Genomic DNA, 252,893 nt, shown 5'->3' with positions numbered 1-252,893 from the left:
AGAGATGCAAGACAGCAGTTGGGGGTAGGGTCAGGCTCCAGAATTCAAGGGCAGGGCGTTTGCCTGTGCACGTTTCTCACTTGGCTTGCCGCTCCCCCCCCCCTCCCCGCCACAGCTGCATGCTGCTTGCCAGACAAGGGCCTTCACCTCTCCAGTTTCATAGCGCAACTGGAGATACGGCTCTGTGGAGGCATGGTCTAGGATGTTTTCCCTCAGTTCTTCCCCTGCCATGGAAACAGCATCCTGCCACAAACAGGGTGCTGAGCTAACGTCCATTAGATGCCTGCAAAAACAGGCTGAAATCTCACAAGGTCTTCTGCTTTCTGACCATGTTCCTAACAAGGACCACTTTCCAGAGCGGCTGGTAAAATTAGCCTTTGCGTTCTGGCTCGCCTCTGAAATCACTGCCTGGGGGAGGAGGAGGCGAAGGAGAAAGCATGGAAGTGTTCTTTTCTCTCAAGGTTTGTTCTCGCTCTAAAGTATGGTGATTAAATCTCTCCTGCTTCAAGAATTACATTATGGAGGGAAAATACCCTTAACAGCAAAGGCTGGTTTTGCCACTCAGTCAGAATGCAGCCTTCTGAACCTTGCTCTGTCTTTTGGAAGATGGGGACATCCCTGGTCACCCTACTAATTTCACAGCTGCACATTCTGCTCTGCCGATTAAAAAAGAACCTTATTCTAGATTCACAGCCTCGTTGACCATTTGTAGATCCACAAGTCACTCTTTATTTAACCTGCCCTGTTTCATCTAAGAGTTAGCTGTGAAAAGTACACTCACACACACACACACACACACACACACACACACACACACACACATACACACACATACACACCATTGCAGGGGCTGAAGAAAGAAAGAGAGATACTCCAGGTTGAAAAAGAATACTAAAGGCAAAGAGAAAGCCAGGCAATTGTGAGCATGAACCTACAATGTGAGCGTGGACCTACAGCGTGAGTGTGGGCCTACAGAGTGAGCATGGCCTCACAGCATGAGCTTGGGCTACAGCATGATTGTGGGCCTACAGCGTGATCATGGGCCTACAGTGTGAGCTTGGGCCTACAATGTGAGCTTGGGCCTACAGAGTGAGCTTGGGCCTACAGAGTGAGCATGGGCCTACAGTGTGAGCATGGGCCTACAGAGTGAGCATGGGCCTACAGAGTGAGCATGGGCCTACAGAGTGAGCATGGGCCTACAGTGTGAGCATGGGCCTACAGAGTGAGCTTGGGCCTACAGAGTGAGCATGGGCCTACAGTGTGAGCATGGGCCTACAGAGTGAGCATGGGCCTACAGTGTGAGCTTGGGCCTACAGTGTGAGCTTGGGCCTACAGTGTGAGCTTGGGCCTACAGTGTGAGCTTGGGCCTACAGTGTGAGCTTGGGCCTACAGTGTGAGCTTGGGCCTACAGTGTGAGCTTGGGCCTACAGTGTGAGCTTGGGCCTACAGTGTGAGCTTGGGCCTACAGTGTGAGCATGGGCCTACAGTGTGAGCATGGGCCTACTGAGTGAGCTTGGGCCTACAGTGTGAGCATGGATCTACAGTGTGAGCTTGGGCCTACAGTGTGAGCTTGGGCCTACAGTGTGAGCATGGGCCTACAGTGTGAGCTTGGGCCTACAGTGTGAGCATGGATCTACAGTGCCTGGCCCCATATTCTGGCATTTCACATAGTGTTTCCATTCCATTATGGGTATTCATTTTTTAAGGTTTCCTTAAAGACAGAACCCTTAGCTGACACTATCTCTTGAGTCTCTCTCTCCACAATTCCCGGTTAAGAAACTTGGATGAGAAGTGGGCAAGGATTATAAGGATGACCACGGATCCACACATTAAAAAGAAACAAACAAATGTGGGCTGCTTTAAAACCGTGGCTGGTAAGAGTAACCTCAGGTGTTACACGTTGCATATAAAATGGAGGTCCTGCACAGTCAGGACATGATTTTAAAGCTAACTCACTGTGTGCATGTCAACATAAGGAATATTAATAATGTTTTTTATCTATAAATGTTTCGCCATGTAATGCTGGGTATATCTTAGAAGTTCCTAGAACAGCTAAAGATGTGAGACCTGTTTCATAAATGAAAAGACACAAATGCAACATGTGGTAGACAGTAAAGTCAGCAGTTCACCAGAGGTTTCTTTGACTCCAGGGTGCACATGCTACTATTTCCATCCAAAGTAGATTATTGATCTGGAAAATGTGTGTGTGTGTGTGTGCTGTTCAGATATGTAGGGCTTCTTACATTCTGAATTACATTGCTGATAATTCTAAAAATAAAACCCTCGATTCATATGTTCATGTTGCCCACACTAACTGGAAATGTTGGAAGGTAGAAAGTGGCCAAGGAGAGTACTGAGCCAGCGGTCAGAAGGTCAGAATCACCGCCCACCATATCCTGAAGGTCAAGTTCAACATGGGTCTTTATTCCGAGATGATGGGAAATCTTGTAAGAGCTTTAAGTAGGAGGACACAGTGATGCCTTTGCATCCGACTCTGCTCAGAACAACCTAGAAATAAAGTCCTGAGGACAGCGAAAGCCAGGAGAAAGCAAGGCGCCAGGGTCCTCTCAGGGGCTCGCTGCCATTCTTCCCATGTGCCACCTGGATCTCTTCCAGGAAGCCTGCCTACCAAACTTATTCGACCGAGAAACCTTTCCCCTCCTTCCCTAGTTCAGACTCCTTATTCTCACTAGAGTCTTTCTCTGCACAGCTGCAAACTCCCCAGGTTCTTCTGTCATCTGCTGTGAGACTCTACCAAACTAGTTATCCTCAAAGGTCTCAATACTTAAGGAGCCCAAAGACATATACCAGGGGTTCGATAAACCCTCACACAGGAGAAACACTACGAAGACGAGAACTATGGCAATAACAAACACCCCTCTCCTCGGCGACCCACAAACAGCAGTGTCAATAATTTTATAGGAATGATTCCCAGTGGAACGCAGTCATTGAATCTCCATGATGTGATACACCCTAATATGTTGCCCCCCCCCATTTCACAGATTGGTAGACGGAGGCACAGGGAGGTTAAATAACCTATCTAAGATTTAAACAAGACAAAAATGTGTGAGAGGAGATCTAATACCAGGCAATCTAGCTAACAAAGTGGCACACATCAATATATGCTTTCTACCATAGCAAAAGGTGCCTTGTGCAAGAGAGATCTTTAGTAATGATGTCTGTACCATCACCTAAAAGATGTCTATGCCTTTTCTTTAACATTCCAAGGGGGGGGAGGGTAATGAAAGCAGAAGCAGGAAGAGACGTGCTACATTGTAGACGCACCCACCACATACCCAGACAGATTATTGGAAACACGGGTCACGGGTGCTATGCATGGAATTCTGTTCCAGCTGAGTGCTTTGGACCGTCACTCCCCTCCGAGGCTCCACGGAGCTGTCCGCTCGGGAAAGGTGACTGAGTGATGGGCCTGGAATGGAATGCCATGGTCGTCTTATCTCACCACCCAGGCAGCTCCCAGGAGGAGCATGGCTCACCTCCTCATGACGCTGATGAAGACATTCTGAGAAAGTGATAAAAGCCAATTACTTCACAGTCACAAGAGTGCGGGGACGGCAGACCTCCTGTCCCTTGGTCCACAGATGTCATGGTGGAGAGGAGGAGGCTGGTCTACTGGAGGAGACCAAGGACTTTAACTGAAGGGTAAAGTTCAGAGATTTCTTCCCCTCAAACAAGGAGAGGAATAAGAGATCCAGGAGAAAGCTGTAAGCAACTGTCCCTGGGTGCCACGTAAGGACACCCGCTAAAGCAGCATGCCTCAATACCCGCAGTGGCCCTGATTCATAGCTTCTACATGTCATGAAGTGTTCTCACCGCTGACTGAGGGGGAAAAAAGATAGCTCCTTGGGCTTCATTCCTCCCTCCTGCCTTCTAGTTCTTCTGCCTTCCCATGTGGCCCTGAGAAATATGGAAAGTGAGGGGGGAGCCGAGTAAAAGCTGAGTTTTGACTAATGTTATACAGCATTTAAATGACAGCAACAAAAGGCAGGGTCTATGGGAGGCAGTACGAACATTCTTGTCCCTTACTCTGCTCCTCTGAACCCACTAGGTCTTTCTGTACCGCTGGAGTTGGCAGAGAGCAAAGAGAAACACCGGGCCAGCAAGACTAGTACTGGGGGATGCACTCCAGATGCTCAATCAGTGTCCTAAGCTGACCAGAGGAAATGCAGTCTCCAGCATAGAGAGATACCTGAGGTTGTTCTACAGAAAACAGTCAACGGATGGAAGAGGAGACCTAGACAGAAAAGGCAAGAGGTTCAAAGTCAGGGATACTATTTTCTTTGGAGACTGAGCAAGGTCTCTGTGGCTGTAGAATGGAATATAACTGAGACAAAGTTGTGTGCTATGAGACACAGGCAGAATAGCAAAGCCCATGTGAACACAACTAAAGACTTAGGGGCAACCGGGCATGAAGATGCACATCTGTAAAGAGAGATTGCAGCAGAGGCAGGAGGACCACAAGTTCAAAACCAGCTTTTGCTACCTAGTAAGAGCCTTCAGACAGGTGGGTGGGTGGGTGGGTAGGTGGGGGGGTGGGTGGATTAATGGACAGACAGATGATGGATGGATAACAAAATCAACCAACCAAGACCTTACAAGGTCTCTAGTTAAAAACTTTAACGTAGTTACTCATTCACTGAAATAACCACAAGAAAAGACCCCCATCAGCAACTGTGCTAGAGGCAGACACAGACGAAACCATGGCCTTCTGCATCACAGAATAAAGACTGAAGGAGATGGTGGTATGGGCAGGCTGTGGGGAGGTCACAGGAGCACAGAGAAGAGGCACTATGTGAGGTCTTGGGGGGGGTGACAAAGGTCGCATCCAGTCTTAGTCCCAGAGAGGGTGGACATTGGAAAGGTGGGTAATAATTAACCAAAGGCTGGAAGGAAAGGGGCGATCTAAACATCCAGTTTCTTGTGGGATCATCATACACTTGCTAAGGCTGCAGAAAGGCATTTGCCAAAGGCTTCCAAAGTGAGAGGCCATGCCATGCTTCCTGTGTGTTTAGCCAGCACGGCATGGAAGGCAGTAGCTAGAACAGAGTGGCTACTCAGGAGATGTAAAATTAGGCTGAAATTTCAGTAGGGGCTGAGAAGGAAATGAGCTTCACATTATGCACTCCCTTCTCCTTTACTTCATTAGTCCATCAGATGACACCTGAATGTAACGTTTGAAGTTTCGCACCAGAAAGCAGGCAACACCAGCCCATCTATGGAAGGAGACATGTGACTGTAGCCTTAGCTGCGTGGCTAAGTGTGTTAAGTCAGCCCATGTCTTACTTTGGGTATTTGTCGTGTGCTACCCGTAAGGAGAAGTTTGAGTCGGGAACCGACATGACTGATGGATCAGCGCGCTCTGAGAATAGCGTAGTGGGAGCTAAAAAGGCTGTGATCTGGATGAGCAATCCGTAGCAAGACACATGCACGGAACATGCTCAGGACCAGAGCGGAGCAACAGAAGAGATGCTGAGAGAAACCACTGAGGGCTTTGAGGGTGACAGAGGCAGGGCCCGGGAGAGTAAATGGGATGGGGGAATCCAGACTGATCCCAGGGATTCAAATTCTCTCAAATCCCTCCTTCTTTCTGACCCATCCCCGTAGTACAATCAAAGCAATGACAGCCCTCCCGTCTGAAGTCATTATGATCTGTAGTCAAGGAGTCCACAGCCACAAGAGGGCAATGAAACTGCTCAGAGAGGCACAGGGTGGTAATTATTTCCCCATTAGCACCGACCACCCTAATGGCATCATAGAACAATTAGCGTTCCTAAACGCATGCTTAGCTGTAACCTCTGCGTGTCTTGCAGGAGTAGATTTATGCATGGCCCTGGAGGAACTAGCAGCGACTGCGCAGGGGGCCTGCTGCATCCTGGTCATGTTTGTGAGCCATCATCCGTGCATTTAGGTGAAGAGGACTGTGGGAGAATTCTATTTTGATGGCTGCTGAGCTAGCCAGTCTCGAGCCAAACGCCATGGAATTCAGCGGCTCCTTCCTTCGGCCCCAGGAAGCGAGCACAGGAGTGGGAGAAAAGCTATAACAGCGAGAACACAGCACCGGCCTTTGCCTGTCTCTCTCTTTCTTCTGCCCATTGCTAAGCAACCATTCTTTGTTCTTAAACCTCCACATCCTTGCGTATTGTAACCCTTGGCTGTTTGAATCAATAGCTCTATTTTGTAGTGGGCTGGGGGATGTCCTTTCTATTTATCCCTGTTTAGGTCGGGAACATTGAAGAACAAGTCGTTTTGACCTCTGTTATCGTTCGGCCGCCTCTCCTCCATGTTCTCAGAGCATCGTGTTACAGCGTAGATCACAAAGTCCACTGCAATCAGCCATTTTCTTGTTCCAGCCCCATAACTGTTTCTGGAGGGTAGGCACTGTGTCTTGTCTGTGTGCAACCATATCCTATGTATCCAGCATAGGCTGTGACCACAGCAAACCGGAACTGCAGGACGAGAGAAAATTTTCCGAGGCTTCAAGCCTTGATTGTTCAACGTGATTGCTTGGCTTAGTGACTAGGCCAGTCAGGTTGGATGGACTCGGCCAGGAAGAATTGGACAACATGAAGGGGTTTGGATGTGCCAGGTGTGTAGAAATAGATTGGAAACTTTTTTCTCCCCGGAGTTGGAGACGGCACACGGCAAATATGCTTGGTGTCTGAGAGCAGAACCACAATGAGCAAGAGGACTCATTATCGTTCAGGCTAAGAAGACGAGCTCTCTCCAAGTCCTTGTGTCTAAGCTGGGCTCTGTCAGAGGCAGAACCTGAGACAAGGGCTCTTACTCAAGAGGTTTATCAAGGGCAGGTTCTCAGGAGAAAGAGCAGTGTAGGAAAACCAGCTGGAGACAGCGAAGTCCACCAGTGCGAGCTGTAGTAATGCTCTCAGACTGAGGGAAGAAAGTGGGGTTTTTTGGTCTCCCCATAAGGGTGGGGAGTATCTATGAGCTATCTGCAGAGCCAGGAACCACAGCTTCCTAGGGAACACAGTCTTTGTAATGTAATGGCGGGCAGTCTTTGCCACGAGCGGACAAGCGAGCTGTTCGCCCACCCTCAGCGCCAAGAGCTAAGGGATGGGTGCATGACCAGCAAGAAGGCTCTGAGTAGGGACCAGTGAGATGACTCCATGCGTAGACACTCTTGCTGCTGCTTGATCTTCAGAACTAACATGGTGAAAGGAGAAAGCTGGGGCCTGCAAGTCATCCTGTGACCTCCACACATTCACTGTGGCACGTGCGTGCACACACACACATACACGCATACACTAAATAAAATGGAAAATAGAAGTTCTTTGAGCATGGTAACTACATGTTTATTAGAGCAGTTGCTGTTTATTAAATGCACAACACATTTCAAGTGCTGTGTTCAATCTTGTGCATGGGTATTTGTTCAGCTATTCCTTAGGATACACTGAGAGAAAGGTACTATATTCCTTTGGATGGGTGAGAAAACTCAGAAATCACTATATTTCATACATTTTCTTTCTATATCTATAGTCCTAGGACACAATCCGGGTATGCAATATCCATTTGGCCTAAGTTCAGGCATTTTTTCAAAGAAATTTCCTGAAGCTTGCATGCCATGACAAGGGTAGACCCTATTTATGAATATATCAAGATCTCATATATATGGGATTTAATTTAAAAACTATACACCTACTGAAACCTGTTTTATCATTAGTCCTTGATCAATAAAGAATCTAGACCCCATATCTCTATCATATTCCTTTTCAATTGCTCACGTAAGAATATACCACAGGGCTGCGACCACAAACCCAGCCCTTCAGGCCCCTCTTTGTGCATGGAGAAGACTGAACTTAGTGATCACTAAATTGCCTTGTCGTGCCCACATCCCAGGGTCCCTAGTGCAGACTGAACCACCAGGCTCACAGCTACCCCTTTGTCAGGTTTGCAGTCATGGGTTTTGTGTCGGCTTCGCGAGCTGTGGCTGCTTATTCTACCAAATGCTCGTTCAGCTTTCACTTTGGAGGCATCGCTTATGGCTGGACTTGAAGCGAGATTAGCCTCTGCTGCCTGGGTGGACCTCGTTCAGCCACTGAAACAAAAGCTTCAGGAGCAACCTGAGGTGTCCACGGGGAAGGGAAGCAAAGTCACGTGGCTCCGGCTCCAGCTTCAGACTCTGCAGCCAGCTTTTCTCATTTCAGACTTGCTAGCCGCCCCCACAGTCAGTCAAGCTAACTTCTTGAAATAAGCCTCTCATCTTTCTTAAAATATATCTATATCTATATATGTAAAGATATCAACATAGATATATAGATATAGATATAGATAGATGTGTCTGTCTTTTGGTTTATCTACTTATATAGATATAGATAGACATAGTAGATAGTAGATACAGACAGACAACGCTATAGATGTCTGTCACCTCTTGATTCTATCTAGGAGCCCCCGAGTGACAAAAAGACCCACTGTGAACTCCACTTTTCATGATGTCATCGGTGTTCCTACACCTATCTAAAATGCTAGCAGGCAGAAAAAAACCATACTAAGACGAGAGAAAAGGTCACCACCTCAACAAACTCATCCAGGAGTTGGCAACCAGAAAATATATGAGGAAAGGGTTTATTTCACCTTAGAGATCTGAGTGCATCATGGGGGGGAGTCACGGCAGGTGCTCAAGGCAGGCACCTGGAGGTGGGAACTGTAGCAGAGACCAAGGAGGACACCGCTTACTGACTTGGTCCCCATAGCTCCATGCATGTGCTGCATCATGCACACAAACCCGGGATCCACTCTCAAGTTGCAGGAATTGAGCCTCTCAAAGCTGACATAGCATGTAGTACCAAGCAAGGGATACACAGTGAGCATTGTGCTGTTATGTTGATTGGTAGTTTAGGACAGTCATCCTTTGAGAGGGAGGCAATGACATCTGGGCTCAAAGGCTGCTTTTAACCCTTGTCTAGTGCTGGAGCCTTCAATCCACTTACTCCTTCCGGTCGTCATCTTCCATGCACTGCTGAGAAGTGCTGTTAGATATTTGGGGACCCCAGTGCAAGTCCCTGCTTGGGGGAAGACTGATTAGACTGTTTCAAAGGCAGAGAAAGCTGTTGGGCCAGAAGAAAACCAAGGAACATGCTGTGAGACCCGCCCTCCCAGACCCCAAAAGCTCTGTGCCAGTCAGTGGGTGATAGCACGGGATGTGGTCAGGCTTGCACTGGGGATGGCATGAGATCTGGTCAGGCTTGATCTGCAGAATGGGCTTGTGTACAACCGAGGCACAATGCAGCTCACATCAGCATTCACAACAAGCAACAGGCGGCAGCTTTTCATTGCTGCTGTCTAAGCAACACGTCTGTTCAATTAGAGGATAGTTATCATCTCCAATCGGGATGGAGAAGTGTCAGAAGGAGGCCGACAGAAGTGGTGGCTGAGCTGATAATCTATTGGGTGCCAAGTACCTTTTCTCTGTCTTCAGAATCTTTGTGAAGAAAACACAGATGCTACAAGAGAATCCCCAGGGAGCCACAGGGCAGAGAAGCACAGGATCCGGGGACATGGTGACCATTTATCGCCTCTGGTTCAAGCTTTTTCAAACCTCTTGAACGCTGAGCATCTTGCCATGGAATGCTGCGTGCTATAAAAGCACTAGAGCCCTTTCTGGCCTGGTGCATTGAGGGCCAAACACTTGGAAGCACTCCAAGCCTCCAGCCCCTCTCATCCTTGGGCCTGGGCCTGGGCCTGGGCCTGGGGTGGTTGGTCTTCCCACGCAGCTCTGGCTGGCAATCTCCCTAAATTCTTCTGCAACTCTAACCTTGACTGTTTATATTCTGTGATGATCTCTCCCAACCCCCGGGGCTCTCTGTACCAGTGCATGGCTTAAAAGTGACATAAACAAATTAAAATTCATCATAAAAGTGAATTCCCCCCCCCCCAGGCAAGAACTGCGATGCTTTAAGGGCTTTCTGTGGGACTTTGAACATCTGTGCACCCGTGCGTCCAGTGAAGTTCTCTTGTACTGGATCTGCTCAAAGAAATAAAAGCCCCCCTCCACCCCGAGCTAGTGCAAGATAGAAGACAAAGCCTAGGAACCAGGTAAGCGCTTCAAAGATAAAAGGCCCTTCCCCCTCCCTCTGTCAGGATCCCTCACAGCATCCCCACACATTCCCCAGAGAAACAGCACCAGTTCGCACATCCATCTGCCAGCTCTGTCTCCAGTTCAAAGGGATGGGTGGCAAACGGCTTTGGTGCCTCTCCGAGATGTTCAGGTGGCCCGCGGCCACTCCTCTGTGTAATTATCCCCCTGTACATGTCTTCTTTTCTCACATCTCCGCCCCCTGCTTACTTCCTCCCCCTTCCTCTCCCTCCTGTTGGCCTTTTCTTTCCCTCAAAAACAGTTCCAGGCCCTGTTTAGCATCTGCCACTCTGGCTCTAGAAGGCTTTGTGTCCCCTGAGCTCCCTGGCTGGCTGGAACTCAGCCTCGGGTGTGGGCAGATCTGGCCTGTGTTCCTCCAAGTGTTGACTGATGCACTCCACACCAGACCTTCTGAAGTCAAGCAGCAGGCACCAGCATCTCAGGCCTGGGCCGTAATCAAGAAAGGAGCAACAGAGAGATAGTGTTGCTTTTAAAGAGGAAAAACTCACAAGATCTTCAGCTTTGGCCAGGTCCCACAGTAGGACCAAGAAGGGAGGCCTGGCTTCTTACACGCTGTCTCACAGAGAACTGAATGGGACAAACAGCAGCACAGCCAAGTACAGGAAAACCTCAGCCCAGCTCTCCAGCAGCCCTGCCCCATAGTGCAAACTGATTCCTGCAGACACTGGAGCATAGGAGGAAGACCAGCAGCAGAAGCACTCACTCAAGTCAAGGCTGAGTGTGGCCAGAGAGGAAGCCCCACCTCTGGGTGGAGCAGGCTACTGGGGCTCTCAGATCTAGAGGGACCAGGAGCCAGGACAAGAGGGAGGTGTCGGAAGTGCAAAATCAGCTGAATACTCACTGTGCTTAAAATGCCAAGAACAAGACAGGGAGGAAGGGGAGGGGGAGGGAGAGGATGCCTTTTGGTTTGTGGGAGGCAAGTTACCAAATGCTAGAAACCCAAGTTCTCATTCGGTGTCTGCTGTTACAAGTCCAATCTGCAGGCTGCTGGGAGCCAGGGGAAGCGACAGCACCAGAGCTTCATCCCACCCGAGTGAACCCTGCCTCACTATCGCATCAGGGATGTTTAGAGCATCAGACCCGCCCAATGCCAGTGAGATCTCAAAGGTCAGGCTAGAAGGCATGCAGGACTTCATGAAGCTCTCAGGAAAGCACAGATTAGGCCAATCTCTTGGTTTTGACTTTAACATTGGATTGGGGGTTGGGCTTTTTAGGGAATGAGCTCAAGAAATACAGCAAGGAAAGAGGAAAGCAAGATAGAAGATGGCAAATCTGAGAAACGGCATGTCGAGGAAAGCAGCTGAGACTCACTCCCAGGAGACCCTCTGAAAAATCTAGCCAAATCCACCTTTAGGAAGCTTAATACATTTCATCTACCACCCCTCAGTGGTACTCCATTAACTCTGGGTAAATCCTGTGTTAAAGGGGATTGGCAAACTCCTGTGTAGGCCAGAGAGTGCCGGCTAGGCTAACGAGATGCCGAGTGTCCATGTAGCTGTCCATGAAGATGTCCATGACATCCAGAGGGATCTGCCCCACCCAACGTGTCACAGCCATCATGGCTATGAAGCTCCTCCTCCTTCCTGTGAGCTCAGGTGCATCTGTACTACCCAGACACATCTCTCCCCCAGTTATAGCCGTAAACCTTGACCCCCCCCACACACACACGCATATACAGGTAATGTCAGCCCTGCTGGGCAAGGTGAGTTTGCCTTGCCACAGGAACAAGTAGAAACAGCATCCCATGGCCTAACCATGCCATTGTAAGGCCTTGCCAGGCCCCTGCTCTGCCCAGCTGGAAGCGCTGGGGTTTGCAATGGCTGCTAAAGCGTAAGCCCAAGTCAAAGTAACCAAGGATCATGGTAAACCATGCAGCAGAATTCAGGAAATAGCAGTGTCTTATTGCAAGTCTACGGTAGTTTGCTTAGTTGTTGCTAAGAAAGCTAATGAACCTTCTAGAAATTTAGTTTTTCTCCACAAAGACCCAAAGGAACCTATTTGTGTGCCCAGAAGCACCACATCCTCAAGGAATGTTCCTCCCAGTGCCTTCTATTGCCAGCCATGGTCTCGGGCATTAGTTTCAGGACATAAGATGCCATCTTTCTGGTCATTTTTCAATACTTCTCTTTCCCTCCTACACTGGTTCTTGGTTTTTGGGTGATGTTGGGATACCCTGTCCATCATCCTGTCTACAGAACATCTTCTGGTTTGAGATGCTAGCACTTTGTTAACACAGGTCTGGACAGACTGAGTGTGGGGACCGGGTTACTCCTGAAGCACACAGGAAATTCATTTGCTCAGTAGAACAGGCATTCCCACTTGCTCTCAGTCAGACTACAGTTTCTGGACTTCCCATACAGAGTAATGACAGGAGCGACACAAGTTCCCTGAAATATTAATAGGGCATGACAAGGGCGACAGCTGTATGGTTAGCATGTGTCGTTGATGTCTTCAGACATACAAGTGGTTGGTCATCCCTCTCCAGCTAAACCTGGCATGCTCGCTTGTAACTAGGGAGGGCTCAAGGCGGGGGCACAGTGCCCAAGGGTTCAGAAGCTGCCTGATCTGGAGCAGACTCAAGGTCTCCGGAACAATCAGACACTGGAGATGATGCTCAGGCTTGTCACAATGATAACAACACCCACTGGGATGTTCACTGGGGGCCCAGCCGAGGTCCTTGGGGATACCGAGCCCTTTCTGCACAGACACAGACACAGAAAAAAAAACTCCTGTCTTCACCTAGTTACATACAATAAAGCGACTCCCTTGGACATAAAGACGTTGTTGGTAGAGGAGAGGCTTGAGGGAGACGCCAAACTGTTCTCAGAATAAATCACTACCTAAACCCAAAGAACAGTCAGGGAGAAAAACCACTACCCACTCTCTCTTCTGAGCCCAGAGCTAGCGTCCTGCTGGAACAGGGCTGTTCTTGGCTCCCATACGTCAACACGGGGTGAGGGGGATCCAAACAGGATGCCCGAGGAAAGAATTCAGAAGAACTTCAAAAGGCAAGGACATGGAAACAACAAAGAAAGGGATCAGTGCCAGGAACAGAGATTAAATGTACCGGGGAGGTGGCACTTGGGTTCTTAAAAATAGGGATGCGTGGAAGTCTCAAGTGGGGTGGGTCTTTGACACCATTCCGGGACTGAGAAGATGGTCCCTGCCCAGGACGGGCCATGGTGGGCTTCTGGAGGCCTAGACCTCAACTACTCTCATCTTGTTTGAATTTTGAAGGATTCACCGCAAGTCAGTGGGGCTTCTTCTTCCGAGGAAAAACTCTCCCTTTGTGAACTAGTGTAAAAAGTGCAGAGACTGGCGAAAGAAAATATTCTCTTAGCTCCACCTTTAATTACGCTGAAACTGCCTCCAGGAGACTTTGGCATCAAGTTTTACAAAGAACAGAATAATTAGAGTTTCTTCCCTAGAAAAGGACATCAATAATTGTCCACACCATGCTGCCACTGTTCCTTGTATGGTAAAACCCCAGATCACAGTTTGAAATACCAAGTTCCTTCGTCTCCTCAGTTCTGCTTCCCCAAAGCTCCTCCATCCATGGCCCTTTGCTTAAAGATGCTTAGGTTCCCGAGTTGCTAGAGCAAACTCACAGGGCACACTCCCACTCCAGCCCAAGGCAACACTACATGAATCACAAGGCAGGCATGGCCGCCCTGGCTCAACTGTGCAATCCCTGAGTCAGAGAGGACTCATCTGCTCCAGTGCCCACCGCTCACGCAAACATCTTTCTCCGGGTGGCCCCGGGGTGGGTGACAAGTTGCTGACCCATCCCTTGCCATGTGGCTTGGAAGGAGAACAAAAGGTTGAAAAACGGGAAGGGCAATTTTATGGGGAAACTGAGGCTCCAATAAGCCCTAAAGTGAAATATTTCTGAGTCAGACCCACTGGAAGAGCCAGAAACAGATCTTCTGAATCCTAAGTGATTTATTGACTTGCTTAATTCTAGAAAGCTTTTTTGATGGGATGTTTCGACGCAGCGAACTTAGAACAAGTGATGCCAAAACACACACTCATCGCCTCTTGTGCAACTATGTTCTTGCCTCTCTAGCCATCTCTCCTTTCACCTGCAGATTTGATTGGCTCTGTTTCTTTTACTCCACAGGCTCCAGCTCTCCCATGGGCCCGACATGCTCTGATTCCAACAGCCACATTAGTCTCTGTGCTTACATCAGTTTAACCTTCACCTGGTTCTTGATAGTCTCTGACTTGGAAATTCTACCACCCTGTTTCCTCACCTGTCCCTGAACTATACACCTGGACATAGGGTGGACAACTGTTGAAGATCAGGCTTCAGGAAAGGCCACAGATGGAGTGTAAACTCTCTGTTTTACTCATTCACTTAAGAAAAAAAAAAACTGGATATTTATCCACTAAATGTTGGGCCCACGCCCAAATACTTGTATACCCAAATAGCTGCAGTAAATAGGCCCCATTAAAATAGCCGCCTCCAAAGAACAGAGAGCATTGCTATCACCTGTTCTGGCTCCTGACTTGGACCCCCTTCTGAACGGCCTTCTGTTCCGCTCCATGCTGGTGTGTAGCTCATCGAGAGAGACATGAGCGCCGGGGTTGCTTTTCCTGCTGTGCCAAGCGAGGACTATGTAGGTGTCACAAATGAGACTCCCAGGCAGAAGCAGAACAGGACACTAGTGGCACGGCCACGTGTCTCTGTCTCGCTATGAAGTGCAGCAGCCTGGCTGGCATCAGTCTCCCTCCAACCCCTTCCCTGCCCCCATCCGCCCACGCGCTCTCGTTGGGTCAGAAACGCGATTCTTTGACAGTGCCAGACAGCCAGATGATGCTGGAGAGGAGAAAGCAAAAGCAAAAGCAGTGCTCTAAATTTGGCAAGGGGTTGGTTTAAAAATAAATAGCCACAGCCTAGCAACGTGCTCACAGTGTGGCTTTCTTCTGTTATGAAACCACTGTGGTTGGAGTCCAGGATGACAGAGTCGGCACAGGGCCCCATACCCTGACCCCTCTCATGGGTAGTATTCATCTGGAGAGTGCTGACAGAAGTCTTGGGAAGGTCTTGCTCTTCATTCAGGGCCAACCTAAGGCCAGGTTCCAAGAGTAGAGTGGATCCAAAGCATTCCAAATGTAATGACCACCTTCGGACTCATGGCAATGGCTAACCAGAGGCAAAAAAATGAATGAAATCCCTTCCCTAAAGAAGCAATGCCCTGTGCTGGAGGCTCGTGTCATCCCACAGTCAGAGGGAGCATCTACAAGTGATTACCAAGTGCTGATTCTTCCTACCCAGGAGGGGGTGGTGTGGCTGTCACAGTGGGGAGGGCAGAGAGCATGGGATACACTGTTGGTGATGACTGTTAGTGTCCCTAAACCTCCTCTCACTTTTCCGTCAACATCTTTACTCTCACTTTTAGTGATGAGTTTTACTCAAAGGAAGGGCTATGAGATGAAATAGTGGCTGATCTTTTGATCCTAGTCTCGATGGGACACACAAAAGTAGAGCTCAGAAGGTCCTTGGAGACTGAGCGGGAATGTCAGGAAGGTGGTATTCCTGCCATGAGTTCTCTCAAGTTATGAATGATCTGTCAAGTCAGGGTGATCCAAGGACTGTGCCCATCTACTCTGAGTTCCTTGACTCCCAGATGCTTCCAGGAGATCCCATAGGCTCCCTAGTGACAGAAAATGGCCAAGGCAGCATGTTAAAATGAGGTCAGAATTGGGTCCCTTAGTTACAATACTAAAAAGATCAAAGAAATTGGTCCAGAGTGTCCTTCAACAGTAGTTGGTCTTCTCTTATTCTGACTATGCCAGAAGCAATGAAACTTCATCCATATCACTAATAAGAAAGTTCTTGACTAAAGCAAATATGTAAGGCTATATTATATAACAGGCTTATTTTGGGAATAATAATATCCAGGTAGAAAAAAACTAAACAGCAATAAAATACACTACAATGGCATTGAGCTTCATCTGGCAGTGTATGCTTCTTTTCATAGACACGGTGACTGTTCCCATCCCAGCCCCACAGACCACCAAAGCTTGGCATTGGAATTTTCAGGAGGAAACAAGATTAGGATCCAGCCATAGGAGAATCAGCACACAAACTGAGCAGGCTATCTCTAATCTATAGTGACAGTTTCTTGATGGTGCCAAGGGATGATTTCTACCACAGACAAACCACAGCAGCAACTCTGCAGGATGAGCCCATGATGGGTTCCTAATCCTCCCAACCCAGGCCTTCCATGTCTGACATCGCTGCTCAGTGATAAGACCCCATTGAGAAGGTGTACTTGATGCGGCTGCCTAAACAAGACTAGCAAATGTCACCAGTTGACTTGCCTGTGTGGATGAGGGAAATCTTATGGAAGCTCCAACCCTAGATCAAGACCGTAGGCAATGAACGGCTGCTGAGAGAGGAGGAAGCGTTATTTCCCAGGGATGAGCCCCTGATAGATTACCTGATTCTGGTTGGCCAGCCCTAATCACATGCACAAATGGGCAACACGGAATCGACTAAACAGTTTTCATTGTGTCACACTCTCATACGCACACACAATTACATCAGCGTGAGACGGAGGACACAGAAGGAGCTGGTGGGGGAGTATGGGTAGAAACAACCTAAATATAGTACTCATGCATAGAATTCTAAAATTAATAATAATAATTTGAGAGAGAGAGAGAAATTGTGGTGATTAACGCAGACGGAACCGGAGACTCTACTCTATGACCTTACCTTCTTAGAAACTCGGAACCGTCCCACCAAACAGGCCAATCAAAACTGTGCCTTCTGCCCCCGCACTGTGTGAGGCTCCAGCAGACACTATGATAACGCACCTCCCAGTCTCCAGGCTCATTCTAGGTGACGGTGTTTTGAATTATAAAGGCGTATGGTGAATTGGTTTCTGGTATGAGAAGTGAGACTCCTTTGTGGAAAACTTTGGAACAGCGTTTGATTCTTAATGCTCTAGACTTAGGTCCGTCTGAATCATAAGCCTAGATTTGTGTGGTGACCTCTGGCCAATTGCTAGGCTTTCTATCCCAAAGACCTACAACGTTGATTTGGTAACTGTTTCTCTTCCCATCCAATCCCTAGAAAGGTCTGGGATTCTTCAACTCATGTGGAATCTTCAGGCTTGCATAGTCTCAGCCCTTCCCTTTGAAGATGGAGAGCCAGAGGCAGGAGGGGCCAGGTACTCGTCCCGGGGCATCTGCTTAGCTTCACTGGCCCTGTCCTCACGTCCCCTTACAGTCTATCAGTATCTGGAGAGTGAGTTCTCTAGGGCAACAGTTCAAATTCCTCCCTTCTGGAGTTTACACAACCTTTTTCGTCTGAACATCATACTTCTCAGACCTTGGGACTTCAGCACACGCGCCAGAAGCAGCTCAGATTCTCAGCCTCCACCACGCATACCAGACATCCCCTAGATTCTCTGCCTCCAGCAAATCTACCAGAGGCCCCTCCACCACCCAGATCCTCAGCCTTTGGCTTTAGAATGAAGAACAAACACCACCAGCTTCCCCGACTCTTTAGCTTGAAGATGAGTGGGAATTTTAAACTTCACAATAAGATGAGTCAATTCCCAGAATGAAGCCCTTGTATGTCTCTATACTCAGGTACCAATCAGTTGATTAACCAATTAAGTGGCAGGCAGATAGATAATAAAGGGACAGATAATTAGGGAGATGGATTATAAATAAACAATAGATAGAAGATGATACATAGTTATAGATATATGATAGATATGTAGGTAGGTAGGTAGATAGATAGATAGATAGATAGATAGATAGATAGATAGATAGATAGATAAATGATAGATAGATAGAATCATATTGATTCCCTGACTGGTACAGATTCGCCTCAATCATAGCCACATTTCTCCCACTGTTATTTAAGCTAAGTGTGTTGCTCAGGATGTGGGGGTGGAGAACAGGATAATGGCAGACAGATGAGGAAAGTGTGGTTATTAAAGAAGGGCTGTGACGGAACAGGAGTCTCAAGTGATCACAGTGTCACCACTTGGTGAATCATAATTTTGGAATTCACTCCTGAGTCTTGAGAAACAAATATATAATTAACCTTGTATTGTTTGTATTCATTTTCAGTCTCCCAGGAATGACAGATTGCATGTATAAGTCATGCAAAGTATAGATGTTCCTAGTAGAAGCTGTGGTCAAGCTTTGCTGGAGGAATATGCTCGAAACGGAGCTGGGATTTTTTTTTTTGGAGTGACAGGTATCCTCCCCCACCACCCCCTGCAGCCACTTACTGCTTTTCCCCAGATTTTCTCACATTTAGCTAATAAAAGCATCCAGATAATTTTATGTGGAAACCTTTCCCTTTCTTGCCTTCATATTCACCTGCACACAGGAAGCCAAAAGTCTCTCCTGTTCTCTCATCCTCTATGTAACCTACCCTTGTGAAGGGAAGTTTTTCATCTGGTGCATAACAATTTTCCTTGCCTACACTAGACATTTTGTGACTAGTCTGACCTGGCCCTGAGATTATTGGGAAACGGGACTTTAGATGCTATAATTAGAATTTCCTAGGCAGGCAGGTAAGTTAGGTTACCCGAATGGATTTTATGCCTCTTTCCTCAAGACCCATCCACACACATAATAAATCATGGAGTACATGAGTGGAAACCAAAATAGCATCAAATTTGGAATTGGAAATCAGGAAGATAATTGAAAAGGAATGGAGCAATTTGTCTTTGAGGAAAAGATCTGTGAGTAAGAAAGGAAAACCAGGTGATCATAGAACAAAAATAGCCTTCTATCAAAGGACTCAGGTAAAGACACCAATGTCACCAAACCAGGTGACCTAAGTTTCATTCCTACCAGCCATGTGACAGAAGGAGAAAACTAACTCCCACAGCTTGTCCTCTGATCTCCACAGTTGTGATGTCCTTTGACCTCCACATTTGTGTTTGTGTCACACCACGCTCACAAACACACACACACACTAAATGAAGTTAAAGCCACCATTGCTGAAGAATAAAAGGAAGAAAGATTAAGGTAAGTCACAATAATCCCTATTACATACAACTAGACCACATGAGTTTAACCATCCCAAGGAAGATGCTACTTTAGGCCAACATACTACTTGGTCCACAGAGGACTGAGAGGCTCAGCATCACAGCTCACAGGTGGCCCACTGACCATCTTCTACACTATAGTTGGCTGAACATCTTTATGACTGTGGTATTCTGGTCTGACTTTTCAAGTCTCGATGCTGCTATGCATTATCCCTAGGCTTTTGATAAAATTGGCAAAGCCTAGAAACCCAAAATTATAAAGTTTCCTCAAATGCCATTTCCCAGAGTGGACCTGATGTGAGTTCCTAGTTACACTTTCACGTCCTATGTCCAGGTTTATCCCATGTGAAGCAAGTCACGAGTTACAAACAATTGCTTAATGACTTGGGTCCGGAAGAAAGCCATCTCCACTCTACTCCGCCCACATGTGATTGTTGGATTCTTTTTTAAAAGTTTTTCTCTTGGCACTAATTTAAAACCCAGAAATTTCTCATCACAAATTTTAGATAAGCTTTCTCCTTTTTGCAAAACAGTATTCTCAGGGGCCATAATTCCCTCATACCCATGGCCATGTGGGACTGAGAACCTAGTTAATATGGCAGATTGGCTGTGCTAGATGCCAAGATACAATCCAATCCCTGCTATTTTCAGATAGCATTATTTCTGAATAATGTGTCTTGGCTTCTCATCTCCATGGATAATTAAAGCAATCATATTTATTTTTGTGTGCAAGAAAATGCTTTGAAACAGTGACTACCACACAATAATGACTTAGCAACTGTCAATGGCTGTCCCTTTCCCCTTATAGGTAGCTCTGCTCTTTGCCTTCATAATCCCATAAGTATAAACACTAGTCTAGATGCTTTAACTAAGTGACCATGTAATCTATGATACCTTGAGTTGCTAGGTGATAACTCAAGTGCATATCTTCCTGACTTGATTAGCCCCATGAGACGTCAAGTCCCTAGCTAATAATTCAAGTCCACATCCTTTGTTATATGTGTATACGCACAGTATATGTTCACGTGTGGGGATGCTTGTGCATGTGCTTGAATGTGGAGGCCAGACGTCAACATCATGCGTCTTTCTAAGTTGTGTCTCCTTATCATTTTTTAAGTGTTGGCTTCTCGCTGAACCTGGAACTTGCCCGTTCACTTAGGTTGGTTGACCAGTAAGCCCCAGGGATCCTTCTGTCTCTGCCTCCCCAGTGCTGTGATTACAGGCATGTGCTGCTATGCCCAGCTTTTACATGAGTACTGGGGATGAAACTCAATCCTTGTGCTTGGTCAGCAAGCACTTTACTTGCCTGGGCCGTCTCTCCTCCTCTCTCTCTAAGCATTTCCTGTGTCCTAACGGAGAACATCATGAAACCTTTCAGGGCCAAGGATGCATAGCCAAGCTGAGCCTCAGGTTTCCTAATTAGAGAAGAATTTGTGGAAGAAGGAACATGGTCCCCCGGTTGCTTATAAATGCCTTGTCTTTACTGTCAGCAAGTCCTGCCTCCTTCCCTTCCCAGTCCTTCAGCGAGCATAAAAAGAAAATCTTGTGTTGTAATTCAGCTAGTAAGTCGATCAATCCGAAGACACAGATCTTTAGGGAACAAAGGAGGGTGCCATCCCACAGAAACTTGTTCCTAATAAACCATATTTTGTTGCTAAGCAACCCCGATGATGCCTCTTCCACAAATACAGTCTGTCTGTCTACAGGAGATTGAGCAAATGCTTTGTGAGTCAGAAGAAGGCATCAGAGAAAGTTTTACTCGGGCTTCAGATGAATGGACAATATCGCATACAGAGCAAAGCAGGGGAGACACACCGTGTTTTACTCATGCTCTGAGGTTTGATGCTTGTTTGGGGAGTTGGCGGTGAAGAGCTGAATTGTTCATTCATCACCGAATGGATGGAGTCATGGTTTAGGAGACCACGTCCCTGGTTGCCCGGAGAAGACTAGTAATTAAAGTTATGGTGAGATCTGACACCCAGCTAAGGGAGGCAGAGTGGAACTCCCCAGAAGCAAGAAATAGTTTTTTTGAGGCAAATTAGATGTTGCAACTGTCAGATTCCACAATGAAGTCATTCTGCTAAGGAGATGAGGTGAACGGTGAGTTAGCCAATGAGAAGAGCTGGAGAGTGAGGCCATGGCCAATGGTCCTTGTCTCCTGATTGTCTGGTGAGGCAGGGAAGGGATGAAGCCAATGCCACAATCCCTTTCACCAGATTGAGCACACTGAACTAGGCGTCCCGTGGAAGAAATGATGGTGTAATTTCCTAAATCTCAAAATATGTATTTCCCCTAAGAAGTAAATGTGTCACTTTCAACAAAGCAATGTTTGAAGGGAGAAAGGGGGGATTTCCAGTAATATTGAATGTCTTCTTTGTTGGCTTTGCATGCCTGTCTTTTCTGATACTGGGAATGGTTTAAAATGCCAGCGTTGGGTGAACCAGACTGCTCAGTAAGACTCAAGACCTGAGTTATGGCCCTGTGACTTAGATGGTGGAAGGAGAGACCTAATTCTTACAATTTATACTCTCACACACACACACATACACACACACACAGAGAGAGAGAGAGACAGAGACAGACAGAGAGAGATAGAGAGAGACAGAGACAGACAGAGAGAGAGAGACAGAGAGAGAGAGAGAGAGAGAGAGAGAGAGAGAGAGAGAGAGAGAGAGAGAGAGAGGATTCTGAAACAACAACTCACAGCCTGGAAATACAGTTCCATGAAGAGCTTGCTGACCATGTGAGGCCCTGAGCTAGATCTCTAACACAACAAGGAAATAAAATCCTTCAGTCATCAGGAGGAGTGTGAGCTCAAGGCCAGCCTGGTTGGGCTACGGGAAGAAGATCCTGCCTCCTCAAAAGCAAATAAGTAAACAAATAAACTGTCAGCTCGATTTGCCAAAGCTTCAGATGCATGAGTGTAGAGAGAAGCTGTAAGTCACATTGACGAGCTGCAGGCAGGGCAGTGTTGTGGTCACCTCTGGCCTTTGCTCTGTTCTTTGCTCCTGATCTCCAAGCACAGGAGCACAGGGACTCCGCCAGAGTCCCTTCCCGCGGTGTGATCTTGTTACAGCCTTCTGTTTCCTCACTCCTGCACTGGAGGTAGACTCTCAACTAGGATGAACAGCTGAGAAATTTAAACACACAACCCCAATCCATTGTCTTCCTCTTTCCAGCAGAAGGAAAAATACTGCAAACCCGTAACACAAACTGGGTCATATAACTTTGTGCTGATGTCAGCTTTCTTGGCCAGGAAATCACTACCTCACCTTGCCGTAAGGTTTCCATCCATAAATCCAACGTGTTTGCCTTGCTTTCTGCTCCTGACAGAAATGCTGAGTGACTGATGGACAGGGGCTTCTAGAGAGCTTCTCGTAAGAGTCGAGAAGTCTGAGCACCGTGTATCTTCACGGAGAAAGGGGTGCTTGAAACTGGAAAGCCAGCAATAATTCCTGGGGAGGAAAAGATGGAAGAGTCCCCAGGTCCATGAAGGAAATCACTGCCCACCCTGTGGTGGGGTGTTAGCCTGGCATGTATGAGAACCCGACTTAGACACCTAGCACCTCAGAGCAAATGAGAAAATCACAATCAGTGAAATCTGATGAAAACTGTGTGTGCTGGGATTGGCAGAGGGAGGAAGCAATGAGCAGCAAGGAAGGGGCTAGGAGCGTGATAACGAGAAGACAGTGGCACTGCCCTACGGTCCAGCAGCCTGGAACTGGGGAGGGTGAGCATAGTCCGTAAGCAGTTTCTTTTTACTGTATGTTTGAGAGTTTTACATAATAGCCATCTAATAATTTACCCTCTTCCCAAACCCCCTCCAGACCCATCCTTCCCTTACCCACCCAACTCTGCGTCTGTTTTTGTTTGTTTGTTTGGTCTCCTATTTGAGACGCCATATATTGGTGCATGTACGCCCGTTCACTGGAGAAGTCCACCTACCAGTGATGACACTCACGAAGAAAACCTGCTCTCCCTTTCTCAGAAGCTACCAACTGTCAACAGCTCCTAAGCTAGTTCGTGTCTGGCTCCCCTCCCAGATGGTGGGATTTGATCAGGCTTGAACTTGCATAGGGCCTGTGAATGCTGGCATGACCCCTATGAGTTTGCTTGTGTGATGGCCCTGTCGTGTCCATATGACACTGTCTCCTTGTGTTCATTCACATCCTCTGGTTCTCAGTCTTCGCACACACTCTTGCACATGCTCCTGAGCCTTGAGAACGTGTGGTCGAGATGTCTTGTTTAGGCCTGAGAATTCCATAGGATTTTGTTCTCTGACCCTTGGTCAGATGTGGGTCTGTGTTGATTGCTCTCTACTGCAAATAGAAGCTTCTCTGATAACTGAGAAATGCACTAATCTATGAGTAATAACAATAAGTCATTAGGAGTCAGCTTATTATTTCCATTTAGCAGAATATATGTAGTCTTCAATATACATCATATCTATGACTAATTATGCAGTTTTATCTGAATTTAATTATCTCTCTATCCCAGATTTAATCACTGAGTTCCATGATATGTCCGTGAGCAGCTCTACTCCATGACAAATTTTATAACAATTCTCACATTTATATTCAATAAGATTACTGAGAGAAAGCATGGGTATATCCGTGTTCATCACATCATATAATCACAGATACACGCAGATTAAAAACTGTCTTTATCCGTCACTCTCTGGCAACCGTCATTTCTGCACATTTGCAATGCGTGAAGAACCACTTAAAGGTCAGGTGTCTTGGAATTACTGAAAATGCAAATAAATGTGTGTGTGTGTGTGTGTGAGTGAGTGTATTTGTCAAACTTCTCATTAATCCAGAGACTGAGCCCAAGGATTTGCCCATGTTAACAAAGGTTTGTAACACTGAGATCCATGCCAAGTCCACTAACCAGAATTTCAATGTTAAATAGATTATTATTATTTCGGTCGTTGATAAATAGTGTATATAGAAATGTAACTACTTATCAGAAATTGATTTACTTCAATAATCCTATATCTAAGTCCAATAATGTAATAGATATGATTTTATATGAGATATATTTATTTGTTTGGAATTTGAGATGAAAACATCAACAATAGTTTTTATGAATCACAAATTACTTGTTAGTTGTTCAATTTGCAGTTAATATATATATATATAACACTTTTTGACCCAGACTCCATGCTTGCTCAGAACCACCACCAAAATCAAGAAATAAAATATTAGAAAACAGTGAGTGTGACTTGATCTATTTGTCACTAGTTTCTGTCGAATATTCCTTTCAACATCTGCTCAGAGTTGATCTAAGGTATTGTCCAGCATCTCCCTTCTGCTTGCACCATGGAGATGCCACGATGTTCACACTATGGCTTTATTGATGGCTGCTGGAAAGAACAGTCTCTTGGCAGCTGAGCCCCGTGTTGTGGCAGCCAACATCTAAGCCCATAAAGACTTTGTGTTCCTCTTCCTAGCAAGTTGTCTTTAATGAGAACTTCTCTGGAGTGAGAAGAATGGATGCCAGAGACCCAAAGGGGAGTTAGTTGGATGCCTCACCCAACATGTTCTGTGGTCTTCCATGTAGTGTCCTTACTCTACACCTGCTTGTGTGGTGAATTCTTTTCATGCATTTTCTAGTCCCACTGGAGACCTATGAGGGAGAGATATTTTCATCCTTGTTTTATAATTGGGTAAACTAAGGCACAGGAAAGCTCGGTAACTTTCCCAAGACCACAGATTGCTCTTGGTGATACAACCGATGTTCAGAACCAAGCTATGCTTTGTATTTCACCAGTGTACTCATGAGAAAACCCTAGACAGAGAAAATCAAAGACTATTAGTATGCCTATTGGCCCACAGTTCAGAAAGTTGCAAAGTATGGGAGCCAAGCATCCATGCCTGCATGGTTTCTGGTGTGGGTCTCATGGTCTCGCTGACATAGAAGAGGAGCATATGCAAAGAGGTAGACATGCCAGAGGTAATCTTGTTTTATAAAATTTGCTGAAGTCCTGTGAAACCACTCTGGAAAGGCCTCATCTAGTCTCCAGAGAACTGACTCAGCCTCTCAAAACAGGCACTCACCTGTCTATGAGGTCATAGTTCCCAAGACCTAACTACCTCCACTACAAAGTCCACTACCTTTCAACACTGTCAGATTCAGTATCAAATTTCGGCTTGAAGTTACAAGGTCTGTGCCACATACAAAGCAGAGATGACCTCTTGTCTTCTCATAGAGTGGCAGGTGTGGGTAAGATTACATAATGAATGACATACAAAAGATATCTTTAAAAAAGAAGGCTACTCTCATGTTATTACTCTGTAAGGACACCTATCATTCTGAATTAGACACCATGTGTGGTCTGATAAGCACACTGAAAAGCATACAGTAAGGGCTTGGCAAATATTTATCGACATAATAAACCCAGTTATATAATCAAACAAACACAGGTGGGACAGCATGGGGAAGGGGACAGGGAAGAGGGTGACCTGGGCTGCCCTACAATATCCAGACGGGAGACTGATAAGAAAGAGGCTAAGTCTCTACCACTATTGACTCAAGAGGGCAGAGGCAATGTGGAGGAATCAAGCCTGCTGGTGGAGCTCCCTGGCAGCCTGAAACAAAAGAGTCAGGGCTGGCCAGGATACTTTTGGGATCCCCGCCGGTCATAATGCCACTCTGTATCTTGTTTGAGTGTAGTGAAGTGAGCAAAGGAGCTCACCGGCTTTAGCCCAATGCTGTGGAGAAATTAAGGTCAGAATTTTTCCTGACTGCGTGACTTTGAGCATGCCTCGGTGCTCTCATCTGTAATCAGAAAATAATTCCTGCTCCCTAGGCTATTACAAAGATTAATGAGCTAGTTGTAAAAATTATTACATCAGAGCCTGGTCCACAGTAAGCACTCCATGTAGGTTTATCCAATTTCTCTGGGTCTTTATTTCTGAAGAAAGCAGATCTATGGAGAGCCTCTTGGTACAGTCTCACACAGGGAATGCTTTGGGTTTTACTGTGTTTGTCATTTCTAGTATGCTTTCTTCTCCAGGAAGTAGCAGTATATCTACTACTTTATCCTTGGGGGAAAGTTAATTGAATAACAGAAGCTTTTCTGCAAATACCTGTTTCTGTTGACAACTTTGGAAGATCAAGAGTTATATCTACAAGATTCTGGGCCAGCCCCTTTCCTTGTATCTTCATGGTAACTGCATTGGCAAGAATGGAGAGATTCTAAAGAGAGGCACTTGCACCCACCCCTACTCCTGCAACAATGGACCAACCCTAAGGAACTGGAATTTCCCCAGGAGTCTCAAGCTAGAGAGGGGGAAAGCCCTGCTGCCAGCCAGACTGGGAGCAAGCGGGGGAGGGGTACCTCCCAGACAAAAGTTTTACACAGTGCTGACTAACTTCCCAGACCACTTTCCTTTCTCTGATTTTCCCATTATTTGTCTCTTCCATTAGCTTACTGATGACGGGTGGTTAAGCCTGGTTTAGTTGGGCTTCTAGGGCCTGGGCTCTGAGTCTAACAACCTCCATAATAGCACCTTCATTCCCTAAGGTTCTGATGACCTTTTTCAGGAACCCAAATAGTCCATTACACTACCCACATCTTCATCAAAGGGGTACATTACTTTTCTGGAACTTCCATGACAAAGTACCACAAACATGGCAGCTGCAAACACAACAACGTATCTCCTGGTGGGACCAGCCCCCTCTGAAGACTCCAAGAGAGCATCCTTCCTCCTCTCTTCCAACTTCAGGGGCTTGAGACACGCTGTGACTCCTACCAGCACCACCCTTCTCTTGGGTTCTAGCTTCCCATGGCCTCTTGCCTCTGCATGTCTGTCCAAAATCCATTTTCTTACAGGGACACCTGTCCCTGCATATAAAATCCATTGTAAATTCTAAGTACTTAAAATATCTTTGATTTCATTGTATTATGGTGGACATAGACACTGTTTGTGAATAAATTCACATGCACAGGTGCCAGGGATTAAGGCATGGCCATATCATTTGGGGTAAACGATTCAATCCATTCTCAGGAGGAATAGGATCGTCAAAGGATATATATATATTGCATATGCATACTATATAGATGCATCTTCTTACCTGTTTAGACCCTATCCACATATCCATAAGTCCCCTTCCTATTTTCCCCTTTCCTTGAACACTTCTCCAGTCTTGTCCATCCCACTAAGATGGACGGACACAGGTAGGGAGGCAGCAGCTATCAGAAACAGACTATCCGTTACTTCCTGGAATCTTTCCTGCACTGGGTCTTCACCTACCTCCTTGCAAGACTTGCTGTGAGCTGTGCTTTAGATACTCAACCCTGCGCTCATCGGAACGCTTATTCTTCTTGTTCCTCCCAGTAAGCCCAGCAGCACAGCCAGGAGAATTGGATGCCACCCTGGGACTTGGCAGTGCCAGCTTGCCCTGCCTGGCTCTTCACCAGCGTTACCTTATGCACACATCATGTTTCACAGATGAGGCCCGACTGGAGACCCTGCTAAGCTGGAGCAAGAAGAGGCAGTGGATGTGGGTCAGAGCGGGAATGGTGTTTACAGTCGGGCCAGGCAAACAGGCTCCGAGGGAATCTGGGTTGCAGGCTTGGCAGACTGATAGGAACATGAGGCCAGCTTTTCCTGCACAGCCCAGGTCTTGGCTCTCCTGATTGGGTAGATTTACGACATGTGGCATACTGTGGATTGCAGGAGCCAACTACATTTGGCATATCTTTCTCGATAGTTTGCTTTACACCAGGATACAGGTATAGAGAGATAAGTCACTGTTTGTCTTCATGGAGATGAAAGTATTGCAAAGGTCACAGAGATATAAAAAGTCAATTCTTATAAAGTGATAACTCTATTGCAGGGCTAGAGGAGGTCCAAGGGCTGAGAAAGGAACGACTTGGTCTGTCTCCAGCAAAGGGATAAGGGATGGGTCAAGACAGGGGTCCAGAAGAGGCCACAGTTAAGCAAATGTTTAAAAGACCTAGTAAGGGAGGAAAGGGCCAGGGGGTCCCCTTTTCCATTCATCTCATCCATGGTCTGGCCTTAGAGGAAGCTCAATGTTTATGCAGAACTTGGTTTTGGGTTTGGTTGTTGTTGTTTTGTTAGAAGTAGAGCAACAGATATTAACCCTGTTCTCAAATGAATCATGGCCCAGGGAAAGAACCAACCAGAAATGACTCCACCTTAAACTGAATATCAGCGGTCACGCTCACTACTGCTCCTATTCACTATTCACAGTGCTCTGCTCCGTAATGTGCTCAACCTTAGAGGTCAGCAGGTTTGTATACACCCGGGGAGAGTGCTGTTGGTGCAGTGATTTCAACACAAGCATGCGGATCTGAGTTCAGGACTCCGTGTAATAAAGACCGTACCAAACCAGCGTGACAGCGCATGTTTGCGATTCCAACACTGGGTGAGGGACAGAGACACGTGGATCGCTAGGGCACACTGATCTGCTCTAGCCTGATTGGCAACTCCAAGACTAGTGAGAGACCCTGCTTAAAAAACAAGGTAGATGAATCCCTAGGAACAACACCCAAGGTTGACCTATGGCTTCTGCTTGCACACACACTCCAGGGCATGCATACCCACATGTACAAACGCTTCCACTGACTTTGCTCATAATGTTGCTGTGTCCTGGTTACCAAGAAAGCAAACCCCCGTCTCTTTGGAGATGATAAGACTTCTGATCATTATTTCCTTACCCATACTTTTCAGTATGTGGTCAATGTCTCTTTGACCTTGAATTTAATATTTTTTAAATTATTTGGTGTGGCTGTGCAAACAGTCCAGAAGAGTGTCTGATCCCCAAACAGTCCAGAGAGTGTCTGATCCCCTAGAGCTGAAACTGCAGGCAGTTGTGAGCTACCTGACTTGGTAGGTGCTAGGACCCAAACTAGGGTCCTCTGCAAAAGCAGTCTGAGCGCTTAACAGCTGAGCCATCTCTCCAGCCCTACAAATGACCTTTCTTCCAACCAATACCTTTGCAACAAGTAGTAATATATTTGAGTTTGAAAAATGATACATCTTCACTAGTATTAATTTCATCTAATTAGTGGGCTGTATTTAAGTAACTTAATTGGATAAATTCACACATAAGCTTTAAGTATATCTCAGTATTGAAGCAAGCATGGATATATTGGCCAGCATTTGATATGTAGAGCATACATGTCAGCATTGAATATAAAGATTCCAAAGTTTCAGAATCAAAACACAGACCTCAAAAATTTGAAAGAAGCCAGACATAAAAGGTTGTCTGAATCCATTTATGTTCTGACCATGGGGGTTAAAATTAGATCAGTGCTTGCCAAGAGTTTGATGGAAGAGGGAAATTAACTGGAAATAAAAAAAGGAGGAAAGTTTAAGAAATGTTCTGTACCCTGATTGCAATGCTGTTTACATGACTGAACACCCTGGTAAAAACTCAACCAACTGTGCAATCAAAAAGCATGAATTTTGTTTAACATAATCCTGTCTCCATACATTTTAAAGAAAGCCAGGCCACTCCTGATTCCCTCCCCAGGCACATTCACATGGCTTCCTGTCTTTTACCTAGGAGTGCCTGGGAAGATTCACCCATCTCATGCCTCTTCCTCTGGCAAAGGAGTTCTGAAGAATGATTCTGAGTGACACAGACACCATGGAGCTCAACAACCTAAATGTGAATCATTAGGAGAGAAGTAAAGAGCAATTAAAAACATATATATATATATATATATGTAATATTTTAGAGATATGCAATAATTGTCTCCTCGATTTAGCGATTGTGTTCCCTCCTCTCTATGCACATGGGTGTCACTAGCAGAGCACCAGAAGGGAAGCTCCGGACAACAGACGCTCTCACTGTTCTGGAGACTGAAGCCCGAGACCAAGCTAGCAGTTGGCCTGTTATCTTCTTAGACCTGTCTTCTCCCGGTTTCTCTGCATGCATCTTGCTGTGAGTCTGCGTCCTAATCGACTCTCGCGAGGACTCCGGTATTACTGGATTAGAAACCACCTTACTAATCTCATTTTAACTCAGTTCCCTCTGTAAAGGTTCACCGCCCAATGCAGTCACAGTGCGAGATATTTTAGGATACGATTTTAAACTGGGGCGGGGGGGCACAATTCAGATACCATAAGCACACCTGCCCCTCCTTTCTTCTCCACACAGGCTCTTTCCTATTGCAGGCACCCACCAAGCAAACTGCCTCTCCCATGATGGATGTTTCTGTGTAACTTTTTCACTTTGGTTACCATCGCATCACCTTGGTAACCTTTTTGGTTGTATCCATATAAAAAGGGAAGGAAACCAATACAGTAAGGGATCCTAAGGGTGCAACACTATTGCAGTAGGGAGCATGTTGGCTGATGTTTGTGCGAGCGTGTGTGCATGTGTGTGTGTGTGTGTATGTGTGTAAAGGTAAAAAGGCCAGGGGTTAATATTGGTTGTCTGTTTATCTCCACCTTTCTTTCTTCCTTCCTTTCTTCCTTCCTTCCTTCCATCCTTCCTTCCTTGCTTTCCTTCCTTAATCTTATGTGACATATTTATTATTCATATTATTCATGTAAAAGAGTCAATTAAACTTACCAACAGTTTAAAGTTTTCTAGTCATAAAATACAACTTGAAAAATATAAGACTAAAACAATCCTTAAAATAAGATACACATTTTTTTAGAAATGTATTTGTGAGTGACAGATACATTGCTAAGAAAAGATTGAAACCTACTAAAAGGGTGGATAAAGATGTAGTTTGGCATAGCATGTGCAAAGCCCTGTGTCTGATCCTGAGAAACACAAAATATAAAATGATATCATGGAAATTTGTCAATCATTTCTCTAATAACATGAGCATTTTTTCTTTATAGAGCAAAAATAGCTTTTAAAAGTGAATGTTTTGTGTCTTGTTTGTTTGTTTGTTTTGTGCTGGGTTTTATGAGCCTCCACCTTACTTTCTGAGACAGGGTCTCTCACCAAATTTAGGGCTTACGAATTGGCTACATTGACTGGTTAGTAAGACCAACCCCACCACCAACCCCACCCAGGATCCTCCTGTGACCCCCTCGCAGTACCGGGACTATAGGCACAGACAGCAATGCGTGGCTTTTCTACGTGGGTCCTGGAGATGAGAACTCAGCTCTTCGTGTCTGCAAAGCAGGCATTTTTACTAACTCAACCCTCTTCCCAGGTGGATTTAGTACAATCTTACGGATCCTGCCTTGAAAGGTTATGTAAAGCATCTCTGAACACTCCGATGAACATATAAAATATGTTAATAGTCATGGAAGCACTGCCCACAGCACACACAGTCTTCGGTTCCCCGCCACCACGACTATAAATGGGTAAGGAATGGCTGAACAGCAGCTGCCGAGCAAGGCAGCTTGTTCAAGTTTAACGCCAGCGCCAGCGTCTGCAGCAAGCATGAATAATTGATGGTAAGTCAGGGCCTTGAAGCAGTTCATCTCTGAGCGGCCCAATATTTCAAGCTGAAAATATGCCTCCTGTTGAACGGCAGGGGAGGCTTATTGAATGTTGGGAGAAGGTACATCAGCTGGCTCTGCTTCGTGACACAGTACTCCCAGGGAGCCTCAGGGAAACCGCAAGCATGTTCCTTTGGTTTTTACACAGTCTCACAGAGCAGCAAATAGAAGCATCGGGAGCTCAGACTGAGTGCACAAAAGCAGTTGCAGCCTGCACTTAAGGTTCAACACTTCTTTTAAATATTCGGGAGAAGTCCATACATGTACACCACAACATATAGTCATATCTCCCGCCATCTCTACTCTCATTGTCCCCCATAATTTCCTCAGCACATCCCCTTCCCATCTTCATGTCTTTTCCTAAACAAAACAAAACACTAAGGCTAGTTAGTGTTGCCCATATGGGCTTAGGTTTGGGGCAATCCATCGGAGCACGGGAATCTTACCAGTGCCTACATCCTCAAAACAGAATGAGTTCCCTCCTCCAGTGACTATCAGCTGAGTCCTGCAGATCATCTGCCCACCCTGCCAGGATTTTGGCTGGTTTGAGCTGGTTTTGAGGGCGGATCTTGTGTGAGTAACCACAGCCGCTGTGAGTTCGTCTGGGCAACAGCCGCGTCCTGTCCAGAAGACAGCCTGTCACAACACCCCCCCCCCGACACTCTTTTCAGCTCCCCTTGGGTGATGTTTCCTGAGCCTCAGCCATAGCAGGGCAAGTTGGTATAGATACGTATGGCTGCGCATCCATTTGGTCTCCGGTTCTCAGCATCTTGACCTGTCAGACAACTCTCCGCTGAGTGTGGCCTCCTACAAAAAGAAACTCCTCTGACTAAGGTGGATGGCAGTTCAGGTTTATGGGTATAAACATAAATATATAGACAGCAGCTTGAAAGCATGTTATTTAGCAAAATACAATAGCAGGTCTTATCCCAGGGCCTGTGACTTCCCCAGCTACGGGCTTTGGACCAGGGAGGACTACACTCTCAGGCATGGAATTCATTCCTGAGGAGCAGGCCTCAAATCAATCAGGAAGCTATTCGTTATCACATAACAGCTGGGCTGCCATTGCACCTGTGGGCACATCCTGCCTGGTAGGTCAGCATTGTCGCATGTAGGGTTCAGCACTGGGTGGGACCTTTACTGTCTTTTCTCCCTTAGCAGCCTGCATGGTACCTTCTGCCACTCGCAAGCAAAATAAGGAGAGGTCTCTAGAATGGACATCAAGGTTGGATGGGAGGCACAGTTAAGGGTCCGGGCACGTCACAAAACCAGAATGACCACAAACGAACATGGCTAGATAGGAGGGACAATGGGGACACTCCAGGTTATGGCACCACACACCAAAAGAGGGGAAACGCACCAATCACCACAGTGCTGGATATCAGAGCCAAGTGTCTGTCATTGTGCAAGTCCGGCACCAGACACTCTGCATGTGATACGTCAATCTTATAACAGCACTGATGTTAGTCTCTGACAATCTGTAGTTCGCAGAAGAGGATGGCAAAGCCCTATAAGATACTCTGGATGGCAGAGTTGGAGCCCAAGAGCCAAATCTTCTCTGGCACCCAAGCCTGCTTTCTCCCACTACTCACGGTCATGGGCCTGTGCTATAAGCATAACCGCGTGTTAACCATCGTGGCGAGCAGATAAAATGGACTTTGAGTAAAACAAACACAGTGTATTTCTGAGTAGGGTCTCAGCTCTTTCAAACTATTTATGTTTAATTGTCTTTGCAAAGTTCCAAGATAATCTATCCAAGTTCCATCTAGCAGGCTCTGCTAGAAGAATCTACTAAGCAGGGGAACAATTGATTTTAGGCTCAAATATCTCATGCTCACAGGGTGTCGCAAGACTTTCTCCCCCTGCAGAAGACTAGCCAATGTCAAGACCTCTCTAAGATTTCAGTGACAAGCCAGAGTCCAATCACACCAAAGTTTCCTAAGGGAACTGAATTCACTGAGCATACTTGCCGAGCACAGGTGACCTCAAAACAACACCACTAAAAAGTCTTCAACCCCAACGGGTGATGGCTTTCCCACAGCTAAACAGAAGGAGTCTCCTTCCCCTAGTACCTGGTAAGTGTTATGCTGTGTGTGTTGTGTAAGCCCAGGGGGATCAGGGCTCAGTCTCAGTCACTAAACAGGATCAGCTTCTGACATATGATTGAGTACTCACAATACTATTTCCAAATGAGGAAAAGGAAAATAACAATATTTGAGTCAGATCTATGGTTAGCGATAGTCACGGTCTCATCACCAAGCTCTTGGCACAAATTCCAGAACTCCAAGCCCTAGATTATTATGATGGTATTGTGGTTGTCCAGTCAAACAGTGCCTCCCACGAGAGAACTACAAACACAAGGAAACCCTCACTCAGCAGATCACAGCAAAACAGCGATTGCTTTCCAACTTCTCCTTTGGGTAGAAAAAAAATGTAGCTTCTATGTTTCCTGTACATAGATCTGTCAGGAGTACAGAAACCCCTTCCCCTGAACATCCAATATTGAAGAAATTAGCTAATGTCACAGCCTAATATATGTTGTTTGATGATAACCCAAATACTACCTCTCTCCCCTTCTGAAGCCATAGCCAACAACCTGCAGAGAGCACAGGATCCCATTTCTGAGCCATGGGGCCCACTTCACAATCCTCCACTGTCCAGAAAAACACATTCTATTGGAGCTGGCACTTGAGAGGACATTATCTGCCTTCCTAGTGTCAAGTTGTGTAAGCCGTCTGACGTCTTCTATCGATCTCTGAGTCCCTCGTTTTTAACATGATCAAAGGTCTAGATTCAATTCTATCATAACATACGCGCGTGTACGCATACACATATGCATGTACAACTGCACACACATGCACACACACACCTAGTCCTTTTTCTCCAAGTTTACAACAGAGACGGGGTTTAATCATCATTTCTAAGAAAAGCAGATAACAAACTGTAAAGTTTCTACTTCTCTGACCTGGTCTCTCTGTCACTCTGTCTGTCTCTGTCTCTGTCTCTTTCTCTCTCTCTCTCTCTCTCCAGACAAGGACCAAGAACTAGCAATCCTTGATAGTCTCTTACCCAGGTCCTGAGTGGCTGCTGCATGCAGGATGCAGTGCTCCGGCGAGTCGCTAGGTGGCATCTAGCAAAGACACTCAGGAAGCCTCCTCTGAGTCCTCCATGTTGGCTGCCATCCTCTGGTGGGCGGGATGGAGTTAATCTGCCACCTGTCTTTATTTTGCTAACTTGCTCAGTCGGACACCATACAACTGGGTTGTGCAAATGCGGCTCTCCAGTAGAGCAATTACAAAGGCTCTTTCTAAATGGTCTCACCGCCCGCCTGACATTCTTCCTGCCGCTAGTGGAGCGTGAAGCACTCAGGCTCCCTTTGATTGGCTCTGCTCATAGGCCTTGTTACCTTCAAAGTTTAAGAAAAATTGATCTGAATTCGAAGCCACAACAAGGCATGGCTTTGCTTTCCAAGTTGAGACCCTGCCAACCGACATGTTCCTATTACCTAAAACCACATGCTGCATGGAAGAGAGCATGGGCTGTTCCCGCACAGCCCACAGAGACACCGCTACCTATGGAGTGAGGACATTCGACATGTGTTTGGCTGCTGTTGATGATGTTGATACCCAAGGGAGAGGAAGAAGGAGTTAGTGAGACATGTGGCCGGAAAGAAGCAAAAATAATGAAAAGGGAAGAGTATTTGAATGACCTGCTGAATTGCTGTTCCAAGCTTACTTCACAATTTCGGGGGTTTGGAAGGATTTGCTTTCTTCTATCAACTGTTCTTTGATCCACGCATGTATTCCTTTACTGACTATGTACTGAAGACCCCCGTGCTCCCTGAGACAGGGACGACATATATGACACGTGCTGACCACTGGGAATTGGCTCAGCAACAACCGCTGTCCTCTGGGGGCTGGTGATATGGGGGATGAGGGAGCCATGTGGTTACTGAGCACAAAGAAGCATGGTGCCTTAGGAAAGAGACTCCTGAGAGACTGCTTAAGCTCAAAAACAAACAAACAAAAATAAAAATAAAAAACAGTGCCTGGGCTTGGTAACAATGAAGGGGACTTTACAGTAGAGCTATTTTGTGTGACTGTCATGGGTTGAATGTTCTGCTCTGTGGTTAGCTGATGCCAAACTGGTATGTGATGAGCAACCAGAAGGTTATATTTAGCAAGAAAGGAAAAAGCTCTCTTAGAAGGAGACCCATAGGAACATAGCCCAGACCCTGATTAAAAAATAAATAAATAAAAAATAAAAAAGGCAAATAATTCTCTTCCAATCCATAAACTACAGCGTTTCCTGGCTCTTCACCATGCTAGTTACAATTCGTCTTCTCTTTCAACCCATTTCCTCTTCAATCGCTGGCTTATGCTTCTATTTCTCCCACCAAAATTAGATTGAGAGTATCTTGCATCCATAAGTACATAGGCTACTGCTCAGCTGAAAGGGTACTGGGCCTTAATGTATCCGTCGGCACAGTTGGCTGGAGCAGTTCTTCAGATCCCATTTACCATCTCAATTTCTGAGTTTAGAAAATTCGTCAGTTAGGAAGCAAAGAAGGAGAGGCATGAAAAGGAAACAGGAAATGCCCTCTGTGTCCGTTTCCTTCTCTGGACTGTGGGTTGTCCCAATAGAGCAAGTAGGACTTGAAAGAAGTCCAGACTGACCTAGTCACCCGACAGATATAAAACTGTATGCTCGCAACATATTATTTCAAGCGAGGGAATAGATGGATTGTGTAGGGTGTTCATGTGTTCCCAATGCATGTGTGAATGGCCTGGTCTCACGGGGCTTTACGCTAAAACCCGGGTTTATTTACTACTTAGCATCGGAAGTCTGATCCTTTAGGTTATTTTTGAAGACAGTTGTACCACCAGGTCACATCAGGACCGATCCTTGCAGCAGTCTTGCCTTGTTTACGCCTCACCAAGCTCCTCCCTGAAGCTGACTCTGGGGGCTGGGAGCAGGCAGCTGTACTTCATGACAGTGGAGTTCTCCCAAGTGAAGCTCAAACCCCTAGGTGGGACCATCCAGAGTGTTTAGAATGTGGACAGTTTGTGGCTGGAAACTCTTGTGGCCTCCCACCTCCCTAGGATCTGCTGTCCCTGTGGACGTGGTCACTTACAGGCTGCACATGGAGATGCCATAAGAAAAAAATGTAAAAAAAAAGAAAAAGAAAAAAAATGTAGCCAGCAGCCACCACTGTCACCTTGGGCACCTCTCAGGAACCAGTTAACTGGTAGCTCTTTCCCCGTTTGAGGGGCCAGGGCTATTCCATTTAACCGACCAACTAAGTTTTGAGTCTTCTGTTTCCTAGCATGGGTGGTGTGAACCCTGTCTCGGCCCCATCATTCCAAGCTCCCCTCGCCAGCATCTGGGCAGGTATTTGCTTTGCCCTCTTCCCCCTGTCACCAACCACGTCTGAAATCCTGGGTCCTTTGGAGACCTTGATTTCTCTTTTCCTTCATAATTTTTTTGGAGCTATGCCTTCATTTCATGGGTCTAAGGTTATGGGTAAACTACAAAATAGAGAGTTGCAGTCAGGGAGAGAAACCACCAAAGTGTGGCTTAGTATGTATGTATTGGCCAGGGTCCTCAGTTTATCTGCATAAGAACCCCACATGGAAGGTATGTCATTACACTCTGTCTTTCACTTTCATCTGAATTTCTACCTCTTTTAGAATCCAGTTCAATTGCCATTTCCTGAATGGCATCTCCCCTGACCTTCCCAGATGCCCTTAATATCTGGATGTCATGACTCTGGCGTCATCTTCCACCAGGCCATAATTCATTACATTGCATATTTTATGAACTCCTCAGCCTTCTGTAAGTTGTCTTCGGGATGCCGGAGGATGAGAATAGGTCTTCTGTCTTGGTCTCCTAATCTCTCATGACTCAATACACAAGCAGGTGCTGAGCAAATCTCTCTCCTACAATAGCCAGCTTTTGGTAGCTTGGTGCGGTTCTCAAAATAACTCTAGGAGACCAGCCAGTTATTAGCCAATGAGAAGACTGCGGTATTGGGAAGTTAAGTACATTTCCAAGAAGCATGCAGAGAAAATTGTAACGTGAGCACCTGCAGATGTGATCTTAAGATTATAATAAGTTACATGGTCACTCTGACTGGTATCCTACAGCTAACAGAGAATGGGACTTAGCCTGGGCCCTCACACAACCCAATGCTAAATAAAGCACCTACAGACCCGTGAATGACAGAACGGAACAACAAGCGAACGAATCCCCTTCACAAAGAGACCACTCTTGGTCTATGGTCATAGCCTTTATTCTCATAAATGCTACCTCAGCCCCTCTGTCCCCTATCTCAGGCTCACTGTCCATAACACCTTCCGAGTAAGTCCATGACTTTTTTTTCTCTTGCTTCTTGTCAAAGGCCTTTCAAAATTAAGTCACCAGTCAACCAGGGCTTCTCTCACTGTTCGGCAACCATCAAGTGCTCAAGCCCAGCAGGGTATCACCATCCCTTACGAGACTCGTCTCCCTACAAAAATCCATCATTTTAAGCCAAGCTATTTCATTTGCAGATTCTGCCTCGCAATTGGCCTGTGTTTCCTCCAGATTTTGAGCGATTTGCCCTGTGTTTTGAACCCCTGCCTTCTATTAGGAGCGGAGCTGGGTTCCAGGAAGACAGAGCTGAAAGCATCAGTTAGTGAAGCTCCTGAATTAGCAGGAGGGCTGGAGTAGCAATTCCATGGTGGCACTGCAGCTGTGGCGAGTCGCTAAGAGGAAAACCTGGGTAGCTGCGGAGGTGTGTGGGGTGTCTTCCTCTGCATCTTCAACAGCCTCATCCCTGGTCTGTCTCCTTGCCTAGCCTGACACGTTTCTCAGGAGAACTGAAATGCCTGCTCCTTTATGTAAGGCAGCATCTCCTCAATTGTGCAATCACAATGTTCTACATTTATCTCTCCTGATTGATCCATTCATCTGCAAAATACCATTTCCTTGAACATTCTTTTCCTCACCTGGTGAACTCTAAAGGCAACAGGATAAAAGATGCCTGGCCAAAAAGGAAAGATGGGAGGTTAGGGAGATAGTTCAGCTGATGACATTTTTGTCAGGCAAATGTGATGACCTCAGCTTGAACCCTGTTTTAATTCGGGTTTACTATTGCTGTGAAGAAACACCATGACCACAGCAACCCTTAGAAAGGAAACATTTAATCGAGGGGGCTTGCTTATAGCTTCAGAGGTTCAGTCCATCATCATCATGATGGGGACCACGGTGGTGTGCAGGCAGACGTGGTGCTGGAGCCGAGAGTGCTACATCTTGCAGGCAACAGGAAGTCAACTGACTGTCACACTGAGAGATGCTTGAGCAAAACAGCAAAGCCCACCTCCTCAGTGACACACTTCCTCCAACAAGGCCACGCCTCCTAATAGTGCCACTCCCTGTGGGGGCCATTTTCTTTCGAGCCACCACAGACCCCCGCCCCAGCATCCACACAAACAACTGGGCATGGCAGTGTAGGCTTGGACTCCCAGCACCGGAGAGGGGAGACAGGAAGAGCATTGGGGTTTGCTGGTCAGTCACTTGAGACACTCAGTGAGACTGAGGTCCAGTGAGAGAGACCCTGCCTCAACACATACAGTGAAAAGAACACAAAGAAGACACCCAACGTTGACCTCGGACCTCTATACACACGTGCGCATGGGGGCATTCACAGGAACTCGTGCATACACAGGATAAGACAATGTGCCGTCCCCAGATGATAGTCTAGAACCAAAAGACAATGCGAGGACCTGGTGTAGCTCTCGTGGACGCCTATCATCTATTATCTATCTTTTCTTTTTTGTGGTAGATGTATATCCTAAAGAGAAGGGTTACATGTGGCTTAAAACTTGATTTATTAAGTTTTCCTCATCTGACCAACTTTACTGGGCCCATAAAAGAGCTGATTGCTGACATCAGTGCTGTTTCCCACAGCTGAACTGGTCACAGAACTGGTAGAAATGCAGCCTAGGAATTCCCAGACATAGGAGCGTGGGCCAGATGGTGCAAAGGGACTGAAGCCCCATGGGTGGGGGTGGGGACACAGAGAAGGAAACAGACATGGTCTCGGTGTTCTCAGTGTCACTTGTGTCGAAGGCTCAGGAAGCCTGGGAACACTCACGCGTAGCTGGTCAAGTGCCTGCCGTGTGAACACGGGGACTGGAGCTTGGGGCCCTAGGACCCACACTGATTATGGCTCTATCATAGTTTATTATTTGGCAAAGACTGCACAAAGGATACTCCCAGGAAAAGCAGAGTGGTCACCAAGTGTCACCTACTTCCCTTCCATCCTGCCAGACACATCTCCCACCCAGAACCTGACTTTAATGCCCCTAACTGCTGTGTCTTGTCATACCTTATTTCCTCTCCCACCCAGGCCCGATTTTCTCTGTTTTCACTCTGAGCCACCCTCCAATAGGCTTCTTACGACACCAACATCTATGCTGCAGATTTTTTACCTCAGGGCCGACATGTTCTTCGCAGGCTCCTAAGCTCCTTTCACGCTACCCTTTTACGGCCATTTTTCTCCACGTAGGTCACTTGTCCTTGGAACTAGCTAATCCCCCAGGCAAGGAAGCCTCTACTCATTTCACAGTTGCAGTGCAAGGTCCGAGCTGTGAATTCTCTCCTTACTTGGTGCTGCCTGATGGTCTAGAGCTAGCTAACACTGGGAGTCTCTCTCTGTTGGATTCTCTCACCCCAGGGATTTCATTTTTGCGTCTGCATTTTTGCAGGTAAAAAGAGATATGAGAGAATGGAATGTACCACATATAGACTTTTTCAACACTCTTTAGAACAGAACTGTAGCCATTTGGTAATGGTCCCAAACCTAAAGGGCAAGGGACTTACCAAATATGCCTATCCCCTGAGCTAAGCAAACAGGTTCTCCGTCTCCTTAGCAACCAGAACACAAACAAGACTTACCTGAATTATCCAGTTGCTTTGCCAGAGCGACTCACTGCGAGTGGGGGCGGAAACAGGTGATTGGTGAGAATCCACGTCATACCCAGACAGCATTTACCCTGCTGTCTGATGGGGCATTTACCTCATCGACCTCATCAAATCCTCACTGGTCCCGTTCATTAGCCATGCCTCGACTTCCTGGCGAAAGGTTGATACAAACCCACCTCCCTCTGTCAGTCAACGCCATTTAGAAGACTGATAAAAATAAAAGATTGCAAGGTTTTTCCAGAAAGTTCTATTTATAGAGACACACACCTACATGGCCAAAGACAGCAATTATAAATAGCCTCCTATGCGGGTAACATCTGTGTTGTCAACACTGTGGTCCTTCCCCCTTCCTGAGGGACTTCATACTGCTACGTGTTCTATGACAGTACAAGCCATGCCAAGCACAGAGTGTTTGACACAAATCACGTCCAGGGAACTGACTGATCAATTGGACCATGTCAAGAATAACTGGAGCACCGCCTCTCACACTTAAGGGTCTTGGAGGTAAAGTCTTCAGAGGGAAGCAGCAAATATAAATAAAGAATCCAGTCCTGGGAATATGATAGACTCTCAGAGCTCTGTCCAGAATGTTCTTTCCCCATGACTCCTATCGTCTTTGTCTCCTGAGGCTGGCGGAGTAGACTCCCAGTGTGGCCTGCAAGGTTATTTTTGTTCAAGTGGACTCATCACACTGAATACACGCTTGCACACTCAGCCTGTACCCTCCTAGAAGAGTCTTCCTAGGGTGCATGAGGACAGTGGGGGAGCCAAATTGGGAAGGGGAGTAAATATCAGGGTAGGAACATCAGTTCTTCAAAACCAGTGAGTAGCAAACGTGATAGGAGAAAGACTAAGGCAGGTCCCTCTCCCTGAGCTGGGTCTTTTGGGGATATCTGGAAGCTCTGAGGAGGAGAAGGTACTTGTGAATGCATGTGTGCTCACCTCCTGAGGATCTGGCTACATATGCTAAGGCCTCTGTCATGCATGGGGAAATCCGTGTAGTACTGAAATCCACAGAAGTACTACATGCTAGTCTAACCACAGAACAACTGCCAAGCCCCAGTCTGGGAGGAAGAGCTCGCAATTTTCCACGGAGCTGAAACGTAGGCTGTTTTCTTGCCAGCCTTACCTCTTGGAACTCACTGAGCAGAGCTTGTAAAACAAGGGGCCGAGGCAGTGAGAAAGGGGTGTGATGGAACCAAGAAGAACGCCTACCAGTTGCCAAAACTCTCCCGATGGCTAGGTCAGAATGTGGGAGGAAAGCAGGACCCCGAGGAATGAGTTACATCCCAGGCAACTTTTCCAAAGGATCCAGCCAGATGGTGCCAAGCAGCCAAATCCAGAGTCAGAGAGACTGGCCGTGTGGTGCCTCTGCCCTGCCAGACCTGGCTTAGCATGGAGCACAGAATGATTTGTTGACAGAGATACATTGCTTGGAACTGGGAGAGGAAGCTTTATAGAAACGATTGCACAATTACCTCTCTCCCAAACTGAGCTCTTAGGCAGCTACCAGACTGTCCTAGTGCTATTAATTTGCATAGCCAGTATCTTACACCTTCTCAATTGGAGTAACTAACATCAACTGAAGGAAGATGCAAGTAAATGCGTGGTTCAACCGACCAACCAGGAAGTTTCCTGGACTCGGTTGGAGCCAAGCACTTTGCGCGTGGCACAGCCTGTATTGTCACAGAACACACAGGAGTGTGAAGACCTGCAGAAGGGAGAGATCCACGGTGCTGCCAGCCCAGGGCTCACCCTCACATGCAAAGGAGGCTATTTATAGTTATTGTCTTTGAACATTAAGGTGTGTCTCTATAAATAGAACTTTCTAAATAAATAGAAAACCTTTCTAGCAAACATTTTTTTCAGCTGTCTCCTAAATGGTGTTGACCGAGAGAGGTGAGGTTGTAGTAACCAGTCACCAGGAAGTCGAGGCATGGCTAAGAAAAGAGAAGAGTCAGATGCCAGTCTTAACTCACCATGCCTATCAAGCTCCCGTGCAGTGGGCAGTGTTGTTTCCAGTCCCATTTTATTTTATTTTTATTTTTATTTTTATTTTTTTATTTTCGAGACAGGGTTTCTCCGTAGCTTTTTTTGGTTCCTGTCCTGGAACTAGCTCTTCTATACCAGGCTGGCCTTGAACTCACAGAGATCCGCCCGCCTCTGCCTCCCGAGTGCTGGGATTAAAGGCGTGCGCCGCGACCGCCCGGCTCCATTCCCATTTTACAGGGAGGAGGGTGGAATAGGTAAGGCACAGTTTCCCAGGTCTCCCAAGGAATGCAGGATTTGAACGTCAAACGCTTTAGGTGTGCAAAGTCACTCCACATGATCTGTTTCCCATATGTACTTTTATGCCAGCGCTAGACTAAGCAACTGAGAGACGTCAACAGAGATGAAACTCTGGAGACTCTAGTCTGAGAGAGGGACAGGGAGCAGTGCCTTTTAGTTTAACCAAATATGGGCATCCCGAAAATAATATCAGAAATATCGGGTTCTTCAGAGGACTGTGGAGTCACATGAGGAATTATTAATCCTTGTCCCCTGTGACCTAAAAACTGTCACACTGGCCATCAAACAATAGACATTAACGGGAACATGGGTATTAAAAACGCCTTTAAACTTGATCGGCATATGCTTCAGGGTGGACACAGCCTGCCCGGGTGGTCCTGAGAGCAGCATGAATAGGGAACACTTGAGCTAGGGCAGACATCTTCGGGTGCCACCAAGACAGAGTCTCCTGAGAAAGGAGAGAGACTTCCTAAGGGCTGGAGTGAGCTTCCCTCTGCAGCCTTCTTATGCTTTTCTCACAGAGGAGAGGGGAGCCTGTATAATACTCCATAATTGTCTTTTTGCGCCCTCCACACTTCATCTTTACAAAGAAACGATCTCATGGACAACACAGTGACGCTCGATGCCCCTCTGCAGATGCTAGTGCACAATCGAGTACTTTCTGTGCTGGCTCTGCAGCCCGCAGCACCATCTCTCTGTTTATTGGATTCTCAAGGATTCCATAAACCAACCTCTATGTTCCAGGTCAGCCCTGTTCAGAGCCTTGTGTGCTTTTGTTCTTAGGAAATCAGATAGCCCATAATATAAGAAACACCGTGAGCCAGGCCTGATGGGACAAACCTATAATCCCAGCTTCTTTAGAGGCAGAAGCGGGACAGTCACAAGCTGGAGACCTGCCTGGACTTCATCATGATTTCAAACCTCATCTGAACGAGACAGTGAGACCCTGTCTCAGAAAGATTTAAAAAAAAAAAAAGCCTGAGGTTTTGCATTTGGTAGAGCACTTGCTTACCATGTATGAGGCTCTTGGCTCAATCCCTGGGTATGAAAGAAAGGACACGGGACGGAGAAGAAACGAGAGGAGGGAAAGGATAAAACCAAAGATAAAAATGAAGTCGTGGTCACACCATTAGCGTAACTACACTGATGTTTGCATTTCTTAAAACAGGTTTAGAAGTAACTTTTATTCGTTTGTCCACTAAGTTCTTTGTTATTTCAATGATTATATTATAGCCCATCCTTTGCAACACATGTTAAATAGATTGTCCCAGTGTATATTATTTGTGTAGCCCAGATGGATTTAGAACGAGCCATCTTCCCTCCTAAGTGCTAAGATTATAGGTGTGTACTGCCAGGTCTACCTTTTAATTTTAATTAAAAGGTAAATAAAACAGGACCACAACAGAGGCAGAGACCCATGGGCCCAAAATAAAAGCCACAGTGTCTTGTTTGAAAAGTTTCATTTAAAATTATGTGTTATGTGTCTATGTGTAAAGGCAGTGCTCACTGAGACCAGAAGAGGACATTAGCTTCCCTGGAGCTGAGTTACAGGAGGCTGTGAGCCACCCAACCTGGGTGCTGGGAACCAAAGCCGGGTCCTCTGGAAGAGCAGAAAGAGCTCATAATTGCTGAGCACACCTCCAGCCTCCATGGTGCCTTTTAGAGGAGCAGGGTCAAAGCGAATCTTGACAACAGAATCCTTGTGTCATCTTTGCTGGCTTGTCTGAGTTGATTCAGCTGTGCAGAACAGAGTTAACTTCTCTTTCCAATATGGCAGTGAGGACCATTCTGCTGAATTCTCCCTTTAATCCCCCTAGACACCAGCATGACAAGAGAAGGCTTATCATATACAACACAGGGCACAAATTAAAATTCAATTTCATATAGTTTTAATACTTTATAGTGAATTTTTATATAATTTTAATGTATAAATTTACTTCTTAAGATATAAAAATTTCATGTCCATTTGAGATGGGACGGTCACTGAGCATCCTGTATCTGTAATTCTACTTCTGGGAATCCTAGAAACAGGAAACTGAGCCCGCCCCTTCCAATGGAACAGAAGCAGAAAGAATCACAAGCCCTACAAGGAAGCCCTGATGAAAATGAAACCATCAGGGAGCCCCATGAAACCTAGCTACGCTTTAGGGCAACCCCTAGGGACAGGGGGCATCATCCAGATGCAAGTTACCCAGAGCTGACCTAGGTAACCATGTAGCCCCCAGATTTCCTCATACACAAACAGGCCCACAGCCCTCTCTCAGGGTTTACAAGTACAGAGTTTGCCTCCAGTGATTCTGTAGGTGCAGCTCTCTCCTCCTGTCCCAGACTCGGATTTAAGTGGACTGAGAACTCTGTGTCCTGTCTCCTTTAGCTTCAACTGCGCTCCCCCGAGAGAAATGCCATTTGCTATTGTTGTATAACAGCAATGTCCCAGATGAGGAAACTAAGCTTCAGGAAGTCCCCATTGACTAAGAAACTCACCAAAGACTATGACAAGACCCCATGACTAATGACAGTTAAGAAGTTCCTTTCTAAACATGACTTACTCCCAGAATGCTTTGGAGGGTCCCCTGCCTTGTGCTGTCTCCACCAAAGATACCTTACGCACACCCTTCTTACCCACGGCCATCTTTTCTTCTCCATAGGAACTCTTAAGAAAGCAGACCATATAAAAGAGAGGTGTGGGGCCAGTTCCTCCAGCAAGATGGTGCCAGGCAGCCACTGGGACTCGCTATGACAACCACGGGGATCAATCCATTTGTCCCTAGAAACAAGGTGCTAGAAGGCAGACAAAACCCACACTGTCTGAAGAGCCAAGGAGTCGTGGTTTGCCAGCCGCTAAATCTGCTCACCCTTGTAGTACAATTTATATTGGCAGACAAAATTTGAGTTCAACCCATTGGCTTGGAAATGAACTCGCATGATTCACATCCTGAAGGCAGCGCCTATCTTTCAGCTCACGGATCTGGTTCCGTGCCCTTTGCTCTTGCTCTAGACTACAAGTTCAACGTGGGCAGGCGTCTCTCCCTTTGGTGCCTCGTGAATCTCAACAGCATCTGAGCACAGCTTTGGCCAGCGCTGAGCCTGCTGAAGCTTTTCACCGATCCCAAAAGCTGACCCAGGGAACCCTCATTTGCTTCTGTCCGAATCATTTATTTCTGTGCAAGAGATTTGCAGTCAGTTGCAACCATTACTGTTACTGAAAGGATCCAGAAGACCATAAGGGGAAACAGACCGTCTAGGCATCTGAGCGCTCAAGGCCTAAATATCAGCGACTTGGGTCAAGCTTTGGTCAGTTCCTGCCGCAAATGACAGAAATTCCTCAGGTATGGGGGCGGGGTGTTGGGCAGAAGCTATCTGCAGTTTCATTATGGTGATCAGGAACAAGGAACATCTGAGCCTGAAAACATAGCCCTGGGAAAACAGACGTCCCTCCCAAATAAAATAGGGATTGTTCAGGCGACCATCCTCGCCAGGTGGCATTTCCAGTTGAGTCTGTTCTGCCAAATGCTGGGGGACAAAACCGCCCTCCCCGTCCCTCAGGTTCAGAAGAAAGCTCCCCTTTGCAGGCTGAGAAGTCATTCTCAGCTTTGGGAGCAAAATAAAGCCTGCCATTGTCGGTGCTGTCCCTGAGAACATCGCGCTCTCAGCCCTACTGGCTTGGCCAGAGTCAAAAGAGTCACACAAAGCCACCCACCATGAATCCCATCATTCTGGCCTGCCCAGCTGGGTCCCTCGCACCCCACCCCCAGCTCCACTCACAATCCGAGTGCTGTGGAATTTGTTCCAGGACAAGCTCTAATTCCTCCTCGTTTTAGACTTTGCAACACTACAAGTGTTTTCATTTTCTTTTTACTAAAAATCCTGTGAGTTTTCATGTCTTTATGTGCTGGGCATGTGGAGGTCAGGGGAAGCCCTGGGTCAGTCCTCACCTGCCGCACTCTGTGGGACAGGGTCTGCCACTCCGGGCTAGCAGGGCTGTAAAGGGGATTCTCCTGGTCCCGCCTCCCAGATCTCAGTTAGGAGCACTAGAATTTTTGTTTTGTTTTGTTTGTTTGTTTGTTGTATTTTAAGATAGACAGGGTTTCTCTGTAGCTTTGGAGCCTGTCCTGGAACTAGCTCTTGTAGACCAGGCCGGCCTCGAACTCACAGAGATCTGCCTGCCTCTGCCTCCTGGGATTAGAATTGTAGATAATCTACCACCCCTGGTTGCTGAGGTTCTGGGGATCTGAACTCATGTCCTCACATTTGCAGGTCAAGGGCTTTACCCACCAAAGGCCACATCCCCCTGGCCTTCTTCTTCCTTGTATTTAACAAAGGCTTTTCTGATTGCTTTAAGATCCTAAACTCACAGCTTAGTCTGACACCTTCAAGGAGAAGAGTGATTGGTCAATTTGCAAGACTAGAGTAGATTCTGGCTCGAAGCTCAGCCACTGAACAAGTCTCTAATTGCTTCTTAGGGCACAGAGGCCCTGGAGCCCCATGCAAGGCTCTGACACCTGTCACCATTCCTGAGTGGACCCAGGGGAGGCACTCTATGCAGGAAAGGCATTGGGGTCCCCCTGTTAATCCCGTGCCTGAGGGCTCGTGCCTACTGTCCTGTTCAATATGTTTCTGCTTCTTCACCCGTGCTGCAGACTAGGCAGGTAGCAGTTGTTACATGGAATTGGAAAAACAGACAAATGTATGTAATCACCATTCTTTAACCATCCATGGGATAAAAAGAATGTGCTGGCAACTCTTCTCTGTCCTGAGCGTGCGCACACACACACATATGAGCTTGACGGCATCATTTTTTTTTTCCTTTTTGGAATTTGTTTCTTTATTAAATTGCTTTCTTAAAAATATCCTTTGCTAGAATGTTCTGTCTAGAGGCTTCCCAAAGAAAACACTTGAGCTCGTAGAAGTTAAGAGAAACTACATTAAAATTAGCACCTTTGCAGGCAGAAGTGATGGGATTTTGAATTGTTGCACGCTCTTGGAGGCTCATTTGAAGCGAGTGACTTCACCATGCTGAACTCGCACTTCCATCCCATATTTTCAACCTTTGGGAAATGGCTCAGAAAGTGCCACCGAGACTACCTCACAAGATGGTTGGAAGGGCAGAATAATTAAAATAGACAGCGTGCCCAGCCAAGATGCTGGCTGGTAGTTAATGTCTAAGAACAGCCATGAACATTCTTTAGCTTTTCTAACGGCAGGCGGTGCCTTCAGTATGTTGTCTAAATGACATCACCAGCCCCCTGAAAGGCTGACACTGATTATCCACACAACAAGGAAGCCATACAAGGCTCCCCCTGAGGACCCTAGCTGGTAGAAGCGGAGGCAGGATTTGGATCCAGCTTCTGCTCTTCCCTCTAGGTGCTGGACGGAAGCTACAAGCAAGTCCCCCTAGTCATGTTTGCTCGGCTTGCAGAATTTTGGAAAATTTCTATCTTAGTGCTCATCATTCCAAAATTAGGAGAGATTTCACGAGGCTGGACTTTTGGTTCCCATTGTCTGGGCACCTTTGCGTTCTCACATGGCCATGATGGGCTGCAACTTTCCTTGGCTGGCACCTTTGGACAGACTGGAGTTTGACATGGTCCCCGTCAATCCTCATGTTCATACGTTCATGTCTCTGTGGGAAGCCAGACACATGGGAGGTTGAGCTGTCTCCCATTGCCTTTCCAACGCATCTCCCTCACTGAGTTTGAGTTTGTAGAGCAGTGGCCCTGATATCCAGATGTGGTCCCTTGTTTACTCCTGTATCTGTAGAAGTCTAGGTATTTCTGCTTGCTGCAGCTCTCAGCGCGTTCATGACAGGCCAGTGTTGTGGGATTCCTCCAGGCCTCTGATATTTCCCCTATTCTGGGAACCCTGGAAAGCCCCAGAAACATCCCTGAATCCAAGACTATATTACCAGTTAGGCTCGCTTTGTTTCATGCTACGCTCTGACAACTGTCTTGGCCCTGCCTTCCCATAGCGCTGCCTTCAAAGATTATTACGGCCAGCTCCCATCTTAGCCCTCTACTGTGTTCACCAACTGTGCAACACTTTTCCCACAACAACAGGAAGTCATCTCTACTAAATCTTTCTCCATGGTCAAGGGCAGCTTCTGGTGGGAGACCTGTGAAATCACACGGGACCCCTGCTTGGAAGAGTCCTTCACTTGGCTCAGCACTCTGCCACTGTATCTTACAATCTCTAATGATTTTTGAAGCGAGAGCCTAACTTGTTGTTGTTGTTGTTTAGTGGGGGCAGGAAGTGTGTAATAGTCTCCACTCATGTTCTAATTCAAGAAGTTTTAATAGCTCCTAACCTCGGCCGGGTTTTGTCCATTTGCTGTAGCGGGCTTCTCTGAAGTCTCGGGTCTAGGCTATCCATGCTGGGGTAAACACATTCATGACAAAGCAGAGCCCACGAACACGTGCACAGTCAGGTTGACCTCGTCAATCATCCCTGTCCTCGTCATCGGTCCTTCACAGTGTGTCTCCAGCGGCTGGGCATAGTTACTTCCCCTTTCACTGTTACCCGACCCTGCCCACTCTTCCAGGCCTGCTCAAGTCCAGCTATAAGTACTTCATTCTTACACCAAGTATCTATGGTTTAGTCTGTGCCGGGTATGGAGCCAGCGTAGGAACAACACCGTAGGAGTGCGCATGCCCTGCCTTCATGACACCGACTGAAGTTCATAGTGCAAACATTAGGAGCTCTAAGACAATAGGAGAAAAATTTCATAGAATTAATCCAAGTATTAATGGTAACAAATTGCCACAAGCTTGGCAACAGATAATAGCAGGAATTAATCCTCTAGCCATTTTGAGGAACCAAAGTCCAAAAAACATAATGCTACCAGGACCACACTCCAGGCTTTTGGGGGAGCCCTTGCTTACTCTCCCAACTTCTGGCACTCATGGTATTTCTGCTGTCTTCACCGTTATCCCCCTTGCGGTTCTTTCCCTTTTATCCGACTCTCTCCTGTATGTGTTTCACAAGACACATGTCACTGTATCTAGGGACCACTTGCACAATACAAGATGCTCTGTCTTCGTGTTATGTACTAACTACACTTGTGCAGACAGTTCTGAACTAAGGTGACATTCACGATCTTTAAGAATTAGACTGGGGATGTTTTGTAGGAACCTCTGCTTCACTCACTGAGATACCCACCAACAGCAGGGACAGCGAAGCCTACACTGAGGGATTGGGGGCGTCATCTTAGAGAAGACAGAATTTAATCTAGAAGCAAAGAGGGTAGGGGAATGGAATCACTTCTGAAAGTGCATATAAAGATCCCAGCACAGACTTCAGAGTACGGATCCCCACAACTCACAGAGGCGTATTGCGCCTGGAGACGTGTAAGGATGAGAGAAATGACTAGGAAAGCCTTGTAACCAGTATCTTGGACCAGCGTGATGGGGAAATACTACGTGGTTCTAAGAACTGAAAGACCCATCAGACTCAGGAAGAGTGTCTGGTTGGAGTGCCAGGAATACAGGGAGGGTGAACCATGACTGAGACAAAAAAGACTGGCTGGGGGAGCAGCTACATCATGGGTGTGCGTCAGAAATTAAGACAGAGTAGAGGGCTGTCAGAAGGCAAGGGGAAGAGTCTATACATTGAGGAGATTATTTAGAGACAGAACCAGCAGGATCCTGGGTATTGATGGGTTGTGTGTGTGGAGGAGTCAGGAGGAGTCCCAGGCACTTGGATGCTGTTTTGCGCAGTACTGAGGTAGGAAGTGAAAATCCAATTATGCTGGGCACCAAGGGAGGGACTTCACTGTCCCTCATGTAACCAGGAGGAGATTCTTCGGTGGACATTAAACTCAGAGTTCCGCAGCACAGGAAAGGATGCTAAGGCTGAGGATACAGATGTAGGAATTGCCACTGTGGGTCGTGAGCAGAGACAAGGGTCTGTGGCAGATAGCAAAAAGTCCAGCCGGCGCCCACTCCCATCAACCATCCCTTATCTTTGTTCCTCAACCCCCTCAGTACCAACTCTGTATCCTCGCATATGAAATGACGCATTGTGTACATGCAACAACCTTAAGTCCCCTCTAGAAGCGGTAACAATGGAAATTCTCTGCGAACGCTATTATATTGTACTGTTTGGACATAATGACAAAGGCAAGGTCTACACATGTTCAGGACAGACATAATCTTTTTTTCTGAATATTTCTGGTTTGTGGTTGTTTGAAGCCCATGGATACAGACAGCTGACTCTGTTTAATTACGTGTAATTTTTACCATACAATTAGAAATCATTGTCAATTGTATGCTCTGACGCCCATTTTTAATGAGCAATTCAAAAACAATCTTGTGTCTGTTGGCATGGTTTCTAGCTATCGTGTATACTTATGAGCCAAGGAAGGACTCTGTGCAGGGGCTCATCCCGGAGTAAGTTCTGCTGCCTGGCCATGTGGAAACTATCCAGAGCCTGGTGTAGACCAGGACGGGACATCCCCACGTCACCATCATTGCATCTGCCCACTTCGTTTCTATCAAGCGGTAAATGTACTTCTCTAAAATGAGGGATCTTTGATTTGAGTTTGTTTTTGTGCACGGGCTCTCCTTCCCTTCCTGTGTGTCTTTCCCAACTCATTGGAAAAAAAAAAAAAACCCTGCCATTGTGAGCACTTTTTTTATTTGCATTGCCTAATATGGTGGCTGATTGCAGGTGACTGGGACCCAGCTGATGAGTGGGCAGTCACCCTGTTAAAAGGCATAGATAAATGCTTTTCCATGAATGCCAAAGTCACTGTCTCGAGGAACATTCCTCCCCAAAGCAGGCCTAACCACTCTACTCTATGTTTTCCAAACTCCCATACTTTTATTAAGCTCCTAAATGTTGTCCTTTGGAATAGTTCGGTGCATCTGTACCAGAGCCCTGGGGGAACAAGGCTCTGTTAACCCCAGTCACTACCACACATCATACCACAGTGTATGGCACTTCCTACCCGGCCAGAAAATATTCACCAAAAAAAAAAAAAAAACACCCAAATGAATGATTGACCAATCACATACCAAACAAACATTCACTAAAAAAAGTTGACTATGAAGTGACCAGACAATATATAGATAATATATAATCCTGAAAGACCAATAACTGTAATCAGAAGAAATTAGGACTGGGTGTGTGAGTAAATCTGTGGCGCTTGGTCTTGTGCCTATGAATTTGATCTTACCATCAACCGAAGTCTGGAAAACTCTTCCAGGTCATGAAGGGACACCCCAGATCCCTCTCTTTACCTTACCCAAGTGGACAGAAAAGCCAACTCACACATTACTGATGGTCTCACACCTTTCTGAAAGCTACACACTGAACTTGTTATACACCCCGAATGTCAAGGGCACTGGTCTCTACTCTCAGGTTTGCATTCTCATTTGACACAACCTCAAAGCTCCTCACCCAGTTAACATTTAGACACAGGGTAAATCGGGACTATGGTGAAGCCTGAAGGTCTCAGCCCCAAAGCTCCTCACCCAGTTAACATTTAGACACAGGGTAAATCGGGACTATGGTTAAGCCTGAAGGTCTCCTGCCAGATTCTAAATCCATGACTCAGCACCCTTGGCCATTTAGCGCTTAACTAACCCCTGTATAGAGCGAAGCTTGCGCCAGGAGAGGAGCTCTGGCTCCATGGCAACAGCTGGGGGCTCCTTTGCATCTGTAATGATCTGCGGTTCTCAGTGTGGTTACTCCCACCTTCTACTAAAAGATGAGAGGCATGTAGAAGGTTCCACGGGGCTGGTTGAATCCAACTCCCACACCCTCAGCAGGCACTGGGCTGGATTGCTGGGACCAAGTTTTACTGCAAATCCATGAAAGGAAGATTCCAAAAAGGCAGGGTTTAAAGTTCCCCATCAGAACCAAGGTAAACAGTCTGGGACCCAGTTGCCACCCCAGCTTGGGTTAGGAAAAGCAAACAGCTGTGTAAGCTACACAAAGCTAGGGAAGCCGTGAAGGAAGGAGTTCAAAAGAGATGCCGGAGGGTGTCTTCTTCTGTTCTTGCTGCCTGCTGCCATTGCGGAGCTCTGGGTGCTTAAGGAGAAAACACTATAATGAGCGCTGGGGTAGTCAGCACCTGTAGAAGGATTCAGTTCGGATTAGGCAAGTTATAAAAACAAAAAAAAACAAAAAACCATTCACCTCTACATCAAAGGTGGTGGGTGTGTTCTGACTTGTAAAAGGGAAAGGTGTTGGCATATATCAGAGTCCGCGACAGTGGGCAGACTCCTTTCTGAATAGCCCCTGCCAGCTCCGGCATAAAGAGGAGAGGACTGGTCACCAGCAGCAGCCACCCTGTGCGCACCACTTCCTTTATTCTTCCTTCATTCAGGACCGGCAGACAGCCACTCCTATTGCAAAGAGACCACTGACCCCATTGGGCACTTCCTAGAAAAAAGTATTCATGTATACTTTTATCCCGACACCCTGCCTGATACATGCTGCCGCTCTGTTGCATCCTCTTGTAAGTCTAACAAGTCACCAGCTAACAGGGAGTGGATGTCTTGGTGCTGGGTCACCCTTAAGTGGTGAACTGAACAGAGGAGAGTGTGGTCTTCCACCTAGGGTCTTGGTGGCAGATGCCGTACTTCCTGGAAGGGAGCAGAGCTGGGTAGGAGATACGAGCATAGTCACTGATGCCTGCGTGTCCCCATTTTGCTGGGGCTGAGGCAGAACTTGTCTGAATTTCACAAACAAGACCCACATGGGCTGAGAACACCCACGTTATTTCTCTCCATCATTTGTAGAGTCTGTCCCCTGAGGGTGAGGACACAGCTCAGTAGCAGCCCATGTAGTCATCTGGAGCTCGCCAACCTCCTTTGCTGGGTCAGTTTAACCTCAGAGAAAAACATAGATGGATTTAAAAATAGCAAAACTCAGGTCCCCGAGATGCAGTAAATTGGGCTCTGTGGCCTCTGGGAGGTTTCTGCACTGCCCAGCTGCCAAATGTCACCACTGCCCAAAACTCAGGAAAAAAAAAAAGCCTGATTACCAATTACCTCCAGCACTCCAGGTGCTGGAACATGGACCATTTTCCCCAATCCTATTCCAAACGTTCCATCTTTTCTCATCCTTGTAGGAGCTGTGCTCAGTCAGGTCGTGATCTAGGGCTCTGGCCAGCTCTCCTTCCACACAGCAGCCTGCATGAACTCAAAAATGAATCCGCTTGAGTCTCCATCCTTCAGACTTCTAAGTTCCCTCAATGTCTTTAAGGTGAAGTCTATTCTCTTCAGCTTAGCACCCACAGACCTGGGTGCCTGTTCAGCCCCTCCTTGCACACCCACCCAGGGTAGGCATGCTTCCTTTTAGCCTCTTCCTGATTCCCTCCTTAGGGACCACAGCATCTGCTTTTCTCCTGAGTCTTTCTTCTCTTCCCTACCAGAGCCGCTTCCCTTGCAACCACACTGAGACAAACTGGGCTCTTTAGGGTCCTCAATGCTTTGTGCTGTCTTGATGTATTTGTTCATTCTCAAGGCTATTAAGAATAACTCCCACAAGAGAGCCAGAAATGGTTCGTGGCAAGGGGAGAGGTGACTTCTATTCTTTTTCTTATAAAATACAGATGTGCATACAGTACATAAACGAAGTGTGTCTTTATTATTAGGATTTCATGGATGGCAGGTTGGAAAGAAGTTAAGGACACTTGCTGATCCTTCTGATGACCACTTGGGTAGCTCACACTTGCCTATAACTCCAGCTCCAAGAGCATCTACAGCTCCCAGCCTCACGTGTGCACACCTATGCATAGACGGACATATACGCATAATTAAAAATGAAATCCTTTTTAAATGTCCATGGTCTGGAGAAGGAGATTATGAAAAATATCCAGTGACCACACATGTAACTCAGTTGGTAAAATGCTGTCCTACCATACACAAAGCCCTGGATTCGATTTCTAGCACTAGATAAATCAAGAATCACGGTAAGGCCTGGAATGCCAGCATTCCAGAGGCAGGGGCAGAAAGTGATAGAACTGCAAGGTCAGCCTTGGACACAATGAATTTGAGGGTAGCCTCGGCTACATGAGATCTTGTCTAAAAACAAAAACAAAACAAAGCAAAAAAACCTAAACAAAGAAACATGCAGGAAGAGAGATAAAAGCCACAAGTCACAAGGCAACAGGTAGATTAATACAAATGAGTTAAATTAAGTTATAAGAGCTAGTTAGAAACAAGCAGAAGTTAGGCCGAGCTTTCATAATTAATAGGAAGTCTCTGTGTCATTATTTGGGAGCTGGCTGGCAGGACAGAAAAGGACTTGTTACAGGCTGTCAAATCTGTAAACATGAGCTCCCTTTCCATCTATTTGGGCCTTTCTTCCAGATTTATTGAAGTATAAATAACAAACAAAAATTTGTATACTCTAGAGCTGAGGAGATGCCTCAGTCGGTAAATACTTGCTGCACAGGCATGCAGACCTAAGTTTAACCCTCAGGCATCCTTACAAAAATCCAGGCATGACAGCATAAGACACAGTCCCAGCACTGGGAGGCAGATACAACAGGATCACTGGAAGACAGTCTAGCCAATCAGAGAGTGGAGACCAGGTTTGTAAGGACAATAAAGAAAAACACTCAGTGACCTCAGCATTTGACTTTCAAAGGAATGTGCACCTGTGTACACACAGACACACACACAAAAAAGAAAAATAAACAACATTTACTCAAGCTGTCAGTGTGATATTTTAATATAAGTCCACATCTGAAACCCAGGCTAAGTAATATATCCCATTGCCTCATATCTTTATCTTTTATGGATATGATAAGAATACTTAGGATCTATTCCAGGATTATTCAAGTTACCTCAATGAGATTCTCTAATTATCAGCATATATAAATTTTATACATCATTTGTCAAATAATAATAACATTTGAGCTAATGTCAAGTATCTGTCACTCAAATTTCAAGAGAGACAAAATAAGAGAAAAAAATCTGAAATATGCTTCCTGGCTGCAAGACGCTTTGGTGGAATCATGGATTATAGATGAAAAGGATGAAAGGATTAATATTAATGCAATATTTACTCTGGGATGGTAGAGATTGAGATAAGAAAGACAAGCAAGCAAAATGGACTGAAACAATTGACAGGATGATGTTTTACAGAGGGCCCAAGATTTGAGATGGGCTTGAGAAATGAATGGTATTTGGGAGTTGGGGAGAAGCATTCCAAGGGGAAAATCTGGAATGAGGCAAAACTGAGAGGTTAGAATACATGCAATCAATAAAGATGACACAGGCTAGCTCTAGTTTCTACATTCTAATTTATGAGTGGAGCAGGGTAAGATGATGCTTGGAGACACATAGAAAAGAGAGAGAAGCTAAAAGGAAGGGGGAGGGAGGGAGGGAAACTCAGTGCTCGCTCTTTTTCTGTGGCTGGACTATTTTTTAAAAAAAAAAATACGTCTCAAAGAGGTCGACCAGTTGGCTCTGTGTATTCTATTACTCATTTTTTTCATTCATACTAGAAGTGAGCCTACTAGTTGTCCTAGGAAAAGTGGTTTGCCTTAAAAGCCAAATACCAAGTGGACTTAAAAAAAAAAAATACAAGGGTTGACCAGTTGTCTCTGTGTATTTTTTTTCATGATAGAATGGGACTGACCAGTTGTGTGGTTTGACTTTGGTAGCCTTGACTCCAAAAGGTAACTCAGCAAGTACCCACATATTCTTGCTTGACACTGATTGGCTGGCCACCACCCATATGGCTGCCTTGACCAACTTCCTGTAAGAACCTCCCACACACTCGTACTTGAAACCAGAGTACCTGTCAAAGATGGCTTCTAATTAGACACAGACCATGTTATAGAACACCTAGTCCAGAGAGCCTTTCCTGGACCCTGGTGAATCAACCAAAAAGTACTGGATCAGGCACCTACCTAACCAGCCGCTTCTGCAGGGGAACCGCTGGGAAGCCAGGCTGCGCTGACTGCCCATGGCAACAGCTGGGCTTCCTAGAAGAAAGCGTGGCTGGAAGTGAGCCTTCCAGTCTGAGGTCACCAACTATGTTTTGGATGCTCTGTTTCCATCTTAACTGGGGCACAGCTTTGCCAATAGCAGAGGAAAACTCTGTGATCCTGGGGCAGTTCCAAAACACACAGAGAAAGGCCCTGTGGCCTCCTGGGAGCTACCGGAGCTAGTTAGGGGCATGGAGGGGGGGACGTCAAGTGATAAGCCTCCTAACGGGACTCGAGGATACATTTGGCCAAGATTTCTTCTAATTTTGGAACTCACTGGAAACTTCTGAACACCATGTTCTATTTGGCTCTGACAAAACATAGCTTTGCATTTGCTTGGTGTTTATTTTATGCTTCAAGATCAGAGCGTGATTTACTTGTAGCTCAATTTTTGTGCTAAACGCAAGCCCCCACTTAGAAAAACAAGCTGATAGTTTTCTTATAGGTCCCTAGGGCGGTGGTACAGTGTACACGAAGAAGAAAGGTTCTCTAAGAAAACATACAAACTGATATGGAAAACAAATGCAAATGGGCATGCCCAAGGGGAAACGTCTTGTAAAGTCTAAAGTAAGATTCCTCAATCCTCTGGACTCCTCCATCTGGGCAGGGCGGCATCTTCGGCAGCGACGCCTCCTTGGGAAAATCTCTTACCATATTTAAACAAATATTTTCAGCAAGAGGACCGCAGCTTTCCTTAGAGCTCTGTTCCCAGCTTCTGACTCTGAGGGTGTTGCCTCGCTGGCGACCTCCCGATCTTTATCTCACTGTTGGGTTTGCTCTGAAAATAGTGTCTCCTTCTTCACTGGTAGACAATCAAGTTCTCTTGCAGCTGAGGAACACTGGCGCCGGTGATGGAGCAGACATGGAGAAGAACAGGGAGATGCGCTTGTGGCAGCCTTGACTCTTTCCAAAGCCCAACCTGAAATAACTGAAGCCCATAAACGCACATAAAAATTTAAAAGGTGATTTATTGCTCATGGGGCTAAATAGACTTCCTGGCCACCTTCAGCTGGAAGGGTGGCGGGCTCTGATTGGCTCGCTGAATTATATGCCGATGTCTCAGCCAATCACTGCATCTGGACCGAGGTCACGTCATATGGCATGTTTCTAGGCAAAGTGAATTTATTGCCAGAAGAGAGGCTGGAGGCGATCAGAAAGGGAACACTATAAACTAAGAAGTGAATGCTTTCATAGTATTTTAGATCTAGTACCCTAGATTCTATAGAAAACATTCTTTCTTAAAACCAAAGGTACCAACAAAAGAAGAAAGCATCCCCTTGAGAGGCACATCAGTACAGTGGCCTCTGAGAGCCCCTACATGTCTCTTGTGATACCTCAAGGGCATCATGAAGGCAACACAGCATGATGACTAAAAGCACGGACTCCATTCTGACTCAAGTTCAAACCCTAGCAATGTCATGTGATAAATGTGGTGCTGGACCATTTTAAAATATTTTATTAGCATTTATTAATTATAAATAACAATATGAGATTGTCATGTGCATACCTTAACTATATTTAATCCATCTGGTACACCTTCTTGTCCTTCTCTCACTCCCATGGATTCCCTTCCTCTTCCCAACTTGTCCCCACTAAACTTCCAAGTCTTTCATGAGCACATGTGACCCAGTGAGTTTCACTAGGGCTTAAGAAGCCTGTTTACAGGAACACGGGTATCTTACCTACGGTTACACAGTTTGTGTTTGACTTTTAGGCCTAAGTCTTCTTATTTATGATATGGGAATGATAATATTATCTTTCAAATTATAGGGGTTCAATGAAGCAGTACACATAAAAGCACTTGCTAAAGTGTTAAACGCTTAAAGATTATTAACGTGTTCAATGTGGATGTTATCTGCATTGGTGATCACAGTTATTAATATTAACTAGCATGCCCACTAATTTCAATACTGGAAATTTCTAGGAAGGCCAGTAAAGATGGTGTTGCTCCATTCTACCATCTTTAGGGAACAAGAAGCATCCTACCGTGTGCGTCCCCTTTCCATCAAACCATTTCCTCTCTCTCTCCCGCCTCGCAAAATTCTCCTTCATATCCACTGAGGCATGAAACGTTCGTACAGAAAGTGCAAGATAATGTCTCCTTGATGTTTGCTTTAACCTTCCAAAAGAGATTTCACAGGTAATTGAGGTCCACACAATTGCAGTGTCAGGAGCTTTCTGGACCGTGGGCAGCAAAACTCTGAATTCAGAGAGCTATCGAAGCAGCTTGCCAGCTCCAGGATGCAGTGACAAGGTAATGTGTAGACTCCACCAGAGTGCTTGCAAGTGAAGCTTCCAGGAAGAACTGCAGGGAAAATCCAAGTCTTACCCAAGAGTGAACTTTACCTCACTTTCTGTTAGAGCTTGTGAAACTTTCCATGGAAGGGTCTAGAAACTGAGGTGTCCCAACGGAGAATGGTTTCTCTACTGCCATTCCCATGGCCAGGGAGCCAAATGGCATATAGATTTAGGATTCAGGCTTTTTGTGGAGTAAGGTAAAAAAAGGGCTTGGCTCCAGGAAGCTGGGGACCCTTCAAATGTGCCCCCTGTGCTCTGGCGAATGTCTGTGGCAACAATTACCCCAGATTCAGAGTCCTATTATTTTAAAGTTTCATAATGTGTTTTCTTTCTAATTAGGGAGGGCTAGTGGAATAATACCGTATGTTTATATAGAACCGGCCCTTGGAAAGTGCTGGAAATAACGACAGGCTCCCTCCTTCCAGAATCCCCTGGGAAAGTAACATCTTCACCTCACCACATCCACGGTCACACAGCTTGTCAGAAGCCTGGAGAGTCCAGAATATGGGTTTGCTTTCGATCCAAAATGCAGTATTGGGTTTCCTTCCTATTAGAAAAACATTTCTAAGCAGAAGCAGGGTTTTAGGAATACTATTCATGGCAATTACCACAAGAAAAAAATTTAGTTAAGACTTTCTGATTTAGCCGGGCGGTGGTGACGCACGCCTTTAATCCCAGCACTTGGGAGGCAGAGGCAGGCGGATCTCTGAGTTTGAGGCCAGCCTGGTCTACAAGAGCTAGTTCCAGGACAGGAACCAAAAGCTACGGAGAAACCCTGTCTCGAAAAATCAAAAAAAAAAAAAAAAAAAAAAAGACTTTCTGATTTTCTCTTTCATTCCTGTTTTTTTCAATTTTATTTTTTATTTTTTTTTTTTTTTGAGAAAGGGTCTGGCTATGGAGCCCTGGCTGGCCCTGAACTTGTAGCACCCTCGTGCCTCCATCTCTTGCATGCTGGGATTACAGACACACCACACCATGCTCAGTAAACTTCAACACAAGAAAATAATTTGTCCACATTCCTCTCTTGCCTGTGCTGGCTTTTAGTGTTTGTGTGTGTGTGACTATAGAACCCAGACTGGCCCTGACCTCCCTCCTGCCTCAGCCTCATGTTTTGCACCCATAAATTGTAACGGTGCTGTAGTATCCTGCGGACACCAGAATAACATGCTCACTGTGGCTCAGAGATGTGGGATGCTTCTTCTAGGGTTCTGCAGGTGATTAGTGGCATTAAAACAGCAAGAAGGTCACAGTCTCTAGGTTTACTGAGTTTTTTTTTTATTTTTTATTGATAAAAGGAGGATAAAGAAAAAAAAAACAAATTTCCACCTCCTCCCACCAGCCTCCCATTTCCCTCCCCCTCCTCCCACTATTCTCCCCCTCCTCCCACTCTTCTCCCCCTCCTCCCACCCCTCTCCCCTTCCCCCCACTCCTCTCCCCCTCCCTTTCCAGTCCAAAGAGCTGTCAGGGTTCCCTGCCCTGTGGTAAGTCCTAGGTCCTCCCCCCTCCATCCATATCTAGGAAGGTGAACATCCAGACTGGCTAGGCTCCCACCAAGCCAGCACATTGCGTAGGATCAAAACCGCGTGCCAATGTCCTTGGCGTCTCATCAGCCCTCATTGTTCTCCATGTTCCGAGAGTCCAGTTTTATCCCATGCTTTTTCTGGTAACAGTCCAGCTGGCCTTGGTGAGCTCCCAGTAGATCATCTCCACTGTCTCAGTGGGTGGTTACACTCCTCGTGGGACCCACTTTAGGGTGGGCAGGAGACTTGACTCTAGAGGGGCTCCCAGGTGCCCAAGCTGAGGTCCCCAGTTAGTTCCCTGGGCAGTGAGGATAAGGAACCTGAAATGACCCTACCCTAGAGCAATACTGACGAATATATTGCATATCATCCTAGAACTCACATCTGGCGATGGATGGAGATAGAGACAGAGACCCACACTGGAGCACTGGACTGAGCTCCCAAGGTCCCAATGAGGAGCAGAAAGGGTTTACTGAGTTTTTACTCACGGTGTTAACTACAGCAACTTCTCAGAGCAGGGCCTCTTAAACCTTTCCTACTTGATGCCCATTTCAGCCCAAAATATTTTCATATGACCCTGGGTATATAGGCAGATAAAATAGGTATACAAATCAAATATTAAAGCTAATGGAGCATAAGAATTTTATTTGAAACAATTCTGTTATATATGTGTATATATATTTATTATACACACACCACACACTATATATATATATATATTTACCATTCATTAAACTGGCGAGGTATCTCAGTAGGTAAGAGCACATTCAGTCAAGCCTGAATACCTGAGTTCAATAACCTGGAACCTACACGGAGCAAACTGACTCCTGCAAGTTGTCCTCTGACTTCCATATGGGCATATATATGAATATACAATATATGCAAAACTGCCAATTGTGTATACATGTGTATGTGCAAAATAACTTTACATGAAAGCAAAGCTGCTTATAAATGAGAGATGTGCTTGTTTAATTTTCACATAAAGAACTAACTCTTGGCTGAATATTCGACAGTTCAGAACATTATCTTCAAAACTTTTCATAGTTGATCAATATTTTAATTTTATAATCATCACTATTGAAAGTGGAGTTTCATATAAATACATAGTATAAAATGTTAGCTGTATGATTAGGGCCATTTCAGAAACTGAAGAGTTCTGTCCTAATTCCAAATCAAAATTCATTATATATTCATTAAATCCCTAGTGGCTCAAATAGTTTTTAAAAGCAAACAGTTTAGCACAGTGCAATCCAAAATTACATTAATTTGATACATGCTGGGAGATGATAGGAGGAAAAGAGTAAAGACTTTATTTTAATAATTAAATCATGGTATTTTCATAAGACCAGAAAGCTTTGAAACAAGAGTTAAAACAAAAAGAATCCTAACACACAAACACACAGTAGTCTCAAATCCTGGACAGGGTGGTTCAGTCCTTGTGTGACACAGGAAGTGAAAAGTGTGCGCTTCCTGTGTTCAGAACGAGGGTTGCTGTGAAGTCACAGGACACAACACAGGTGAGTGCTGCCAGGAACACCTGGGACTCAGTAGGATGCATTCAGTTGCTGAATTAATTTCCGGTTATTCAGAAATAACGGTGTCAAATTATTGCACTATCCCACACTCAGTGATACAAACGATTGAGAGGATTTAAGAAACTGAGGAGCCCCTTGATGTCAGCAGCTGAACACAGTGAGCATCTGTTTATCACTCTCTTGACAGCATAGTGTAGTTTTTCTTGACAGGAAATGATGGTTGTCCCTCCACGTAGTGATTCAGGAATCTCAATATGGCCTCATCATCCTAGTATGATGGCTCCCAACTGGGAGTGCCTTGGTACCCTGGGGGACATTGGGCATCATCTGATCTTCCACTCTTGGCCTCTAGCAGGTTGAAGCCAATCTGAGGCAACCTCCCAATAAAGAATTTTCCATCCCAGTGTATCAATAATGCCAAGATTGAGAAACACTGCCCAAGGGGTTCATTATCTTCTACATCTAGACATCCAAATGGAGAACAGCAAGATGTGAGCATCTAAATACAGGAGACGAAGAACTGAGTCCTGGCAGATGGCTAACACCATATCTATTTGGGAGAGAAGCAAGATGTCCATCTTTCCAGAGTGCCACGGGCAAAATTTGAAGAGTGCATTTGCCTGGTTGCTCACAACATTTTGAAACACTGGTTGAGTTAATACAATGGGCGCTACACACACACACACACACACACACACACACACACACACACACACACACACACGGTGCTGGTGTCCTCCTTAGCATTGGAATTCCTCTGTCAAGTGTTTCTGCACGACTCGACACACCACTTGATATCATAAACATAACAGTCAAACAGAAATTTTGATCTTTCTAGGAAAATGCTGTTTCCCTCTTTTGTTCCTGCTTCATCAACTGGTAACGCCACTTCCTCCCCAGTTTTGCTATATTATTATCGGGGTGCTCGGCAGATCTTCCCAGCCATCTCCAGGATTCCCTGCAGGCACGGCCGTGCACTAACATCTCTGGCCTGAACTGCAGCAATGACCTTCTCCTTGGCCTCTTTGCTGCCTCACTTACCACACTCCAGCCTATCACACCATGCTAAGCATTGCACTCTTTCTTACTGCAATGGTTATTTCTTCATAGCTGGGGCCAGACTGTCCTCCGAACAGTTTAGGTCATATGAAAGTCACTCACCTCGTCGTTCCTTGAGGCCTGAGATGCCTTCCATCGTTCCCACAATCCCCTGGATTTGACACCAACACCAGGTTGTTTGGGTTTGGTTTCAGCATGGTCTCCTTTTCTCTATCCTTTCAGTACTGTGGGGTGTTACTATGAAAAGAGCTAACTTGGGTGTGAGAGCCAGCCACCTTGCTCCAATCAATGATGCTCACTAAGCATCTGTTTCTCTCCTGCCTCGCTCTGCCTCCCCCACTTAACTGCAGACTCTGGTGGGCTCTCTGGCCCTCTGACATGTCAGTTTCCCTTGGTGTCAGGGACTCTGCATTTTCTCTTGTCCAGATGTTTGACCGCTGCCTCCTCCCATCCAGGGCAGGCCCAGTGTACTCTTCTCAAAGAAAATCACACTCTTCCAACTGACACCCCCTCTGAGCCCACTCCCTTCCCTGGTTTCACGTCTTTTGCAGTGAGGCACCCTCTGGCAAGCGTACGACATCCTTCGTCTTCTTGTATGCCATTTGCCCCATCAGCTGGAACGGAAGCTCTAGGGGGACAGACAACATGGTCATCTTGTCATTCACTCACTGTGCCCTCTGCTCTGAGACAATGTGTCACGGGGAGGCCTTCAATAGCACGCTCTGTACACAGTCCTTGAAATAATGAATGCACAGGATAGCAGAGCCCAGAGGAACACGAAAACTCGCCCCAGCTCGAGAGATCATAAGGGACTCACACGGGTTGCACAGTTCACATGCGGTACCCCATCCCATCCCTACCAACCTGTTTGTTCACCCAGAAAAAGAGATAAACACGGAGGCCCCTTAGAAACAAAGTGGCAAATCCTCAGACCCAGCGATGCATTCTCTCCGGGAGCAGCACACGGCCGGGCTGCTGCAGAAGCCACCGTGTTTTATACACCCTCGCTGACCTCTGACCTACTCCCGTCAGGAGCGTCACATAGAAGTCTCACGGCAGAGGATAGACCTGGAGGTCCCTGCCTCAAGCAGGACTGACAGCAGCCTTGACTTTGACCACCTCATTCATCTGTCTTTGTGATCTTTTACAGATTAATTCTCCCATCCCTTCCCACTAACAGCAGTTAAGTACCACACTGCATTTTCAGACAGATCCAGCTGGCTGTGGTCTGCAACCACACGTTAAGGAACCAAATCCTGAAAGTTGAACTGAATCAAAAAGCAAAACTTGCATCTACTATACGCTGGGTACTACCACAAGTCCAAATAAATGAAGGACCGTGTAGGTGCTGTGTAGGTGCTGTGCCTGGTGTGGTAAGCAATCAAGAGACCATTTAAAGTGTGGGTGAGGACTGCATCCGTTATTGTCAGCCACTGGGCCGTTTTACCTAAGACGTGCCTTGACCGTCATGGGAGCTGGGATCCCCAAATAGTCCAAGAACCTATCTCTCAGTGAAGAGAAGCTATAGAGCCCATAGCCACATAGGCTCTGTAACACTTTACAAAACCACAATCTGATTGCAAGGGGGTAAGACATTGTTCCACCACCGCTTCCCCTCTCCCTCACTCTCAAGCACCCTGTACAGAGACTTTCCACAGTATTTTTGGAACCCCGATGAGGTGAAGTTGCGTTGAAGGCATATTTTAGCTTGGGTTGAAGGGGTTATATTTAGCTGGCTTCCAGTCACCTCTGTACATAGATAAGTTACTGCTATTCATAGGGATTGCTTCTAGAAATACTCGGTAACGTAAGTGCCAACTCACGCTGCGTCGTGATAACGGAGGCACACAGATGGACGTCTGCCACTGTGTGTGTGCAGTGGAAAATCTGGCCCTGAAAACGTGGGGGAAATGAAGGACTGTCTAGATTTAAGGGAACAGCAGTAGCGGGTGGTCTGTCTGTGGGGATTCCTCCCTTAGCAACCATGAAAAGTTTAAGCGAGACTCTCCATCACCCTGACCATCAGTGAGGAAATCTTGACTCTTTAGACCACAGACCTATAGATACCCTCTAAATAGCACACATGCCCCACTGTAACTCGCCCACCTAGGCATCTCTCAACTATTTAAACCTAAAAAAAAAGTTTCTTTTGACGTGTTAATGAAAGACTGTACTGCCTTCCTATTGGTTTTCTCCTTAAATTGCTATGTGATAAAGAGACTCACGAAGTGTTCAAAACGGTGTATGGAAGAAATTATTATAATGTATGATGGACTGCTAATTAAGAGAGTGCTACTTTCTAGATTTTGTGATACATGCGGCACTTGACAGTGTTTTAAAATCTTTCTAGCTATTTTGATTTCTTCCTTTATTCTGATAAAAAATGTTTAACTTTTCTAAATGAGGCCTCTGCACTGGGAAACTGGGCCAGGTCCCAGATATGATTTATACCGTGAATGCTATAGCTTAGACCTTAAATGACCCCAAAGGCCCATGTACTAAACTAGATCCCCAGAGGAGTTAAAAGCTTGATGATAGGGCCCTGTTACTAGGAAACTAGAGCTATCAGGTCTTTAGGTCAGCAGGGAAACATCCTTGAAGGAGACAGGGGACCTCACGCACGCTCATGTCTTTGCTACTGTTTTTTTTTTTTGTTGTTGTTGTTGTTGTTTTGTTTTTGTTTTTGTTTTTGTTTTTTTTTGCTATGCCGCATGCTCCCATCGTGATATGTTGTCTTGCTCCAGGACTAAAGCAATTGGATGAATTGACGCTGGAGTAAAACATCCAAAACAATGAGCCAAAACAAGGGCTTTCTCCTTTCAAGTTAATCTTTACAAATAGTTCATCATGGTGATAGGAAGATGACTTAACGTGATGTGTGGTTTGGTTAGTGGGCAGGGTACAGTAGCCAGGTAAGCCCCACACAGAAAAAGGAGAGAGGGGAAGAACCTATCAGGCTGTAGTTGCCATTTCTCTCAACCAATCCCCCATACTCCTCATTCCCCCCCCCCACATACACACAAAATCAGTTCCCAACAAATTAGACTCTTAGCACTTGTTCTTGATGAAAACGAAGGGATCTAACTATAGGACTGGCTACAGATAAGTGGGCACTCTTCTAGGGTCTTGAACCTAACCGGGAAGTGTTCTACAACTGAGATTCATTTTTTTGTTTGTTGGAGGCAGGGTTTCAAACTTTCTCTACAGTTCAAGAAGTTCTAGAATTTGTAATCCTCCTGCTTCAGCCTTCAGCACAGCTGAGATCACAGGCTACAAGGCCTCCTCTGAAGAGTGATTCTTGGCCAAGCTATCTCCTCGGGGAGCAAGCTGACATCTTCAGGGGGCTGCACGTGACAGTCCTAGGCCAGTCACTCTCGAGGGTGACACAAGTTATAGCCAGAAGTCCGTAAGTACTATCAGCGTAGTGTAAAAAGAAGGTTCTAGAAGTCCTGTGTCCACCTTTCCTTCCTTCCTTCCCTGCTTGAGTACAGTGACAATTCAGGGAGCCTTGGACTTGGGCAAAACAAGCTACACCACCTTCCATCAAGCCTATACTTGCAAGTTACCCTGTGAAGCCTGCCCTTCCATCTTCCATGGGATTCTTCAGACAGTCCACCAAGCACAGCCAGCTGAAGTCTTACCACTGACTGTGGGTACCATCACATAAGAACAAAATGCAGGGCACTGAGGTTCTCCTCCAGGTGCTAGGCAAAGATATAAACATTGAGGGAAGCCGCGAGCAGATAATCATCTCCTTCAGCCAGGGCGACCTTTGTGCTGAAGGTACCTAGGTATGATTAAGCAGCTGCTGGCTGAGGAGGTGTTGAAACTGGAATTCTCCAGGCCTGACTCAAAGCTTCTCAGCTTTATCCCTGTTCCTCTCATCCTGGCGGGGAAGAGCAGGGTGGCTGTCATAACAAACTGGGAAATCCCCACCTCGGGCTTGCCTTGAAACACTACACCCGGCCAGTGTTTTCCTTTGTCATTGGAGGTTTGTTTACTCGCTGGGCAAGGAGAAGGCTGCAGGCACATACTTGAACCCTGTGGAAGGAGAGCTGCAGGGATCAAATGACACACTAGATGGGAGGGAGCCAAGGCCAAAGGCAGGGGTACGGCCTAATCCCAGAAAGTGGCTGCAGCTGTGCGCTCCAAGGCTGTCATTATTTTCTTACTGGAACCCTTGAAATACTGTTTATTTCCTATGTGAACTTGTGTAAGTGTGCCGCCCTACGATAACAGCATAACAGTGGAGTGAGCCCGCCTCCTTTCCTCGTGGCTGTTTTTCATCTGGACGCTTCCATTGTCAGGCCTAGATTGAGCTCTGCAAATGTCTTCTTATCTTCTGGCCTGTGCCTTGACACCCCGCTACCCCCACCCTGCTCACCCCTCGGTTTCCCCGTGAGAAACCAGAGGCTTAAAGATGATCAAGTTCACGGCAAGGCTTAATTCGTACTGACCGCTTCTCTTCCAGGGACGGCCCTTGGAGTCCAATGGGAGAGGAGAAGGAAGTGAAACTGTGTAATCTGAATACCGGGCAGAGAGAGCAGAGATTGGCAAGCGTGGTCACGCAGAAGGCCTGAGCTTGCATGTGTTCAGACACTGGGAGCCCAGTTCTCCCCGTGACTGCGCTATGCGCCTCCCACACTTCTGCTGGCCTGGGGAAGCACACAGCCTCCACCTTCCCAGGATGTAGGAACACACGAGGTTCCCAAGAGATGGGGGCTGTGGCCCTGGGAGCAAGAGGAAGGTGATGCTACCACAGGAAGCAACTGACATGTGCTACGCCATGTCGTACTCTTTTGGTTTTTTAGTCTTTTGACTTTTGGGGGGCCCCACTACCCAGCTTCCACACATGGAGGCTTTTCCTTAATTATGAATGCCTGGCCTTAGCTTAGCTTGTTTCTTGCTGGATTTTCTTAAATTATCCCACATATCTTTGGCCTCAGGGCTTTTCTTTCTCTGTTCCTGGATACCTTTTCTTTCCTTCTTACTCCATGTCTGGCTGTATAGCTGGGTGACTGGGTGGCTTGTCCCTGAAGTCCTCCTCCTTCCTCTCTTGTTCCCAGACCTCTTTCTCCCAGATTTCTCCTCATATTTACCCTTTCTGCCTGCCAGCCCCACCTATTCCTCTCTTCTCCCTCGCTATTGACCGTTTAGCTCTTTATTAGACCATCAGGTGTTTTAGACAGGCACAGTAAAACAGCTTCACAGAGTTCCACAAATGCAACATAAAGTCACACACCTTAAAATAATATTCCCCAGCAAATATGAGGCTCTGAATGGAAAGAGTTCATCATAACAGGGTGAGGGCAAGGAAGGAGGAAGGAGAAAGGGAGCCAGGACTCTGAGCACACTGTCCTGCAAGGTCTATGGGAACCTCAGGTAGGTCAGGTCCCTACTTCTTTTCAATTGTGTGTGGAGGGGGAAGCAAGCTTTAAAATGGGACCATATAGGAACCAGATTACATTTAGATCAGATATTACTGCGTACGAGGTAGGTAGGAAGGTAAGGAAACCACAAGCCATATTTTTGCTTCCCTCCAGTACCTCACGTAAGTAGGGAGAGGAATAAAGTAAAGCAGGTGAGGTAGTGAGAGCAGACCCAAATAAACACAGGTAAACCACCTCACAGGAAGCTCATTCCTGCCTCTCACCGTGAATGCAGAGGTGCTTGTAACCATGCTGGATGATGGAGGGGAACATTAGGAAAGAGCAAAATCCACACCAGGGAATACAAACACACACACGCACCACATGCATAAACACGTATGTGCGTGCACACACACACACACACACACACACACACCACAGATACCACACATACACGCGCAAACACACAGTTACAATTACTATCTGAATCTGACTAGAGAGAAGATGACGGTGGTGTGCTCTGTCCAGTCAGTTAGCAGTGATTTTCCCAGGTGGACCTAACCCTAAGAGAACATTCTGACCTGGTCCTTCTAGGACCCTCTTCTTTGCCCCTTCGTCACTCATGCCTATGGCTCAGGTCCACGTGTGACCACCCTGTCGGTAACCTGTCCATGCTGACCACGTGAGACCATCCCTTCCAACTGGCTTGAGGACGTGTTCATAGCCAACTGTGAATGCCTTGACTCTGGAATTCAAGAAGCCTTTTTACCTCTATAACCATTGTAGGCTCCAAATCCATTTTCTTTTCGTAAAATAAAAATCTCATAAGAACATTTAAAAAATAATGTTTCCCTCCAGTTAGCACGAGACTTGTCCTTTCTGTCATGAAAAAAAGAGAGGTAACGTTAGCTGCCTTCTTCCTCCTCATCAGTCCTGCTGGGCTGCTCTGGAAGGTGTTCCCAAGGATTCAAAATCACCTCCCGTGGTCTCTCTTTGCATCTGGGAAGGGTGTTTTGTTGAACCTGACTTGTGGCAGGAAGAAGACATCCCTAGGGGAAGGCTTTCAGATACAGACCAATTAATTCTCTGATGACGTGAGCTGTTTGTTTCACGCTGACTTCCTGGGTCCCACTGGAAACCAACCCAAGCACAGTTTCTAATTGCTTAATGCTGCCTGATTCTAGGGAGTTCGTTTACCTCCCTTGGATCCGTTAGGCATCTTTACCTTAAATGTGTCATGGAACATCAGCTCATTTTAAGGTGTTCACATTCTACTCCCCTTGGAGCTACATAGATGCTGAATTAAGGGGCAGGTTTAAGGCAGTTAAAGATCCGGCTACGTTTCTGGAAGAGAGCCGTAGGCCTTCTTAGGGTGGGGCATCCATAGAATTGGTTCGGAAAGAAGATGTTGCTAGGATCACGATACTTGCATCCCATGCCAATGTGCAGCCAAGCAGAGAAAAGGGCGACGGCTGGCCAGATGGCTTGGCAGGTGAAGGAGCTTGCTGCCGAGCCAGATGACTGAGATTGCATCCTCAGAGCCCACAGGGTGGAAAGGAAGAACTGTTAAAAACTGTCCTCAGGCGTTTACATATGTACTATGGCGTGCTCATGCACACACACCCCTACCCCTACCCACCTCCACCCCACATGAACATATATGTTTTTAAAGTGTGTGTGGGGGGGAAGCTATTTGGTCATTATATACGTGCTGTGAGTAGATGAGCAACAGAGGAAAAAACCCTTTCTATGGAGAGAGGCCCTGTGCTCAGCCGCCAAAAGCACACTGCCTACCAACAAGACATGCTTTAAACACAAGGATGATTTCCAGATAATGCCTCCGTCTAGCCGACATCCCCCCTGAGATTTTGCAATTAGCCTTGTTTTGACTCCATACTCTCCCATCAGCCTCCTGGTTCTTATTTAGTCACTGCAGGCACCTCAATACCCAAAAGGGGTGCCCTGGATTACTGGAAATATGTAGTGCAGTTACCAGAACAGCAGAGTCTAATGCTGCAAAGGAATGGCTCTGTTTTATACCCAATAAATCAGCTTTCTGTAAGCTGAATGTAATTCAGTCCCTCACGGGGTAGCAAGCTCCACATAGACTTCCCGGGGAAAGAGAGGCTCTTTATCAGAAACCTGGGAACCAGACTCTCAATCACCATTTCCTTAGACCTCACCGGTCCTCAGTTTCCTCACTTTAAAAAGCTGTGGGGAATGAGTAGCTGCTTTGTGTGGCCACTGGGAAGATAAATGGTGTTTATGAACCTGTGTGTATATTAAACGATTCGGCCTCTGGAAAGTACTTGGAAGCACACCTGCTATTCAAAGTGACGCATTAGGTAGTGGCCACTTACAAGGATGGCTGCCCTGCTAGCAGCAGCCAGGGGGCATTTCTCTTCCCTTGACTGTATGACACAGCCTTCAGGGTCGTCCCTCTGGACACTCCACTCTGAAAATGACCTTACAGGGAAGCTGTAGTTGTCAGGGTGGCACCATGAGCAAAGGACTTCTGTGGGTGTGCAGGTTATGTAATTCTTTGCTACTCAATTGCTGCCACCCATAAATGCTTAATTTTCAAGTCCCTCTATTTATTATTATTATTATTATTTGCATTGAGCCCTGTTATGATTTGGGTAAGTGCCCATCGAATGAATGGCCTTTGTGCTGTTTCCCAGTTGATCAAAGTCATGTCCCCAGACTGTAGCACTAATGTAATATAGTGGAATCTTTAAGAAGTGGGGCTTAAATGAGAAGTCTAAGGTGGTAGGGGGCATGTGCTCAGAGAAGACTGTGGGAAGCTGGTCTTCTCCTTTCTCTTTGGCCAGATTGTCTTGAAGTGAGCAGCTTACTCTACTGTTGGGGGAGGCTGCTTGTTCGTTCCTGGCTGCTTAGACCCCAAATAATCACTCAGAAACTATATTATTTGAATCACTGCTTGGCCAATAGCTTAAGTGTATTTCTGGCTAATTCTTATATCTTAACCCATTTCTATTCATCTGAGTAACACCATGTAGCTGTGGCTTACTGGAAAAGTTCTGGTGTGTCTCTTTCCTGTGGGCGGCTACATGGCTTCTCATTGACTCTGCCTTCTTTCTCCCAGAATTCAGTTTAGCTTTCCTGCCTAGCTCTATTCTGCTGTGTCATAGGCCCAAGCAGATTCTTTATTCATTAACCAATAAAAGCAACACATAGACAGAAGGACTTCCCACATCATCTCCCCTTTTTTGTCTAATTAAAAAGGAAGGTTTTAACTTTAACATAGCAAGATTACATACAACAAAACACTTACCAAGCAAGGATTATAGCTATAATATTTATATCTATTTTATCATAACTAAGAAAAACTATAATTATAACTGTCTATTCTTCAACTCCATTAAAGACCCCAGAAGGATATCATATTACCTAAGTTAACAGGAAGTGCATTGTAAGCAACTTCCAAAACTCTAGAATTGACAGAGACATTTGGCTACCTGGACAGTCACCCAAAGTTCTTCTGTAACATTGGGGCACCTATCTTCAGCCTACCTATCTTCAGCCTACAGGCCCATAGTATCTGACAGACTTTCCATGAAGCAGGAAATTTCAAAGACAGTTCAGTTCCTTCTTATTTTATTTTATTTTATTTTATTTTATTTTAGTCCTTCTGTATATGTGCTGCTTTTATGAGTTAATAAAGAGGCTGCTTTTTGGCCAATGGCTTAACGGAATGTAGCCAGGCAGGAAGTATAGGCGGGGCCACCAGAACAGGAGAATTCTGGGAAGAGGAAAGGCTCAGTCTGCAGTCGTCATCCAGACACAGAGGAAGGAAGATGAGAATGCCTCACTGATGAAAGGTAGCAAGACACGTGGCTAACACAGACAAGAATTATGGGTTAGGGAGCTGGAGAGATGGCTCAGAGGTTAAGAGCACTGACTGCTCTTCCAGAGGTCCTGAGTTCAATTCCCAGCAACCACATGGTGGCTCATAGCCATCTATAATGAGACCTGGCACCCCCTTCTGCCTTGCGGGCACACATGGAAGGAATGCTGTACACATAATAAATAAATAAATATAAAAAAATTTTAAAAAAAGAATTATGGGTTAATGTAGGATGTAACAGCTAATAAGAAGTCTGAGCTAATAGGCCAACCAATAATTAATGTAGGCATCTGTGTGTTTCTTTGGGACTGAACGGCTGCAGGACCAGGCAGCACAGAAACCTCCGTCCACACTCCATGATGAGTCCCCCTGCCATAACGAGCTGCCTTGCCACAGACTTCCAACCAGTTGTGAACTGAAAACTTCCAAAGCTGTGCCAAAGGAAACCTCTCTTCCCTGTAAGCTGATTATCTGGGGAGTTTTGTTACATGAATGAAAGCTGACTAACGCACCCCCACAACCCACACAGCTATAAGTGACCAAACTAACCACTTCCCTTTCAGGTGGCTCTCTCTTCCGTGTTATGCAAACAACCATGCAGTGGATTGAAAGAAAATGGCCCCAAAAGGGAGTGGCACTGCTAGGAGGGGTGGTCTTGATGGAGTAGGTGTGGCTTTGTTGGAGGAAGTGCATCACTGTGGAGGCAGGCTATGAGGTCACATATAGGCTTAAGCCACGCCCAGTGAGACAGTTCACTTCCTGTTGCCCGCAAGATATAGCATTCTCAGCTACCTTTCCAGCACCACAACTGTCTGCATGCTGCCTTGCTTCCATCCATGATAAGGGACTAGACATCTGGACTGTACGTGAGCCACCCAAATAAATGTTTGCTTTGTAAGAGTTGCCGTGGTCATGGTGTCTTTTCACAGCAATAGAAACCCTAACTAAGACAGAGGACAAAACGTATCGACTTCTTAGAGCCAGACAACATTTCCAAAATAAAGTCCTCTTTGGGGGATCTTGAGAGACTCGTGGGAACCCAAAGGAAACAATGGGTGCTTCTCAGCTTTTAAATGGGGTTTTTGGAGACAGGCTTTCTCTACATAGCCTTGTCTGTCCTGAAACTCACTATGTAGACCAGGCTAGACTCAAACTCAAAAAGATCCCCTTGCTTCTGTCTTCCTAACGCTAGTATGAAAGGACACTTCTCATCTATATCTCCACTCCTGCCTCCTAAGCAATGAACCTAGTTGGTAATTCCTTGTGAGAGGATTTCAGCCTGCATGGCCTTCGGAGAAGGGAGTTAGTCTATCACTGTAGCTACGGCAAGGGACCTAACAAGAGAAGGACCTTCTACTGGCCCCTCGTAGTAGATGTGACTGCAGGAGTTAGAAGGAAGGGGTGGGGAGTTAGAGGGAAGGGGTGGGTAGTGTTCACGGGTGACTGCTAGCAAGCAACAGCAATGATTCCCAGGAGTTCCCCACCTGCTGCTGAACCCGGAAAGTCTCCATCAATCTTAGCGTCCCTGGGAGACATCCAGAGGATGCTTCCCACAGACGGGAGGAATTGTAGTTAACTTGCCACTAAATTCTACCATGGGAGTTAAAGGCAGAATGGTTTGAAACAGATATCACAAGTCATTCTTCCTTTGAGTTTCCAAGATGGACTAGCCCAAGGAAACATGAGTTCTACAAGTGTCTGGCCACATGGCACTCATACATATAAATGTACTTTGTCTTTATATTGAGTCTGACTTTGGTGCTGGAAACCGGCACATCAATTCTCCGTTCCCAGGTCAGCCCTTGTCCTTCCTATGGTCTGGGAGGCCTTTACTATGGTCCTAGAATGGCCAGGCAATTTTTCTGTGGTTGCCCATAGTATGGTTGTGTGGGCTGGCCTTCTGAAATGCATCCTCATAAAAGGAAACCACCTACAAACCCCAGCTCTCTACAGCTTGGTATCTTTGATCATCTCAGCTCGCTCTGCTCTGATTTTAGCATCTAGAACCACAGTGAGTCTTGTTGCTAAGAAGGGACTTTGCCATCCCGTCGAAGGAGCCTGAGAAATCGTTTTCAAGGCTACAGAGAAAACAAGGACTAGAAAAATGTTTGTTTATTGCCAGTTCTCCCACAGCCACTTACATAAGGGCTGGAGCTGAGACAGGCTGTCCCGCCTGGACTCAGGATAAGAGCTAACACTCCCGGGGAACGATGACAGAAACAACGTGGGAACCATGGGGTTCTGGCCCATGACGTTCAGGAAGGAACACCAAGTGGTGTGTGGCGATTAGTCTTTTCACAATGATGCGGTGGTTTCCTGGGGTGTTTGGAAGCATTTGGTGGGGGCCCAGTCTCCAAGAGGGGGAAAGGCTCTGAGAACAAGATATGAATAGTTCCTTGTTTTCCATTTTTAAGATAGAACAATGCACACTCGGCTGTGTGCGCGCCTAAGAGGAGAGTCAAAAGTTCAGGTGTCTTCTGGCCTTGCAGATTCATCCTGACTCACAACAGCACAAATAAACACTGTATCCAAACCTGGGAGGGTTTCAAAGTTTGAGAGAAACCATGTACAATTTTGTTCAGTTGAATTTTGCAGAAATAAAGAAACATACTAGACCCTTTCATCACGAAACAAACACCCCAAAACTAACTCTGCCAGGAAACAGCGTAAACCCCACAGACAGATTATGCTCAGAGGTCCAAGGGGACAACTGGCTTTCCCCGCATGTTAGTGGAAAGCAGATGTGGCTATACCACGGTAGAGGCAAACAAACAAGCTTAGCAACACAGCCGTAAGACAAGCTTAGCTCCTCTTCACAGCCTCCCTCTGAGGGAGACGCTGCCGCCTCTTTTGCATGCTGTTCCCAGCTTTCCACGAGGATCTGAAAAATGCTTTCCATATGTTTTCATTTAACGTCTGGTTAAAATGTGGGCCCGGCCTTCCTGGTTCCTTCCTCAACAGCGCAGCTGAGTAATTGCCCATTGACTTTTCCACTTGCCTGTCTACCTAGGTGTGCGGTTTTTCTAGAGCCAGACACGCCTAACTCTTAGCATCTGTCATCACAGAAAGGGTTCCTCTTGTTGCATCTAGATGACAAGTCGGAAGTAGTATAGTCTTACACATAAGCCAGATCTGACCAGCGTTTTGCTGATGGCCTTGTGTCTGGCTGGCTCATTCTTTCCCTACCTACCTTCCTTGCCTCTCTACCCCTTTTCTAACCCTTCCTTCTTCCTTCCCCTCTGTTGCCAAAACCACTAAGCTCCGGTCAGAGAGATGGCTCAGTGACCAAAGGTACTTGTGGCCATGCCTGAAGATCTTAGTTTGTTCCCTGGAAGCCACGCTGTGGGAGCAGAGTGGAAATGTGTCCTTTGACCCCACAAGCATGCCACTGAGTTCATGTCTCACCTCCCACACACAAACAAGTAAACACATGTAAAAATATTTAAAGAAAAGTGTTTACTAAAGACTCCCTAAATGTCTGATCAGTGCTTGGTTATATGCCATGTATACCACAGAACACAAGCACACTCCCCAGGGTTCCCAAGGTTAGCGTCAGTCTCTGTGGGTCGGGGCCATGATTTGCTTTAACTAAGGTGGAATCCAAAAAAACAAGAAAGGAAGCAGGCAGAACTACAGGCCGCCCCACGGAGACAACTGAAATGTCTCGCCTGGTTTCCTTCTCCCCTTCCTTCTGCTGATCGCCCTCCCAAACCATCACCGACAGGCTGGACTCTGACGCTGATCCCTCATCTTCAGTCTGCCTTTCGGGGTCCCGAGAAAATGGGAAAACTGAGAACGAAAGTTTACCCAGGACCCAGGAGTCGCAAGTGGAAGAAGGCTGTCTTGAATCAATGAAAACCTAAAACGGAAATGCATTTGTTCGTGTGACGAACCCATGAGATGGGGAGGCAGACAGAGAGATGCTGAACCACTCCGAGGATGCGCCCACACTCCTTCTCACTCCTGCCTGTGGCCATTTTCCCAGACCGTGTCCCACCGTGAGGTGAGGATGTGGCCACTGAGAGGAAAAATAACGGCTCAGGACCCCCAGGCAAAGTTCTTGGCGCAAAGGAGATTCATTTTCTCCATAGGAGCAGAGGGTAGAGAATATGGGACAAACTCAGGAGACAGAGGACAAGGGAGAAGGGGAAGGGAACAAATGAGGAGATACAGGGTGTTTGTCCTTGGGGAACAAATTGCCTCTGGGAAGAGAGGAGACAGACGTGGCCCACAGGAAAATGATGGTTTATAAAGGTACAAAGGGAAAATCAGGCTGAGGTGTTTCATTTTAGTTGGGCATATTAATTAGGTGAGCCAAAGGGGGCTTCTGATTGCTGGACTTCAGCACTTTGATAGCTGGACCTAGGGAGTCAGCCTCAGGAGGAAGAAGTGGCCAAATAAGGGAACAGATCTTGGTGGCCAGTTCTGGGGAAGTAATCTAATGGCTTTTAGCAAGCAGATAGTGGGAAAGAACAGCAGGGCCAGCAAGAGCCATGTCTGTCAGGCCCGAGCTAGCTAGAGTCTCTTCAGTCACCAACATAACTTATCTTCCCATAGTCTGTGACTTCAGTAGAAATGCTTCTACCGATTATCCCCTACTCCCAGCCTGTCACTTCTGTGGATTAAGAGTCCCTAAGATTGGGTCACAATGAGGAGCAAGCATGTGAACTATGCAGTTTGCTCTCCTGGTGTGGGTCCCCCTCTGTGACAGGGCCTGTTTAAATGTAATTAACAGCCATTACAACATATGAGGAAAGGGGATCTGTAAAGACCACTGAGTCACAGCAGGCAGAAAACTCTGCCTCAGATCTTCCTCCCCATCTTCTTCGTCTGATAAGTGGGGGCCACGAGATACATGTGATCTGATTCTCACCCCCCAACACACAAACATACAGCACCAGCCACAGCCCCACCATCCTGGAAATGATCAAAGACTTTTCCCGGGTTTCTTAACAATGCCAAATTATCATTAATAACTACAGTCAAAATCTGGATTTTCACAGGAAGACTATAGACTTGGAGAGTTAGAAACATAAAGGGATCCAAATCATTTCCTACCTCCACCTAGGGCTAAACAAGAAAGGGGGTGGCAGGTGTTCAAAGGTCTACGAGGTCATTCATTGCGTGAGGAAGAAGAGAACACCTAAGAGCCTCTTAGGCAGTGGTTCTCAGCCTTCCAAATGCTGTGACCTTGTATTACAGTGCCTCGTGTTGTGGTGACCCCTCCCCAACCATAATTATTTCGTTGCTACTTCATAACTGTAAGTTTGGTACTGTTATGAATCATAACGTAAATATCTGTGTTTTCTGATGGTCTTAGGTGACCCCTGTGAAAGGGTCATTTGACCCTCAAAGAGGTCGTGTCCCGCAGGTTCTGTAAGGTAATGAGTCTGCGGTCACCCTAGCCTGAGGTCCCTGGCTCCCTCCCTCAGTCCTGTGGAGCACTGGCCTCCCCTCAGTCTTACAAAGTGGTTTAACAACCAGCAGGGCTTCAAGTTCGGGGTCCCACTGAGGTGTCACGTGTCAGTTACTCCGTGCAAACTGAACAGGCACCTGTAAGGGCTAGGAATCCTCAGTCTTTGAAGAACCAGGAGTCTCCCCATCTCCCCTTGGTCCTCATCTCAGTGTGTCACGTGTGTGTCTCCTGCTGTGTTTGTGAGGATTGCCACTCCCTCCTCTGTCAGAGTCACTAACTCAGAGCTGACAGGATAAACATGGAGCTAAACACAACCATCTAGAAAATCTTTAGAGCAAACTTCAGATCACAAAGAATTAGAGAAGGACACAGAAGTACAGAGAGAGAGAGAGAGAGAGAGAGAGAGAGAGAGAGAGAGAGAGAGAGAGAGCCATTTACTCTCCATCCCAAAGGGAGAGTAAATTCCCACCCCTACAAAAGGTCTCAGCTCCCAACCCCCCCCCCCCCCGGAACAGGTGAATATACTGTTACACATCACAGAAGTTAAGGCCACTCTTAAAATGACAGAATGCCAGCACACCCTGCACCACACGCCCCGCGAGAAGGACCAATCCAATAACGCAAGCTTTGAAGGTGGAAAGAAGAGGCCATGAACCAAGAAAGGCACGCAGTCTCTAAAAGACAGAAAAGACAAGAGAATCGTTTCTCTGCCGTAATTCCCAGAAAGGAGCCCAGCGTTGATTTTAGCTCAGTGAGACCCACGTCGGACTGCTAATCTGCAGGCTAGAAGATAACCCATGTGTGTTGGCTGAGCCGATAAATCTGTGTTGGCAGGAAGGAAGGACTGTTGTTACAGCCACAACGGGAAACAAATACACTTCCTGTCTCATCCACATGTGTCTTAGAATCTCTTGATGATGGAGAAACAGCAGAGAAGACAAGGAGGACAGATCAGAATCACGTGGCTTCGCTCTGTGGCTTTGTGTGCACAAACAAGACTCCTTTCTCAAATGATCCCCAAGCCTCTCCCCTGAGTTCTGGAATGTAATGGCTGATCCTTTTCTTACGGGTACCAACGGTTGTGTCAGATCTCGCTGGCCTTGAGCTGTTGATTCCCCACTCAGAATAGATCTCTGGCTAGGGAGGGAGGGTCTATTGGACAACAGGCACCTTAGGGCCTGTTCACAATGAGCGTGGGAATAGGCGCTGAGGACAGACTCAGCATCCCAGGTGTACTCTCTCTCCCCCTCAACCGAAAGCTCCTAATGCCATATGAGGAATACTAGGGGAGCCTAGCTGCTAGAGAATTATAAACCCCAAGGGGCTTGTATGGGATGGGAACTTGTGTTGGCCTCAGAGGAGACATGGGCTCTGTATGCTTCCTGAGGAACTCGTGAGGACACGAAAGCTGGGATCTCGGAGCATGGCCAATTCAAGGGGCAGATGGGAGAGAGTTTTGTATGTCCTGATATCCTAGGGGCATAAAGAAAGCACATAATGGGGTCCTTGACAGATTTCAATACAAAGAGACAAGGACTGAACGAGCCCCTGCAGGCCCTGCTGCATTTTGTGACGTGCTCTCTTCCCAAAGCTCGGTGGCGCCGTGGCATGGCAGGGATGTCACAGGTGCCCAGTGCTCTGGTGCTTGAAATTTGTGGCCAAAGGATAGAGGAGGCATTGCTGTAGTTTACTCCTGTGTGTCCCCTAAAGGCCTATGTATTGGGCTTGGTCCCCAGGGTGGTCCTAGCGGGAGGAAGAGGACATTTAAGAGGTGGGACGAGGAGGGAGGCCCTTAGATCAGGTGCTTATTAGATCAGGTGCTTATTAAGCTAACACACATCTCGCCGTTTGCTGAGTAGAATACAGCCATAACTCGACATGAATGCAGGGGAGCTAAGTGGGACCTCCATGTACAGAGTGGATCTGAAGAGGCAGAGAGGAGTGTCCGATGCAAAGATTATACTGGAGTTTGGGGCTTGGTAAACTGAGAAGAGTCCCACGGACCACTCCAACCTCCCACTCGTGAATAAAAACAGCACGATAGCTCAGCACACACAGAGAGCAAACCCCTCAGGCACCATCCGAGCATCCCTAACCAACATGGTGTTGCCAATGGCAGTGGACGAGTCTTCCCGCAAGTGGAGCCGATTCTTAGTTTATCCCTTGCCTTCCTTAGACTCAACATCCCTGACTCCCCGCGCGGTTTCGGAGGCCCATTCTCTGAGTCCAACTGTGACAATGTTTTTTCTTCAGATTCCTTTCCCAATTTCCCTCGAGTCTCCGAATCCTAAGACCAGATTTACTTCAGTCACATACATCTGACAGCCGTTCTCAACCTGTGGGTCACGACCCCTTGAGAGGCTGCATATCAGAGATTTACATCCCGACTTATAAACAGTAGCAAAATTATAGAGTAGCAATGAAAATAATTTTATGGTTGGGGTCAGCACAGCATGGAGAACTGTATTAGCGAGTCACAGCGTTAGGAATGTTGAGAACCGCTGCTCTAAAGGCTCCACGAGAACACACAGGTCCTCCTCTCCCAGGACCGCATCATTCCTGTTTCATCCGGGTCTAGATAGCTAAGGACGCAGACAGCACTTGTCTGAGAGTATCTCCCAGAAATCAATGGGAAGTCACCTCCCAACAGTGTCCAGCCTTAGATCCTAAGGGAACGCCCCATCCTCTTCCTCTTCATCCTCCTCTCCCAGTGTCCCTTGTTTTACCTCCGCCAAAGTCCTTGCCGGCGGGGACAGAAAGGTAATTGATGGCCTTAAGGGATACCAAAGTGCTATTGAGCAAAGCCATGGCAGCTGTGCAGGTGCTTCCTGCAGCGGGGAGGGAGAGGAGCATCTTTGGAAAGCCCTAAATAACCCTGGGCAGGGATGTCAACTTGACAAATGACTCCCGAGAAATAGCCCCGTTGTTCGACTGCGTGTGATTCATCCAGAGCCACGTGGGACTGGGGGACCAAGGCCTTTCCCAAGTCTTCATCCGTCACCGGAGGGATTCCAGGGCACTCTGTTGCTTCTCTCAGCCTCAGTGCTTTGGCCCTCATTTTCTGGAGGTTTTATTTAGACTTGGAATCCAGATTTGTGTCTTTTCAGTTTAAGCGGCATTCACTGGGAGATGGGAACTGTAGGGGAGATCCCCTTCGATGCATCCAGAGGACTTCCACCCCCAATCCCCGCTTTGATGGCAAATCCCAGTGCTTTATAGCCTTGTGGCAGCAAAGACTACATGCTCCTCAAGTCAGAGAGCCCCTTTGTCTTCTTCATCTCAACACTTCCCCAAAAACATGCCTACTTTAATGCGTTTCAGTGGCTGAAATGGGGACTATAAAGGTCCTATTAGCTAGTTTCTAGTATAGGTTCCCGGCACCTCAGCCAGGTGCTCAGGACTTCCAGGACTCTGTGAAACAAAAGCATCAGCTCTTGGTTCCCCTCAGCACAGCCTGTGAGGTTCAGAGGGGGTCTTCTGGGGCTAACCAGACTTAAGCCATAGCAATGGAGGGACAATATGGAGAACCTGGGGACTCTAAAGTTGTTTGCGTGCACAGCAACAGAGGAAAACCACGACACCTGGACACCCAGGAAAAGGTATGAGATCTTTCCAGTTAGGAAGCAGGTCTGTAGCAAGGCTGTTCTCAATCAATGTGGATGTGTGTGTGTGTCCCAGGGCCTGCACAGAGCACACACACAGCACCACTTCAGGTCTGTTAGATCTCCTGCAACAAAGCATTCCAGCCACCAGACTATGGCCTGCACATGTATGCATGGGCACTTGCTGCGAAAGGACTCGGCAGATCAGAAGGCTGTCTGCTAGCAGAAGGGATACCTGCTCGTGAGTCATTAACACAGTCCCTGCAAGGACAGTGTTGCTGGTCTGGAATGACCAATGTGCCCCCAAAGCCACCGTCTTCTGATTCATTTTCTCATCCCTGTTTATGGGCTGAGGGTTTTTATGCCCTCGGCGTCCAACACTGGCAGCTTTGTTGATGTGAACAGAGAGCAAAGCAAATTCACTTGAAACCAGTATCTCCTGGACCTCACACCAGAGCTGAAAATGGTTGCAACCTTGAGACCGAGATACTGAATGAAAATGTCTTTTATCATTATTATTATTACTGTTATTACTGAGAGACATCTGGCAGCTGGAATTAAGGGTCACAAAAGTTTTATAAGTTACACCTGTCTATTTCCCTCTGGGGATCAATCCCCCTTGGTTCTTACACACAGATCATCAGGGTCTAATTATGGAGGCCCCTAGGTCAGGTGAAATCAGCTGCAATTCTGACCTGGCCCGCATGTCAACCTGCCTTTCTGCAAAGTGTCTCATCGCCCTTGCACCTTGGCTGGACTTAGGCAGGACTGACAAGGAGGAGCTTTGTCTGAGCTCTGGATTCTTGCCAGACTCTAGTATCCTCTGGGAAATGGATAAACCTTCCTACTGCAGAGATAAAGGAGATGGAAGACAGGCAGACGGACGAAATGTTCTCACCCCAAGACAGCAACGCCTGCATGCGTGCATGTGCTTGCACATGCGTACCACATACCCATCTGACATGGAAATAATCAACAGATTCTAAAACATAGACTTTTGAAACCACGCAGACCCAGTTTGGACTCTGCCATGTCACCTGCTTGCCTGTGAGCCTGGGTGAGCTAATTCGCCTTCGGGAACCATGGGTTTATTGTTTATAAAGTTGGGAAACAGAAAGGACCAAACCATGGTGTTGCTGGAGGGACAGAGGACGTAATACCACAAGGCACTTTAGCTGTGCCTGGCTGCTCCAAGAGCTTGGTAAATGATTGATTCTGCTGAGACAATAACAGCCATAAAAGTCTCCTTTTCTGCTCAGGCCCCTAGTGCACCACTCAAAGCTGGAGTTTATTCTATTTGGGGCTTTCCTTAGAGTTCACTGCTAGACAGAACTATAACATAGGTCACAAACTATCAAATATTTCTGTCTCAGTGAACTCCCAGAGAGAGGCCATCTGTGATTTGGGAATTGAGAGTTTTATCGTCTTAAAGACAGATAGAGAGGCCCCAGAGACTCTGAGCACTTAACGGAGACTCCAGCTACTTTTTCACAGAGTCAAGATCAGAAACCAGCTTTCCTAAGGCCTGGCCTTGGGGCTCTATTCACTTCCCCACTCAATGTTTGGGAGGCATTTAAATTAGCCAGTTCTTCGAGGAGCCAAGAACAAAGAAAGGCGGCTTAGCATGGTGTTTGATTTTGAGCGGTGCCCACAGTGAACATCAAAGAGAAACCTTTGCTTGGAGAGTCTCTCCATGGTTCCCGTCCTCCATTGAACATAGCTCAAACTGTACTGCATGAATCGGGAACTCAGGGTGGCCCATCTGCAGTGTGCATAGCACTGAAGCAGGTCACGTGCACTGAGAGCCTGGTCCCCACGGAAACAGGGATAATTTTTGCTGCAGGAAGCATAAGAACTTAATAACAAAGATAGATTCATTGTCTTCAAAAGTGAGCTCATGGTTCTCAAACACCCCTTTACACAGATGCAAAGGGAGGACAACAAGAGATATTTGAGCACCAATTCCTATGGAACTCACAGAGTTCCATGAACTTAGGAAAACGAGCCCAGCCTTTACCAACGCTTTGAGGTGTGGCTTTTCCAGCCTGCACCTTCAAAAGCTAAGCATAGTGTCTGTAGTTCAGCAATCAGCCCTCGTGTGCGCTCCATGAACACAGGGATCTGCCACAGGTTTGCTCTTGTTGCACCCCAAGGGTTCGGAACCACACTCAGACATACCAGCCACTGCACAGCTGCTGAACCTTCGAGAATAATTCGATGTGCAAGTTGAAGCAAATAGTTCTCCTTCTTAGTACCACCTTTCCCCATCTTGAAAAAAGTATTTAGAATTTGAAGATCATCATCTTTATCTCATTTAAAAAACAGTGCTAGTATACTGGGCGGTGGTGGTGCATGCCTTTAATCCCAGCACTCAGGAAGCAGAGGCAGGCAGATCTCTGAGTTCAAGGCCAGCCTGGTCTATAGAGAGAGTTTTAGGACAGTCAGAACTGTTAGACAGAGAAACCCTGTCTTGGGAAAAAAGGAAGGAAGGAAGGAAAGGAGGGAGGGAGGGAGGGAGGGAGGAAGGAAGGAAGGAAGGAAGGAAGGAAGGAAGGAAGGAAGGAAGGGTACCCAGTATCAGAGTGTCAGATGCCCCAAGTTTCACAGCTATCCTGCTTTCCTATACTCTCTCTATGGATTGTGGATTTACCAGACACACCTAAAGGCTATTTCATCCAAGTGATCTTATGAGAAAAAGCATAGAAAAACATTTGGTAGCTGCTGTGTGTTTTTTTACTTGAACTGTTTTCTTGAGAGCAATTCTGGGGGCTGGAGAGATGGCTCAACAGTTGGTAGCACTGCCTGCTCTTCCCTAGGACCCAGGTTCTATTCCCAGCACCCACATGATAGCTCAAAACCTCTCACAATTTCAGCTACTAGGGGATCTGACTCCTCAGGTATCCATGCACTTGTGCATATGCCCACAGAGGGACAGACAGACACATGGAGACATACATACAAATGATTAAAAATAAACCTTTTTTAAAATAAAGGAGAAATTGCGTATGATGGTTTCATTTTATTGATTTTATTTTATATGACGTTGACAGTCGTGTTCAGACTCACGTCTGATAAAACAACAACATGCTCTCCTGGGCTCTTTTTCTGGTTAGGGCCATTTCCACAAGACAGGCATTACAACCTCATAAAGATCCTACTGAACCTCTGTAGCAAGCTCTTCATGGAAGAAGGCCAGAGAACTTCCCAGATGGTAAACTGCACTGCCAACATCCTCAGGCTGTGTCTTAGACTATCCCTATAGCTCACACTGTACCACAGTAAAGCCCTCATACACTTGAGCCTCCTCCCTAAACACCAGCTCAATTAAAAACCACACCTGTGTGGCCCGACTTCAATGCAAAGAGCGGAAAAACCACAAGTAGCAGCATAGGTGAAGAGCTCATTTCTATATACATGAGTTTACCAAGTCTTAATGCATTAGGAGTTGGGGCCACAGCATCCTATTTACATTGCCAAAGTCAACAATAAGAAAATAAAAGCACTGGGGATATAGAAATAGGATCCAGCCCTTGCTCTCTGGATCCTCTTTTTGAGCACCACACTCTGCTGAAATTCAATTAACCCTGTTATCTAGGTTGGTTGGTGTGGACCTACAAGCCAATAGGGAAGCTAAGAAAGATTGCAAGGTCAAGACCTGCCTAGGTTATCAAGTGAGTTCAAGGCCAACCTGAGCAACGTAGCGAGACCCTGTCTCAGACTAAAACTACAAAAACGAGGAAACGACCTGCTCCCAAGGACGCAGCAGTGGCATGGCCGGCATGGAGGTAACCAACAGCTCTGTGCTCGAGGAGTCGAGGCCAGTCCTCAAGGGGGAACGTCATGTCTAGCGCTGTTATCCTAGTTAAAATCCCATGACTGGGAGGTCACAAACCCTGAGGGAACAGGGAACCACTGTTGCTTTGTTAAGTGGATGTACAGTCAAACTGTCAACTAGATTTGTGCTTTTACCCCTAGACTAAGACTGATGTCAGGTTTGGCCAGAAAAGCCTCTGTTTGCAGAGGTAACGTGTAACAATGGAGGCAGACTCAAGTGATGAGAATGAGTGACAACGGAGAGCTTAGCCCTCAATAGGAAATCTATGCTCCACGATCAGGGAACACAGAAGAGTATGAAACACAGAGAATGTAAGAGCATGGTGAAACACTGTCTTTTGGACATGGTGGGTATTGCACTGTGAACTCACAGACCTGTATCCTGGATCCATCAGCACATAGGCAGGTGGAATGCATGGGTGCCCCTAGGATATGCAGGCCAGTAATGGTTTCTGAGGGAGGAGGAGTCATATTCACCAGTGAGTTGACCATTCTCAAGTAAATAATCCCTTACCCATGCTCACACAAGCATTCCTAATTAAACTCAGGTGTATGGTTGTGTGTACATGCAGACAAAAGTAGGAGGAAGGCTTTCTAGAAAGGAGTGTGATGTGGGATTCCCCTCTGTATGCTGTGAATAGTATTGGTTAATAAAAAATCTGGCTTAGGCCTGTGATAGGGTAGAGCAGAGATGGGAGGGGAAAACTAAACTGAATGCTGGAAGAAAGGAGGCAGAGTCAGGAAGAAACAATGGAGCCATCACCAGAGACAGACATGTTGGAACCTTGCTAGTAGGCCACGAACCCCTTGGTAAAATATAAAATAATGGAAATGGGTTAAATAAGATGTCAAAGCTAGCCAATAAAAAGTTAGAACTAACAAGCCAAGCAGTGATTTAATTAATAGTTTCTGTGTGGTTATTTGGGAGTCTGGGCAGCCGGGAAAAGAACAAGCAGCCTACTAGTACAGTAGTGGTTCTTCAGGAGGGGTTGGAGATAAGAGAGATGGGGGATAATATAATGCAAGGACATCATATAAAACTGTAAAAGAATAAATAATCTTAAAAGAAATACAAATAAACAAACAGGCTGAAAATATAGCTCACTAGTTGTCTTAGTTAGGGTTTCTTTTGCTGTGAAGAGACACCTTGATCTTGGCAACTCTTATAAAGGAAAACATTTAATTGGGAAGACTTACAGTTTCAGAGGCTTAGTCCATTATCATCATGGCTGGACATGGTGGCTTGCAGGCAGACATGGTGCTCACAAAGGAACTGAAAGATCTACATCTTGATCTGCAGGCAACAGGAAAGAGTCTGAGTGTCATATTGAGTGTAGCTTGAGCAAAGGAGACCTCAAAGCCCACCCTTACAGTGACATACATCATCCAAGGCCACACTGGTGTACTTCAGTAAGGCCACACCTCCTAATAGTGCTACTCCCTTTGGGGGTCATTTTCTTTCAAACCACCACAGTCGGAAAGTGTTTGCCTAACATGCACAAAGTCCTAAGTTCAAGGCTCAATATTGAAGACAAAGGCAAAAAACTAAGTCATTTGCACATCCTACTGATGAACACAGAACTGGCCTGGGGTGTCATTTGTATTTCACACAGAAAAAGCAGCTAATGCAGCATGGGTTTGGACAAAAGACCAGATCTCCTCTAAGAGACTTGAGTTCAGATCCTGATCATAAGTTTCTTTCTTTGTCCCATATGGGCAAAGAAAATAGTGCTGTTTAAATGTGACTGAGAGGACCTGCTAGCTCCCATGAGCCTGCTTCCTCGGTGATGCTTTGTAAAGATGATGGCCAAAGAAGCCACTGTTCTGTGACAGTGACCTTCCCTCTTCATATCCTCAATCTTAGCAAACCCTTGGCTTCATCGCCCCGTAATATTAGTAGGTCTAAAACTAGAGGTGCAATATTTCCCAGCCTCATCACAACAATTTTCTAGTAGATAAATTTGCAGAAACCAAACTTGCTATATTCATTTGTCCACATCTTTCAATGGTCCAAACTAAACATCCCTATTTTAAACAGGGTTTTCTTTCCCAACAACTTAGGACATGGATGGATGGACACACACACACACACACACACACACACACACACACACACGTCTTGCTTACGCCAGCAATTTGTTTCTCGTTTTGGTTTGGGATGCAGCCAGCTGGTAAAAGGTTTCAGCCTGTGTTTACTGCCTCTTTGTTCTCAGGCCTTTCTGGGGCCTCCTGGCAGCTCTTTGGTCTGCAGCAAGCAGAAAAGCCTTCCAGGGTTGCAGAGTCCAGACAGATCCCAGGCTCTGACCACTGCCTTGGGCTGATAGAGAACAGCTGGAAGCCTCTCCTCTTCTAACCCAGGCTCATGCCCAGCTCTCTAGGCAAACACGAGGCAGGAGCCGAGTCTCTGGCCCCAGGAGCTCTTGCTGTAGTCATCTCACCCTATCTTACAGGTCCCCCACTCAGGACTTGACTTGACATTCGTCTTCAATTCTCCCAATCTCCAACAACAGATCGGGAGACTCTAGGTGGATGGGCTCTTGTGTGTGTGCCACTCCTACCTGGTTTCCAACAGTGATGCTACAGAGTCCAACTTCCAGGAGGCCCCGGGATGTCTTTCTAAATACACTATCTGAACATTCAGCACCAGCCCAAGCCTCCAGCTCTGATCCTAGCTAAGGGTCCTACTGTGATTGGACTTGAGGTTGTAGCCTGTGCCCCAGGTCAGATTCAGTTGCCTATCCTCAAGAAACCAATGGAAGGAGCCAAACTAATGGTAGAGAACAGAAAAGGAAGAGGTTTTCCACGTGACTGCACAGAGACGAGGGACAAAGAGATCTAAGACATCCCACAGTCTGTCTTTGGAATCCTGAATGGAGATTAATGTTTATAGGGCCAAGGATATTCACACCGAAGTAGTCCAGTTCAAAGTGTGGCCCTGCCCACCACTGACCCATCATGTCTAGGATTCCGTCTCATCCTGTAACATGGTCTGACAAGATGCTGAAACTGTGTGAAATCTCTTCCATAGCTGGACTTCCCTTTCTAGGATGAGATTCCTGGGGAAATCTGCACTTATTTGGGGTCCATTGTTCTCAATCATCTGACAGATTGGGGGATACCTTGCCTCTTTAGAAAACCTCCATTTGCAATTCTCTAAACCTAGAAGAAAGTCAGTTCCATCCCAGCTGGACCCCTCTCCAGCCCTCTCATCTCCCGGCTATCATTGTGGCTCTGAAATACATGCCCTGGCAAAGGTATTCAAAGGCTGTACGATTCAAGAGTCAAAGATGCTTCTCTTAGCCTTCAACTGATCAAGATCCAAAGCTGGCTCTGCCACTGTAGGGTGTCCTGGGATACTGAACCAAGTCTGCAACCTCCCTTCCCCTCAGTCCCTTAAATGTAAGTCAAGGATACATAATGACAGCCAGAGCTGGTGTAAAAGTTAATGAAAGTGGTGGCCACAAAGGGCCTGGTCCACGTTGACGGTCAGTATCGAAAGTCTAAATGCAAATTCTGGCAGTCTCAGCTCTGCTCAGTACACTCTGGATTTGTTTCAGCGAGCATTCCACAGCTTCTGTAGGAGACTCAGTGGAATGAATGAGTTCATACAGGTTTCTGTGGGAGGTCTGAAGCCTCTGGTATATTCCCAACTTTGGAAAAAGTATGACCAATTGATTGAATAATTAATTTGACAAACATAGCTTCAACATCAAGTATTGTTGCAGCACACATCTAAAGGACGGAAAAGTCCCAGCTTGCTGTCCTTACACTGGAGAGATGGAGACACTGGTCAGATGTTGTGGTTACAATGTGAGCTAGGAGGGACAGTGGACCACTGGGAAGGGATGCATAGCAGGAACTTCCAGAGGAGGACACAGGGTGTGGAGTCCAGACAGAGTGGGTGTGCAAAGACACAACCACGGCTCTGGAGCATGAGAACTGCTTCAGGATGGACGGAAAGACCTGAGGATAGGCACACCCGCTCTGCTGTTGCAATTGTGCGGCTTAGGCCACTGGGAACTCCAGATTTCAAGATAATCAGACAGGTTAAGTCACCGCTTATGATGCTCCCCTCAAATCCAGCCCCTGTGACCCCTGGAGGTCACAGGAAAGCATCAGTGAGCCGACAGTAGAGTCCTTGGGTGATATAGTTCATTTTCTCCACTCTTGGTTTTCAATGGAAGCAAATATCTTCTCAAAGTTCAGTGTCTTCTTCTATGCACAGCGGGTCTCTGTTCCTTTGAAGGGGAAAATGTCATTCCCACATCGCTGTGTGTCACCCTGTGATGGATATATTTAAAACCTTTCTTCAAATAAAGGGCTGCTAATGTGCCCTTCAAGAAGACACACAAAGCAATTTCCAGAAACCCACTGTACTGTCCACATATGGCCTTGAACATCTTCCGTGGATTTCCCAGTTTCCTTGTGGCCCAGCAATCACGTCATGTCACGTCACACCGGAAGGAAAGTCACACAGGTAAAGGTACGTAAGTTTCCCCCTAGCTATTCTCTGTCATTCTCCGTGAGAAAAAAAGCAAACAAACCAACAAACAAATGAAAACAACAAAACAACTAAAACTTTTCAGGACGGGAGGTGGGGGGAAGAGAGGAGAGATAGATACATTGCACAATCTGACTCATCAACAAAGAAATGTCCTGGACAAGTGGCTTCTTTTCTGCCAGCGGTGACACTGTCTCAGTGCTCTATGTAAATGTGATCATCTCCCAAACTACCGCCGATCTACCCTGAGGCCAAAACTAGGCAGGATATCCTGTACACACGGAAGGAAACTACACACCAGAGTCTTGGCCATCGACACTTCTGAGAATTGATAATTTTGCATTTTATGTAAGAGATCTGATAAGCTCCATCAGACCCCAAGAAATTCCTCACTAGAAAGGAGAAAGAATTAGCCATCTTATTTATTGCCCTTGGGATCTAAGGGATACTTTTCCATAAAGACTTTGAGAATGCAACACCTGTGGTCCACAAAGAACACAGCAGAAATCTAGGACACATATTTAAGTGAACATTGTAATTATTCAGTAAAATCCCTCTGGGTGTACAGACGACTAGACGTCTACGCTGAAACCTATGCTCTCCACCGAGACGACAATACAAAAAAAAAAAAAAAAATCACACGAGAAAGTGAAAGATTCAAGAGGGAAATGGCTTTATAAAACCTGCTCTGCTGAGCTGTTTGGCTTCCCAGTCTTCAAGCCTTCTGCAAAATCCACAGAGAGCCAAGTGGTGGCTTCCTGGTTCCAGTCTGTCCTTTCCCACTCTTATTTAACAAATTCATCAAATGCCCACCCTCCTCTGGGAACTCGGGACTACACAATGGCCCAGGCAGAGTCTCTGAAACACAAAACAAGCCTGCCCAGAAGTGGAAAAGGCAGCACAAAGAACCAATGCTGGGGGTGGGGTGCTCTGGTTGAGACGACAAATCCACCTCCTTGGCTTTGCCCCGGCTTTGATGTCAGGGCTCCTTGGACTCCTTCCGTACTAAATGCACATGCCCGAATCTTCATGAGGTTGGTGGAAAGAGAAAACATGGCCCTGAGAAGGGGATCTGGGCCACTTAGGGAACTAGGACCAGCTGTCGCTGCACAGCTGTGTGCCCTGCGCTGACCCTGCCAGCACACATCCCTCTGTGAGAGCACCCTGGAGACAACCCTGGTAGAACTAAGAAGTGGAGACTCGAGTTAATTTTACCTCAAGCAAATAATCAAGTTAAGTAAAATTAACTTGATTTGCAGTGCTGGCTACTGAACCTAGGACCCCGCTATGTGCTGGCAAGCACTCTGTCGTTAAGAACTTGGTATCCCAAGTTCTCTTTTTACTTTTTGAGACAGCGTCTCACTAATTGCCCAGGCAGGCCTTGAACTTGGCATCCTCCTGCCTCGGCCTCCCAGAAAGTGTGATTACAGGCCTCTACACATCAGGCCTACCTTTGCCTGGTTATTAAGGAGCGAGCAATCCTCCAGAGAACGTCGGGTGGCAGTGGAAAACATCTGTATTTTAGGAAGCTTTTGTATTTTCTCCACGCAGCCATATCTTCATGCTCTTAGAGAAAGGCCACTGTTACCCCATGGGTGGGCCTGGGAGTTGGCAGCGAGTCCCACCAGGTTAAGAAGTCGAGGTCATCTCCCTTACTTCCAGATGACTTGTCTGTATAGTGTGGCCCAATGCATCAGGCCTCACTATGGCCTACAGCCATCCTGCTGCTCCCTGGAATTCAGGATCCATCTGAGGCTGGCTGTTAATTGATCCCAGACACCCAGGCCCCACCGTCTTCTCATTCCTACCTCCAACTACAGAGGCCGCAACTTAATGGTTCCTTACTTCCAGCTATGCAAAGGCAGCTGACCCCATTCTGCCTGTGAAACAGAAGAAGTCTCCCATAGACAGCATCAGGAAAATTCTCCTTTCTTAAGCAAAAGGGACAATCTTAGCTGGCACAGCCCTGCCGTCCCTACCCTCACTTTCTGTCTTGAATGTGTCCTGGGTATACAATTCTCTTACAAATGAGGCAAAGTACAAAACTCGGGACCCACTGACTTCAAAACCCCTGCTCCTAACCACGGCATCCCAAAGACAGAAAGAAAAGAGGATGCAAGCAGTAAGCAATAGAGACAAGTGCTCTGGGCTCGGCGCTGTTCCGGCTCTATTCTAGCTGCTCAGCCTGGGAATAGATCATCTCCTCATCTGTGAACACACTTGGGTAAACTCTCAGAAGTGCCCTCCAGCATGCCAGTTCTATAGTCACAAGTCTGAAAGGTGAACATTCTATAACTCGTCTGGTAAGCCATTACGTACCCAGAGCACAGCTGCATCTAACAGACCCAGACCCTGTGGAGAGAGCCAACTAGGGACCCAAACGGTTCATGTCACCACCACTACCCCACCACCCCCTGCTGTAGAGCACTGTCTGGACATACCATGTCAAGGTTAAAGAAAGTTCCAGAATACAGTGCACAGTTATTATAGTCTGCCACAACTTGAATTCCAAGGACAGATGTCACAAACCTTCCCCCACAAGTCACTTAGGTGTGTGGGCCCACATCTGTACATTTGGCTTAACAATTAAAAAAAAAAAAACCCTCCTTCATCCTACTTCCAAACAACGTCACAGTGAAATCATGTAAAAGAAAGTCCTCTGAGGCTTTGCAGACACCGCTGTCCCCTCTCACCACTTGCTGCAGCCATGGTCAACCCCACTGTGTTCTTCCACATTGCGGCCGATGGCGAACCCTTGGGCCGTGTCTCCTTCGAGCTGTTTGCAGACAAAGTTCCAAAGACAGCAGAAAACTTTCGTGCTCTGAGCACTGGAGAGAAAGGATTTGTATATAAGGGTTCTTCCTTTCACAGGATTATTCCAGGATTCATGTGCCAGGGTGGTGACTTCACATGCCTTAATGGCACTGGCGGCAGATCCATCTACGGAGAAAAATTTGAGGATGAGAACTTCATTCTGAAGCATACAGGTCCTGGCATCTTGTCCATGGCAAATGCTGGACCAAACACAAACGGTTCCCAGTTTTTTATCTGCACCACCAAGACTGAGTGGCTGGATGGCAAACATGTGGTCTTTGGGAAGGTGAAAGAAGGCATGAACATTGTGGAAGCCATGGCGCGTTTTGGTCCAGAAATGGCAAGACCAGCAAGAAGATCACCATTTCTGACTGTGGACAACTCTAATTCTTTTGACTTGCGGGCTTCTTACCCACCAGACCATTCCTTCTGTAGCTCAGGAGAGCACCCCAGCCCCATCTGCTCGCAGTACCCTGTAATCTCTGCTCTCACTGAAGTTCTTTGGGTTCCATATTTTCCTCATTCCCCTTCAAGTCTAGCTGGATTGCAGAGTTAAGTTTATGGTTATGAATAAAAACTAAGTAAGAAAAAAAAAAGAAAGTCCTCTGAAAACGGCAAACATGTCATTACCCAGGGTCTAGCATTCTCAGAGACGCCTAAGGGGGCCACCGTTGGATTGTGAGCTTGGCTTGTGGAACACTGTACACAGTGAAGAGATTCTGTTGAAGGCAGGCCTGTGATACTCCACTATCTAATTTAATTGCACCCTCTGAAGAGACTCCATTGACGGTGGCACGTGATGCTCTGCTGTCTAACTGCACCCTCTGGTCATTTTTGTGGCTGCTCATACTTAGCTCGGTATGGAGAGAGTCTTTTTGAAATACCTAACTTGATGCTATTTGCGAACCCCAAAGGCAACAACAGAAAAACAAAGGGCGTGGAGTAGTTGAGAAATGTTCAACAGTTCAGAGACAGAATGCGCCCAGCCTACCACCTTCCTTTCTGCCTCACCGGGTCTTGTGTAACCCAATAAAAAAAATAAATGAATAAAAGACAATAAAATCAATAATATCTCCTCCAAAGACCTTTCCAGCACGGGCTGTGATTTGTCTGCTTCTTCTCGTGGAACGTGTTATTTTCAGCGGTGGTGTTGGATCTGAGGCCCCAGATGAAATGTTACCAGTCAAACATCAAAGAGAAGTCATTGATGCTCAGGACGGCCAGCAGAGGATGGGGCGGGCTTCCCATCTTCTTCTTGCCTCTCTTTGATTGTCTGAGCCCCCGAGCTCTGGTGGGATCCATCAACTTTTGATGCTGCCTCCCATCACCCAACAGGTGGGATCATTTACTACAACCCACCCAACCCAAAACAAAGAAAGGTGGCCATGTCCCCCATGATGCAGTACTTCTAAGTTTAAACAGTGATCTCTTCAAAATGTCAGTGGTTCTCACCGGGAACCTAATCTGATGTTGTGGGAAGCATGGGGCTTCTGACCCCTGGATCTGCTTGCTTCCCAGGTGGGGAACTGCCAGGTTAAGTCTGGGTGGCTGGGATCACGGTGGCTATGAAGAGCCCCTCCAACTCAGCCTGAAGTACTGGGTACAGCCAGCCTCCACTTCCTCATGTGACCTGCCCTGCCATTTTAGACAGGACACGACCCTTACTCCAACACATTACTGTCCACCACCACACAACTTGCTCTCAATCAAGTGCTGCCTGTTCTCTTAAGGTCTGTTGCCTGATGGGAAAATTTGTCATACCTGGACACAAGTCCACTGCAGAAAACAACATGGGAGGGAGAGTCTTGCATACTGGCTCTGTGGTCAGGCTTTGGGCAGCAATGGGATTGCGTCTTAACTCTGCCTCTCACTATCCCTGGCATCTAGACATTTACTTTTTCTTTCATTTCTTGAGCTGTTAAGGAGCCAGGGCTAATCTGGGTGTCACTGAGTTGTTATGGTGTAGGATCCTATAATTTCTTCATTATATGCCTGCCATTTAAAGACTCCTCAATACATATCAATGAGTAATAAGAACTATTTATTGAACGCCTCTCTGGGAACAGGCATTCAGGCAAGGAACATTGTAGTTACTCCATAGTCCTCACAGTGACTCAGTGACATACAAGTTATGAGCCGTGAGAAAGCCAAGTAACTTGCCCAAGGCCACACAGCTATTGAGAGACACATCAGAGGTTAGATCTGAACCCAGGTCTGTCTGATCTGAAGTCTTTTGTGAAGGCTTATGTGGAGGGAGCAAGGTTGTGTCAAGAAAACCATAGTTGAAGAAGGCACCCTGGTAGGGAGCTTATGTAAGGCCAAAGGCAGCAAGAGTTACTCATGGCAAGATCTTCTTTGAGGGAGGATGAAGCTCAGTCACCAAAATGAGATAAATGTCATGACGTGGGATACCCCTCTGTCTGCTGTGAATATGTTTTATTACCATTGGTTAATAAAGAATCTGCTTTGGCCTATGACAGGACAGAATATAGCTGAGTGGGAAATCTAAGCAGAGAGACAGGTAAAGAAAAGGCAGGGCCAGGGAGATGCCAGCAGCCACCTGAGTAGGATGCCAGAGCATTGCTGGTGACCATGGACCATGTAGCAATACACAGTTTAAAAGAAATGGGTTGATTAAATATGTAGAGCTAGTCAGTAAGAAGCCTGAGCCATTGGCCAGTTTGTAATTAAGATTAAGCCTCTGAGTGGTTATTTGGGAACTGGCGGGTGGGAGAGAAATCCCCAGCACTAGAAGAAACCACTACCGATATTGCCGGTCAATCCAATGTCACCCCAGTCCTTTCCCACAGAATCTTAATTGGAATCAGTCATGATGCGTCCGTCTTGAGCATGCAGGCACTCTGCTTGCTAAATGCTCATGGCACTGATGATCTGCGTCATCCTGAATTAATACATTGCAACCTACCCATCCAGCAGATGGGGTTAGGGGGTGGGTCTCAGGGAGGTGATTGACGCCTTTATCAAAGAGACCCACAGGGAGGGAGACCCACGCTTTCTCCTTTCCATGATAGGAGGGCCCGGCAGCCAGGCAACCTTGGAGCCAGGAGAGGGGGCTCAGCAGACACTGGCCACCAAAGACTTTCCCACGGACTTTGCCGCCTCCTTCCCAGCAATTAATCCTTCCTGCGTTACAGCTACCTAGCCTGCGCCTGCGGTGATTTGTCACAGCCGCCTGAACTGACAAAAGCAGAGCTGTTGGGAAAAACTGGGGGAGGGGACGCTTCAGGGAAGAACTTTGTTTCTTAAAAATCAAAGGCTCACTGGAGGGAGGGGGGAATGCACGCCATTAATCCCAGCACTCAGGAAGCAGAGGCAGACGGATCTCTGTGAGTTCGAGGCCAGCCTGGTCTACAAGAGCTAGTTCCAGGACAGGCTCCAAAGCTACAGAGAAACTCTGTCTCGAAAAAACAAAACAAAACAAAAAATCAAAGTCTCCTATGTGATGAAGAGAGGCCCTTTGGTCTTTGCCTATGGAAGTTCAGAGTGCGCATGCCAGAAGTGGTGCAATGGCTATGGTAAAGCCTGCGGTCAGTACTACGGGGATGTACGGCAACGAAAGAGGGGGGAAGAAGAGACGATCACCAAGTCATCCTGCCAATGCTGGGGCCCACCACTCAAAGCACCTTCCTCAGCAAATATTAAACTCAACTCTGGACTCCCTTACACAGCCAAGCACCCTGTGGGAAGCAGAAAGCCGCCCAAAGGAAAGCAAATAAGCTTAGCTACCCAAATCTCCTCTTCAAAATAATAGCTTCTCTATCTCATAACACAAAATAAAAGTGTCTCATCGCACAGCCTGTACCTCACTCCACCAGATGTTCCCGAGGTTAGCTGGTTGCACAACATTCTTCTTCCCGTTTTTGGAACCTCCCCAGCAATGACCACACCACTAATGATAAGCTATTTAAAGACACCAAGTACCCTGAATCATTTTTATATCCACTACGCTCCCCACCCTGCCTGCTAATGATGACTCTTGGTGCTATTTCCATTCTGTGTTGTCATGCCTACTACAGACTGGACAAAACACACCGCCTTACGCGCAGGTGCACACACGTACACCCTTCATGAGATGGACTTTGTCGACGTGACAAGGGGCCCGCCAAAATCGGTTTTTGTAAAAGCCGCTTCTCCTAGCTTATAGTCAATTAAATCATCAGTGCGTATTCTCTAGTTTTCCTACTCCGTGATTGGAAGGCTGGTAGGGTTCCAGACTCAGCTCATCCACCTGGCATAATTACACGTCAGTCACATGATTTGGGGATAGTCAGGGGAGAAGGGATGAATGGATGGCCGTGTCCACAGAAGACAGGAAGATGCCGCAGGCGGCAGCACCAACCATGAGCAGTGCCTGAACACACCAGAAATGGTAACTTCTAAGAGCTGACCCTATTTATGTTTAATCTTAACTGATTTTTTAAAAATGTGCATTAGTATTTTGCCATGGGAAGTTTCGTCGCATCCTTTGGGAGAGCAGCCAGTGCTTTAACCACTGAGCCATCTCTCCAGCCCATTAGCTGGTTATTTTTACATCTCTCTGTGTCGAGGAGGCAAAACCAGACGTCTTATTTGTTAGTAAAGATCATCAGGTCCGAGAGGGTCGCTGAGTGGGAGAGGACTTGCCTAGCAGACACAAACCTTGGATTTGATTCCCAGTACTACAACAAATAAATAAATGTTTTGGGGATGTGGTGTTGCACGCTTGCAATCCTAAGTCTTAGCAGGTTGATGCAGGACCGTAAATTTGGGCCCAGCTTGCGCGCTACATCGATCCCATTTTAGAAAAACAAGGACCATTTGTGAGACCAGGCTATGGTTTGGCTGGAGGTCATCAATAACTAACCTAGGATGTAAGAAAGAGAAGCCTGTGGCGGAGAGAAGCCTTCTCACTCCTGCCTGGAGTTTCCTGGTCACCAAACAGAGGCACTTTTCACCCAATACAGTCTGCGCTCCCTCTGGAGCCTTGGGAATGAATGAGACCCTTCACGCTCCATCCACAGAGCACCCATGCAAGGCCAGCAGGCAGCAAGAGAGGGGCGGGGAGAGTCCCAGTCAAAATAAAAACACAGAGATTTCTGCAGGGCAGTACCTCCAGCAACTTCTTCCTTCCTCCTGAAGTTGAGATGGAAGGAAATTAAATCTGGGTGCTTATCTCCATGGGTGACTTTCTGGCCTTCTTCCTCCGTCAGCTGAAATCTCTTTGGCTCAGACTGTCTGTTCTGTCTATTGGTCATGTTTAACCTATCTCTCCACCTCCAAATTTGTGTGAGGCAAGGCGAATGTATCAGCTGCCTTGTTGCAACAGAATGAGCCAGAAAACCGACTCTGATGCCTGAGAAGGCGGAGAAGAGGGGAATGTTTAAAATTCTTGGGCTACTGGTCACCACCCTGTCACTCGGGCAGGTCTGTCAAAGCAGTATGGACGGCAGTAAGCTGTGCTCAGAAAGGCGACTCTGCGAGATGAGCCTACAGCATCTCCCCCCATTCCCCCACCCGTTAGTCTGCCAGTGGTCACTGTGCTATTGCCTGGCTGTGTTGTTTCCCACTGCTCACTTGCTTACAATCTTTCCAGACTCCCTGTTGAGGTGTCGCTTTGGGGTTATGATGTAAAAACGAATTTGAAAAGTCCTCCCGTGCGATGAAAATGTCAATTTCTTTTTCTTCGCAATATCCTTTTAATGTTTTGGTCGTTTTAGGTCATTCGCATCCATTTCTGCAGATCTCTACTCCCTGCTGTCCCACCACCACCCTGAAACCCCAGCTGGGTGCTTTCCTTGGCCCCTGACTTTCAGAAGCGTGAAAGCAGAGTGGAAAGGTTTGTGGTCAGACGTGGTCAGAAGAAAGAAAGATGGTTCAGTCAACTCCAGGAGAGGCATGCCTTCAAGGAAGAGAACAAAACCCACGGCACCAGAGGAAAACAGAGAATAGTCTTAATGTCCTACTACATAGCAGGCATGGAACAGTGGCCCCAAGGCCATTACATACTTCCCTCTCCAAGGGAAGAAGCCAGTGCTTGAGAAGGTGACAGAAAAACGTACTGACAAGACTGGGTCCTCTCAGAGGAACATCCCACTCCACGCTGCTCACAGAGGCTAGTCACACAGCTCCCTGATGTATCTCCCTCATCCTTCCAACTACCCAACCGGAAACAACAGGCACAGACCAGCACTGAGGCGGTAACTGGTGTCAAGGTCAGATAGAAATACCACCAGCACTAGACGCTTGCTAGACTGTAGGACCGCCAGCGTTCTGGACTTACAACACTGAGCAGACTTCACGGAGAGGACCTCCCTGCTCCACAGAATCATCCAGAGCTATCGATACTGACATGGTATCCTTCTCCGGGTGGTCCCTCACGGTAGTGCTGGAAAGTGTCTGGTGGCTTAACAGGCCTTGTCTTGTCCCTTGATCCTGTAATCCTAAATCAAGAAAGCCTTGATCTTTATCCAAGTGAAAAGCAGGAAACTGGGGTTAGGCCAAGAACAGTGCTGTTTAGTTCACAAGCTAACACTGGGAGAAGTAGAAGCTTCAAGTCTAGGCCTGTTCTAAGTTTGGCAAACACCCGTGTGTCTATTACACTTATAGCGCTACACAAAAGAGCCTGGCCTCTGTCCTGACCAGGACTGGAAGGTGTGTTCCACAACACCCTGTCCGGGAGCATAACCGGCACACATCTCCCACCATTAAAGGCCGTGTGACCAAGGCCACCGTCTCTGGAGGCAGATACCCTGGTGTGACCCCTAGCTATGCCACTCCCTGGCATGGTATCTCTGTTCTATATCTGTGAAGAGAAGTGAAGGAAGTCAGGCCAGGAACTCAAGGCAGGAACCGGAAGGCGGAAATTGAAGCAGAGGCCACGGAGGAGTGCCACTTACTGGCTTGCATCTCTTGACTTGCTCAACCTGCTTTCTTATAGAACCCAGGACCACCAATCCAGGAGATGGTCCCACCCACAATGGCTGACAGACTTGCTTACAAGCCAATCTGATGGAGGCATGTCCTCGGTTGAGTCTCTATTGCCAAATAACTCTAGTTTGTATCAAGCTGACAAGAAATTAACCAGGACAATGCATGATGACTCTTCACTTTTACCAGTGTGATAATAAAAGTGGTCATTCACATAGCTTAATTTCCTATCAAGTAGGTATGTTATCAGTTCAACAAGAAACCTTGGACCCTCCAGAGCTACCTTAGGGTCTGGTTTCTCCATCTCTCCTTTTTTGTGAACTGAACTTCGGGGAGACTAGGAGGGGCTGCCTCACCGGAAACAACGTTAGTAATCACATTAGAAATAGACACTGCTTATTCTGCCTCAGATTAAGTCAAACCTGTATACATTTCATCACTTTAAAAATACACGTGTAAACATTCTGTCATAGATGGGAGAGGGGCCATGCGGCATGTTCTGGCAGCTAATGACAGTCAAGGGTTGCCACTGGGGGAGCAGAATGCATTGTTTTCAGAAGTGTATGCATTTCCCATGCTTCCTGGGAGAGCTTCACACCCATGCCATGAGGGATCAGGTTAAACCCGGTGAGTTGCAAAGCAAAGAGACATGGAAGTGGAATGGGAACTTGGTGGCAAGGAAGGAAGCTAAGAAAATGTAAGGGAATGCACGTGACTATAACATACTATATATGTGTATGAACTGTCAGAGAGTAATATGTGTGCATGAATTCATATATACACAGACTGACCCTGACTCTTAGCTTGACTTATCATTTATGCTGATGTAAGCAAGACCCATACTCATCAAAAAAAAAAAAACCATACAGCAAGTTCGCAATTTGCTCTTTTCCCCAGTTAGCAGTACTGCACCCTCTCATGACGACAGAGTGTGACAGCACACCAGGACTCCCAGTCAGTCACGTGATTATGAAGGCCAGAACCGACCGACTTTACACTGAAGTGTGTTGCTAAGCAAATGTGCTAGCTAGGTTAGGTCTGTTAAATGTCATTGCCTTTTAATTTTTTAAAAATCGAGATAGGGTTTTGTTATGCAGCCTAGACTGAACTTGAACTCCAGAACCCTGTGCCTCAACCTCCCCAAGGTTAGGGTGATAAGCACACAACACTACATCAACCTCTATGCATGCATTTAGATTGTATATTTTTCCATTTTACAGTGGCCTATTGGGACAAACCTTTCAAAACAGTCAAAGAACGGAACATCTCTATGTTTGGTTTTCTTTGGTGACACACTGGAGTCATTTGTGAGTAGAAACACCAGTACTTGTACTCACAGACATAGAGCAAGGACCCCAGCAGCCACTGTCAAGAGCCATGCCCTTGGCCTCAAGAGTCATGCGAGGGCTCTAAGCCCTAAACTACGGCCTCCTGGGGGCTGTTCTCAGGTTCAACGTCATCACCTGCCTCCAGATCCAATCCTCTGTTCCACACCACTGTCTGGGCTCCCTCCTGAGAGTGACATCATCCCACTAACACACATGGGGAAGGTTATGCTCTGCTGGCTCATACATGCTCCTTCACTGCAGTCTTATACCGCGTCGCCACCCCATCCACCCTGGGTGCTAGTTTCCAAGTACTAGGCTTGAAGCTATGGGTATTCGTGCAGACAGAGCTGTTGAGAGGGGCCATGGCAATTAGTGCTCTCACAACCACCACGGGCAGGAGGAAGATGCTCAGCCCTCCTTCATTCTAAACACACAACATGCAGCCGACACAGGCCACTGCTGTGGAGAGTATCCTGACAAGGACGAGGAGTCCAGACTCCACAGGACGACCCCGAAAGTCTGTAAGATCTGGGGGTACTATTGTCAGCACGCATCACGAGCACGCATGAGGCCATGAACAAATAACGTTAGAATCAATGAAAACGATGAGGATGAATGAAAAGGGGCCAGGCTTGGGACCCTTGTGACAACCAGCGATGGCGACTGCCCAAGCAGTCATCCAGCATCCCACTTCAGAAGCTGTCATGGACTCAAGTGGATACTTACCAGGGTCCTATTCTACCCACTCACCGAGGCCTGTTCAGATGAAGTGCTCAAACGACAACGGTCTCCATGGCAATGAACTGACATGCGGAATGCTAGAATTAGGAAGCAAACAACCGCGCTGAAAAGCAGACCTGAAATTTGCTCCTGATGGGAACGAAATGAGAGCACTCTGCTGTTCCAGAGAACAATGACGGGACATGAGCCAGCCCCTTACAGGGCCAGCCCCATGCCCCACACACCTGGTGGGGCTGACTTTCACCACCAGCTGAGGGAGATGGTTCCTTTTTGGGGGAGGGGAGTTTCAAGATAGGGTTTCACTGTGTGGCCCTAGCTGTTCTGAAACTCACTCTGGAGACCAGGCTGGCCTCGAACTCAGATCTCCCTGCCTCTGCCTCCCAAGTGTGGGATTGAAGGCGTGTGCCACGACAACCCAGCTGGGAGATGGTTCTTGTTTCCCTGCAGTAACCCTCAACAGGCTGAGGGCTTACAGAACTTCTCAACGGAGCTCCATCTTCTCAGCCTCCACCTTGAGCTCTTCCCCTCAGATAACCGACTTGCTTTCTTTTGGTTTTGGCTTTGGTAGCTACACTTCTGTTTAGGAAAATCTCAAGTGTTTTATGTCTTAAGTGACTTAGCTGGAACCCAGGAGCCACTCTGTAAAACTGTCTTCATTTCTCTCCTTCTCTCTGAGTGAGTATTGATTCCGTTGCCCCGGAGACAAGATAAACAACGCGGTTCTCTGAGAACAATACTTTTTTTATTCCCCTCTGTGGGGAAAAATTGGATAAGATTTAAAAATTTTAAACATTTAAAGGTTGGCATTTTCTACATCTGGTATTTTCTTTTTCAGCTTCTCTCTCTGCTCAGCCATGACCCTCAACATCAACAAAGAACCACACTGAACGACCCTGGTTGTTCACCTTTCCTTTGCCAATCCTCGACCAGCGTAGGATTTATAAATACCTTAAAGACATGGCATTTGCCATTCATTTAGTGCTTTCCATTAAGAGCTTATCAAGGGCCAAACGCTCAGAAGGGTGAGAGGTCCTCTTATCCCAGCGGGTGTATGAATGTCGTGAAGGAAGTTGCCCAGGTCTGTCAGGATACCACAATGACTGCTGGGATAGGAGTGTATGGCAAGTTCCGGGTGAGCAGAAGCTAGGCTTGAATAAAGGAGAAAGAATGAGAGGGGGAGAGGAAGTAACACTAGAGAAACAAACGAGAACAAATGAGACCGCTCTTCACCTCAGCCCAAAGGCTGCGCAGCCATGGCAGACAGTAGACTGGTTTAGATTCCCGGAGACGTGCCCAGTTATTTCAGTGGACATTTACTGAATAAAGGACTTTGTGTAGAAAGTAAAGCAAGAAGGAATGAAGGGGACTGGGGAGATGCCTCTGGATAAAATGCTTGCCAGGAAAGTATGAGACAAGAGTGTGAATCCCAGTACCCACATAAGAGCTCCAGGCTCGATGAGATGCCCTGCCTCACTCAGTCAGTGAAGAGAGATCAAGAAGACACCGGATGTCAGCCTCTGGCCTGCACATGCACATGCGTGCCAATGTGCATATGAAGCTGCCACATAACTCAGAACCTAAAGAGGGAAGGCGTCACTCTGTGTCACACAATAGAGAGCACCATCCAGGTCAAGGTCAGTGAAGATGGGACCCTGTAAGGAGCCACTGACAGTCCCCAGTCCCTAAGGCAAGAACAGGGGTGGGAGAGTCAGGTCCCTGGGAGACCCTGTCACAGAGACTATAGGGAATGGATAATACATGGAAAGGGATGGGTACCCAAATGAATGAGAGGATGGGAGGGAGGAAGGGAGAGAGAGAAGAAAGAAGGGAGGGAGAGAGGCAGGGAGGGAGGGTCAGAAACCCAAATCCAAAGAGAAATATTAATCAGAAAGGAAATGCAGTGTTGCTATACGAAGGTCAGGGTGATCAGAGGCCACACTGCTGATCTGAATGCAGCAATTTACTCACTGAGGACAGCTATTCTGATTGAAGCAAACAGCCCCCCCCATCAGTTCCTTTGGGAAGGAATCGTAGTCTCGGGACGTTTTGATCCCTCAGACGTCAGTCTCTCCCTCCACGTGGGGATCAAACAACAATGCAGAGAGAGCATGGACGCATCTATTTTGTACCAGCCCTCTACTACCTGAGCTGAGAACACGTGAGAAATGTGATCTTCAAGCCCAAAGCAATGCTGTAGAAAATCCCAATAAGTAGACTTAAAACCCATGTGCGTATGTGTGTACGTCTGTATTTTAATGCCGCCACACCACATCCGCTAAACCCTCACCTGTAGGCGATCTTTGCAAGGCATTTACCTATAAACAAACACTGAGCCCTGGCTACTTCCACGCAGGAATTGCCCAACAATATAATAATGCTCGCCAAATCCCTAGTCAAATTTCATTTAAATGGAGCAAACCAGCTGAAACCAGCCACTCTGTCACATCCGCCCTGCCCGGACGCTCTTGTCAGAAAGCAAAGACGTTCTTGGCAATTCATCCTGACACACCCATCATTCTGTTCCCAAAGAAGAGGCTTGTGCAAATTCGTCCTTAAAAATAAAAACACCTGGGGCTGGAATACAGCCCAGTTGCTAGAGTGCTCGCCTAGCATGGACAATGCCCTGGGTTGGATTCCACCGCTGCCTAAAACTGGGCATAGCAATGCAGCTATAACCCCAGCACTTGAGAAGTGGGGACAGGTGAGTCAGAAGTTCAGGGTCACCCTCAGCTATATAGCAAGTTTGAGACCTGCTTGAGACTATTGTCTCGAAAAACAATAAAAATAAAAGCACTAATGCTAAGAACCACCAAGGGCGCTTCTTATGCCACCTGACGCTACTCCAAGCGCATGGGCCATGAGTCAAGGTGCTGGCAGGAAAGGAAGTGGCTACCAGCGAGAACTCTAGCTTCCTAGCTTGCTCCTGGTCATCTTCTGACCCTTCTAACTCTTGTGACCTTGGGGGATTATCAGAGGAAGGGCACAAGAGAGACACACTGCCAACACCTGCCTCCTTCACACCCCACCACCCTCACTTCAGAAAATTTGCTTCCACTTCTCCCCCTCCCCCACCCCGCGGGCCCGCTCCCACCCAGTGCCAACTACTCAAGTCTCTCCAGTCATAGAGTGGGCACTAAAAACTGCAATGGCCACAGAGGCCCCCTGGAAACTTCATTCATCACCTCCGAGCAATGGTTCTAACCTCCAGTTACAGTATCCACAGAAGCCCGACTATATGTGTGGTCACGCTAAGAGCGCTGGCATCTCAAGGCCCTAGTCTGATATCTCCCAGACAGAGAGAGCCTTGAGTGGAGGAATCTGATTATCACTGTAGCCAAGAGCTCCACTCCCTGGATTCCAGGCATCCTAGGAATTCTCCACAAATACTTCTACGACTTGTTCCTCCTCAGGTGAGTAAACCATCCCACAAGGGTAGGATTTCCTCAGAGGTGGCGCCTGCTGCCCTCCCCTCCCCCACCCTTCACTGCAGACAGCCAATAATCAGGCTCCTGGGGGAGGGGGTTTGCAGAGCAAGGATGAGGCACACAAAGTGGGCCCCCAATTTCTACCAGCCTCACAGGCTTAAGACACCCCTCCCTTCAGCTTCCACTGGACACCCTAAAGCTGTTCTCCTCCCTCCCCCACTCCCAGGGATGGAACTCATAATCCAAAGAACCCGGTATCCTGAAAAGGAAAGAGCAGAGCAGCCCTTCTGAGTGGAGGGAGAGAACCTGGTTTTAAGTCTTATCCTAACGATATTGAATACTTTTTAAGCATTCATTGCTCTTCTTCTGAGCACTCTGGTCAACATCACAGACCATTTTTGATTGAGCATTTTGCCTTCTTGATGGTGTTCTAGTTTCCGGCCACCTCTCAGACATATCGCTGGCAAAGGTCTTCTCTCCCATTCTGTAGGCTGTCTCTTCACTTGATCGACCTCTTTCTTTGCTATTTATTACAAAAGCTTTTTAATTCCAGGAGATCTCGGGCGGCGGGGGGGGCTTACTTCCTTAACAGCTGGAGCCTGTTCAGAAAGCCTACGAAGTCTAGATCTCAAGGTGCATTCCCTACCGTTCCTCTACAGCTTCGGATTTTCAGTCTTTGTCATCCTTTAAAAGGCTTTACCGTCAGCGCATGGGTCAGAGCTTGAACTTTGAACTGATTTGCTGTGAAACCTTATCAAGAATTTAAGAATGACACACATTCCTGTCACCTACCTGGCTCCAGTTAAGCCAAAAGAATGTGTCTGGAAACTTGAATGGACTGCCCCAAAAGGTAGGATTTCAGGAGAGGCGCGCCTTACTCTCCATCCTGTCCTCATAGGAACTGCCGAGAACACACACACACACACACCCCAGAGTTATTGCTTAGCAAGGATTGGGAACTTAGCTGTTGACACCCCACACTACAACACGCGTGTGCATATGCTCAGGTTTCGTTGGCCTGAGCATGAAAAAGGGCGACACAGAACACAGGCAAAAGAGGAACCGAAATAAGTCCATTCTCTCCTTGTGTACGAGAACCCTGGCACAGTGCAAGGCCACGAATCCATTAGAAACCATATTCACATACGTTCCCTCGCTGATCCTCACAAGGGCTCTGAGAAACAGAACGGGCAGTTTCAGAGGAAAGTTCACCGCAGGCTAAGCAAACACCTCGCTCAAGGTCAACCAGAAAGAATGCAAGAAGCCACACAGGACATGGCTGGCCCAGCTCCTGGACACTGTAAGTTGCTTTGCAGTAGTGGCCCTGAGCAGGGGACATCGGAACTGGAAAAGAACTCCGTAACTAACGCAACTGCGTGATTCCCCCCAAATCTAGAAAGGAAGCAGTGTTACCGTGCCTGTGAGACCAAAGATCAAACTGATGGCTTTGTGTAAAGACACACACACACACACACACACACCCCGCCCCGGGGATCCTTACACAGGTGGTCCACCCCTGCACCAACCTGCTGGCTATCTTCCCAGGAGACTTGGGTTTTATCCTCTTGTCATCACCCCGTAGAATGGTTGCTTTGTGTTTACCAACACAAAACTGAGAATGACTCTTACGGGGACCAAACACCAGACTTTAGACGGACCCACACTACCTGCCTAGGAGACGGTGACAGGGACCCTCCCTGGCTCCTACAAGGGACACTGAATCTTCCACAAAGTTACCCAGACCTAGGAGTCAGCATCCACACCATGGAAAAGCAAAGCTCGGAGGACCAAAATAGTCTCACCTCCTGCAGCTTATCCAGGGTAAAGAAAAATTACAAATGTAGCAGAGGCAAACCAGAGGGTTCCCCCACTCTGCTGATCTTCTCCATTCTTAACACCTTAATTAGATTTGCCCTGAGTCACGCCTAAAAGCACCGGTGGCCTAAAAGCGCCCGGTGATTCTTGATCCCACTACAGGTAAGCGTCCTCAGGAACCCCGTTGTTTATCTAAACCTATCCTGGAATTTGTGCTACAGTTGCAACTGTCTCTTGTGCAAAGAAAATAAAAAGGCCACATTTAGTAGCCGACTGCAAGCGTGAGGTCCCAGCGCCTCCCAGAAGCTTGTGAAAGCCTCTCTCCTGTTTACTCAGAAAAGGTCGCCTGTGGCACACGCTCAATCTGGAAAGATTCTTTCCTAAGGCTTTAAAAAGTGGAAACAAGAGGCTCCGCCATTGGGCTGCCCTGGGGGATGCTGAGCTTCTGGGCTTGTGTGAATGGCTGGCATCATCGTTTCCCTGAATCAGGTTCCCAAAACAACACAGGGATGAAAGAAAACAACCGACCATGTTGACATGGCATCTGCCCCTGGGGACTCTTAAACAGGTGGCCTGCCGTGTAAGGATCCAAACCAGACAGACAGAAGGTCTGGGGCCAAGACCACAGAGAGCCCTTACTGAGGGGTTTTCTTAACTGGATACCACAACCTAAGAGACAGTGGCACAAGGAGACTGGATTTCTCCTCACTCAGGCAGACAGACCAGAAACTGCCGCCAGTGTGTGATTTCCAAAGATGTAGGACAATAATATTTCAAATGGCAACGTCAATAATCTTCTTGCCGCCCACCACGGGTTCACTGCAGAAGGCTTTGCATTTTGAATTTTTAGAAGTCGGGTGCTCACTGACACCGCCCATAACAGTCACTCCCCAGCCTTGGTCTCTCCATTTTACAAGCCTCTTAAGAGCATTGCCCACGCAGACCAGTTTTCCAGTTTCCTCCCGGTCAGCCCCCAGGAGCTATTTTGGGCTTGCTCTGTGTGTACTCGCTTTTCCTGCAGGGACTGACTCAACCCCTCTCCTCTCCTGGGACTATGTTCACTGAGTAAAACTTGAAAGATGCAGCCTTTCTCCAGGGTAGCACTTCATGCCTGGCTCAACCTGGCATGCTGCCAGGAGGTGCCAAGTACCACCCTGTATGCCGGGAAAAGGGTGGGAAGGGCAGGGTCCTCCTCACTCTCAGCTGGAGCCCCTCTCGTGCCGACTCCAGCTGGGTCCTGTGGAGCCGAAAGGCAAGGTGTTGAGTGTATGAGCCATGGCCCACAAGGCACCTGCCTTCGTCTAACTCCTGGTTTCATCTCCATCCCCAGCACAGCCTAAATACTCCTCTCTGGCTCCTTCTTTAGACTCCGTCCCATTAGAGCAATTCAACCCACCCAACAGAACAGATTTTACTTTACTTGTCTCTCTCCTTTCTCCCTCGGTACCCTGGCTCCATAAAGATAACCCCTGCGCTTTGATGGCTCCTGCATCCCATATGCTCTTTACATATGGAATTTGATTTAATTGTGTTATCAAAGTAAAGTGCTGAGAGGGTAAGATGAAAGAAAAGGGAGGGGGGGTTGAAGAAGAGAGAACTTGAAAAGCCGTTGGTTAGTGGAAATTGAGACGGTCCTTCAAAATTACCACGCCTGACTGTGCGAATTAAGATCAGGCTGAGGATGAATCAGTCGGAAACAGTGACGGGACCTCTAACCTTTGCTGCCCGAGAGAGGGTTTCCAAGTCCAGTGGCTCCCTGGGCCAAGTAGGTAACATCAGCGAGAGGATGGGAGCCAGATACTAAACAGCAAGGAGTGGTGGTGTCATGGAAACACTGTGTAGCCGGCCTCACCCAGCAAAAAAACACTCGAATTCAAATCCAAACACAAGCAAAGCCAGAACGGAGCTCTGGTCAGATGCGGATGGTTAGCTCTGCAAACAAGGCGCTCTGTATTGTCGGGGGGCGGGGGGGGCGGCTCTTTGTTTCTACATCTGACGTGTTTAAACAGAGTGCAATGGTGCAGCATTAGTCTGACCATGTTGCATTGCCGTTCAACCTGTCTCTGTGGATGCAGGTATAGCAGTCTCCAGTTCTAAACGTGCGGACTGTGCCAGGTACTATTTTTGGTGAAAAAAAAAAAAGTCCAGGGAATCAATATTTGAGGCATGGAACCGCATTGGAGAGGCAAGAGATTGCCAGGCACAGGTGGATCATTATCTTACCGTATTGCAAGGTCAGAACAGTCTCCGTTGAATCCTCCTCTCTCAACACTTCGGCCCAAGCAAAATGCTGGAAGGTGACGCATCCCCACCACCCCCTAGACACACACACACACACACACACACACACACACACACACCTGAGACCACCGTCATCTTTACCAGGCTTCCTCTTGGCCATTCTTGTCTCTCCTCCCTCCACTCCCCTCCAAATGCTAGCAGAGGGACTGCGGGCTTCCCAGTGCGGTGCTTGCTCACACGAGACTGCAGCTGTGATTTGTGTGTCATTGCCACCAGAGTGGCATGCGCGGGACAGAATCTGACTTGTCAATAACTGCCCAGTGAGACACACGTGCTTACGTGTTGGCATTGCACATATAAAGGGATCGATGGAAGAATGAATGAATGAATGAATGAATGAATGAAGCGAGACTTCCAGGTAAACTGCCCAGGCATCCTCATATAGGTCATGTCATACACACATCATACACAATCTTCTTGAAGGGCAAAGACAAGCCCTCAATCTGAAACTCATGCCTGAATGTTTTATGCATGTTTAATCTGTACAATAACTTCCACAATGTAAATGCTACCATATTTGTTTACCGTCGCTCTCTGGTGCGCTCTCTCTCTCTCTCTCCTACCCTCTCTTCTTCCCTCCCTCCATTCCATCCTTTCTTTCTCTTCTCCGTCTGAGTCAGGGGCTGTGTATCCCAGGCTGGCCTCAAACTTGCTGTGTAGCCAACGGCGGCTTTGTACTCCCAATCCTCCTGCCTCCACCTCCCAAGGGTTGGGATTAAAGTGTGCACTGTCACACCCAGTATCTTCAGTGCTAGTGACCTCCTGCATACTGGGTAAACACTTTCCCAAGTTATATTCCCAACCATCACATTCCTTACACACACACAAGGACACACACACACACATGTATAACCAGAGACACTGAATTAATTTCCAATTAATCTACAGCTAGTAAGTAGCTGAGTTCCAAACTCCAACCAGTGTCCCTAGACTACAGTACCTCTTTCCACACCACCTGAAGACAAGCGGTGTCTGGGACCTCCCAACCCCTGATGAGAAGTAACTTCTGCCTCTGATGCCCCTTGGCCATGCGCCTGACCTTGCCATTTCAAGCTCACAGGGCAGAAGCAGCTCTCAGAAGAAGTAGCCCCCTGGAGTAGATCCTGGCACATAGCCGTTGGGATTAGAACCTGGCCTTCCACCGTCATGGACGCTTTGTCTCACCAGACTGGCCTCTGTGAGCATCAGGGGTCATATTCAACACCACCTCAGACAAATGTCCCTGCTCACCTGTTTTCAGCCGCATGTTATAACGTCACTGAAGGACAACCGCAAGCCACATCCTAAATCCATTTAAATTATTTAGGCAAAATTTGTAATTACATTTTGAAGAGAGAGAGAGAGAGAGAATAAGAACGCAAAGCCATACGCAGCAGGCTCCTAAAATACCCCGTATTTAAAGGTGTAATGACGCGTACCTCAACAGAGAGAACAAGACAGGAAAACCTCCCTGGCATTTGCATCTTACACAGTTATTGATAAAAGCCGTCCTTGAAGGCAGTAGTGACAAGGAATTTGATAGTGAGTCAACTGTTGCCTACCTACCCAGTTTCTATTTTAGCATTGCAGCCTGAGATGACGCAAACTAACCATGCCATTCCCAAAAGAATATTAAATCAAGTCCTCACTCTATCACACCCAAAGTGTCCAGCAGTCCTATGACATCCTGTCTCAAGCTCTGTGAAACCCGGAGAGCTGCACGGCAAGGACCTGGCTTCCTCAAACTGGCTGATGCAGGCACTGAACACATTCTACCAAAACTCATGAAGAAAGAGACCAGACCTTTCCAGAACCCAGCTTCTCGGCCCAGTGATGTAGGAAAATGGGCATAGGCTTCCCTAACATTGAATTTGCAAGGATAAATCTAGCAAAGCTTGGGGAACACAGTTCTGGGTGTGGCTGACAATTCTGTTCCAGAGAACAGCGTAATATCTACTATCAGACAGCAGACACGTAAAAAAGCAGGCAGCAGCACCCAAAACCAAACCCAGTGGCCAATGGCGGTGAGGAAAGCACAGGGACCATAGCCATCGGATCCCAATCAGCTGCACACCGACCCAAACAATGAGAGGGATATTTATTCCTCGAGAGTAAGCCGTGATCCCGGAAAGAACACATCTTCAGACGAAACGTTACTTTTTCTGGTTTCACTTTTCAAAGACCTCCCAAATACTGCATTGGTTTTCTTCCTTTCTTTCCCTTTTCTGTGAGCTCACTGTCCTTTTGGAAACTCAGGGACATCAGATTTCGCCAAGAAATGACATCACGCTAAGTGAAAGAAGTGAGCCGCAGCTGGCCGCTTCTGGATGATTTGGTCTCTCCGCTGCACTTTTAGACTTGTCCCATTGGATGCTCCACTGGGGTGCTTGTTTGTCTTTGTTTTTTTGCTTCTGGGGGCTTTTCTTGGGCTAGTGTCACACTCGAGGATTCTGTTCTCAGCGACACTCAGCCCCTGTAAGAGTCGTCCAGTGAGTCCTACCAACCCACCAGAAGCCTTCTTTTGTCTCTGCTCAGGGGCTCTTTATCTGAGGCATTTTCCTAGCCATTCTTGGAATTCCCACTCCCCAGCTTACAGTACCCAATAAAGCCGTTTCCCCTGAGGGCAGACCTAGTTCAGAAGTGCTTTTTCAGTTTGGTTTCTCTCTTCCTTCTGACAGAAATGTGAAGAGATTTTTTTTTTTCCCCTAGTATTCACTATGAGACTGTAGTTGGGCCTCTGGGGTTAAAACTCACAAAAATGTGATCCCCCTATAGAGTCTCTCTGAAAGTGTTTTAAGTGGTGTGTGTGTGTGTTTTATATGAATATGTTTATATAAATGTAGATGAGTATATGCACACATACATGAGGAAACCAAAGGCTGATACTGGGTTTCTCCCTCAATTGCCTTCTGCCTATTTTTTTAAGGAGTTTTTTTCATTGAACCTGGACCTCATGGATTCAGCTTGACCAGATGGCCAATGACCTCTGGGGACCCCTTGTTTCTGTGTCTATAGCACTGAACTGACAACCACGCCATATCTGACTTTAGCATAGTCTGAGGATTAAACTCAGGTCCTCATGGTTGCATAGGAAGCACTTACCGCTGGCTAAACTATCTCTCTGTCCCTATGCCCTTCACTAGAAGGTTTTGTTTGCCTTGGTTTGGTTTGTTACAGGTGCTGGAGGTGGTCGAGGAGGTGGAGGTGGTAGAGGTGGTGGTGATGGTGGTGATGGTGATGGTGGTAGTGGAAATGGAGGTGGTAGTGTTGGAGGTGGTGGTGGAGGAGGTGGAGGTGGTGGAGGAGGTGGAGGTGGTGGAGGTGGTGGAGGAGGTGGAGGTGGTGGAGGAGGTGGAGGTGGTGGAGGAGGTGGAGGTGGTAGAGGAGGTGGTGGTGGTCGAGGTGGTGGTGATGGTGGTGATGGTGGTGATGGTGGTGATGGTGGTAGTGGAAATGGAGGTGGTAGTGTTGGAGGTGGTGGTGGTGGAGGAGGTGGAGGTGGTGATGGGTGGTGGTGGTGGAGGAGGTGGAGGAGGTGGAGGTGGTGGAGGAGGTGGAGGTGGTGGAGGTGGTGGTGGTGGTGGTGGTAGCTGTGGTGTTTTGTGGGGAAGGGCAATAAGGAAATATATTGGCTGGCTGTTTATTGACAAAGGGTCTCATTCTGTAGCCCAAGTTAACCTGAATTCATGAGTAACCCAGGCTGGCCTCAAGCTCACAGAAACCCTCCTGCCTCAGCCTCTCGCATGCTGAGATTAGAGAAGACTGAGTTAATGGCACAAGCCTGTCAGTTTTTACCCTCTTCACCCACAGAGAGCTTTCCCACGAACTGTGCTACCTGAATGACAGAGCAAAACATGTGTGTGTGTCTCTCAACACAGGACAGTCTATGTAGGTGTGCTTGTCATCCTTGATGAGACCAAAGTTCATGAAGGACAAACATTAGATTTTGGCATCGTTGCCACCTTACAGTGGATATCGAGTAAATATTTACCAATTGAGCAAATACCAAGAGAGTCCTGTCCCCATGACACAGGGCACAGTAAGCTAGCCAGAAATTACTCCCACTTCCCATGTCCTGTAGAAATGCATCGCCTTCCCCAAGGAAGTTTCTGGGCTCTCAAATTTCTACCCCAAGTTAGAATCTTTTCCTTTTCCTTTCAAAGAAGAGAAAGTAATGCTTTGAGAATTTCACACAATTTATTTTGATCATGTTTACTGTCTCCCCTAATCCCTCCCAGTTCCACCTCTTGTATCCTCTAAAAAAAAACAACCCCAAGTCCAATCAGTGCTGCTATATGTTCTCAGATGCATGGCCATCCAATAGAGTATGGTTAACCAACCAGAGACTGCACTTTTAAAGAAGACTCCCTTTGCCGGTGGCTGTCAACTGCCAATAGCTCCTCAACTGGGGGGAGACTTTGCGCTCAAGGCCCACCTGGTTTAGGCTCGCAGAGGTCACGTGCATGCTGTTATAAATGCCCTGAGTTCACATGCGCAGCTTCCCTGGAGTGTCTGGAAAATCCTATGTCCCTGTAAGTCTTCCACTGCCTCTGGCCTCACAGTGTCTCTGCCCCCTCTGCAGTGATCCCTGAGGTGTGGGAGGAGGGGAGATGGTAGAGATTCAGAGATTACCTATTATATTATTTAGACCCATACGGGATTTGAAGACGAAACGGTACAGTTTCTTATTCTCTGAACCTTGGTTAGTTCTAAGTCTCTGTGCTAATAACGCTTCTCTGAGGAGGGCTGAGAAGCGCACTAAAATCTATGGGTATAATGATAAAGTCGTTAGACATCAGTGTAACGCTGTATCCATTAGTAGATTATTAGTAGAAGGTTCTCCCCTAGGGCCTATGATCTGTGTAGTCAGGACGTTCAACATGCCTCTTCTCAATAAGTGAGTTCCTCGTCAAGGAGCCCCAAAGAACCAGCTCCCAGACTCTGGCAAAATCCCCATGGCAACGACTGCAGCAGGGAAGGCAACCGCTGATTCAAGGATGGCTGGGACACCAAACAGATGTGCAAAAGGAGTCCTGGAGGCACAGACAGAATCAGAAAATAACCAAATTGACCAAACGATTTCCCATGACTTCATGTTGGTCCTGGTTAGGTTGTGCCAACTGACACACACCTAGACATATCTGGAGAAGAGGGACTCTCAGTTTAGGAGTCGCTGCCACGGATTGGCCTGTGGGCATGTCTGTGTGGTTTTCTTTTTCTCTTGATTAATGATTCGTACATGAGGACCCAGCCCGCTGTGGGTCATGTCACCCCTAAGCAATGGGTCCTGGGGTGTACAAGAAATCAGGCTGAGCCAAGTGGTGGTGGTGCACGCCTTTAATCCCAGCACTCTGGAGGCAGAGGCAGGCGAATCTTTGTGAGTTCGAGGCCAGCCTGATCTACAAGAGCTAGTTTCAGGACAGGCTCCAAAGCTACAGAGAAACCTTGTCTCGAAACCCCCCCACCTCTCAAAAAAAAAGAAAAGAAAAGGAAGGAAGGAAGGAAGGAAGAAAGGAATTAAAGCAGGTTGAGCAAGTCAGTAAACAGTATTTCTACATGGTTTTTGCTTCAGTTCCTGCCTCCAAGTTCCTTCCCTGACCTCCCTTGATAATAGACTGTGATCCGGACATGTAAGCCAAGGAAACCCTCTCCTTTCCAGCTTGCTTTCTCATGAACTTTCGAACACTAATAGAAGGCAAACTATGATCTGCTTGACCAGTATGCATAAAATAAACTCGTCGGGCCTAGTGGCGCACACCTTTAATCCCAGCACTCGGGAGGCAAAGGCAGGCAGATCTGAGTTCAAGGTCAGCCAGGACAACACAGAGAAACCCTAGCACAACAAAACAAAACCAATTAAAACTGAGCAGCTGCTGAAGTCACATCTAGCAGTCTCTGTCCCTGAGACAAGCCTCCTGAAACAAAAGAAACAGCCAACCCTAGAACTGATGAAAAGGGACAGGGAAGGTGTAAAACACGGAAGACGGTCAGACACACCTGAGAGAAAAGGCTCGGAAGCTGGCAAGACAATGACTCCATGAATATAAGCAGGCTACTTTTCATATTTACAGACGTCTCTGTGTTTATGCTGAAAGCCAAAGCCATAAATCCTCAACCCAAGTCCAGCCGTTCCCAATAAGTAATCGCGTTGGTTTCACACAGTCTGAAGATCTCCAGGTTCGCTCACAGATAGGCCTCATCTAGGGAGATCGGAGATTCCACCTTTGCAAACATACCAGCACAAACGTAGGCACATCCACACACACACACACACACTCACAATTCCACGGAAACAACACTTCAAAGTTCACAGAACCACATGCGATGAATAACTAACTGCCTGTACATCTTCCTGCTGAAGCGGACTTGGGGCGTACTGTTGCGTGTGGCGTCGTCTTTGCTGAGTGTGTCTTGCCTACGCTACCCCGTGTGTGGAATGACTCAATTCTCCCACCACTTTCCTCACTTTCCTTGGCGCCAACACCTCCATTCATGCCAAGGCTCGTGGTGTCATTCGCCCTTCCCCGGAGCGAATATGATCACAAATGTGGGTGCTGGAATTGTGTCTCATCGCCCCGCTAACCCCATCATCTGCTTGTTCTACTGAATCAAACCTAGGATTTTTATTTCTATGATGAAGGGGAGGCTACTATAAGAGTACAACACTTCCATTTGAGAAACATTCAATTAGGTCAGAAGCCCACCCTGGTGCTTAATACACAGGAATGCCTTGCTCCCCCCTCCCCCTTCATCCTTAGGCTTTGCTTCCTGCTTTCTGTTTTAGAGTTTGTCTGTCCTAAGGGCCCCCTATATAACCAAGGCTGTATAGGATTCACTCATCTGTGACTTACCCCACTTAGCATAATTTGTCTTCACAGTCCATCCATGTTGTATGGGGTCAGAATTGCCTTCCTTATGAAAGCTAACCGGTTGCCACAGCCAGGGTTCGGGTCCTGAGACGGGGAGGAAGGGTTGTCGTCCTGAGATGGGGAAGGGGCGTCAACACCGAGAAACGAATTGTCTGACCAGCAGGTGAGTTTCACAGAAGAGACTGGCTGGCCCCTTATAGCTCCAGCCATCTTTATTTGTACATCAAAAGCAAGCATGTTTTTCCCATCCTCCAACATTTTCTAGCAAAAACAAGTTTGTCAAATCTGTTTTTTCCCCCCAACTTTCACATCGAAACATCTTTAAACCAAAAACAACACTTACCATTTTGTTTGCTTGGCCAGGTACATCTCGTCTTTACTAAACTAAAAGGTGATTGACTTAGGCACACGTTTTCAAGAACAACCATCTCATTCAAAACAAATTTACAAAAATAGGGGTGATCTAACCCAGATCCTGTCAGCACTGATTCAAAACAGCTCCCAGGGTCTGAAGTGACAGCTGGTATCCCCAGACCCAAGAAGCATCAGCTTTCAAAGAATTTTAGGGGAAGATACTCAAGAAAAAAAATCAGGTTTCCAGGAATGGCTACATCTATCCCCTTTGTGATTGACAAAATAACACTAAAACCACCGAGAGAATCATCAATATTATGAGAGAGAAGCGAGCATGCAGGCTGGGTGGTTCCAGCAGTGTTCTGCACTGTCCCAAAGTCCACTGGTCCTTGCAGGGTGAGACTGTTCCCACAGGCTTTTGCCCCATTTGGGACCCGTTGGACAAGCACTTGTACACTGGTTCAAACCTAGGCCCCATGGCTTCCAACAGTGATTTCTGCCAAATGCTCTCGTCACTTTCGTATTTGGGTTATTGTAAGTACAGCTGCTGAGAACATGGGCATATATAATGTTTTTTTCCCCTGAATTGTTTAGGTTCTATCATGTGTTCTAGATATACTAAATCCCCACTGAGGCTTGGGAGAAATTGCCTTTAGGATCTGGTGGCACTTCTTTCCCACCAATGTATAATTTCATGCACCTTCTGTTCCAGGCACGGGCACAAAGCCGCCCGGGGTGACATTTTAATGGGCTGTGCTACAGAATGCCCCACAGGAACACATAAACGCACACAAACAACAGTGCATGGCTCGGCTCCGGTGGAGAGGAGCTGAGCGGGTCTTTAGGGTCACTCTTAGTCATTGGCACCGGTCCTCGTGGCGGTGTGGAACCATCCAGCATGCCCTTTCGTGGGCTCTGCTGGAAGCTCCTCTCTCGTTGATTTTCCAAATGCTAAAGCAGAAGCTGTGTCTCTTGTGACTGATAAAGGCAACCCAAAGTTAGCTGTTCTTGTAGGTGGAGGCTGTCATTCCCGTGCGAAGTCTTCTCCAAGACTGACACATTGGAACGCACTGTGCCTTTCATGGAGAAGTACTCAAAATGCCACCCTTGAACGGCTGCCCAAACTGACGTACACCCAAACATGCATACTGGCACATACGCACACACACGAACATGCATGCATCCCACAAAGACCCGAAGGTAGAGTCAAGAGCCTGCTGATCTGAAAACCATTCTCCCAAAGGAGGGGCCATACAGAAGCTCCCTTTCTCATAACCCTATTTCCTACTGGTCAGAGGAAAGACATCTTCCTGGTCCTATTCGTTTTTCCCTGTGGCTTCACGACAAAAGGAAGTGAGTGGTTCTACCCCCGCCACAGAAGCAAATATGCTTTCACGAAAGGCAGAACCCCAGAGACCTCTCCCTTGTCATGGGTCCCCCGGCTTTCCCAAGTGTGTAGCCGTCTCTGCAGTCTTGGGACCACCTGAAGAACTCATGGGAGGCTGGAGGGTAGAGATGCTGGAATCAGCTCTTTACAGATGGATTCACAGTGGGCTGTTCCCTCCTTCACCTCTGCTTATAGCAAATATGAAGCATAAACCTGAGTTATGAAAATGTTTCGCAAATGCTAAAATGCTTTACGAGGGGAACGCACCGTTGCTTGTTTGAAACCCAGCTTGAGAAGAAAACGTTTCTTCCCTGAAACGCTGCTCAGGATTCTCACGCCCGCCAGGTAGGGTTCAGTCTTAGGAGTGAGCAGATGATCAAAGCTGACTCCATTCCACCTGGCCTGTCGCACGGCCAGGATCACAAGGCTGCTTTAAAGAGCAAACAGCTCTTAAGTCCAGAAGCAAAGCTTGTACAAGCCTTACCTCCTTCTTAGAGAGGAGCCTGCTCTACAGAGCAGCTGCCAGTGTCCCCCTCTGTGTTCCCAAGCAAACCCCACTTTCATTTCCTTCCATCCCCTGCAAGCAGTAAGAGCTTCAGGGGCAAAGTTGGGAGAGACGCTGGCAGGCATGACCTGCACTTCAATTGGGGGGCATGGAAGGGGGGCCTTCTGGCCTCCTACACACTTCTCAAAATAAGGGATTGAAATGTCAGCAGCAGGAAACCTCTCTTTAGGAGGAAATTCAAGTGCCTGCCTTTCCTGTTCTATCACGAACTTCCAGTAATAAAATTCTGCTAAAAATAGGTTTACTTACGTTCTCTAAGTTTCTTAACGTCTCCCTTCGAGCTTGAAAGAACACAAAACCGCCCCCACTTCCATCCTCATGCCAATGGTCACCATATCAATCAGGAAAATGAAATCTTCAAATTTTCCTTTTCTTCAGTTACTCATCCATTTCCAAGACTGCAAAACCTAACATTCACACAACTGTTGGGATGCTATCCCACAGAGGAGTTTACTTGGGAATGAGAATCAACTATACAGCGACCTTCACCTTGGAGGATACCAGCAAGAAGAAATATTTTAGGACCCTTGGTTCCACTGCGTCTAAAGGGAGAAGCGATGAAACCCTCCCACTTTTTAGTTCCAACAGAGTTCTTCCCAAGAACCCCATTCAGCTCTAACTATCAACTTGTTGTGGTCTAAAGTCACCCGAGAAGAGTCTCAATCGGAGGACTGTGTAAATCATTGGGCCTATGGGTATGTCTTTGGGGGATTGCCTTGCTTCTTATTTGATACATTAGGGCTCAGCCCACTGTGAGCGGCACCATTCCCTGGGCAGGTGCTCCTGGGCTGTCTAAGAAAAAGTTCAGGATAAGCCTGGGAGCTGACCCAAAGCAGTGTCCCTCCATGGTTTCTGCTTTGTTTCTGCTTGTGCTCTTGCCCTGACTTCCCCCCAAAAAATGGACTGTAACCTATAAGCTAAAATGAACCCCTTTCTCCCTAAGCTGCTGTTGTCCCAAGAATCTTATCACAGCAACAGAGACGAAACAAGGACCATTAGCATCTCTGGAACGTCCACAGGAGTCTCTTGGATGTTACAGGTGAAACAACATCCAGGAAGCTGCTACTCACTGGCCAGGTGCTGTACACCCCAGTGCTTTTTGCTGTACTTTTCCAAGGCCTTAACTGTTTTCTCTAGATCACTGTTCCAGGGTAGCTCTGTAGCCGTGAACCCTATCACCTCCCAACCTAGAAGCTCTGGAGCCGGCCAGCCCCACCGTCCTCTTTATGGTCTATGGTGTGACTGCTCAGGCCCGAGACGTCTGAACAGCTACATCAAGTTCTTTCTCATTCAGCTCTTCAGGTACTGTCCCAACCCTCGGAGGGCTCCGAAATAAACCTTCCTCAAATGCTGAAGCTGAGTCCAGCTGAGAGGAGGCGATCAGAAACACCCACACTGAGGATTAATGGAGCTGGTCCAACACTTCAAAAATCTTAATACTGAGCTAGGTGACGCCTTCTGTGGCAAGATAAGAAAATATGACCCACAGTTCAAGGGTCACCTGCACTGAACAGTAGTAGTACTGTCAGAAGGAAGAATAGAGTTTTTGAAAAATTTCCTTAATGTCATGGAAGGATAGAAAGTGTCTGTAGATCCGTTCTCTAAACTAAAGGAGAATAAAAGGGCGTGGCAACTGAGTCTGACGACCTGTATTAGATCCTGGCATGTTCTTAATGTCCATAAAATAGAGTAATTGGATTGAGAACCTGAACCTGAATTGCACAGGAAACAATATTTTATATACTTGTAAAATCTTTTAGTGGGAAAGCTATACCGTATTTACATTGCCCCCCTAGAACGTCAACAATAAAGTTTCATATATGAAATATCATGAAGCCTACATACAGCCAACTCTCAAGCAGTTTTACAAAACCAAATGCCTGTGTATAATCTTAGCTAGGTTTCTATTGCCATGATAAAATGCCATGAGCAGATGCAACTTGGGGAGGAAAGGGTTTATTTCACCTTTTGCCTCTCGGGATGTACTCCATCACTGAGGGGAGTCAGGGCAGGAGCTCACAGAGGGGCCTGGAAGTAGCAACTGAAACAGCCAGTATGGGATGTGCAGCTTGCTAGCCTTATCCTCACGGCTCACTCCGTCTGCCTTACGGCAGTCCCTAGGACCACAAGCCCTGGGCAGCACTATCCACAGCAAGTTGGTCCCTCCCACACTAACCATCAATCAAGAAAATGTATCATAGGCTTGCTCCCAGGATAATCTACTGGGTGTGTTTTCGCAATTGAGGTTCCTTCTCCCCAGATGACTCTGGTTTCTGTTGAGTTGACGTTAAACTAGCTAGGGCATCGACACACATGTATGTGCATATATGGAGCAAAAAGAAGCACTGATAATTCAAAGTTGAAGGTGTATAGTATACTGCTTTGGCAGATTTTTTATGATTAAAATATTTTAGGCGAAGAGTTGAGAATATAGGCATTGTTGTAATTCTAAACCTTGTTCCTACACTACCTCTCTTCAGGGGAAAAAATCCTAATACAAAGGATACACGGAACAGATAGGGGTGACAGGGGGGAGTGAAGGTCATTGAGTCAGCATCCAGGTTCTCCGCACACAAACACTGAACTCCAGTTCAGTTCTTACACAGCTGAGACCCCATGGCACAATATGCTGCTAAAAGAGTGGAATTCTTTTATTGCATGATATGCATTTTACAGTACATCATCTACTGCATATATATTGCAAATACATATTTTTAAATTTATTATACAGTGTATATTTAGCATATGCTCACTGATTAACAAAAGGTGGGAAAGGATGGTATTGGTACAGATCTGCAGGTAAGAATCCCTAAGAAGAACGCAGAGAACTCTAAAATTCCTCCCTAAAGATAGCCGCTGTGATCCTCCTGCAAGATCTACTCCTGCCAATCCTATGACAGTGGCTGGCGGCTGATAATATTCAACCCAGACAATATCAAGTACAGAGAGAGATACAAAGAATGAAGGGTCCTGAGAGAAGACATGATACACTCGGGTGGTGAACTAAAGATGAAAAACGAACTGGAACCACGCAGAAGGGACCAAGCCTGCTGCAAGCAATAGTCGCATCAGGGCCCTGGGTCAGCACTGAGTGGGAATGTGTATATATTAGATTCTCAAATATACTCTCCGGAGGTACATGGCCAACTCGGGATCTTTCTGGAAACTAGAAAACTTTACAGCTGTCAAAGAGTCACATTCACAGGGATTATGTTCGTGTTTGGACAGCGTATGGCTAGGGAAGGTATTTGCTGACCAACAGATCATACGCACTGATGATGAGAAGTCTTTATATGTGGGAGCAGCTTCAAATAAGTCTCGATTAAGTCTTAAACAAACCATCACAGTCAGATTTTGTTTAACTTGGATTCACATTCCTCAACCCCAACGGACGCCATAGCCTCTTAGAGAATTGAGTGAGGAGTGAGCGTGTGCACGTGAGGAAAGACCAGTGGGGAGTGCACACCGTGGGGCAGAGCCGCGGTGGTCTCCAGCGATAGTCTGGTTTTGTGCCATGATTCAATGTGCCGTTTAAAACCAACTCCTTTTGCACTCCTCACTCTCCCTTCCTCGTTCTTTAGCCAGTCTGAACCAATGCCAATAAGGAGAGCAGAGCCATAGTCTTCTTGGCTACAAGAAGCACCCTAAATGAACCACGAAAGCTGAACTAGAGTGCAGGCCTGCTCAGAGAAGCCCAAGAGTCCCTCTCGAGTGCAATACAGATTCACAGTGATACTTCTGACACACATAACGTAATAGCCAGCAACTCTCAAAAACCTATCAGGTGCCAGGCACTTCTTAGACATTACCTCATTCAACTACAAGATAAACATTAATAATCTCATTTCACAAATAATTGGAGGCTCAAAGGAGCCAAGTATTTTGGCCAAGACTTCTCAGCTAAAAAGTAAGAAGCCAGAATACAAATCTCATTTGTGGGTTTTTTTTTTATTCAATACTTTATTCAGCTGTACCAACCATTTTACACACACACACACACACACACACACACACACACACACACACATGCACACACACGGGGGGGGAGGGTACCAAGAAATCCATAGAGAATATGATACATGCCAGGGTACAATCAGAAAGCAGAGGCCCTACTGGTAATTTTAACAGAGAGAGTTTAACATCGGCAAGCGGCTACATCCTGGCACTATTGAGAGATGAGTAGGTAACACTGAGTAACAAACACTGGTAACTGTAAGGTAGCCACACAAGCTGGGCGGGCACATGAAGACCTTAGACCTTAGGAGGTTGGCAGTGCTTAGAGCTGACACTCAGAATCAGAGTAGAAGACATGGCCCTCCCCGCTGCTGGTCCAGGGAAGCAGGTATGCTGCTACTCCCTCAACCGATACTGTCTCCAGGGTGAAAGGCCTGGTTTGTTACGCTCCCAGGAGAGCCAGGAAGCACAAAGGGTGAGTTTGTCCTCCTGTTTGGTCACCCAAATGCCCCCTGGTTGACAAAAGAGACAAGCAGTGGACAGAGTCTAAAAGGGTGGCTTTGGTGTTGAGTGGGAACAGCTCCCCTACCAGAACGATGCTGTGTGTGTCCCATGCAGAGGGGTTGGGACAAGCGCAGGAATCGCTTCTGCAGTAACATTAGCCACCACTCCTGAGTACCCGGAATGTGACACCCACAGCCTCGCTCCCTGCCGGTGGCTCCGCTCCTTGTCTCCTCACACACTATGCGCAACTGTGTAGACGCACAAGCCAGAGTTAAAAGAAAGATTAGAAAGAGGAGGCCTGTCTGCACACTGAAACCCTGTGACTCTTCCCCACCCGAGGGTTCATTCACAAGCATTGCTGTAACCCAGCATCACCAACCAGAAGGGACAGGGCTTTAGTGAGACACGTTTTCAGAGGTCTACACCTCAGTATCTTACCACCATACCGTGCCAAATGACTCCCGGCTTAAATGCCCTTCTCGGCAAATCCACTCACAAGGAAACCTGTATTTTTGTAGCGTCTTCGGCATCTAGAGCAATGTCTGGTAGGCAGACGCTGTACCGTTTGGTGTTTCTGTCCCTTTAAGCTCTCTATTGGCCTCCCTAAAGTCAAGCATGCAGTGACATCTTCAGTAGCTCACATCACCTGGAACAACCAACCCAGCCTGCTTTGCCTCATCAACGCGTGATCCCATTTATCTGGAAACAGTCGCCCCTCTCCCCTCTTCTGCCTCAGCTGCTTCCGTTGACTTGAACTTAGCTGGCATTTGCATCCTGTGCTCCCAGAATCTCCTGAACCAACTGATTCAAGTAGTATGGTTTAGATGAAATCAGTTGAGATTCCCCTTAGTTATAGGAACGGAGGCTACCAAAACCTCCATCCCTTCTGCCTCCTCCCATCCTGGCCAGAGTCCACCCTCATTCTTAAGCCTTTACTCAGTATCCCAGTGGGCGGCGAACCTTCAAATCCCAATTTCTCTTCCTAGTTGGATAAGAAGAATGGCCCAGTTTGCGGTTCGCCTAGATAGGGACATAATTTGGAAATCTGCCTGTCGCACGTATGCATCGCTTCCCTTCTCCTGTGTGTGAGTTGCAAAAAGATCTCTCAGGGAAGCCGAGTTTAAGGGAGAAAGGTACGCGTTATATTTTGCAAGACACTGTGAGCAGAGAGATCCCTAATGCATAATGAGATAGATGTATCGCCGACTGGGAGAACGCACAATGCCTTTCCCGCCATGTAAGCATGTCAGAGTTGTCCTCAGTATCTAAAGTATTCATTCGTGAGTACTTCCCAGCATGCCTAGCACCAAATCCTTTGGATATGAATTCTGACGTTCTCATATTTTGCTTCCTGGAAGAAAAAGGTGTATATTAAAAAGCAAAATCCTGGAAGCTGTCCAGGGTTTTATTTCTGCCGGGTATGTGAATAAGTCACCAATATGTGCTTGAATCTTAATTTTCAGAAAGTAATTTTCTGCCCTTACAGACACAGCTTTTGCTAAGACAGAAATACTCTTCCCCTTCCCCCACCCCAAAGGCCTAGGAACCATCTTCACCCGTGGAGGACACGTTTGGCGTTTGTCGAGATAACCCTCAGCGTTTCATTTCTTTCCTGCGAGCTCGTTCTCATGTGTGGGTTCACACTGTGCTTTGCTTTTCTTTTTCTCCGGCAGCAGATGAGAAGGGCAGAAGGGATTGTTTCAGACATGCCCCCCTGGCACTCTTCCTCCCTCACCCCTCCCTGGTTTGGTGCCCTCTATTAGTTGTTAAACCTTCAACACCACATTGCAAGTTATTAGAGACAGAAAGGAAAAAAAGACCTACAAGGAATTATTTTATGCAGTGTTATTTCCCAGTATAGAGCACGAAGAGGGGGATTTTTAGGGGAAAGAATCGCTAAAAGAGCAAGCCATAGCTCCAGGCCACATTCTACCACGCCCCTCAAAGCTGGGCCTAAGCCTTTAACTCAGTTTGCTGAAGAGAGAGCAGGGTATTGTTCTAGTGCAGTTCCCCAGGTCAGCACTCCTGCCAGTCAAGCGTGCATCCTCTCACTTCCTTCGGGAGCAGCAGCCATGCAGTTTCGCGGCCCTCAGATAATTCAAGAGACCCTTGGTCACAGGAAAGATGCGTCCCAGGTTTCTTTCTCACCACTGGCATTCTGCCCATGGCCTAGACACCTCTTCCAAACAGGTTTCTGGGCTACAAATCTAGCCAAGACAACTTGATACGTGTTGGCCAAGGACAACATGACTGAGTGGGTAGTTTGTGAAGTCCAGGACTTGCTGGTACCAGAAAGGTGAGAAATAGGGGTGAGGGTTACAAAGTCTCCGTTCTTCCAGAGAACCATTTTGTTTGTGTTCTCGCTACCCGAAATGCTGTTCTGCCTTCTAATGCTGAGCGAATCTCTCCACCAGTGTCCAAGGATGTCTAGCCAATGTCTGCTGGCAAAATTCATGATGCTCAGAGGTATAAGTCCAAGTTCACAAAAAAACAAAACAAAAAACCCATCAGATGGTAGTGATGCACACCTTTAATCCCGGCACTCAGGAGGCAGAGGCAGGCAGATGTCTGTGAGTTCGAGGCCAGCTTGGTCTACAAAGCCAGGACAGCTAGACTGTGACAGAGAGAAAACCTGTCCCCCCCCCAAAAAAAACCATACACACACAAAATAAATAAATAAATAATTACTTTGAAGGATTATGAGAGAAGGTGGGAAGAGTGAGGTGGACATCTGTCAGGAAAGTGTGACGGGGTGATGCAGAAAGACAAGCCTTCATTTGGGTGTTTATATGTGTGGCATCTCTGAGCCAACATATGCCAAAGAGGCCATATAAAGATGGAGGAAGAGCTGGAGATGATGTAACCCCAAGCCCAGGCGCCCTGGTTAGTTTTGTCAACTTGACAAGCTAAAGTCACCCAGAAGGAGGTAACCTCAGCTGAGAAAATGCTTCCATAAGGTCAGACTGGACACAGAAAACCCTATGGGGCATTCTCTTAATTAGTAGTTGATAGGGGAGGGGAGGGCCCAGCCCATTGTGGGTGGGACCACCCCTGGGATGGTGGACCTGGGTTCTATAAGAAAACAGGCTGAGCAAGCCATGAGGAGCAAGCCAGTAAGCAGCACTCCTTCATGGCCTCTGCAGGAGCTCCTGCCTCCAGGTTCCTGCCCTGCATGAGTTCCTATCCTGACTTTCTTCAGTGATGAACTATGATATGGAATTGAAAGCTTTCTTCCCCAACTAATTTTTGCTCATGGTGTTTCATTCCAACAGTAGAAACTCCGACTAGATCAGCAAGGAGCAGCAGGCATTGCTATGAGCCTCCATAAGCATAGCAGATGAACAAGGAGCAGGTTCTCCTCAGAGCTTCCAGAAAGAACCTACCTTGCTAATGCCTCGATAGTGTATTTCTAGCATCTAGACAGTGAGAAAATACATCCCTGTTGTTTTAAGCCACCAGATATATAGTAATTTAACACGGTCACTCTAGTAAACAAATAGACATGTTAGCCTAGGCAGTGAGGAAGTATTGGTTTAATTGAGTACCATTATAATCCATAATGTATTTAATAAACAATTTCATAACTGTAATGGTTAATGACCATCAGCTGGATAGATCTAGAATCATGTAGACAAGCCTCTGGGCAGACTGTGAGGGAAAATTTAGATTAGGTAACTTGAGGTGACAAGACCCACCCTTACTGTAGAAGGTACCATTCCACTGATTGGCACCCTGGATGGAAGAATAAGAAAACTAGCAGCCACGCAGTGGTGGCGCACGCCTTTAATCCCAGCACTCCGGAGGCAGAGGCAGGCGGATCTCTATGAGTTTGAGGCCAGCTTGGTCTACAAGAGCTAGTTCAGGACAGGCTCCAAAGCTACAGAGAAACCCTGTTTTGAAAAAAGGAAGGAAGGAAGGAAGGAAGGAAGGAAGGAAGGAAGGAAGGAAGGAAGAAAACTAGCTAAATACGTGAAGCCTCATCTCTCCCTCTGCTTCCTGACTGTGGGGCACAATGTGACCAGCTGCCTTCCACTCTGGCCACTGTACCCTCAGACTGTGGGCCCAAAGGAACCCTCCCTTCAGTTGACAGATATTCTGTCGCAGCAGGGAGAAGAGTAACTAAGGCAGCTGTTGATGGAAGGCCTGCCTGCCAGTCTGTTTTTTCCTGCTTTTGGTTAAGCAGAAGCCATAAATCAATAACGGCAGCAGGGAGTGTCAGATGAGAGTGGAGATCAAGGGTCCACAGAAAGGAAACCAGCTCTGTCAGCCAGAGCGAAATCAGAAAAGACTAATGATCCAGGCCTGAAGGTGCATGAAGGGCTGAAGCAGGCCTGAACACAGCAAACACAGGCCAGAGCACGGCACACATGGTGCCAACACAGGCCAGAGCACGGCACACATGGTGCCAACACAGGCCAGAGCACGGCAAACATGGCACCAACACAGGCCAGAGCACGGCAAACATGGCACCAACACAGGCCAGAGCACGGCAAACATGGTGCCAACACAGGCCAGAGCACGGCAAACATGGTGCCAACACAGGCCAGAGCAGGGCAAACATGGTGCCAACACAGGCCAGAGCACGGCAAACATGGTGCCAACACAGGCCAGAGCGCGGCAAACATGGCACCAACACAGGCCAGAGCACGGCAAACATGGTGCCAACACAGGCCAGAGCACGGCAATCATGGTGCCAACACAGGCCAGAGCACGGCAAACATGGTGCCAACACAGGCCAGAGCACGGCAAACATGGTGCCAACACAGGCCAGAGCACGGCAAACATGGTGCCAACACAGGCCAGAGCACGGCAAACATGGTGCCAACACAGGCCAGAGCACGGCACACATGGTGCCAACACAGGCCAGAGCACGGCAAACATGGTGCCAACACAGGCCAGAGCACGGCAAACATGGTGCCAACACAGGCCAGAGCACGGCACACATGGTGCCAACACAGGCCAGAGCACGGCAAACATGGTGCCAACACAGGCCAGAGCACGGCAAACATGGTGCCAACACAGGCCAGAGCACGGCAAACATGGTGCCAACACAGGCCAGAGCACGGCAAACATGGTGCCAACACAGGCCAGAGCACGGCAAACACTGGCCCGAGCATGGCACACACTGACCAGAGCACGGCACACACTGACCAGAGCATGGCACACACTGACCAGAGCACAGCAAACATGTCACCGGCAGGTTTTGCCTTTACCCTTCTCCCTGTTGCTAAACTGTTGGGTGGCATTCCTAAAGCTAGCCCCCAACATCTATTCCCTTATTTGGCCACTGACTCATTCCTGAGACAAAACACCAAGGTCCAGCAATCAAAACTCATTATGTGTCTCCCACAATTCATAAGTGGGATATATAATCCACAATCCAACAGCGTTGAGAGCTGAGACCTTTGAAAATTGAGTAGGTCGTGAGGGCGCTATGAATGGGTTAACGTCATTATGACAGGAATAGGCTCACTGTCAAGAGTGATTTAACTATTAGTCTCCGCCCTCTCTCTGTTCTGTTTTCTACTAGGGAGATGAAGCAGCAATACCAGAGGCAACTTCTCACTCTGAGATGCCCTTGCCTCCAGAACTGTAACCTAAAGAAACTGCTGCTTGTTACAGCGTTGAAGCATAAGACAGAATAATACACAAACACACCCACACACCCCAATACATCATGATCCACTTCAGATCCCAAAACTATTTCTTAATTGCCAGCATTTCTATACATAGGGTGCAGGAGGGTTATTACTGTTGTATATTCAAGGCACCTGCTGGTGAATTGCTGTGGGTTCCTCATATAAATGATAAGAATCAGACAAGCCAGCAATAAAGCTAAACGCAGACAAGTTTGGACCAGGAGTCTTCCTGAAGATTAGCGATAACACACCACTGCACTAAAGCCTACACAGAGAATGGGCTACCTTGGTGCCTAAAGGTAGTTTAGCATCACAGGAACGGCATGGACTTGTAGGTTGACTCACCGATGTACAACTAACAGCTGCACAAGCTTGAGGCTTTGGACAAGTCTCTATAATATAGAGACACGCACCTTGCTGTGTATTTATAATGAGATGAAATAGACGTTCTAGCCTGTAGAACATAGGAGCTGCCTAAGACAAGAACATTTCTCTGGTGGATGGCCCTACCTCCGTGTATGTTCTGGCAGCCAGACCCTGAGTTAAAGACATGAACTTGGGAGGGGGATTTAATGGTAGGGGAGGAGTTGGAGCGAGCACTGAGAAGTGGATATGATCCAAACATAGCATATACAGATAAGAAATTCTCAAAGAACACAATAAAAGTGTATTTAAAAAAAACAGAATACTATACCTCCATGAGCTGGGCTATGTTCTATTTTCTGGCTAACCTTCTTGTTCATTAACACACATCAATGAGAGAGCCAGAAGACAGCCAATTGCAGGATAGCTCATCGGGAGTTGCGGTCTGATCGTACACATCTGTCATCCAAGTTCCTCAAGAGACCAAGAGGGCAAGATCACAAGCTCAAGTCCTGCCTGTATAAGTTCTTGAGAAACTATTTCAACATAGCTCATTGATGAAGCACTGCCTACCACATGCAAGGCTCAGGGGTCCACCTAGTCTCCAAATAGAATCAGCTTATTGGTTTGTCCTCCTTATACTTCATGTATGTGTTCATTTACTGAGCATTTATTATGCTACTATACACATCAGACACTAGATCTAGGTTTCTATGGCTTCCCAGCATTCCCAATATGTACTGTTAAATAGACCTGTGTCTCCCTTTGGGTTTCTCCACTGTTACAAGTGAGGACCCTTGCGCAAGTCCTAGACTCCCTCAGACAGTTGCGTAGACTCTTCAGAACTTCTGGGCCTCGGGCAGATTATAGTTCCTCCTTAATGCTTCTCCTCCCAGCCTTCATGGGATGTTTTTCTACACATTATGCTAAGAAACAGTTAAGTCAGCAAACTCTAAGATCCAGACAGGGTATGGAGTAGAGGAAACACAAGGTCCTTCAGCCTGGGAGGTCCAGCTCGCCTGAGAGCATTTGGCTAAGAGACTGGCGGACTTAATATTGATAGCTATAATAATAACAATATACACTCGATCCCCTCTATGGCCGCGGGTTCCACAATGGGGAATTCAATCAACCTCACATTGAAAACATTTGGGGAGGAAAATGTCCATCTTGAAGAGCTACAGGGCTCTTTCATCCCATAAACAATAGAGAATAATAAATTAACTGCAGAGCATTTTCATCATATTAGGCTTTAAAAGAAATCTAGCAGTTATTTTGCATGGGCAAATGTGTTTGGGTTATGTATAAATACCGCCTCAATTTCTCTGAGGGCCCTGAGCATCTGCAGGTTCTACTTTCCCGGGGAGGGGGTCCTGGAATTAATCCCCCAAGGATACCCTATAAGGGGTGACTGTATTTGTAGCCCCTTTTAATTCTTTTTTTTTTTTTTTTTTTTTTTTTGGTTTTTCGAGACAGGGTTTCTCTGTGGCTTTGGAGCCTGACCTGGAACTAGCTCTGTAGACCAGGCTGGTCTCGAACTCACAGAGATCCGCCTACCTCTGCCTCCCGAGTGCTGGGATTAAAGGCGTGCGCCACCATCGCCCGGCTGCCCCTTTTAATTCTTAAGGGAATCATGTGGCATATGTTGTCCTCCACATTTTATTCCTGAATAAACAAGACCCAGACAAATTAAAGCATTATCTCAAGGCCCCAGAGCCGTACATACTGACTGGGGGTTGACCTCAGTGCTCTGACTTGTTTCTTGTTTCCTCAGTAGGCTGGTAGTCCCCGAGCACTGTCCAACAGAACTGTCTAGAATGATTGAGTATTTCAATCTGTACAGTCTAATACTGCAGCTACCAGCCCAGTGTGACTTCTGAGCACACGACGTGTGCCTAGTACACCTAAATGTCTTATTTCATTTTTCATTTTCTTTCATTTTACTTGATTTACGCACACGTGGCTAGTGGCTGACATTTAACTCAGCATGGGATCTTAACATTGAATTTGAGTTCCACAAAGTGTCTGTGGGTCAGTCACTCCTGTCTTTCAATAAGAACTTCCCCCTTAGCTCTGCCTTCTCTAGCCCAAGCCCCATGCCCATGTGAGGCCAGCCATGAAAAATCACTGAGTATTCCGTGGTTCTCTGGAGGGGCTGAGCCTAGACAAGCTCAGAGCCTACAGGCCATCCTGAGGTTTGAAGAGGTCCTGGTGTCAGTGTGATGCCCAGCCCACCTGATGGTCAATCATCCCCAACTGGGCTTTGATTTTCCCCATCAGCCTCACTATGGCCAGGTAGTGGACACTATGAAGGCAAAGGGTAATTTGCCTCTTTCTGAGGTCCAGTCACTTCCCTGGGTCATAAGACACAGGAACGAAGTCCTTAAGAAACAGAAAGAAAAGGGGTTATGGCATTGCTTAGGACAGAAATGCAAAGGAGAGGCCTGCAGGAAGTCCAGCCCAAAGCCTTATTTCATTGGTCAATATACACTATAAGTAAAATAAAACATTTATTATTAAAATTCTCAAGTATTTAAGTACTGTAAGATTTCAAGTGAGAGAGAGAGAGAAAGAGAGAGAGAGAGAGAGAGAGAGTGTATGTGTGTGTCTGCACCATGTTCATGTGTATGCAGGTGCAAACATGCGAGGGCATATGCACATGTGTGGTCATGTGTGGAGGTCAAAGGACAACATTCAGATGTAATCCACCTTGTTGTCCTGAAACAGGCTCTCTCATTGGCCTGCGATTGTTGAGTCAGCGGGTGGACGGCTGGTGAGCCCCAGGGATCAGCCCGGCTCCACTTACCACCCCTGCATTTAGAAGCTCATGCCACATATACCACCTGACATTTTTCTTGAACCTAGAACACAGGTCCTCTCTTTTGTTTGGGAAGCACCTTGTGGACCAAGTTCCCCAGCCTTGGTGAAATGTCTAATAACAGTTGTTCTCACTCCCCTCTTGAAGCCACCTTGTAATACCCAATCCCACGGGCATCATTTGCCTCAACCCACGACAGCTGTCTGCTGAGGCGGTCCCCACCGACAGTGCTGGTTGCCCCAGCAACCTTCTTTGCTCACCCAGCTAACCTGGCCAGCATCTGCAAGCTTTCGTGGGTACAGGTCTGAACCTACCTCTGGGGAGGGCCTGGAAGGGTACCACGGTGATAGTGAGATACCTGAGACTTTGGGGAGATGGACAGAAGGAATGGGTGTTAGGAGAGAGGGAGGGGTAACAAGAAGAGCTGGAACACCTCGAAACACTATAGCCTACCTCTCTTGTCCTGGAAAATGCCGGTTTGTTTGTTGCATAATAGCCTCATTGACCATCCCCCAGAGTGGTTTCTTTTTCTTACTCTTTCTATGGCAACTGCATAGAAAGAACTTGAAAGTCCTACCTAACAAATGGGCTCATTTCCAAATTCCCCCACTCACGCTCGAGCAATGGTTTCAGTCTGTCGTTTTCTCTGCTGAACCCTCTGGATTCTTTCCTCACTGGGCCCTGAGTCTTGTGGTCATTCCCCACTGTGCTGGTTACTCAGCTCCAGGACTCTGCCCACAGCTTCACCAAAGGCCACACCACATAGGGACCATTCCCCTCCCTGTCTCTCAGCGTGGTCCTGGAGGCAGAGTCACACTTACTGCCGAAATCCTAGCCCGGTATATGGCTTTGACACAGTTCCTTTCTGTTCTTTCTTGATTCAGTCTTTTCACTTCAGATGTTCTCCGTGCCTCTGAGAAAGAGCTCAGGGCTTCCCCACAGCCAGAGCATCCTTTGCCAAGAGGGGCTTTGAGCTTCTGTATTCGATATCCTAGCAACTGGCAATGTCTCCGATACACCGTGAGAGTGCTCAAAGGCGCAGTTCTAGGTGAGGACCAGCCCAGAGGAGGAAGATGTGCACAGAACAACAGACTGGCAGCCACTAGATAAGGAAAGGGTCAAGTGAGCACGCGTTATCTGTAGCTTCCAACCTCACCTGTCTTCCCTCCCTACCCGAGTTAGCTAGCTCACCAATCTGATCTTCTCTTCTCTGGGCCTTGACAAGCAACGAATAATACACGTACTGTCGATCAATAGAACAAGCTTCGGGCAGATGGAGCAGCACTTGGCACGCGAAGCACAAAAGGTACTCAGCCATCCTGGTCCCAGGAGCTCGTGCGGCAAAAACGAGATGGTTAGATGCATGAGGTTCGTTAAGAATTCTGCCCGTTAACAAAACACCTGGCATGGCCTGACTCCCATGATGGGAAATAATGGCTCACATAACATAGTTCAACATGATAGACAATTCTCAACAATAAAAATGTTTGTGAGGGCTGAACACACAGACACTAGACCACCCTCAATGAGGCTCTGGCAGGCCCTTAAAGTCCAGATCTGCTCCCACTGAAGTCAATAGCAGGACTGCTGGATCACATGATCATGCAGAGTCAAACCCAAGTCTCCAAAACAGAAGTGACAGTAAACTTTCTCACCAGCGGCATGTGCGAGCCTGCCTTCTCCTACCCTTCCCGGCACTTATGATGGTAAATCGTTCTCATCTCAGCCGGGCTAAAAGATGTGCGTTGTATCCCCATACAGCTTGTTGTTGTTGAGACCAGGTCTCACATCCTAGAATCTGAGCCCCATCATTGCCTCCTGTAATTTGTCTCCCTCCTATCTATTCTTCAATACCAATGAGAACATGCCTGAATTTCTCGTCAAGGTCAAATCTTATAGTCACAGCATCCTGTATATCATGGTACCCATGTGACTATTCTTGTCTATTCCCCTTACTTGGCTTGGCGCATCTTTAAAGTCATAGCTTGCTTTACTATGTTCTTAACTCCTATTACCAGGGCTTGGTAAACATTGCTTAGTAGGCATTTAATCTCTAAGTGAGTGGGTGGGTGGGTGAGTGGGTAAGTGAGTGAGTTGGTGGGTGAAGATCAAGTGAGATCTCTGAGAAGAATTCAGTGAGCATCCAGAGGTATGCCTCCCTGTTATGTGATTGTTTGATTTGGCTCTCTGATATGGTTGCCCGGCCAAGCTCTTGCCCTCTGTGAACTTCCACCTCCATCCCAGGGTGCAGCCGGCAGAGCTTTGCCAGTCCCTACCCTGGAGTCCAGAAACCGAGCTTCCAAGATGATGTGCACACGAGGCAATTGAGAGAGACTGGATCCAGAGAAACCTGTACTGAAAGATTTGTGGCAACTCCTCCGCTCTACACACACCTCGTCAATCTTACAGCACATTTCCCCATTAAACAGAAGTCCCCGAGTGACGTGACCCAACTGTATTTCCATTTCTAAGCACACATGCTTACTGAGAATGCACTCTTGCCTCTTGATTCTGACCAGGAGACGGCACTGCTATTTGCCCGGGCAGACATGAAGTAGCTCTGCCCTCACAGACACCCCTTGAGGGATTTATTTGATGACAAGGAGTTGGGGACAAGACTTTCGTGGTTATTATCCACTCTCCTCACCCTTGCTGCAGCTCTCAGAAGAAACCTCCTCTCTGTCACCACCCCAACATGTCTTTCCTGCTCCCCTTCTGCCTTGTCAACACCACCTCCAGCCTGAGTGTCCCCTGGGCGGAGAATGGCAGCTTGCCTAGATGCCCCCTTCCAACGGAAGGCATTACCCACATCATCCGCACTCTTCTCCCTGCCTTCATTTTAAAAGTGTTTCTTCCGCGGTAGCTGAGGCCCACGAGAGACCCGTTCCGTGTCTGAGGCGGCAGTCATTGGCCTTCTTTGTCACTGTCTGACACCTGGACATTTACTACCTGGTAAGGTCTGACCACAGAGAAGAACCTTCAAGTCCATACGCAGGGGCAAGTAGGGGAATTCCTACAGAGGGTCTGGGGAAAGCTGCACAAGAGGCTAGAATAACATAAAACTTGGAATTGAATTTCAAGTCCCCCCCTCCCCCACTATGCTGTGTTGGGAAATTCCTTTGTTTATCCGTTTGTTTGTTCTTACAATCTGTATAGACCTATGGCCTCCTGGGAAATTGCCAAGGCTGGCCTCCTCTCTAACATGGGCCCGGGGCTCCAGCTCTATCAGAGACACCACGTCTCTTGACACCAACCCCTGCTCACCCTGGAGACTGATGCCTTGCACGCACTCGGATGGATACACAGGGAGCTTCAAAAAATGGTTCTTTTGGGAGAGCGCCAGGATATGGAAAGGCCACTCTCAGCAATACGTCCACTGCATAAACAAGCTTCGCGCATCATGAGTGCCAAGAATGGCTTGGAACGCTGGCTCGTATTTTCCTAAAATACCCAGTGAACCGTGAGGCTGAGCTGCACACCTGAGGCAAACTGGGAACTGCTATTTTAACAAAGCACAGCTTAGGAAACAGTCCGTACATGTTCTGTGACTTGAGCCAGCCCCAGAGAGATTCCTGGCAGCATTTTCTGGGTGACTGGCATTCGAGTTAAAATCAGCAGGGTTTTCCAAACACCAGCCTCTGGAGACTGACAGCTGCTCGAAGGGCTGGCTTTGGTAGGCCCTGCCTCCCCAGAGCTGAGGAGACAATGGCACTCTGATGATGTTCGGGGATGTTATGGTCCTGTCGTGGCTTGTTTCATTTCATCTAGTGACAGAACTCTTAGAACGAGAGAGAAATGTGCAACACAGGACAGCAAAGGCACCCGTTCATCCTACAGCATCTAGGGCAGAGTTCCGCTCCCCGGATGATGCAATTGAGGACCAGCGGATGACTGAAGCATGGTTGAACAGGGCAGATGTGAGAACAGATAATTAACACAGCCAAATGCTGAATAAGGTTTGTGCTGATGGCTGAGGGAACACACAGAGGAGATAAGTCATTTTGCCAGAGGGAGGCAAGGTCAGTTTTGTGGAGGATCTCTGAATGGTATCTTAACCAGGTGAGCTAGGATGCTCAGGTAAGAAAGGAAGAAAGGAAGGAGAGAGAGAGAGAGAGAGAGAGAGAGAGAGAGAGAGAGAGGGGATGATGAATGATGTTGACAAAGACACAGAGGCATGAAATCCCCTGAGATGTGTGTGGTGTCTGAGGTGCAGGTTACATGGGAACAGAGCCAATGGGAGTCTGCTACTCTAGGCTGGGGTCAGATATGAAGGCACACTATAAGGCCTATAGTAAATTCTTTGGAAAAGCACCTGAGGGTGCCAAGCACAGCTATGATTTGTCAGATTTCAGAAAGACACATTAGGCAACGAGCAAAATTTGGCATGTAGACAGAAGGCCAAAAGTTTGCATCAAGGACCAAATAAAAGATGATGGAAGCCTGAAAGACGGGAAGGCTTTATTTTTGTGAGAAATTATCCAAGAAAACCTTCTTAAAGAAGAAATCTTTATTTTGACTTATACTTTCAAACTCTTCAGTCTGTGATCATTGCCTCCATCTGGTTGAGCCAAAGGTGAGGTCAAAAAGAAAAAATCATGTTGGCATATGCATTGTGGGGCAAAGCTGTCCTTGTGGCAGCCAGAAGAAGGAGTGAGGCAGAACCAGGTCCCAATATATTCTTTCAAGGATATCATCTTCAACCACCTCCTCTCCCCAGCAGCCCCACCTCCTGATGGTTCACCAGGGACCAAGTCTAAGGCATAGGAGCCTTTGGGGGCGCATTTAAGACCAAATGCTAACAGGGAACCAGGCACGAGGTCTTCAGAAAATGGTGTCGCTAACTCTGAGTGACTAATTGGATCTGAAGAATGAGGCAGGTAGTTAAGGGTGAGCGTGAGATGTCTAACTTGGCTAACTGAGTCAATGATGACGCTGATAACTAAGCTAAGGAATAAACAACCCAAGTAGATAGAAGGCGGGAGATTGAGACATCAGGCCTTACCCTTCCAAACTGCTTTCTGTCAGCAGTAGGGTACTAAATGGCCTAGTGAAAGACAGCTTCATTCAGACGCCATTTTTTTAATCAACTGCTGTATGCTTAAGATACTTTTTATGACTGAGGCTAGCCTTAGGTACTGTTCTCTAAGAATACCGGTCAATGCCAATGTTGGTTCAGGGCCTTTCCCTGCCCTGTTTGGTTCTCAGGGATCAGTGGTACTGGAGACCACATGCTGAGCAGCAGGGACCTTTAACCCTTTACTATTTTCCATACCTCCTGAGTTCCTGGGTCAGACGGGGTCATGGGAAGAGTCGCTACACTGAACACTCAGAGCCAAGGATTCTCATGTGAACGCCCGGGGAAGTTGAGGCGACACTGTGGTTGTCACCTCGGTAGATTTAAGAAGTAGAGGTGGGGACAAGTTGCCCTAAAAAGGCCCTGTCTCACCTGAGAGGGACCCAGGGACCTTAGAGTTACTTAGCCCCTTTCTGGCCCTCAGTCTGAGCAGCTTTAAGCTGCGGGGTTGATTGTCACTTCGCTAATTAAGCCCCTCCTTGGCCACCTCCCAGGGACAGCCTTGGCTGGGAGAACAGTGACGTCCCTGTCTGTCACGTAAAAGGCTTCTGTCTGAAAAGCCAAAAGTGCAAATGTCTAAAGGCATTGAGGGGGGCCATGAATACACCAAGCTACAGATAACCTGCACGAAGGAAATGGCCCTGCGCAGGGGTAGAAAAAGGAAGGGGGCAAGGGGAGGTTGTGTGGTGAGAGAAGATGAGCCTTGTCCTGTGAGGAGGAAGGGCATTCTGAAAGGGTGACGGTGGGACCAAAGCCTCAGATGGACGAACAGCTTTAGCTTTGATGGGAAATTCCAGCCTGGTGGCAGACACAAGCATTCTCGCTGGCGGAAGGTGAGACCCTGGAGGCTGCACCAAAGGGGCAGAGCAGACTGGGTTTTCATTTAGCTAACAGGGAGCCAGCCGAGGTATCTGAACGTAGATCTGACTCTGGAGGGAGGCCCATTTAGCAGTAATACTGGATATATAGAGACAAAGGAGAAATGACAGACAAGATCAACGAGGTGGCCCCTGAAAGATGGAGTAGGGGAGTCTATGACTTTCATTAAGTCATGTGCGGGACGAAGGCATGTTTTACACAACTGCTTATGAAAGGGCTTCTTGTTCTGATTTTAGAGCGAGGCAAGGAGAACCTCAGTGAGTTTAAGAACACTCCTACATGTGGCACCGTCAAGAATTCACACCCCATTCTGTTGGACTGCCAAAGCTGTATTTCATTCCGTGGCACTAGAGGAGAGAGGGCTAATGAGATAGGCAGAGTGATGTTCAGCCCAGGCTGCCCATTTAGATAGGTCTGGGGAGCTCTGAAAAGCTGTGATACCCAGGACCAAGTGTGGTAGCCCCTTCAATCCCAGCACTTGGAAGGCAGGGGCAAGCATGAGTTCCAGGCCAGCCAGGGGTACAGGCTGAGGATCTGTATAAACAAACAAATACATAAACAAATAGATAGATAGATAGATAGATAGATAGATAGATAGATAGATAGATAGATAGATAGATAGATAGACAGACAGACAGACAGGCAGACAGACAGATGAACGAATAATCATGATACCCAAGGCTGGAAGGACAGCTCAGATAGCATAGTACTTCCTGCACACCCATGGTAACCTGAGTTCAATCCTTAGAATCCACATTTAAAAAACAACAAACAGTGTGGGTAGTTCACACCTGTAGTCTCAAGCACTTGGGGGCAGAGACAGGCAGATCCCTGGGGGTGGCTGGGCAGTCAGTCAGTCTAGCATACTTGGAAAGTTCCAGGATAGTTTGAGATTCTGCCTTTAAAAAAAGGTGTGTGTGTGGGGGGGGGATGATGTAGGATCCATCAAGGACAAACTCAAGAGAGGCCTGAGTTTCAGATTACCCCAAGGCAATCTCTGGTTCCAGAAAAGACCACAAACTGAGACCACCCAGGCACCACCCAGGAACGGGTCATAATTTCCAAAGGAAATTCCTAACCTTCCAACCATTGTAGATAAAGAATCACCTGACATCCCTTAGCCCAGCACACACCCATCCCCTTTCACCAAGATACCCCCACGCAAATGTCAATCAGTCAGGTGTCCTGAGCCTTAGAAAACCCTCACCCCAGCCTCTGCTATGATAAAACCCCCAACCCAACTGAGCTGAAGGCTCTCTGGTCCTGCCAATGCGTGGGACACATGGAGAGTCCGAGTTCAAACATGAATAAAGATTTTTTGCTTTCATATACGGAACTGGGTCTTCTTGTTGGTTTTGGGGAGACTCTACAATCTGGGCCTAACAGATGATGCCTGAGGAATGACACCCAAAGTTGTCCTTTGACCTATATGCATACGCGCACACGCGCGCGTGCGAGCACGCATGCACGCGCACCCATACACGAACGTACACACAGAGAGCTAATCATGATGCCCAGGTACAGATAGTACACACTCACAGATTGAGACACCCAACCACAGATCCCAGAGTTTAAAATCTCTCCCAGTCAAGTTTGGGAAGAAACTGCAATCTGTGTTGCAAAGGGAGACTTGGCTGGAAACTGTAGCTGGGAAATCTGAAGCCCCAGAGATCAGGTGCAAAGGCGACGTCAACTTCCTAACTTAAATAAGGACAGAAAGGGACCCTGGAGGAGAAAAGCGGAAATTACTTTCACCATTGTTTATTTATCCTATCAATGTGACATTCAGATAGAAATGCCCCACCTGTGCTTGGCGAAGGGAGCCAGACCAAGGGCAGCACCACCAACCCTGTGTCCTGTAAGTTCAGTGAAGATCGCCGAACAGGGACAGGCAACTCATTTTCTGAAAAGTTGCAAGCCATTGGTTAAAAACTCAGTCATTATTAATAAATCTTCACGATTACCGAAATTACATTTCTAAAAATAAATAATTTGTCAGAATTCATTTAAGACTTATTTTTAATTATGTAAATGTGTGTCTGCATATATACATGTATGAGTACAGGTACCCATAGAGTTTAGGAAAGGATGCTGGGCCCCCAGGATCCAGAGTTACAGGTGGTTGTAAGCATCCAGTTTGGCTATAAGAAACGAGCTTGGGTCCTCTACAAAAGCACTTTGTGCTCTTAACCATTTAGCATCTCTCCTGAACTCAATTCACAATGATTTTACTGAACTTTATTATTAGTTAATAGCGTAATTCGGCGATACAAATATTGATTTTGTCTGCCTTGTCTGACCAGTGAGGACCAATGAGGACCTACTGAGTCTCTTCCAGGACTCTGGGACTCTGCCATCCTCGGTTGCAAACAGCCATGGCTAAGGAATATTTGCATCATGAAGACGGACTTGTGCTATAGATTAGGGCTGCTCCCAGGCCCGGACCCCAAAAAGGCCAGTGTTAATAATTCACCAGCACATTCCTGCCAGCAACTGTGCTGCAGGCTGTGTGGAGAAGATGGCACGTGAGCATGCTTGTAGAACCTCATTGTGGTACAAACAAAAAGAACAAGACAGAAACGAAAGCGCCACGAGTCAAGGAGAAACTGATGCTAAAAACAGCTTTCCCCTGCCTGACGTTCCCCAACACGAGCTTTTTATACTGCTCCAGCCCATGAAATTGCTCCTATTTCACATAAATGTTTTATTTAGCTCTGTGAATAAGGCTGTTCCAGCCAGAGAAGACAGAGCTTATAGGAACACATAAAATCCCTCTGAGCAGGAACTTTTTCCCTTTAGGCATTCACGCCCAATCCTCTCTATTCCTGCAAACACGCTGGGGAGGTAGCGAAGCGGCAGAGAAAATGGGAAAGAATAAAAAGGATGTTGAATTAGAAACCATAGCATTACCTACCCTCGCTGCTATTAAGGAAAAAAATTTTCTTCCCATCCCCCGAAACCTCTGCTTCAGGATTATAAAACCTGTTTTAAGAAGGTCCTCATTTCTCAAAAGCAACTCGCCATTGCTTTCTTTCTCCCTCATTCCCTGGGTTCCTCGTTTCTATCCTAACCGAGGACAGGGCTGGAGCCTGCAGCCTAAGCCTGCGCACTCGATGGCCTCAGAAAGTTCACTGGGGAGCCAGGGCCAGGATCCCTGGATCAGGGATCAGGTCTTCTTGCCTGACTATTTTGTCACTGAAGACACCTCCTACTATACCTGCTACATTGTCCCATGTGGCCTCCGGCCCATCACAAAAAGGACTCTGGAACTTATTTTATACTTAGTATCCTTCCCATTTTACCAGATCGGCTGTGCTGCCAGCCAAGCAGAAAGCACAAGGTCGCTGATAAAAGGGATCAAGGTTGAGAACCCAGAGCAGGGGTGTGTGCTCACAGGCTAGACTAAGGGACTGAGAAGGAAGGAGGTGGAAACAAAGGGCAGGAGGAAGGTTTGCAGAGCCAGTAGGGGTTCCTAAACAAAGAAGTTGTTTTGTCTGGGGTTGTTTTGTTTCTAAGAATCGCAAGAATTTGTTGAATTCGTTCAATTGCTGGGAGGATAGTTTTGTTGTTTTTTCTTTCTCCCCCAAGCAAAATTTCCTGAGGGGTAATCTTGGGTTCCACCCAAACCAGACCCACCTAGTACTGTGTTAACCCTGAACAGCCTCTGGGAACAGCTGAACAGCCTCTGGGAACAGCTGGGCTGGACAGGGATGACACACCCAAAAGACCACTAGTGGATGTTGGACTGGGCAGGACCCAACTGTGTCAGTAACAACAAGTATTCTTCCAGGCTGCCTGGACCGAGCTTCTCATTCAGATGGGAAGTCCTGGGCTGGAGAATTTCTCTCAGGAACCCACAGAGCCACTCTTGGGGACCTAGACAAGACAGGCAAAAGGAATAGACCAACTGAGAAGACCAAGATCAGAGCTGGGGAGATGATGGCTCAGCTGAATTTATTTGGTAAATGTGAGAACCTGAATTCAGATCCTAAAACAGACAGAAAGCAACATGTGTTTGTAACATAGTCCTAGAGATGAAGACAGGACGACCCCCAGAAGCCCATGGGCCAGTTACCTGCATCAAAAGATTCCATTTCGAACAAGGTAAAAGTCAAGGAACAACTGCTGAGGCTGTCCCTCGACCACCACAGATACACCGTGGCATGCCCACACCCGACCTCCACATGTGTAATGGTTTAAGTAAAATACTGCAGGTCCCGAGCAGTGGCAGGCAGTGGGCAGCGGATCCTGAGACTACTCCAGGCTACGAAGGCAGCTGGGTCCCAGGTAGGAAGCCGCATGGAGAGACCACGATGGATAGGCATGCCATGCAGAGTGAAGTTGGATATTTATTTAGTGGGTTAGGGAAGGGAAAGGGAGAAGGAAAGAAGAGCAGAGGGGGGGAGGAGGCTCATGCTAGAAGTAGATCAGCTTGCCTAGGCAAGACAGAGGAAGGAGTGGGCATGGCTTGTCTCTTAAAGGGCAGCCCTAAATCTTCCTATGCATCCAGAGGGCCTCCCTAACCTCTCTAGAAGCCGGGAATTCAGCTTTCACTCAGTAAAAGAGATCAGTCAGCCTCCTCCCTCCTTTGCTTGTGATGTGGGTGCTAAGCAAATCTAGCTGCCACACTGCAAAGAGGTGTGCGTGGTCACAACATCCGCCACGATGGAAAACATTCATTGAAGATGCCCGTCTGCTTTGGCCACTAAAGCAGAGGCACAACCCAGCTGTCTAGAAGCTTCTAGAACCTCTTGCCCACATAAAGGGCAGACAGCTGAGCAAACACTGATAAAATGGAGCTGCCAGCCAAAGAAGCGGAATGTAAATGAAGGCTTGAAGAAATGGGGGGGTGAAAATCAGCAGAGGTCTTTGCTGGGACCCAGGGGTGCTCGGGAGGCAATTAGCAGAAGAGTTGGGATCCTGATGAAAGACCCCGCCCCTTACTAAAGCCTGGAACAAGCCTAAAGTTGTGAAACCAGCAGGGGGAAACAAGTCTCTGTGAATTTCTCTCACCCACACACAGGACAATCCCTCTCTCTCGTCACCGCACCTTAATGCCTTCCTTCCGTAAGGAGCCTTCTATTGTGTTTTTATCAGACTGAAAAGATTGAGAGATGCTGAATGCGTGGCTGAGGAAAACTGCGGGAGGATGGAGTCTCGGAGGCTTGCCCCCACCCGCAGCTATCTTGGCTGGATCCCCGATTCTGTCAGGTTCACAGGCTCTGACATAAAAGGCAGGAAGTTACTCGTGCTACACAAAGCTCCTTAGAAGTCAGGAAATTAACCTGGGAAATCAGAGCCAACAGTGATGAAAGACAACGCAGCCTGAGTTCAGAATCCGTATGGCGTTAGATCAAAAGCCGTTTGCTGGGCACCGCAGGCTGGGCGCTGCCAAACTACACACCCCTGTGCTGGGCATTTCTCCTGTGCTAGGGCTTAATTCTCAATCAGATCTGTAACTTTTAACTCTGTTTCTCTTGGAGGTTTGCATGCCTGCCCTTGGTAAAACTGCCCGCAGAAGAACTGCTGGCCGGCCACTTCCTTATAAGGGAAGAAGAACAAGGGGTCCAGCAAGGGGCCCCAGAAGAAACAAAGAAATGCCTTAAAAGGAGAGGGAGGTAGGCAGCCTGAGGATTCTGACCTTCCCAGCTAAGAAAACAAACAGCCTTGTGGAGGATGGAAGGTCAGACCGGAGCATACCGGCAAGGCTGTGAGAATCATTATTTACACACGCGGAGATAATAACATCATTCTGAATCCCCGTTCCCGTTCTCTTATCTTTACAATGACGGGGTTAGACCAAGTGTCATGCCATCCTGGGATGTGTGAACAACCTTGACATTTACATTCATCTAGGAGGCCTAGGGCTTTTCTACACCACCTCCCTGTAGCTCTAGCCCATTAGGACACAGGGGACATGAACCCATTTTACAGAAGAGAAAATGGAGGCACTATCAAGGGAAAGGGCTTTGGCCGTGGTGTTTCATCTCAGCAATAGAAACCCTAAGACAAGGAGGAATACCACTTGTCCGCTCCTCACTCCAAAACTTCACCTTCAAGCTCTTTTCCTGCTTTGATTAGGGATGGGGGCGGGGGGAGTCCTAGGATATGGGCCAGAGTCAGTCCACCCAGCACTGACTCAAGCAGAGTCACATGGCCAGAGCCAATCAGAGTGGCTCTCCTACATACAGGTCAGGTGTTCAAATCTGGAAAACACCCCAAGCCTGAAGCCATACAACTCCTGTTTGTGGGATGGCTCCCAAGAAAGAAAAGAAATAGTGTATGCTGAGGCTGGGGGCAGGGGCGGGGGCAGGGATGGTTACAAGGAACTTGCTCATACAATTCTAGGGCCTACTAGTCCTAGAATCACGGGCAGGACACTAGAAGCTCAAGAGAACGGATGTAAGAGCAATGTCTGTCATCTAAGGGACTGTCAGGTTCCTGTAGGAGAAGGGACAGCCTTTTCGTTCTATTCCGGGGTTCAGTTGGTTGGGATAATAGCCCAGGGAAGACACAAATATATACACACGACTGCTTTGCTCAGCACGCCAACTTTTCATTACTCAGAAAACCTGAGAAAATCAGCTGAAAAGAGAAGGTTTCTTCTGTGTCGTGGGTTTAGTCTATGGTCACTTAGCCCTGCCGTTGGGGGCCTGTGTAGCAGAGAAGACCGCGGCGGAAGCACATGGCACGGGAAGCCTGTTCAACTCATGGTAACTGGAAAGCAAGGAAGGAGGAACTCAAGAGGCTGGTCTCCATACCCCTTCCGACATCCCCTCATCCTCCCATCCCCCACCCTCTCACCCCCACCCCCAACCCCCTCACCCCCGCCAATGACTTAACTTCCTCTTACTAGTCTCTCCTTTCAAGAGTTCAACTCTACCTCCAAGAGGCTGGAGACCAACCCTTTAATGCATCAGCCCTTAGGAGACATTCCTGTTCTAAAACTATAGCGCTCACACAAAACATCCTGCAGAAACACCCGGAACAGCATTTGACTGTCAGTTTGGGCAGCCCTGGTTCAGTAAAATTGACACATCAAATGAACCATGACGACCGTGTAGAAAAGGGCTAGGTCAACACAGGGGCATGCCAGAACCAGAGGAGACCGAAGGAGAAGGTGCCGGAGGGTGCCAGCAAATTCAGCTTCAAGAGAGGATCGGGCATGATTCTTGGTGAGAGACAGAGGGGCGGAGGGAGGGAGGGAGGGAGGGAGGGAGGGAGGGAGGGAGGGAGGGAGGGAGGGAGGGAGGGAGGGAGGGACGCAGTCTGGAGCCTTTCCTGGTCCCCATGATGCCTTGCCTCTCACCTCCCTGTCCCTAAGGAGGCCTGTGGGTGTGGCTCTTTTCTGACTGAGCTTCCTTGGATTAGAGCAAGGGCATCGTGAATCCTCCACACATTGTCAGGGGACCCCATTCTCAAAGTTTAGATCAGCCATGTATCGCGGGATGCAACATGGTGACCGTGGGTGGTGTCACGCCAAGCAGCACACATTCCTGTTCCTGGGTAACTACTGTTAGGCTTTCACTGCTTGCAAACAACCAGCACAAATGAAGTAAAATCTGAGTTCAAGGGCTTGAAAATGATTTTGATTTTCTTTTGAGAAAGCGACTTGGGTATTCCAGGCTGGCCTTGAACTCTTCTGAGCCTCTGGCCTCTGCGTCCAGGGTGCTGGGATATGAGGTGAGCACCACTGCTCCCAGCTTACATGATGCAGGAGACCAAGCGCGGGCTCTGGGCATCACAGGCAAGCCCTCCACCGGCTGAGCTGCACCCCAGCTCTGAGTAACGCATTCTGATCTGTAAGGCGTAGGTGTCAAAAGGGAGTCAGACAGCGAGAGGGCCACATCCAGCTGTCCAGTACCCACATCACAACTCAGTTTTGCTCTTTTAGTTGTTCTGGAAGAAATCGAATCTTATTAATGTCAGGGTTTTTTTTTTGTTTTGTTTTGTTTTGGGGTTTTTTTGTTTGTTTGGTTGGTTTTTTAGAAATTTCTCTCTCTTCCACATTGGCTCTGTGGAGGACAAAGCTCCGCGATGTGTCTAAGTATATGGCCTGTACAGGACACAGTATCTGACTTGTATTGTAGATACAATGTGTTTTTAAGTTCACTTCTCACAGAAAAAAGCCCATAGGGTAGCCCATCTTGTTGCCAATGGTATTGGTCAGTTTAAGCAAAATGCTGCTGCAGGAACGAACATGAACTCTTCAGGGATTACGTCATCAAAGGTTTAATTTTAGTAATAATAATGGCTCAGCTATAGGCCTTCTAAAAATTCTTCTTCGCTCTAAGACCCACCGAGAAAGAGAAAGAGGGACATCAGGACCACAGTATGACTTGGTCTCGACAATGGTGGCACAATTCCCTGCACTTGGTTTTGCCAGCCAAAGCAAATCTCCAAGCCAAGCCTGACGTTAATAGGGCAGGGATACAATCTTTCCACAACAGTGAGGGATGCCAAGACTCAGAGGGCCATGCCTGTCACTATGGGACAGGACTGCATAATCCTCAACCAGATAGAGACAACACAATTAGGGCTGCAGACAGGATACTGTATGGCATCTTGCAAAGAAATGCAGGGAAAGCCATGTGCGCTGTCGAGGACCTAACCCATGGAAGGACAGAGTCTTTGAAGCAAGCCTCTCGACTCCAGCTCCGAGGCTTTTGTCCCACTCCGCCACAGCTGTCTCTAGCCCTTCAGGCCAAGAGGCACCTGCCCAGCCCTGTGGTTTATGTCAGCCTTCAGGGGTGTCACATGGAGTTGTCACAGGGAAACATTTGGCCCTTGAATGTTTTATTCATAAAGATCATATGTCCAAGGGAATCCAAACTAGCCAAGTCAGATGAAATTAACAAGCATAAATCAAGAAATGCAGATAGAGCCAAATCTGGGAATTTTCAGAAAATGGAGTAATCGCAAGCGTCGCCTTAGTCTACTCCAGGCTGCAGAGAAACAGAGGGTTGGCGACACCTGAGGAAAACAAGCAGCTGCCACCCTCCAAGGGCAAAGCAAGAGACGCGTAGGCGCCGCCATGGCAGACTTCGGCGGCTGGCTGATTGCATCCTGTATGAACTGGAATGAAGAGTCGGGGAAGAACCTGGCACCAACTCTTCAGAAAGGGCCTCACCCATAACCTTCCCCGCATCCCCAGACTTCTTATTTCCAGCATCATGAACAGCACTGGTCTCAAATGGGCACCCTGGTTGCCTATGTTTAATCTATCTGTTGTCTGGGGCCAGCAAGTAGCTTAGCACAAAGAAAACGCCTGACTGCACGCAGATCCTCGAGTGGAGAAAAACAGCAGAATCAACTGTTGTTCTAAAACTCATCTCACCTCGTTAAGGTGCCCGATGGGACCCTCTGCCTGCCTCGGATGGTGACAATAAAAGCTCACTGTCACCACATCAGCAACGGGGACTTATGAGATGCCTGCCCCCTCAATTCACCAGTAACTTTTTCAAGGAGATCAGGTTTGATTAAAATACACAGGGTTAGCCAGGCATCCAACCTAAGCAGGATGTATCAGGTGGACCGAGCGTGATCTGGCACATGCTGTCCTAGGTATTCTTTCAAAAGAACACAGAAAATGCTGTCCTTGGCCAGAAGACAAATTCCTTTCTGACCCCACCGCTCTTCACTTTGGACCCAAACACCCACAAACCAAGGCTTGCCGATCCCAGCCCACAGAACCACGCTGCCTTTTCAAGCCCTCCACGGCCTGGCCTGAGCCCTTGCCTTCAGTACGTGAGGAGAGACAGTATTGGGGACACTTTTCAGGACAAAAAGGCTTCACGAAGCAAGTTCCATGGCATCTTGCTTGCTTACTCTGCTCTGCTGTAAGCAATTGGCAGGCTTTCGTACAAGGGGCTTCTCAAAAACACAGTCCAGAAGGCAGGCTCAGAATTGCAGCCTGGCTGCAGGCCACAGCATGGCAGATGCGCATATTCATCAGCACGTCAAATACATCACTCCACTCCTAAATCACAGGCCCAACACTGGTCGGGGAAGTTGGACACTGGGCAGCCCAAAGCCTCCTGGAGTGGCTGTGATGACTTCCCTGTGGGTATCGGTGCTGGTGGAACACAAAGGGACCCAGAAAGGGTATCTCCATTCTTGGAGAAAAGCAATCATAAAGGACATTGAGGAGCTCGAGAGCACTAATCCAAGAGTGCTCAGCAGACAGTACAGAAAGCAAAGGGGTTTGCAGCTGAAGCCTTTCATCTCTGGGCTGGAGCATCTTTGGACGTTCAGTGTACATTTGCTATGAACCCCTCTATACTAGCCACCACACGGGCTATAATGAAACCTGGCTCCCATCAGATAGGATAACGATGACATGTCTGTACCATCTGGGGAGAGGGCTCCCCAATGCTGGTGAGGCTAAAGACAGCTCCCAGGAGAGGAACCGAGTCTTCCAAAGGATGCAGGACCAAGTCGATGGGGGGAAGAGAGCATGTCCACTGCAGCCATACGGTTGTAGAGGTGTTCTTCCAGACCCATCTTCACCATGTGGGACTCCCCTTTTCTGGCTGCTAAGATTTGGGGGGGGAGCGCACAGCTTCTCTTTGTCTCTGAAGTTTCCCTTTGCCGGTCACAGCACCTCACCTGGACATTGCTTTGGTTTGAATATGAAACGTCCTTCCCAGGCTCGTGTGTTAAGGCCTTCATCCCCAGCTGGTGGTATTGTTTGGGCAGGCTCTAGAAACATGTTTAGGAAGTCAGACCTTAATAGTGATCACGGAAGAGACCCAGGGCAATAAGTCCACGGTCCCTCCCGTCTCTCACGCTGATTCCTGTCAATCACGAAATTCAGCTTTTAGTTATTCGAAGCCCTGCCCACATTAGGCCCTCCCTAACCTGCGTAATTTTAGTGCCCGGTGATGTGTTAAAACATGATCTATTTTTCATTTTTTTCAGACAATGACATCAAAGCTTAATCATCAGAGTCAATGCCATCACTTTCAAAAACGCTCATCTTGGGTGATTAATCACTTCCTCCAATGCAGCCACGGCCCATATAATTTAAGGATTCCTCTCTGGGGCTTGTCTGCCCGGAGTGCTCTCCACAGGCCGCCGAGCGTGGTGGCCTCCGTGGCTCCGTCCTTTGAGGTTAGGGAGTCAGTCATTCAGAACGACGACTGGTGACTGGGAATTCCAGCATGTTCACCTCCAGAGTTGTCCCTGGCTCTATGAGACGGCTCCTCCCACAACTCTGCTCTCCACCTATTCTAGCCCAGGGGTGGCAAATATTTGCCCTGGAAAAGTGACTTTTCAGCCATTTGGATCCTTGCCTGGTGAGTAACAGGTATTGATTCATCTGTCTAACAAATATTTATCAAGAACTTCCCACACGTCGGGCAACGCCCTACGGTGAAGTTGTAAAACCAAACAGATTTTACTTACATGGGGCCCAGATTCTATTAGAGGGAAATTGCCGGTAAGTAGACTATATAAAATAGTGCAATGAATGCCTTCATACAGATACACTCAGAGATAATGGAGGGTAGGATATCAGAAAGGTAAAGAGACTCTTGGGAGCTCTGTTTTGAAGAATTATTAGGAATTTGCTGAATGGAGGTGAGGCTATGAGCTCCTAAGACACAGAATTTTGAGGTTGTGAGACTCATTGAAGACTCTGTATTAAATGGGGGCAGGCTAGTAGAATAAAGATGGAGAAGAAGGAGGTCACGGTGCTACCTAAGTTCTTGAGAATGGTGGGTAATCAGTATCAGGCTTCAGTAAAACCTACTGATAAGCCAGAGCCAGGGTGTGTGGTTCAATGGGATCTTTTTGCTGTGTGTGCTCAGTACTTAGAGTGACACTTTACTTTCCCTCACTTCACAGAAGAGAATCAGAGACCAGGGAGGCTTAGAAACCTGTCCAAGGTCACATGGTAGTAAGTGATACAGTTGGGATGCGATGTCCTAGCCCCCAAACTTACCGTAACCTCCTCAAAGAACCCCCGCAGATGGTATGAACAGTAAACACCACTGGAAAGGCAATTTTGAGCTCTTACTAAATACACAGTGTTCAACAAAGGCACTGCCATGTAAATCGATATCCCTAAGCCTTCTCATAGACACATAAGTAGCAGGCATGTTATTAGCATGCACATGTACCCTGCATCCCTCCTCTGCATACGCTGGTGAGCATATGGTCTGCATATCTAGCGGTGGAAACAGTGCAGTGCTATAGATCAGGAACAATCACGTCCTTTCTCCTAAACTGAGAACAGCCTAACTGTCAAGGGCTGGGACAATGGTTTGGTAATTGCTTTAGAGCAAATCAACAGAAAGCTATGTAGTCACTGAATGCTCCCTTTGTGAGTACGGTGTGATCCTATAGGCACTACGGGTAAAGCAAAGAAGTCAACTGTAGAAGAGCTGAGAAACAGGGCCCCATTGGCCTTCATAGGAGAGTGGCCCCACAGCCCCACTGATCCCCAGTTTGTAAAAACAACCCCCACACAGCCTCCCCCTGTACAGACAGTGATGGGAAGTGTTAAACTTCCCCCAAAGACTCAATGAGCCCATGAACTTGGGATTTGCTTATAAATCAATGCAACTAAATCCTGCCAATAGATTCTAGGTTTCATCACGCCGTCAGCAGGCTGCATACCTAAGTTTACCTAAGTCTGCAAAGACATGCCGTCCTTCTCCTTTCCCCAGAGTCCTGTGAGAAAGCACAAAGCTGAGCTGGCCCTGGTTCACAAGCGGTGTGAATCTCACCCTCTGGCAGACCATCTTTGAAACCTAGGAATGTCAAAATAAAACCCCTAAAACTTCAATTAAACAAACAATCCACAATAACCACCATCATCTTGGAAACCCAAAGCAAACAACTGAAATAGAGAATATCAAATTCAGGAATGTCCGCAGCCTGTGACCCTTCCTCTGTGTGTTATGGCTACCGTGATTTGAAAATGTAGACGCTGTGTTAAAAGACAAGAAATAAGGGCAATCCTATTTGGGAGAAAGAATTTTTAGTAATACTTTTCTCTTAAAACCCTACAAGTATACTTTTGCTTCTCAACTAGCAACATTCACACGTGATTTATTACTCCGCTGCTACGCTCTAGTAGGTGGGACTCATTTGGCTCAACAGTAAATAGTTTTACTACCTTCTCAGGGATTTCCAGCGGTAAACAGGTAAGGCCTGGAGGGGAGAATTAAGCAAGAACTGGCCAGAGAACTAGCCTCGTGAACTGCTATGACATTTGACCAAAGGATGGCCCAAAGAGCCCCGTCTCCATAGTCACACACACACACACACACACACACACACACACTGGCAAAATACCCCAGGATTTGCTCTGCCAAGTGGGGCTAATGCTCTTCCACTCAACTAAGGAAATACATTCATGGCTCCTGATACCTTAGATGGACTTGACAGTAACGAGTTACAGCCGCGGTTGGATCAACAGGACACAGACAGCAGAAAAGAAGCAGGCAGGACGGAAGGAGGAAGGCGGTTGTTCTGCGATCACGAAAACCAGCCCTGGGAACCAGTTTCCTGCTCCCTTCACGCAGCTCCTAGTGCCGACCTCCGGGTGCCATCCTATTTGTCACATGGATGTGTCACAGACACGAGGGGAACAGACAAAGCCCCTGAGAGCCATCTGCCTACTATTAGCATCTCTCCTGGGGGCTCGCTGTAGAGAAACCTGAGAAGATCTTGTGTCAATCACGCTGGGGTGCTGTCACAGTGTATGCTGCTGGGTAAACACCATGACCAAAAGCCACTTTTTTTGGGGGGGGGAGGGTTACTGCTTCAGAGGGAGAGACCAGACAGCCAGGGGAGCCATGGCAGGAGGTGGCCAGAGCAGGAAGCAGAGGGAACAAACGGGAAGTAGGGAGAAAAGCCATAAACTCTTAAAGCTTACCCCAACCCATCATGTGTTTCCTCCAATAAGACCGTGCCTCATAAAGGTTCCATAACCTCCCCAAATAGCACCATCAATACGGAGACTGAGTCCAAATACTGAGTCTATAGGGGGCATTTCTTACGCAAATCATCACATTCCGCTCCTTGGCTGCCGTAGACTGACTGATGGTTCTCCGTGTGTTCTCACATGATAGAGAGAGAACAAACTTTTTGGTGTCTCTTCTTAAAGGGACACTAATCCCATAGGATTAGACTCAGTTAACTGTAATTCCCCCCTAAGAGGCTCCATGAGCAAATGCAGCCACCGTGGGAATGAAGGGGTCAGCACATGAACCACAGGGATCAGGGCAGGAACATATAGTCCTCGATGTGTAAGCCTTCTGTCATTGCGGGAGGAAAGAGCCCCAGCTGTTTAGATGCACCAGGCTTGCAATTTTCAAAAGCCTTATTATTCCTGTCTGAGGAGCTATTGGCAATTGATGGTGGCTGAAAGAGTCTCCTTTGGTAGGTTGCTCATGCCCCAGTGGATGGCTGCTCATTGGTGTGTGCGTGTGTGCGTGCGTGCGTGCGTGTGTGTGTGTGTGTGTGTGTGTATGGGCAGTATTTGAACTTAGGAGGTTATTAGTAACAAAGAAATTAAGTATAAAAAGAAGACTGAAGTTGGGAGAGAGATGGAGTAGAGGAAGCAGAGGGAATTGGAGGATGTGGTGGCGAGAGGGTATGGTTAACATACATAGCATAAGTGTATGGAACTCTTAAAGACTAAAAGGTGCTAGTTTTACAAGTTCCATTGTCTTTTTACCTAGTATAAGTAACACTTAATGATAACGCAGAGAAGGTAATCCTGATACTAAGGGATAAAATAACCTTGAAGATAATCGGTAACAAAGAAGAGCAGATGTAAGGAGCAGCAGGAATTGCACTATCTAGCTAGAATCTGAATGAAATCACACGTTTCCAATGAAAATCATTTTTTCTTTTTAATAACAGGACTCCATGAAACTCTAAATGTCTGGGGGGGTTGTATTTTTATTATCAGCTGTATTAACAGGAAATGTATTCAATGGGGAGATGGGAGAAAGATTAGAGACAAGAACAGAACATTGGAAATCCGATGCATCAGCACCTCATTTGTTACCTTGCTGTCACTGTCCCTGCAGGGAAGGATGAGAGAGCGGCAGAATTAAGCAGATTTAGTTTGCACCTCTGAGCACTAAGGCCTGCCCTGTCAGTATTCTCCATCCCCTAAGGACACACAACTAATAAAGACTAGGCATCCTCCACTGCTCAGGCATGTGCATCTTCATCACGCTGCGTCTCCGGATGCACCATTTCACAGGTGAAGACACGGAAATGCAAGCTAATTGGGTACCACAAGAAAAGCACGGTGGGGGCCTCTCTGATGTACATAAACATGATGCCAAGGGAAGCAATCAACTGCTGCGGTCCCAGGAGAAACATGTGCAGTCATGTCACTGGGACACACATGCTCTAGAGAGCTCTTGAAATTTCCCCTCTTCTGGAAGCATCTCAGAGACCCTTCTCCATCCTCTAGCCATGATGCATTGTATTCTGCTCCCACAATGACAGTGCCAAGGGTTGGGAGAGGTGGCCAGTCAGTAAATTACCTGTGTATAAACAGAGGGACTAGAGAGTTTGGAGTACTAACATGAAAACCCCCAGCAGAGCCAGGAGGTAGAGACGGGAGTGATCTAGTTTGCTCCTTAGCTAGCTAGCCGAGCCAAATACGTGAGTTCCAGGCTCAGTGAAGACTGTCTGAAAAGAGAAAGTAGAGAGTGATAGAGGTAGACATCCAGTGTTAACCTTTGACCTCCACACACATGTACATACCCACATACAAGCATGTATGCATGCATACACACACGAGAGATGGATGAATGACAGATGACAGATTGATAGAGGATAAATAGGTAGATGATGATGATAGATAGATAGATGATAGATAGATAGATGATAGATAGATAGATAGATAGATAGATAGATAGATAGATAGATAGATAGATAGATAGATGATAGATAGATAAAGGTAGATAGCCAAAGCAAAAGGAAGGGGCAGAGAAAAGATACTTGGCTGGCCATGGTCTTGAAGGACATCACTTAGGGGTCTACGCTCCAACCCAGAGCCAGCCCAACTTCTGGACTTTGTGTGCTGTGAGGTGCTTGTGAGAGCAGATTTCCTAAGTCTACAGTACCATGAGCCAGATTCTAGTTTCCTTTCATCAAACGCATTCCGGGTTACACAACAAGAAGGCAGACTCCAAACTCAAGTCTGTGTAAGTACCAAACACCTCTGCATCCCGAGAGACCTCTGATGGGAGAGGATGTCTCTACAGGTTCTGCCTGGTTGCCAAGTAACAGCTTCAGTGGCCCTCAGTCACAGCTTCGGATGTACTCCTTCTGCCATTAATTGGCTGTGTGATCATGGGCAAGTTTCTCCTCTGTATGCCTCATCTGAGAAACAGGGGCCAAGGAGAGCACCTGCCACACAGGACTTCCAAGACACGACACTTCGAAGCAGTAGAGATACTGGGTGAATGAGTGCACAGATAAAGGGGCCTGCACAACATAATTTTTTTTTTTTTTGCTTTTTGCTCCTGTCTGAACTTTCGTTTTGTGTCTTTATTTGGTTGTTTTGGGGTTGGCAATATTAGGAATCATTTGCCAGGCAAGAACTCTATAAATGAGCTCTCTCTCTCTCTCTCTCTCTCTCTCTCTCTCTCTCTCTCTCTCTCGATCTCTCTCTCTCTCTCTCTCGATCTCTCTCTCTCTCTCCTCTATTCTCTCTCTCCAGTTAAACATTTTTAATTAGTTAGCTGTCCTTGTTCATTTCAAAGACGACATTAGAGAAGGCATTTAAATGCTACTCATAATGTCGCTGCTATTTTTAGAAGTGCTTCCCAAAGGTCCATCTGTTCAAGGCTTGGTTGTAGACCGTGGGGCTACTGGGAAGTGATGGAACCTTTAGGAGTCAGACATGGTGGAAAGAAGTTAGGCTAGTGGGGTGTCACTAAAAGGAATATTATTAGAACTCTCCTTCCCTACAGCAGTCACCGTGAGCCCCTCCCACGAGGACTGTGCTACCCCAGTCCTGCCAAGCTAGGTGACTATGAATTGAAACCATGAGCCCCAATAAACCATTCCTCCTCTTACGCTGGTTTTCCTCAGGTATTTGTGAGTGGCAGAAAGCCAACTAACACAATCATACTTCCTATTCGACTATTTTCCCCCTCACACTACCACTGGCGTGCACTATCTAAACAAAGATGCTCTTTGCTCATTTCTAAATATAATTTAAATGAATTCAAATATAACTATAATTTAAATACAGTAATATATATTCTTTTTTGCTTTAATAATTTTATAAGACTAGAACACCAATAATTTACTAACCGTTGTCCTAGGATTTATTTTTTAAAAAAAATACTAGGGTCTCACTATGTAGCCCAGGCTATCCTCAAAGTCACAGGTATCCCTCTGTCTCTGTCTCTTGAGTGGAGTGATGGGATTGATGGAATGAACCACTACACATCACGCTAAGGACTGATATTTCTAATATACATGAGTATCTTTTATTTTCATCTTAAAGATGACAAAGCCCTGAACATTTTGCATGTACCTCTTTGACTTCTGTACATTGTTTCCACGAGAAAAAAAAATTCCTCGAGGTACAATTACTGGGTGCTTTTACCTCCTGCTAAGCAGTTCTTCCCAAAAAGGGCGCTCCAGTTTGTAAGTGGTGATGTTATCTGAGCTGCGCAGGCTAAATGGCAGTTTTTCCAAATAGGTGGTCGGTTTGAAATATTGCATGAACCTTTGTACTGTGGGGAAGTCAGTGTTTTGATTGCCTTGCCATGCCGTGGGTTTCAAGTTTTATAAGTTCTTTCTTCTGCCCAAAAGCTCCCTCCTCGAAGGCAATCGCTTTTATGCCTCAAGGGCCCCGGACGTTTATATGCCTGTCTGGTTTTATCTCCCTTCTCTCTTCATGAACTAGATTGGATCTATATGGACCTCCCACCAAGAGGGCATAGACAGCTCAAGGATACTGTCTTTAATGGATGGTGAAGACTTTCTTCATGTGCTCCAAACTGCCATTTGGGAGTGAAGCGGAGAAATCTCTCTATCCAGATAGAATAGCCCACTGACTGCTTCACGGAAAACTCAGGCATAAATTTATGAATAACTAAGAAAACTCTATCCAACTGAAAGTCATGGCCTGAGTCAGTCTCCCATCCAGCAAAATATATGCCCCCTTTTTCCCTTAGCATAGGGAAAGAAACGGATTTAGCTATGTCAGGATGAATCCCTGGGGAGAAAAAGTCCCTGCATTTTTCTCCAGTGCTAAACATATCTGACTCAAAGGCAGGTGCCTTCAAGCCACAAGTGAGGTGGTTAACAGGGCCTCTGATGCTCCTAAAGGGACTTGGTTTGGCTTCTGGTGAGGTCCTTCTGTCTTTCCCATCTCATGTTTCTAACAGGATCCTCACCCAGATCCAGGCAGAGACAGTGTAACACAAGGCACTACATCCAATTCTGGGTAGCTATTCAAAGAGCATAGAGCACACTTACATTCGTTTTAAAAACCCTGATTATTACAGATGTGAAAAAACAACACTGAAACAACCCAATGGAATTCCAAAAGTCTAGAGATCATCGCAAACCCCAGGTTAAGAAACACACCAAGTTCAAGAATCTAGAAACGTTGGAAGCCAAAGTCCAGATAATAAATATGACAGACATTGAAGTCAATACAGTCTTTACTCCAGCTGAGCAACTCTATTAGCACGAAGACAACCACACCCAGCAGGTAAACAGACAATTATAAGTGCTGGACAACAACAGACATATTTGGCCCCCAAGCCACACTTTGCCAGTCCCTGCTCTGGCACAGGGAGGTATCATGGGAAGCAGCCCCTCCCATCAGCCTGTGTTCTTCCTACCTTTGGTTCCCACCATCACTGTCTGTCATGAGCCGCAGGTTTATAGAGATAAGAATTCTTTCAAACATTCGAGTCAGCCAAACTAAGATGGTTTTGCTCCTCGAGCCTCCATGGATGTTAAGTACAACCCAAGACTACCCTTTACGGTGATGTAAGAATTGTTAAGGAAATAAATATTGGAGAATAGCAAGACCCCAATCAGTCACAGACCTTGGAACAACAAGTGAATCCAGGCTCCTTGAGATGCGGGCAGACTCTTCAAGTAGCTTCTCTGGGTGTCAGAGAAGTGGGGATGGGACATGATCTGATCATCAGAGGGCATTCTGGGCCTGGGACTGATGACTGATGCTGCCAATATTTTGATATTAAAATAAATTGATGTTGTGAAACATTGGGTGAGGTAAGTTCTCTGAGATTCAATTTCCTTCACTACAAAGTTAAGAGAGTTGCATCAAATGAATTGAATCAGGCAAGTTCTAAAGCTTTGGAAGCTTTGAACACTTAAAAAAAATGTGTCAACCAATTTATGCTGAAAAGCCTTCCAACACGTCAGAGAGCAAGAGCTTTAACAGAGAGTCTGGTCTCTGCTAAGTCCAAGTACACAGTCTATGATGCTCTCTCGCTTTGCATGCTCCTAGAACCAAGACAATTCATCCATCTTAGTGACAACAACTGTGAAAGTTCCCTGTTCAACTGATGCAGAAAACAGACCGTCAGCTACTAACTGATACCATCCTGGGCAGAATTAAATAGAAGAGTACGTTCTGGGGGAGTGGGGAGGGGAGGTACTATTCAGGGAAGCTGTTAAGTCCGAAGGGATGCACAGATTTCCAGAAACATAGAAGCTTATGTTGGAGCTCACAAGACTCTACAGTGAACGCACAGCTGACAGACCAATAGGCAGATCCACGGAAAGTGTATACATACATGTCCACATGGAATAACCCATTTTGCAGAGCTGCGGGAACACTTATCTTTTGGAAAAGTCACAGTCATGTCTGTAAACACCTTTTGAAGCAATGATTCTTCCCTTCAAAATGGGAATTTGTTCCCAAAACACCTCAGTAGTGTGACTTCTGCAAGGGCAATGGAATGGCCTTGCTCCATTCCCCCACACCATGAGGCCTTGGAGCAATGGCATTCGCTCTTTTTCTAACAGTCAAATTTACATAGAGTCAATCCCAAAATTACCTAATAGACCATATAGAAATTGCTATAGAAGGCAGGCACTGAAGAGGAAGGCAGTATGCCCCACTTTTGCTAACTTATGAATCCAGGTGTCCCCAAAACTGGTTATCACAAAAGAGATTAGATGAGGAGAATGGGTGAATCCAGGATTCAGGGGTGTTTGGTAACTTTAGCTAATGGTTTGGGATGTCAGGTACTTTCCCCTGAATGCTGGCTCTTTCCTGGGTCATGTCACCTGTTCTGGGGTACTGCTTTGTCAGCTTCTACCTGCATGTTTCTGTGATTTTGATATGCATGTTATCACTGTCCTTGCCTATGGAATTTTCCAACTATGTCTGTAAAAACTAGAAACCTCGTGAAGATCTGCCCTTACTCTTCTTCTCCTCCTCTCTACTTCTACTTCTTCCCCTTACTCTCCTTTCTTGTCCTTATTCGTCCCCTTACTCTTCTTATTCCTGTTCTCCTCCATGCCCCTTTCACTTCATTTTTTTCCCTTGCACAGAAAATAAAGAAGATGTAGCGCTAATGTACTTGAGCTAATTTTTTGCCCTCAGATCCTCGCCTGCCATAGACATCCAACTCTGAGCCCTGAGGGGGTACTGAGGCTGGTACCCAAGGCCCCAATAGTATTAGAAGTGCTTCCTAATAAAATTAGTCCAAATGGAGAAATGCGGTAGTTGTGAGTCAAACCAACCAACAGAAAACAGGTAGGCAAGTAGGTAGATAGATAATATAGATAAATTTATATGAGAGATTTATCATAGCAACTCCCTAACAGGGTTAAAGTCTCCAGATCTGCTGTTGGAAGCTGAAGAGCCAGAAAAAACAAGAGAAGGTTGAACAAGTAAGCAAGGGTGGATCGCAGGAGGAAGAAGTCGGTCCTGGATCTCAAGGACCGATGTTTCGGCTCAAGTAGAAGAAAAGCCGCTTTTTCCTCTGCCGTTTTGTTCTGTCTGGGGCTTAGACAAGCCGGATGATGCCACCCACCTGGAAGAGGGCCGTCTGCTCTGCTATCTCCATTGATTTAAACGGTGACCTCCTCCAGATTTCCATCAGAGATGCATCCAAATAATCTTGGTATTTTTAATGACTCTCTGGGTACTCTTCGTCCCAGTCAAGTTGACGATCAAATGAACCATCACATTAAGAGCTTGGAAGCATCAAACAGAGCCACAGTTCAGAGCAGTGGACCCTCACGAGTGGATACATTAAATAGATCCTTTTATAATTTGTGCCAATCGCCAGTGATTCATCAAAGAAGTCATTCGGGCAACTCTACCATGGAGAGTTTATCATTTGCATTTTTTATAATGTTTCAACGTGGAATTGGGTTTCTACCTCTCATTTGGCTGAGCCTGCCGTGGCTTAGAAGCAGGTGAAGTTCAAATGGAAGAACCATGACCGGGCCAAGCACAGTGACTTCAGTGTACCCAGGAGCCATGTTGGCCAGAGACATGAAAACAGACGCCTTGCTCTACAATTAAGCCCAACGCAAGCAAATCAGCTTCCACCAAGCATCGCCACATGCATGAAACGGATGTTGTCAGGTTAAACGTTTTCGTGTTTGCATTAAGCTGGTAAATATTTTCCTGATGGTGTAATGGGCATGCTTGTACGGAATGTACAGCTCTCTTCCCTATTTGTACACTTGGATCTAAGTACTGTAATAAAAAATAATTTAAAGTCCAGACTTGGGCTCTGTCGGAATTGTTCAAAGGTATTCATTACTAGTGTTCGCCAAGCATCACATTAAATGAACTCGGAGTTTCTTTCTTCGCCTATCAGATGGAGATGATAACTGTTTATTTTGCAGGGCTATTTAGAAGATGAAATGAGGTAACAGTTGAAAACATAAAGTGTTACATAAAATCAAGGAGGTAAAACAGTATTTACCATAAAACACACACAGTTTAAAAGCAAAACATGTATTCTGCACCTGCCTCCGGGGCCAAGACAGAACTCTTTGACGGGACCGTGTTTACAGGCAAAGCGCGGTGACTCACAGCCTATCTGCGGTCCTTGGGGATTCCTGTATGCGCAGCAGAATGTGACCTGCCGGATTGCATCACTGTCTGCGTGAACACAGAGACACACATTTACTCAGCCCTTCTCTCCGCTACTGGAATCAAAATCCCAGCCCGGGACCAATGCCGCGGCTGATGCGTGAAACTGAAGCGTTTCGGAACGGCCTGCGAACAGCAGATGACACACTGCATCCTGAAGCCTGGGCTGCAAAGCTTTGAGGGAGGCAGGTGGATGAGGTTTCGACAGCTGTGTATCATCAAAGGGCCCGGATGTTGTGTGCACATCATACAACACCGCGGCCCAATCTGAGGTCAGGGAAGGGGGATGCCTGAAGGACCTTCCTGCAGGACCTGTAGGTTTCATCCGAGCACATAACACGGATGGCAGTGACTTGGGTCAGGATTCCTGTGTGACGCTGCTGGATGACACCTCAGGGTGGGTCTGTACTAAAGCAAGAGCAGGGCACACCACCCACTACAGTAATGCTTGGATAAGCACAGCCCAGCAGTTTCAGGATTGAAATTTTGATCTCTAGGGGTAGCTTTGCCTTTCTTTACACATGGAGTCACAGGTCAAGGGTGTCCAGAGGATGCCTGGGCACTGAAGATCTAGTTGGATCATTTCCACGACAGTGACATTCTCTTTGCCGATGAACAAGCTTCTGTGGTCTCCGAGAATCTTTGAGTTTCACAGAGGTAGGATTTTGACCATTCCTGGATATAGATACCACTGATCTATGGCACTAAGTGCTTTCTCGAAGTCACTGAGCAAAACCAATTGTCCTAATTACTATTTCCTCCACCTCACTCAGCCCAGCCTAGACTGTGGCTATCTCTGGACCGCCAGTCATGCTCCTAGCCTGTGAAACGAGGGTCAGGAGCACAACTCGAAATCTGTGGCCACGGTGAAAATGTCCCCTGCCCTGACCACCTGTCAAGGCCACCTGCAGCGAGAAGGCTCCCGTATCGGCGCTGGTCTTGTCCAGTTGTCACCCTCTCTGTGCCAAGATGACCCCTGGAAACAAGGCTGGTGATGCTTCTTCCTTAACAACCCGTAAGGTGTGGGCTAATGAAGTTAAAAGTGATTGAAATGACTTTGCAAACTGAGCACCACTCGTAAAATCACTCCCCGGCCCTGTGACTTTTCTGTGGCATTGCAGAAGTCCCCTTCTGCGCCAGATTTCCCGGGGAGGTCTGAGGGCTAACATCCCTGTCTGCAAAGTGTGGGTGGCCTGCAAAGGGGGAACCCCAAAAAGTTATGGTCATCGTTAAAGCAGGATTGGAGAGGCATAAGACTTTAGACAAGGGATCAAGGAAGTTCTCAAAGAGAGAGAGCGAAGTCAAGTAACATGAGAGGATGTGTTGAGATAGTCCCCGGGAGGCACGAGCCAACAGCGCTGAGCCACGTACTAAATGTTCAGCCGAGGGTGCAGAGCACAAGCCATAATATACAGACCGGCTGCTGTCTGGTCATTCCCTCTCGTGTGTATGTGCTTGTGTGTGTGTGTGTGTGTGTGTGAGTGTGTGTGTGTGTGTATCCGTGTGTTGGGTGTATTTCTCTTTCACACACTTGAAGATCTCTCCCTCTCAAATCTGTAAAAGTATATACTATCCACCAACCAAGGGGACTGCTGTCCATAAAGGACCCCATTCGGTGCTCTAGGAAGACCAAGTAACAGTATGTGGGCTCAGCCATTTTAGGGCACTAGTTTAGAGGGAGGTCCTCCAAGTCCACGTTAAAAGGTTTGTTGTACTCCAGTATATTGGGGAGGTGGCGCCCATTAGACGGCCTTCGGGGTACTGGGAGCATACTCTAGAAGGAGATTATGGGATGCCAGTCCTTTTCTTATTCTCTTTATGTCCTTGTCATAAGAAGGGAAACTTCTCTCCTTCATCTCTGACAGTGACTGGATCAACTGTAGCAAAACCTCACAAACCTTCGATCTTTGTAAACCGATCACCTCCCTTATTTGTTAGTCACGGAAAGCTGACTGATCTTAGAAGGCCCCAAATAAGCCAGCCCAGACAGTTCAAGTGCCTGCCCATGGGTAGGGGATGCTTCTCACATACTCAAACTCAGGAGCCATCTGAGAGACTGTTCACAGTGCAGACTCTGGGCTAGGCCTGGTGGCATAGGCCTGTAATTCCAGGCACTCCAGAACTGAGGTGGAAGGGTCACAAGTTCGAGGCTTGTCTGGGCTACAGATTTAGTGAGATGACTCAAAATAAAAACATTAAAAGTAAGTACCTCCCAGGAACAAAGCGCTAGGATCTACAAAACCTCTACCCAATCCCAAGTGCCATAAAAAGAAAAGACACATTCCCATTCTGCAGCTCTGGCTGGGGTGTGAGATGCTGCTTATGAATTTATGAATATACATTGGACATTATGATATTTCTATACATGTACAAAATGCATTTTGACCATACTTCCTCTCCCTTGGCCCCATGTCACCTCTGCTCCCCTTCCTCCAGCCAACTAACCCTCCTCTACATGTCTGCGTGATTGTCACAGTTTTACGGCTGCCTGAAGGGACATGGGTCAAGGTTGTGGACAGGAACATGGACACCTTTCCAGTGGCTACACCGAGGCCAGCATTTCTCCCTCCCACATCAACCACCGACGAGGTCTAAATCCTGAAGGAAAAGTGGATTAACAGGACCCACTCTCTCCTCTATGACAGGGCATTGATGGGACCAATCGTATACAGGCAACCCCAGTTTCAGTATTCAAAGATCGTCTCAGCTATGCCATGCCCAGAAGTCAGCATTCCATACCCACGTCTTTACTTCCTCTGGATCTTACATTCTTCCTGTCCCTTCTTCTAGATGTTCCTCGAGTGCTGGGGTGGTGTGTGACACAGATGGCCCACTCACGGCTAAGCACTTAATAGTCATCCCATTCTTGGTACTTGAACTAGTGAGGAGTCTCTGCAGTTACCACCAATCACTGCCAAAAAGAGTCGTCTCTGACCAAAGCGAACAGCAGCACTAGTCTACAGGCATAAATAAGTTACTTAGAAGGCAACTTAATGGGTGCCTTGAGTAGCTTCCCAACTAGGGACTATGACCCCTAGCCAGAGGCTTTTGACCTGGGTCAAAAGTACAGTACCAGACATGAATCCCCTCCTGTGGAGTGGGCGTAACAGCCGATCAGAAAGCTGTTTCTTACCTCCACATAACAAACTTCTGGGTACCAGCTGCGTCATCTCAGAGAGCCTGGCTTTGCTGTCTTTGTCTCCTATACCCTCCCAACTCTGCTCCAGTCTTCAGCCCAGCCCTGCCCCCACCCCAGAGATCTACACATACATAACAGCGCCTTTGTACAGACTATTAAACCATGAGACTTGGCACATTCCCGAGTAAACCTTAAGAAGAAAACACAAGACAGTCTTTACACGGTACGTGAATGATCTGCCATATTTGTGCTTTGGTGGGGAATGAATGTAAGTGGAGGAGCTTTAGGTCATGAGAGTAGGTGACAGTGACTTCACTCTGACTGGTTTGTTCTCACTGTCACAGAGTCAGTGGGCCAGCTAGACTCGGGAAAGGGGCCTCTGGGGAACACTGAGACAAACATGTTTGGGTCTAGAGATTGGGCCAAATGTGATCTCTAGTGTCAGCTTCCCAGGGGGCTCGGATATCACAGGAAAATTTGCACATAGCATTTGTTTCTCCATCAAACTGAATCTAGTACTTTACACGGATTGGGAGATTTGCTGTTGGATCAGGGACAACGGGCTAGCCCTGAGGCAGCTGTCCTTATAACCATTATAGATCTGTCCCGATGAATTTTAATCATCCAGATAAGTATTATCATCCACTGGGTTGTATAGTGATTTACAAGAAGCAGGAAATATTTCCCCCTTTAGAATCTTTAAACCTTATAAGGTACATACATGATCAAGGAGGATAAAGCCAACAGAAGACTATCTACTGATGTCTAACTTTACTTACTCCTTTAGGCGTTCTTAGAGCCACACTGTCCTTCCCACAGGGACATCGGCTCGGGTTGCTCAGAGTTCTGTTTGTATCCAGGATACTTGATGTCACCTCTCCTCAGAATGCTCGTCTTGTCACAGAGGCACTTTCTATGTCTCAATGTGATATTTAAACCACGCGAACCCCGAGAGGCTCCCAAAGCCCGGTGTACTGAGTCCGCCTAGCACATGCTATGTGACAGACACTGCTCTGCCCCAGCCTCACGTGACCCCAAACTGCGAGGCTAGGACATGTCCAGTGGTTTGTAGCTCACTCAAGTTTATGGAGCTGGAGTCGGAGGCAGATGTAGATGGCAAGCAGACACTTGCCATTAGAGCGCCTGCTAGGGAAAGCTGGGCAGCCGAGATATATATATATATATATATATATATATATATATATATATATATATATATATATGTATGTATGTATCACAGCTAGCTCTAAGAAGCCGAGAATTCAGGTTCTGCCTCATTCTGGGGCCCATACACCGACCCGTGCAGAAATTCTTCTAGTGTCCTCCACAGAGATCTCAGAGAAACAATTAGAATTCCTAGCCCCAATCAGCCACAGCTGCCATGGGCAGGGTTGGCTCTCCCTCACGGGTCTGCCTCTGGTGCCCATCACACGCCTGTCTGGTTCTCAGATGACCATGCTGGAGGCCTAGCGAGGAGATGACTTGTGGTTATGTAAACTTCACCTTCTGTAACTTGGCCCCTGCCTCTGCCCCTGCCCATGCTTCAACAGAAACCGGCTACTCAGAACCACCTCCCCTATCATCTCTCACTATCCAGTCACGAGGCCAGAGTTTTCAGGCAGGAAATAGTCACAGAGAGGGTGACTCTTCAACGGGGAGAGGCCTAAAACTATCCCAATGGAGCAGGGTGGTATCCAATTAGAAGGGAAAGTGGTCATCATCTCCAGGATCGTCAGAACAGAAGGATCCACCATGTCACCAGTGGATGTCTTTGAGGATACTCTTGGTTGGCCAACACAAGGATAAGACCATCCTCTGCCCTCCAGAGACCCCATGACCAGGCCGGGGTCAGTCCAAAGGGGTGCTATCTAAGGCAGAAAAGCATCAGGAACAGGGCAGAGGTGACACCAGATGTCCCACAAGAAATGAGAACCTAAAATGAGGATCACTCACTGTGGGGGCTCAGAACACTGCCTTCTGACCTCAGAGCCCCAGCGCTTAACTCTTTCTTGTCCTCTTGGCCTCGCAGGCATGAATGGTTTCTGCAACACCTAATTCACCCCTCTGTTGCTTCGAGGGGCTGCCCTGAAAGTGATTTCTTTTTGGACAACACCTCGAAGAAACTGTGAAGTGCTCAGAAACGTGGGGACTACAGTCTCCGGTGTATCACCCAAATAGGAAACCAGCACATCCAGCTCTCTGCCCTTAGCCAGGATCCATTCAGAGAAGTGGTGGCGACTTCCCGCCCTGCTGGCTTACACATTTAGTCTACAGATCGCTATTCCTACCCAGGCCACTTTTTTATGCTCCAGTTTATGCTTGGGCACGTGAGTGGCAAAGAGTCTTTGTTAATAACTCTCCATCGAAACAAGATAAATTAGAACCTTCCAGACACCCCCACCACACACACACACAGTCCTCTGGCGATTTTTTTTTTTTGCAGACATGGGAGTAGATTCCCGTTACCCTCTCCTTCCTAACTAGTGACCTTTAAGAAGGGATGCCTGTTGACAATGTTTTCTCTGACCAATGAGATGCTTTAATATCCCATGACCTTAACGAACGAACACCCAATCTTGTATTGCCTGTGGACGATCCCCGATTCAAAAAATTTCTGGAGTAAATGTTCCCTTTTGCCTCAACTTTACAACTTGAAAGCAAGTGTGATGAGCCCCAGTGAGTAATTTACCCACAATGGAGAGAATATGGGATGTTCTTTTGCCTTGATCGGTTTATGCCATAGCCGACTGGAAAGTGGAAGCAACAATAGGAGTGTCTGATGTATGATGGGGCAGAAACAAAAGCAGGCAGCAAGTATCAGATCCAAAGGAAACTCCAAAAGGCAGTCCATGTATGTGAGCTGAGGCAGGACTATAGGACTCCTGGGGTACAGAGAAATGCCAGCAGAGCTCAGAAACGTGTGAAACCAGTTCCCATCTGCAGGAAGGGGGCATTTCCCTTACCTCTGGCAGAAGGGCCAGATGGCTACCTGTGACGCCTCTCAGTATTATCAAAGCCCATGCTGGTCTCCAGGCTTCCTCAGCATCACAAAAGTACCTGTTGTACATTTCAAAGTTCACCCTAGCATCCTGATCCTTCCCAACTGCCCCCCACCCCCACCCCCATGAGCTTCTCTCTCTCAGGTACTCCTGCTTATATAGCCCAGCTAGTCTCCTAGTCTCTGCTCTTGTTTTTATTACGTGCTCTCTCTTGCTCCCATTTAGTCTCTCTTACTCTCTCTTTTCTCTACTTTCTATCTCGTTATCTTGCTGTCTCCGCCCTTCTCTCCCAGCTTCCCTGGTCCTGGCCATGTGGCCTTGTTCAGTCTTTTCTCTCTCTGCTCTTCCTTCTCTTGTCTGTCTGTCTGTCTGTCTCTCTCTCTCTCTCTCTCTCTCTCTCTCTCTCTCTCTCTCTCTCTCTCTCTCTCTCTCTCACACACACACACACACACACCCCTATAATAAGAACCTTGACCATATCATGTCGGCAGTTTATTTTCCCCCCTTGAATATAGTGAAGAAAAAAATAGGGCAAAACAGAGAAGCAGAAGGAAAGAGCGGGCATTAAGACCCAGCAGAGCCCTCATCTCCAACCTCCAACCCCAGGCAAACTGATCCCTCCTTTGCCTTGAGCTGTTCCTAGCAGCAGCTTGGGTAGCTCCTGGCCCTGGGCCACTGGAAATTCCCACGAGTTCCCCAGGTTTGGCCTCTTAAGGCTAGAGACGCATGGCTGGGGAAACTCTTAAGTCTCCTGCAGCAATCAGTAACTCTCTGAAACTGGGGTGCAGAGGCAGATGGTCCCTCATTTCCTCTATGGATTGACTGTTGCAGGGCTGGGGGTGGAACCCAGGGCCTTGTGCTTAAGCAAGCCTCCCACTGCAGAGCCCCACAGCAGGGATCATGCCATGTTCTTCCCCTGGGGACCTTCAGAGTCCAGTGGCTTTCCAAGGCCAGCAGAGAGCTTTGCACCCACATGGACACAGGGGAGGAGGAGCTGGAGAAGCGGTGTTTGGTGTACGTGTGGAGGGAACATCTGTGCTGTCACCACCACAGAAGCCACGTGGGGTCAGGGCAAACAGCTAAAGCCCCTTGGGGACGCCTTGCTACAGAACTTTTCCCTTCCCCTCACTCCCCACCGTTTGCATCTCAGGCACTCCCCACCTTGAAGGCAAGAAAACTTAGTTTCAATTTCTTTTTTCTACACTGGAAAACTTCCCAGACTCCTTCCGGATGGCCTCTGTGCTAGAATGGATTAAGACACAAAGCAGAGCGAGACTTCCCTTCCCCCCAGACAGCCTATTACCAGATGCTAACACTTCAGTTACCCATAGCTCAAGTGCCCAAGAGTAAAGCTGTGACCTTCCCTATGGACATTTCCCAGGCCTACGGGGCCGGGGGAGGGAGGCAGTCTGGCCCCGTCCTTCCTTCCTTCCTTCCTTCCTTCCTTCCTTCCTTCCTTCCTTCCTTCCTTCCTTCCTGGGAAGTTAAATGGTTCCTGGGGGTCTGGGTCCCTGTATCTCTTGGCTTAGGAGAGGTGGCATAAGCCTTCACTCTGGTTCTGAAAGAAAAAACCTGTTTGGCCTTGAGAGATCAACACCTCCATCCCCACTGGGGAGGAGGGTATCCTCTACCTTCCGCATTCCCAGTGGAAACAGAAGACAGTGAATGAAGTGTTCCACCATGATCTTGGTGTGTGGATAGAGGGAGCTGAACAGAATCTGACTTGGGTAAAGAGCCCCTGGGTCCTCCCCTTCCCCTTATTGGTCCTGTTTAGATACCACCCACCTCCAACCCCCAAGCCCCATCCTCTGTCTTCCTAGTAATGTTTTTCTTGTCAATGTCTTCCAAAAACACGCAGGCCCCTCATCATAGAGCCTGCTTTTGCTTTCCTTATCTACCTATATCCCTCTCACTCTTCTCACGTTGATGGACATCTTGGTGTTATGAATAAAGGAGCAAGACGCATCATTGTGCAAATACTCCTGAAGTAAAATATGAGTTTTTTGAGTGTTCACCCAGGAGTGGTGTAGCTGGGTCATGAGATAGCTCTGTTTTTGGTTTCATAATACACCTCCACATTGGCATCCATAGCGGCTGTACCAAAGCTACACGCCTACCATAGGAGATAAGGCTCCTCTTTCTCCATATCCTCGCCGGTATTTACCGTCATTTGTTTTCTTGATGATAGCCATTCTGATTGCGATGAGAAACGACTTTAATTTTCATTTCCCCTATGGCTAAGGATGCTGAATACTTCCATAAGTCTATTGGCCATTTGTCTAACTTCTTTTGAATATTCTGTTTCGTTCCTTATTACATTTTTGCTTGAGCTGTTGGTTTCCTTGCTTTTTAAAAAAACCAAAAAAACCAAGATGCTTCGTATGTTGCGGATATTAATCCTCTGTAAACTGAGTTAGAGACTGAGCAGAGAGCGAGCCCTGTGAGCTGGGATGGCTGGGGAAGCCTTCTGGGACTGGCGATGGTGGAGCAGGCACTGAAATACCGACAGGGTGCTCGACCCTCCGAAATGAGATGGGGAAACATACCTGCAAGGGTGAACATCTCCAACAGAGCGGGGACCACAGAAAGCATTCCGGAGCAGTTCAAGATCCTGGCTCCTCTGCAAAGCCCTGGAGTGGGAGAAATGGGAATATTATTTTTTTTTAAAGACAGTTGGGTCTAGGAGGAAGATATTCTGAAAGGTTTGGGGTGACTCGGTCCTGTTGCCAAGCAGGGAGTCATGGAGGATACTTATTAGTGTTGTTGTTGCTAGCCCTAGGAAAAGCGGGGGACACATGTGGCTTCAGCGGGGCAATCTTGGGGGGTGGGGAATAGATTCCTGTCATTCAAAGTAAAGGATATGGGTAATTAAGAAAGACAGGCTCTTTGGGACATGTGGAACCCATGAGCCGGGCAGTCAGAGTGGAAAGAACTGGGGGAGCCCTTCCTTTTCACTAGGATATCACCTTTTAAAATCCCAAACTCAAAAATGCTATAATGGGGGCATAAAAAGAAACAGGTATGCCCCCTTGCACAGTTTGAGCTGGGCCCTCATAGGGTCTGGGGTCTTATAGCAGAAGGCTACTTTGGGAAAATGTGTTCCCCTCCTAGGCTTTTTGCACCGGAAGTTGTATGTGGGAATAGAAAAAACAGCAGGGAAGGGCAAGCAAGTGTTCAGGCTAATGTTCATCACTATTTAGAGCAAATGCAGAGTCACAGATCTTCTAATCCAAAAAAAAAAAAAAAGCAAAAAACAAAATAACAACAGCAAACCTTTTTCCAAAAGAAAGAAGTAGAAAGTGCTGAGAGGAAGGAGGGGGGGTCCCCTTTTTGACACTCACTGAATTCAAGTCTAAACAGCCCAGCCAACGTCCTCAAATGCGCCCCCCAGGTAGAGTGTGTTTGCAGACCAAGCTGTGAAGTACTGTCCTCATTTGCCACGCTGCTGAAAACATGGCAGTTGGACCGCAACTCCGAAGCCAGCGAGAGGTTTAGGCAGGAGCAGCTCGTAGCAACAACCTCGGCTTCACGTATTCTGCACAGTCGCTCCACGAGCAAATATTTGCCCTGGTTACAGCTTTGCTCTTACAATATGCCAGCTGTGTTCCTGTTCGGAAGCCCCGTCAGTCCCAGCTTTAGTTGGTGGCCTTGTGAAGAACCTGATGAGAGGCACAGAGTGCCCCCTGGGAGGTTCCAGGACTGCAGGGCTGCCGGTTAACTGCTTAGCTGTAAGGATGCACATTCTTTGCAAAGCTCCAAGCCCATGGCTTCCTTAAAAGCATAGCCCACTTAGAGAATGCCAGTGGCTACTTGGGCGCCTGGAAATATCTTGGAGCGTTACTGTTGCTTTTCCACTAGTTCTGTCAATTCCCACAAGTAGCCTGTTGTCCTGGCACGGGAATAAGAAGGGGAGTAAGGGTGTCTGTGAGCCAAGTGACAGCGTGCAGTCTTCCCGGCTCTGCAAAGCCAAGGTGTTGTGGGATTTTTTTCTCTCCTTTTGCTTTTGGAGGGACCCACCACCCAGCTCCCAAATAAATCACACATGGAGACTTATTCTTACTTATGAATGCCTGGCCTTCGTTTGGCTTGTTTCTTGCCAGGTTTTCTTAAATCATCCCAGTTACCTTTCGCTTCTAGGCTTCTATCTTTTCTTACTTCTGTCTGTCTTTCACTCTTATTCCATGGCTGGCTGTGTAGCTGGGTGACTGGCCCTTGATGTCCTCCTCTCCTTGTTCTCTTGCTACTTGGTCACCCTTCTATTGATACTCTGCCTACTAGCCCCGCCTATCCTTGCTCCTGCGTCGCTATTGGCCATTCATCTCTTTATTAGAAGCATCAAGCATTTTAGATAGGCACAGTAACACAGCTTCACAGAGTTAAACAGATACAGTGTAAACAAAAGTCCCACACCTGGAAATAATCTTCCCCACTAGCGGCTGAGTCAGAGGAGGCCCCGAGTAACATGTTCCATAGCCCAGTTAACACCTTTTTGTTTTGTTTCTTAAAGACAGGGTTTCTTTGTAGCTTTGGAACCTGTCCTGGAACTTACTCTGTAGACCAGGCTGACCTCAAACTCACAGAGATCCACCTGTCTCTGCCTCCCAAGTACTGGGATTAAAGTTGTGTGCCACCACCGTCTGGTTTCCTGTTGATGCCTTTATGTCTCTCTCTCCATGCCACTATCTCTCGCCTCCTACATATCAAAACTTCCCCTGGTCTCATGATGACTCTGAAATCTAAACCCTGTGTCTTCAAATCCTGGTCAGCTTCTTGCCCTAACTATGCTTCACCCCCTCCTAAGGGACCTGATTCTCCGGCATGTGTCTCAAGTGGTGCCCCACTGTGTATATGACTGGCCCCTAGTCACTCGCTAGCCCAGCCAGGCTCCCCACCATCCCATTCCAGACCTCTGCACATCCTGTACCTGCCCTCAGATCGTGAAGATTTCAGCACCAGCATGAGTGACGCCATCTTCAGCATCCCTCCAGTGACAGGCAGACAAACAGCTTCAGGGATGCCCAAGTCCAAACCCCTCTGATGTGTGACTACGTTACACAGCGTCATGGGGCTGAATTGTGTCTTCCCAAAATTTACATATTGAAGCCTTAAGCCCCAACACAGCGTCATCTAGCTTTACTTAGAGAGGCCTTTAAAGATGGACTGTATTAAAGCAAAGCCTTCCCTCTTCTAGCTGGAACTGTGATAAGAGCAGACCAGAGGTTTGACCTGTACAGAGAAAAGGCCTGAGGAGGCTATGGCATGAAGATGCCATCTACAAGACAAGCGGACAGATCTGGAAAGAAACCAGAACTGCCAAGGTTCATCTTGAACTTCTGACCTCCAGGACCGTGAGAAAACTTGGTTTCTGTGGTTTAAGCTTGCAGCCTGTGAGGTCTGTTATGGTAGACCTAGACCTAGGGACATGATACATGGAAACGGGGGAGTTAGGCGGCAGGCAGAATGAGACTCCTAATGAACTGGCTTTAAAGGCGGTAGAATGTGGGGGAGGGGTGCCGACTGGATGCTGAAGTGCCAGCTGTGCAAGCGTGAGTCCTGAGCCAGGATCCCCAGCACCGGCACCACGTAAAAGCTGCGTGCAGCCAAGTATGTCTGGAGTTCCAACGCCGGGGAGGAGGGAGGAGCCACGGGGAGGATCCCAGGATCTCAATGACCACACAGGCTAGTTGAATTGATACACTCTGGATTTACTGAAAGACCCTATTCCAAAAATTAAGGACAGGAATTAAGGAAGACACTCTGTTGACCTCTGTCCATGTATGCACATATGAAAGTATACACTCACAAACATGCTTCATACATGCACACATGACATATACATAGTGTCAAAGGTCAACAAGAGCAAAACAGAAGCAAAGTGTCCCAAAAGAGGACTCCACTCGTCACTATCTCTGAAGATGAAGGAAGAGCCCACCAGCCAAGGAATGGAGGTGACCTGCCCAGACTGCCAAGGACAGGAGACAGTCTCCAGGTGTGATTTCTCTTACAGCCCTCGATATCAACAAAGGGATGCCTGGGTCAGACTTCTACCCCCAAAGAATATAATACATGGCTTTTATGTGTTTAAAACCACTGAGTTCCCGTGGTGTGCTACGCCAGCATTAGGAGATTGGTGCATCTTGGCACACGCCCTTGTGATTTTACTACCCACACAGAATAGGCGAAGCTCCCAATAACTAAGTTCTCTCTGCTCACTGATGCTCTCCCAAAGGTCTTGACCTGCCATTGACCTCAGGATACGCCCCCCCCGACCTCACTGCTCCCTACCCCTCCTGTGACCTCACTTTCGGTCACCACCCTCTTCATCGCCACATCTCAGACCTTTCCACTTTGCCTCCATGGGTCCAACTCTCAGACCCCAAAAGTCTTTCCCCTACACTTTCTCTCCCCCGGCTAAGGCATTATGGGCCATGGAGGCTTCCCTGCATGCACCCTGTTCAACTGTACTCTCCTTTACTTTATCCTCACATGGAAAAGAAAACCAAACCCTGGGAAAATCCACCACTCCCACCCTCACTCTACTCAGTCTGAGGAAAATTCTCTGCAGACCCATCTGGCTCTGCTTAAAATGATGGCGTCCCCCACGAGCATCCTTGGTGCTGCCAGGGTCCTACCTCCTTCCACTCTCTTCCCACATCTCTTCTCCTTGATAAACATAGCACACCTGAGATGGGAACCAAGACGCCAACTCCTACAGGAAGCAGTCCTTGACCTCCACCTGACCACCCCAAGGCTGTATAAAGCGTCTTCCTCGGGGCTCTTAAGTATTCTGTGTACATTTTCCCTCCACCAGCTCAGACTGTGTTTATTTCCAGACCCGTAGGATGGTAAGATCTCAGGACAGCAACCATAGGGCTCTCCTACATCTTGTTCAATAATGCTTGAAGAAACTAGAGTTAACGGGAAACAGCGTCTGAGAAACACCAGCAACATGCAATTTTATATGGTGTTTCATATTCTTTTCCTCTGGACCACTTTTTCCCCTCGAGGAAGGAAAACTAAGGTGGCCCGCCAACTGTCCAAAGACCTTCAGTGCATGAGGTAGACATCTTGAGATCACTGAAGTAGACGCTGCGTGTGCTTAGTCCTCTGACGATTTCGCAGATCCTCTATCGTGAAATCTTAGGGTAGGACAGGGCCTTGGGGTCAAGTGATGTCCCTCTCTGAGCTTCCACACCCGTCTCCAGGGCAAACCTTGGCTTCCAAACAGTACTGTTTGTTCTCCATGTTAGTAAATTTACCACCATAATAATTTTTCCGATCCCAAACTCTTGAAAACATCAAAGGGACATTGGAAAGTAGAATATTCAACTTAGAATAAAGCAAATAAAATGCCTGCCGTCACAACTGTGTTTGTTCGAAACACTGGATGAAACCAGAGAGAGATATGAATCAAGGGCCGGAAATCAAGACTGATCCTGCCCCCTAGGTGTGCTTGTGCAAACCTCTGATCCATTTTTGGTTCTCATCCCATACAATAAACGGTATTGCACCCCCCATCTCTTCTCCTTGCCCAGACTGCATTAGGTAATGCCTGTAACTCCACTGAGCCCCTAGAGAGTGGATCTGACCAAGAGTTACACTGTTGGAAGGATGCCTTAAAGCACTGAGGAACCAATGTTCTTCTTTACTGTTCCCATATACATACACACACATGCGTGAGCACAAACACACACATACACACACACATACACACACACATATACACACACATACACACACATGCGTGAACACAAACACACACACATACACACACATATACACACACACATACACACACACATATATACACATCCACACACATTAATAATAAACTGCTTGATTTGACCCAGTCAAGCAAGAGAAACATCCCTAATGATTTGACCCAGCCAAACGGTGAGAGACACAGCTGGCCATCCTAATGCAAGTAGAAAGTATTTTGACTGCTTTTCATAAGAAAGAAGGTTTAAAAGTCAAAATAAGGGCACATGCTGCTTCCCTGAGGCCTCTCTTCGTGCTGTCTGTGGTGTTAATGGTTTGGACGTCCGCTCCAAAACTCGGGTTCACATTTCATTGTCTTTGGAACAGCATGAAGAGATTCGGCTCTTCAAGATGTGCTTAGAGGTGTTAGGGCCGTAGCTCAGTGGTGGAGAGCTAGCCTAGCATGCCTGGGTCCTGGATCCAATTTCCAGCATTGTGGGGAAATTTATTAGATCATAAAGACAGTACCCTTATGATAGATTAAGGCCATTATCACAAGAGTAAGTTATGTGTACAGAGGGAAAGAGTTCAGCCAAAGCATCTCCCGTGTCTCACACACATTGCCTTGACTCACTGTGCCCCAGCATAATCCAGTAGGAAGGCCTCCTCACCAGCCAGACATCCTGGCCGTCCCAGCCTATAGAACCACAAACTAAACTTCTACTGTTTGCAATTTATCCGGCCTGGGTGTTCTGTTATAGCAGGGGGAAAAATAACTGGAAACATATGGTGTAATTGTTCATTGTTGTTCTGTTTATTCTTCTGCCCGTGAATAACGGCAGGGCTGGTTCTCATGTCGTAGCTGCCAGAGCGAGGCCCAGCAGCCCCTCTGCGCTCTGGTTCCCAAGGCTTTCACCGGGGCGAAGATTTACGCCCTCGACCCTGCTGCTTCTCATCTCCCGGGGCTCAGACTGATATATGTCACTGGCTTTCCTCATTCTCCAGTCAGCGGGCAGACCATGGAACTCCTTGGCTCCCCTAACTATGAAAACCAATCTCCACAATAAAGGTGTCTGTCGTCTTCCAGCGCATTATGCCTCAGCCAGCGCAACTCCGGGACTGGATCTGACTGAGGTAGAGAAGGAATAGAGAAAAGACAAGCATAGGCGCATGGACAGAAACACAGGCTCACAGAAAAGCTGAGATCAGACGTTCTGGGTTTTCCAATGGGGGGGGGTCCTTCGGCATTCTGGAAGTTCATCAAGTGCATCATAAAGAGTTGAACAGAGAGGCAGTTTACTGCAGACAGCAGAACCATGAGGCGGGGTTTGTGGTGCACAGCTGGATCAAGGGACCAGGTTTAGCTAATCTCAGTAGGAGAAGCCTCTGAAGGGAAGCAGGATGTAAATATCCTGGGGGCTGGGCGGGGAGAAAGATGTGGTGGCCATTTTCCGCACACCGTATCAACATTCACAGTGGGACCCCCAAGGAAGGCTTTGCCACCCTTCTGACCCTGAGGCTATGAGTCCTTGGCATGGCTGTGCCTGTGTTAATGGCACACATTCACTCGGGGCCTCATTCACCAGGGGCCTCCTCTGTCTGCTTCCTATAGAGTCATTTAACCATCATCCATCCATCCTATTAGTTCTGTTTCCCTGGTTAACTGACTACCACATCTTCCTCATCTCATTGGAGTAATAAATCTAGCTGCCTTCAGTGACCCCTAGGGCCCTGCAACAACCTGGCTTCGCGTTTCCCCTCTGAGCTCTCACTGTCCCCTTCCCTCACAGGCTAAGCTAGAACTTCATGCACATCCTTGCTGGTCCTTGAAGCTGACACTCCAACCCCAAGACCTTTCTGCTCGCCATTGTCTCAACCCAGAATGCTGCAGTCTAGGTACCTGAATGACCCTCCTTCCTTCATACTCCACCTTTGCAGGGGTGCTGTGTTGGGGACACGCTCCCTCCTCCCTCATTTACTCTCTCCGTAGCACCTAGCAGCAGCTAATGTTATATACTTTTAAATTCCTTTTAGTTCAGTATCTGTGTAGCAGTGTTACTATTTAAACTCATTAAGCAAGAACTTCCGTTGGTTGGTTTTTTGTTTTGTTTTTCAAGACAAGGCCCCGCTGGCTGTCCTGGAACTCTCTCCGTAGACCAGGTGGGTCTCAAACTCAGAGCTCAGAAATCTGCCTTCCTCTGCCTCTCCAGTACTAGGATTAAAGGTGCGCGCCACCCACCACCCGGTTACTCTGAATTCTCTTCCCAGTCTCCTGCTCAAGGGCCAGAACTCTAGTTCCCACCCTCTCTGAAACCAGTAGATGCCTGAGGTACCGAGGAGGATCCTGTCCTCTTCTACCTGAGGCCAGATGAATGCGTCATCCCACCGGGCAGGATGATGAACACTTCCACAAACTGACTCCTCATCCAGCCTTCCACGTGTTCACTTCCTAATTACACAGGCTGTACTCACATCCTTCCAGACAAACTGAGCTGGCGCAGAGTGGTCCTATCCACAATGCCAGGGAGGCCCCATCTTCAAAGCCTCACTGCCCGAAAGTGAGAGTGGAGGTCTTCGTGCTATAGCGATGCGTCTACCCTGTCTACAAATGTGGGAATCAGAATTAGCTCCGGACAGAGATTAACTTCTTCCCGTTGGCACCTAACTGGGCTGCTCCAGTAACGATAGGCTTTCTTTTAAGGTGTTGTGAAACTTTTAACTGAGAAGTGGACCCTGGTGTGAGGAAGTTAGGTCACTGGGAGTGTGTTCCTGAATGGAGTTTGGGACACACACATACCACACCACGCCCCTCTCCTCCTCCATCTCTATTTCCTGGCCACTATGAGATGATCACTGCTGTCTTCACTCCTGCCAATAATGCGCAGCCTCACCCCAGGCTCCAAGTAACAGAAGCAGCCACCCATGTGCTGAAGCCTCTGAAAGTGAGAATCAAACTACCCTCTTTGTTGGCTGGATCGGCAAGGCGGTGGACTAGTGAGAGCCAGCCAAGGTGAGCTCAGACAGCACGCGAATCAAGAGGCAGATAAGGCAAGTCGGGCTATGGTGGTGCTCGCCTTTAATCTCAGCATTTGGGAGGCAGAGGCAGGTGGATCTCTGAGTTTGAGACCAACCTGATCTACAAAGTGAGTTCTAGGACAGTCAGAACTGTTATACAGAGAAACTGCTGGTTTTGGTTAGTTTTGCTTCTACTGGTAAGCAGAGAAATAATTAATTCAATTCTCCTATCTGGATAACAAGAATTATTTACATAGTATATGTTTTTAATATGTAGCTTACCTACATCTTACAGTATTAAAAAGCAGCTCAACATGGTAGTACACACTTTTAATCCCAGCCCTTGAGGGGCAGAGGCAGGGGAATGGATCTCTGTGAGTTCAAAGCCAGCTAGGCTACAAAGCAAATTTCAGGACAGTTAGGGCTGTTATACAGAGAAACCCTGTCTCAGAGTAACAACAAAACAAGAACCAAACACCAGCTCAAAGGCAAAGAAAAAACACAAATAGCCCAGAAAATTTCAGTAGACAAGACACAAAGTCATTGTTTTGTCTGTCTCAATAGCTTTCATAATTCATTCTGGAAAAGCTGTTTAATGTTATTGTATTTAGTTTCGCAGAGAATGCTTTTATGTATAGAAAATGGTTTTCCACTTGGATTATTGGATGTCTTTCAGCCTTTTTTTTTTACATTTGCAGCATAGCTACAAGAAAAAAAAATGTGAACTTCCCACAGCTTAATATGTGTAAGAATCATTTGAGAATCTTGATTAAATGAACATCTAGAACACAGTGTGGCTCTGTTTCCCTAAGTTCTGGCTGATGTTCCTGAAGTAGTCTACAGACCGTAGCAAGACTATATAGCCAGCACTGGAGCAGGCAAATGAATGAATGAATAAATAAATAAATCTTAATGTGATTAAAGTTTGGGGCAGTTGACACCATCACATGAGACGAACTGAAAGGTTGATAGAATATATTGCCAGGATCAGAATCCGTCACTGGGGCCATCATTCTGCCCACAGAATAAAGTAGCTAAGGAAGTCCCTCCCGGCAAGCTACTTCATCCTCTAGAGTAGAAACGACGGGGCAGGAACCCTGGTACAGGTCCCATCTCTGTCTCTGAGACGCTTGGTCATTTGTTATTGCTGTCATTGTTGTTGTTCTTCAAGAACTTGCATGTTATAATCTTCCGAGAGCACAGAGTTGCTCCCTTCCTGTTGGATGAGCTGTCTCTACAGCCCTTGCCCTGAATCATTCAGGCAAAGAGCAGCTGTCTTGTCTTAATCAATTCTATGAAAACAAATGAAAAAAAAACCATAGGCAACCTGGGCATGGTGGCACACATCTTTAATCCCAGAGTTGGGCAAAAGGATTTCAGTGAGTTCAAAGTCAGTCTGATTCTATGAAGTTCTGGCAGCCAGGGCTACATTGTGAGACTCTGTCTCAAACAAACAACAACAAGAAGAAGACATATATATGTTTTTGATATTTGGGCCCTAATGGCACACTTCCATTATGTATAAAGGACACTTAAGAGTTTATAGTCTCTCTTGAGTCAGGCCTTCTCCACTTATCCAAGGGTGAACAATGAAGAAACCATCTCTTATGAAACTCTGGAATAGCTCTGTGCAACACTTTCTTTCAGTAGCGTAGAACGTTCCCCTTGAGGTCAACAGCTGGAAGACACAGTCAAGCAGACCAATGGACTTTGCAAATAGGTTCCCGCTTGAAATTGCCAAATTTTAGAAAAAGCCCTGACATCGTAGGCACTTGGGGAAAGGTGTATCAGACTGAACAAGAGACTGATTATATGAACATGTGGTTTAGAAAGGCTTTAGGGGTGTATAATTTGAACACCATAAAATGTACCCACTTTACATATGATTTCATGGATTTCAGTAAACTCACAGACCTGGCAAACCATAGCCTTGGTCCTGGTCCTGATATAGCCAGCATCCTTACATCTGTTAGTTCTCAATCTCCCCTCTGTCTCAAGCTTCTGTTTTGCCTTTTTCAGGAACCTCACATAAACTGACTCGTACATTATATAGCCTTTGATGGCCAGTGGAGGGGGAGGAGGTGGGGGAGGGGGGAGCCTTCTTCACCTCGTACAGTGCTTGTGAGTCTCATTCATGTTGATGTGTTTTTATCATCCGTCCTTGTTACAGCTGAGGACAATGACACGGCATGACTGTATCACTTTCTCTGCCTGATCATCTGCTGACTGACATTTGGAGCGTTGATGAATAGTGCTGGTATGAGCAGCATACACAATTCTTCACTGGATATGCATTTTAATTTCTCTTGACTTTCTATATAAAAGGAGAATTGCTGGGTTGTATAGTAAATGTATACTTAATTTTGTTTTTGTTTTTGTTTTGAGACTGTGTCTCACTATGCAGTCCTTGGTGGGCTAGAACTTACTTTGTAGACCAGGCTGGTGACAAACTCACAGAAATCAGTCTGTTTCTGCCTCTGCCTCCCAAGTGCTGGGATTAAAGATGTGTACTGGCTTTACATTTCTAGTAGCTTTCTAAAGAGGCTGAACCATTTTTAAATTTCACACCAGCTGTGTGAGGGCTCCTGCTTGCCAGTCTCTCCGATGCTTAGTAGTGGGTTTTTTTTGTTTGTTTGTTTGTTTGTTTTGTTTACAAAGGGCCATGTACTTGTTTCTCACAATGGTTTTTTTGTGCATTTCCCTGGCTAATGAGCTAAGCAGCTTCCTCCAAGCTTTTGTTTTCACTTTGCTTTCATGAATCTACTGGTGATGTATCTACTTCAACACGTTTAATGTCGTCTTTAAGAAACTATTGCCTAACCCAAGCACACAAAGATTTTCCTCCTATGAGGTTTTCCTAGAATCCTCTGTCCAACTTCCCTTTCTGTGGTTATGATAAAATATCATAATCAGAGGAAGTCTGGGTAAGGAAGGGGTGTATTTGGCTTCTACTTCCATATTACAGTTCATCATGAGGGGAGTCAAGCCAGGACTTCAAGGCAGAAGCCCGGAGGCAGGAACTGAAACAGACTATGGAGGAATGATGCTTCCTGGCTTGGCTCCAACAGCTTCTCTTCTACAGTCCCGGACCACCTGTGCAGCAATTGCCCCGCCCACAGTCAGCTGGGTCCTCCGCCATTGGTTAGCAATCAGCTGGGCCCTCTGCCATTGGTTAGCAATCAAGAAGTTCCCCACAGAGGTGCCTACGGACTCCTTTGAAGACGGCAAGTCCTCTGTTTTCCCAGGTGTGTCTAGCCTGCGTCAAGATGACTAAACAGCATAGCTTTATGGTTCAATCCCATGTTCAGATATGTGCTATAGTGTAGGTTCGTTTGTGTGCACAGAATACATGACGGATCGAGGTGAATGGGGAAAAAGAAATAAAAAGGTAAACCATGGCTGCTCCTGGGTATGGTGGAGGAGAAGGTTTATTGCAGACAGAGGGAGAGTCTACCCAGAGAAAGAGACATCTGGGAGAGTCCCAAGTGGACATGACCCTGAGCCAGGCCACATGGAGAGATGGGGGAGAGGAGACCAAGAGACCAGGACAGTCAAGGGAGAGGGAAAGGGCCAGGTAACCAAAATGGCTGGAAGAGCAGCCCCACCCCTGGGCTGGAAAACTTTAGGGTAGGGGGCGGAGTATGCCAGCCATACCCTGTAACAGGTAGAGACTGAAGGATGCTGGGAGAACCTGGTGGCCAGGTCTGCTTTGTTATGTTAAATAGGCATCTCAGGCTTTTGTCCCGTTGGAGACCTAACATCAAGCACGTCATTCATCATTCTAGTTATTATAAAAATAGATATCCAATTTCCCCAGAATATTTTCCTCTATTGCACTCATTTCAAAATTGACCACAAATATAGCAGTTATTTCTAGATGCTGGTTTTTATCATTGATTTATACACCATTCCTTTTGCCAAAACCACAGGTATTTTGCTTATTATAAAATACTGAAATTGAATCGTATACGCCTCTAACTTTGTTGTTCTTTTGTGAAACTATTTTGGCAGTTTTAGCTACTTTCAAATTTTTAATAGTAGGATGAAAATAGGAAAAGCATGGTTCTCTTCACTACACCTTTTATCTTGTGGGAACAATTTAGTATTTCTTCTATTTTTCTTTTTGAGAGGTCAGAATTCAATCTGATTTGAACAAAAAGGGTTGCCAGCAGTCTCAAGTATATAAAGTTGACTTTGGGGTAAAATTGGCACTAAAGGGGTGCACGCTTCTTCCCTTTTACACCCCAGCTTGCATTTCCACCAGAACTTAGACTTCAGAAGAACAGAGATGCAAATGCTGCATCCGCCACTAACCGAGTGTAAGATCGCAGGCACGCCACTAACCTCAGTGACCTTCATCTCCATACTGAACAAAGCAGGGAAAAGCATCCAACCTACGGCCTTGTTGCCACCATCAAATGTGATGCGCCCGGGACGTTAACAGGTTTATCCTAACAATTTATGAGCGAGTAAATAAATACAGGGGAGAGTCGGTGATTAAAGTAAATCGGAGAATGAACTGATGATACTCTGAGGCTACGTGAGAGCAAAGGGTTCATCTCTAATTTCCCATGGGCATTGGTGATAAGAAGTCAGTCTTCTAGATTCAGCCTCCAGCAAAAGACAGAAAGGATATTAGCTGACACAGTCTCGGGAGTCCTGGCTAAGACTCTAGAATTTAGGGATCAGCTGTTCTCTTTCCTGGGTTCCATCTAATGCCCTTGCAGCTTAGTACTTCATCTTCTCTTCTGACAAAGGACTCGTCTAGCCAACAAAAGAATTACTAAGTGCTCAATTAACATGGATTTTGAGTAAACAAAGTACAATTTTTAGTATAAGTATATCCCATGCAATATTTGGGGCATACTTAAATTAAAAGGTTACACTAAGTATCGTGTGGGATATAGCTATGTTTAATAACAATAATTAAAATTTAACTGCCTGAACTGCCTTTTATTTACGTTTTAAGAGAACACTACATTCTGAAAATGTAAGTAAAACAAATAATAAATGTAGCAAAGAAAACCATAAATATTCTGGCAATGTATTTTGAGTCTTTTGTACTATTATTAATTACATTATACATAATATATAGTATAAAAATTCTTAGCTATAATGACATAATTATTGATAGAGCTAAAACAAGGCTCTCTATATATGTATGTATATACAAAACACATAATATTCTATGGTTATTTGGATCTCTATTATTAATCTAAACATTTTCAGCACATCAGAAATCACACAGACATGGACAATAATGAATTCAGTCAAGTATGCCATCTATCAGTTCAGGAAAAACCATTTGTTTGTTTTGTTTTTGTTTTTCAAGACAGGGTTTCTCTGTGTTGCTTTGGAGCCTGTCCTGGAACTAGCTCTGTAGACCAGGCTGGTCTCGAACTCACAGAGATCCGCCTGCCTCTGCCTCCCTAGTGCTGGGATTAAAGGCGTGCGCCACATCGCCCTGCTTGGAAAACCATTTTTTTATTACGCATCTTTCCACTTGAGGCCGGTCTGCCTGATGGGCCGCTGTAGCACATTTTACTCCCCAGCTCTTAGCTCCTCCGCTGAACTGTCGGTGGTTAGACTTGGAGGCTGTGCTTCTCCACCGATTGGACTAAGCATCACACTTGCTTACGCTGAGCTGTCTGAATAACCCAGGGGAGGAAAGAGAGCAGCCACGAGGCTCTGGATCCACGGATAGAGCGAGAAGGTAGCAGCTGAGAGCAGCTTTCTGCACTGGTTTCAAGGAAGCTTGGCTCTCGTGGCCCTGCTGAAGAAGCAACGTCGAGGCGGGGAGGGAAGACAGTGGGACATGTCTACAGGTGCCCACGGAGTATGGAAGAGGGTGTCTGTTCTCCTGGAACTGGAGTTCCAGGCAGTGTGAGAGGAAACAGAACCAGCCCGATCCTCGGGTGCACAGCAAGGACGGCCTTTCCTAGTCATTGACCTGCAATCTTCCCAGAGACAGAGTTGGGGGGCACCTAGGGGCAGGTTACCCTCAAATGAGAGCCACGTATGACTTGCTGCTGAGACTGAACCTAAGGCCCTGCCAGGAAATGCAACTGGAACTATGCCTGAAAAGTGACAAGAAATCACTAAAACTAGACACAGCATTGCCCAGAAGGGCAGACTCTGAAGAACTAAAGGCCAAAGGTTTGCTTTGCATAGTTGACTAGCTGTTGCCTGGCTCTCTACTGCCAGAGGACAGCATTCCAAAAGACCATCAATTTTCTGCTCCTGCTGGAGTATTTGGCAATGCCCTCCCTTCCCGGTGCCCTTTGCCTCTAATCTACAGGAAGTTAGGTGCCTCACCCTGCAGCCAGGGTTCTCCTTGCCCTGCCCTGCTCTGCCCTGCATCCCTACCTTTCCAGCTTCCTCTGCAGAGCCCCACCCATACCCACTGCCCATCTACTTTATTACACCCAAAGACCTGACAGGCCCTCCTGTGCCATTCCCTACGTACACGCTGATCCCTCGCCTTTGCCCATCCCATCCTCTTCCTGCTTCTGACGGAACAATACGAACCTTCAAGGCCCAGCCTAGATCATCAAGCAAGCAAAGGACACCAAGTAAGGACTCAGGAAAAGAGGCCCCCTTCTACACCAACGACTGTGAGAATCAGTATGAGGTTTCTCAGAACACCAACAATAACTACTGTAGGACCTAGCTGTCCTGTTCCTGAGCTTACACCTGAAGGAATCTAAGTCAGCACAATATAGAAATGCATATTCATGTTCACTGTGGCATGAGTCACAATAGCCAAGATATGAATCCAACAGCAGATGAATGGATAAAGAAAATGTGGTAACCATATGCAAATGGAGTTTTCTTTGGTTGTAAAGAAGAATAAAATTGTGTTTGCATCAGATCTACTCAGAGAACGAGATCATGAGCAAGAAAATATAGATGGGACTAGAGGTCCCCATGCTAAGCAAAATAAGCTAGACTCAGAAAGAGAAATCGCATTTCCTCTCGATGACGATGATGACGATGACGACCACAATGACATCATGATGATGACAACGATGATGATGATGATGATGACGACGACGAAAGATGAAGAAAGGCGCATCACAGTACCACTTCAGGACTCATGGACAATTTCATTTTGTTCCAAGTATCTGTCATTGTGCCTAGCACAGGGTCAGCACTCAAAGCTGTGTGCTGCCTGAATTGGACAGAATCTCACTTGATCTTTTCAACACCAATCAGAAAGCAATGTATTGTCTCACATAACTGAAAACAAAGTCTCAAAAGAAGTTTCTAGGCCCAGTCTATTCTGTCTCCTTAGGCACGCAGACAGCTTTTCTACTCTCTTCTGAGTGTTAAAGTATGTGACTTTTTAAGAAAGGATTCCCTAGCTATGAATTCTGTTTGACTAATAAAAAGTGGTCCCCACCTTTGAAGCTATGAAGCAACAGCCATACACTTAAGCATATGCCTTAGCCAATGAGAACTGTTTCCGAATCTTCCCTTTGCATAAAGTGGAGTCGGTATCATTAGTTGGGAAATAATTACATAGTCCAGGGCACTCAACCCACAGGAGTCTCTGCTTTGTTTTGATTTTTTTAATCAACCCTTTTGCAGGAAGTTGGTTTTCACCCAGGTAACTGTTGCAAAATATTTATCCAGGTAAGAAAAAAAATATATCATTCGGCCAATCAGAAGCCTCTCTGTGGTGAGACTTCATGTACCTCATTACCGTTTACTACACTGGCCATCTAATTACCTTCAGGATGGAACGCATCCTGTTTCCACTTGCCCGAACTCTCTGACATGCCCCGTGGCTTTCCAGAGCTGGTTGAGAAGGCTAGGGCAACAGACAAACTGGAGACACAGCTCTTTCAGCTCAAGATCTTTCTCGAAGCAATACTGCGGTACAGTCAAACTTGAATCACCCCAAGGGATTAGTCACGCCCCTCACTTGGGGGCGGGTGGGTATTTTCACTCAGAAAATAAACACTAGGGTGAGCAGAAACCTGGCCACCAAGAAAGGAGGTGGCTCCAGCCTTGATATACTAACCAGTGCCCTGAGGCTCACACCTGTGTGCCCTCCTCTCCACACCCTCCGCTCTCCAGGAGAACTGCAGACCAGCAACAAACAGCAGCCCACTTACGCCACCAGCATCTCTGATAAGCTAATTTTCTATCCACTGACACGACTTAATGAGCAGAAAATGGGCTTGACGGTCTTAAAAGGCTGTTTTTAAGTACCTGCCCTGTCTCTTTGCAGCGCCGCGACCTTGGGCAAGTTACTCAACAGGCTTACACGCTGCTGGCGCTGCTGAGAGAGTAGGAATACTGTGTACCTGAAACAAGACAGGGTGTTACAGCATAGAGCACAGCTGGCAGGTGCAAAACCAAATCCTAGCTTGCCTCTTTTTTCCCTACTCCTGCCCCTGAACGCGAGACTGGTGGTTCTCAACCTGGGGGTCGCGACCCATAGGGGTGGGGAGTCACATATCACCTACCCTGCGTATCAGATATTTACGTTACAATTCATATCAGCAACAAAACTACAGTTATGGAGTAGCAAGAAAAGACATTTAATGGTTGGAGGGCTCACCACAACATGAGGGACTGTACTCTGTACTAAAAAGTGGTGTGTTAGGAAGGCTGAGAACCACGGCTCTAGATAGAGACACTACAGATCTACCCAGAGAAAGACAGCTTAAGGAGCCTGGAGGAGCAAGCAGCCAGGAAGAGGACCAGCAAATCCAGATACCTGCCAGGTCTAAGATGAGAATGTGTATATACATATATTTTATTTTCAGTGTGTGACTGTATGTTTTAGAAAGGGTTTCCTAGAGCCTCAACTGGAACTGAACATACAACGTAGCCAAGGAGGACCCTGAACTCCCGAGTCCCCACCTCCGCCTCCCTAGTGCTAATAGTACAGTTGTGCCCACTGGCTCCGATGACATCATCAGGCATTCTCGGTGTATGTACATTGGAGAAATGAAATAAGAGAACATGCCATAGAGAGAGACCTCTGGGGATTAGCTCTATAAGCATGCGGCCCAGTGTTCCTGAAACTAAGGGGTATTTTTGTTGGTTTTGTTTTTTTTTTTTGCTTTTGCTTTTTGGAAACACAGAAAATCAAGATATTCATTTGAAAGCTCTCAGTTTTAAAAGCTGTGTTAAATTAACATTTGAAATGTGTTACACAAGTCAAAAACCACATGACCACTCTTATGAAAAGGCTCCGTGAATAAAAGGACTCGCTGTCCGATTGATGCCCTGAGAAGAGAATCTACTCCCACAGGCTGTCCACTTGCAGGCCTTGTCATGAGCTCGGCTGCATGCCTGCGTGAGACAGAACATAGAAGTAAACAAATGTGACGTTTAAGAGAGTATGTTTCTATTTGCAATCTCCAGGAAAATCAAAGTGCAAACAGTGCCATGCACCGCATAGTGAGCAAGACTTGAAAACGCGTGCAAATCCTGATGAGACACCTGTGTCATTTCCCAGGCCCTGCGAGTCCACACACAAGCCAGATACTGATGGCCACAGATAGATAGCTGGCATTTAATAAGCTCTGGCAGAGTGGCTGCGTTACTTCCCTAATCCCCAGGCTCCTGAGCCACGGGTGTTAGTAATTACGATCGCTATCTCACGGCTGATAGCGCTTTTCCCAAGATCATCTCTTTGTTAACAGGTCGAGTGGAGACCAACTCTCTGTTTTCCAGATCCCAGGGTTCTCAGCACCAGGCAGCATCTAGCTGGGAAAACTAGTGTGAGCAGAGAAGGGAGGAGCTTGTCAGCACGGTGACACAGGGTTGTAAGATAACTCTGAATTTACTGTGTAGCTGAGGGTGACCTTGAACTCCTGAGATCCTCTTTCTTCAGCCTCCCAAATGCTGGAACTAGAGGCGTGCCATCTGGCTTAAAGGAGGCAATGTGTGATTGTAGGTCTAGGAACTGAGAGAATATGCTCCATGAAGAGGGACCTCTGAGAGTGTTACCAACACACAGACACCTGACCTTACATTACTGAAGCCTACGTTCTCTTGAGCAATAAGAAATCGAGGCATTCACTCAAGAGCTTTAATCACCGTGGGTACTTGGCATGGATTCCTAGGCGTAGAGTGTTGCTCCTGTCTGAAAGCAGTGTTTCCTGCTGACCACCTTTAGCTGTGGGCACTTGGACTTCTGCATGCTCATCCAGACAATGGCTTCCAATGTGCTCAGCCAATAAACACAGAGAAGCCTACACTTAGGAAAATTGGGGGTCAATATTTGTTACGGTCATACAGTCCTGAAGACTAACAGGATGTGGGCGCAGAGGGAAGCAACAGAGTATGACACACCTCCCACATCTTGGGGGCCACACCCTGGCCTGCCCACCACCGCTGTCTGCCTGGAACACTGAAGTCAGGCTGGAGGGTGGGTGGCAGTTGTGACTCCCACAAGGCTGAGGCTAGCAGTGCTGTGGGCATAGCCTACGTCCTGAGGAGGCTGGCACACACTGGCAATAAACCATCAACAGGGAATTAAAACAACAAACAGCACCCAGGACAGTTGTCTGCCCCGCCCCCACTTTGGCTGCTTGGTCTTGGCAGGGTTCTGCCTGAGCAAACCTGTCAGGGCTAATTATGGGGCCAGTTCCACTGTGAAAGTCAAAGCGAACTCAGGCCTGGAAATGGAGAGAAGTCCGCCAGGGCTTAGGACTCGTCAACCCCAAATTTTGACTTTACGTTTAGGGAAAGGAAAATTGAAACTTCATCACAGGCCAATAAGAAAGCTGGGTGGTGGTGGTGTGTATGCCTTTAATTGGCAGAGGCTGGTGGATCTCTGGGAGTTCGAGGCCAGTCCAACCTACAGAGCAAGTTCTAGGATAGGCTCCAAAGCTACACAAGAGAAACCCTGTCTCCAAAAAACAAAAACAAACAAACAAAAAACAAAGAAGCACAACACGTCATAGTAATCTTTGAATTTAGACAAATCTGGACTTAAACTGCAGAGCTTTTAAAATTATTTTTGAATCATTTGGACTCATCTGCATCTCACACTCCTATCTACCAAATATGAAAAAAATCCTGTTCTGGAAACTAAATGAATTTTATTTTTTATTTATTTATTTTTTAATTTCTCAGGCACAAGAAATACTGATAAACGTCCTATATTTAAAATACTTGAAATCGGAACCGACCCGAATCAACGTATTGCAAAATTCTAACGGGTGGGTTTTCCATATTTTCTATAGTGAACAACACGAGCCTGTCTTACAGCTGGAGGAGATTGACCTTTCTGTTTTAAATAATAACTATGCACAGAGCAGACAGATCAGCAATGCTATTTTAGCCTAATCTAGATGGCCAGTCCAAGGAAAAAACTCACGAGACTTAACTTCTTAGAGTTTATTTCAGTCTCTCTGCCAGAGGTTCTCAACCTTCTTAATGCTGGCGCCCTTTAAGACAGCTCCTCACATTGTGCTGACCCCAACCATAAAATCTATTTTTGCTGCTACTTTATAACTGCAGTTTTGCTGCTGTTATGAATCGTACTGTAAATATCTGACATGCAGGATATCTGATATTCGACCCCCAAAAGGGTCGAGACGCACAGGTGGAGAGTCACTGCTCTAGGGGAAAGGGGGGACTAGCGTGATGTGTAGCTGTTTTTATTTTTTTTTACTCTTTGGGAGCCTGCCACCCAGCTCTCAAATAAATACACAGAGACTTATTCTTACTTATGAATGCCCACCCTTAGCTTGGGCTTGTTTAGAGCCAGCTTTTTAAACTTAATTTAACCCATTTCTATGTATCTTTTGCCTCTGGGCTTTTTACCTTTCTTTATTCTATATATCTTTCCTTCTTATTCCATGGGTGGCTGTGTGTCTGGGTGGCCGGCCCCTGGCATCCTCCTCTCCTCCTTGTCTCATTTCTCCCCTTCCCTAGATCTCTCCTCCTATTTATTCTCTCTGCCTGCCAAACCCACCTGTCCCTCTCCTGCCTAGCTATTGGCCATTCAGCTCTTTATTAGACCAATCAGGTGTTTCAGGCAGGCAGAGTAACACAGCTCTACAGAGTTTTATTTTTTAAAGCAACATAAAAGAATGTGACGCACCTTTGCAACCTTCAACAACTATTCCACACATAAATGAATGTCACACATCTTCAGCTAAGATTCCACAACAGTGATGCCAAGTCTGATGGCCTGGATGTGAGCCCTGGAACCCACACAGTGGAAGGAGAACACAATTTCTTCACATGCATACGCACACAGACATGCCACATATACATGAGGAGAAGGAGGAGGAAGAGGAAGAAAAGGGAGGGGAACTAGAGGAAAGAAGGGAAGGGAGGAGAAAGCCTTAAGAAACATATATGATTGCCGGGCGGTGGTGACGCACGCCTTTAATCCCAGCACTAGGAGGCAGAGGCAGGCGGATCTCTGTGAGTTCAAGACCAGCCTGGTCTACAAGAGCTAGTTCCAGGACAGGCTCCAAAACCACAGAGAAACCCTGTCTCGAAAAACCAAAAAATAAAAAAAAGAAACATATATGATAAGAACATATATGCCTTATATTTTCCAAAAATCATTCGCCTATTTTATTCAATTCTACCACCACTTTGTAAATCAAGAAAACATTCGCATTTTACACATCCAACAAATGAAATATGAAATGAACGACTTGCTAAGATGAAAACCCAAAAGGGTTGTAAATGTTTACATTCCTATCTCAAGTTCCTTTTCTGTCTACTCTGAAAGTAACCAAGACGAGCACACTTACAGTTTGATTCTGAGGTCTGTTCTGAGATATGCACACCAAATGTGTTATTAGGCATCTGGCTTTCTGACCAACTTGTTTCAAAACTGACAGAAGCCTTGAATTCTTTTTCTTTCATCCCAATTTATGAGCCCATAAGCCCATTTCTTAAGGAAAATAAACTTGACAGCCCATGTGACTGCAAAACCAACGTGTTCACGTTGGTTGTATCAAAGTCTGGCGATTTGCCTGTGTCTTCTGGCATATTCTGACGAAATTACTATTCGACTTACGGTATCTGTCCTCACAGACCTGGGTGAATTCCCCTGCCCCATGAATCTGTATTTTCATCTAGCCAAGATGTCAATTTGATATCTTATTTTCTATTCTGCCTAAGTCACTAGTAACGCAATCTGTGAAACACCACATCAAGATGGAAATTGCTTCTAGAATATGTAGTCATAAACATGTGTCAAGTGGATCGTGTGGCAGCTTTTTAAAAACACAGTTCACATAGCATTAGGATATGTGGCATCAAAGATAGATCCGTGTTTATTTTTAATTCGAGACAGTGAGACACCCAGAGCTCTGGATTTAAAGGGATGATTCTAATATTTAACCGGTGGCTTTCTCTAGCCCTTTCAGGTCAAACATCCATTATCTTTACATGCAGAGAATGACAGGAGGTTAATTTGTATTCTGTGGAGCCTCCAGTCAAAGCATTTGATTAATAATAATTACTGGCTTTCATTGAATGCCTATTGTACACCAAGTGTTTCATACACCACTCAAGGAGACTCAGAACAACTGACCTGACGTTTCAAGTGAGTACAATTGAGGTTTGGAGAACTCAATGAGCACATTTGGATCACACAGTAAGTAGAAATTCAGGATTTGAGGGGGAAAAAAACACAACAAAAAGCAACTTAGTGAGGAAAGGGGTTATTTGATTGGCACATCCCAATCACAGTCAATCACTGAGTAGTTTAGACAGAACTCAAGTAGGGAGCAGAGAGAGTTATTGGCATGAGGGCACACTGCTTAGTGGCTTGCTCAGCTTGTTTTCTTATACAACCAAACACCACTTGCCCATGGATGACACCACCCACGGTGGGCTGGGTCCTCCCACCTCCATCAATGAAATGCCCCCCACGTGTTTGCCCAGAAGCTAAACCAATGGATGTGATCATCAGGTCTGGTCCCCTCTTCCCCAGGTGACTCTAGTTTCTGTCAACCAGAACACCAAGGAAACACAAAAACAATAATGAGGGTCTCCAACTGAGTCTGGTGGTCAGTGACTTCAAACTGTGTCTAGTGTGTTCCCTGCTGACTTGATCTCACAGGAATTCTCTCTCCTATTGCAAAAGACACCGTCTCCCATCCGAGCCCAAGAGTGTTTGAAAGAGCACATCCTGTTTATGACTTGAATGGAGAAGATGACAGGGGAAATAGAGCCAAAGATGGTGAAGAAAATGGTAACCTGGGGTGGGGTAAGAAAGGACACAGTCATGTACAAGTAGCAGTAGAGCTGGGGAGCTGTAAGGATTTGGATTCCAGCAACATTTTCCATTTTAGACCTAGAAACATAAGTGGTATGGAAATGCCTTAGTGGAAACACTGTGCAGATGAAATATATATTACGAAAAAAATGTATACATGTGGATACAAGGAGAATTTGTCTATCCTCTGTAATGATAGCAATTTATGATGAAATCACTTGGTGCTTACTCTGTGTCCCCACACTCACCAGCTGTTGAGTAAGCCTGTAAGGTGGGCATTGTCAGCACTTTCATTGGACCAGATGAGTGTCTCAGAGGCATGGTCAACACAATAATGCTGAGCCAGAATCCAGAACATTCTACATACAGTTGTGGGCTGTATTCTACATGCAGTTGTGGGTTGTATTCTACATACAGTTGTGGGTTGTATTCTACATACAGTTGTGGGCTGTATTCTGCATACAGTTGTGGGCTGTATTCTGCATACAGTTGTGGGTTGTAATCTTCATACAGTTGTGGGTTGTAGTCTGCATACAGTTGTGGGTTGTATTCTACATACAGTTGTGGGGTCTATTCTGCATACAGTTGTGGGCTGTAGTCTACATACAGTTGTGGGTTGTAGTCTACATACAGTTGTGGGTTGTAGTCTACATACAGTTGTGGGCTGTAGTCTACATACAGTTGTGGGCTGTAGTCTACATACAGTTGTGGGTTGTAGTCTACATACAGTTGTGGGCTGTAGTCTACATACAGTTGTGGGCTGTAGTCTACATACAGTTGTGGGTTGTAGTCTACATACAGTTGTGGGTTGTAGTCTACATACAGTTGTGGGTTGTAGTCTACATACAGTTGTGGGTTGTAGTCTACATACAGTTGTGGGTTGTAGTCTACATACAGTTGTGGGTTGTAGTCTACCTATGGTTGTGGACTGTATCACAGTAAGCTTGTACTACACTTCCTGCTCACGGCCACCCTTCAGTGGAAGCAAGGCTGACAGTCCATAGATGAGAACACAAAGCCTTCCTAAGTCACAGAGTTCTAGAACACAAACTCATGACTTTGGGTCCCGAGTGAGGCTGCCTTTCTACTCTCCTACAGCTGTCCCCCAAACCTCAAGAGCTCTGCTTTGAGGAGCCTGGAGGTAATGAGTGAATTCCCAATGGTGCTGAGAAGAAAGGGGAGGGCCGTGACAGGGGAATGAAAGCAGGGGGCAGGGGCACCAGAAAACTGTAACCAGCAGGTCTCCTTTTCCGAGAAGGCCTTGGAATTATGGATGACGGTCTGCTGTGGTTGCCAGGTTTGGGGTTGAAGGAGGCAAACGCTGAGCACTCAAGGTTCTTGTCCTGCAAGAGCGCATTAGGGATTAGGTTAAAGAGAGTGATGGACAGTGTCTGTCGGATGACTGACTCGGAAAAAAGGGGTGGCAAATCTTGAGTTGTCAAAAAAAGACTTCAAGACTCCAGGAAGGATGATGGCGATGGGGACTCTACCCAGAATCCTTGTCTACTCGGATTCATAAATACATTGATCTTCATTTGTTCTGAACCAAGATGGGAGACGCATTCATCTTAACTTTCTCTAAGAAAAAAAATATGAAGATAATGGCAAGTTCCCTGGCGACGACATGGAGACGGCCATCTGAACAGCTTCCAAAGCTTTGAAAAGAGCCCAGAGGCGCACACTCTGAAATGAAGCCAAGCAGCACTGTCCCCAACCCACCCCATCCCCACCATCCCCCAGGAACTTTCAGAATCAGCATTTAGGAGGTAGTACCCACCTAACGTCTTGAGAAGCCAACTCTTGATATTGACATGTTTATTGAAGTGGCTTCCTTAACCACTGTTAAGAAGTCATAGAAGGTGGGCCCTCAGCTAGGAACCTTCTGGGCTTTCAGTCTCTGTGTACAGATCCAGCCAGGTGACAATAGGTATGTGGAATGAAAAGGTTTACATATCTCCTCCCTTCGGGTACAGAACCCCTTTTCTGCCATGGAGTGGGGGCAGGGCTTACTCAGTGGGCTCAGGAGTTCCATTGGAGATGGGGGTACATGATAGTGTCATAGCAACGTGTGTGTGTCCAATGCCATCAGACTACATATCCTTAAAACTGGCTGAAATGGTAAATGGTATGTGTGTTTTAACTGAGAGTGAAGAGAATTTGTCTTAGAAACCAACTAGCCAGATGTGTTTGTGTACCCCAGCACTCACGAGGCTGTGAGGCGAGTTCTGGGACAACCCCGTCTACACACAGGCAGACCTTTTCTCAAATGTTTTAAAAAAAAAAGAGCGAAGTAGAATCAGAGTCACAAGTAGGGTAACTGGTACCATTTTAGTAAACTTTGGAAACCATCCCAAATGACCGGAAGAAGAAAAGCTTCTAGTGGGCACAGCCTGAAGATGATGCAAGCTGTTTGCTGGAAGCCGAATGAGGAACTCAGGTGAGTCATGCCTGCTTCCTGACTGTTCAAGGATCAGTCCCATGGTCCACTGGGTTATCCAGAACCTAAGAGGAGAACATAAGGTTTCTGGGCAGTGGTTTTAAGTTAAAGAATCTAGGCATCCAAACCCAGTCTCAATGCCTAGAACATACCACTTTACACAGAGAGAAAACAGACGTCATGGGCGAGGGAGAGAGAGGACGTTCTTTTTAAAATAGTTTCAGAGTTTTCACTGGCCCAGGAAAGTTCTAGAAATAGGGTTGATTGTTACACAAAGATGAGTGTATCTTTTAGTGTGCAGTTGGGTCTTATTTTGTATGAATGTGCTTAAAGTCAAGAAACTGTACACTTGGAAATAACTGAACTGTATTTTACCATGAAACACACTAAAGATTTTTTTTTAAGTCTTAAAGAAAAAGGTTATTAAAGAACTTGTGTCCATTGGGAGAGGGGCTATATTTCATAAAACAGGTTGCTATAAATCTGAGGCCCATTTAGACCGTACCTCAACAGACATCCGACCTGGGTCATTGGCTAGTAAAGTCCTGTCAGGCAGAAGTTTCTAAGAGACCCAATCCTTCTTCTCTGGCCTCTTAGATCTTCCCTCCCCCTCGACTATTTGGAGCCCTAACTGGACACTTTATTTTATATTGGCACACACCCATGTAAAACAAACAAAACACACAGGATGGAGGGGGATGGTGAGGTCAAGGCCCATTTCAGACTTAAAACAAACAGCTAAGGAAGCACAAGCGACCACGGTTTGATTTGGACAAGTTCAGCTCTGGGAGTAAGTGTCAGACAAGCCAATTGTTTCCAGATCTCAACAGGCCAGAGATGGAGAGAGCAAACGGTGCCATTTATCAGCGCGAGTTCACACAGGGTGGAGTCCAAGTTAAGGGAATAGAAGGGGAAAACAAGAAGAGGTGTTAAGGTCGCCTTTCAGTAAGCTGTCACTGAGAAAGTCCAAAGTGTTCCAAAACCCTGCTGGATGCTGATCAGACTGGGGCTGGGGGCAGGGAAAGAAACGGATTACCCAGGCTGGGCGGCAGAGGAGCCGGAAAAGGATGGCAGTGGAACACAACACGTCTCTGCCTCCCAGGGAGCTGAGCAGAAAGGCTGGAACAAAGCCATCACAGAGGACACACAGCCAGTTATTGAGTGGGTCATAGGCTGCCCAGGTATGGATGGCACCCTCAGAGTGATGAAGAAACCACAGGAAGCATGGTCTCTTGCATTCTTGAGGAGCACCAAAAGAAGACAGATCTAGAAGGCCTGTGGGTTCCATGAGCTCCTCTCAGGAGTTTAGGCACCAGGGCAACAAAAGCCTTAGAAAATATCAAGTGTGAAGCCAGGCACGATGGCATGTGCCTTTGATCCCAGCACTCGGGAGTTTGAAGCCAGCCTGATCTACAAAGCGAGTTCCAGGACAGCCAAGGCTACACGGAGAAACCCTGTGTCCATAAACCAAAAAGAAAAGTAAGACAAAGCAACCAGGTGTGGCTGGCTCTAGATGATGCCATAAAGCCCCCATGTTCAGACCAACAGCTGCAGAATGAGCAGATGTGTTGGTTTGGGGATCACTAAGCACAAGCCTAGCTTCCTCCCATTGCGTGGAGCCAAACCGTTGGCCACGAATTCGGACGATTCCACTCTCAAGACAACTGTGTCAGTTCAGTTCGAAGCCAGTGTGTCGGATAGTCTAGACATCTTTGAAATGCCCACTGAACCCTGTGCACAGCAGGGGCCAGGACTAGTAAAAGAGAAAAAATAATAATAATGAAAGCATCAATCAAATGATGTAACACAATATCCCAAGTGTGACAAAGAGGTACCACTCAAAAGGAGCCCCCAGGGATCAGAAGGACCCGGGAAGCAAAGTTGAGATGGTTCCTGGAGAGCTCAGCTTACAGAGAGACACGTAAATGCTTGGGGTATTAATCCAGTAATACCGATGCTGCCCACAACCAATCATGAAAAAAGTCTATTTTTCACTCCTCCTAAGGATGGGAAACAAAACAAAACAAAACCTTACTTGTATTAGTCTTATTTTCTTCCTTTTCAACTTTGTTCCTTCAGCTGCCAAATTCTCTGACTTTTACAAGGATTATAATTAGCTGTGCTAAATGAAATCTGTTTTCACTGTGTGCTCTATAGACTATCAAAATGAGAAAGCAACAGAAAATGTGCCCCACCCACCCCACACACACTCTCGAATTCACTGAGCCTCGTGTTTCCATCTCAAAACCATCCTTCCTGTTACCAGGCCCCCTCCGTGCTTACGTCCCTGCCTTCTGATGGTTGTTTTGCACCCTCTTTATTGGGAGGGTTGAACCCGACACTCTCTAAGATCCCTTCCAACCCCAAGTTCCCATGAGTCTGTGTGGAACGTGGGGTTATAAATTGCGCAGGGAGTTCTGAGAAAGGAGCAAGGGGCCCAACAAACTGAACCCTCACCCAGTGCTGTCACGGGAGACCATGAGAACGGCCACCTCCTTCCTGTGACATCACAGGTACTGTGGGACGTGGATGGCATCAAGAAGGGGAGGAGGATGAGGCAGCTGAGGTTTCCCCTTTCATCAAAAACTCTGTGCAAACACAGCTTCAAAGCATCCCTGCCTCTGTCCTTTTCTCCCCACTTCTGACCTGGTCCCTGAGGTCCTTCCCCAGAGAAGCTCTAGCGATGACCATCTGCCTGCTAGTGTGCGGATCTCCCAGAGGTGGTGCTGCGAGGATCAAGTCATTAAGCCCTGAAAAAATGCTTTGAAGAATGCACAATAGGACACTCTGCCTGTCAGAAAGAATTCACGCTGCTCCCGGAGGCCGGGGCCCAAGGTGGAGGCAGCAGCACGTGTCACCCTAGGCCGGTATTTTGTCACACTTGGACAAAGGACACTGGAGTCAAAGGGCAGCTTAAGCCACATGCCCAATATGAAGCTGAGGGGAATTCTTTTTTTTCTTTTTCTTTTTCTTTTTTTTTTTTGGATTTTTCGAGACAGGGTTTCTCCGTAGCTTTTGGTTCCTGTCCTGGAACTAGCTCTTGTAGACCAGGCTGGTCTTGAACTCACAGAGATCCGCCTGTCTCTGCCTCCCGAGTGCTGGGATTAAAGGTGTGTGCCACCACCGCCCGGCTGAGGGGAATTCTTGGGAGACATTATTGCTGAGGATGGCCAACTGGCCTGAATCACCCCCCTTTTCTTCCCCCATGGATTGGCTCATTTCCTGACTTCTGTTCCCTGATGAAATGGTACAGTATTTCTGTCTATTGTGGGAGAACAGCCCTTGACCTGTTTTTGCCTTCATGGCCAGTTGATGTGGGCTTTTTTTTTTTCCCCTTTTTTTCTTTTTTAAAGCTAGTTTGTTTTACCAATTTGGAACTTTGATTTATCAATTTGGAGCTTGGGGTTTGTTTTTGTTTGGTTTGGTCTTTAGAAACTGGGTCTTGTTATGTAGCCCAGGCTTAATTCCCCTGCCTCTGCCTCCTAAGTACTGGGACCACAGGCAGCTGCTATGCTGGCAAGATGAGGGCTCTAATATTCTTTCTACCATAGACTAGACAGGCTTCCTTTTTCTAGTCTCTACCCAGTTCCTCACTTTGCCAGAGGCTCCCTTACAATATTTAGCAACTTTCAGGCCACTCTTGCCTAGGAGGCAGCTCCACCCACAAAAACCTGGAGAAGCCACTGGCCTGGGGGTGTTGTGTGGTTCAAAAGTCACCTTATCTCAGTGAAAACTGCTCTCCACACACCTGGGGTTTCTACAGATGGATTAGGAACCCACATATATAATTTCCACTGTAGTCTTCACAACTCTTTCAAAAGCATGTTAGATAGGACAGGTTTTAGGAACTTTTAGCAGCTGGGATCCTGGGTTTAGCATAACTGGCATTTGGAGAGCCGAAACATTCCTGAGGATCTGACAGCTTCATTCAGCGACTTATGATGACGTTTTTGAAAAGGACTTGAAAGTTGATTGATAGAATTAAGAATAAAAACTGTGATGAATATGTTAATTGGATAAAGCCTACATGTTAACGTGTTTTAAAATGGTAATTTTTCCCATTTATATGAAGATAAACACATAAACCATTCAAGAAGGGGCTCCATCTGTGTTTGATGCCTGCTGTATGCGCCTGTGTTGTGTTTCTAGCACAACTCGACCTGTGCTCTGAATGAATGACACGCAGACCATCTAAACCACTGGATGGACAGCTTCTGTAAGTAATGCATGACTGTCTCAAGTCTCTTCAAGCCTAGTGTCACCACGCTAGTCTCTGAGGAACCCTGGTGAACAGTCACGGTTTTATCTTGGCCGTCCATTGCCTGCGTATCTGTTTTCTCCTCTGTCTTTCTGTAGTTCGCACACCGTGCAAAGACGTACCTTTGATTAAAGATATGTCAATAGATGTGGCCTTGGTCTCATAAACACAGCACTCAATCTAACTGATAAACTTTATAAAGGAAGAGAAAATATAATAACTCCTAGTTAAGGTTGCTTATCCAATATCACCTAAATGTGGAAAAAGCAGTATGAACTCATAAATTATAAATTAATTATAAGTTATAAATTAATGCTACACCTCAGAAGGACAGACAGACACTTTCCTTTACACTATGATGAGGATAACCTGTGAATTACTCTCCCAGAAAATTCTACGATGGATATATGGGCGCACATCTACAAAACACTACACAAGGCTGTGGTTGGCTTGCGGTAGGGGAAAAAAATGCAACAACCTAAGAAGTTCCCAGTAGAGGATTGGCTTAATCCATTGTGATATCTAAATACAAAGCGACGCTTTGCAACCATTTTTTTTCGAGACAAGGTTTCTCTGTGGTTTTGGAGCCTGTCCTGGAACTAGCTCTTGTAGACCAGGCTGGTCTCGAACTCACAGAGATCCGCCTGCCTCTGCCTCCCAAGTGCTGGGATTAAAGGCATGCGCCACCACCGCCCGGCCTTTGCAACCATTTTTAAAGATTACATTTATTAGTGTGTGTGTGTGTGTGTGTGTGTTCACACCTCTAGAAATCAGAGGACAACTCACGCAAGTCAATTCTCTTCTTCCCCTACCTGAGTACCAGGGATCAAACTCAGCATCAGACTTGGTGGCGAGCACTCTCCCCAATGAGAAATTTTACCCCTCCCCCAAGCAGCCATCCTTAAAGAATGAAAGCTATCTAGATGGAAACAAATGGCTGTATATTAAATGTTAAATAAAAAAAACCAAAATACAGATTAGACACATATCAACCCAAGGAGTGCCATTGCAATCATACCCATTTTACAGATGAAGACAGAGACTTTCATTTTAAAAGCAATTAAACAGAGGAGCCAACACTGGCTATTTTCAGGATCCATGGGCTTACAGGGTCATGACAGAAACAAGGAAGAACAGATGACCTGACAGGTTTGGCCTTTTTAGGAAACACTTTGGCTCTGATGACTAATGTCACTTCTTTCCCTCAAGGGAACTCTTCCAGCCACTGCAAGTATTTACCTGGTTGAATGGAAACAAGGTGAGATAAACCGTAAAGTTTCCGCCGGGGCCTGGCCACACTTGAGCTGGGACATGAGGCAGCCTCTCTCAAGTCTCCTGTCTTCAGCTACCCATGTGCTGCTATGGGATGTCACCAGGGAGAGGGCTTCAGTGGGCTGTGCTTTCCTTCCCTTTACAGTTATTAGTAACAGATGTGGCCAGGCGATTAACCAGCGCAAGCGGTGACGTCTCCTATGTTAAAGTTTAAACAGATCACCTCTCGGGTCAAGGACTCACACGGACATCACAGCAGTTCAGTTCTGTCTCCTGCCATCATCTGGGGACTGACATTCCTCTGCAATGGAGCTTGTCTTTGCTATGCAGTGAGCGCGTATATGTGCGCACACGTGTGTATGATTTACTCTCTTGTACATAGGCCAGTTACTCCAAAGCTCCGCCTCTTAAGAATTTGAACGACCTTTCTTCCCACTTATTTACCTGACCCATGGAGGTGGGTCAAGGGGCTTCAGTCCTGCTTTGCCTTCTGCTACGGCTCCCTCTGCCACATCAAGGCTCCTGCTCACTTGCGAAAGTAGGACAATCTCCCAATGCGGACTTAGTTGTCCTGCCAACTGAGAGCTCCCTAAAGCAAAAACTATTAGCATTTGAGTTTTCATAGTTAAAATGGTGTGTATCTTTAATCCCAGTACTTGGGAGGCAGAGGCAGGCGGATCTCTGTGAGTTCGAGACCAGCCTGGTCTACAGAGCTAGTTCCAGGAGAGGAACCAAAACCACAGGGAAACCCTGTCTCGAAAAACCAAAAAAAAAAAAAATTCATTACAGAGTATTAAAATGGTGTGTAACACATAACAGGCACTCAGTAAACACAAGAGTAAATGACAGCTCAAGTTTTCTACTTTCAGTACAGCATGTGTCCCCAGAACCATCATGCAGAGCACTGAGTGGACTCAAGGTAGCCTTAGCCGTCAGCCTGCATCCTAGGTTTCTCTCTCCGCCACATACCAGCACAAACATTTCTTAACATTAAGGGGGCTGCCTTCGGGTGTCCCTGACTTTCCTCTTCTCCAGCAACTGGCCACTTACAACACTCTAACCTCTATCCTCCATGACCTCTCTCCTCATTTCCCCCTGAGGGACAAGCTGAAGAAAGGCCACTTATTATCAGTGCCTGATGCTACACCTGCCAGTCTTCCCAGATGTGGAAGGGAACATTCCAGCATTCTGTGCAGGTGGGTTTGTTTGTTTTCATGTGGTCTTACTTAGGGTTTAGGGTTTCTATTGCTGTGAAGAGACGCCATGACCACGGCAACTCTTACAAAGGAAAAACAGCTGGGACTGGCTTACAGTTCAGAGGGTTTAGTCCATTATCATCAAGGTGGGGAGCACGGCGGCATGCAGGCAGACATGGTGCCGGCTACATCTTGATCAGAAGGCAACAGGAAAATGGTCTGGGTATCCCTCTGAGTGAAGTGTGAGGTTTTATCAGACCTCAAATCTCGCCTCCACAGTGACACACTTCCTTCAGCGTAGGGCGTAATACCTACTCCAATAAAGTCGCCTCCTAAAAAGGCCACTCCCTTCAGGGGCCATTTTCTTTCAAACCACCGTACGCAGGTGTTTCAGAGTTCTTGCCTCTGGGCAATAGAAGCAGGTAGGGAACTGAGGGTGGTGTTTTCAGGTAGCAGAGAAGTATTCTATCGCTGGATTTACCACCACAGCTGCTAGAAGCCCTTGCCTCTGGGGACTCCAGCACCAGGATGAAGTTGGAAAAGTTTACAAAAAAAAAAAATCACTGGATCAGGAATTCAAGTTTCAAATAGGAGCATTTAATTAACAAGCTCTAGTTGTCAGGGATCCAGAGACCAAATATGCTTCTTTATGCTTCCTGGTGGGAGGGACCATCCCAGGATTCATGATGAGGATGGGGAGTTTGCACATACCCTGCTGTGGAGAAAAATTGTCAGGCATTCCCAACATCTCAGCTCCACAGAGCAGCTTCTGAGAACATTGATGATGTATCATTTCTTTTAAAGGGAGTGAAACCCAGTCTCTCATAAATCCAAATGGGACAGACTTCAGATTAACATACGCTGATTTGTTAGGAATTCTATGTAAAGGCATTATTCATGCTTCTTCCCCGGATTCTGTGACCAGCTGCCTCAAGTTCCTGCCGCCGTGAGGAATGACCCCGGGGCTGTGAGCCCAGGCTAACCCTTCTTCCTTAAGTTGCTTCTGCCAATCATTTTGATGCAGCAGTGAGGAGCGTGACTATCCAGGGCACACAACATGCTAGAAGGGTTCAGGGAGCTCAGGGGAACACTGAGCACTTAACCATAGCCGTTTTACAAAGCTGCAAGTGAGCAGCCAGCTGGGAGAGGAACACAGCTCAAGGTAAGAGGGTAGCCCAGAGTGTCCGTCCGTACACTCCATGAACAACCTCCTGTGTTCTGCCACCCAGTGACTCCATGAAACCCTTTTGGGATTCTATAAAGGCTTTATTATATTGATGTGGTTGATTGCACCATTGGTCTTTGGTAACCAACTCTACTTGTGGTCTTCTTGCCTTCCCTGGAGGTTGGGAACAGGGCCAGAAATCCCAACTTTAATCATGCTTTGGTCTTCCTAGTGAACATTCTCCTTCTACAAGCTACCTAGGACCCCTCCAGCCCCAGGGTACTGGTTAGCAAACAAAAGGCTTTCTGATCACAGCAGGGACTCCGAGGCTGGAAAAGCTTGTTAGGAGGTCCAGTTAGGGCAATGATGTACTCTGCAACATCACACAGACAGACCTGCAAGAGTACATAAAAGTACAGGCACAGAGGTGCTTCATTGAGTGTTGCTCAACCAGTCAGTAAATCATTTAGTGAAGGGTGTTGGCAATAGCCTACCTGTACCACTGTTCGATGTTACTGTATGTTCGTATTAAGAGCCAAGTACAAAAATAGTGTATCGAGCGACAGCGGTGCCTTTGATACATTAAGTGAGGAGATGGCATGGTGACAGAGGAGCCTGGCTCTATTTGCCTTGGTGGGTTTGTCTTCTTTTTAAAGTAGGGTCTTCATATAGAGCCCAGGCCAGCCTTAAACTAGAGATGTCCTGTGTCAGCCTCCCAATGTGGAAGCAGGCATTCACCACCATACTTGCCTTCTGTTTGGATTTTTGAAGGGACCTCAGATAGGCAGATTGGCGATAGGTGATAGCTAGAGGAATAATAGAATACTAAGAAAGCAACTTAGGAGTGGGGAAATGGAGAACTTACTTTCCATTGGCCTTTTCACTGCGAGCATGCCCTCTATTTATAATCAAAACTAATTTAAAATGCCATAAAGTAAAAAAAAAAATAAGGGAGTAAAATTGATTCCTAACAAGCAGAAAACAAAGAACAAAAAACATATTGTCTTGCTCGATAAGGTTGTCTCCTTGGCACTAAGAATATTCTGCTTCAAGTCCCAGAGGGGAAACTGCCTGTCTAAGGTCACTACCCTGTCCCCAAGAGACTGGCCTCTGATCAGCTTTGGTGAGAGTTTACCCTGATTCTTGCCCAATTACTGAAGTAACTGTAAGTTAGGCAGAAGCACCTTTGGGTCTCATGCAATAGCCAGGCTCAGCAGGTGGCACCTACGAGGTAGAGATGGCCGATGTCCCCTTAATAAAAGCCAATGGTCCTTACAAGCAGGGGCTAGAATGGTACAGACTCGAGTGGTCCTGTGATGATAATGACGGTTATGGAGCCAGTATCCTTTGAGCGAAAAGCATGAACAAATGGTGCTAATGCCCCAGATGACTGGTTCTTGCTCTGGTTTCCAGAAAGCAACCCACTAACGGGCCTCTACTGTGTGGAGGCCCAAAAATGTGAGCCTATTTCCACCTTGCCTGAATGTCAGAGAGTTTTTGCATGCTCAAAGTTGTTGACAATAAGTGTGGCTACCCACCTTCCTTGGTGTTTTGAACATTAAAATGGCCCACACAGGTAGATCCACTCCACCTTGACCTAGGTCAGAGAATTCAAGCGAACTTCTGCTCCTTCATTTGAGTTAAGAGGTTTGACCTAGCGAGTTGGCTGTTTTCTAGGGTGGGTTCAAAGGCCTCAACAATAGAATGCTTTTCTCAAGAATTAATGGCTTTATGGCTCAAAGTATTGAAGCAAGTAATTGTTCTAGCTGTCCTTCATATTACTTAAAGCAGTTTTTTGTCTTCTTCCCCTTATTGTATTGTGGTATAAAAGTTCAGGGAAAGTAAATGCTGGTGAATTCAGCATTCATTATTCTACTGAGTTGAGCTCCCCGTTATTATCCTATGTTTTAGTGATTTGTTTTGTTTTTATTTTTCTTTTTATTTTTATTTATTTATTGAGACTGGGTTTCTCTATAGAATTCTTTCTTATCTCTGTTTCTCCTACCTAACATTTTTCTAATCCTCGTGCCCCTACTCTGGTAAGTGGAATACTTGTCGAAGCATGGGAGACATGGTCCCTGACACTACAGAAGCTTGGATGACAGGAGGGTGTGGGACAGGCAACCAGTTGGTGGAAGGGTACCAACAAAAGAGCCGTTCCTAACTTCCTGCCCACATAGGAAATTCTGCTCATACCAGAGCCTATGGAAACTCAGCCGCTAGCGCCTGCAAGATAGAGTTAGGTTGGCCAAATCTGGTCTACGGAGCTCTTCTTCCCCATCCTGGGGTGCTACTACGTGTTGCCCTAACCCTGGATCATCACTTCCCACTTCCCCAATTCTTCCTTTGTTCCCCCCTTTCCCCAGGCTCCAAAGAACTAACTCCAGGATTTTCAGTATGGAAAGATGAGCGGTTAAGCCCCTCCTCCCCTTTCTACAGCTCAGTATCAGCATCTGGAAAACGCCCAACGCTGTCTGAGAATTCCTACTCGGTACCCCCTGGAGCAAGGGTGGCTGGAGAAGGTCCGTGATGCCCCAAGGCCAAGGCAGTGGGGTGGGGGTGGGGCAAGAGGTTCAAGCCTGGGCGATGCTTTGGCTATGGGCCGTGAGCACTAAATCTTCCTGTGCTGTAGGATCACTACCACTAGATCCCCTATGCGCCACTCAGCTGGTTCGCGGGCAGTCTTCCAGCGTAATGCCCACCATCCTCTACCAAGGTGAGAAGGCCTGCTCTAACTCCATCCTCGAGACCCCTCGTCCACATCTGTCAGGGACTGGAAAGAGGCTTCCCGGTGAAGCTTCCTATGTCACAAAGGGTCTCTTCACACAGTCCTGTAGAAGGTCCCTTAGTGGAGTTCCTCAAACACCTAAAGGGCAGGTTCCTTTGGACTGTCCCGCAACAGCACTATCCAAACCTGCTCAGGTTCAGCTTGCCCTTTGAGGCTCAGGTCTCGGTGCCTTGGGTCTAGCCTTCAGCCTGAAGCACCAGTACCCCAATCATTGCCTAGCCTGGGAGGTTAGGTCACACAATCGGGGGTCTCCAGGCCGGTACGGCTGCTGCGTCCCCACCCCCCACGCACGCACAAACGCGGGGTGGCCCGAACCCTGTGCCCCGCAGCGTTCGATCTCAGGACCGAGACATCCTGGGCTAGGGTCCCCTTGGCTCGGTGCGTTGCGCCATAGCAGCGCCCGCCTCCTGCTTCCCGCCTCCTGCCTCGGTGGCCGCGCAGGGTAGGTAGCTGGGGGGACCGGAAGGATGGCGAGGAAGTCGGAGAGGGTTTCCTGAGATGAGAGATTACTTCCGTCCGCGCGCTGGCCTCTCTCTGGAGCCGGCTGGCTGGGGCTCGGGGAGCGGGGTGTGCGGGGCTCGGCCGCGCCTTGCCACCTGCAGCGCCCGGGCAGGCCGCGGGGACCTGCGACAGCGGCTCACCCCGGCCATCCTTGCAGGTGGGAGTCGAGAGCATCTCCAAGCGCCCAAGCCATGGTGGCCAAACAGCGGATCCGGATGGCTAACGAGAAGCACAGCAAAAACATCACCCAGAGGGGAAACGTAGCCAAAACCCTGGTAAGGCGTGGGCGGCGCCGGCCGGGCCGAGCTGGCAGGACCCGCGGGGCGGAGCGGGGCGGAGCAGGCGGGCCTCGGGCTCAATGCCAGGCCTCCCGGCCCCTCCTCCGGGGTCCCGTAGACTGGGGGACCGGGGCTGGGCTCTGGGGGCGCACACTGCTCTGCTTTCTCATGGGCGGAGAGGGCTCTGGTTGGTGGAGCCTCCCCAGGAAAGAAATGGTCCATCGTCCTTGGAAAAGGCTTAAAGCTGAATCTTAGTGTCCAGAGAAGCCAACTGGGCTGGGAGCCTAGTAGGTGAATGTGATGAATGAATGAATGGATGGATGGATGGATGAACGAATGATAGAATGCTTCCAGACTCCGCCCCGGACTCTTCCCCACCCCCATACTAAGATATTCTCTCTCTCTCTCTCTCTCTCTCTCTCTCTCTCTCTCTCTCTCTCTCTCTCTCTCTCTCTCTCTCTCTCTCTGTGTGTGTGTGTGTGTGTGTGTGTGTGTGTGTGTGTGTGTGTGTGTGTGTAAGATGATCTGTCTCTTCTCCCCACATATATTGAAAGGGCTTAAAAAGTAGGGCGTGCAATTCCGACCTAATGTCTCTCCACCCTCCTCTTTCAAAATAAGGTCTCCAGCCACCGGGCTAAAGCTTAAATGTACCGGTGCTGTCTATGGCTCTCCCTATGGATTCGGCCTCTTTATGATGCCGTGACTGTAGAGGGCATCTTATTGCCAGGGCTTCCTTGCTCCCAGCACTGTGGACTACGGCTTTACTCCTGGAATTTTAAGTAAACTGTGTACCTTAGGTGCAGATATTTATTTCCTTCAGTAAACTAGGTTGTCTGCTACAGAGAATGTCAGGCCTGTGACTTTGAACCATTTGAGGCTTGACTGGGCTGCGTCGTTGCGGAGAGCTGGTTTGCAAAGGCGCCTGGAATCTATTATCCCATAAGATGAAGGGGAAGTCCAGCCCAAGCTTGGGGTTTGTCTGGAAACGCAGACTTGATGAGGCAATGCCTTTTAGCCAAAGACATTATGTTAGTTTGATTAACCGAGGGAAAAGCTGGGTGTGCTGTCATCACACCGGAATTCTTGCAAAACCAAGCAGAACTGTGGCAGAGAAGGCACAGCGTCAAGCTCTCCTCAGACCTTTATACACAGCTCCGGGCTTAAGTAACCCTTCAAATTCTGTCTTTGGGGGAACTGGAGCGTTTAGCTGTGATTAGAGGGCACAGAATGGCAAGGCATCGTGGAATGGGAACCATATTTTTACAGGGATGTTTACCCTATATGTTTTTATTAGGTGGGGGCAGGGAACCACGCTGCCCAAGCTGACGTTAAAAGCAGTCACTTCATGTTCCCAGGAGACCAGTTCTTCCTTCTCAAGGTGTCAGACCCATTTGCTGCCGTCGTGGAGATAAGTAGATACGGTTCTTTCTGATGAACTGAGGACTCAGAGTTCAGGTGTTCAGTGAATTCAGATGTGAGGGCAAAAGTAACAGCACAGGAACTGATTTGTGGGGCTGTTTTCTCCCCCAGGCCTCTGCAGACTCGAGAAAATGTTACTGGCTCCAAAATGAAAAACAGTGAGAATGCACTATGACTGGAACTGGTCGTCTGCAATTCAACTCAGCTTTCCCTGGCTGCATTTAAATTATATTTGATGTGTGGTATAAGTGCATTTGACAGGTTTTGCTATACCATTGACGACCTGCCTCAACAGTGCCTGGGGCCTATGAGGACCTGCCTGTGATTGGCCAGACTATCTTTGTAATGAAAGATTTCCAGGCCCCAGTAAATGTTTGTTTCCAGTTGTTTTGGAAGGGTCTTTTGGTTAGCTATATTGTAAGTAGATCAGCATCCAAATAGAAAACAACATTTTTCCCTGTAAATGCTGAATCTTGTTTTTCTAAGTACAAGTCAAACATAGTTATACTTTGATAGAAGTAGCTTAGAAAGGTCAGCTAATTCTGGATAGACTTCAGTAAATGGGAACAGATTTGCAAGTTTCCATTGAAAATTCAAGCTCGTTGTTCAGAAATCAACCTCCATCACTGTATACAGATGCCTCTGTCTGTCATGATTAACTAATGGCTTTCAGATAAATCAGTGTTTTCCTCCCAGATAAACTGATACAAGAAACAGAAATGGAAGGACTGTTTGGAGATTGGACAGTAGGGAATTCTTTCAGAGTGGAAGCAAGGTTTAAATTGCAGAGTTCTGAGCTGCCCCACAAAGATTTTTATCAAAGAAGAAGACAGTCCCTCACAAATTGGGGCCTTGTGTTTGAGGTGATCCTGGTTCTTTACAGAATGGCTGTAGAACCATTGCCCCTGTCTTTTGCAGCAGTAGAATGGGGCTTATGTAAAATGTCCCAATGAGGTTGGACTGACACCCTTTCCAAAAAAATTAAGACTCTCCAAAGGGGATGTACTGACATCATGATCAAGCATGTGCTTCAGCCTCTGAAAGACCACGGCTAATCTCCATTCACTGGGGAGTGCCTTCCAAAAGGGTTTTGTGTTAAACACTTCAGGCCACGCGATGATAATTTGTGTTTAGCTGTAGGTATAAAATATGGGACTCCATTTGGCATCCGTGGTAGCCCAGCGATTCATATAGAGGCTCCTAGATTCACTTATTGCCTTTGCTGGGAATACAGTAAGATAAATCTCTTTAGAATATGCCATGAGCCGCGCCAGTGGCAAATCAGGGAACTAGGGCAGTGAAGTCTGAGAAGAGGCTTGGACGGGCAGATATCACACTCCGTTCAAGTGACTTTGTTTACAATCTCGGATGTTTGCTTGATTTGAGCTTGACCTAGTCTTATGTGCTAAGGAGTGACAGGGTAAAGTTCTGTTGTGTGATTCGTAAAGACTTATTTGGTTCTTTTTTGTTCAAAAGCACCAGCCTGTTATATTGTGATTCCCCAGCACACGTGCTGGTCAAGACCAAAGAATGAATGACTTTAATCATTAAATCAAAATCATTTAATCAAAACTGAGCTGCTGTTGACTCACTGATCTCTACTTCAGTATCCAGTAAGTGGGAAACAATGGCCCACCAGTCACCACCAATTACAAAGTATCACGTAGCTAGGCTGGTAGACCACTTGTCTAGGATGCAGGTAGCCCTGGTTTTGATCCCTAGCACCACATAAAACTGGGCGTGGTGATGCACGGCTGTAACCCCAACATTTGGGAGGTGAAAGGGGAGAAAAAGAGGGTCAGGTCACCATTGTCTACATAAGCTGCAAAGGTCAGGTCATCTTTGGCTGCCCATCAAATGCAAGGCCAGCTTGGACTAGAAGAAAGCCTGTGTCTACGTAAATAAATAAAAGGACAATACTCTCTGTAGACTCACATTCTGCCTGACCTGTGGAATCATGTTCAATGAAAGATGCATGCCCATTCATTCTTTAGTGAACATTGATTATCTTCTTTAAGTCTATACCAGACTTTACTATACATTGATGCTATACATTTCTTCTTCGAAGAAACGCTTTGTCAGCCCTTACGGCTTTTGCCATGGAGAGATTCACCTTAAACATGTTTCCCTGGGAGTCAACAATTCCAAACTATAAAAAAGTCTAGACATACAAATGGTCGTGCAGATGACAGATGAACCCGAGTGAGGTAGAGGGGGACTAAGGAGGTAATAGGTAGGTTGGCACCTAACAAACTGTAGTCTAATCTATAAAATAATGAGAAATAACTTTTTTTCAGTCCCGGGGACTAAGATCAGGGCCCTGTACATGATAGGCAAGTGTAATGGAATACGGTTGTCCTGTGTGGCCCATGCTGGCCTTGAACTTACTCCGTAACCCAGACCACCCTCAGACTCACATCAGACTGCCTTAGCCACCTAATTGCAGAAGTTCTAGGTATGTGCCATCATGCCCAGTAAACGAGGAATATTATTTAATATGGAATGATAGTCATCAATAAATACAACACGTTTTGTGTTTTTAATACAGTAAACTTTCTAGGAAAGCAAATCAAAGAGAGAATTTACTGTTTTGTTCAAAACTTTGTTCAACCTGTCAGGAAATTACATCCTCAGTATGGTCGCATTCATTTTCCTCTTAAATACTGATACGCTGCACCCCTAAATGTGTAGCTGTCAGATCTGCATAGACAGGAACATATTCCAGCCCATACTCTGTAATATTGAGTATCTGTTCCAGTGTCCACAGCCCCATAATTGAAACCCACAGCGTGAGTTTGTGATTTACGCCTCAACTCTACAGCTTTACAGATTGTCTTCTCTACCATAGTGGGATTCTCAATGCATCCAAGATTTAGCAGCACCCTGGAAATATTTACTGAACCAATGAACCTAACTTTAACGTTTCTATTCCCTTACAGAGGCCCCAAGAAGAGAAATACCCTGTTGGGCCATGGCTGTTGGCACTGTTTGTTTTTGTTGTCTGTGGCTCAGGTATGGTATCCCACTGAATTATAGCCCGTGTTCCCCACTGTCCTGGAAAAACTATGCTTTATCCATAGCCTAAATACACAAAGAAGTATTGATTCGGGGTCCAAGTCCATCGCTGCTTTAAACCCTAATCTTCATGGGTCTTCATTTATCAGTTTCTATCCCAAGTATGACGAGACAGAGTTGATACACTATCAAATTATAGTCATAAAATGATTACAAGAAATTAAATGTGTTTTGTACATGCTGTGAAGGTCAGTTGAGTTGTTCTGTATATACACAGCCTGAATAGAGCATTTGGAGCTGAAGGCGAAATAACCTGGCGGCTCAAGATAAACCCACATTCCAAAGATAGGGAGAGACCTTACGCCAGAGAACATTCTACAGAAAGGCCAAACAGAACAGACCTTTGACCTAGACACAGATATGGGTCACTTGCTACTTTGGGGTGCCAGTTCAGAGAGTTGTGCTTAAATCCTTGCAGATACTATACACATATGCACAAGAGACACAAGCAAAGAAAAGAAGCATGCAATTCTCTTCAGTGCTGTTAGTGGGGCCTTGTCTGTGCTCCTGGTCCCCATGTACTAAGTTTCTGCAATACTGACCAGCGGATATTACTTCTAAATTCAGGGCCTAGCTTGCTTCAGGGGTCCCCATTCTCCTCTGTCATCTCAGTGTTTCTGCAGACAGGGAGTGCACGAAGAAGCCTATACTGACAACGTGGTTTAGTTTTTGAGATCTCATATAAAGCTCTATGATTTTATTTTCTTGTTGGTTGTCAGTTGTCTTTCCAAAGTGGCCAAATTGACGAGCATGCAGAATAAGAGATTTTCTGACTTTATGGTCTACTATGCACTATGATTAGCGCCGTTACCTGATGTAGTCCTCGAATGGTTCCTCGTCAGCACTGCTTGCATGGAGACAGTGTGCACAATTGCACGAGGCGCGGACGACGAATGCAGGACTTCCCACCGTGTGTGTTTATTCCCCTGGATTTCTCAGCCTCTAATGTTCTGCCTCTGATTTTTCACCTTTAGCATGTGCCAGCCTACACTGAAAAGTTATCTGTGCTCTTATGCTTATGACTGTGTGTGGACAGATGGGCTTGGACCTTGAGCTTTTATTACAATTATGCTCTCCCAGCTTTATGATCTCTGAGCGTACTTTATAGTTCCAAGTCACCGATGAAAGGTCTAGACTTAGAGAAAACAGCGGGGCAGCGGGAGGCAGCCTCCTTCACCTTGACTTTGAACCTCTGCACCCCGCGGTCTGGCTCTGTGCTGGGTTAGGAGCTCAGGACAGAGCTTGTGGGTGCTGGGGAAGGCACGGGGTAGTGGGAGGGTGGTGCAGTCTGGAGATAGCACACCACATTGACCACATTAGCTCAGCGATGTGGATAAATAAGGGCCTTGCCCATCCCATATGCTGAGGCGGGAGGGACCTCCCTGTGGTTGAGCTGAGTTTGAAACGGAGCATTCAGACAGATGGGGCGAGGGAGGTGGCTGCACAGGAGGGAACAGGGTATGCCATAGGCATAGAGGTGCCCCACAAGCCCAGTCACAGTGCCGCGCTGCCCAGTAGCCCTGTTGCCCAGGTCCTAAGTAAACACTAGCTAATACATGTGCATGGTTATTTCTTAGCATCAAGGTTTGTGTAAGGACATTGTAGCCCTTCAGTGTGTCTGTCTGGGTGCAAATCAGTAGAGCATTCTGGTTTGGCTTCTTTTTCTCAAATCCATGCCCCGTATATAAATATGACACTCCTAGAGTTTAGGCATTTCTTAGGGACCAGGACTGTTGCCTATAAAGGCTCTGTTACCTTTTCTATGAGTCTGTTCAGGTCCCTGGGGTGTGGACCCATAAGGACGTCCTAGAACTTTGAAACAAATGGCTCAGAGAATGAACCACCACCTTTTTTTTTCCTTTTTGGGGTGTGACAGATAAGACCTCCTTCATGCCAGACATTTTCCCATTGTGCCACATACCCCGCCCTTCCACTATTTTTTTCTTTTCTCCCCCCCCCCCCGAGACAGGATTTCTTGTGGAGCCTGTCCTGGAACTGCTCCGTAGACCGGGCTGGCCTTGAACTCACAGAGATCCACCTGCCTCTGCCTCCTGAGTGCTAGGTTTAAAGGCGCGCACCACCACTGCCCGGCTCCTTCCACTGTTCTTATGGCATCTCGTTCAATCTCTCTAGTTAGACCATTTTGCTTATCTGGGCAGGTGAGCTCTGGAAGCTGAGACACCTTGCTTTTTCTGCCCCCTCTTCATGTGCTGCCATCGCGCCCCCCCCCCCCCCAGCATCATCTGTTTTCAAGCCGCAGCTAAAAATAGCGCACGCATCGCCTACCCCCTCCCCACTTCTCCTTTTAACAGCTGTAGCATTGTTTTTACACACCTCGGCTCAAGTCGGCCACTGTCCTCACAGAGTTGTGCCGCTCCTCCCAGTCCGTCCTTGGTGACGTCTTCGCTCACATCCCTTTCTAAACAGAACGCATCATGAAAAACACAATCGCACCAGCTCGCCAGGATGAGGGCGTTCATCTTGCAGAACCTTTCCGGCTATTGGCTTTCTCCCCTTTTAGGGTCCTGGACTACAGCTCCCAGCCCTCTTTTCTCTCCATTTGAAAAGACGTGATTTTGTCAACTCTAGCCCATGTATTGCTCCTCTCCTTTAGAGACGAGCCTTCCTATGGCACTAGCGCTCTGGAAACCCTCATCCCTGGGGAGTCTGGCCAGTGTTCCCATTCTAAAATCCAGCCCGGTGGAGATGTTCCCCTTCCTGTCTCACTGCAGCATAGACAAAAGCATCCCCTGCTGCTCCTGCCTGCCCTGCTCCTGCACTGGAACTCTGCAAAGGAGCCCCACACCTCTGCACCCTCTCTCCCTCCTCCGTCTCTTCTTTGAACATGATATACCCTCTAGTGTAGGCGAAAGCTGTGTCCCACCAAGTTCCCTTGACAGGTCTTCCTGCCATCTGTAAGGTCATGTATTGAGTTTCTCTTATTTTGTGGATTTTCATGCAGACACCGGGGACAAGGCAACATCTCGTATGAATAAAGATATTGATCATTAGATCTGCCCTAATCTCTTGAAAGTCCCGAAGCTTTCAGTCCCTTATTTTGTTAGCCTACTTTTCTAGATGTCGATTGGTTGAGCAAAGTGTCCTTTTTAGAAATAGTGTCAGCGTACTGATGGTAAGTAAATATTCAGGTCAGGCAGGTAGTAGGAACACACATTTTCTTTCTTTCTTTCTCTCACTGTAGTCTCAGAGAGAATTGGGGCTGTCCGGGAGCTAGCATTTGAACATGTGCGTGTATACTAGTCACTCTTGCTCCATTGTGTGGGAAAGCTGGTGAACAAGTCTCTGAAAGCCCATGCTGCTTCCCAGTGTTCCCTCCTCTGGCCTTCCTTGTTCGGTGCATTCGCCCTTTCTGGAGTCTTCATCCAAAGGCTTCAGCACAGACCCACATCCGGAAAATGCCATCCCCACTCTGAGGAGTCAGGTGGAGCAGCAGGCACCCCTGCTCTTGCTTCTGGCCGAGGTAGTGAGCTGTACCCCCTAACGATTACCCCGAAGAAAGGCAGGTGTGGGGGTTGCCGACGTGCACCTGCAGAACAAGTAAATCTCCACTTTCTGAGACTGCAAAAGGTGCCTTGAGCGAGGGACTTCTCAACAGCCCAATAAGAAGCCTCAGAGAAGAGGGTACATCTGCCGGATATGACGGTTCAAAGCCTGGATATTCTGGTAGGCAGATGAAGGACACCGGACAAGTTAGTACTGTCTCCATGTTGCTCCTCCTCCTCCTCTTCTTCCTCCTCCTTTTCCTCCTCTTTATTATGTGTACAGTGTTCTGTCTGCATGTCAGAAGAGGGCATCAGATCGCATTACAGATTGTGAGTCACCATGTGGTTGCTGGGAATTGAACTCAGGACCTCCGGAAGAACTGTGCGTGCTCTGAGCCTTCTCTGCAGCCCCGCAGTACTTGTTGAGAAAATGGAGATAAGAGCCGGGTGTGACGGTACAGGCCTGTTATTCCAGCACTTTACTCAAAGAGGCCGAGGCAGGAAGATCATGCATTTGAGGCTCATCTGGAGTATGGAGCAAAATTCTGACTCAGAGTGGGGGTGGGAGGAAGCAGTCTACCACAGGTGTTGAGTGGTTCCGGGGATCTGGCCCGTCACAAGCACAAACCTACCATTATCCATCACAAATACCCTGTAGAAAATGTCAGTCCAGCTGTGGGATGCTCAGGCTCACATCCCTTCTCCCAGGCTGTGTGTCTAATTGGCAGACCCAACTATAACGTTCCGTTCTTGATCTATCAGAAGACCATCAGCCAGCGTGCCTGCTTGTCTCTTGCCTCAGAGGGTGAATGAGAGCCGTTCTAGGCTGACCCTGTTTCCTCATAACACATGAGCACCACTCCCACCCAAGAGGAAGGAAGTACCACTGTATGGACCAGCCTCAGAGAATAGTGGTTTATGCTTCATTTCCTTAAAGTAGTGCTAACACACTCCCCATTTTGTGTCCTTTTCCTTGTGAAATTGACAACACTAGGAATCATGTGTTCTTTTGTGACTACTGATGCCCAGTAGGGCCGTGTCTGGACCATTTTTTGTTAAATTGAATGCTGCAGTGAGCTTTATTTTTTTTATTAATATTATATAGATTATGTCTGGAATGGAAAATCGAATACCTGCTCTTAGTCTGGGATTTGGAGTGTTCTTGAGCCTACTGAACTGGCTGGATTTGTTTCTCTCTACTTGATCTCTTCAGATCCAGCCCCCTATTGAAGCCTAAGGAACTCAAGTGCCCTGCAGGAGCTTGTGCCCCCCTCCCTTGTCCCCCTTTTTATCTTCTATTTTTTCAAGCCATGAGGCCTCTTTGTAGATAAGCATCTCCTGGAACACTCAGTCTTGGCTTTTCAAATCGCCTCCACTGGAGAAAGGCTCACAGCGTCCTCAGAGGACTGCTGGGTGTTTTATCTCAGGACTCAGAGACAAGCATCATCCGGAATGTCTGTCTGTGACTGGTCCCTGCAGAGATACTGTCACACAGACACTCCAGCTGCTGTCTGCTGCCTCCTCAAGCCTCTTGCCGACATGCAGACTTGATGCCAATCCCCAGACCACTGACGGATCTCATTGGGACTATTTGTGCATCAAACTATAATCCCCTGGTTCCTCCGCCTCCTCTTCCTCGTTGATTGGTGTTTTTATTTTTGTGATGCTGGAGACTGAACCAGGGCCTCTACACGTGTCCGGGAAACACTACCGTTAGGCTACACTCCCAACCCTCAGCTCTTTAAAACTTTTTTTTTGAAAAAATGATTATTAGACTGTAGGTAGCAATTGATTAGTGATGTCTGCTATGAGCATGCTGTGGTCACCAGAGCTCAATCATCATCTTTGTTATCCCCGAACTAAGCTTTGTATAGTATTCACATCGAACAAAATAACTTTGTTCAATGCTTTCCACTGTCTTCCTTGATCAGACGTCTCCTAAACATTCGGTCTTTTCTTAATATGCTCTCTGGGCAATTTTTAAATTTAGATTTAGCACATGCCTGCTTCTAGCGGTCTTACAGTATGACTTCCCTCTCCTGAACCCAATGGCAAAGAGCAGCGATCTGGGGCATTCTCCTTGTGGCGGAGATGTTGCCTGTTCCATCCCCAGTTAGACCAGCTGAGATCAGTGGAACCATTTAATCCCCAGCATCCTTTGCTTCTCTGCCAGAACCTCTTAAATCCCAGTCACACCCCAGTTCCTTCGCAGGCTGTTTTTCCCTTGTGTATTCCCAATTTCAATTTTATTTCTCCTTTCTGGTAAACCTTAATACTGATTTCCTAATTAGAAGTTGAGAGTTTTAAGGGCTCCCAAAGCTTGGGCATTCTTGAGCTTCCCCATCAAAAGGAACTTGTAGTGGACAGGATTAATCCATCACCGTTATTTCCTCCATAATTTTCTGTATTGTGCGAATTTGTCATGAGTGTGTAGTTTATAATCAGAATATTTTCTGAGAACAAAACCCTGGATGACTGCTTTTTAGCCCTTTTTCCTTTGGAAGGCCAAGGATTTCTGCTAAAAAGCCTAATAAATTAAAGGGCAACTGTTGTAATTGAAGTAGTGGTGTGTCTATGTGTGTCTGTGTATGTGTTTATTGTATACATGTGTGTTAGTCAATGCTTTTTTTTACATGTAAGACATTAGGTTCTGTTTCTGTGCTTGCATATGCATTTGTGTATCTATGTGCTTATATATGTGCTGATATTCTGTGTTGATGTGTAGGTTTCTATATGTGTGTATTTATATATACACAAATGTATTTCTGTATCCATGTGTTTACATGTATATATGTTTATTGATGTGTATATATTTATATATGTATGTGTATTGTGTATATTTGTGTGTTTCTATGTGTTTGTGTTTGTTTATATGTTTGTGTGTCTATATGTATATTTGCTATATGGGCTGCTTATATATATGCTTATGCATATGTTTAGATTTCTATATGTTTTTGAATGAATGCGAAGTGTCCGTATGTGTTGTGTGTATGTCTGTGTGCATGTGTGTAAGTTGTGTGTCTGTGTATGTGGGGGGATAGGGTGTGTGCATATATGTGTCTATATGTATTACAGACATTATACATGCTTATGTATTATATGTATGTGAATATGTATGTATTTGTATTATGTGAATGTATCTGTGTGCGTATCTATCTTTATGTGTGTGTGTGTGAGTTTGTTATCTGTGTGTGTCTAAGTATCTTTATGTGCAGATGTATTTGTATGTGTGTATCTGTGTGTATGTATCTCTATGTCTGTGTGTTTGTATGTTGTCTATATTTTTATCTCTCTGTGTGTATAGCCCTATTGCCCTGTGTTGCTAGATTTTCTGACTTTTTTTTTTTTTTTTTGGATTTTCGAGACAGGGTTTCTCCGTAGCTTTTGGTTCCTGTCCTGGAACTAGTTCTTGTAGACCAGGCTGGCCTCGAACTCACAGAGATCCGCCTGCCTCTGCCTCCCAAGTGCTGGGATTAAAGGCGTGCGCCACCACTGCCCGGCTGATTTTCTGACTTCTTTATCTACAGGTGGAAAGCAGCAGCCATCTTGGCTCACTAAATCGTCAATTGGATCTGGCCTCTCGCCCCGTAGTTAAGGCTTTGAGCACAGAGTCCACTCTGTTTACTTGGCACCATGCAGCCTGCCAGCTCCCCTGTTTCTGGGTGGGGACCTGGCTTTTGTTGGTCAATTGACAGACTGCACTCTCCTGCACTCCCTGGAGACTCTGCCTGGGAAGCTGGGGATGAGGACAGAGATAGCATGTCACAGGCAGGTTCTCTTTCAGGACAGCCTTTTTAGAACTGATGTGAGGTGATTCTCTGGATGTTCCTGGCAGGGCCTAAACTCTTCCCCATGCCCAGACTCCAGTGTCAGATAGTCCAGCTCTGTCCCGAGTGGATGCTATGGGATGTCTATTTCCAGTAGGGTCCCTCCTTAAGGCTGGCCTTTTATGTTCAGAATGCTATGGGGGAGGGGAAAAACTGAGTCATGAATAGGCCAGAGACGTGCCGAAGGACAGAGAATGTCTCCCCTTAATGTCTTCTACCCTGTGTTCCCTGTGTGACCCTTGTGTGCTCACCAGCTTTGTGGTGACATGTCTTTGAACCCAAGGCTCAGTCACCCCAACAGGACCTTTTGCAACGGCTAAGGCCACTGTGAGAGGCTACTGTTCACTGAGCCCTTCCAGGAACACAGGGAGGTGTGCATTTTAGAGTGTGGTGGCTACAAGCCACCAAGTGGACAGAGTTAGCTCAGAGGCTGAGAGTTCCAACACCAAACCCAGCCTCTACCGAAACCTGGGTCTGCCACCTGCTTCCCAGCTATGTGGCTGTGTCCAAGTTACTGATGTCAACTCTAAGCCTCGTGTCTTCCATTGCTAAAGAGGATGGGACTGGTTCTGAACTCACAGTCCTCATGACAGCTCCTCCTGACAATTGACATTTAACATACAAAATGCTCAGTGGTTTTATGTTTCTTCTTCTTATTGTAATCATGCACCTGGCTCTTCTTCACGGGGCCTCGCTGCACCTCCCCTGTTAGGCTGTGACCGAAGTTGTAAATGCTCACACCTCTTCAGTAGCAACACTTCATGCTGGTGCAGACAGGCATAGTGGAGGGTGGCGCTGTGATCTAGGAAACACCACCCCCTTCTTGATCAGCTGCATCTCACAGAGAAGCTGGGGACAGAGGGAACCTCTGCTCTGCTTCTAGAAGGAACACGTTATGATCTAGCCCGCAGGGTGAGAGCGAGGTCTCTTCCTACTGTTCCGCTTACAGTGTCCCAAGGACTCATTGTAATGCCGGGCTCTGTACATTTTTTCTCCCAACCACACAGTCCTACAAGCCCTCCCTACAAGGAGGCTACTACACCCCTTTTCCAGACCATAAAACTGTCACACATGGAGAAAACCAGCTAGAAGTTCATATCTAAAAACCGAGATAACTAGTTCCCAAATCTAGCTTTTCGAGACCCCAAGCCCACGTGATCCTGTGGTCTAACGGTTAGTGCTCCGGGCTCCAGGGCTCAAACCCTATCTGCTTTCTCTTATCCCACATTCTCTCTCAAACGATTTTCCTAAAAGCACTATGGAGCCAAAGTTTGCTGACTTTAGGCCTTGGGTATGCCTGCATTGAAAACAATTCCAGCTAAAGCATCCTCTGGATTCTAAAGATCTAACCAGACATCTAACCATCTGTGCCAAATGGAGAGATCTTTCCCCAGCTACCAGCTGCTCTTTCATTGGTTCCCCAGACACAGACTGCTCTTTCATTGGTTCCCCAGACACAGACTGATCTTTCATTGGTTCCCCAGACACAGACTGATCTTTCATTGGTTTCCCCAGACACAGACTGATCTTTCATTGGTTCCCCAGACACAGACTGATCTTTCATTGGTTCCCCAGACACAGACTGATCTTTCATTGGTTCCCCCAGACACAGACTGATCTTCCATTGGTTCCCCAGACACAGACTGATCTTTCATTGGTTCCCCAGACACAGACTGATCTTTCATTGGTTCCCCATACACAGACTGATCTTTCATTGGTTCCCCAATGTTCCACTCCCCTCCCACTCTCCTGGAAACATGTTCGAGGATAGACTTGAATTCACCATGTTTGCAGGTTGACCACATAAATACTGGCTTTTCCTGGAGACTGGCAGAACATTCTGGAAACTGCCCCCAGAGGGAGTCACCCCAGAGACCATCCTGAGGTGCGTGAGAACCGAACAGCCCCAGAGGACCAAGATGGACCGTCTGGAGGAGACATCTCAGCAGCCATCAGCTCTCCCAAGGTGACCTGTGACACTCTTGTCAGTGTGCCCCTGCATGGGGTCTCTTCCTGGGAAAACATCCCAGTCTTTGTTAGTGACACCTGCTTTTCAACATCTTCCTGTCCTAACTGGTCTGGCATCTCTAGCCTTTCTTCTCTGGGACAACCTGTGGGAAATGGCACCTTGTTTGTTGTGTCTTTGTGATTCTCCCTCCAAGAGCTTCCTGGGTCCTTTGCTGAGTCTTGTCTCCTTACGCTTCTGCCAGGGGACCCGCGCTTTTCTTTAACCAACCTTTTCCCATCTTTCTCTTGGTAAAAAGTCAAGTTCAGTTTCTGTCATTATCTTATCTGCCTAAAGGATATTGAACTGGCCTGCCTTGATCTCTTCTTAACAACACTTCTTGATCTCTTATCGTGAAGTATTTATGTGTGGTAAAAGTGGCCTCAAGCCTTCTCTTGGAGCAGATTCCCAGCTTCTGTCATTTTCCTATAAAACACAACCCAGAGATGCCTGCGTAGTCATGGTTACAACTACATCTAGGCTGTTTGAATAGTGAAGTTGTAACTATGAATGTACGTGCACCTCTGGGGTGTGATGACTTCCGTGTGCTCACAATTTATAGTCGCACCAGAAGCGGAGAGGGGTTTTTCCTTCACCGTACCCTCACCAACATCTGTTTTTGTTGCTTTATCCCCTTCCCCCTTGACCATAGCTGTTCTGACTGGAGTAAGATAAACTCCTAAAGCAGTTTTGATTTGCAATACCTTAATGGCCAAGGATACTGATTATTTTTTAAAAAGGTTTAAGAACTGTCCGTTTGGATGGTGGTAGCGCACGCCGTTAGTCCCAGCACTTGGGAGGCAAAGGCCCATGAATCTCTGTGAGTTCAAGGCCAGCCTGGTCTAAAGAGTGAGTTCCAGGACAGGCACCAAAGCTGCACAGAGAAACCCTGTCCTGAAAAACATAAACAAACAAGCAAGCAAAAAACTGCCTATTCAGTTCATTAGCTGATTTATTCACTGGGGGTAGGGTTTTTGTTGTTTTTTTTATTTGTTGAATGGGGATTTGATTTTTCTCACATCTGTGTTTCAATACGTTCTCAGAAGATCGTGGCATACGCTCATGGTTAAGATTATCTGCTTGAGGTGCCAAAGACATTCTTTCTAAGGAAATACCTTTGGAGCTTATGGAGAAAGCGGGCCATGTGGCAGGCGAGAGCTCTATGTCAGATAAAGAATGGCCTGGGATAAAGCCTTGTGGTTGAGCCAGGGAGTTTTTGGAAATCATGAGGGAGTTTCTGGGTGAGGGAAAGAATTTTCTAGCACCAGATTCTGCAGGTCATGGTAGCCCTTGAGAATTTAGCAAGAAGTCGTTCCTGGTTTGCTTTAACCAGGGGATAATCTCATCCAATCTGCTTTTAGTTAAAGGCCAAATCTGAGTTTCTTGCAGGAAAGGGATTGAAGAAGAGCCTGAATAGAGCAGTTGGAAGTCATTGCAGAGGTCAGGAAAGATGGTAGCAACTTGAGCTAGGGTGGTATCTGGGGAGACAGAAGACTACATATCCCAAGATTCCATAGGACATCATCAGTTACAAGGTTATGGACAACACTAGCGTTCTGTGTTTACATGGAAGATGGAGGTGACGTCATGGGTGATGCTAGAGTTCTGTATTTACATGGAGGATGGAGGTGATGTCACGGGTGATGCTAGAGTTCCGTGTTTACATGGAGGATGGAGGTGATGTCATGGGTGACGCTAGAGTTCTGTGTTTACATGGAGGATGGAGGTGATGTCACGGATGATTCTAGAGTTCTGTGTTTACATGGAAGATGGAAGGTAATGTCACGGATGACACTAGAGTTCCGTGTTTACATGGAGGATGGAGGTGATGTCACGGATGATTCTAGAGTTCTTTGTTTACATGGAGGATGGAGGTGATGTCACGGATGACGCCTGAGTTCTGTGTTTACATGGAGGATGGAGGTGATGTCACGGGTGACACTAGAGTTCCGTGTTTACATGGAGGATGGAGGTGATGTCACGGATGATTCTAGAGTTCTTTGTTTACATGGAGGATGGAGGTGATGTCATGGGTGACGCTAGAGTTCTGTGTTTACATGGAGGATGGAGGTGATGTCACCAGTTTTGTCAGCGGAAGGCAGGATGAGAAGATGAGAAGCCCGACAGTAATCAGATGACAGACAGTGAAGATCTGCTGTTCCAAACAGTCAGGGACGGAAAGTTCCCACTGTGAGTGCTCACCAGCACCTCTGTGGGCTAGGGCAGGTCACCTCAGGAGAGAGAATATAATGAGGAGAGGCAAATCACTGAGCAGTGCTCAATCTCAGTGCGTGGTGGAGGAAGATCACCCCTTAAACACTGTGAGAGGAGAGAGCCCAGAAGAAGAAACAAAGAGGCCACGACATCCCAAAGGCCAAAAGGGGAGCACTCCAGATGAGAGCACCAGTGGTAAGGAGGAGGGAAGTGAAACAAAGAGTTGTCTGCCACACTAAGTGACACAGAGGTCACTTGTGACGTCAGCAGAATATGCTTCAGTGGAGAGAGAAGGTAGAATGAAAGGGTTGAGGTGAAACTGTGAGGTAAGCACACAAGGAGAATGGCTGGGAGCAGCTCCTCAGAGATGCGAGCCAGCGTATGGAGATAGAACAGCAGACTCATTGAAGCTTGAGTTGGTTGGAAGAGGGAGAATGAAGAACCTTGAGCTGTGACCACCCAAGGTCTCCGAGGGTCAAGTTCCCCAATCACACAGGGGCAGGGGCAGAGTCCATTCACTCTGACAGTTCCTGCTCCTGCAGAGACTTCCCTGGGCCTCTGTTTGTGCCCCACCCAGGACCTAGCGGCTGGCCCAGAAGGCCACCTTCCTGTCCTTTCTTGGCATCTCTCTTCCCCCCTGTCTAGTCGGCCCTCAGCCCCTCTCCTGCAGCCCATTCAGCTGTTTTCTCAGCTTTGTTAACCCACTGTTAAGTTATTAACTTGTCAGGGTCAAGACTCCCTGCTTCCCTTCTCTCTTTGATCTCGCTGCTGGCTCCCTTCCTGTTCGCAGCATGGAAAGGCGGCATTTAGAGAGCCGGGGTCATCATGCAGGTCAGCATCGGCAGGCACACAGAATTGCAGGCAAAGTAATTGGTATAAAATGTAGAAAACCTCTCGAAGACATTGATACGACTGGAAAAGGGATAATAAGCGTTCCCATCGCACCAGTCTTAGATGTGAACTTGAAATAGACTTCAGCCATTTCTCCAGAGGGAGTCGTTCTGTGTGCAAATTAAAAGTAGTAAACACTTTGTATGCTAATTCACGGCTTCAGTTAGGGTCAGATACAATGACTACTTTCAGAGAACACTCAAATAGGCTAATTGTTTGACATAGGCTTTGCCCCTCTGAGGCTTACCACATTTGTCCAAGATGCCTTAGACTAATAGCAGTTCTGTAAGGAGAATCGAACCACTTTATCCTGATCTAGAACTTCTAAAGCCCCAAATCAACTTAATATAAAATGTGATAGATGAAGACTTAGCCCATATCTTATTCAGTGGCCTATAGCCCACTGATCCTCAGATGAGATTAAGGAAAAGGTAACTTTTTGAGGAGGGGGCATTAACCATGGGCAGGTAGATTTTTAAACATGGCACCATATTTATTCCTGGGAATCCATGGTTTTACAAACAGAACGTAGAACTTAGAACTGTAATTCCCCAAAGTACATACTTTATCAGAATACAGATGACATGCGAGTGTTAACTTTCATGGGCATGCATGGGCAAGCCGTGGTCACTATGGGAACTATAATATGGGTCCATTGTCTAACCCAAATATTTGAGACCCAAAATGTTCCCAAATCTCAAAGATCCCACCAATGGTAAATTCTTCATTTGGCCTCATGAAATGAGTGGGCCATGACATTGAGGGGTGCTAAAAACAATTGTACAAAACAATTCTTTAGGGACTGGAGAGCTGGCTCAGAGCCCCCTAACCCACTTCCCAGCACCCACATCAGGCAGCTCCCAACCACCTGTAGCTCCAGCTCCAGGGTCCCTCTTCTGGCCTCCAAGGGAACCAACATAAACACGGAGCACATACTGCTGAGCAGGTACATACGTGCACACACTCACACACACACATACACACACACTACACACACACAAAGATGTTTTTAAAACAAAAGTCTTCAAGCTACATATAATGCTAGATATAAATGAAACATACATGAATTTCATGTTTGGACTTGGGTCTCATTCCCGGAGCAGCACATTGTGTATGTATAAACAAGCTCAGAGCAAAAGAAAAGAAAAGAAAAATATCTAAAATCTGGACCATGTCTAGTCCCATTCTGTTTCAGTGACTGCAGTAGGCATGACATATGGTGTGCACTGCATTTTCTGTGTGAGGAGTCCTCATACATGTATCACTTAATGCCTGTGACGGTGCTGTTAACCCTGACGGGTACTTGCCTCCCAGAGGAGAAGAGGGACTAGCCTGAGAGACGCTAAATTATGTGTCCACTCACGACAGCTGTGATTCAAACCATTGCACCTTAATCTAACCTGCTGCTCTTTATAAAACCAACTCGCTTGAGATGATCAGGGTGACCCTAAGCCCAGAACGTGACAGATGTGCATGTGTGTTTTCCCTCCCGTGACTGACTATGTAACTCCTTTGTGCCCTTCAAAATGCCAACTGCTTCTTTAACCTGCAGCTCTTGCCAGGCTTGCTCGGGAGGACAGAAACATTAGGTAGTTTCCCGCATTTGTAAGTTCTGGTAGGAAAGGTTCCCATTGAGAGCCAGCCAAGGGCCCAAAGCCAGCCAGGAGAATCTGTGAGCAGAGCCAAGATTAAATATCCTAAGCTGCTGAACTGACTCCTTCGCTGATCCCAATAGTCTTTGATGACATTGGCCCACAGCAGTAAAGTCACGGTGCCTATGAGTGCAGTGACATCAGCGATGTGACCAGAGGCAACAGTGAGGACACAAGACCATAAGAAACTGGACCGAGATGTACAGGTGGTAAAAAATGCTGTGCCCCCCATAACGATGCCATCGCAAAGGACCGTTAGCTGTTTTTTTTCTTAGTGATACGTGTGCTCACGAAGAGATAATGTCATGTTGTGATTAGGTTTTCTGGTTCAGGAAGACAGGGATACACACACACACACACACACACACACACACACACAGTATCTCTATAGAAAAGCATCCCCCCCTCACAGAAAAAGAATGCATTAGCATTTTATCTTCAAATCCAGCCATTTGAGGAAGGTTTCCCAGGGCCCTCTGTGGCCTTTCTGTCTGTCTCTAAGCAGTTCCTGTAGGCATCACAGTGTTGAATGTCCCTACTGCAAACCCCCAAGATCTGGAATTCTCTAAAAGCTCGACCTTTTGATGATGGTGTCAGGCCACAAGTGGAATGTTCAACACCATGGAACTTTGCTTCATGCATGAAGTTAGTAAAAATGTTGTGTAATGTTACCTTCAGGCTGTAAGTTGCATATGGGACATAAAGTTTGTGGTGAGGTGTGGGGCCCATTCCTAAGAAATCTCACAGTATATATGCAGATATTCCAAAATCCAAAAGAGGACCCCGAAATCAACACTCAGGGCTCAAATGCTCGGATAAGAGCTATTCAGCCTGCAGGTGCCCAGTCCCATGAGGTTTCCTCGGGGTTCCTGAGAGCCCAGCGTAGGAAGTGGACTTTCCTGAGTATTTCCCCGGATGTCTTTGTGCAGAGAATGGGGGAGACTCCTGCCAGTTCCGTATTTATTCTGCCTTTATCCGTGATTCAACAAGGTGATCCCTAGCCTCCCCGACACACACAAAGGACCATCTTTCCCCAAGAGCCAATAGCTAGAACCAGGCTAGGCATTGCTTAACTAATTGTCTCCAGGTATGCCAAGTGCCCAGGAGCTCTCTGTGGGCTTCAGGCTCTTTCTACCCTCCCCCACATCCCGCCAGCCCGGCTAATGAAAGGTGGAGCCCTAAACTCGTCAGCGAGACACAGTGGGTTTCGAGTCACAAGGAAGCTGAACGACAGATGTGTTCAGGGTCACGGGCAGCAGAGGCCAGCCCTGTGTGTGTGCTCTGAACACCTGGCCGGCCTTCCCCCAGAGAACTGGTTGTTTCATAGGTCATGGCCGTTTTGAACAGGCAGACTCAATGACTTGCTTAATGCATTCAGTTTCTGCACAAAGGCCCACATCTCTCTCCCCAGCAGCCCCGCAGAACAGAGATGGGGAAGGAGGCCACGGCTATCTCCCATGCCTCGGGGTTTTCTGGCTGCAGCTCCTGGTGGAATTAGCAGAAGTTATTAATCCCAGAGGCATCCATCAGCAGCCAGAGCCAGGCTGTCTTTCTGAAAGAAACTCACTGACCCCTTGTTAACGTAACCTCTCGTTAGGAAGTATCTAATCAGCTCGGAGCCAGCCAGCGAGGGGCAGGGTCAACAGAAGTGGGGTGCTGGGTGGGTTGGGTTTCCAGCGTTCAGCTGTCTGGTATCTGAGCCGTCTGTTTTCTTTCCTCTCCCAGCTATCTTCCAGATCATACAGAGCATAAGGATGGGCATGTGAGGAGGCCAGAGGGTTGGATGCTGCTGCCCTCCTGCTGGCAGGCGGAGGACCACGGAGACCTCCAGCGGGTCTATAGCAAGCAAACTAGCCACGGGCGATAGAAAGGAGGTCCCTGTTGTTCCCTCCCACTCCATGGTGGAGGTCCGACCAAATTGCCTTCTCACAGGACATCTCCCTGCATCCGTGTCCTCCAGTGGAAAGGGCTCTGCTCTCGTTGGCCCATTGGAAGCAGTGTGGGGGGTCGGCAGCTGTGCTGTCTGCCCGGTTCCCTGCGTTTCACTGTGGTGTGCATGTGGCCCTCTGGGCGACCGCCCATTTACATCCTGCCAATACAGTCTGTCCTCTGTCGGGAATTGGTTTTACAAATAAATGTCTTCATTCAACCTTAATACGGCGTGTGAGTTACAGAGCAAAAGTAAACAGCAGTAGAGTTCAAGACGGGCGGGGCCGGTAAGAGCGTGGTTATATAATGGGGTATCAGAGCAGGGTTTGCTGGATCCCCCACCCAGAACCGTTGCCTGAATGCAGCTGTAGGCAATTCTGGTGGTCTTGCTTTTTGTTGCACACTTGTGTGTGGTGTGGTGTGGTGTGGTGTGTGTGTGTGTGTGTGTGTGTGTGTGTGAGAGAGAGAGAGAGAGAGAGAGAGAGAGAGAGAGAGAGAGAGAGAGAGATAGTTTGAATATGTATTTATCTCTTATTTAGGTTTTGATGTTCTTTTCCTCCTTCAGTCCAGAAACGGCGCCTACACTGTGTGTGACAGTCTGATTAGCCCTTATCTCCCCATGGTCTGCCTGGGAGCAGGGCAGACCAGATGTCTCAGGCCTCTTGGTGAAAACCACCCCTACCCCAGGGCCCAGCGGCTGACTCCAGAGCCCTGACATGCACTCTGGGTGGGCAGGAGGCCCTCCTCTACCTCCCAGCTTTCTCATGGCTTCTTAAGGCACAGTTTCACAGGATGGAGTTCCAGAAACAGCCCCAGAGGTCTTAGGCGGGATTAAGGATAGCTATACCCAACTTTAAGCATGCCTGTAGTTATCTGATGCCATCTTTGTATTGGTATTCTGTTTTTCACTTTAAAAAAAAAAACCATTATGAGAACTTTAGAAAGGGAAGTATTGAATGGTTAGTAAGCCTCATTGAAGTAAGTGGCATATTTCAGATCTCTAGTCTCGCCTGGACCTTTGGTGATGTTCTTGAAGGCTGTCTATCCTCCCACCTTCTGAGTTCCCAAGTGCCCCTTCCCCGCTGTTGGGAGCAGTGAACCCCCAGATCCTGGATTTCTTGTAAACAACTTGTTTTCCTCTGCTCTGAGACAGCCTGCAGCTGCTCTGATCACGAGACCCTCAGGAGTTCCTGATGGCAGGAGAGTGGTTTCTGGTGGGTTTGGCTGGGGCGTGGCTATCAGTTAAGGATCTCTATATAAGCGGCTCTGGTACACAATAAGGGGGGGCATTCCTGTTTCAAGGATGACCCATGTCTCTGTCTGTGAGTCTTTGTGTGTTTCAATCTCCAGCCCCTTGCCCAGTTCACGAACTGTGGTAGCGCATAGAGCACAGACGGGCATGGTATGCTACACCCCCTCCCTGTCCTTCTTCCTACCCACCAGAAAGGCAACACAACTGTCCCCAAAATCAGCATCTCCAGGCACAGGTTGTCCCCCTGTGCTAGGGCCAGCAGCCCGACTGCCCACTAAGAGGCAGAAGAAAACTTCAGGTCCCAGGGTCCCTGCCTCATCACCCCCTTTGACTCCAGTACTGTGTTTTTGTCTTTCTCCCCATTGCCTTGATTAGACAGATACTTACCACACCACCCCGAAGTCTGTTAGTAGGCCAGGGCATTGTGACTTGGTCTTGAAGGGAACTCCATTTCCGCCTCCTGGATAGAGACTTCCCATGATGGCACCAGTCAAAGGGGATTGGTTATCCTCATTTCAAAGCAAAGTTGAACCGTCTTTCAAAGTCAGCTCCAGAGAAACCCAGCTTGACTCCAGTGACAGATATGGTGGGCCGGTCAACCACCATCCATAAAAATGCCCTGACTGATTTCTTGCCCAGCGGTGAAAAATCACCCACCAGTTGATTTTGTTAGTTTCCGGCTGCCTCCTGGAAGTGTTTGTATGTAACACACTGGTGACTGATTCGGTCAGTCCTCTACAGAGACAAGAGCTGCCGCAAGCACCGCAAGCACCTGAGGATCGTGGCTGATCCATGCTGCACAGCAGGGGATGTAGTCACATGACAGACACCAAGTAAGAAATAATCAGTTGACCGAGGGGAGCGTCTCTGCTTCTCAAGTTTTACGAATGGTGCATCCTCTCACCTCTAGGACACGCTGCTCTTCTTCTACATTATTAACCTTTAAAATGCCATGCTTTAACAACTGACTTTATAGTTCAGAAATGGGTTTAGCCCCTATCCTCAGAAACTTTGAACTCCATGGGAAGTTGAAACACTTGATGGGAGCCAGGTAAAGTGGACTCCACGGGTAGGAAAACTGGAAGCCGATTGATAAGCGTCTAAAGTGACGGACATCTCCATCATAGTCCACACCACTGGCAAGCTGACTACGGTGGCTTTCATAGCATTCTACAGTATAGACATATACCAGATCATCATCAATGTATATGGTTTGTTTATTTTGATTTTTTGGCATTTTGAGACAGGGTCTCATTGTAATGCAGATTGGTCTCCGACTTGCTGTGTAACAGAGGCTGGCCTTGAACTCTGACCTTCCTGCCCTCACTTCCCAAATGTGGGGATTACAAGCACACACTAACCCCTGAGTGTTTTTGGAGGTAGGATCTCACTATGTAAAGCTATCTGGCTCGGTGCTACATAAAACAGTGCAGCCTCGAACTTGCAAGGATTCTGCCTCTCCCTAGTGCTGGAAGTACAGGCATGAGTCACCACAGCAAGGTTTATACAGTGCTGGGATCAAACCCAGGGGTTCTTACATGCTAGCCAAACACTTAGCAACTGAGAGAACTCCTCAACCTTTTTTTTCTCCTTATATTTCTTTACAGTTGGAATAAAGAGAGAAATGAGAAAGAGAAGAGAGAAAGAATGGAGGGCAGAAGGGAAGAAGAGGGAGGGAGTTTGCTGGCATTTGAAAATTCACCTTAATCCTTCACACACCCGCGCGCGCGCGCGCACACACACACACACAGCAGATACAGCCTGTCTTGCTCAGGCGCAGCCTGGCATGTGTACCTGTAGCCCTGCCCTCACAGCCTCCACTCTGGGCAGCATGCCTAGGGCAGGGGGGAGGCAGTTAGTTGTAGGATGGTGGCCTGTCCTGTTTGAGCCAGGCATGGGAGCACACAGCTGTAACCCCAGCAGGCAGGATCTCAAGTTTGAAGTCGGTCTGGGCTACATAGTGAGACCCCCATCTCAAAAAGGAAAAAGAGGGGGGTGGAGGAATAAAACCAGTTCCTAAATCTAAAATCCACATTGTCCTTGAAAAAAGCCTTCCCTCGTCTTGTGTGCTCATCAGATATGTACGTGTGCACGTTTTGTAGACACGCACGCACACATTGGTTTCTGTGTAACACCTCACTGGCCCAGAACTGGCAGTGTAGCCTAAGGGGCCTGAAACTTGCAGGGATCCTCCTGCTGCTGCTGCTTCTGCCTCCCACGTGCTGGGATTTCTGGCATGCAGCACTACCTGGCTTGGCTGTTGTGACTCTGTTAAATGTCTTCAGCTGAATGAGGGGTGGATACTGGAGTCCAGGTGACAACAGGATAAAGGTGTATTTCTGGTGACAAGAGCAATCGGGGCAGACCACATACACAGGATAGGGTCCACCCTGTGTGAACTAACAGTGGCATCTCCACAGCTCCCAGCGGCAGATGCCGGTGGGTGAAAGCGAGCCCGGGCACAGACACACGTCTCCTGAAGGCTTGTGGGACACTGTGGCATCTTGAGGAGCACAGCAGAATCCTGAAATCTTGGGCCCCTCTGTTCAAACTGCACTGACTACAAAATAACCTTGAAGAAGTCAGGGTGGCTGCCAGGGACACACACGGTATGAAAACCACCCAGAAAATATCCATGTGGTAGATGTATGTCCACAAAACTGACCTTTTCTCTTCCTCTGGGAAGCTTATTTGGGGAAATGGGAGAAAGGAGAGAGGCAGCAACATCACTCTGGGCCCCCCACAGGGACTCCCGCACATGTGAAGCCCCTGTGTCACCTGTTGGGAAGCTAGCGCTCCCGTCTTGGGGCTTCTCTTTCCCAGCAACTACCACAAACACGCAAGGGTCGGCAAAGCGCCACGCTGCTCCTGTGAATCAGAGCCATTCATGGACAGAGTCACCCAACCTGTATTTCAGAGGACATCTCTCTATCTGTCGGGTCCCAGGTTGGCCTGCGTCCCTAACAGGGGCTGGGACCTGGCTCTGGGACATCCTCCATGAAACCCATCCTCATCTTCTAACATCACGGTTGCTCCCAGAGACGATGGTTTATTTGTGTTGGAAAAGCTCCTGTTGCTTTCCACACTAGACTCTCCCCTGGGGCAGAGAGAGGAAAGCTGATGAGGTAACACACCCAGCTTGAGCTTCGCTGCCAGTTTCGGCACAAGGGGAAGCCAGTGCATAACCTTCCCATAGCAGCTAGGCATCTGAGAACCAACCAGCTGAAAATAGCCTGCATAGTCCCATAGCGAGGATGCCATGCTGGGCAGCATGTCCCTCGGACCTCTCCTCTTCATGCCTGACTCCACGGCAGCCCCACCGCCCCACCCATCGCTAGTCTGTATCTTACAGGGCTACTTATTTTTGCCTTTCGGGTGCAAGCTGTGCCCAGGCTTGTGGCCTTTAATACCAGTGTTTTCATAAGCTTCATCAACCCTTCATTCGGCGGTCCAAGGTGTCCCTGAGCTGGCCAGAACCTTCTTCCCAAAGCCAAACAGGCAGCACACTGTGATCTCAGAAGCCTGGTCTCCTTTAGTTTCTGCTCTTGAAACAGCACAACAGAGAGGGTCTGGGGCAAATGCAGAGAGTTATCTGGATGGGTGTTTGCTCTGTTCCGCACAAGGGTGTGGGAGAATCACAGTCAATACAGCTGCCGTCCACACAAAGGACAGAGACAGTGCCAGGATAGTGGATGCTGGGACCTGCCACCACAGCAACCAGCCTTGTTGGGAATAAGCCCTCTAGCTGACCACTTGTCAGTCTCCATCTAGAAACCAGATAGAAAAATGGAGTTTGGAGCAGTGACTTGAAAAAGTCTCCCTGCGATGGTATGGATTGTAAACCAGTCAGACGGGGCGGGTTCAAGTTCAGGTGGGTTCAGAAGGAGATGGACAAAGGAATCCTGGCAGGCCCTGGAGGGCCCTTCTCTGTCCTTTAGTCTTGCATATCTGAAAAGAAGCTCCCCTCCTGCAGAACGGAGGACAAGGCCCAGGAGCTGAGCTGAGGGATTTGGTCAGCGGGCTGAGCCACCGTGCAGTTTCTTCAGATTGATGCCCCATTGCCCCGTGCCTACTGCAGGCAGAGTCTCCAAGCTCAGTCTTCCTTTTGTCAACCTGAAGGGGCTTCCAAAGCAGAGCTCCTCTCTACCTCCTGCCTGCCCTCTTCCTCTCCCTCTGCGTGTGCGTCTCTGTCTCAATAATAAAAACCGCTGATGTAACCACTCCCGTATGCTAGATAGTGTTACCAGCGCAGCAGATCACTTAGCCTCTAAAAAATCTACAAGAGGTCCTACCTGTGTCTCTAAATCACAAAGACGATTTCTTGCTGTCTCTGTCTATACACAGGCATGCACACGCATGCACACACACACGTATACACGTATGCACACGCACACATATACACACACACACACACACACACACACACACACACACGTGCACACAATGTAGTCTACTCCAGGAGCCTGATCGCTGTCTCAGAGCATGTGGGACTCCTTCCATGATGCCACTGGGGAGCCAATAGGAGGTGTCCAACGCCCCAAAGAGCTCTCAGTCCTGACCAAGCCCTGAACTGCCAAACATTTGCAGAGAAGAAGGCAGCCCTTGCTGCTGTCACAGGCTGCGTGCCGGTCACCCCTGGGCCCTGGGCTGAGGCTATGTCTCAAGAAAGGTCCATTCTTTCTCCTGCTCTGACCAGGATAGAGACAAGCTGAGCTAAGAAACAAAGGAAGACACCCTCATTTCTGGCCACTGGCTTGGTGACAGCAGTGTTCGCTCGAGAGGGCCTGGATTCTGTCCTGGCTGGGCCACTCCTGACCCCTGGATGTCTGGCAGGCCATTTACTCTGCGGGTTTCTGTTTTTCCCATGGGGAGTTAGATTAGATCTATTTTTATTTTAGGAGCAGAGTTGCCCTTTCCAACAAAATCAGAGGCACACACTGTGTGGAAATATGTGCCAGCAATGGGGGAGTGAACACACTCTCCCCTGCCCATTCTTTGCCCTCCCTTCTGCGCCAGCCCTGTCCAGATTGGATCATCCAGTGAGCCTAGTATAGACCACACCTTGTGCCTTACACAGCATCCAAATGGGACATGTAGTGCTGGCTCCCTGCTTGCCATGAAACATGGCAGAGAGAAAGAGGGACCGCCAGCTAACCAGTGTGAGTCACTGGAGACACGCTGCATGGGGAGGGTGAGCAGAGGGGACACAGAGCAGGGACCTGAAATCGCTGTCCTGCTCCTGGGTATGGAAGCTCAGGAACTGAAAGGGGGAACCTGAAGAGATACTAGCAGGGTTTGCCACAGCAGTACGGCAGGATGCCCCCAAAAGGAACAGCAGCCATGAGGTAGACGGACAACAAAATTCAATGTATTCATAAAGCAGAGCATGATTCGACTTTAAACTGCAGCATGCCTGAGCCCGTGCTAGGCAAAATAAGATGACTTCAGCTAATCTAACTCATAGAAACAGAAAGGAGGGCTGGCGGCCCTCAGCTTGAAGGAGCAGCTGGGAGTTAAGTTTCAATTTGGGATGGTGAAAATATTCAGGAAATGAATGACAGTTCCATGGCAGGTAAAGACTGTGGCAGAGCTATCCACACCAGGGTGGTTCAGATAGCAAACTTTGCCATGCGGATTTTTTACCACAACAAAACAGCCATTATAAAGACTGGACTATAGCTTAGTGGTATGTATGAACAAGGTCCTCAGTTGGACCTCATCTCTGAAAAACGATAACAATTTGCAGGGTGGTACTAGGAATTGGATCTAGGGTTGGGCATTGCTAAGCAATTGTTTTATTGCTGAGCTACGTTCCTAGAATAAATCATTAAAAAAAAATCAGTCAGGGCTGGAGAGATGGTTCAGTGGTTAAGATAATTTGCTGCTCTTGCAGAGGACCCAGGTTCATTCAATTCCCAGCACCTACCTGGTGGTCCTCAACTACTTGGAACTCCAATCCCAGTACCCATTTGATGGCTCACAACGGTCCAGTTTTAGGGACTCTAACACGGCCTTCTGACCTCCATGGGCACCAGGCACCCACATGATACACATACACACCTGTAGGCAAAACACTCATGACCATAAATCTTCAAAAACAATAGCAAATTGCCCACTTTTAGGCCTGAGCGGAGGGGAGGTGACAAGCGTTTGCCCAGACTGCCACTGCTGCGTCACTGACCTCTGCATCAGGCTCTGGCTGAGAGTCACCTCTTCACCACCTCGGGCTTCGGCACATGGCCATCCTCTCACCAAATGTCCCCTCTACTTCAAATGCACTCCTCGCTGACCTGAAAAGCCACCTCCTCCTGAAGCCCCGCTGTGCGGGTACGCCAGCACTGTGGCCACACAGTCTGCACTGCACAAGTGTGCACAAGCACGCTTGTTTACACTGCCCTGCACACACCTTCGCAGATTCGCGTCTGCACAGCTCCTGTGTTGATATGGACCTTGCTTATCTGACTATTTTGAGTTTCTCCTACTAGAGCAGGAACACAAGGACAGGGCATCCATTTTGTCTTCCATCCGGCACTGCATTTGTGTCTGGCCTATTTATTGTAGGTTGGTAACCTAGTAGTGGTCGATAAACTGGTAACTAGATAGTTGATACAGCCAAGGCTCCCCCTTATAGACAGAGACTAAACTCCCTTCTGGTCATAGGTCAACATACCCTAGACTTTCTTCCGTTTCTCTCTCGAGAACCTTGTATGGTGGTGATGTCTGCCTGAACACAGAGTTTATAGATTTGACTCAAAATGGCAGCTAAAAAAAATACCTGTGGCCCTTTTCTGCCATTGAACTTAGCTCTATAGTTTAGATATCAGGAGAATGACAGATAGGTGGTGAATCCAAAGAGGAAATTGGAATTTTTAGAGAAGATATAACTCAGTTGCAAACCATATAATTTTGTGGCGGTCAGGCCTGCAGACCGGGACAGAGTTAGAAACACTGAAGGACCCTTGAGTAGCAAGTGGAGCTTAAGGCCCTGGCAACCCTGCCAGGCAGGCCCGTGTGCTTTGCCGGTCAAGCACTGAGCAAAACCAGGCATTGGCAAGTGGGATCCACTTGTGTTAGCAGGTCACAGAGAGAGAGAGAGGCCAGGGACTCTCAGGCAAGCATCTCTGGCGAGCTGCCTTCTTCAGGCTTGCTCTAGAACCCACTGGACCTGGCCAGCTCAGAGACCAATGGTTTGCAGGCACAACCTTCTGAAGAACATGAAATCTAAAATCACTTGTATTAGCAGCCTGCTTTGGGAAGTCTAAAATTAGGCCATTCTTAAACAGGCTAAACCTTTCAAAAGAAAAGGCCAACGCTGAATAAAACTTACAAAAACCTCAGGATAGCCATTACATCTGTGCTTGTTTGTTTACATTTGTTTGTTTGTTTGTTTGTTCGTTCTTGACAAAGACACCAGCTGCCATTAAATGCATCACTAGGAGGACGCTGCTAACATGCTGGGACTAGGTATGATCTCCGGGATGGAGGGAGTAACCAAGGTCACCAGGTCGACGCTTTCTCAGCTGTCAGTTGAGTTGCCTTGTAAGCCATGAAATCATTTTAACACACCATAATGAGGAGTTAATTGAAAATTGAAATGGAGCAAAATTAAATAGAATGCACTACATTGTGTCATTCTTTCAGAAAGCTAGGCCCGTTTCCCCTAAGATTCTCAGCCAGTTGTGTGTATGTGAGTATGTAGGGGGGTGTTTGTGTGTGCAAGCCACACTGCAATACAAACTGCATGCCTTACTATGAATCTTAGATGAAAAAAACAATTTGAATGTTTCTCTTCTAGTTCCTTTGTCACATAGTACTTAATAGTCTTCATTTTCTACATAGTACTTTGTTTTCCTATATAACCAGCCAATGCTTAATCATTCCTTAATTCCCTAATGTTTGAAATGTGTGTGGTATGGAAGGCACTGAGCTGGGTCCCGGGACAATAAAGCTGAATAGAAGCCAGTGTTCAGCAAGGGGCCTGGCAGGAAGCAGGTGGCTTGTTGTGACTGTTTACCATGCAGAGAGCAAAGGACAGGGTGGGAACGTGGGAGACAGAGTCACCCCCAAAGGGTGGTGCGCAGGAAAAGATCGGAGAGAGCAAGCGAAGGAAGCCGTGTTCAGATCCTGACCTATGTGAAAAGGAACACGACAGAGGATGGTCCCCTCCGGTCCAGCAGGCATCCGGCCGCCAGGAACCTTCAGAAGTGGCTAGAGAGACAAAGAGCTCAGCTCTCATCTGTGCTCAGTCCAGCAGATGAGAATCAGTCCAGTCATGTCGTCTGCACGGGCAGAGCCTGGCACAGAGGTGAATGTGGACGGTAGAAGGGGCGCAGTTGCCAATAAAATCTCAGCATCCCAGAAGCTTCTGCTGACTGGGAGAACATAATCAATAATGACCACAGCAACACAACTTAGACAGGTAGAGGGAGATTCCTGGGAGATTCCTGGGAGTTTCGGAAGAAGGAAGGATAAAGGATCTATTCTCGGGTAAAGCAAGGCAGAGAAGCTTAGAGAAGGACTGTGGGTGAGGAGACAGAGGAGCCTGTCCCTAGCATTCTAGTTTGGAGAGCTGCCTCCCTTCTTCCCTTAGGATCTCAAGCGGTGCCTGTCCCCACTGCAGTGTGACCCAGGTGAGTGTGTCCCGTTCCCAGGTCACAGTTTCCAGAGTCCTCTCTGGGCATCTTTTTCTAGTGATAAAAACTGTTTATTGCTTACCAATATAGGATACCGAGAGGATGCAAAGTTAGAACTTTGTTGTCAGCTGGGTGGTGGTGACACACGCCTTTAATCTGAGCACTCGGGAGGCAGAGGCAGGTGGATCTCTGTGAGTTTGAGACTAACCTGGTCTACAAGAGCTAGTTCTAGGACAGGTTCCAAAGCTACAGAGAAACCCTGTCTCAGAAAAAGAAAAAAAGAACTTTGCTGTCTCCCCACTCCCAGCAAGCTCCATTAACCTTTTACCTAAGGGAAACTGAGGGCAGAATAGTAACTCTCCTTGCTGGGATGCGGTTTACATTCTGGGCCACTTTGTATTCTGGTCTTGTGTTATCTTTCTGTTATAAGATCTGAAACAGCCACCTTGAAGAGAGAAGAAGTCTCTTTATGGCTCAAGGTTTGGGGGTTTCTAGTGCACAGCTGATGGGGCCTATTGCTTTAGGTCTGGGGGAAGACCATACATTATGATCGGAGCAGCAGCTGACCTAAACTGCCTACCTGATGATCAGGAGGCTGAAGGACTAGGTTCTAACAACCTCCTTCAAGGACATAGCTTCAATGATATCAAGACCTTACAGTAGTTCCCACCTCTTAAAGGTTCTACCACTTCCCAATAGTTCACCCTGGGGACCAAGTCTCAAATACATGGGTCAAAGTTGAAACTAAACCTGCGTGTATGGGTTACTGTGGATGGCTTAATATGATCTCCTTCTGAGTGAGTTTGAGTTGGGTCTCTGTCCTAACTCTTCATGTGGAGGAAAGTGTGGTGTAGTGAGGTGGAGACGAGAAGGCACTTGGTACACTAAAAACCTATTGGGCGTGTGGCCTGCCTACCATCTAAAATACTTGAAAAAGGAGAGAGGTCACTAGGCTATAACAGTGGGCTTAGGACAGATCATGAAAACCTCGGGCCAGGTGGTGACCATACAGGTGTATGTTAAGAATTATAACAGGGCCGGACGATGGTGGCGCACGCCTTTAATCCCAGCACTCGGGAGGCAGAGGCAGGTGGATCTCTGTGAGTTCGAGACCAGCCTGGTCTACAGAGCTGGTTCCAGGACAGGCTCCAAAGCCACAGAGAAACCCTGTCTCGAAAAACCAAAAAAAAAAAAAAAAGAATTATAACAGGGAAGCCAGGCAGTGGTGGCACATGCCTTTCATCCCAGTATTCAGGAGGCAGAGGTAGGAGGATCTCTGTGAATTCGAGACCTGGTCTACAAAGAGCTAGTTCCAGGACAGGCTCCCAAAGAAAGCTACAGAGAAACCCTGTCTGGTAAAACCAAAAAAATAAAAATAAAAATAACAGGGAATGACACATATATGAACTTCTGAAAGTTTGACCCAAGAGCTGTGTTAAGCAAGGGATGGACGGGAACAAACCCTGGGGGAAGGGATGGAACAGAAGCTTGTGGGAGACACATGGGTACCAGAACTCTGCTGTGGATAACAAAAGGCATAGATCTAATAGAGTCAGTGCCTGGATCTAAGATACACTGAATGAAGAAAGACTCTAGAATGAATACCAAGTCCTGGTTTGGGAGTCAAGGTGCATGGGACATGGAGAGGGTCTTGTCCTTCCCAGCCACCATCCCCTTAAAGCATACTCAACTCCCCCACTTCTCTAAGAAGACACGGGGCGCACAGTAGAACTCCATTTGGAGCCGGCCATGATCAAGTTTTACGAACGTAGCTGGAAGGCTTTAAGGATTTCCTACTCAAACATGTCACAATCATGACTCATGTGGAATCTAATTAGCCCTCATCTCCGTGGGGATTGGAATTCCCAGGAACTCTTATTCCTGTAGAATAAGAGTCCATAGCTACTCAGTCTCTTACATAAAAAGGCTTAGTGTTTTCCCAAGATTTATTCACATCTTGCATGTGTTAAAGGATCTCTAGACAGCTTATCATCCCTAACACAATGAAAATACTGTCCAGCGTTATCCTTCATTGCTTAGGGAATCCTGACAACGGGATAAAAGATTATACATGTTCAGTATGGATGCAATGCTTTATCCAAATGCGTTCTATCCTGGATTGAATCCGTGGAGGTAGAAGCCATAGTTACAGAGGGCTGAGTGCAGTTTTCTGTACTGTAAATCTCTGTCCACGTCGGCTCTGAATTGCCTTATAATAAATAGGCTTGTAAATATTTTCACAAGTGGAAAACTCTTTTTAGATGACCGATAATTTGGGCTTCCGTCATGAAGCTTTACCGTAACATCCTGAAGCTGAGAATGACAATCCCCTATTTCTCTGGATTCAAGCAAGTAGATGGTGAAGACTCCAGAACAGATACCATAGAAGAGTCAAGAAAAGAACAGGGTCACACTGTTCTAAGTTCATTATGACCTGGGAGTGGTGGGGAGAGAGACTCAAGGTAGCGATCACTCCTTGTGGAAGGCTGGTGAGGGTTACCATGGTTTCCTAACATTCCGAGACTGCTTAGCATAGGAGTCCCCACACAAGCTTCCCAGCTCAGCATCTCTGAACTGTCGCTGTGAAACCTTCTTCTCGTCTGTTATCTGTCCACTCTGAGGATGACTCAGGACCAGACAGTAAGCCCGGCAACGCTGTAACCTTTCCCACAGAATGTGTCCCCTGGATCTGGAAATGGCTTCCACACCCCACCTTCTCTTTTTAGGGTTCAACTTGTGTTTACGTCCACCAATGTCACTGGTTTTTATGGGCGTGACTTACATGAAGCTGCAATAAACGGCATTTCCACATCTGCCCTTGCCAAGTAGAAGATCGTCAACACACCGTTTCCCCATCCCCCTCTCCGGGAAATTCGTACCTCACCGTCTACATCTCCACAAGCTGTCTTCGGTGAGTCCTGCCTCAACAGTCACCTGGTTTCTCTTGAGCCACCATTTATTCCATCTATGTAGTTGAGCTTGACCTAGAACTTCTGAATATCCTGCCTCCCTCCACTTCTCTCCCAAGGGCTAGGATTATAATTCTGCTTAACGTGGTGCTGGGGCTCAAACCCTGGCCTTCACACATGCTAGACAAACATTCTACCCACTGACTATTCCCAGCCCCTTGAGGAAACATGATTACTGGCTCTGGTTCCAAACTGTCTCCTTGAGGGAACATGATTACCGGATCTGGTTCCAAACTGTCTCAGGCCTCTCCCGGCTCAGGCTCACTCTCCCGTCAGAACCTTCAGCATGAAGGGCTCCAGTCAGCAGCTGATCTGCCTTGAACGCTTCTACGTGCACAGTCCTGTGTGACCCTCGCCACAAACTCAAGCCATCGACCCTTTCCCGTGGAGGAAACTGAGACATAAGAAGGAAAACAAAGTGCCTAGAGTTCCAGGAGCTGGCACAGGAATAGCCCCGCTGCCCAGCTCTAGCTCTACAGTGGGCCCCCGTCACCAGGACAGCAAAGTCTGGGAAGCTCAGCTCTGGCTCAGAATTGGTCTGCTCTCCCTCCCGAGCTCCAAACCCCAGTCCCAGTGTTCTCTGAGCTCCCCAAGGACTTTCCCATGACCATCTCTAACCCAAGCCTCCTCACCCCTGCAAGCTCAGTTGCCCTACAGAGCATAGTCATCACAGGGCCTCCTTTTCTTACCTTACCCTTAACATCCTGCCTACACACATACTATCTCTCCAGCCTCAGGGCTCCTCTTTCCTTCCAGACATTCCTCAACCACGTATGGCCAGTTACCCAATTCTCTGTGCTACAGTGTCAAGTATGGTTTTCTAGTAAGGTCCCCATCTTCACCCCACCCGGCCCACCATAGTAACCCGGGACTTCTAAAGCTGTATCTGAGCATCTGCTGTCTATCTGTCAGCTCTCTCGGTGCCCCCCCACCCCCAGCCTGCTGCCTGCCCTGTTATTGGATTCCGGCGGTGATCAATTTTAAATGTAAGACCCCATTCCCCAAACCTAACAGTACTGTTTCATAGTACTCTGCCTCTCCAGTCTTTCTTCTGCCTGGAGCCCTGCCCTCCTCCAGCTCCTCAGGAGAGCATGTGTGCGACCTTCTTGGCTCCATCATGCCCTACTGCATCCACCACACTTGTCTGCTTTCCCGTCTTCTTCCAGACAGCAGAGGCTGTCTGGATGGTAGTCAGAGCTACGTGAACTGTAGAACAGCTACACAAGAAAGGGCTGTGTGTGTGTGTGTGTGTGTGTGTGTGCAGTGTGTGTGGGGCATGTGTTGACAGAGTGAGAGAGAATGTGTATGTATGTTTGTGTGTGTACATGTGTGTGTATGGTGTCTGGTGTGTGTGTACTGTGTGTGTGTGTGTGTAGTGTGTGTGGCATGTGTTGAGAGAGAGAGAGAGAATGTGTGTGTATGTTTGTGTGTGTATGGTGTATGGTGTGTGTGGTACATGTTGAGAGGCTCAGAGAATATATACGTGGGGGGGTATGTGTGTATATGGTGTGTGTGTCTGTGTGTTGAGAAACAGAGTGAGAGAGAATGTGTATGTGTGTGTTTGCACATGTATATGAAGGCACATTCACATATGTGTGGAGGGCAGAGTTCATGTCAGGTGTTGCTCTTCAGAAACTACCTTGTTTATTGAGACCACATCACTCCCTGGGACCTGGGAATCACTAATTCAGTTAGGCTGGCCTCAGGGGTCCCTCTGCCCCCGCTCCCCAGTGCTGGGATTGCAAGCATGCACCACCATGCTCGGCCTTTCATATGGGCACTTGGAATTAAACTCAGGTTCTCACGTTTGCTTGGCCAGCTCTTTACCATCAGAGCCATCTTCCTGACCCCCCAAATAACTCTTCAGATACAGAGGAAGGAAGGAAGGACGGAAGGAAGGAAGGAAGGAAGGAAGGAAGGAAGGAAGGAAGGAAGGAATGGCGTTATGATTTCATGTGTCAATGTGACTGGGTTAAAAGATGCCCAGAGAGTCGATGAAATGTTACTCCTCGGGGTGTCTCTGAGGACGTTTCTGGAGAGAGATCAGCATTTGAACTGATAAAACAGCACCATCCAGCCCACTGAGGGACTGAGTAGAATAAAGAGGTGATGGAAGGAAGTGTTTGATGGAAGGATCTGTCCTTGAGGGACACATCCATCCCTAGTCGCTGCTTGTGGTTCTCACGTCTGTGTCTTCCCTTGTTCTCCGGAGAGACGATAGTGGAGAGTCCTGGCATCCCTCATTGTGTGGCCAGTCACCTGGGTATCTGTGCATCTCCTGTTGGGTCTGTTTCTCAGAACAGTCTTACTGTGGGTGTAAAACCCTGCTGATTCTGCCCCTTGTACCGCAGCACAGTTTTCTCCTGCAGAGCCCAGGGCCCTGCCTGGTCCCCTGTAGTCCCTCTTGCTGCCCTTCCTATCCTGCCACCACCGCAGGACAGCATCCTCTGAGCTGAGCCATGGGTCCCTCCCTTCACTGTTCATCCGCTCTACCTGAAGGACCTCCCTTAACCAAATGGAGGAAAACAGATGGGCTCTGCCTTTGGATAATGAGCCTCAGGGTTCCAAGAGGGAGCCACAAACCTGACTGTATCTGATGAAGACGCTTAATAAATATTTGCGGAGCAAAGGCACGGAGGTACTATAATTGTTTATACCGAATATGCAAACAATCTCTGGAAGCAGTTTTTTTTGTTTTGTTTTGTTTTTTGTAGGGCCAGAGCACCACATCTGGAATTCCAGACATCTGCTGTTAGCAGGGTAGCAGACTCCAGAAGGCTAAGGTCTTATCAGGGGTGCCTCTGCATTCCTTGCCTGGAGCTGTCTGGACCCTGCTGACAAACACTTCAAAGGCCGCCACCCTTGCCTCTCCTGGGAGAGAAGGAGGGTGTCTTCCTTAGGGCTTCTACTGCTGTGAGGAGAAGCCATGACCACAGCAACTCTTACAAAGGAAAACATTTAACTGGGGCTGGCTTACAGTTCAGAGGTTTATCTCATTATCATCACCATGGGGAGCGCAGCAGCACACAGACAGATGTGACACCAGAGAAGCAGGTACAAGTTCTACAAGCAGATCCACAGACAACAGGAAGAGAGAGACGCTGGCCTGGCTTGGACTTTTGAAACCTCAAAACCTATCACTCCCAGTTACACACTTCCTCCAACGAGGCCACGCCTACTCCAATGAGGCCACCTCGCCTATTCCTTAGAAAGTAGTGCCCTGATGACTAAGTGTTCGAATATGTGAGCCCGTGGGAGATATTCTTATTCAAACCAGCACAGGGAGGGAAGGGAGGTCTCCGGAATGGGAAGGGCTCCCACTAAAGCTCTAGGGGTCTGTAAGCCAGGAGCAGGTCCTCGTTCATATGACCAGTTCCTAGCCACAGTGGTAGCCTGGGGAGAGCCCTCCTAGCAAAAAGAGACCCAGTTTCACTGCATGAACCCAGTTTAACAATCCGACAGGCTGCTGTTACTTAATCAAGGAAGAATCTGCAGGGAGGGGCTTGGAGCCTTATCACGCCCAAACATTTCCTTGGCTTGCAGCACCTTTCCCATTTCCTCTTCCCCACCCCACTCCTCCCTCCCATTCCTCTCTCCCTTCCCTTCCCTTCTAGTTCCTTCCTTTCCCTCTCCTCTCCTCTTCTTTCCTCTCCACCACCCCCTCCCTCTCTCCCGTCTTCCTTTGTCATCTCTCTTACTTCTTCATTTTTTTTCTCTTTATTATTTTATTTCTGCAACTTGTCCTCATTGTCCCCGCACACTTGGAGGCAGAGAAAGGTGACAGATGTGATGGGAACTTGGACTTCATGGAGAAGTTCCACTGTCTGAAATAAAAGTGGTGCCCCCCCCCCCCCTTCAGACACAAGTTCATCGCTCCTGTCTTTGAAAGTCAATCATGACTTTCAGGAGAGCTGGCCATGACCCTACTGGGGACACAACACATCTCTGCTTCCTGTTGCAGGCTCACAAGGGCCCCGCCTCAGTGTGCCTCCTCCTCAAGACCACATGACACCTTGAAAATGACGGTTGCTGAGGACACTGAATGGACCGACAGAAGCTCATCACCAACTCTGGGACTCAGCGGCTGCATCAAGGCAGATGGGGAAAAGCATCTGGTTTCATTCCTCTTTGCCAGCATCTCCTTGGGCAGCATTACACCACAACCACATGGGCAGCTGTCTCTGGAGGCAACACAGCTGCTTCCGGTCCTGTTACACTTGTGCCAGATGGTTGAAAATGTCATTATACCCATCACTGCTTCAAAATTACAGTCATCCTTGAAACCTGCTTCTAGACCTTGTCATTTAGGATGCTAATAAACAAAGATTCCTAGCACCATAGGCTCTTTAGTTCTTAAAATATTATGCTAAATGTATTTCAAAACAAAAGTTTTCTTCTTGGTCCTGGACGTCTCATTTTAACTTGAAAACTTTGAAGAAGAGTTGGGTCTATGGGTGTCATACTTAGGGTCTCTGCTGCTGTGAAGAGACACCATGACCACAGCGTCTCTTATAAAGGAAAACATTTCACGGGGGTGGCTTACGTTTTCAGAGGTTTAGTCCATTATCATCATGGCGTGACATGGTGGTGTGCCGGCAGACATGGTGCTGGAGAAGGAGCTTAGAGTCCTACCTCTTGACCTGCAGGCAACAGGAAGTGAACTGACACACTGGGCATGGCTCGAGCATGTGAGACCTCAAAGTCCACCCCCACAGTGACACATCCCTCCAACAAGATCACACCTACTCCAACAAAGTCACACGTCCTAATAGTAGCACTCCCTATGAGCTTATGAGGGGGAGGGGGTGATTACATTCAAGCTACCAGAGTTTCAAAGACACCAGGGGGTTCATGGCTAAGAAACACAAGTTTTGGGTTTTGTGCAGGAAGGATTTCTTTTTGAGATTCCCAGAATTTTTTTTAAAGGCTTAGTAGTGACCTTTTGGATATTTTATTTCCCTTTTCCAGTCATCCATCCATCCATCCATCCATCCATCCATCCATCCATCCATCCATCCAGTCAACACTTAGTATCATTCTGCAAGCTGCCGTCCAACAACACAGCAAGGCAGCAGCACGTCCTAAGACAGTCGCTGGCTGTCAGCTGAGAGGAAGGGGCCTCAGTTCTGAGAAATCAGGGAACACTTAAATGCAGCTAGCTGCTCCTGGCTTTGAAATCCATGGACACTCCCTCCCTACGGTATAAATTCTATCAGCATAATTAATGGTCTCTCCCCGAGAGTCCTCATCATTCTGTGACTCCCAGCCCATTCTGTCAAAACCCCCCACATCTCTCCCCATCCTGGCCCTGATGCCCTTCCTGGAAGTTATCCCCCTCCCCCTCCCCCAGCTCCACACTCCCCCCTGCAGATTTTTGCTCGCCACTTCTAATTTTCATTATTCCCGGGAGTCTGACTTGCCTCTGGGATCCTGAGCCTTCTGGGTTGTGTGGTGAAGAGGAATAGCCTCCCTCCCCTCTGCCCCCCATCCCAGAACCTAGCTTGTCTGCTCAGGGCTCTGCTTCCTCCGTTTCTTAACAAATGACTCCTTCTCCACGGATAGATTTGCAGCTCCCAGGAGCAAAATGGCACTCTTCCTCCAAAATCTCTCCGCCTATGTCTCCCACCCCACGGGAACACGATTTCAAGACCAGGCTCCCACTCATTCAAGTTCTGCCCCCACAGGCCATTTCCTTCTCAAACCAACACTACCAAATCCCTCCTGGCTCACCTGTCAAGGCCCACGGGCATGCCACCCCGCCCCACCCCCACCCCTGCCACTGGAAGGTCCCCTTCTGCTTCGTTCTCAGTTTAAGCCGCCTTCTATCAGAGCTTTCCACGATCCTCAACATCCAACCCCCAGGCACAGATGACCCTGTCTCCCCTTCATGTCCCATTGTCTCGTATAACTCACCCACCTGATGTCAGTAAGCAGACGTTGTTTAAAGGCAGGTATGGAACCATAACCATATTTGTGACCCAAATACCTAAAAGGCTATACAGAGCTAAGAGAAGAAAGCGGAGGGACGAGCAAATGGATGAGGGCCTCTCCTTTCCACAGGGCGTCTCTCTGATCAGCTGCGTTTCAGGGCTGCTCCACACTGACTGTTATCACTCTTAAGTGACACTACACCTCTACACCTCTGAGATTCACTGTTGCTTCTCTGAAGGCAGAGCAAGGGGTGGCGCTGGAGGCTGCTCCGTGGCTCACCTACTCCTAGCCAGGTGATCCCGTTGTGTGATTCTGTGGGCGTCCCTGCTTGCTGGCCCAGAAGAGCCTTCCGAACAAACCACATTCTCTACCCAGCACCAGGCTCCATTGCCTCTCATCGGAACTGAGAGGCATCCTGAATCTATGGTGCCCTGACTGATCTCAGCGCCTCCTGCCCTTTGCCCACCCAGGCGCCAATCCTAGAGCTCAGACTCCAGGCCATTACTTTTGGGGATTGTCAACTGCGAGTTGAAGCTCACAAGGGTATAGGTTTGTTTTTGGAATCCAAAGCCATCGCCTTCAAATGTTTCCATCTGTGAATCCCGAGTCTCTCCTCTGCCTTCCCCAAGTGCCCTCCCAGCCTTGCCTCCTGAGCATCCTGGCAGACCCGGCCTCCTGACTCACACAGGATGTCATCTGTGCTCCTGCAAGCCCATGCGCATTTGCATCCACCTGTGTGTCCCTGCTGGCTCTGAGAAGCTGCCCCACTAACAGCTGCCAATCTTAATATCTGTGATTGGTAAACACACAAACTATCTTCTATCTTTCCATTTTCCCTCTCTGGTTGTTTTTCCACTTCTTTCTCTGAGCCGGGTCCTTAGCATGCTGATTTCTGCTGTCTCCTCCCATCTCCTTTGACCTCTTCACCTCATGGACAACCATGCCCCTCCAGTTAGGTTTTTGCTTTAATGCGTCTAAACCCAACATGTTACTCGACAACCTTTGAGGACACTTAAGCTCACCTCTCGCGCTCATCCTAAGGTTAGGCGCACGTCCAGACTTCTAGAGCTCTTGGGCTTGCCTCTCTCACACTTGCTATTTTCTGCTTAGTCTCCTTTGTTGGTCCCTCCTTCTGTGTCCTCAGCCCCAGGTTCCATCCCCAGTTATCTCCTCCTGGGTTATGCTTGTTCTGAGCCCTAGAATATTTACTTATTCCCCCTAAATCTTTGCTACTGTGTACTTCATTCCTCAGAGAACAGAGGAAGGACCCTTATTCACTGGGGATGCTGTAGTGTGCAAGCCACAGATAGCCTAATTGAAACCAGTTCAGAGAGTAGAGCCACACCCCAGGGTAGAGATGGGGCTTCAGGGCCTCCGGGTTACTGAGGGAATGAAACCAGTTATATGGCATCCAGCTCAGTCCAGCTGTCTGTCAGCTCTATCTATTGTAGATCTGCCTATGAGTCCCACAGAGATGTCCAAGAGAAGGAGGATGAGGAGAGGTACACAGGATCATGGCTGAAGTTCATTCTGATAGGACCAAGCTGGGTCCCTATGACCAGGTGTATCCATGCTACCCATGGCCAGTTCTGCTGTCACTTGAGGCCTCCCAAAGGCACCAGGAGTCAACAGTGGAGGGCATGGTCCTTCTTCCCTAAACAAGTAAGCTACAGAGCGAAGCTTCTTCCCCTGAGCCTCTTCCAACCTTTACATTCCCACCTTGAGAGAATTAATGTTACCCACACTCCAGTGAATGGTCCTTCATATAGCATTATAAGAATTCCCAATATATTTGGCCACTGGACTGGGATTAGGACTCAAAAGCAAAAGTGTTTTGTTTTGTTTTTTTCCTATTTGATACTCACAGCACCTTGGGGCCTCCCTAAGCATGGTGCAGTGCTGATATTTAATTAGTATGTCAGTTTCAATAATGAACAAATAAGCAGTGCCATCGTAAACAGAAACATTTAATCCACTTGGCGCTGGGCTTTCTGTCAAGTATCTATATGGGAATGGGAAATATAGATGTATAGTGATATTTTATTTATGTTTTAATAAAAGCTCTCATGAAGATCAGAAGGCAAAGCTAAGCCACTAGAAGCCAGGCAGTGGTGTCACACACCTTTAGTCCCGGGATTTGGGAGACAGAGGCAGGTGAGTTTAAGGCCACCCTGGGCTACACAAGATCAGTGCAGAAACAGATCCAATGGTGGTGGCTCCCACCTTTAGTAGGAGTACTAGGAAGTCACACCTTTAATCCCAGCACTGCAGGGGAATATAAATCAGGAGGACAGAGAGGTTCAGCTCCATCTGCAGTCACTCAGCCTTGGTAGAGGTAAGACTTCTCTAGTGGCTTGGCTGTTTCGCTTTTCTGCCCTCCAGCTGTCTCTGGGTCTTTATTGTTCAAGTTACACAGATGATCTGTTTATGCTATGTAGTCAGCCGAGGCCACATCAGGTCAGGCAAGAGGGTGTGATTCAATTTGGGATTTACTAATCGCCTGCAGATCTTCTGCCTCTTGCATCTACTTGTCTTCCCTTTTGGCTCCTGAGTGGCCACAGTTCCACGGGCTCCTGCTGGTCCAGTGATTTGATAGCCTCATAAGAGCTTGAGGCAGCAGCGCGCTTATGTATTGCTGCTTGCTGGAAGGGATGAAATTCCATGCTAGCCCCAAACTGCTTCCACGTGATCTCTTTTTGGGGCATAAACCAAGGGAATAGTATGTCAGCTCTGGGAGGGCTACAGACCCCCACATGGGCACTACTTGGCAAAGAGAGCTGCCTGTTTGGGAGAAGGGGCCGAAAAAGTGGCTAAGAGCCCCAGATTTTGGTAAGGGACCAATGTGATTTGTGTCATCTATATTGTGACCTATAACTGGCACAGTGGCGAGTGACTTCTCTTTTCTGGTGTGAAGAATAAAAGATGCTCTCTTGAAAACACACACAGTAAGAGCACAATATATGTAATAAGAAATGGCTTCCACTTTCCTTTTCCTGGGAGGAGCCTGGGGGCTCCAAGATGGAGCCTGGGTTGGCCATTTCAGATCTGTCAAGGCAAATCTCCAATTCTGCTCCTCTCCAACTAGCCTGATGCAGCAAAGCAAAATCCAGTAGTCACGACAGTAAGTTGTTTTTCTCTTCTTGAAGAGGCCGAATCATATGAACTGTTACATGATTCAGCCATAAATTACTGAGTCAGCTATTCAAGCTGATGGGATGGCCCAGTGAGCAAAAGCCCTGCTGCCAAGCCTAGTGACCTAGTGACCCACAGCCCCACACGGCAGGAGAGAACCAACCCCCCCAGTTCTCTGACCCACGTGTACAAATGGTGTCCACCCCCACTTCAAATGAATCTTGCCTGGTGGCGGTGGTTGTGCACGCCTTTAATACCAGCACTCAAGAGGCAGAGGCAGGAGGATCTCTGTGAGTTCAAGGCCAGCCTGGTCTATAGGGTGAGTTCCAGGACAGGCTCAATAGCTACAACAAAAATTCAGTCTCGAAACACACACACATAATAAAAAAGCATTGTTATAATCTGGATTTGGAATACAATTTCAAATGCCTACCTGTACCAGGTATGATGTGAATGAGTGGTACACACCAGTGGCGGATGGTGGAGGCCACCAGAGGGTCTCGGTGGCTGAGGGGTCAGACCTGGTCCAACGTGAACTGTACTCACGACTTGCAGCAGCTAGTTACTGTTAGAGGGAATTAGACTCAAGACTCCTTCAGCTTGGACTAATACCACGTATCAGGACCCATGTCACTAATTGACTTTTTTAAAAGATAAAAAAATACAAAAACACATTCGGAAGCCACATTGGGCCAGTGGGATGGTGCCGCGTACAGCACCCCCGTGTCTGCGCTCTGTGCGCTGGCACCCAGTTTTGAGAGCTTCGGGCAAGGGGGCTGGAGGTTAAAACACACAGACACACAGAGACAGAGAAACAGCCACACGGGTCATCCTTGAATTCCCCAAGAATGCCTCTGTATTGTGTTCAGGGGCAGATTATATAGAGATAGCCACGCCCCAGCCAAACCCACCAGAAACCACTCTCCTGCCATCAGGAACTCCTGAAGGTCTCGTGCTCAGAGCAGCTGTAGGCACTCAGATCAGGGGATTACAAGAAATTCAGGATCTGGGGTCTCACTGCTCCCAACAGGATGGAGATGACCCCAAACCAACAGACTGACCTCTGATTGCAGCCAATGACCCACCAGTGGTGTCTTTCAAAGTCACACGCTATGACTTTAGCCAGTCAACTCTCATTGCATAATGTTTTTCTAAACTATTAGAAAAACATTTCATCCCTACCACATAGGGAGACAATTGTTTTGATAACTATGCCAAAGATGACTGTATAGTTTTTCAAAGTCAAACTCAAGATTCACTTTCAAGGGCTAGTCACGGTTGGTAGAGCGCTTGCTTGGCATGCAAGCCCTGAGTTTGACCCTCAACACAGCGTAAACTGGGTGTGGAGGCACACGCCCGTAATCCCAGCAGAATCATGAAGAGTTCAAGGTCATCTTTATCTACTTAACAAGCTGGAGGCCAGCCTGGGTCTAGGGGAGACCTGGTCTGCCCGTCTGTCACACACACACACACACACACACACAGTCTTTTATGGACAGAAAGGGCAGAAAGGGGGATGAGTTAGTAGGTAAAGTACCTATTGCACAATCATTAGGACCTGAGTTGGGAGCCAAAGCACTTCTGTAACCTTAGAGCTGGGGAAGAGGGAGACAAGCCAACCCTCTGAGTTTGCTGGCTGGCCAGTCTAGCCAACTGGTAAGCTCCAAGTTCAATGAGAGATCCTTTCTTACAAAACAAGGTGGGAGGTAACAGCAAGAGAAGAGCAGTATTGACATCTGGCTTCCACAAGGACACACAAGCACACATGTACACAAATACAAACATGCACACACAAATTATCTTTTAGATATATTCGTCTATTTCTGCTACCAGGCTCTGACATGCTCAATTTGCACTATATAACCCATTAATTCACATTATTTCTTTGTAATAATTTCACACATAGTGTAGTGATTGCACAATTTACATAGTGTGTAAATAATAATTTACACAAACATAGGTTTGTGTACTAGTTAATAAGCCTAAAAATGTAATGTACATCTAAATTAATGGTAGAAATGTGTTTCTTGCTCTTTTAGGACAGTGAAAAGTTTCAGTTGAGACTCTGGAGCCAAGGATGCTCCATCAGTTGTTCAGTGCCCCAGGCTGGTAAGGCTAGCAGCCACCTTCCAACTGGTTTGGCAGGGAAAGATCATCAAGGACGGTCCTTGGGAAAGGCCTATGAATCAAGCCTGGAAATAACAAGTCAGCACTTCCCCGTGGTGGTTCTGGGTGGAAGATATGGAAAGACATTCTCACTGCAAGCAAGGAAACAAACCCAAACCGTTGGCCCCAGTCGTCAGCAACCATGAAGCCATACGAACAGGCTTTGGGAGGAACTCTGCCTGGCAGCAGGGATGTGCTCTGTCTGATCCAGGTGATCCCAACCTATTGTGACAACTTCATCTACAAAGTTCATGCCAGAGAATGCTACAATTGAGTTTAAAAATAAAAATCTTACAGGGTGGGCGGTGATGGTGCATGCCTTTAATCCCAGCACTCGTGAGGCAGAGGCAGGCAGATCTCTGAGTTCAAGGCCAGCCTGGTCTACGGAGCAGAGCTAGGTCCAGGACAGCCAAAGCTACAGAGAAACCCTGTCTTGAACAACCAAAAATACAACAAACTAAAATCATACACACATAGACTAGTTTTAAATAAGTTTACAGTTTCGGATGGGGTCACATTCATAGCAACCCTTTGGTTCCAGGTTAAATACATGTCTGGTAGATTCCAATTCTTCTCTAAGGAAAGAAACCGCTGTCACTTTGTTCTCCAAAGTCCCAGATTTTTACTGTTAGGGTTTTCTTGCCTAGTGTCTCCCACAGCCATGTGTAAAAGTGTTGAGGAGACTGCATTTCTCAGGACCTAAACAGCTATCCAGAGAGTCACTGTACACACTCCCAGCTCCCAAGAGTGCAGGGGCCTGAGGGTTGTTGGAAGGTTTTGCTGTGAAAACATCTAAGTTTGGACTGGCTTCTTTTCCTTGACAATAAATCCCCCTTGGAGCTGGGCGGTGGTGGCGCACGCCTTTAATCCCAGCACTCGAGAGGCAGAGGCAGGCGGATCTCTGAGTTCGAGGCCAGCCTGGTCTACAAGAGTTAGTTCTAGGACAGGAACCAAAGCTTCGGAGAAACCCTGTCTCGAAAATTAAAAAAAAAAAATCCCCCTTGGAAAAATGAGTAGCCCCAGCACTTGGGAGGCAGAGGCAGGCGGATCTCTGTGAGTTCGAGGCCAGCCTGGTCTACAAGAGCTAGTTCCAGGACAGGCTCCAAAAAACCACAGAGAAACCCTGTCTCGAAAAAAAAAAAAAAAAAGAAAAATGAGTAGGTATCTTTTACAGTCAACTCCCCGTGCTGGGAAGGGACTTCTGCACACGTTCAGTTTTCATTCTATTCCTCCCCTCCCTCCCCTTCATCAGTGGCACCTTCTGAAGAAGGCTGTCTAAAACCAAGGCCCATTCCAGGAGTCAAACCCTTCGTCTGAACCTAACCTTTGCTGCAGGTCAAAGAACTGCCTAGCTGGGCTTTCATCCACACTGGGTGATACTTCAGTCTTATTGCCTTCAAGGTGGTATCTAGAAGCGATGGGCTAGTTCAACACTGAACAGCCCCATGTTCTTACAACATGTACCCTCTCTTCTATGTATAAAACAATGTCACCCTGAACCCCCTTCTCCGAAACAGGAGTAACATAGTGGTGACCATCAAGGGGCCCCTCAGAGGTATACACTTTGAAAGCCCATGGTTGGCCTTCCACATCACCACAGACAAGGGTTCTACAAAATGCTTTGCCACTTTGTGGGATAGATCTGTCTCTCAACCATTTTACCACTACCAACGACCCATCCATTAGTAGCACAACAGAAGTTTAGGGTGGTCATCAGCAACACCTGACTTTGGGATACTCATCTACGTCAGCTACCAGGGCAGAAGATTCTAAAATATTTAGTGGTGAAAACATTGCTTGCTTCTAGGGCTGAACCTCCTGGCTCTGGCTAGTATGGGGAGGGCATTCTACTTTGGTCATGGGTCACCCAGGATCGTAAGGGTTTCAGCTCCGTAGTCACTAGGTCTTCCAGCTGAAGAAGGGGAAGAAAGCCAGCAGGTCATTGAAAATGATTTTCTTCTGGGCCAACTTGGCAGAGTTCAAACCCTTCAGCACTCACCTGGAACAAAATCCAGGTCTCAAAATGGCAAGGAAGGTGCAAGAAAGGAGAAGACAACAGGACCTAAGGCAACCGCCATGGCCCAGTGTGCCTGGGACTTTCCAGTGTTCAGAACTGGGTGTTCTACTTTCTGGGAAGACCCTAGCAAACCAGCCTGGCTGGGCACCCTAAAAGCTCCTGTAACGAAAGGCACTGAGCTCTTGGGAAGCGACGGAGACGATCTTTATATGCTGTTCCTGGAAATTTAGAGAAAGTGTGATGTAACCTTTAGCATACACATCCATAGTCACAATCTTGGTCCCTGGGTCAGCTAGGGGGTAGGGCCATCCTACCCTGAGGCACGGTTACCCACCCACCAAACTTTAGGGACTTCTAGTTTCACAGCACAGGATGACCTTGAACTCAAGACCTTTGTGCTTTAGCTGGAACTACAGGCAGTTATCTCCACACCCATTAACAAGATCTCTTAAAGCTCTCTGTCTCTGTCTCTCACACACACCCATCCATCCATCCACCCACTCACCCATCTGGCAGAGGTTGCTGACTATAGAATCTCTGGGAAGATACTCCTACTATCTAAAGAACCTACCATACCGTATAAGAACCTGTGCCCACAGTCTCCATCAGAAATGCTTTTCTGATTTGAAGTTTAAACAAGCCGGTCTTGAAAGAGATCTTGCCCAATCCTTATTTTATGAATGGGAGAGGAGGTCCGAGGAGCTCCTATCCTCTCCAAAGATCAAAGAGCTGGTTCCCACAGCACGAAGAACAGCTACTGTCTTTCTCCCACACACCGAGTGGGAACCTTACCACACAAGCTGCTCCCCAGTTCTGTCGGTGGGCAGTCAGTGTTCAGCCTGTGTTATCTAAGAGGAAATTTAATTTTCTGCTTGTTCCTAATCTTACTGCTGTATTACTGTCCAAATGGATCTGAAATGGACATCTAAACGCACTCATAGCACGGGGTCCAGCAGCTTCGGCTGCTTATTTCACACAGCCTGAGGGACAGTAGGGCTCGCACCGAAATTCATTTTCATTTCTAATTATGGTTATAATTAACATTTCTTGAGCAAACGTAAACCTGATTCTGGCATGCCACCTTCATCACAAGATGAAAAAGTAAAAAATTTGATTTTAAGGCATGCAAAAACCAAAGCTCAGCTCCTGAATTCTGAAGATTGTTAATCTGAAACCAAAAGCAGGCATTCGTTAAAATCATGTAAAATCCCTCCCCTCCCTTCTGCCTCTTCTTCCCTGTGCTGCCGTCTGTCCTGCTGACGTCACGAACACCCAGTGCTCACCCTACATCCCGTTCCGCTTTAGAAACTGCTCCTGCTCCATGGAACACGGCGCGTGATGCAATGAATTACATGGTCACCCACAGACCAAAACAGCCTAGGTCAGGTCTGGAAGCAAGTAGCAAAATGTCACTTTAAATATGCTTAAATAGCAGTCAAAGTATGCCTTCTATTTATTTACAAAGGTGAGAAAGGGCATGAAAGCACATCTTGGTTTAAATAATTATTAATTTGTATATAATTATCAAGATACCAAAGTTTCATGGGAGTTTTAACGGAGACTCCAAACTCCACAATTACAACTGAGGAACCCAGGACTTGGATGAGCCTCAGAGAGTGTGCATGTCCCAAGTCCTGTCGGGTCAAGGAGCTGTTTGCTGAGTTCCTGGAGCAAGACTACGAAG

The 252,893-nt window shown here is 47.1% G+C and overlaps 1 protein-coding gene and 1 long non-coding RNA gene across 2 annotated transcripts; one reads left to right on the top strand and one right to left on the bottom strand.

The window, feature by feature from the left end:
• Positions 1-86,503: 86,503 nt before the first annotated feature.
• Positions 86,504-210,089, bottom strand: LOC142835994 (uncharacterized). Its single transcript, XR_012907977.1, has 3 exons — positions 209,900-210,089; positions 168,318-168,401; positions 86,504-86,582 (listed from the first exon to the last, which is right to left on the bottom strand). It is a non-coding gene; the product is annotated as an uncharacterized LOC142835994 (long non-coding RNA).
• Serp2 (stress associated endoplasmic reticulum protein family member 2) lies at positions 204,264-225,335 on the top strand. The gene is given in 4 exon segments (XM_075949894.1): positions 204,264-204,591; positions 218,213-218,266; positions 218,269-218,384; positions 224,906-225,335. Coding segments are annotated over 4 exon segments (396 nt in total). The 5' UTR covers positions 204,264-204,507; the 3' UTR covers positions 225,048-225,335.
• Positions 225,336-252,893: the final 27,558 nt, after the last annotated feature.

Source organism: Microtus pennsylvanicus, chromosome 15 (genome assembly GCF_037038515.1).
Source record: "Microtus pennsylvanicus isolate mMicPen1 chromosome 15, mMicPen1.hap1, whole genome shotgun sequence".
NCBI classification, from domain to species: Eukaryota; Metazoa; Chordata; class Mammalia; order Rodentia; family Cricetidae; genus Microtus; species Microtus pennsylvanicus.
Note: the sequence above shows the minus strand (reverse complement) of the source record. Positions and strands in the feature narration are given on the sequence as shown.